The sequence below is a fragment of the Oryzias latipes genome, chromosome 11 (genome assembly GCF_002234675.1).
Source record: "Oryzias latipes chromosome 11, ASM223467v1".
NCBI classification, from domain to species: Eukaryota; Metazoa; Chordata; class Actinopteri; order Beloniformes; family Adrianichthyidae; genus Oryzias; species Oryzias latipes.
This window is the reverse complement of record NC_019869.2, coordinates 8,839,855-9,128,212: the sequence shown is the minus strand read 5'-3', so window position 1 is coordinate 9,128,212 and position 288,358 is coordinate 8,839,855. Positions and strand designations below refer to the sequence as shown.

Sequence of the window (288,358 nt, the reverse complement as noted above, 5' to 3'; positions counted from 1 at the left end):
CGTAATGATTATAAACATCCAAACAAACAAAAAACATCCTTCTTTCTTCTTCCCTCCTTTTTATTTCCGTCTGGTCCAACAAAAAACTGTTACAAATAACAACTGTTCTAAATTACAAAATAGGTTAATTCAAATTCACACGTAGTGTGTCAAAAGATTCAAAACCCCTGTTGAAACAGAAAAATATGTCAACACAAGAGGCCTATAGCTCTCATCTGTATGCTCAGCTGTTGGACAGGACAAGTTTAAAAAAAAAACCTAAATAAATCAATTTTAAAAAAGCAACGACCACTAGAGGGCGCTATAGGGTGTGTGTCAGTATTTGCAACTGACAGCAATGCAGAATTGCTAGCCTCAGCAGAATTGTTCCAAAGTGATACTTTGTGAAAGCAGTTTAAAGGCCCGTACACACCGGGACGAATTTCGCGCGCGATATTCGCCGACGTTTAACGCCTCGTGACTAAACAAAGGGCACCAATGTGAGTGTGCACACCGACGCGTAAAACGCCACGCGTAAAAACTTCTGTTTTTTAAAAAACGCCTCGGGTTCGTTTTTTTTGGTTTTCCGCGTCAAAAACTATACGCCCAATGAGAATGGCGCTTTTGCACACGTGTCTGGAGCTTCTGAAGTTACAGTAAAACACAACTTGGGGGCGCTCAAACACAAAACTGCCTTTCTGAGCACACATACCAGCGAAGAAGATAGACGCCAAGTAGCATCTACACTGCCGCAAAGAAATAATGACGGACATTCTAAAATATCCCTGAAAACGCTCATGATCCATTTTCAGCTCTTGTACCAGTCGATAAAACTCCCCATGTTCTTCTCTTCTCGTAACTTTGGGATGTACCCAAAATCGGCGTCTTTTCTGGCGTCTTTCATCATTCAACAGAACAATAATTTCTTCATCGCTGGAACTGGAGCTAGAGCTACTGGTGCTTGAAATATTCATGTTTTCTTTGTTTGATTCTGACAATCGCGTAAATACTTGCTCTCTTCTTCTGAGTGAAAAGCGACTTTAAGAAGCGTGAAGTTGCGCAGCGCCACCTTGTGTAAAGGAGTATTTCTGTTTTACATTAAGCGCCATCTAATGTCAGGGAATGAAATTGCATGTTCGCTCAGCGAAAATCGCTTGTGTGTGAACACAAAAAACGTATTGAAAAACGCTGACGGAAAAAGGCCGTCGAATATTCGTCCCGGTGTGTACGGGCCTTAAGGATAAAAAATATGAATATTTTGTGATATGAAGTGATTCAAAAAGGTTTTGTTAGCGTGTTCTTTATGCTTAGGAAGTCTGAATAATTGTTCATATGCTTCGCTAATATACTACATTCCTCCTATGTTTCATGAAGATAAATAGGTATCAATGTCCATTTTTACTACTGTATTTTAATAGTTTATTTTTTCCAAAAGTGCAACTTATATTTTGAATTATAGTATACATTTGGAGTTATTGTTATGAAAAGTTAGCTAATTGTCATTTTGAGGTAAAATTGAACCCGTTATGCTTATGAGGATCAATTTTAATTTTCAAAAAGCACAAGAAAAGAATAGAACAGAATGAGGTTCTTTTTGTCTTCCATGTGAGTACAAAATGTTTTCTTTATTTTAATAAGATTCATCTAAGAGCAAAGATGTAGTTTACTGTGAGAGTTTTTGTCTTGCATTTTTCCTCTGGAGGAAAAAGGTTTGCTACATCATTATCCTTACTTGTCTGATCAAGTGCAAAACAAAACCACACAAAAAGAAGATTGTTTCGGAAATATGTACATGTAACAGAGTTGCACAGTGGTCAGCACTCTTGGTTTACGCAAGAAAGATTTTGTTTAAATCCCAGTTTGGACCTTTGTGTTTTGAGTTTGCGTGTTCTTCTTCATACATGTGTGAGTTTTCTCTGGGCGCTCCAGCTTCCTCCCACAAACTGAAAACATGCCTAATAGGTTAAGATAATATAAGATAATCCTTTATTCGTCCCGTGCTGGGGACAGTTGCAGCAAAAAAAAAAAAAAAAAAAAAAGAGTAAGAGAAAATAAATTGGTTATAAATTGTTCCTTACGTGTAAATATAAGTATGGAATGGCAAAATGTCCAGAGTGTGTGCATTGACCATATAAGAGAACCAGAGTGAGTGAATGTGTGACATCACCCATAGAAATTGGCTTATTTCTAACTCCAACCAAATAAAGTTCATTCAGTCACCAGTTGGAACCAAATGTTGTCAGTAGGTAGTGATTTGTCAGAAATCTGTCAATCAAACATTTTGAACATTGGACGTGGGGGCCAGCAGGCACCACCTGCCTTTTAATAGGCAGGAGCTCGTTTGATCTCCTGTACCTGACCGTGTACCTCGTCTCTGGCTCGTCTGTGCTCCTGCTACCACACTTGGTTGTGGATCCTGCCTCTGGCTCATTTTGTGCCCCCAGCCGTTCCCCCACCCATCAACTGCTGGACTATTCAAACATGTAGTTGTAGTCTTGGTTAAGCTTATTCTTCTCTAAGAGTTCTGGTAAATCGCCCATCTGTCCTGGGGAGGATCTCTCCTTCATGTGGACATCCCTGAGATTTCTTCTTTTTTTCCCATGGGATCCATTTCTTTTAGGAGTTTTTCCTTACCGAGAACTGTTTAGTCATAGTTTAGCCACTACCTATTGAATTGTATGACTTCATGTTCTTTATGATTTCATGTTTATTATACAATTACCGCTATGACACCCATTATGACGACAATTGTTGTTATATTGGGCTATTTAAATAAAATTGAATTAAATTGAATCTGATTGAAGGCATCTGATTGGTCAGTTTATAACTTAAACAATTTGCAATAAAGAAAGAATACCATTTAAAAATAATTAGGCTTATCAAGAACATGCTAAAGAAGGTAAAAGAACAAGAACAGTTATTCTGATCGATAAAATGAGTAATAGCTGATGTAGCGGCTGCGGGTTTATGAGCCGCTAGAGAGGCTGCGGCAGGTCCTGTTTGCGACGCGCTCCACAAAAAACTATGACCATGAAATCCACTTTTCTTGTGTGTCGTGATTTATTCCACTTCACTATTGCCTCAGATGACACATGTGGTACGATCCATCAGAAAAGTATTGTACATAATCCATAATCAAGTGTAAAAGCGGTCAACAAAAAATACTGGGCCCTGTGCACCCTCTCTGTGTCAAACCAACAAACCAAACTAACACAGGTGACAGGTGCGCCTAAATGACATCTTGACTAATCACGTGACCAAAAATGGAATTATAAACAAACATGATCATGGCGACTACAGCTGATTTAACCCTAACCCTCTATAGAAGACAATGGGATTTTGGCTTCTTGAAACCAGCAGGTACTTCCTATTGGAAATGCAAGGGGGAGGGGTCACTCAGTCCAGTTCTCACATACAGTCAATGTGTGTACCCCGCCTTCATTTCTCAGTAGCTGGGCAAATGGATGGATGAAATAGATTGATGGATCAATGCACAGACATACAGGCAATGAATATTAAAAACATTAACAATAAAACATCAATCTTTAGACATTAATAGGCTACCATTGGCTTCGGAGGACACTGTGTTAACACTCCTTTAACATTAAATTCAAACAGTGTCAGCAGTGCAAAACACAAACGCTTGAACCCCTGTGATGTAAAATTACAACAGAATCCTGAAGGCGTTTGTGTTTCTCATTTAACATCTACAAAAAAAAAACACTTTCAAGTGCTTCATTTATCCCTGTATTGAAAAATTCTCTATTCCCTCATCTTTTCCTTCAAGTCTTTGCAGCCATTTGAAGAAGTTCCTTCACCACTGTATTTAACAACAACCGCATATTACTGTTTAAGTGGCCTTAAATTTAGTGTTTAGTTAATGACTGCAATCTATGGCTTTCCTTAAGTGAAAAAGCAGCTTCCCCAGGTGCCGTAAGGTCTTCATCATTATCTGTTATAGTTTATGAGAGAGATTTATTCCTAAAAACATGTTATGAAATGCCCCATTACTTTGCAGTGTATCTGTTTGAAGTAAGCAGCTGCCTGTATTGTCACTGCCGTTGGATTTTGGACAAGTCTTATAAAAGGTTGCCTCACAAAAAGATTTTTTTAAAAATCCAGTTGTGATTTATCTATGTTTTTGAACATAACCCTGGCACCAAATGTTAAACATTATTTCTGCTTTTGTTTTTGTTTTTAAGCTATAACAATAATCGATTCTATTCAGCTGTGTAAAAGACTTTTGTCTTTTACACAGCTGAATAGAATCGAATGTTATAATGTTAATGTTATGTTATTGTTAACTTTTGTAAGTAATAATCTTCTTTTTAGATGCTTCTTTCGTGCGCTCTTCACATCAACAAAAGTGTCCCAATTCTCATTCAACACTCAAAGTTCTCCTGACCAGAAACAATGTCAGCTCCAAGAGAGAATGCCTCGGAAAATGTGTTTGTTCGGAATTGATCAGTCTTCAAATCCAAAACAAAAACCAACACATTTTTTGTCCAGATATCTGAGTTTGACTGGACCGTTGCCCAAGTTTTGGTTTTCTCTAGTGGTTTCACAGCTATTTCCAACTCTCCAAGCGCTGTCGTTCACTGAGAAGTGGTGAGTAATACTCCATTTCACAAACAGAGCAGATGGCTGGTGGCAGACACGGATTGTGAGAACGCTGTTAGTGGCGACTTTCGCTGCTTGCCTCAACATCAGCTGTGGTGGTTGGCTTGCTCTCTGTGTGAGCAGTGGGCACAATTACTGTGTGCCTCTTTTTTGGGCGTGTTAAAGCTGTCTGCCACTCTCAAGCCCAGCTATTATTTATTTAAAACCCCACAGCTATGCTTGAGTTCAAAACCTCCATGTTTGCCTTGGTTTTGCTCCAGACTCACAAAAGACACCGACAGACAGTCACACACCTACACTGCATCATTACGATGGTATGCAAGCGGTGGCGTTGACGTTGTTGTGTTCTGCTGTAATGAATGCTTCTGCTACCAGTAAGATGATATCTGAATGTTTTCTTGCTGATGCTAATCTACACGTTGGCTCTTTTCCAGATGATTAAAAACCGACTCTGAATGGTCTTTTGAACAAGTTCTTGTGGCATTTTTCTGATAATGGGGGATGTAATTTAAAGAAAACCAAACTCCAAATTGCTTTTCTCGGTATGTTTTTTAGTCAAATCGTTGGGAATCAGGAGCGAACATGAAAAAGCGGTTAAAAAAAAAGAAGCTTATTTGATGTTGCAAAAACGCTGGGTGGGCCACAAGCTCCCTGCTGCAAGCTCTCAGCAATAGGGAGGGGAAAAGGGGGCGGGGTTGCTCTGGGCCAACAGCTTAGAGGCTAAGTACTTATGAACTACTGCTGCTCTGCAGAAACTATGTCTTAGAAAATGATACAGATGTTTTGATTTTGGCCAAGAAGAACATAATTGTAATTAAAAGACCACAGGGAACACTTTGAAAATAGATTTAAAAGTGATCAGAGAAGAACTGTGCACACACCACTCTTGTGTTTTCTCATCCACTCTCTCCAAGTACATTCATTGATTCTTTTGCCGCTGTGTTTGAGACTCTAACATCTGCAACACTGTGCTTGAGAGGCGCTCACTTCTCCATCCACTTCATTCAGTGTGTGTTCTCACAGCTAGTGGCCAAACAGATACAAATATTTGAGTTTGTAAGATTCAGAATTTTATGACATCAGTTGATTGAGAAAGGGAAAAAGAGTAATCCCAATACATTACTGCCTTTGATTGAATTGTGTGATAAGATGCATCCTGGTCATTGTGGGATGTTGTAACATAAAAACATTTGGATAGTATCTATTTTTTTTTTGTATTACATCACAGAGCAGTTGCGTGTAAGACAGCACAGCTTTTTCCTGAAACCTGCTGCTGAACTCAGCCTCTTAGCACAACACAGTGACCAGAAAGAGTTCAAACTGAGGTGAGCTCTTCAGCTAGCTTTATGATGGGCTTTATTTACTGACCCTAAAGAAAAAATCGGGGCTAAAAGTTCCCAAGTTATAATATGCAATGTTTATATAGTGCAGCTTTTGGGTTCTGTTGTCCCTTGCATTTGAGATTTGTTTGCGTATTTAAGATGGTTTGTTTATTTATTTAAAAATAAGGATCAGGTTTTATTTTATAGACTAACGCCTTTTATTTTATATCTTCTTGAATTTCTTTAAGTTTGTGAAATCTGGGTTGATTTTTTTTTTGTACATTGGTGCTTTAAGTTGCTAAGTAGTCTTCAAACTTTTTTCTTGCTGCGTCAGTTAGTTGTTTGCTATCAGTCAATTGATTTTTTTTTTAATCTATTCTTTCATTCTTGAATTACACTGTCAAGAAGATGGCATCATCTTCTGACTTTGTAATTTGTTTTGTGTGTTTTCTAATCAATGTAGGACTTAAAATCCTTAATAGGGTTTGACATATGTGCATTTTCTTATTTTTCGTATTGTAATGCCAACAAATCAAATCAAATTCAATTCAATACAATTCAATTAAAGTGAAATAAAATAAAATAAATTGAATTGAAATCAATGCAATTGAATTAAATCAAAGTTATCTTAACAATGAGTGATTTTATTTTTAGCTTAAATTCCTTAAAACAAGGGGATTATGGGAAATGAACCCTACCTTCAGTGCACATAGCAGACTCAGCAACATTGCAACTAAGACTGAAATCAAACTGCACAAAATGAATTAAATAATAAAGGCAGTATAAATATGGGTAAATAATCTGCCTGTTCTTAACAACTGTCCTCCTGTCATGAAGGCCCCTCCGGGAAGAGACTGATTTAATTACATGTGAAAACAAGAGAACCAGGCAGCATCCAAGTGCCATCTGAACAATCAGCCCAGAAAATAAGGCTTCTCTCCAAGTTTATTTGTGTTGTTACATAATCATCTCACATACACTCATTGTCATTCCGTTTCCATTTTTCCAAAGGGAGCTTCGGTTTGAAACAACAGCAAACACACAGACAGGGAAATGTGGAGATGACAAGCAAAAATGATCATTAATGTGACAACAACTAGACACAAAGAAAAAAAAAAGCCAATTTTCTACTCTCTTTCCTCACCTTCAAGACATATATAAATGACACTGAAAGAAAAAATGCTCTTTCTTGTGTTCATACAAAGAGGTCGTTTTTTTGTATACTCATGGTGCAGGAATAATTTGAATTAAAACTAGTCCCTTTGTCTTAAAAGAAAAAAGACTAGACAACAAATTTTGACATATCGATTCATTTAAAATCACAAAAACATTTTTTTAAGTAAATTAAGGTCAGTAGCTGAGAAATACATTCAGTCACTGAAAAATCCAAGTGATCCTTGAATGACCCCATCATTCCTGGGTGTAAACAGAGAGCTCTCATCCCATTGGTGTAAGGACACGCTCACTGCTAAAGCTGACTCTTTACACCCTTTTGTCCAAAACCCAACTTTTTCTTTCCTACAGCCACAAATGTTTTATCAAAATAGTCCTGCGTTACATAAGCAGCTGCTCAGATTTCACCACAGGCGGATGATGAATGGGTAGTTAAAGCAGAACAGAGATAACGGAGACCCCCTTTCACAGATGCCCCCGTGTGTCTCAGATTCTGCCTTGCTGAACTTTTTGAGATAAGGGGCATAAATCCATGGGTACACTCCACATAGAGCTCGTCTTGCCAAGTTTGGCTAAATCTTGTTTTACTGAGACTGAGGGGAGGGGGACAATGGCAGTGCAAGCATAATCCATTTTTCTACCTCAGAACTGATGACAGGGTATCTGTTTTGTCTTTATAATGCATTGCATTGGATCCACTCACTTGTGCTCTGCCTGTCCTCTACTTCTTCATCTTACTGTCAGCCTTATCCATGCTTTTTTTCCCCTAAGCTGGCAATTATGATAGTCCTCGTAATGATAACGGGTTCTTGGACACGTTGTATTTTAAGCTTCCCTTCATGGATGCCTGAAAAAATTATTCACCTCAGCCTTTGACATTTAAAGACCGAAAGATTCCATCTTCTTTTTTTATCTGTTCTTCATTTTTCTTTCCTCAAACAAACAAGCATTCCTGGCAGGGATCTTCGCTCAGCTGTGACCAGTCAGCCTCAATCAAGACTTGACAGACGACAGTGCGATCTGACATCACAGCTGCAGCTCGGTTATTGATAGAGTCATTTCATGCTAATGTGAAAAGTGTTGTTTGTGTCATTGTTGATCAATTCTGTAACTATTTTTTGCTTCCTTTTTTCCCTGATGGCTGATGCTGCTAATTTTATTGGGACCATGACAAAACCTACTTTCTTTGTTTGTTCCTGTTATTAAATGTCTGCATAAAACTTTCATGATGACTTTTCATGATGACCTATATTATTTCAGAAACATTATTACAAATAAAGCTCTTTATTATTATTAGTACATTTTTTTTAGAAATTTATAGTAACTAATAAATGTTTACCACCACTGAAAACCTTTTTTCCCCATTATGGCTTATTGTACAGATTAAGTGCATATGTATAAGCAAGGTCATGTACCTTAACAATTCCTACAATTCTTTAAATGTAAAAATTAAAGATTAAGGTGCATCTTGTGAATTAAAAAATATTCATTGCTTTAAATTTTCTTGAATGAATGAAAATGAACGATGAATAAATTTTCTGATCATTTCTCGCCATCTAGTGGCCTTTCTGCACAAATGCAGATTTCAACCAAATGTACTGAGCTTTTTTATTTTTATTTATTTATTTATTTATTTATTTATTTATTTTTACAATGATTCTAAAAATAATACAATAAAGTAAAATGTTGTTGATTCAAAAGCCAAATAGAATATTAATGCGCAACCGGAATTTTTCATTTTGTATTAGTGGAACTATTGACATTTGGTGACGGTTTCCCCACGGCCACATTTTCCGGTAACTCCTCAACTTCTGCATGAAAAATGTCGGCGTCCATATGCCAGGCATGCCATGTCGCTTGTTGTGCAAACGGCACTCCAAATGTTGTTTCTTGGGGTCACGGGGGGATCATTGCTTTCGGCACGTGCAGCTCGGTCGCTCTTTACGACCCAAAGGTAGGGAGATTAGAGGGAGGGGGGGGGTAAGGTCTAATTTGAGATCCCTCAGCCAGTTATATTATAATAGAGCAGAGAGTCAGTCAGTGGTGAAAATTGTTTGTTTTTGTAAAGATCCGCTGTGTTTGTTTGCTGTTTTCGCAGGAGAAAAGTGTCGTGTGCATGCTGAATGGACACACAGGCAGAGTGAATGCTCTTCAATGGGTTCACAGCAACAAACAAAGTGGTGAGACACACACACAAACAAACATACAAAAAAGAATTCCGAGTTCCCTACAACAACCATTTTAAAACTAGTCATTTACATTTTTCAGCACAATAAAAAGTAGTGCCATAAAACAAAAGTGTGAGGCCCTCCGGGTGATGCAATTTTACAGTTTTAGTTTGAAAACCTCCTAAATGATAAGTTTTCCTTTGAAAAAAGTAGTTTCTTTTAATTGTGATTACGCAGTTTAAAAACAAAAATTATGTAAAAAAACGTCATTTTTAAATCCTAGTAGTAGGTTTAGGGGCTGTCATCTGGACTTAGTTTTTTTAAATAAGAAGACGTTTCACCTGTTATCCAAGAGGCTTTGTCAATTCTGAGATAGACACGTCATTTTTAAAGACTTTTTCTGCAGAGCAGCAGGAGTTTATCAAATCTCCCCTCTGAGTTGTGATCGGGACTGTTGGCGCTGAAGTAATTACGAAGTCATTACACCAATGATGCCTTTAGCAAAGAATAGTACACTTGAAATTCGAATTATTGAGTATACCTTAGCATAAGTATAGCAAATATACACTAGACTAGGCCTGCATAGTAAATCAAAAATGTATCATTATTTCGATATCAAGCTGTGCAATACGCATATCGCAAATGCTTACCTTAAATGTGCTAAAACCATCTTATGGCAGCTTAAAGTATTAAACAAATCAAATAAATCCTTTTATGCATTTAACCAATCAAATGGGCTTCTTTTATGTTAGATGTTGGCCTCCTATGCAGACTAGGGTTAAGGCTTATTAAATTAATCTGTTACAGTGAAATGGAAATTATGTTTTTGGTTGTTTTGCTATTTGTTCATGTATCGCTATTTATAGTATCATCACAATATTGATCACTAATATCGCATATTGTCAGTTTTCTTACACTGCTCTGCTCTACACTAGACCATGTATGTGTAGGAAGTATACAAACTGAATGCTTCCTCAGCCTAAATTGGAACATTTTAATTTCACAATAAGTGGTTCATAAAAATTAATTTTCAAGTATACTGCTTCACTTTTAGTATAGACTAAGTATACTTGTAATACTTTTAAAAAGATTACTTTTTGTTTAATGGCGTATACTTGTTATAGCGGTTTTCTACCTTCTTCAAAGACCCAAAGCGCTTTACAGTCACACACACATTCGCACACACATTCACACACTGGTGGCGGCTCCGCTGCCGAACACTGGCGCCAACTACCCACCAGTGGCAAAGTGGGGTTCAGTGTCTTGCCCAAGTACACTTCCACATATGGGCAAGGCGGGTATCAAACCCAGAATTTTCCGATCCTAGGTCGACCGCCCTTCCACTGTACCATGGCCGCCCCACTTTTCACTTAGGGTGACCATAAAAATAAAGATCCTGAGCTTCCAACAGAAAACGTTCAGCTTCTACCAAGTTCTGTCACATAATTCCAACAGAAAATGAAGTTTAATATGGTTCAATTTATTACAAAGGATCACTTTAAGTATCACTTAAAAAGAATGCAAGCTTATATATATATATATATATTTATCCTGCCCACAGCTCCGGAGTGTCACCTCGTATCGGGAGGCTCGGATAATCTGCTCATTCTTTGGGAGGCTCGAGATGAAAAGGTAAATGCAGACGTTTCTCATTTTGACGTCTCATGCTTCACGTTTAGTCAACCGAACTGAATAATTGTGAACTGTAGATACATGCTTTATATGGCGTTTCTCATGGCCTGAATAGATTCATGTTTTCTTCTCAGTTTGCCAAGTTGATGGAGCTGAAGGGTCACACGGAGGCCGTGTGTGCGGTGGATGCCGTCTACATGGATTCAGACATCCTCGTTGCCTCCTCTGCATCCGACTCCTCAGTTAAATTGTGGCTCTGCAATGACCGGAAAGAAGGTAAAAGCTTGTGACTTAAATGATTGTTTTCAGAGCAACATCATAAGAATTAAATATATAAAAAAAGATCTAAATAACTTTTATGTTTATTAACATTTCTGGCTTTAGTTTTTGATTAAAAAAGTATAGCTATATTACCCAAAGTCAAAAAGGTCCTAGATGTGAAACCGGTGGGAATCTTTAGGCACCTCGATGATAATTCAAGGGGGCAATGATTCGATTATGAAACAATTATGAATGCATCCTGACTATCTGCTTTAAAAAAAAAAAGTTTTCTCTCCACCTCAAGAGACTAGACTTTCGACCAACTTTGACATATTCCGTCAGGGGGGGAGGGGGGGGGGGGCACAGCGAACCCTCTCAGGGCTCCAGACTGCGAGCAATTGGTCGCATTTTGCGACCAAAATTTGAGAGAGTGCGACTGAATTTTACATCCAGTCGCACATGCGCGACCAGTAAATTTGCCTCCCCCACCCTTCGTATTTTTTATACATTAAACGTGGAAGGGGCACGTCAATGATCAATGAAATAATCAATGAGACGCAAGTCCACACGGACGCAGGCAGACACACACACTCGCGCACATACTCATGAAACGCGAGCACGTACACTCTCGCGTGATACCTGTCTGTGAGGCGGCCACTGCGTGTGAGAAGAATAGGGAAAGCCACTGTGAGTGGCTAAAATGTGTGGAGGGGGAGGGGCCTAGAGATAATCGAGTGCGCGTAAACATCTGCGGGAAGGAAACTGAGACAAGTATCACAACCTGATATGTGCGTCTGAGCTATGAGCAAGTGAACTATTGATTCGTTCTTCTGACCTGCAGCTGGTGTCCCAGTGCCAGAGTGTACAGCAGGGGTCTCAAACTCGCGGCCCGCGGGCTATTTGCGGCCCCCAAGATGATATTTTGCGGTCCCCGCCTTAATATGAAGGTTTAATGTTACTGCAGCCCGCCAGTTTGTATGAATGACACTTTTTCATTGTCGTGCGCTGAGCTGACAAAGCAACCAATCACAGTGGTGTATATGACTCTTGGGGGCGTGGCAATGACCGGGCTTGAAAGCAGGACACCTGACAGCCTCCTCCCCGGACCACATTAAGGAGTTCCTTACTTTCCTTTAGAACGTATTTATTCGCTCGTAATTTTTTTAAATACATGCAGTCCGTGCTGAACTTTTCTCTGGGCCGCACAGACCCGGAGGAAGGTTTAGGTTTTGGTTACGGTTACGGACGGTTACGGCGGCGCATCAAAGGGTTTATGCGCGGCTGTTATTACGGCAGCTCATCGCTCCCGCGGGAGTCGGGTCAGCTGAGGAGAATAAATGTCCCACGCGTACATGCGTGACAGCTAACGGGGCTTGAACTTTAAACACGCTCGAGCAAAAACAACATTAGTTTTAGACACACTGAAAGTACGTGGGGAAAATGCAACGATAGACGTGTTTGAGATGAACCGGCACCTCGCGTGGATCATTGGGGAGACCAGGCGGGGGGGCTGTGAGATGAAAGCGAATCTGCAGCAAGACTGAAAGAGAACAGGAAATTTGAGTTGTCCTTAACATTCAATTTAGTTTTAATATTCTTCTCCCCCTTAGTATGATCTGTGTTATTATATATTTTATGATTATTTTAAGGTTTTGTGATGTATGTAGCCTTTTTTAATAAATTGGTATTTTAAATTATTTTAATTAATCACTCCACTACAAAAACCATCAGGACACGTGTCCCATAATGCATTGTTTTGTAGTCTGTAGGGCAGCTTTCAGTCAGTTCAGTTTCCAGCTGTGTCCGGGTAGGTTTGCCCCTTGCTCCCACCCCTTTCTCGCGATATTTTTGTGATCTCAAACACGCTTATTGTGCATCTTGGCTGCACCTATTTGGTGTCACAAAGATAAATTTCCATCCGTTTTCTTTACTATTTGTACTGTCATGACAGCGATGGTGCTGTCAGTTTACCTTCTTGTTGCATCTTCAAAAGTGCAGAATAAAATGTGACACTGAATTTGAAACAGCACATTGTAATTTCTGCATCTATTATTAAAGTATTTATTAGTAATACAGTGGAAATGATTAGATTTGGTTATAATGTTGATTTACGGTGTGCGCCCCTAAATTTTCTGGTTGTGCCCCTAAAATTTTCAGTTAGGGGCCACTGTGCTCCTAGTGAAAAAAGTTAGTCTGGAGCCCTGCCTCTTTCACTGAGCTGCATGTTTGCTTTGCAGCCCTTCCTCTCGTTTGTGCGTTTAAAAAGTTCCGCTCAATACTTTAACTTTAAATGAATTCATTGTTGTGGTTTTTTTTGATCCTCAAAGATTCACAAAGTCATTTATGGATCATGGATTTTCCCTCCAAACCCCGTTGAAACCAGAATCTATTTGAAAATAATCAAATCGCCGTGACCCTTTATTTACCCACATTCCTACAAAGGTTGCTCACAGAATCTCTTCCCTGCTCCAGTCACTATTTCACAAACTTTTAAAGACCCACACATAAAAAAACAATAGTTCAAAGTCCACTAAAAGGAGTTGGTAAGAAATGGAAATGATTTTTGGAGCTCTAGTATGCCTCCAATGGTTCTGGATTTATAAGTGTAGGATTCCTGTTTCTGAATGAAGGGAGGATGCTGCTGAAGAATTGCTGACGTTTTCCCTGTGCGTTTGTGCTCCTTAGCTAAGTGCCTCCATAGTGTGTCTTTTGGCAGCGGTTTTGTGACGGACGTTTCTTTGGCTGTGTTACCAGCCACTACAGGTAACCCGCTCTCAGTGTAAACACTCACTTATTTCTCTCTAACAACCTCAAAACTCTTGTTTTGAAATACTTTGTTTTGTTGCAGTTTTGCACCATTTTCTTCAGTTTGACACGCTAAATCAAAAAATAAAAACTAATTTCCTCTACTTTTGAATTCGTTTTCTGTAACAAGGCTCTGTGTTTCGTACAGTTCCCATATTGGCTTGTGGAGGCGACGACTCCCAGGTGTATCTGTACCTGCTGCGCGGTGAGCGGGTAAGCTGACATCCACAGCTTCAACTAGTTGTGTCAGAGCACATTTTTAGTAACCTGCTCCGTGAAAACACTCCATAAAGCTCCAGAAGGCCATGACACTGAAAGGACATGAAGACTGGGTTCGGGGAGTAGAGTGGGTGTCAACACGTGAGTTATAACACTTGTGTTATGTTATGTTGCATTTTTTAATCAATAACATTTGCATGCTTACAGATGTTTTAGAAATGTATTACTAAATGATTAAAACAAACTCGTCAATGGAAAAAAACAAAACTTATGTTAAAAGCAAAGTGTTACTGTTAAACATGAGTTATTTTTCTTAAAGCAAAAGAGTAAACATGATGTAATCGCAGACCCTCTATGGGCTTATTCTTGTTCTAAGAACAGATTTCAGTAAACCAGCATACCTATTTGTCAAGTTATAAATCTGCATTATTTACAATCTTAAATGTAATCTATCAAAAAAAGAAAATTAAATGTAATATATGTATGAAAATACCAATCATCATGAATGTTGATCTAATAGAATCAGATGTCATAAATAGATCATGTTAAAAAGTTACATATTTTATATAAACATTTTAGTATAAATACAGTTTTAAAAATTCAATGTATAAATTGTAAAAAGAATTATTAGATCTGTAAGAACAAATTGAAAATCTTTTTTTTTTTGTATATTTGGGGTTTTCTCAAGTAAGACTGAAAAAGAGCACCTTTATTATACAATTTTTATGTATTTCCTGTTATGTCAATCACTTTTACCCTGAGCTTTGCCCCATGGGAAATGGAACTGGGCATTCTAGTTTTAGCAAAAACGCATGCACATCACTTAAAGACCCACTTTAGGTGTTTTTTGTGTGTGTTTTTATCATGTTCTTGTGACTTTTTCTGACGATGAAGGATAAATAGAAAGAAAATTCCAATTCAAATTAATATTTTTGAGAAATTCTCTATTTAAATCGTTGAGAATCAGGAGTAGATGAAAAATTAAGTTTGAAACTCTGAGGCGAATTTCTTATAAACTCCCGTCGCTCTGCAGAAACTATATCCTAGATCAGGGTTTTTCAACAGGTGTGCCAGATATGGTCAGGTGTGCTGTGGGAAATTACCCTCATTAACTGATCTATAAACATTTTCCATTTCCAGGATATCAGCTCTGTGTTCATCCAAACAGGCCCTGATAAACACTGAGTAGTTAGGAATATGTAAGATTGTAAAAAACTTTTTTCTTTGTGTTTATTTGATTCTATTAAAGAGATATTGATAAGAATGACGGTACCGCGAATTAGCCGCAGCTCAGTTTTCGGAAAAGGGGAAAGCCCCTTCAACTGTCTCCACCAATCATTCTTGGAGGCTTAATCACACGTCATCAGTCTGACCAATCAGAAGTGGTTCAAGTCTTCACTTCCTTGTTCTGATTCTGCTGATAAAGTCTCTCAGTTCTAACAAAAATACCAGCTAAAGCTCGTCTTCAGCGGTGTAGCTTTCCACAGAATCCGGTTTCAGACGATGGAACAAGTGAACAAAACAATGAAGCTCAGAGACGCTAGTCTGTCTGTGTTTGGTGGCTGTTTGCACTACATCTCCCATGATGCATTGGGTGAAAGTGCCCTCTGATGAAATCAGAGGTAAACAGTTTAGTTCTCCTTCAAGGTTTGTGTTTATTAACAGCCAAACATCCCAGAGTTTGGTCCAAGTCATTTTTCTAAATGAAATATTTTTTTAATGACGTCTGGATTATTTTATATGATAAATTTAAGACGAAGTAATAACAACATTTCAGAAACAGGGTTAAGGTGAAGTGGCCAACAGACACATTTAAACTGAATTCAAATAATTTAATCATCTAAAAAGAAAAAAAACATTTTTGTTAAAGTTTTCAAAGACTTCACCTTTGATTAAGACAAAAGAAAAACTAATAAAACTTCAACATGTTTATTTTTTGTGTAGCTACAGAAAACATAAATATGTTAGTTTTTTTGTGTAAAACATATCAAACATATTGTGATCATATAATTGTTCAAAATTTACATTTGCCTTTGCATCTGAATTGGAAAAAAAAATAATAAATCACAATTTAGAAAGAATATATTTGTTTTTTTGTGAGGTTACATACATTTGGATGTTAATAAACTGAAGGAAAAAACAACAACCAAGGGAAAATTTCAAATAATAATAATATATATTTAATAATAATTTGCTGAAAACTAACTTAACTTTTATTACGTCTTTTAGAAAAAAACATTGCGGAGGGACTGTACATCAATACAGACTATAGAGTTTCTCCTTTTTTAATTTGTGGATGCTGGTGTGCCGCGGGATTTTTGTCAAGGATAAAGTGTGCCTTGACTCAAAAAAGGTTGAAAAACACTGGTCTAGAAAACGTAACTAGTTTTTGGAATGCAGCTAAAAACTGCACAATCATATTTAAAGGACCACTGGGAATGCTTTAAAAACACAAATGTGTCATTCATACAATTTTATATTTCGCGCGCTGCGGGCGCGATGACTTAAAACTCCCTGTGGAGCGCGGGCGTCGTGACCGGCCGCAGGCGGCGGACAGAGGCGTGGCCGCGCAGGGAAAACCCAGCACTGCTCCGTTTTTTAGGCGCTTGGTTAGCAACCTGGCTAAGTAGCAGCCCACTCGTTTTTAACGGTTCCAGTAGGCCGCCCTCGGAGAACGCGGATAACGGCTGCCCGGTAGGAGGGGCGGCACCCGCCTCCGGGACTGACCCCGCAAGATGGTTGTTCGAGCGCCACTGATGGGGAAACGACGCGGTAAGATGCGTTAGGTGGTCGTTAGCTCACGGCCTGGCGGCCAACAGACACCGCCCCCCTCCCTCTTCTCGTTTCCTTCCCGGCCTCCGTCATCAGCATGGAGCAGACCCTGAACCCTCACCCGCAGCTCCCGGAGAGCTCCTACAAGATGACCGAGGAGGACGTGAAGAGGCTGATCGAGTTCAGGGCGTCCAACGAGACTTTGTTTACAGGAAAGAGGAACTCTGCCAAGATTGCATGGAGCACTATCTTGAAAGGACTGGGACTGGAAGGGAAGCTGACCGCAGAGCAGATCGCCAAGAAATGGGACAACCTGCGGACGAAGTACAAGGACCTGAAGCAGCCTTATCAAGGCCAGGACCCCACCGGGGGTGTCATGGAGTCGTGGCCCTGGTTCCACATCATGGATGAAGCCATGCAGGGTCGCCTCTACAACACCAACCTGGTTCTGAGTCCGGAGAGCGCAGACAACGGCGCACAACACAGCAACGGGCAGCCGAACCAAAACCAGGAGAACACAGACATCCTGGAGTTTCTCATCAAGACGGAGATGGAAGACACAGTGGCAGCTGAATCGGCAGAGAGTGATGTGGTGGTTCATTCCGAGGCCGCGCCCACTGAAGGCGTCCCAATGGGGTGGAGGAGAATGACCGAGTGCTCGTACAAAATGACTGAACCGGAAACGGAGAGGATGATCAAACTTCGAGCAGCAAACGAAGCGCTCTTTACCGGCAGGAAACACTCAGCCAAGCCCGCCTGGAGGGCCATCCTGTTTGAGCTGGGTCTGCAGGGAAAGCTGACCACAGACCAGCTGGCCAAGAAATGGGACAACCTAAAGAGGAGATACAAGGAGCTGAAGTTTCCCTCTCGCGGCGTGGACACCAACCCAAGCTCCTGGCCCTGGTTCTACCGCATGAACGACGCCATGGAGGGACGCTTCTCCTGCGCTGCGCCCATCCTCACTCCCATAGTGGAGGACGAAGACGATGACTGCGAGCCACTCTCCCCGACGCCAAAGAAACGAGCCCGCCGGAGCCGAGGAGGGATGGCGGAGTTCCTGACGGAGTCTGAGATGGATCTGCTGGTCGATAACGAGGACAAGAATGGATCCACAGCTTTAGGAGATTTTCACCGACTCACAGAGTTCTCCTACAAACTAACAGACGAGGACACTCTGCGGCTGATTGAACTCCGAGCCTCAAACGAGTCTCTGTTCACGGGGAGGAGGAACACCGCCAAGCCTGCCTGGAGGGGAATTGTGAAGGAGATGGGTCTGACGGGGAAGATAACACCTGACCAGGTGGCTAAGAAGTGGGACAACCTAAAGACCAAATTCAAGGACTTGAAGTTCCCTCCGCGGGGGATGGAGGGGCAGACCAACCCGGCCTCCTGGCCCTGGTTCCAGCTCATGAGCGACGCACTGGAGGGGCGCCTGGTGGGAAAAGCTCCCAAAGTAACCCCCGTGTGGACCAACGATGAAGACGGCGTGTTTGTCTCATCTCCGCCCGTCGACAGGGATTGCTCTGTGGCAGACAGGAGCAGTGTGTCGGAGCTGGACAGCATGGTGGGCGGAGACAACGGCGAAGCTGACGGGAGCATCACGTACATTGACGCCAGTGGAGAGGAGTGTTCAATGCCGTCAGAGCTTTCGTATAAAATGAGCGACCAGGACACCAGGAGGATGATCAAACTCAGAGCCTCCAACGAGTCGCTGTTCACCGGGAGGAGGAATGCTGCCAAAGCAGCCTGGAAAGCCATACTGAAGGAGCTCGGCCTGCAGGGAAAAGTCTCCACCTACCAGATGGCCAAGAAGTGGGACAACCTGAAGAGAAGATACAAGGACCTTAAATATCCTCCTGTTGGGATGGAGAGTGTGGTGGATGGCGCCTCCTCCTGGCCGTGGTTTCACCTGATGAATGAAGCTATGGAGGGCCGCCTGGCGAACAGCGCCCCCCTCCTCACCCCCGTCACTCAGGACGATGAGCAGGCCCCTGACCCCGTCCCCAGACAGAGGCCCCGCCCCACCCCTCCTCTGCCCCCCTCTTCCTCCTCAGACTTTGAACAGGATGCGTTTGGGGACAACGCGCAGCCAGACCAGCGGAGCGTGGATCCGTGCGACAGGCCGCTGGGGGAGCTGGACCGGGAGTGGGAGATGGTGGAGCGGGAGCGGGCGGCGCTGGAGAGGGAGAGAGAGATGGTGGAGCGAGAGAGAGCCACAGTGGAGAGAGAGAGGGCAGCGGTACAGGCGGAGCGGCTGTGGCTGGATCGGGAGCGGGCGGCGGTGGAGCGCGACCGCGCCATGGTGGAGCAGGAGCGGTTGGCGCTCGGCCGAGAGAGAGACGTCCTGGACCAGAGGGCGCTGATGCTGAACTCGGTGGGACACTCGGGTCACCTCAGCAGCCTCATGTAGAGCTCATGGGGGCGTGTGCTACCCCAATCCGAACGTCCTATAACAGGAAACGGATCCTGCTCCTCTGCAGTACCACCAGCTGGTCATGGTCGAAAGCACGTTTTAGTGAGTGATGCGAACAGGTCCAGGTCACACCTTCACACCCGGGGCAGAAGTTTCTCTTTTGGACCTCTGCCAAAGACTGGATTCAGTTCAGAACCACAGACGCCACATGCCGACCAGTAGGGCAGCGTTTGAGGAGCCTGGGCTTGAACTAGTTTCTGCACTGACTACCAGACCCAATGAGTCGAGCTCAGTGAAGATGGTGCTCTCAGGGAGGAGGTTTGTGAGGAATGATTTCAGAATCAGACTCTGAGGAACCGCTACGATTGGCTCCACCGTGTGAAGACAGGAAGTGGTTTTGCTGCAAGCAAGAAAGAGGCAGAACTGTATTTTATTTACAGACGCACTGTTACTTCAAACCAATAACATTCTTCAGCATTTTCTCTCAGCTCTCCTCTCGTCACTTCATGTTGGATTTTTGACGGCTGACATGTGATGTACAGAAATAATTGGTAATGACATAGTTAATATATAAATAAGGTCATTTTATATAAAAATCTAAAAATGTATAAAAATCTGATCATGATTTCACATTAAATGTGTTTTTTTGAAGATTTTTTTTTTACTTTGAGTCATTTTACTCTGAAGTGTGGCTTCAGTGTAAATGTAAAAATAAATTAAACAAACAAAAAAGAATCACTGACCGCAATAAACTTTTAAATTAGCATTGAAAAAAAAAAAAAAAAAAAAAAAAAAAAAAACAAATGATAATCAGATCAAGAGTTTTTTAAGACACTGTGTCAATTGGGTCATTTTGTTAAATACAATAAAATATTGGAAACATATTGAACAATTTGATAAGATGTACAATAGTCATGTCACAGAACAAATACAAAATATTTTACTTTGAAGGAACGGCTTTACGCTCCCATTTCCACAATGTAAAAACCATTAGACTTTTTGTTTTTGAATAGAAATATGTTATTACATAAATAAGGCAAGAATTCAGTCTTCTGGCTCTTAAAACTCCAGCGTCACCATGTTGTTCCAGTGGACACCAAATACATCGATGCCATCTGTGAATTATGTCTGCTCTCCTCTAACTGCTGAAGCGGTTTTTATTAACCGGCATTCATCATCATCATATACAGTCTAATAAATTTCATGCTGAACCAGCTTAAAAACCTATTACGAAGAGAAAAATACCTTATCTTGACATAATTGTTGTGGAATTCCCAAATTAAAATGCAGGAAGTGTAGTACAGAACAGAAAAAATAGTTTATTTAAATTCAGATAGTGTGTGGGGGACGACTCCTGTGTGAAGAGGGGGATCTTTGATGCAGAAACATTAGTCAGTCAGCCGGCATGCCTGCTGTTGGCAGAGCTTCAGACAAGAGCCAAAACAAATCTTTGTTGTCATTGTCATCAGCTGTCTCCTCACCAAGATGGATATAATATTAGACCCCGCTGCCTCGTGCCCCTTCCGAGAGGCAGACGGCTTTCAGTGGTGGCATTTGAAAAGAGTTTATTCTAGCTGTTCGTCTTGGCAGAGAGAAAACTGGACCGGTGGCCGCGGAACTAAAACTGACACACATAATGTGAAAGACGAGGACATGCAGGAATAGCAGCATGTGCTTTGTTTACCACCTGTCTGGGTACATTTGGCCTGGACAATGCCTGTTTTTTTTGGTGGATTTTTGCAGTCAAGAGCCATCCTCTCATGCCTAATTATAATTCTGACAGATTGCTGCTAAATATATATATAGCGGTTATGCTCCTCATAGCTCAGAAATGGAAAAAGAAAAAAATAATAATAAATGTGCTGGAAGGTACCTGAAGGCGCTTAAAGTGACAACCAATTTAAAAAAAAACAACAACTTCCAGATTGAAGAGATTAACAGCAAATAAGAGCCACAGATGAAGTGGTGCTTCTATTTTTTGCCTTTTGTCTGCTATGCAAGGCAGTAGATGGTGGGGTTGCTGGGATACCTTCTCGTTATTCCACGATATTATGTGGGATAGATTTTCCTGAACAACATGGCTCCTGCACCAATTTATGCGTTCTTGCCTCAAGGCCTGGGCATATTCCAAGATGTCAGTGTCAGGACTCGTCAAGCTCAACTTGTCAGTCCAGAATTTCACTCCAGTGAAAATCTATTGAGTGTGCTGGATGAGACTCTCCTATTATCAGCATGAACTTAGTTTGAAAATTGAAGTCCCACTGATGGTCTTTTGATGTACTTTTAAAGTGTCTCCAGTGGTCTTAAAAGACCCACTCTGATAAAAATGCTGTTTTTAGCATGTTCTTGTGGCCTTTTTCTCATAATGGAAACCATATGAAAAAAATCAAGCTTAAGCTTTGAGTATTTTGTTGTGAATCAGGATCAGACGCAAAACAGCCTGATTCACAACAATTTGATTAAAGAAATACTCAGACATGCAATTGCTTATTATTCTTTATACATGTTGAGCAGCAATTTGCCACAAGAACACGTTAGGAACAGCGATTTTCATCGCAGAGGGTCTTTAATGCAGCAGAATGACATTTACTTTTACAGGATCACCCTGAATGCAACGTTTGGAAAGTAACATTTTTGTTTTCCTTTCTTTCTTTCTTTTTTTTTTTGCGTTTCATAAAACGGTTTCAGATTGCCCTGCAAAAACTGCAAACAGAGCACTTTGCTTGAATACATTTTAGGTAAAGCAGCAAATGTCAACAGTTTACCTCAATGTTCTTCGGCTGTTTGAATCCATCCAAATAGTTGAAGAACATAATAGATCAAAGTGGATTAAATAAAAACGATGGAGGAGCTGCAATTTGAGAAAAAAAGACAAAAAAAAGTTTATCCTATTAAGGGAAAAATGAAGAGATGGTTGTGCAGCTCTGCTGCTGACCTGTCTATATTTACATGAAGAAAAAAGTGTTTTTATTTTATTTACTTTAATAAGGCTTATTTTGTTTACTTTAGTAAACAAAATAAGCCTTATTGGCGTTACTTTAAATTTATTTATTATATTTTAAAACATTTTTGCAATGGAAAAAATATTTTACAGGGTTGAATTTATCTTGATCTATCCCAAAACCAGAATCTTTTTTTTAATTATAATGACTCAAATATGTCTACATTAGTCTACTGAGAACATTTAAAACAAACACTTTACAGTTAGAAATCTGTGTTTGAAGCTTTGATATTGTCTGAAAATAAATGTCTGCGTCTAAATATAAATATCTGATATTTTTTCCCCCCTCAAAATAATAATTTAGAACATTTCAATTTCTTTAATATCATTTTATTGCTTTCGTCTCAAATGTTCATCCAGAACTTCTTAAAATGTAGTTTAAATTTTTTTAAATATTTCGAAAGCAATAGAATTGCATTTTTTTAAAAGTTCTTTTTAAAGTTCAAATAAATGTAAAAAAAAATTGTGCTAATAATTAAAAGTGACCTATAATTAATTAGTCTTATTAATCTATTTTAGACTCGATCATTTTTAACCTAATAATTGCCATAAAAAGCCTCTTTTTGAGGCATTTTTATTTAAAGTCATGACATCGTGATGCAGTAAAAGATCTTATTACAACTAAAGAATGGCTTCATAAAGTTTTCGTTGTAAACAGACTTCCAACCTTTACTGTAACACATACATGGGGGATTATTTTTAATTTCGAACAATTAAAAAAAAAAAGAGTGAGAGAGGGACAGAGAAAAAACACACGAGCACAAAACATCAGGTTCAGAGTGGTCTGATTTAACACAAAAAAACTTTAGGAAAACATTTTGAACACAAACTTTTTATTGACGCACATGTGGACATAACTTATTCCACAGTTTACCGCCTGACGCGATCACCCCCTCCCCAGTAATTCATGATAACAATCACCGCGTCGGGCTTGATCCCTCACATCAGGGGTGTCAAACTCCAGGCCTTGAGGGGCCGACCTCCTGCTGCTGGTTTTTCAGAAACCCCGCCTTATTTGTTGCTGTTTACCTGGATCAGGTGTGTTTAGCCAATAAGGAGCTTCAATGGCAGCTGGGTTAGAAAACATGCAGGACACTGGCCCCAGAGGCCTGGAGTTTGTCACCTGTGCCTTACATAATAGAAAATAGCGGTGGCGTTGTCAGCTGAAGTCGCACATTGGCAACGTCCCAGCAGCAACACAACTATAACACACAGCAAGACATGCTGGGAGCAATGGAAGAGGCCAATAAAGTTCCAATAAATCTTTAATGCAAGTAAACAGTTGTACAATATTTATAGATTAAAAAATGAGATTAACGTCCTAAAAAGGAAATAGCGTGGTCATTTGTCTGTAATTAATCACGATAAACGCGACCATTTGACACCCCTAATATATTTATTTCCAAACAAAATGAAATTACTCTGGACTGCATTTTTTTTTCTAACTTTTCATGATAAAATATCACAGTAGTAACTCCATTGTGGCTCCATAGACTAAAATGGTGCAGTTTTAGGCACTTTAAAAGTAGTTGGCGTTAAAGGTCATAAATATCTGTCTTGCCTTATTTATTATACTCCTTCTTTTAGTAAAGAATATAAACAACTTTTCTTTTCTTTCTGTGAGAAGGAAAAAAAAACAGTTTTTGAAATAAAACATTTTCACTGAGCGCAATAGTCAGACATTTTCCTCAAGTTTAAAGGTTACTTAGTCCCTGAAAGTGTCTTTCAGTCGTGAAGGTTTCCATGCTTCGTCTGTCTGGCTCATTCAGGTGGGGAGCTGTTATTGGCCAGCTGTTCACAGGACTCTCTCATCAGAGTGTGGAGGCTGACTGCCAAGTCCAGCACAGACACCCCCACAGAGGACGATCACGCCATCATCAAAATGAAAGAAGACGTTTTTGAAGTCGACGATGAAGGTGAGCCAGACAGCTCAGCTTTCTGCCATATTTAAAAACAGATAGGTTCAGCGTTTGATGGGGTTGGATTATTTATAGATATGGTTTATATAAGAGTTTAAATGAGTATTTTATTTTTGAAATTGTAACTATAGTATGTAAAAAGAAAAAGAAAAAAGTGTCATTTTTGAAGACCCCCTCTGATGAAAATGCCGTTTCTGGTGTTTTCAACATGTTCATGTTACATATTTCTTATTATGAAAATTCTGCTCAAAAGTTGCTTTCTTTATTCTAATAGTTGTGATTCAGGAGCAGACGAAAGGACGCAGTTTAAAGAAGATTGTATTTGTGACGTAGAAATGACGCTGGGCGGCCCCAAAGCTCCACTTTGCTTTGCAGTGGGGGAAGTGGGCGGGGTCGCTTCACGCCAGCAGTCGCGCCCACAACTCGGAGCTGAATTTCCAATGAGCTACAGCCGCTCTGCAGATACTATGTCCTAGAAAAACAACACTTTTTTTTTAGATTTGGGCTGAAAAGAGCATAATTTTAGTTAATAGACCACTGGGAAAGGTTGAAAGTAGACCAAAGCATGACTGGAGTGGGACTTAAAAGAAAACAAAAAGTAGTCCATCTCAGATTTATCCACACCTTTTTGACATATTTTGGATGAAAATAGCTGTTCTTCTTGTCACAGGGACTTCTTCAGTGTTTTCTGTGTCCCTTGAAACCGTCCTGGCAGGACATGAGAACTGGGTGTGTGGAGTCCACTGGCAGCCTCCTGTTTACAAAGGTAGAGTTGCTCTAAAACCAGCGAAACCATACTTCATTATATTCATCCACAATGTTCCTTCATTTACCGGAGGGTTACATTCTATAAATATAAAAAAGTAGGATTGTAGATATTTGAAGACTGTAAACTCCTCGCTCCACACTTTATACACTTTTCTCAGACAGACGTGATCATTTTCACACTTTTGACACTTGACTTAGGTCAAAAAGGTCGATAACCAACAGCCGTGCAGCATGTTTCTGCTCTGCACATGTTTAGCATTTGTTTGTCTCCCCCTGCAGATGACGAGCTGCAACAATCGGCCCGGCTCCTCTCTGCCTCTATGGACAAAACCATGATCATCTGGGCTCCTGAAGATGGATCAGGCGTCTGGGTTGAGCAGGTCAGTTAGACTTGACTGTTCTGTTACATCGACAGACATGTGGACTGCAAAGGCTTTGGCTGGTCAACCACATGCAGTTCCACAGTATTTTGTGCTCCGAGTACACATCCACCCATGCTCTCCTTTCCCTCTGTCAGTCCCTCCTTTCATCAGTTTTCTCTCTTCCCTGACATTGAATTGTCAGGAAGTGAACTAAAGTTAAAGTTAAAGTCCCATTAGCTGTCACACACCTAGGTGTGTGAAATTTGTTCTTCACATTTGACCCACCCCCTGGGGGAGCAGTGAGCTGCAGACACAGCCGCGCTCAGGAACCATTGGCTGGTTTAACCCCCCCAATCCAACCCTTAAATGCTGAGTGTCAAGCAGGGGAGGCATAGAGTCCTATTTTAAGTCTTTGCTATGACTTGGCCTGGATTTGAACACCCGATCTTCCAGTCTCAGGGCGGACACTCTACCACATGGCCACTGAGCTGAAATTGAACTATTGATGAAGAGGTGCTGAATGTGGCTCACAAATGCAAATTTAGGCAATCCCATGTCTTCCTAGCCCATCAGTCACACATTGAAAACTCTCTTCCTGTTCCCTAACATACATGACGGAAGATGGAAAGAAACGGGAGGAAGCCCTACTTTGGCCTCCTCTCCTCCTCCTTTTATCTGTCTCTCCATCTTCCATATCATCTCTGCCCCCCCCCCCCCCCCCCCCCCCTCCACCGTGTCTCTCTGAGCTCCCAACAGATGCTGTTGTGCCAGAATGGGGCTAAATTTAACCCAAGAATGGATGAGAAAGAATGAGCATCTGCTCCAGACCTTTTTCCCCCTTTTTTATTGGATACATCTGGCACCTTCTCAGGTGGTTCAAAGCTGAATGGGAACAGTGAGTCTTGTCTAAAATGTTAAAAGTATTAAACTGACGTACACACACACACACACACACAGAGCGCACATGCCTTTGAACAGGGGTGGTTCCCCTCGCCATGACAGAAACTAAGAATATGATTATGCTCGGGGGGCTGATGAGATAGATTCCACGCTTGATCGGTTACATTTCTGCCCCTTTTGATCTCATCATTTGTGTCTACTCAGAAGAATAACACAGCTGAAAGAAAGAAGATACTCTAAGTATTGAAAAAAGGACATTATGATTTAAACTCGAGGCCAAAGTTCTGTATTTTTCAGAGTATAAGTCACTTTTTTTATTTTATTTTTTGCATGGTTTGCAGGGTATTTGACTTACATTCAGGAGCGACTGATGTGATAAAAAAAGTGCTCATATATTTGTTATTTTCCCACAAACAACTGGTTTCTACAGTGGCACAAAAGGGTCACAACACATTAACTTACCTCACAACTGTCGTGTTGTGAGTTATTGTGTTGTGTTGAGTTAATGTGTTGTGACCCTTCTGGGCCACCGTAGGTTTCCCTTAGTAGTTGTTTCCATCTAAGAACCACTAGAGGGCACTGTAGGTGTGTCAGTCTTTGATACTGACAGCAACACAAAAGAAGAAGCGAACAAGGAGCAGAATCTGATTCCTCTCCCCCTGAACTTTATATTTTTTCTGTTTGCATCAAAACCTTATTAGTCTTGTTTTTATTTTGTCCTTCCTCAGACTAATGCGGAACAGCAGGTCATCAGACTGGTTTACAGAGACACGATGGTTCATTCAGACGCAGCTCTTGCAGTAGATGGTGAACCTCACTGAAAAACAAAAACCCCTCTGAATGATGTCATGTCAAGTGTCATGAACCCTATCAATGCTTTTGTAGAGCTCTTTTCAAAAATTGGATCTCCTAATGTCATCTGTGTCTTCTGTGCATTTGTAAATGAGATATACAGACATGTAGCAATGAGGATAAAAACATTTGGCGGTAGCTTCTACCACTTGCATCAAGAACGTCATCTTTATGGGCACATTTTTGTAAAAGCTAGAGCGTCAAAAAAAGCGGCAGTGGCCGCAGTTTTGACCCGTGAATCGCGGAGGGTCTAGATGTAGCATGATGTTGAGGTGAGGGTCACATCTCCTGCAGGAGCTGCATGTCAGTGACAGGACTTTCAGCGGTACTTTGGTCTCTCTGTGACCCGGTTTGATGACCTGCTGTCCCACATAAGTCAGAGGAGGGGGAAAAAAAATTAGACTATCTTTTGATTATTGTGTCAATGCAAAAAAAGAAAAAAATCATAAAGTTCGGGATGAGAACAACCAGTTTTCTCCTTTATGGTAATTGTGGGCCTGATCGCGTTATTGAACACCAAAGCGGAGTCCCTCATTGGTTGACACGTGTCTTCTTCACCAAAGTTCCAATTTTTAAACTCTGAATGTCCACTTTACCCAAACGCACACAAATAGTCCACTTAGTATGAAGAAGCGATTTAAACGGAAAAAAAAAATACAGTACTAAAAATCGATTGAAACTTGATTGATTGATGCTGTGGAGTATGGAAGCGACTCTGTAGCATAAATAAAAAGCAAAGTCAAAACCAGAAATGCTTTTTCATTTTCAAAATGAAGCTGCATTTTTTGACTCCTCAATAATATGAAAAAGCAATACTTCAAAATGCTTTTTCATTTCCTTCCTCAACACTGCTTATTCTGTCACTTAATTAAAATGAAAATGGTATTTGACATTTCATTTTCAAGACGTTCTCTGGTAAATGTGTAGCAAAATTCATTTAGAAATGTCTAATTTGACAATTAAAATGGATTAATAGAAATGCTTTTTCATTTTCAAAATGAAGCTGCATTTTTTTGACTCAAAAATAAAATGAAAAAGCAATACTTCAAAATGCTTTTTCATTTCCTTCCTCAACACAGCTTTTTCTGTCACTTAATTAAAATTAAAATGAAAATGGTATTTGACATTTCATTTTCAAAAAGGTCTCTGGTAAATGTGTAGCAAAATTGATTTAGAAATGTCTAATTTGACAATTAAAATGGATTAACAGAAATGCTTTTTAGTTTTAAAAATAGGGCTGCATCAAATGACTCAAAATTAAAATGAAAAAGCAATATTTCAAAATGATTTTTCATTTTATACTTAAAACCGCTTATTCTGTGTCATAATTAAAACCAAAATGCAAAGAGGGGATTGCATTTACATTTTCACATCCACCCTGCAAAATTTGTAGCAAAATTCTTTCTCAGTGAGCATTAGCAGAGGGGAGGCGGGGCGACGTTGGCTTGTGATTCACAGCTTCTGATTAAAGGAACATTCCGCTGCATTTTTCGCATTAAGATCACGTAAAACCGGATCCTGTTCACAAACCGCTGGACTGCTCAAACCTGGATTCAAGGATCTTAATGCGAAAAATGCAGCAGAATGTTCCTTTAGTGCCCTCGCGAATCAGAAGCTGTGAATCGCAAGCCAACTTCAGCGGCCGGACACACGGAGAAAGCAGTGACGTCATCGCCCCGCCTCCACTCTGCTAATGCTCACTGAGAAAGAATTTTGCTACAAATTTTGCAGGGTGGATGTGAAAATGTAAATGCAATCCCCTCTTTGCATTTTCGTTTTAATTATGACACAGAATAAGCGGTTTTAAGTATAAAATGAAAAATCATTTTGAAATATTGCTTTTTCATTTTAATTTTGAGTCATTTGATGCAGCTTCATTTTGAAAATGAAAAAGCATTTCTAGTTCTCACCCCTTTGGAGCTGATAAAAAGCAATGAGTCTGATCTGATGAACCTCATTGATGACAGAAGTAAACTCCCTGATCATTCAGTGCTCTATTTGCGTCTTAAAACTATTGAAACAAATTTTTCAAATAATATGCAAGCTGGTTTACAAAATAAAAAGGCAATTAGAAAACTGCCTGTTAATTTTATGGAGTCAGAAGTCTGTTGTGAGTCTCTATGTGAAATTGGTCTTCAGCTGAGGGAAGGTAAACAAACACAGGAAAATCTGAACCATTGCTATGGTTGGTTTTGAAATGTTTTATATAAAGAATTGGATAAAAATAGACCAAAACAGAAATATAAAAGCAATAAAGGAATATGTAAAAGAAATCAACCTTACTGGAACAATGAACTGCAGAGTCTATGGGGAAAACTGTGTTTATCAGAGAAAAAGTATTTAAAATGCAAAGAAATGGTTCTGAAAAGAGAGCTTCTTTCTGTGTTTAAAAACTGTCAGTCATTTTGATAAGAAGTTAAAATTATTTAAAAGACATTTCAGGAGGGGTGAAGCTCTTCAACTACAACTGCATTTGCAAAATAATAAATCACAGTTATTTTGGAGGGAAATAAATAAACTTGGACCTAAAAGTAGAAGGCCAATTCCACATGAGATTTTAACAGACTCTGGAGAATCTGTTTTTCTAACAGAGCAAGTGTTAAACAAGTGGGAGTCAGATTATAAGAACTTGTTTACCTGTAATAGTAGTTCCCACTTGTTTGATGACCAGTTTTTTCTGAATATGTGCAAATCCAAAAAACTGCTTCAAGACAATAGTTTTAAAATTTCTCTGAACTACTCTGACAAAATAAATCAAGGTTTACAATTGAGGAAGTTCTAAAAGTCATTGAGAAAACTAAACTTCATAAAGCTGCTGGTGTGGATGAACTATCAAACGAGGTTCTTAAGTGTCCTAAATTGTTAAATACTTTACATTGTCTCTTTAGATTTTGTTTTAAGAGTGGCTTTATACCATCTATTTGGTATAAATCGATCATCAAGCCGATTCCAAAATCCCCTCAAGCAGACCCAAGAGTCCCTCTGAACTATAGAGGCATTAGCCTTCTGAGTACCGTGTATAAAGTGTTTTCTAGTATTTTAAATAATCGGTTATCTGAATACCTAGAAACAAACGAAGTCCTTGTAGAGGAGCAGAATGGATTCAGGAGAAATAGAGCGTGTATTGACAATATTTATGTTCTGTCCTCGGTGGTGAGAGCCAGACTGCAAGAAAGTAAAAGTACCTTTGTTTGTTTTGTGGATTTTAAAAAAGCTTTTGACTCGATAGATAGAGATCTTCTTGAATATAAATTACTTATGTATGGTATTAATGGTCAATTTTATAAAGCAATTAAAGCTCTGTACAAGGCTCAATTTGCCTGTGTGCAGGTGAATGACCTAAAAACAGGATGGTTTTCCACACCATTTGGAGTTAAACAAGGAGATGTTCTTTCACCAACTCTTTTTTTCTATCTATGTCAACGATTTAGCTCAAGAAATTAAGAAAACTAACTTGGGTATTGATATCAATAATTGGAACTTGAGCATATTACTTTATGCTGATGATATTATTTTGATAGCGGATGAGGAATTAAAATTACAATGGAGACTCACTATCAATGGTGATAAAACACAAATCGTTCATTTTAGAAAGCCTTTAGTACCTCAAAGTAATTTTCTGTTTTATTTTGGTAAAACTACTCTCATGTTTACTGATACCTATAAATATCTTGGTTTTGTTTTTCATAAAAATATGATGTTCTCAGAAGGAAAGCAGCTGTTATCAGATTCTACTGGGAGGGCGCTTGGCGCAGTGATAAATAAGATGAAGGTCTGTCCCGAGTTGAGTTTTGACACGTTTAGTAAATTGTACGATGCCATGGTGGGATCTGTGTTATTTTATTCTGCAGGAGTCTGGGGTTATGAAGATGCTCCTGAGTGTGATAAGGTTCAAAACAGGGCAATGAGATATTTTCTGGGTGTACACAGGTTCACCGCTAAAGCCGCCATTGAGGGGGACATGGGGTGGGAACCTTGTGTGATCAAACAAAGAGCAGAAGTTCTCAGATTATGGAACCGGCTGGTGACTTTACCTGCAGAGAGACTTGTACATAAAATATTTGATTGGGATAGAGCTCATATTTATCCCTGGTGTAATGATGTATTCAACATTCTGTCCTCTGTGAACCTACAATCATTATTTTTTAATTGTTTGAAATGTAAGATAGATAATGTTAAGGAAACGAAACTGCTTCAAAAACCAAATTTACGAACTTATTTGCAAATTAAGGACACATTTTCTGCTGAGCCATATGTTATATATAACTTAAAAAGAGGACAAAGATCCTGATGTGCTCAACCGAGAGCAGGAGTGCTCCTCCTACAGGTGGAAGTAGGGCGCTTTAAAGGCATTCCTGAGGAGGAAAGACTCTGTGAGGTCTGTGAGCTGCCAGTGGTGGAGGATGAATTTCATTTTTTGTTTTATTGTCCTTTGTATGAAAAACAGAGACTTTGTATGTATGAGGTAATAGAAAAGAAATGTCCTGATTTGTTTGGTTATCTGAAGACAAAATTTTACGTTGGCTTTTTGAAAATGAAATCTTTTGTTTGGCAAATTTTGTGTCAAAGGCATGGACAATAAGAATGGACACTTTGTATTCTGTTAGACTCTGATTAGGGGGGTTATTGGATTTTTTTTGTGATGGGGATATATCTTTATGTATTGTGTATTTTGTTTTTCAGTGTCATATAAGCCCGTGTGGGCTGGGCACATTAGTGCATGACACTTAAATAAATCAAATCAATCAATCTATTAATCTATTTTAAATGTCAAATTAGACATTTCTAAATGAATTTTGCTACACATTTACCAGAGAACGTCTTGAAAATGAAATTTCAAATACCATTTTCATTTTAATTAAGTGACAGAATAAGCAGTGTTGAGGAAGGAAATGAAAAAGCATTTTGGTGGATTGCTTTTTCAATTTATTTTTGAGTCAAAAAATGCAGCTTCATTTTGAAAATGAAAAAGCATTTCTGGTTTTGACTTTGCTTTTTATTTATGCTACAGAATCGCTTCCATGGTGGAGGACCAAACTAATCCCATTAATACTGGAAAAATAAAATAAAAAGAAACCTAAAATGTATGCATACTTTTATATGCATAAAAGTGTGTGGATTGTGAATCCCCCCCCCCCATGTCTCCATTTGTGTTCTGATCCAAACCCTTTGAACTGACAGAATCCCTGTCTACAAAGGAGGCTTAACCTCTGAAGCTCTGTCACAGACAAACATTCACATACTCTAATAAAACCCCACCAAATCTCATCTATTTGTATTTTGTCAGTACTTTTGCAAATAAAGATGAAAGGTCTCTTGTCTTGTTATTTTAAGTGTTTTCCACTTTTTGAACAGGCTTGGCCAAAGTTCCCCCACACTGACACTGACGGTTTTTTTTGTGGCAAAGCAGATTCCACAGCTCTAAATGACTAGCCATGTGTGTCTTAATTAGCCGATTTCTACAAAGAAGTGCTCCGCGTCTTCATGGTGATTAGAGTAATTGGTGAGATTTAATGGAGAGCAGGGTTAGCAGTGGGGCGGTTGGGGCCCACCGCTGTGGAAAGCACATCTTACTAACGAGACAAACTGGTAATTATTGTCTCTGACTGACCATAGTGGGCTACCGCAGCGCCTTTGGGGATTATTACCTAATGTGTGTGTATTTGAGACAAATCTTTGAGCCTTGGTGGGTGCTCTCTCCTAAACAAAAAGATGTCAAAGTCCAACTTATTTTCAAACAAACTCATACAACAATAAAATAATTTTTTTGCTAAGTACTATAAGAATTTATATTCTTCAACATGGTGAGGTTTTCTTTACATGGTGATTAAACCTTATGCCAGAGCTGTCCAAACCTTTTTACACACAGACAGCCCATAACCTAATTTTGCTAATCACAATCAAGAAATTGTAGTTCTTGGAAAGTGTTGGGGGGTCACATATTACGGATTTCATGTCCGTTGCCTGCTGGCTGCATGTGGCCCACGTGCCTGACTTTGGAAATGCCTGCCTTAGTTGGGTCCTAGTCACAACTGGCCTTTTAAGTTGGACTTTCTGCGGGCAAAAGTTGAGCAATCCTGCACAGTACAGACACAAAGGTGGCCCGCGCAAAATTTCCAGATCGCTCTGAACCCATAGAGAGAAATATAATGCTCATTTTTTTTCAGTGGACATGCTGAGGGCGACATGTTGTAGCAAACATCTATACAACACATAGGGGAAAATGGGTGAGATGCAAATGAAATTTTTATTTGGTCGACCCCCTGTATCCTGCAAAACTGGCACGGAGTGACTATAAAGTGTTGCGTAAGGGCACTATCACTCAAACTTTATAAGTTAATGCAACTTCCTTCATCCTTACTAATACTTGATTTACACTTACCACACACACATTTGTATATTCCATTTCCATGATGTCCCTTGAGGTGGCCACAAGACCATCAAGGGAACTGCGAGACACAGCTGCACTACCCTTAATATGCAGCCGCTCTTCTCTATGACCCTCCACAGGCCTGGACAACCCAAAAATCCTCCGCAGCAATATGGGTCAACTGGCCGTATTATTAAAGCCTTAGTAACCTAAACCCAGGGGTTTTGCTTCCAGGGCGCTAACCACTGTGCAGCATTACATATTTTTGGGATTTTCTCTTGGCCAGCTTACTTTTCTGATAGAGGGGATACATGCCAAATTTGGTGCTGGTATATCAGTTATGTTTATTTATTCATACAGCTACCTTACACTTACCTTCTTTTATATTATTTATCCCTTTATTATTTATCCTTCTACCTTGCTAGTTTGCACGAGAGCACAAGTAACCGAAGTCAAATTCCCTGTACATGCGCTGTACTTGGCAAATAAAGTGATTCTGATTCTGATCACAAAATGCACGATCATTTTATAAACCGGCTTCACTATTGAGATAAGTTGTGCTCTAAAGCTGCTATCAGTCAAGTATGAAACAATCGTGCCCCATTAGTTAAGTCACTAGAAATAGTAAAACATTTAGGTGGATGATACATCTACAGTTGAAATCAGAGGGCTGCAAAGGGAGCAACAGTCCCTTGAACTGGTTGTGCTCTGATCAATAATAGATCTTCACCTTGGGTGTAATTTATGTTACGCCCCCTTCTGTGTCTAGGGGTACCTAGTGGGGCATTATATAAAAGTAAATTGTTTTGGCCACCAAATTTCAATGAACAAAAACACCAAAGAATTGTCTCCATAAAAATATAACAAATGTATTTACAAATGAATGAATAACAAACACCAATAACTAAAAGTGAAGCAAAAAGACTTCAGGGTGAACCAAGGCCAAGATAACAAACAAAACCCCACCTTACTGACATTTTCTGAATTTTCTTACCTGAACCAAAAGAAAAGGGAAAACAAAGACAAACTCTAACCTCCCTGGAGAAAATGAGTACTAAAGAAAATGGCAGTTCAGTCCCAGAGCTTCACTTAAACAAAATTATACCAAACAAAACTACAGAGTGGGCCTTGACACAAAATTACAAAACTACAGCGTGCAACACAAACTAAAACAAGTGGAGAAGAGAAGAGCAGAACAAAATGGAGAACTACAAAACAAGAGGGCCAAGCTGCAGTGGAGACTGGTTGCGGCCAAGCTCCCTTCTCATGGTCTGAGGTCCATGTGGGGCTTTTGAAGGCTGCCTCCATCAGTTTGGGTCCAATGGGAGCCACGCCTTCATGCACCACACCTACAAATAATCAGACATAGACATATACACACAAAGACACACAAAAACACAGAAGTCCCACTCTGATACAAATCAAATACACAAAACACAGAATAAACGGAAAAAACCAAAACCAAATATGGCCACAGCCGTAACGTTTACCTTCAAGACCTCAGGGTCTTATAAAGATTTTAATGATTACTTTTAGTGGTCCTGAGACTCAATGCTTTAACTCATCCTACATTTGTAAAATTCAATAATATTATTTTGATAAGAAGCATTTTTTGTCCCAAATTTTCCACATATTGTAGTAATGGTTTAGTTTTGTTGGCTTCTTTTTGCACACTTTTTCTTCCTCATTAGGATACGTTCCAAATAGATCAGTTGAATGTAACTTTTAATCAGTGATGAGCTATGGATTTTGCATGTCTTCAAAACATAATTTTTCATCTTATGTATATATTTTTGTGCTTCACAATCTCATCAATGTTAAAACATGGCTCAGGAATCCATAAAGTATCCGAGTTGAATAAAGTCAAGCATATCTATCTTTCTGGTGCAGCAGATTCAGCTCACCCTAGTGGCACTGCTGTAGCCAAACCATCTTTATTAAATTCATCCACCTTATGTTCTGAGTAACATGCAAATGGATCTGCTGTACAGGTTATGTGTGTGTTTCCCCTCACGTTAGAGAGTTGCTTTCTATTGACACTGGAGGCTAACACTGTTAGTCAGACTTTAGGTTATTAGGTTATTATTATAATTTTGGTTGTGTTGAACATGAGCATAAGGCGCAGGGATCGTTAGTCCTTCCAGGATCCAGGAGAAATGTTTTGATAATTTTTGTGGCACAAAAAGCCTGACGTTGGGACCCTGTTCTAAAAAGTTACGTTAAAAGTTGCATATCTTTTTAATTATGATATTCAACTAGAGGCAAAAGTTCAAATTAGTTAATTTCACTTTTATGTAGTAGCACAAGAAATGTACTACAATAATGACATTACTTATTACATTCAGTACAGAAGAAAAGTTTGGACACACCTCATTCAAAGAGTTTTCTTTATTTTCATGACTATGAAAATTGTAGATTCACGCTGAAGGCATCAAAACTCTGAATTAACACGTGTGGAATTATATATTTATAACCAAAAAGTGTGTGAAACAACTGAAAATATGTCATATTGTAGGTTCTTCATAGTATCCTCCTTTTGCTTTGATTACTGCTTTGTACACTCTTGGCATTCTCTTTCTAATAAAGCATTTTTTTTTTTCATGTGAGCAAGAGGTGCTCTAAAACGTCATAGATTATATTGTATATAATACACCTGGCTGTGGATCCTGCCTCTGGCTCATCTCTGGCTCGTCTCTGCTCTGTACCTGACCGAGTACCTCGTCTCTGCTCCTGCTCCTACACCTGGCTGTGGTTCCTGTCTCCGGCTCGACTCGCGCCTTTGACTGTCCCGATAACCACGGCTGGATGAAGCTCGTCTGCTGGACTTTTATATATGTAGTTGTAGATTTAGATAAGTTAATTCTTCTCTAAGATTTCTGGTAAATCGCCTGTCCGTCCTGGGGGAGGATCCCTCCTTCATGTGGGCACCCCTGAGGTTTCTTCGTTTTTTCCGGAATCCGGTTTTTTTGGGAGTTTTTCCTTACCGCGAAGGGGGGTCTAAGGGCAGGGATGCCAGTATAGCTTAGTCAGTTTGTTAGTTCATTTTAGTATTTTTCTATTGAACTCTTTGTATTCGTGATCCTTTTGATTTCATGTTTTACTTCGAAGCCCATCGAGACGACTGTTGTTGTGATTTTGGGCTGTACAAATAAAATTGAATTGAATTGAATTGAGCAAGAGGTGCTCTAAAACGTCATAGATTATATTGTATATAATAGCGAAAATGCCTATTAAGCTTAAACAACTGTTTATTTTCATGTTGAAAAGTTCAATTTTACAAGAGAAAAACGTTTGTACTCAAAGGTTTCAATTGTTTTGCTTCTCTTTTAATCAAAAATGTAAATTTAAAAAAAAATTGAATTTATTTTTGAAGGAAAAAAATTACTTTTCATATATTCTGGCTATTATTTATTTAGCCCTAATTCTATGATTTTTTACTTAACCTTAAGAATATGTAGTCTTAGGTTCTGTTTTATCAGCAAAGTAATTAGTTTGAAAATCAATTAAGAATTATTTATTTTATTTATTTAAACATTTAAACCTGAGGATAAGCCCCTTGAGATGCAATATCTTATTTTCAAGAGTAGAGGAGAAACAATTAGAGGGAACTAGAGGGAAAAGACAAAAAACAAAAAACTCAAACTCATTCACATGCACACAAACACACCAGCTTTCCCTGTTCACCAAACCTTTGCAAAACCATACACAAAAGTAATATGATTCAAAGTAAACATATTTTGCTTACAAATTCACTTAGTGTAAATAGAAGAAAAAAAAACATATGGTAATTTGATAGGTTAGATGACCTCAGAAGAAATTTTAAGAGGAAACCATTGATTTCTCCAAAGCTGCTAGTGGCTGCTAATGCATAATAAAGGTTTGTCTGACCTCAATAATGATGTGAATCCACAACAGTCTGCTTACACACAAAATTGAACAAGCAGTGATAATCTTAGCTGAACTGTTTTGAAAGAGTCGTAATGATTAGGCATATGCTTTTTTTTTTTAAACCAATCTTTCCATTTAAAGAAAACATATTTTCTGTGTCTAGATGTTGCACATTGATGCACACTCATGTCAAGACCTACATTTATTTTTCTCTCCAGCACATCAAATTAGTCTGACCCAGAATTCTTTTTTTTTTTTTTTTTTTTACCAAAGAAATGTCATATGTCGTGAATAAAAAGGCAGGCGAGTAGATGGCTTCTATCAGTGATGATTGCCCCCATATTATGTCATTTTTTTTCTTTCTCCAACACCAGGTGCGAGTAGGGGAGGTGGGCGGAAACACTCTGGGCTTCTACGGTTGCCAGATGAGTCCTGATGGATCTATGATTGTGGCTCATGCTTTTCACGGAGCGCTACATCTCTGGTGTAAAGATCCCAACAAAGAGGTAAAAATAGAAGCCTCAGTGACCCCTAAAGTTTTAGTTAAAGAAATACATTTTGTTCTTTTATTTATTTATTTATTCAGTTATGATCATTGATATGACATGTAATTATTTAATTTGCAAAAAAAATATATACAGCATGATTATCTAGAAAATTAGGCAGAAAACTGCAAAGCTCATTCACTACACCCACGAAAACCAATCTCAAGTGACAACTTCCAAAGAAAAGTCTATGTAAACACGCATACATGCGTGTTTCAGCCTTCCGCATTCAAAACATGCTCGTGTTTGCATAGCTACGCAAGTTTCCTCGACTGTTTTCAGGCTCTACGTATAAAACCCGTGACCATTGAACGCACGTTAAAAGTTCAACCAGTTGTACATTAAACCAATCAGGGAATCGGGGTTGGTAGTGACGTGTGGATGGTGTTCCTTTTTTAATTCACAGAATTAAAAAGAATTGGTCATGGAGGGAAAAAAAAATAACTGCAGTTTTTATCCAGTCAGAATTCTATGACACTAGGTCTATTATACATCAGAATAGTGCTGTGAAAGGAAAAGCCTGGTGCAAGATTCGCAAAATTGGCACCACTTCGACTCTTCACACCAAGCCTCTTCCAGCTGTAGGTGGTAGACATGTGCTAGTAAACAATAGAAAAAGAAGAACAAGCCCCTCCCTGCTTGTGCAGTGTGAACACCATGAGCCAAACGTGTGCTCAAGAATGCACGTTCAAGTACATGTCACATGCCCGATGGAAACGTAGCATCAGACTGCTCTCGTTAAAGACACCCATTTTGGAAAAATTCAATTTTGGTTGACTTAGATGAGTAATCAAATCTGAAATAACTTTATTAAGTAAATTTCTTTTTCCACTGCTTGGACTAAAATTACAGTATGAGGTTCACTAATGAGCAGCAGAGGTTACGACTTTTTAAATCGACTGTTACCAGGACTGGAGACCAGGAGTCGTTATATCAGGTCACTTCAAAGCGGTTCAAGACCTGAGCTGGGATCCTGAGGGGGAGTACATCCTGAGTGTGGGATCAGACCAGACAACCAGACTGTTTACTCCCTGGAAGAAGCAAGGCAACAAACAGGTAACAGCAATCTTGGTGTCTAACGACTGAAAAAGAAGATATGGGAAATTTGACGTGTAATAAATTATCATTGGGTAAACAACAGACCAAATAATCTGAAATTAATGCATAGTTTTTACTTTTTCTTTTTTGCTAATGGATTAAATTTGCTCTGATTTTACCCTAAAAATTCAGGGATTAGATTTTCTTATCTAAAAATACATACTTAGCATGGTTTAAAAGCAGTGACGTGCGGTGAGGTTAATAGCTAGTGAGGTACTGACGTCATCAGTCAGATTTACAAACATATGAACCATACTGAGTAACTTATTCACCATTTGATTGACAACAGTTAACGTGTTTTGTTTAAAATATCATTTCAACATGTTTTTTTCATATACAAACTGCAGCATAGAAAAAAGCACAAACCTTATTATCGTCTTACCTTTACTTGTAAATAAAGTCCATACGCCGCTCCTTCTGAAGAAAATGACTTGCCGCTTGCTATCACGTCTTCTATTATTTTTTTAGCGTCATAATCTCAGGGCTCACCGGCGCCTCCTAACATGAGGCACAAGAACTGCTGGCCTCACCCAGCGGCTTTTTTGCCGGCGTTTAGCGCTCAGCACAAGAAACACGTCCCTCACATAGTTATTTATAAAAACAAACACTGTACATCATATACATCTGCTAAATTATGTAAACTCAGCTCATATAGTATAAGTGGTTGAACCGACATACAGAGAGACAGCAGTACCGTCTGACTGCATAGGTATTGCGCAATCCAAGGTGAGGCTCAGCGGGCTGGTGCCTCATCGCACGTCACTTCTTAGGATCTGAACGGCAAATGCAGAAATTCAGCGATTTTGAAAAGAAAAAACACCCAAAAATGGTACATTTAAATGGAAAATGACTGCACAGCACAAATTACTGATTAAATATAATAATTGAATTTATTTTTTCTCTTTTCTTCCCATAATGTCAGGTGAGGCACAGCCTCACCTGCCTCTCCTGACTGCACGTCACTGTTTAAAAGGTCACCGACATTGAAGCATTTTAATTAAATTCAGTCCTAAAAAGTAGTCCATTAAGTTATCTTTTCTAAATCAGATGACTTTTTCTTTTCTGTAGAATGAGTTACAAGATTTGTTTGTTTGTACTGGTTGTTCAATTTAATTCAGTTTATGTTTAAACTCAAGACATAAAAAAAAAAAACCTTTTGATTTCAGATTTTAGATAATTCTGTTAAAGCCAGATTGTCAAAATGGTATAGTATTATTATAAATTAAAAAAGGATACCATAGAGAATGTTTTCGGAGTCATCTCTGTATTGTTCATTGACCCCTCCCACTTGCGTTTCAAACAGGAAGTGTTTCCAACACTTTTACTTTTACTATTACTAGGTTAGGTGAAGGCTAACAGGCGCTAACAACATTTAGCCTGGATGAACATGAATCGATGTGGGAAAAGCTGCAATCTGCATCTTGGCTGCATGTAAATATGTGGGAATAACATCAGCCTTTGTTTTGTCGGGACACGACTGGAAACACAAATCCACGTGATCGTTTGAACGATTTCTAAGGACTGAGCGGAATTTTATTTTGAAAAGCTAACACCGCCCCACGGCCGCCGCTGGAAACATCTTCTCCTGCTGCTCGTTCACATTGAGCTGCGGGACAGATGGCAGTCTGAAGGCTCCCACACGTAACAACGCATCGTCTCTCGCCCCTCATCCACAAAACGTACAGTATTAAGTCCGATGGTCTGCACAGACACGATTCGCTCCGTCCACCAGCAGCCGTGCAGAGACGCGCGTATCGCGCTGAGGCGCATGCTTTTCAGTCGCCGCTGCTTTATTTTACTGGTGTTTTTTTGAACCAGCCCTGTTACTACCATAATGCTGCCGCGACACAAGCGGAAGGAGAGCAGCTCTCCCGTTCGCCCCTCCATCCACTGACAACAGTGTGGCAAGCCGGGGGTTAGCCCCGCCTTAAGCCTCTAAGACTCATGGGAAATGGGTAATCGCGGGTGTAAATTTCCTCATCATAACAGAGGGATGTAACGTTGATTATATGGTTACTGTTTGTAATTTTATGTATGATACCTCAATTGTCAATATGTAAAAAAAACGAAACAAAAAAAACCATAACTGAGGAACTTGTGAACAGAAGTGAGGTCCATGCTGTTTGGCCGATGTGAGTGTATTCAAACACTTGAGTTGACGCTAAGTTGACTCCTCCCACAGTGAAGTTAAAAGCTGCATCCAGTCTGGGAGACAGGAAATGCTTTGTCAGGCTGGGCGCGTTACCTTATGCTTGCGGCTTGTATACAGATGTGGCTTCTGTATGTAAGAAGGCAGCTTAATACATGAAAATGAGTTGTTGCGGCTTGTAACCAGGTGCGCTCTATAACCCGGAATTTACAGTATATTTTTTCAAATCTTGCATTCTCCTGGTAAGAACAACCTTGGACTGCTCAGGGTAGCCACAGAGTTTGGCATAAATTTTACAGTCTTTTACCCAGGTTCCTTGAATTTCCCAGCCTTTTTCAAGTAACATGCTCTTCTGGCGATGTCGGCATTCCTTTTCGTGAGGTTGTCATTCGTGACAACGTTGGTTCCCCTCAGACTTCTTCCTTGCTTCAATATTGCTGCTTTGTGTTTCCGATTGACAAACTTTAAGAGGATTGCTGGTTTCTCGCTGTCTCTTCTCCTGGGAAGCGGTCTGCAGATCTCCACATTGTTTGTGTCCAGAGAAATTCCATTGGACTTTAGGAACTCCTTCACCTGTTTCTCCACAGAGCTTGTCTCCTGCTCGTCGGATTCCTCACTGTTCCCGGCGGTCACTGCACCCGGGGTTTGATTTTCAATCCGGTGATTATCACGTCGTTAGATCTGGAGATCTGCTCTTGGTCATCCATACGTTTTTCAATTATATCCATCCTGTTGAAACACTGCTCCTGCAGAGCCCGGACCTACTTCACCGCTCCGATTGCATCCGGAATTCTTTTGTGTACAATTTTATTAGCTTTGACCTCTTCCAGCACGAAATCAAGCATCTTCCTCAAGTTCTCATATTCCTCATACACTAGGTTTTTTTCGATGGCATGTTTAGGAATTGCTTCTCTCAATATTTACGCTTTTAACTAGAGTTGAGAAGTGCAGCTGCTCTATGCCTACGTGGCGTCTTCTCCGAGATCCGGAAGAATAATTGCATGGCGGCATTCATAGCGTGAAAAACTGGTCTCTGAATTTGACTTTACTAGAAGTAAGCCATTTTCTATGGGTCACACTCATTTTTAATCTTTGTAAAGACCCAAAGTGCGATACATTCACAGTGTCATTCAGCCTGACACTGACCGATGGTGGTAGAGCGTTCTATGCAAGATGCTAATTGGACCATGAGGAGCTACGTTGTGTTTAGTGTTTTGCCCAAGGACACTTTGACACAGGGGAAGGCAGAGTTGAAACCAGACTTGCAACCTCCAATCAGAATTTGACCATTTTCCGTCTGTACCAGCCCAGCCCCAGAAGGAATATCAGATTATATCCTTGTTTTTTTCCTCGCTTAGAGATTTTTATTTGGATTTCTTTTCTTCCCCACAGAAATTCTTGTTATAATATTCTCAATTGGGTTTGGTCACAGGCAAACAGAAGTATATGCAGTCTATGTCTTTGAGTGGATTTTGCTTAATTGTGTTTAGTGAGGATTTACTCAATCATAGAGATTTAATAAAGTAATTCCTAGTTGAAGTGCCTAAATATTTCCATTAGTTTTATCAATGCTGGTTTTTCTAGAATACGAATACACAGAATACACAGCCCCTTATTTTTCCTTGTCAATTTGAAAAGGGGTTTTCTGGGAAGCAAACCATTCTCCTCCGACTGTCCTTTCTACCATATGATCCAAACGTTTCTCTTAAAATGAAAAGGTTTTATTTCGTCTTGTCTCAGTGCTTTGTTTATAGGCCAAAAACCCAGTAGAAATCTCAGACCTCTGGCATCCTGACAGACGGATCAGCAAACTAACTTGTCCATCTTAAATGTCTATCTAAATGTGTTTCGCCGCTACAGGTGACCTGGCACGAAATCTCACGCCCGCAGATCCACGGATATGACATGCAGTGTCTGGCCATGGTGGGACGGTTTCAGTTTGTGTCGGGTGCTGATGAGAAAGTCCTCAGAGTTTTCCAGGCACCTCGTAATTTTGTGGAGAACTTTGCAAATATCACAGGCACTTCCAAAGAGAAGCTGCTGGTCTCCAGTGTGAGTAAAATACAAAATTCATCTCTAGGGGGGAAAAGAATTAATAGTATTATGTCTCTGAAGTTTTCTCTACGACAGAATATAGCGGCAAACTTTAAAAAAAAAAAGAAAAGAGAAACACATAAATGAGAATAGAATCATAAAACAATGAGAAAATATAAACATTTTATAGGAATAAAGTTGTGCAATTATAAAAAACTTAGTACAATTATGAAAAAACTAAAACAATTTCTAAGTAGAAATTTGTACATTTATGCTTAAACATAGTCATAATTTTTTAAGGAAAACTTTTCCTTATAACTTTTTGAAAAGAAATATGTGACAAAATGTTTTAATTTTTTAAGAAAAAAGTGTAAATTTAACTTTTAAAATGTACAATTTAGTATTGTGGCCACCATTAAAAAAATATATGTATATATAACTATGAGAAAAAAGTCAAAATCTTTCCAGTATATACAAATACAAATACAAGAAAAAGGTTTTACAATAGTTAAAATAAATATATATGCTTCCAAAGGTTGTAATTTTACAACTGTAAAACTTTTTGAAGCATATATATTTATTTTAACAAGAGAAATTATACTTTTTTTAATATTAAATTGTTACGTTTAGTTCTTCAAATGTACAACAGAGTATTAGGGTCACCATAAAAAGAAAGAAAAGTTTAAAAATAAATGAAAAAAGTAGTGAAAATATTAAAGAAAAGTCAATATTTTATGAGATTAAATTCCTATAATTATGAGAAGTCATACAACTATGGAAAAAACCCCACAATTTACTGGAAAAAAGCTTAAATGTACAACTTTTTGAAGAATAAATGAATGAGTCATATTCTGAAATGAAAATGTTAGTTGTACCGTAGCTTTTAAAATGTTTCAACAAAGACGATCAAACATGTAAGGGATAATGCATGACGAGGTCTCCATTATAAGAAATGAATGCACGAGGGGGCATAACCCCTCCGACGCAGCACACTGCGGATCAGTTAGGCTGCTTCTTATGAAAAACAATCTAAAAGTAAAAACAATAACATTAAAGTAATATTATTTGATTTAATATTCATTTCTTTTTAAGTGACCATGGGAAGAGCGGGATAATGCCCTTCGAGGTGTCCATTATCAGTAATTAACACACTTTGAGGAAGCAACTGTCCTCTGGTTTAGTCCTCTGCATCATACATTAATTTCTGATACTGGACACTTAATCAGGCATTATCCCTTATTGTATGTTGCAAAAAAAATAGACAGGAACTTCCCTGAACCTGCTTTACTTTTTTGTGTAAATGTACTACTTTATTTTCAGGAAATTACAACAAAGGGAATTAAATTTTCCTTTTAAAATTTTACTCTCAGAAAATTTTGACTTTTTTTTTTTTTCCTTCTCTCTTTGACTTTATATATATATGTATATATAATGTTTATCTTTTATTTATGGTGGCGCTAGTACTGCCTCATAATTAATTAACTGATTTGGAGATATTTGATTGCAATTTAGATGAATCAACATTTTTTTGTGCTGAATTAACAAAATCCTACACAGTTCTTGATCTAAATTTGATTTTTGCAGGACTCTGTAAACCTCCCTGAAGGGGCGAGCACACCTGCTTTAGGCCTGTCCAACAAGGCCGTATTCCAAGGTAACATGTTTGCAGATGCATTCCCTTTAAAAATCTCCAATTTCATTTTACAAAGTAATTTTAGACTGCTGTGCTGTATTCATCTTATATGGTATGTTAAGTTTTTTCATGTTTTTATGTGATATAATTGACAAATCATTTCCATTTGCAGGTGATCGTGTCCCAAAATCCACGGAAGAAAAGCAGTTCAACAGTATATCTGACCAGTATCAGGAGTCCTACTTCCACCCACTCATCCTGACTGGTAGAGTAAAGCTGTTTTAACAAGCACTTCATATTCTTGCCTAAAATCTGGTGAGCTGTGCAAATAAATCATTCTGAAGCCACAGACAGTCCCTGTCTTCCTTTATCCTTATCCGATTCACGTTCCCTCTGCCTCAGCATTTAACACACACTTAAGAGTTTCTGTCTGCCTGTCGCCAGTCATTCTTGTGAAAGAGAAGGAAATGTGGCCAGATGGAAGCCCAGTCATTGCTTTACATCTGGAGTTCAGTGTCTGAGCTCTGCTGGAGGCTAAAATAGTAGGACAGAAGAGATGGCAAGAACCACCAGTGGCTGCTTCACATAAAAGAAAGTGGGGAAAAATCTGCTTTCTGATTGGATAAAAGGTTTTTTCTGGGGAAGAAAAAACAAAAACAAATTGGCACAATAATCAACTAAAAAAGTAGTGGGATGGTATTAAAAAAGATCTTGCTAGAGGGCGTGGAAGGCTGTTTTTAGCATGATTGAAATCACTCTTTAATCTGTAATGCTAATTAGAAAGCGGTCTTATGTGATTACAAAGTCTAAGTATCGCTGCCCCCCCCCCCCCCCCCCCCCCCCCCCCCCGGCTGTGCAAAAGCAACAATGTGTGAACGTGTTGTTAACAGAGTATTTTCACTTATTTGATTGGTTTCTTTGGGCAAATATTAATTAGGCCACATGCTAACTGGTAACCAAACTGAACCACAAGGATAGTCTCTCTAAGACAGATGGAGTCAGGCCAGACAACCGTGTGGATCAGATGATTGACTGTTGGCTCCGGGCGTGAAGAATTAAAGACGAAGCTCCAGTTGTTTAAAATGACCCTCTTTGGGGGCAAAAGTAGCGAGATGACAAGCTCTCATACAGGATTTCATGCAAGCTAAATACAGAAAAGCTTAAATGAGTATATTGAAGGGAAAGAATTGGACTTCAGGCAATCGTGGTGTTCTTGATAATGCAGGAAGTTCTCTTCTTATGCTACCATATTTCTGCTTTATAAGACCCACTGGATTATAATGAATTATCTATTTTCAAACTTATTTCATATCAATGCCTCACCGAACTATAAGGTGCATTAAGGTCTGTCAGTCAGTCACACTTTAGTGACTGCATTCATAGTAACACTAGAACTTGAAACCCGCTACACATTCAGCGCTCAGGTGGTAGCCTGCTACTTTTTATGCTCAGTAGCCTCCTGCAAGAATAAAAACGTTTGAGGCCCCTGGATTATGTAAATTACTTAAGAACATTTTGTGTTACTGGACTTCAAACTGAAAGAAAGTATTTCAACTCAGAACAGCTCAGGTTTCAGAATCTTGCTACATGCACTTTTGTAGTGTGATCAACCTTTTTATTTTTTTGAATGTGTTCACAGAGCCCCCACCTGAGGATCATCTTCTGCAAAATACTCTTTGGCCTGAGATCCAAAAATTGTAAGTACGGTATTACATTTTTAGCTAACTGGTTTTGTCTTTCTTTGTTTTTTGTTTTTTTGTATTTCTTTTAATGGCTCCCCAATATCTGTATGTACCTAGCACCCGGTGAAAATGAATTTTGGGCATAGAGAGAGCCCCCCTTCTCCCTAATGGGCGAAATGGTGAAAATAAGAATAAGGCCAAAACCTCTTATGTGGCTCAACAAAACCAAAGCACATGTTTCCGGGATATTTAAAGGAAGTGTTAAAGGTTATTATGGGATGGCCATAGCACCAATGGCTTGACAACTGTGTTGAGACAAAGTGGGAAATTTGGCAATTTTCCCATGTTTGCACAATATAGGAAAGAAAAACATTTTTTAAACCCTCGACATCAAATTCTATACACAAGTTGCCAGGTTAGGACTACATTTTTCGTCCTTTTAGTCCTACTTTATGGTTCTAAGTTGTTAGCATGTAATGAAAAAAACGTCACTCTGTAAACATAAGAATAAAACAAACCCTCAGAATGTCTGAGGCCTTTTAATTTATTACAAATTCATTCAAACTTTAATTTTTTCAGTTCAGGGGACAATAATTCCATGTACATAATTTTTAACATGTAAAATACGACTTTGTATGTATTTGCACATCATATAATAAGTAATTGTAGCAAAAAGTAGAAAAAAAAATCTTTTTTTTTGTGCGAAAAATTGATTATATTAAATTATAAATACTAATTACGCAAAGAATTATCCTGTAAGCAACAGTATTAAAAACTTACAACAGCAAATCCCACAAATACATTTAAGCGTATGTTCTAAAAACATTCTGAAAATTATTTCCGTATAAACTGGAACTTTTTTTATGCCTGAAGGGGATAGAAAATAGTTCGTCTCCCCACCTTTTCTCTAGAACGTGTATTTTTTGGTTTTAGTCAGATTGTTGTCACAGTCAACTATTCCATTTGGGATTCCAATGTATTTATTTATTTTTGCCATATGCACCAAAAGATTCAAAAGTTAATTTTTGAAAGTTAATTTTTCTTCAAATTTGAGCTCTTTTATGTTAAAACTTCTAATGTGTTTTATAATCAAACTTCTGCCATTGATATAAAATTGTTTTTGATGGAATTGTTTTTTTTTCTGGTTAAGTCGCCCCTTAAATTGTACCTTCCTCCTTCCTTTTTCCTCATTGAACAATACTTCAATTCCATACAGTTACTTTTTTCTATCAAGATATACATAAGTGCAACCAAATAATAATCCACTAAATCAAAGATTGTCAACACATTAGACTGGATAAAATGTAAAAACCCATCGGCGTAAAGGATTTATAGTAAGAGCCGCTTTTAAAAAAAAAACATTTTCAACAGATGATATGAAATGTTTTCCCAGCTTCTGATTAATAAAACACTCTAAAATTAATAAAACATTAAAATCTCATACCTTTTAATAAATGCCCAGTCACGCTTATGTAGTGCAAAGCCAGAGGTAAGGGCAGCGATTTGTTCATTTTCACAGATTAATAGGACACACTAAATCGTCATGAATAGATGACAAACTTGCTGTTTATCTTTTCAGCTTTACTGCCGTTTATGCTTTTAGCACAAATCCCTGCAGCCTGTATGAAAATGCTGGGTAATTTTCTGTCTGTGTTATGGTTTATCAATAAGGCTCTTAGCTGGTGCTTTCCATCAGCCCTGTGCTGTAGAGCTCCTGGCCATAGCACCCCCAGTATAATGACTTTTTACTGCATCTCAATTGAGTTTACATGGAGTGATCGTGGATGCCAGGCCATCTGATGCAGCATTCTGTCACTCTCTCTGTCTCTGTTAAACTGTCATTAGAGAGACTGGTGACACGTCCTGGGGACCATTAAAAAAAAAAAAAAAAGGAAAATGCTGGTTTCACTTACTGCAAACCAGATGGGATGACGTTCTGCTGCAGCATGCTGTACTTCTGAAAGTCCTCAAGTTTGCCTGTAGTTCTGAAGAAAGCAGTAACGCCTCCCCAAATCTCACAAAGAGTTCTGTCTTTTGGTTTTTGGAAGACACGTTGCCAAGAGGTCAAATGGTAATACTCTGTTTGTTTTAGTTGGAATGAATGACCTTTTCTTTGGGGGACATTGTTTTGTTTTTGTTTTTTATATTGCCGTAATTTCCAGACTATAGAGCGCACCTGATTATAAGCCGCACCCATTACATTTTTAATGGATGTAGGGAGTGAGAGCGCACAGCCGAAGTGTGTTGGGGGTGCGCGGTCATGTTTGATATACAGCGTGAAGGGGAACAGTAATAAAAGAAGTTTTCCCCCAGAAGAACAGTGAATGATTCTTTATTAACCCGCTCTGGAGGCTCTGAGGGTCCCAACGGGGAAGTGAACAACCAAAGGAAGATTCGGTGGAGAGTATTTACAAAGAACGATGGTACACATAGTTTTCAAAGTTCTAATGAAATACCTGAGCTTCTCTTTCCAAACAGTGCCTGTGACACGGCAGTAATGCGGCAGCAATATGGTAGTAAGAGCACTAACAGGGTTGGTAAAAAAAACATACCGGTAAAAGTCACTGAGAGCAGCAGTAACTTCCTCTGCGCAGTCCGCGCCTCCTGTGCACTGAAACCATTGAAGTCTTCGGATTGGAATAGCGTCAGATATTCTTCGCCACGCTCTCTCTCAGTGTCTCCTTCGTTGTCGTTGTCAGTGTCACTCTGAGGCAAATTCACTCCTGAGCTTGCTCTGTCCTCTCCGTCACGCAGCAGACCGGCTTTTCCAAACCCATTGGTGGATTTTTTCACACTGCTTTTAACGATTGCTTTTAACTTGAAAGCTGCGTCATGTGCATTTCTTCTTGCATTTTCCATGATGAGTCTGTTCGTTCTATTCATTCACAAAGCAGGAATTTCCATTAAACTTGCGTTTTCCTCGACACATATACCGTATCCCCCCATGTCTCACTCTTACCCTTTCTGCATGAGCGCCCCTAGCGGCCGTCAGAAAAAATGCATTTAAAAAAAAAAGGGAAAAATGCTTAAATTAGCCGCATCATTGAATAAGCCGCATGGTTGAAAGCGTGTGACAAAAGTAGCAGCTTTCAATCCGGAATTTACGGTACCCCCATATAACCATTTACATCATATTTGATACATGCATTTCTGAGACCCCTACCTCATTAGGGTGATCAAAACATTCCTTAAAAAGCCATTGTAGAAAACTAGAACCATGTTTTCTGCCCTGTAATTCATTGGTCATTTTAAAATGACTGCTTCCATGCTGCTTCACAAAAACCTTTGGGGAGAAACGTTTTGCTGGTTTTCAAAACTTTATTGTGAGATTCATCTGGTATTCATTTTTTATATGACTGACTACCTTTCTCAATATAAGAATTAACATTTTAATAGTTAATTCTTTATAATACAGTTACAGTGGACGAAGAAAATGCTTTTTTTCCGGAGCACTCATGTACATGTGCAGGCCCGTCTAAAGTTTGCTAGATACAGAAGAGTTTTGGGAGAATGTCCGATGGTCAGATGACACCAAAATAGAATTTTTTGGCAGTAGTGGGTCATCAGGGCCATCAAGCTCTTCTCTTAAGGCCTACAAAATGTCTGAATCATGTCTTTATTATATTTTGTCCATGCATACTTATTAAATCATTTCAAATGGTCTGTCCATTCTCTTTTATTGTGTTTCTGGTGGTTATGCTGCTCCCAGACAGATGTATTTTCACCTTGGAGCATTTAACCAATCGCATTTCAGTTGTCCTTTGTTGCCAGGCAGGGTAAGGGTATCCACCATGAGTTGTGAAGGCCTCCTAATGCAAAATCAATGTTGGTCATTCATTTCCTTCAACCAATCAGATTTTGAGTTGGTGTCAGCAGGGCCTTCTAGCAGGCTTAGGGAACATCACAGAATTCAGACCTTCTGATTGGACAGAAGTTTCAGGAAGTCACATGCAGCCTTGTCCAGTTTGACACAGAGCCACTGAGAACTTTTTGATCTGTCTCGGTTAAAAACAGAGCTGACTATAATGTACGCTATGGAGGATTTAGCAGAAATATCTCCACCTGATCTCGACCTCCTTCATGAGTGAGAGATCATGATGCAACCGAACCGATTTGTGTGTTTGGCGCTGACCGTCCCCGTGTCCACTGCGTCTGTTGAGCGGACATTTTCAGCTCTAAAGTGAATTCAAACCTACACAGAAACAAAACTGGACAGACTCGGCTCTCAGCACTGACCTTGGTGGAATAGAAAATAACTTCTTGATGGAACTGAAGCGCAGTAATCTACATGACAGGGTGATGGAACTGTTGAGGAAGAGAGGAGGATCGATTTGGGAACAAATAATCTGATTTTTTGATGAGTGAAATGATAAATATTATAATAAATAATATTCCAAATTTATTTGGTTGTTTACAGTATTTTTTGCTGGCTGTAGTTGCATAAAGAGATTTGTTTACTGTTTAGTTTATTCAGTTTATTTAGAGGCATTTATTGTGGCTACAGGAGCTTTTAATATGTAATGCAAAGCTTGTTTCTGCGTCGTAAAATGGTGCATGAGGGGTTTAGTGATTTAGACCGGTGGTTAGAGACCACTGGGCCGGTCCGCGGGAAATTTTGGCACCGGGACGCACAGAAAGAATTTTTTTTCCGATTTTATTTATTTATTTATTTTTTTTCCGAAAAAAACATTTTATTTTGAAAAGTGACCGGATTCTCTCTGTTACATCCGTCACACTTATCATAGCAACCAGAGTGTGTCGCGGTAGAAACGATGTTGCTCATGTGAAGTTCTGTTGTTGGTGTGACGTTATGAGGACACCGCTAATAAAGTTGCACATGATTACACAGTGGATTTACGTTCATTATTATTATTGTTATTATTATTACTAAAGAGAAATTCGGTAACACTTTATAATAACTATCCGTTATAGCTAGTTAACAAATCATTAATAAAATCTTAACAAATCATTAATAAACTCTTAGTTATTGAGCAATAAATGACTTGCTAAATAACTTAACAGTTAGTTAAGGATTTATAAATGTATCTTATAGATAGACAGCAGATAACTAACAAGCTTTTAGTTAGTGAGCTATAAATGACCTGTTACCCGTATATTCATGAGTTCTAACTGTACCTTATTAATTAGCCAGATGATGAAGAAACTGTTAATAAATTACTTACTAATGACTTATAAAGAATCAGTTAATACTTTAAACATGTTACTAGGACGTTATTATAAAGTTGCAGCTATTCCTCGTTTCTTCACTATTTGTAAATGAGGATCAATTCCAACTTTATAATAACGTCCAAATAACATTTACGTAAGGGTTAATGGCCGACGAAGTGTGCGGTTACTACTTTTTAACGCACGCGGTGGAAGCCTGAACCGTCCGACTGATTGAAAAAATATATTTTTCAATCAGTTTTAGTACTTTATTCTTGTTTTTTTTTTCCGATTTGGATCACTTTTCTCATAAACATAAACGTAACATATAGTCCGCGTCGCGCAGCACCACCGCTGCAGTCAAGATTTGGCGATATATATATGCTGATCGTCCCGATGGGTTGAATAAAGCATCAATTCAGAGGGAAAGTTAATCGCTTACCGCTTGTTTTTGCCCCGATGATGAAGCAAAAGGTTGTTTTACAGAAGCCGGCGCAGTGATACAAATCATTTAAGCTAGCCAACCGGAACTTCTTTTTTCACCGTGCGGTTATCAGGTTTTAACGCATACCCAGCAGCCAATCAGAATCGAGTATTCAACCGGACCATGGTATAAAAGCTAATAACTAATGCTTAACTGGTATATTAACTCACACTTTACAGGTCAGTTGTTAATAGTTTAACCATCTGCTAGTGAAGCTTTGTTGAAAAGCAAATGGGTGGGACAATTTCAAGGTACAAAAATATGTAATATTCAAAATATCAGATGCTTTATCTCATCCTTCTTTCACTAATAGCTTTTTCTGTTTACCGTACTTGACCAAAGAAAGACCACAAGTTAAGTGTTGAACACTGTTTATTCCTTTTCCACACATACTGAGTCGTCACATGGCAGATCAGCAGAATAAAACGGAATTTTAGAACTTTTTGAGCAGAACAGAAAAAAAGAAATGAATCTATAACAAGCCATTGGCACTTTTGCTGTAGAACAATTTGAACTCAATATATTTGGTCAACCGGACCTGAGCAACACTGAACTACTCTGTGACACCATCCCGCAGTGTTTCAATACCTAAGCTTTCCTGGACAGAGGAATCAGTTTTCCCTTCTTCTTTTGATGTTCAACATCCCTCAAAAGGTTTGGATCACTATTTATCACTTCCAGACATTTTTTTGAAAAGTCCTGAAGTCGTTGCTGTGGCGTGTGGGCACCCAGTAACTCCTTATATGTCTTTGGGGCCACCACAGCCAATTCACAGATCGGAGCATTGCTGACAATGGTGTTTCGGTCAACACCGACCTTCTGATATGCCAAACTCAGCTTTCTCCCTTTCTTGTAAGCCTTTAGGACTTTCTTGTATCTCTTGATGACCTCTTGAGGATGACGTGCTGAAACAGATAGAAATTTAAGTACAACAAACATACAATAAGTGAATAAACACAGGGACACAAACACAGATACTATGTGGTTGCAAAAAGGGATGAAGACTACACAAACAAGGCAATTGGAGAGTTCACAATACTATACCCACCAGGAAATACATTTAAGACATTTTTTCACACAAAAACAGAAAGAAAGCTAGACAGACATAGAAAGATAGATACAGACAAACAGAGACACAGAGAGACAGATGTGATGTCTCCATGCTCGACACCCTGACACACATGAGGGGAGTGGCCTTTTTGCTGTCCTGTCTTTACGCTTACCTCTTTGCCTGCTGTGTTCCCTTTGTGTCTTCTTTTTCTTTCTTTTGTCCTTTTTTTTTTGACTCCGGTGGCGGTGCATCTTTTTGTTCTTGCGTTTTTTCTTCAATTTCTGATCTGAAAAAGCAGTTGATGAGGTGCTGGATGAAGAGGAGCTGAATGAACTGAAGGACGAAGAAAAAGAAGATGCACCAGGAGATGTGTTGGCCGAGGAGGATGAGTCAGTTGTCCCACTGTTATCTGTATGAACAACATGATAGAAAACACAATTCAATTGTTAATTTGAAATTATGATAATACAAGTTCACTCGCATACATTCTTTTAACATTTGCATTTCCCAAGACTTACTATTTAATTAATCAGCATCACTGTGGGTCATCAGTTGAACAGATGTGTTTGCTGTTAATCGATGCTACAAATAGGCTATTATCTTTAAGGAACTAACTGTGCAATAACACACTTGTGTTCCAATAGACCTGGCCAATAAATTAATTTGATCAATTAATTCAAATTTGTAGTTCAAGATTTTCCCATTTTTTTGGGAGAATCTGGCCTCTATTTACCCAGCACTCTGCTTTCTTGGAGTAAATCTGTCCTTGTTTTCTCTGCATGTTTTAGTTAGAGTTTCCAGTTGCATGACATTAAAAATGTCTTCATGCCATTTACAAATTACTTTTAGATCATTTCATTTTCTTAAAAAAGTTGTCATTCTCGTCAGCTGGTCCAGACTACAGTTGACCTTGTGGGCGATGCATGGGGGTCTTTTTAAGTGACATGTTTTGCTGCTGTGCTAAAGGAAACAAAGACAACTTATTTGTGATAGGAAATGAAACACATTATTGATGGTGGCTGGTGAGTCAAAAAATAAAATTTGGTCACTGTGGTGGTGACTTTAAACTTGGAGCATCAAATCACACGCAGCAAAATCCGTTTGATGGTCGTTAGCAGAAGAGGGAGTATGAGGACAACCTAGACAAAGTTTTTTTTTTTTTGGCCATAGCGCCGAGCTCCATGTTTTGATGAGGGCCTTCTCACTGTTAAATATTGGCCTTTCTTTCCCTTAATATATATATTTTACAAAGCACCAAAGTATTATTGCCAGGTGTGCAGTCCTGTTTCAAACAACAAACAAAACTGTGGGCCCACTTACTTTGACCAACTTGTTGGCAGAGGGAGTCTCTCTCCTTAGTCAGGTCACTGATTTTTTTGGTGACTGTGTGCTGCTTCTTCTTCTTGGCCTCACATCGTTTAAGCTCTTTCTTCTTAAAATGCAGAAATGCTGTTGGAGCTACAGTTTCCTCAGTATCTGAAATGATACCATAAAGAACAAATTCTAATTAGAAAAGCCAGGTTAGGGTAAATGTATAAAATATGACCTTTAAAAATAATGTTTTGATGTTCTGAAGGGTCAATATTATACAAATATCATACAAGAACGGCAGAAGAGCTTAGATAAAATCCACCAATAAGCGAATTAACAAGAAATGGCTAATGAAGAGCAAACCTTCATTAGCCAAATGTTGCTCTTAATTTTACTCCTCCATCGTCAAATTTGGTCATATTTAGCACCTAGTGAGTTTTTAATTTTGGACCCCGCCTGCATACTTTTATCCTTGGAGTGTTTTTCTTGTTTCTAAACTGGACGCTGATGTTTCTTTAGATCCTTTGTCCATTTTTCACAACCTGGTATAGACTTTTCTGTCTGTCAAACACCCAGAGTCATGATGAGTGAGATGATGGAAACAAATTCACTTTGATGCAGACTCGTTTTTTTCTCTGCTTCCACTTTTCATAAAATCCAGTAAACCCAATAAATTACAATAATTTATGGATAAAAACTATTTTTTTATTTAGAAAGCAGCTGCTGGTTTGTTGCGGGATCTGGAGTCATAAGCGGTGTCTGAGCTCCTCCCCGCCTCTGTACCTGTTCAGATGTTCACGTCCTCTGCAGCCAAGTTGGTTTGCCCCGCGCGTTAACCCCCCCCCCACACACACACACATACGCGCGCGCCGCGCACATGCGTACGGGCTGCTCCAGTGTATTCTTCACAGTGCAAATACTGTAATTACAACAAGTACACACGACAGTAAGGGTGCCCTTGCGCACATTTCATTAACTTGGACGTGGAAATGAGCGGTTTTTGTCTAGAAAAACTGCGCGCGGGGGGGTACATTTTTGGGGTGCTCGTGGCACGAGTCGTGCAGGAAGATTGTGCCCTAGCCAGTGGCTTCACTAATATGGTTGAAGGTTGAATTGTGTAAAACAAATCAATGACTCCGATGTTTGATCAATCTCAATCAAGCTTCTTTTCATTGAAAGAAAATATAACACGTTTGCTTACCGACACCGTCATCGTCCATGTGCACATCCGGCTGGTCCACAGTTGAAGTTTCCCTCTCCTTCGAAATTCCCGCTGTTGACTTTTTCCTCTTTTTTCCGACAGTACCTGGATTTATGCGGTAGTTTGCGCATTCCCGCTGGGGTTGGACATTTTACCGGACCGTGTGTTCATCTCTATGCCTTGAAATCAATTTAAAGAACTTGCTACGTGACTCGTGAGTGAAGGATGGGCGCCTCTGTCTAGGTTGTCGCCGGCTGCAACTAATCAAAATGGGCCTACAACAGTGATTGACAAGTTGATAACCAGCCGATATGATCGGGGAGGCCGCATGGCACCGCCCTCAGCCCATGAATACGAATATGATTGGCTTGGTTTCTCCTCATCACACCGATTTATTATAGTTTGCAATTCAAACGTAATCTGGCGGGAGTTAGTCACTGAAGCTCAAGGAATAGTGTGGTGAGTGCGCGGAAAAACGGAGGATAAGAAAACTAAAATCATGCCTGGTTTAGCCACTGAGCTAAGACAGCTTATCGAAGGAGAAACTAAATCTACAAGGAGACACAAAGTCTTAATCAAATGGCTGCAGAAGAAAATACTTCTAAGAAGACGGATGAGATGCAAAGAATGCAAACACAAGATGAAATTCAGGGAATCAGTCTGTGTGGATAACTATGCATGGTAAGTTTCTTTTTATTGAATAAAATGACAACACACATTGATAATTTGTTAAAGAATTTCTTGTGAAAATTAAATCTATTTATTGTGCTAATAAAAGGGCATCTTAACTCATGTTAAGATTATGGGTAAACGTGCTGACTATTGTCCTTCTTGCCAAATTTTTGAAAATCATAATAAACTTTTTTAACTCCTCAATTTATAACCATCTGCCTTCTGCCCCTGAGGTAGTAAAGTTGAATTTCGGGATTCATCAGCTGAGTCATCAGTTGGGCAGCTACTGTCCCGATGACTCAGAGCGACTTAGACCAATAACAGTTTACTGATTTCAACATGGCGGCGCTTGTCTCAGGAACAGTGGTGCACCTCGTTTCGTCCATTGTTTTTACAGTTTATGAGTTAACGTCAGTGTCAATCACAGATCCAAACCACATCTCCCCAGCTCAGCCTACCTTCACCAGCCCCACTCCTTTTTTTTTTTGTTTTGCATTTTTCAAATCATGGGCTGAGAGTGGAGTCAGCATCCAACTGCCCTGTTGGGTTACCCTTTAATTTCTAGATACACACTACTATAAACTACACAATGTACATGATTACAATACGCTAAAAGGCTGTGCATATCTGCTATAAAAAATAACAACACCATTGAAATATATTAATGTATATGTTATTGGAGGTCCTTGCACTAAATATTTCTAGTTGGGCTTTATGGCCAAATACACATTACTTTGGGGGGTCCTTGACTTGAACACAGATTTAGAATCACTGCTTTGGCCACTACCTTGGCCTATGTCATAAGTATTTTTATTTGTATATTTTCAGGATTTGCAAACACCACAGCCACAAAGGAAGGAAACTGAAGAGGTCTGTTAGACACAAATCTATATTCAGCAAATCAAAGGTCTCCCTCTTCAACTGGATGCGGTTTCTCTACAGGTACACTATTGCATTGGTATATTATTTTAGAATGTCTGTCTTTGACATAAAGTGTTTATTTCTATAGAAATACAATATAACTATGCTGCCATAAACAATACTTGGAGACTGTACTTACTAAAATGTTGCTTTTCATCTTATGTAAGATCTAGTCATGTAGATAAGTGATTGGAGTTATTTCACTTCTGTGATTTATTTTGCTAAAAGTTGTAATTTACACCTTAAATTTTTGGATTTTTTGTGTATCCAACCAAAAAGAAGACAAGAACTGTGGTGTAATAATAATTTGCTCTTTCATTAGATTTGCACAAGGCCTGTGCCTAAGTCAAGTGTATATGATAAGTGACGACATTTCTGGGAGCTCAGCAACACTGTCCAAGATGGCTCGAAAGCTGCGAGATGTTTGCACCACTGCAATGGACAGATATCAACAAGCAAGAGGCCAGTACATCGGGGGGCAGGAGCAGTTTTTCACAGTTGATGAGAGCCACTTTAGACATAAAAGAAAGGCAATCAGCAATCACTATTATGTAATAATGCAAATATACAAATTATTGAATGGCAGATATTTTTTTGGTTTGATGAAGAATAGTTCCTAATATTTCATGTTTTCAACAGTATGGACGGGGACGAATGGCTGGTGGGTGGAAGAGGAAGAAGTGGGTGTTTGGGATGCTAGGTGTTGACCGGAGGGGGAGAAGACATGCTAAACCTATTCTTCGCTTGGTCGAGAGAAAAAGAAGGAGAGATCTGGTGCCGCTTATAGCTCACCATGTTAAAGTAGGCTCTAAAATAATAAGTGACGAATGGGGGGCTTATCACAGTGCTTTACCTGAGCTAGGTTACACTAATTTCACTGTCAATCACAGTGTGTCATATGTCGATGCCCAAACAGGTGCACATACTCAACACATAGAGAGGGCCTGGAGAACAGTTAAGGAAAATGTGTGGAGACTCAGGGGAAATCGTACAGAAGAGTTACTGTTAGACCATCTCAGAGTTATTGAATGGCATGAGTGGCTTGGCCGTCAACATCGCAAAGGGCCGCTAGGACGGGTAATCCATGACATTGCTGTGATGTATGGACATTAAAAGATCTGTTTGACCAGCGTTCTGCTCAAAAAGTTCTAAAATTCCGTTTTATTCTGCTGATCTGCCATGTGACGACTCAGTATGTGTGGAAAAGGAATAAACAGTGTTCAACACTTAACTTGTGGTCTTTCTTTGGTCAAGTACGGTAAACAGAAAAAGCTATTAGTGAAAGAAGGATGAGATAAAGCATCTCATATTTTGAATATTACATATTTTTGTACCTTGAAATTGTCCCACCCATTTGCTTTTCAACAAAGCTTCACTAGCAGATGGTTAAACTATTAACAACTGACCTGTAAAGTGTGAGTTAATATACCAGTTAAGCGTTAGTTATTAGCTTGTAAATGTTATTTGGACGTTATTATAAAGTTGGAATTGATCCTCATTTACAAATAGTGAAGAAACGAGGAATAGCTGCAACTTTATAATAACGTCCTAGTAACATGTTTAAAGTATTAACTGATTCTTTATAAGTCATTAGTAAGTAATTTATTAACAGTTTCTTCATCATCTGGCTAATTAATAAGGTACAGTTAGAACTCATGAATATACGGGTAACAGGTCATTTATAGCTCACTAACTAAAAGCTTGTTAGTTATCTGCTGTCTATCTATAAGATACATTTATAAATCCTTAACTAACTGTTAACAGTTATTTAGCAAGTCATTTATTGCTCAATAACTAAGAGTTTATTAATGATTTGTTAAGATTTTATTAATGATTTGTTAACTAGCTATAACGGATAGTTATTATAAAGTGTTACCAGAAATTCCACCCCCGGTCCGCGGTAAACGTGTCTTGCGTTGGACCGGTCCGCGGTGACAAAAAGGTTGGGGACCACTGACTTAGACGTAGCACAACTGAATGCCATCATCATGATGGAAGAACATCATGATTTGGGGCTTTTTTTAGTAAAGGGACCAGGATGACTGATCAGTCTAAAGGAAAGAATAAATGGGTGAATGTATCGTCAGATTTTGAGTGAAAACCTCCTTCCATCAGCAAGGGTATTGAAGATAAAATGTGGCTGGGTCTTTCAGCGTGATAACCGTCCCAAACACACTGCCTGGGTAATGAAGGAGGGGTCTGTAAGAAGCATTTCAAGGTCCTGGAGTGGCCTAGCCAGTCTCCAGATCTCAATCCCATAGAAATTTGTTGGAGGAAGTTGAAAGTCTGTGTTGCCCAGCAACAGCCCCAAAGTATCACGCCCCTAGAGAAGATCTGCATGGGGGAATGGGCCAAAATACCAGCAACAGTTTGTGAAAACATACAGAAAACGTTTGACTGCTGTCATTGCCAACAAAGGGTATATAACAAAATATTGAGTTAAACTTTTGTTGATGTCCAAATACTTACTTTCTATCATAATTTACAAATACATTTTTAAAAAATCAGACAATGTTATTTTCTGGATTTTATTTTTTCTCATTTTGTCTCTTAGTTGAGGCATACCTATGATGAAAATTACAGGCCTCTCTCATCTTTTTAAGTGGGAGAACTTGCACAGTTGGTGGCTGACTAAATACTCTTTTGCCCCACTGTAATTCTGCTTTCATTTTGTTCTCTATAAGAAGCAAGTGTAGATAATTGATTAATGAATGACATTTGGCTTTACCGCTAAACAATTGGTGCAGAATGCTCTTACCATTGCAGCCAGAAGGCTGCTGTGTTTTAAAGCGTCCTGGTGGTTTGTGGAAAGTAAAAAATCAGGGGTTTTATGTGTCGATGTTTTAAAATGAACTAGCAAAAACTTTCAGAACATAGCAAAACAATGTTTATGCCTGCCAGCAGGAGGAAGACAGCTCGTCCCTTTTAGACAGATTTTATTTTTCACTTGGACCTTTTGCCTTTTTAAATTGATAGTTTTGAGCTCTGAAGTTTCCCTGAATGTATTCTTATTATTATTATTTTTTTTGTGGCTAGGTTTAGAATAAGTTCAAAATGCGTTCAGTGTTCTCTTTGGCGCATTTACACTGCAGGTCTTGATGCCCAAATCCGATTTTCTGACTATATCCGATTTTTTTGATGACCCGCTTACATCATCTTTTAAAAGTGACCCGTATCCGATTTTTGAGTGAAAATATCAATGCTGAAACTATCAAACATAGAGGTTCTGAGGACTACGTAACGTAGCAGCATTTCCGCCTTCCGCGGACCTGAGCACTGACCGCACGGATTTAAAAAATTATGTGCGAGCAGGCCCTTAATAATAATCGTAACAGTAATAAAAGCACATTTAGAAGATGCGTGTTGGTCCAAACGGCAAACGTTTAGCATGGTGAAACCCTCCCCTTTTTGTTGTGTTTCTTTTGTGTGACTGCGGTTGTCATGTAGGCAACGTAGCAACTTAAGGAGGCGTTGCCTTAGGCGCCTCCTGAGGGGATGCGCGGGAGCGGAAAAAAGAGGGCTGCTCGGCCTGTTCCAGAGCAACGGTGTCCCGCTTGATTAGTTACTGTTGCTTTTCGACGGGGACCGGACCGGAAATAGAAGCGGTTCCGACAACGGCCTGAAGCCTGAGGCTGAAAGGTAACAGCTACTGGGGCTCCAGCTGTCCTCGAACAGCAAAATCAGTGCACAAAAGCCCCATGAATAAGTTATGTGATCTCAGTTGGTGGTGTCCTGAGTTGATGTCACTGACGTACGACTCGCATTTACTGGGGAATATCCGATTTGTCTGCTTATATGGCACACGCAAATCCACGTATCCGATTCGTATCCGATTTATTTCCACATATGAATGAGGCCTGTATCTGATCTGAGAAAATCGGAATCCATGCGCTTTTGTCCTGCTTACACGTTCACCGGTCATATCCGATCTGTGCCACATGAGAGGAAAAAATCGGAATCGGGTCACTTGAACCATGCAGTGTAAATGGGAAATTTGTTTTTTCACGTACTACTCGTCTGTCCACCTGAGACATCCTGTTTGTCCCTACATATCCTGCCGGCCTTTTTATGATTAGCTGATCTATGGTTGTCCTTCTCTGTGTCCAGGTACGGCCACGGCTTTGAGATATTCTGCCTGGCATCCGACAGTACCGGGACGCTGGTGGCATCCGCATGCAAGGTCAGAGGATGAGACTCAAGACTGCGAAAATCAAAATGACATGATTCTTCTGCAGGGAGGGCATTTGATCAGAGGAGATGGTTTTAAACACAAATGTGTTCCTTTTTACACTACATCACTACCACACGTCAGTCACACGTTGATTGTATCTTTGTTCTGACCTTGTCTGATAATTTCAACACATAAGGTACCCCAACAGAGCCCAATTTCCCTCTTTCATGTGTCTTTTTCATGCTTGTTTTCCCCATTGTCATTCATATGTTACGACATGCTATGTTTTTGATTACAATATTCAGTGTCATTCCACACAAGAGAAGGTCAGTAACTGATATGTAAAGTGTATTACAATTCCATTTTCAAACAGAAATCTTAAAGTTCTGTGGAGGAAAGAGTAGACGGAAAATGCTTAACAGTTTTTCTGTGTTAAAACCACCAAGAAGAATATCTGTCTGCTTCTTGAACTTGGAAAGTGTAGTTAAATTGGAAAAAAAAACAACAACAACCAAGTAGTAAGAGCCACACTCGGAAACTTTTCCAAATCAGAAGTAATAAGCAAAAAGGGCATCATTATGCCTCATGTTATCCCTACGTTCACACTGGGCATGTGACGCACCTTCAAGAATGTGCTCAGCGCACATTCTTAAACGTTTGTTTTGTCCATGGTGTTCACACTGCACAAGCAGGGTGGGGCTTCTTCTTTATTTTATTTTCTACTGTTTACTACCTACAGTTGGAAGAGGCTTGGTGCAAATCTTACACCAAGCATTTCTTTGACAACTCTATTGCGATATATACAAGATTTGGTAACATAGAATTCTGGCAATTAGACATAAACCTCCATGATCAATTTTCAAAAGGTTGGCAATTCTATGCATTAAAAGGAACGCCATCCAAACGTCACTACCACATCTGAGTCCCTGATTGGTCAAAGTTTGACCTCATTTAACTTTCAACGCGCCTTCAATGGCTTTGGGTTTTGTTTGTAGAGCTGGAAAACGGTTGTAGAAAACTTCCATGGTGATGCATGAAAGTGAGGATGTTTAACGCAGAAGCCCAAAAGGTGATGTTCATTGAGAATTTTCATTGAAATTGGTCACTTGATTGTGCGTTGCCGAGGGCAGTGCAAATGTAGCTTAAGTCCAATGCTATGTTCACACCGGGCTCGGAAACGCGTGTTTGAGCGACTACTTTCACTAGAAAGTCTTTTTAAAGGCCGTAATTCTATGACACTAAGTCTTTCATATATCGAAATAGAGCTGTGAAAGAAAAAGCTTGGAGAAAGATTCACAAAATTTGCTCCGCTTTGACATTTCATATCAGGGCTCCAGACTGCGACCAATTGGTCGCATTTTGCGACCAAAATTTGAGAGTGTGCGACTGAATTTTACATCCAGTCGCACATGTGCTACCAGTAAATGTGCCTCCCCCACCCTACGTATTTTTTTATACATTAAACGTGGAAGGGGCACGTCAATGATCAATGAAATAATCAATGAGACGCGAGCGCACACGCACGCAGGCAGACACACACACTCGCGCACATACTCATGAAACGCGAGCACGTACACCTTTGCGTGATACCTGTCTGTGAGGCGGCCACTGCGTGTGAGAAGAATAGGGAAAGCCACTGTGAGTGGCTAAAATGCGTGTAGGGGGAGGGGCCTAGAGATAATCGAGTGCGCGTAAACATCTGTGGGAAGGAAACTGAGACAGATATCATCACAACCTGATATGTGCATCTGAGCTATGAGTAAGCGAACTATTGATTCGTTCTTCCGACCTGCAGCTGGTGTACCAGTGCCAGAGTGTACAGCAGGGGTCTCAAACTCGCGGCCCGCGGGCTATTTGCGGCCCCCAAGATGATATTTTGCGGTCCCCGCCTTAATATGAAGGTTTAATGTTACTGCAGCCCGCCAGTTTGTATGAATGACACTTTTTCATTGTCGTGCGCGAAGCTGACAAAGCAACCAATCACAGTGGTGTATATGACTCTTGGGGGGCGTGACAATGACAGGGCTTGAAAGCAGGAAACCTGCCCCCTCCCCGGACCACATTAAGGAGTTCCTTACTTTCCTTTAGAACGTATTTATTCGCTCGTAATTTTCTAAATGCATGCAGTCCGTGCTGAACTTTTCTCTGGGCCGCACAGAACCGGAGGAATTGCAACGATAGACGTGTTTGAGATGAACCGGCGGCTGTGAGATGAAAGCGAATCTACAGCAAGACTGAAGGAGTACAGGAAGTTGGAGTTGTCCTTAACATTCAATTTAGTTTTAATATTCTTCTCCCCCTTAGTATGATTTGTGTTATTATATATTTTATGATTATTTTAATGTTTTGAAATGGATGTAGCCTTTCTTAATGAATTGGTATTTTAAATTATTTTAATTAATCACTCCACTACAAAAACCATCAGGACACATGTCCCATAATGCATTGTTTTGTAGTCTGTAGGGCAGCTTTTAGTCAGTTCAGTTTCTAGCTGTGTCCGGGTAGGTTTGCCCCTTGCTCCCACCCCTTTCTCGCGATATTTTTGTGATGATTGACAGTTGATGTTGGAGCAAAAACAAAAATATATGTAACACACCAGGTGATCTGCGCAGCGTTGAGTTCACCTGGGTGATCTCAAACACGCTTGTTGTGCATCTTGGCTGCACCTATTTGGTGTCACAAAGATAAATTTCCATCCGTTTTCTTTACTTATTTGTACTGTCATGACAGCGATGGTGCTGTCAGTTTACCTTCTTGTTGCATCTTCAAAAGTGCAGAATAAAATGTGACACTGAATTTGAAACAGCACATTGTAATTTCTGCATCTATTATTAAAGTATTTATTAGTAATACAGTGGAAATTAGTAGATTTGGTTAGAATGTTGATTTACGGTATGCGCCCCTAAATTTTCTGGTTGTGCCCCTAAAATTTTCAGTTAGGGGCCACTGTGCTCCTAGTGAAAAAAGTTAGTCTGGAGCCCTGCATATGCAGACAGTTGCTGGTGTGGGGTAGCGAAAAAACTCTTTTAAACCCCAGCAGGTTCAAGAACTCACCTTCAGCGCACTCTTCAGCACGCCACACATGCCTGTTGTGTACGTAGCTCAATAGGTTACAACACAGATGCTAAGCTCCGGAGACACATTTGAAAATGTCATTTTAAAATAATGTAGAATAATCTGGGATTTTATTGTGAAAAGATGTGTTCTTAAACTGGCTTTTCAGGCATCTAAAGCTGAGCATGCTGCAGTGATCCTATGGAGTACAAGCACATGGCGTCAACTGCAGATGCTGCCGTATCACACTCTCACAGTTACCCAGATGGCTTTCTCGCCTGACGCTCAGCTCCTGTTGGCAGTTTCCCGAGACCGCACCTGGTCCTTGTGGAGGCGGAGCCAAGAAAGTACAGGTAAGAAAGAAGTTGCATTTTATAAATAAAAAATGATAGGTAGAATCAATGTTTTTATCAAAGTTTCTGTATTAATAGAGGTTAAAACAATGAGCAGGTTACCCATTCAGATTTGTTAAACAGATTTTGTCTTAACCTTTTTCTGAAACGTCAAAGCGAAAGTAAAAAAAAACCCTGACTTGGCGCTAGTCTGTGGACCAAAAAGGATTGGCAGCTGCAGCCATAGAGAATCTGCATGCAAACTGAAACCAGTAACAGAGTCCAAGAGTAGGATGGCGTTTAGAGATCTGCCCCCTAAAATGGGTCATAACTACTCAGTTAAACTTCCACAGTTAAATAATTAAGAATTCTCATCATAATCCAGCTCAGTATGAGACAATAGTTTATCAGGGTGATTTTCTTGCATTCTAGTTTAATCACAAATAAGTTTGTCTGAACGTCAAAACAACAACACAGGAGTCGTTCTGGCAGACATTAGTTGTCCCACTTAAATGAATGAAACAGAAATTTGTTTCAAAATTCCTTCCAAGTTAGCTGTCATTGTTAGATTGTGTTCTCTAATTAATACTAGGAAGAGCCAAATGTGTATTGCTTTGTTGAAGGTACTCCGCGAAATATCTAACAATAGAAAAATCCATTTACGGTTGTGTCTTTTTTTGCGCATGTGGGTCACTTCTGGGTCATTTCACGGTCACACTGGAGATCAAAAAAGTTTGCATTTAATTGGAAATGTGAACGGCCTTGCAAACAAATCAGATTTAAAAAAAATCGGAACTGAGCATTAAGCCCTGCAGTGTGAACGTCGCCTTAGAGTCTACAACCTACAAAATGTTTTGTGTTAGTGATGGGTAAATGAAGCTTAATGATGCATTGAAGCCAATTGGTTGTGCAAAGCTTCTTGAGGCTTCATTTGCTGCAGTAGAACATCTGATGGATGCAAATATATCAAGTGGTAAGAATTCAAAGTGTGTCAGCAAAAACTAAGAAGAACACAAAGTACAATAAATAAATAAAGTTTGGAAAATGTTTTTTCACTGACAGCAATTCTCCATCACACACCCACATTTTGAATGAGGGATTCTTATTGCTTTCAAAACCCATGTAGTACAGTCTGAAGCTTCGGACGTTAAAGCTCCTCCCCTAAATGAAGCAAGCCTTGATCCATTACTTCCTGGACACGCCCCTTCCCTACTCGGCACACGCTTTGAAGCTTTAACGCAGATCCTCACATCACTAGTTTTGATCGCTTTCCAATGCTGGCTTTGCTTTCGCTCTTGTAGACAGAGTCTACAACCCGCAAAGTGGCTTTTTGGCAAAACAAAATGATCACCTCTGCATTGGAAATGGTCTTTGAGTCTTTTTTAGGTTTCAGGGGTAAATAATGAATGTTTCTTTGTTGATGTGTGCTTAAAAAAACACTTGAGTATTCCACATCAGTGCCCACTTGTCAAATAATCTGTTCGTTATAACTCCAGGACTTTGCCCTGTTTTTGCTCAGTTAACAACACGCAACACGACGTCCTGGAACTCTGACAGGTAGAAACTTTAACAAGAACAATAATAAAGTGTGAACGTTGCATCTTAATTGTGCTGACAAATAACCTCCATTTAGGAGCTGCTGATATAACAGGGTGCTCCTATTTATAAGGGACAGTCTCAGCCGGCTGACTTGGCGATGAGCAGAGCAGCACACATAAAAGCCCAGAGGATCCCCCCCTCAGGTGCACCTGGTAATGCATCTCATGTTTCTGCTGGATGCTCTGAATGGTCCTAATGTGCACTGAAGGAGGATAAGCAGACCTGTTCGCCCATGTTTGCCTGTGTGGCGAGCTGCACGGCGACATAATTCCGTGTGCCTGTTTGTTATAATGGGAGGGGGGGGGGGGCGGTCTGGGGTACCCGTCTGCTCCGGTTGGCTGCTGAATCACTCAAGGTGATTGTGAAGAACACACTCGCGCACGCACATTGCGCACACACTATCCCACCAGCTAGGCATGGGAAGGTTAAATGAAGTCCGTGCTGATCAAACAGCGACTCTCGTATCACCACATATCATCGTCTTTCTACCCGCTTTGGCTCAGCATTTCCTCTCCCTGTTTTCCACGTCTAACTTGCTCTCCCTTGCGAATCTTTTTTTCATACTTGCTACCTTTTCTTCTTTTCGTCTGCAATTTTCCATCCGGTCTGCATATTCCTTTGCACACGTTGCTGTGCAGTCTAATCAGCCTCCATTTACGTTCAAGTGTCCTGCTAAAGAATAAAAGTGAGGACCACGTTTTGCTTGAGTCAAATAATTCTGAGTTGTGTGTTGGTGAGACGCAGATGGAAAGCAGTTTCCTCAGTCATTTGTTTTACTGCAGTGTGTGTTCTCCAATGAAGGGCACGGCTGCCGCAGATTCAGAGACCGACAGCTGCCAACAGCATACAAACAAGCTCCCGAGGGGAAACCAATCGAGGCTCTAAAATGACTCTGGTCGGGGAAATGCTCTCCAGCAGGTCATAAACCAAAACTGGTTGAAGGGAAGGGCTGGAAAGATGGTTCTCTCTGTCTGGTTGGGTTGTTTTTTTTTTTTGTCACCTCAGAGAGGCTTTGTGGCCACAGAGCAGTGAAGCACAAATGTCACAGTGCAATAATCATAACAGCTCATCCTCTCCTGGAGAGGACATCAATAAATTGTAGCAAAACATAATATTTTAGTGTTTAAAAAAAAACAATTTTTTTATGTTCCTGCAGAGCCTCCCTTCTCAATGTATGCACACACAGGAAAGGAGACAGCCATGCACACGCGAATCATCTGGTCATGTGACTGGAGCCCAGACAGCAAATACTTTGTGACATCAAGTCGAGACAAGAGGGTAACTTTCCAATGCTGCATTTTTTTCTATGAACATAACCAGCCTGTCTGATTTGGAGCTAATAGAGCAGTGGAGGTGAATGGCTGCACTTTGTTCGATTTTTGTACATCTGCAGGTGATCGTGTGGGGTCCCTGCAGACGGGACGGCTCTGAGGAAATGGCGCCTCCTGCAGACATCAGGCCATGTTCCTCAATCTTGGATGTGGGCAATTCTGCCACTGCAGTAGCTTTCTGCCCTGAACTCTGCTCTGATAACAGGTACACACTCTGAAACACACATTCACATCTTTGTGAATGTCTGTTGTTCTTAGACCACACTTAAAAGATTGAAGATTTACAGTTGATTTAAAGACCCACTCTGATGAGATGATCTTTTTAGCATGTTCGTATGGCAATTTTCTCATGATGGAGGACATATTTATTTAAGTCTGGGGTGGGAGGGGCTGTAAGCTGCTTGTAAACAAATGGTGACGGAAAGTGTGGGCGGGCTTTCTCCACGCCCTCCACTTTTTTTCTCTGCGCCAACAGTCCTGCCCACAACTTAGAGGTGAACTTCTGATGAACTCGTGTCTCTCTGCAGAAACTATGTCCTAGAAAATGACAATTTTTTTTCCGATTTTGCTTCAAAACAGCATAAACATGATTTAAAGACCTCTGGGAATGCTTTTCCAATAGATCAAAAGATGACCAGAGTGGCACTCTCTATCCATCTATTTAGTTCAATATTTTTTTTTTTATGCTGATTGTAACGCAACAATAGGTTGGAAAGGAGAAGGAAGGAGTCAGAAATCAAATGTAATCCATTCATGAAAAAACCTCTTATCTTAGAAAAATTAAAGGTCAGTTTTCAGTTTGTCATGTGATTCATGCTTGTTTGAAGATGTGTACAGCTTAGACGGGAGCACAATAGTGAAGAATAACAGCTAATAGCAAAGCAAATAAAAAGTATTGTTTGCCCCAAAATTATTGAGAACACGTCTGGGATTGTGTTCTCTCCAAACAGGATAACATGAAGTATTTTATTGTCGTGGTGCACTTATTTACAAAAAGCACCGCCTGTTATTTAACCACATTTGCCCTCTGTTGTCATCACTGGTCTAAATATGTTCGGAATTTAGGTTTAGACCTGAAAATATTCATAAAAGAAGAATATCAGCAGATTTTTTTTTTTTTTTAGCAAAATTGTTAATATTTATTGTAAAAGAACATTTTCTTTTTCTGATTTCTATCATAGTCTGTTTATAGACTTCTTAGTTTAGTCAAGATTGGTTGTAAAGGCTTCAGTTCACCTTTCGTTGGGTCAATGTCTGTGTAGTTTAGGGAGGACTGAAGGCTAAGAGCATAGGGACTGCAGGTCCTCTGCAGCTGCTCTGCATGCTTATGAATGAGTGTTCTGGTATGTTCCACAGCTATCTGCTTGCCGTTGGCCTGGATTGTGGACAGATCCTGCTGTACAGGTGGAGCCCTAACCAAAAGGAATCTGGAGGAGACGACTGGATCAGCTGTGGAGGAACAAACGCATCGTATCTTTTTTACAGATGGCCAGATTTGAAAGCCCTCACATGGCTGGGCAGTTTTTATTCTAATGAAAAGCTCTGAGATAGTTAGGAGATGAAGACCGAGTTCCCACCCTAACCCCTACATAGTGTCCTGTATCGTGCGTTCCCCATTTTGTAGTGATGTCCGAATCTACAATTCCAAAATCAAGTGCCCTGGAAATTTTGCAGAAGTGTCTGCGAAAAACCAGTGTGCATCGATGATCACTAGATCGGCGAATATAGACCACAATGCATTGCGCTGGAACAATTTTTGTCAAAAAAATGTATTTACGTTTATTTTTTTAATAAATTATCAACATTTTTATCTTAAGAAGACGGTGGATTCATAAACGATCATAGCAAAATGCTCATATCAATGAGATTTTCAGTTCGTGAAATCGATGAGGTCATGTTCGCAAAAAAAAAAAGTAGCGAGCACTATATAGTTTTTTAGTAGTTAGGGGTTAGAGCGGGAATTCAGTCAGAACCAAACACTTCAACCTTAGTCACATGCACCTGTACGGGTGCTGTGGGTTTTCGGGTTGTCCGGACCTGTAGAGGGTCGGAGGGAAGAGCAGCTACATCTTAAGGGAAGTGCAGGTGGGTCTTGCAATTCATTTGAGGCCACCTTAAGGGACGTCATGAAAATGGAACGAACCATTGTTGTGCGTGTGATAAGTCTATCGTGAAGTACTTGTAAGGATAATCCAAGTTACATTCACTTATGACAAATAGATGATACTGTCATAGGGTAACGTAAGATTACACTACTCATGAGTAAGGTGCGTGTACCGAGCACACGTGAATGCCACATGCACCTCAGTCTACGACTAAAGTTTTTCGCCCGTAGACAGCCCGTATTTACCCAAAAGGGCAGTAACCAACCATTGACTGAACATGAAAAGTGGACTTGGTGACCTTTCCCCACCTCCCATTCCACATCCTGCGTTTTTAAAATATTTTTCCTACTATTCAAGTTATGAAGTGACCGATCAGATGTCTCAATGAAATGATGGGGTCTCGTGTCAAAAGTCGAAAACGTTTGACAGATATTGTGCAACGTGCCTTCATTGGGTGGGGCTATGGCCTTCCAACAATCTCACTCCTGACTGGTGAGAGTGGTTGCCTTAGAAACGTTGACTCAGACTGACTCCGACCAATCACTGCTTACTGACGTCATCTGGCTCCAACACTGCAACATCCAAATAGCGGAAAAGTGGCGACTGAATTGACTTGATTTCATTAGAACCATAAGTAAGTAATTTCCTATGAGCGACGTCACCCTCACTCAGTCCAGTTCTCATCTACAGTCAACGCTTAGGTCCGAAGTTTGACTGTGTCTTCCTCATTTGAGCCTAGAAGCAGGTTGTGCTTAGAGAAATACTCTAGACCAGATTATTTGACACATTTTGCAAATTTTGAAAGGATTTGACTTTATATTTAGCACTTTTACCTTATCAGGCTAAGATTTTTCAATGACCGTCCTCTGCGTTTGGGTTCTATAGGGGTTAAAAAACCTGCAGAAACATTGTAACTGTTCCTGTCGTTTAAGCTTGTTTTCCTTCACCTCACATCCCTTGCAGGCAGAGCCACACGTTGGCGGTCAAACGGCTCCGCTGGAGGCCCAAGGCCGGTCGAGCAGGTACACAGATCAGCGACGAGGATGCAGAGGGTGACAGAGAAAGGGAACTTGAAGAGAGCTCCTGGGTCCAGTTTGCCAGCGCCAGTGACGACCACGCTGTCAAAATCTTCAGCATCAACAAACTGACTCTCTAACACCACGAACACTGACTTCATTATGTCTTTCTCGCGCAGACACTTGAACCCAGGGCCACAGGCCTGCATGCCACACAAAGACCACAGTGGCTTGCAGTGAAGGTATTCAGTCTGTGTGACAGCCAGACGAGGGAGGGGTCAGTTGCAGGACAAATGCACAGCACACAAGCCCTGAGGTCTTTCAGCACAGAGCTGAGCTAATCTGAGGGGTTCAAACCGTAGCCTAAAGGGGGCATTTCACTGGGACATTTCTATGTGGCTTATATTCAGTCTGGAACTGTGGTGCATGTCTGCACTAACTATAGACAAACAAGTATTTGGATGAAGTCTTTAAACCATAAACGATAAAAGTGATCATTGGTCTCTGGTTCAGAATGTCATTTTTATAGTAAATGTATTTTTTATTTCAGCAATTTTTTTTAATTTTTTTTGTTACGTTTTTCTAAGTTTAAGTTAACAATAAAACAAAGACGGCATATAGACTCCACAGTTCTCATGATTCTTTGCAAGCTTTAAAATTTGTGACTTATAACAGCTTTACAAAATTCTTCACAGTACTTGGTCAGTCTTTAAAATAGTATACATTCCTGTTCCCAAAAACGATATGTATATTTTTAAATCCTTTTAATTATATGTCTTTTTTGTTTCTATAGATATTAGTGGCTGGTGTGTTCTTTTTTGTTTAGTTTAACATACGCCGACTTCTTTCTAACCAGCCAATCACACGGCAGCAACTCTAAGCTTATATCCACGTAGATGTGAACAAGACAATCTGCTGCTCAAATGTACATGAGTTCAGTTTACCTGTCTCCAGGTTACTGGAAAACTATACATCAGCACACTCAAAAAAGAAAAATTGTTGGGAAATATGTATTTTAAAGGTTAAAATAAAATAGTTATTTTAAAGACGCTGTTTTTGTTAGGTTAAATGTACAATAAACAAGCTCTTAATGCTGCATCAACACAGGTGTGACTCATAAACCCAGTGCACTTGTGCACACAACAGCGCACCAGACTGCCCTTAAAAATGCTCTGTTGTCCTCTTTGTTTGTCTTACAAAGGCCTGAAATGTCATCATTTCAATGGTGGAAAATGGAGCTCTAACTTCCAGTGATAATCTTTAATTATTCACCTAAGATGCCCAGGGTGCTATACTGACACATAATAAAATGGTTTCTAGAATTCCCTCATTCACTCCTTTTCTAAAGCATTGCTCCTAAGGCCTTAGCCACCTTTGTCAGGGGTTTATCTTCCACGCCACATGAAACCAGTTTAGCCATTAAGCAACAGCACTCAGAGAATTCTAGACTTCTTATCCTTCCCTTTCCCCCCATTATGGCAAAACCACCTCATCGAAGGCACACTGCAAGGAATGGGGAATGCACTTTATGTAATTGGGAGAGGAAAGAACCTGCTACATCTGTATAGACGCATTGATGGAAATACGAGTGGCCTTTAATGCAGATTGAATTTTCCATTAATGTGTACACCTTATGAAAGGAAAAATGTCTATGCCCATTACAGACCATTTTTAGTGCCTAACAAATAGTGCTGTTATTTGGCCTTTTTTTGGGGGAGGGTATTAATCATATATTAAAGGAAGCTTGGATGGATACATCGCAGAAATTTCAATGTGGACTTTACTTGAAAATGTAGCTAATTTCTTGTCTTTGCCAATTTCCAAATTCACCTATAAAGGATTTTCCACATTAAGGGGTGCAGTGACCCGTCAATGAATGGTCTATTTTTGTACGTATGTCATATTTAAGGTGCACTGAACCATAAGGCACATATTAACTCTAGCTCTTGTTTTAAACGCGGGTACAGGATAGCCATGTTAGAAGGGTTAGCCGAGTTAGCGAATTCTACATGTAAGACACATTAGTGTATGAACACCCAACCAAACATTGTAACCACGCCATGTAGCCCTCACAATCGCTTTGACACTAGTAAGCACAACCAGCATTAATGCATATAAGACCAATGGTCACATATATATATATTTTTTTACTTGTCCTGTCCAACAGCTGAGCAAACAGATGAGACCTGAAGGCCTTTTGTGTTGGACATATTTTATTTTAACAACAGGGGTTATGAATCTTCTGACAAACCAGAGGTATGTCTGAATAAACCCCTTTTGTAATTTTAAATAAACTTTATAGTAATAATTTTTGTAAAATGTGTTTTGCTGGACCAAACAGAAAAGAAAAGGAGGAAAGAAGAGAGAGGGATGTTAGAGAGAGAGGGGTGGGGTGAAGAGTGATTTTAGAAGGGGGGTAAAATCGCAAAAAATCATAAAGCTGCTGGATGTTTATAATCATTGCGATCAGGTTCAGATTTAAAACCAATCTAGAAGGGCGGGGCCTGTCCCCACACACAGTCAAATGTTATAAACATACCTGTTGGGTCCAAAAGTGTTAATATACAAACACGTAAACATGGACATAATCCAACTCATGTTCACACATGCATACTTATGCCTTCAGACCAACACGTGAAACATTTCATTCAATCACGCAAACTATTTGTGGAAAGGTGAGCTAACACCTGTACCCGGGTGAGTGTTTATGTTCTTCTAAGGTGGATGATGGAATGTAAAAAGAAGGACGGAGAGTGCCCAGTCAACCCCACACCAACTTGGAGCTCCAGACATATGAGCAGGTAGAGAGGTGGGGGCGGGGCTTAGACTCACCGCTGATGATTCCAGACCCAGCAACAAACTAACAGCTGCTTCCTAATAAAAAATAGTTGTTATCCATAAAATTAATATAATTTATTGGGTTTACTGGATGCATAGAAAAGGAAAAATAGAAAGGAGTCTGCATCAAAGTGAATTTGTTTCATTCATCTTAACTCTGGGTGTTTGACAGATGGAAAAGTCTACTCAAGGTTGTGGGAAATGGACAAAAGATCAAAGGAAACATCACACTCATAAATAAATTAACGTAAATAATTAAATATTCTGACAGCATTGTAAATCAATACAAGTATCACCAAATAAACTATCACGATATATCTAACACCCCCAGTGTAGCGGCTCCCTGTGCTTTCATTTTTGTGGGAAATTGATCCAATTGGCTCTTTGAGTGGTAAAGGTTGCCGATCTCTGGCCGTGGCAAGCCCACAGTTGGAATTTTGGAGAAGGGTGGTGCTCAACGGCTCAGATGTGATGTGATCCCCGTAACTTAGGTTACATATAAGCCGCACTGACTGGACCAAATTTGGGACCAGCTGAAACAGACACTGGATGATGGCACCCCACCCCCAAGTGATCTGGCAGAAATGCTTGTGGAAATTGTGGAAGAGTAGAACTCATTGCCTCAGAAGATCATCATGAGGCTAGTGAGGAGCAGGAGATGACCCTGTCAAGCTGACATTAAACCAAAAGGTGGAAATACCCACTATTGATATGGTCAAGTTTTGTTATTCGGGGGCCTCTACCCCTTGTGCTATCCTAAGCACTTTAACAGTAGGCATTGGGTCATCTAGACCCACTAGACAGTGCTCTGAACCTTTTTTCTTCAATGATTTGTGATCTTCACTGGTGCCCATGGATTACATGAAATCTTTCCACCTTTATCCACCTTTGTCATGGTAGGGAGAACATGACAATGTAAGGGTGGGGTCATCTAAGATAGCACAAGGGTTAAACTAATGAAAATGTTTCTTCTCATTCATTATTAGTCATATCAAAGACAATTTTTACGTACTTCAGTAAAATTCAGACTAAATAGGAAAAGTGCTCATGTAAATACCAATATCCATAACTTAATGAAAGTAGCATATTTCTTAAGTGTCGTTGCTTACATATTCATTCATTCTTCTTCTACTGTTTATTCCCTTTTGGGGTCATGGAGGTGCTGGAGCCTATTCTGGCCACCTGTGGGCGAAGGCAGGATACACCCTGGACAGGTCGGCAGTCTGTCGCAGGGTAGAGTGTCCACAATCCCACACTCACACCTAGGGACAATTTAGGTTGACCAATTAACCTATGAAGCATGTTTTTGGACGGTGGGAGGAAGCTGGAGTCCCCGGAGAGAACCCACACATGCACACATGCATGGAGAGAACATGCAAACAGAAGGGTCCCCCATTGATGTTCTGGTTCAGGTCCCCCAGCTGGGACTTGAACTGGGGGCTTTCTTGCTGTGAAGCAAGAGCGCTAACCACTGTTCCACTGTGCAGCCCATTGCTTACATATTTTCCAAACAATTGTCTATTATTACAATTTTGTTTAGTAGACAAAAGTGAAAATTAATAATAGAAGGTGCACATAAACATGACTTTCAGTCACACTTTATTTAACGATGACTTCAAAGGAAAAGCTGTCCATAACATTCAGACAAAAAGAATAATGCTCTTCAGACCCTCATAAACTAATGGCTCAAAAATGTTCAGATGTCCCAAGTGTTATACTAATTTTATACAACTTTTTCATAGCTATACCTCGTCTGTACATTACATAGTTACAGATACTGTAAATAAATAAATAAACATAAAGATTTTCAACAACCTTTGTGTCATATTTGTGAAATATTTCTCATGTAAAAATTTGAATGTAATATTTATCTATATATAGAAATATAGATATATAGATATCTATATTTCATATAATTATGTATATATTTCTTTGCTATAACAAAAGTTTATTGCCCCTCTTGCTGAAATGTTATTGAATATAGCTTTTATTTACCATTTTTTAGCCTTAACTGAGCCTAATGCCATGTGTTACCACGTATCAAATTGACAAAACAGTATGGATCTGTTTTTTTCTCCACCTAATATATTTGTCATATGGTTCTATTTCAGCACGTCTATGTTTCGTGTTCTCCAGAGACCCTGATAATGACACGTACAAATATCGAATTATCTACGTCACTTTGAGATATGAACTTGTAACATGTGGCAAATACAAACCCTCGACATGACAATGTTAAACACAGGAAATAATGAGCCCTTGACCCACAATAATTGCATTTGAACATTTTGTCATCCATTAAAGAAAATGAAGAACTTAACGATATCATAAATATTAGGGCAAATTAAAGAAAAATATATGGCATTCTAGGTTTTAGAAACATTTTGTAAACGCTTTTATAACAGGAATTGTTTATTGGTTGTTTGCTGCTACCTTCACTTTATTGCCCTCAGTAAACATTGATGGTAACCAGTTAAATGGTAGGTAAAGTTGACTTTGTCCACTGTTAATCTTGGCATTGACAGGTTTGAATGAAATCAATCAAGTGGTCAAAAGAACCAAAATTGATGGTTTGTAGGAAAAAAAAAAAAAAGTGGAAGCAAAACCAACCAAGTGAGAATGTGGGACAAGAGTGGATTTGTCACAACAGTTGCAAAAACAGAGGTAACTCTGTGAATCATACATTTTATTTTCATGCCGTTTTGAGAAAACCAATTACTCCAAACATGAACACCATCATCAGAGTATTGTCAAATTGTACACAATCACATATAATGTAATATATAAAAGCTGTTTCTTCTGGAAGAAGAACCAACCCTCCGACACTGTCTGTTACCCACATGTCCTAAGACAGCGATTCTCTAGGTGGAGAACAAACGGTGACTCCTTGGAAATCTGTGCTCAGAGTGTACAGCAAGAGCTAGAGGGGAATGAGCGCTCTCTGGGATTCACCTTGACATGTCCGGCAGCATGTGGATCTCTGGTTGCTTGTTTCCCTTCTCCGAGCTTTGACTAGTCCGTTGACTTTTTCTGCTAAAGACTGACTGACAGTGTTTACGCTCAGACACTAGCTTCAGGAGCCAACTTCATCCATCTGAGGTGGCGCTTTCACTGTGTATTACCAAAACGGTCCTATTCACGGATTGATGAGATTGAAATTATTCTATGACACGTACAATTTACAGATGTGTGGCCAATGTTGTATGCTGGGTAAAGCGCATTAAGGACCCTACGTATTCAGTTTGGGTCCCGTAGGCTACAACATAGGAAGACAACAGGCACAGCGCTCAACAAACAAAAAACAAAACAAAAAAAGACACCAATGGTGAAACATGCTGAGAACAACCTTTCTCACACTCTAATAAAAAGTATTCATCCCACAGAGTTTTTGCTGCCTCTCTCTAGCAAGAGGACACGTTTTACAAAAATCTATGACAATTTTTATGACTGTTGTGCTCAACGTTGCCTTCTTGGGTCGATCTTTGTGGGCACTATCTTACACTTCTACAGCAACTGAGGTATGTTGACTGTTCTTTTGTGTGATGTGATTTCTCATGACACAGTATTGTCTGTAACAGAAGGCCCTGTGTCTGTGCTCTATCGCTTTGATCAGCGGTGCCATCTTGAATCTGAGGCTACAGTTGGTTTGGATTCATTACACAACACTCCCATTTGTTTAGTGCCCGCACTTCACTTGGAAATTCAGGTCAGCCACTTTGTCCAGTAGACCTACATCCTTTCCATCACCTACTTTCTACCTGGTTTCTTGTTCCTTTTTAGCCATGAACACACCATTTGCCCTTAACTGTGCTGGTTAACTGTGAAGGCGAGAGCCAAAGGGCATTTCAACAGTCCATTAAGATGGAGCTGTGACATAACACACCTGGACTGTCACTCTAAAAACACCTTAATTCGCAAGGTGCTCTCTTGGGATTTAAGCGTCCATCTGTATTTGTGGATGTTTCGATAAATGTAACACACAAAAGACAGCTGTGAAACACTCCTGTGGCATATTTTAGCTGTGTCTCTAACGTATGCAGCCTTGGAGACCTGTTGAAAGGCATCGCATGAATACTCTGTAAAACATGCTCCTGAAGACAAATTAGGTTTTTAAAAATGAAGGCCTGTGTGAAGTCTGACATGAAGTCTCCAACAAAAACTAGTGGTACAAATGTACCAAAGTAAAGAGACAAGGCCATGTGCATCTTATTCCAAGTGAAAGGAGACCCTGAAGCAATGTCTTATTCTGCGAGTCAGACTCTGAAGTATATTTGCTGCCCATAAACTAATATGTCAAGTGTTACATTAACAAATGTTTATATCTTTCCATCTGTCTAATTTGTTTATAAAGTTTTATTTGAAATGATTTACTTGTACCTGCTCCACACTTAGAACCCAATAAATTGTCCATTCACAGCATATACAAAGCATACAGTACATCAGTGTCAGAAATTATGATATTTACATGACTGAACAAAGTTAGGAGGCAAAAGATGATTTCTTTAGCGGGGTACTGCAAGTGCCACAACCCAATATCTATACCCAGTCACTGAAGCAGTGAAATACTTGAATTTGATGACAAGCCCACACATCACAGTGGACACTAACTGTACACAGAACAGTTAGGAAGCAAAACCAGACAACCAGACATGTAGGTAAGGCTACATGTCAGATTAGGGCTGGTCTGCTGCTGCTGTTGGAATGTCACTGTGCTTATGCACATGCCTTTATTTGTGTCTAAATGTGCATTACTGTGCATGTTTGTATATGCCTATTCGGGGGGCTGATGGCCTGGGGGATTTTAGTCACAGACGTTTTTCAGGGTCCTCTAGTGCACACTCTGTCAACGTCCAGCTCTTTCTGATTGACAATATCAGTTCTCAAGAAACTGGGGTGCAGAGGTAAGCAGAGAAAGCAAAACTTTGTCCCCTATGTCCTTCACGATCCAAGACAAAATACCCACATATGCTGAAGACATCAGTCTTTATGTTGTAGAAAAAAGAACATTAAGCGTCTCTTCTGTAAAGAGCCGTGGGGGGAGTTGTTTGAAGCTCACAGACCAGAGACCATTACACGGTAGGAAGGGGGCATGTGTCTGTGTCTTGGGCTGGAACCAGGGCTTCCATTAGGACTGGTGCAGCTGGCGTCAACCCCTCCTATTGAGGGTAAGTAAGCGTGGTGCAGAATGGGTAGCTGCAAAGACAGCCGACGCTGTATGCTGTAGATAGAAAGGAAAAGCAATCATGTCAGAGGAAACACAACACTGATTTTAGGACTGTGTCAAACTTTGCAGTATACATCCAACACTTAACATCTAGTAAATTTACAGAGAAAAGTGAAAGAGTTTTGTCAGAATCAGATTTGTAGGTGATCTGAAACTACACTGTAAAAAAGTCCGTAAAATTTACAGTACAATTTTGTAAAATACCAACATAATTTTACTGTAATTGAGAAAAACAACAAAACAGTGTATTTTTTACATGTATATGTAGCATTTAAAATAACTAAATATCATTGATGTTTTATCAATAAAAACATGTTAAATACATAAATATTTCCTTGTAAAATATATGGCTCACAATAAAATAAACACAGTTGATTTGTCATTTAAAAAACAATATAATCTCATACCATATTTTTATGTCATCGAGTGGGAGTGACGTCCGAATTAGAAGACACTATGGCTATGTCCAAATTCCTTCACTACTAACTATATAGTGCAGATAGTGAACAATTTTTGCGAAGAAAATATATTTAAATTTATTTTTTAAGATAAATATTTTCATCATGAGAACACAATAAATTCATAAATGGTCGTCATAAAACGCTCATGTCAATGACGTTTTCACTTTGTGAAATCGAACCTGTCATTTTCTGCGTTTAAAAAAAAAGGTAGTGGCCATGGTGTCTGAAGGGCTTTTAAAATCCAGGGCACTAGATTGTCCCGCACTATACAGTTTTTTTAGTAGTTAAGAGAGTAACAACTAAAACTACTAGAACTGTAAATGCTTTATTTAACACTGTATTTTTATGATTGAGTGTGAGTGTAAATAAGAGTTGTGTTTTATTGTTGTGCTGCTGTCTCTTGGCCAGGACGCTCTTGCAAAAGAGATTTTTAATCTCAATGAGTTTTTTTATCCCGGTTAAATAAAGGTGAAAGAAAAGAAAAAAGAGTAGAGTGGGAATTTGGACACAGCCTATTTTTCCATAAATCTCTGTTTGGAGGACTAAATGTAGGGTTAAGGAGAAGCTGTAGGGGAAGAATTCAGATTCGGCCAAAGTCCGACTGATGGACATATCTCTGACTCGTTTGTCTCGTTTAGTTTGCCTTATACATGACATAAGTTGGAAAATAGACTATTCATTGACGGTGCGCTGAAATTCAATAATAGACCATGTTCTTTTGCCATCTTTGCTTCTTTAGAACTGTATCAATTGTTTTTATTTTCTTGTATCATCTTCCTTCTCTTAAAGCCACTTGCAATAAAAAATTTTGGCAAAATACTAAAATGCAAGTAATGAAAATTAATTTTGTTCAGTGAGAAACCTAGAACAAGAATAATAATTTGAAATATAAACTGTTTTTGGACCCTCTTCTACAGTAAAGTGAATGACTAACTTTCTTGCTCATGAAAGTTTTTATTTCATTTTTGGGTGTTTCATGTTTGACACAGATGCAGCACACTATATTTACGTGCATTTAGAGGATGATGTTGAAGATACAATGGTAAATACATTTACTGGGCTCCAGTTCCTAGTACTTATAACTCTTTTCTGAGGTCTTTATATTTGTCTCTTGGTCCTTTTTACCTTCTCTCCTGCTACCTCTTCCCTGCATGTGATCAAACATTCATGTGCCATGGGAATAGCTCTGAGTGTTGCTTTACTTCTTTTCTCCTCCCTGTCTATTTTCAGAGCTGCTTCCCAATGCAAGCTGTAAATCACTGGTTACATAAGCCTCTGTGAGGTTCTTCCTCCTCACTTTTTGGTCTAAACAGCTTCTGTCTTATTCCATCTTATTCCAGTATCTTCTTCACTCCAACTACTGCATCTTCTTTGTCAGCTGTCCTTAATTCATTTAGCTTTAAGCTAAAACCAATGCCGACGTCTCAAAAATGAATGACCCCCCCCCCACCACCACCACCACCACCCTTTGATGTTAGATCTTTTTGAATGATGAGTAAAGTGGCATGGACATTGGCTGTTTTAATTGTCCAAGATATCTGTCGTTTGAAGATGGGAAATCAAATCAGCGATGTCTATGTGTTCTTGTGTGTTAGAATAAACTGCATTATTTTAAGAATGTAGCCCACATACATACTATTATGGATATGAGTATGTTGATGGATGTGGGAGAGCGAAGTACAAGTCTTTGTTTCACATGGATCTGTTGCCAGAGCAACCGCCTGAGAGCTGCTCATGGTTGTGCTGCATGTTCTGTGACTTCTGATTAAAAAAAAAAAGCTGGCAGAACAGAAGAATAAAAAAAACAAGATGGGAGGAGTATAGTGCTAAAAAAATGGGAGATCTCACTGTTCGGGCGAGTTGATATCCTCCAGGGGACCTCTGTTGATTCGAGAAGGATCCATGGAGCCCCACTGGGCTTGTGGTTTCTGCTCCAGGTGGTTCTTCAATATCGACTTCTCTCCATCTGCAAGGGAGGATGTTTAATAATGGGTTAATCTGTCAGAAACCCTGTTGTACTTTGTTTCTCTGCTTTTATGGACACCCAAGGAAGGAAGCATGCCTTTTGTTTTAACCCTTGTGCTGTCTTGTGGGGTCCAGATGATCCCACTCCCAACGTTAACGTGCCTTGGAGGCACGGTGGCGTTGGGATTGGCGCTGAACCTTTTTTCTTCAATGATTTGTGATCTTCACTGGTGTCCATGGATTACATGAAATCCTTTTCACCTTTATCCACCTTTGTCATGGTAGGGATAACATGTCAATGTAAGGGTGGGGTCATCTGGACCCCACAAGATAGCACGGGGTTAAAGTCCCACGCTGATCATCCTTTGGAGTATTTTTAAGGTGTTCCCTTTTTAGTGCCACACTTGTCCCAGATTTGTCAAGTCTTGTTGGTCCTATTCTGTGATATCAGTGCTCCTTTCCCCAACTGGACATTTGGTTGAACTATTCCAGTGCTGTTTTTACTCTGAATAATGCATAATCTAGTATAAATTCAAGTTGAGTCAGAAGCATTTTGAAAGTTCTATTTTAATTACTTTTTAAATCACTTATTTTAGCCCTGCAACAGCCCGGTGACCTGTTCAGGGTTTGTAACCTTCGCCCAAAAGGAGCTGTGTTTGCTCCAGCAACTCCAAATGGGATTTAGTTGGTTCTAAATATGGATGGATAATTGATCTTAATTACATTTGAGTAGCAGAATTTAAAACATGTTAAAAAAAAATACCAAGCACAAGTGATCTAGCACACCGGCTGTAGATCTTGACATTGCAAGTTAGCTCAGCTAAATTCAATGAAGTGATAGCATTGTGGATTCTGTGTCAGAATTTACTGACACCGTCCACACTGATTCAAATATCCATCAATCTATCCATTTTCCAAACCCGTTTTTCCCTCTTCCAGGGTATCTAGAGACTATCCCAGCAGGGATCCACCTTGTTTGCCAGTTTATCACGGGGCCACACAGAGACAGACCACCACATTCACTCACACCTAAGTGGCACTTTCAGAATCACAAAATAACCTGTCGAGTATGTTTTTTGGGCTGTGGGAGGAAAACCCCACATGCATGAGGAGAACATGAAAACTCAACACAGAAACTAATTTAATGGTGAGTGGACAAAGGCATTAGGACCTGCTGTCTGAAGGTACTTTATACATGAAAGTTTAGCAAACAGGATTTAATTGTGGAAAAAAAGCTAAAATTGTTCACATTTTGGTTTGGGGGTGTGTTCAAGAATGAACCTACTTGTCTGATCTTGTCTATCATGTTGTGAAACAATTCCACAACCCCAAACCTTTTTCTATTTAGGGTCTTGAAATAAACAGAAATTAAGATTAAATAGACATTAGGTTTTTAGGTTACACCAGGTACGCGCAACAAGTACATGTAACACCACCTGTAAGATGTGTAGTGGTCTATTTAACTAGCATTTTACACTAATGGCCTATACACCACACACACAGCACAATTTGTGTTGTCGATTTGATCCTCAAGCCTTATGCCAGATTCACCCGGGTTCAGAAATGCACATTCAAGCGACCACTTGCAATAAAAAGACTATGTTAGTTTATGTAAGTCTATGTAAATGTGTTTTTGGGGCTTCTGCAAGCTTTTGAAATCATTTTCTGGGCTGTACCTGGCCATTGACTGTGCCCTAAAAGGAAAACCAGTTGAACTTTGACCAATCAGGGACTCCGCTTTATCTGTGACTTATAGGTAGTGTCCTTTTTAACCCTTGTGCTATCTTAGATGACCCCACCCTTACATTGACGTGTTCTCCCTACCATGACAAAGGTGGATAAAGGTGGAAAGATTTCATGTAATCCATGGACACCAGTGAAGATCACAAATCATTGTAGAAAAAAGGTTCAGAGCACTGTCTAGTGGGTCTAGATGACCCAACTCCCAACGTTAAAGTGCCTAGGATAGCACAAGGGTTACAACACAGAAGCACCAACCGACAGAAAATTGATCATGGCAGAGAAATAATAATTGCCGTTTGCGCACGCCTTCCAACTTCCAAGTACATGTACATGTGCCAGTATTTGATAGAGACAGTCCAATGTGTAAACCAAGCGCTAAAACCGTGTTTAAGAATGCCCATTTAGTGTCTTCTTGAGCATGCATCACCTTCCCAGTGCGTAGCTTGAATCACAACTGCCGTTACAGTTGGTAACAACCTGTAGGGGGAACACGCAGGTGGCCTATACTTTGTGTCGAACAGTTTACGCTTCTTCATCGTTCCTCCATTACTTCCTCATTTTGAAAAGGGACACCTTGTCAAGCATTATCCCTGACAAAAACGCCACCAGAGTTAGCTTACAAGAAAATCTGAATACTTGATTTCAAGAGGACCAGAATTGACTCGTTCCAGGCAGTTGCTATATGAGGTGGATTATCAATGTAACCCAACTTTCCAAAATTGCCAAACACAGAGGCACACAGCCGTCAAAAGGTCCAAAAGAGCTTTTTCACCTGTTAAATGAATTAGGTGATCCAAGAAATAAACTATACCCAACAGCCTGGTGTAAAAACATTTTTAGGCTAAAATTCATGCTGATTATCACAATAGGAAAAGGATCAACTGAAGTTTTTATGTAACTCCTGGCACTCTATGACTAAAATGTCATTTTCACCAGGAGAAAATTCCAGCAGTTTCAGCAATTTATGAAAGTCTCTTCACTCTGTCATTCCAATGCTCAGGTCATCATGACCACGTCTGCGTGACGACATGCTTTCAACTGCCACCCTGTGATTGGCTAAGAAGATCATTAACACTGAAAAAGTGTTCCCAGCAAAGTGGTCAGGAAACGTGTCAGCCGAAAAGCCTGCAGCGACTCCCAAGGCTGGCACATTTTCAAAAAGTCATTTAGAAGAAGGGATAAAAGCAAAATGTTGCTTCTCATCTGCTGTGAGTGAGTGTAATCATTGTTGACACTCTTCTCAAGTTACAGTCACCAATTAATTCAGGCGAAGATTACAATGGATTTTTAAGACTGCAGCTAAAAATGCTGTGAGATGAATGACTGTTAATTATGATAGAAAATATCCAGAGAAAATATTTACACGGTGGTCATATTTTAAAGGGGCTGTGATTTTCTTTTTCTTCTTTGCTATGTTGCAGTGTGACTTTGTGTGCTGCCTTGTTTTCTCTGAAGCTTCTTGTTGTTGTTGTTGTTCACCTTTCGGCTCATTTCCCTTAGGGGCCACCCTAAGGAGACCTATGACCTATACTCTTCCTGACACAACCCTGCTTTTTTCTGGACTGGGGACCAGCAGAGGGAGATCCAGACCCGAGCCCCCTAGTGGCTACATGGTTAGGCAGTAGCGCAAAGGGTCTTGCCCCACACTGGATGAAGCTCATCGCAGCCCCTGGGAATCAAACCCTGATTTCCCATGGTCCTACCGGCAGCCACCCAGCCGCTTTCTGAAGCTTCTTGTAGATACATGAAAATCTTTTTTGAGGCAATAAACTATCTATACGCCTTTAAGTTACGTTCACACCAAACGTGACTTGTGGGTCATAATGCATAGCCAAGTTACAGAGGTCAAAAATTCCAACTTTCATCAAGAATTCACGACACATCAAACCAATCAAGAACTCAGCTTTGGCACATTATGTGTTGGTTATGTGATCAGCGGGTGGAGGCCAAAACCAACATGGAGGAGAATCTGATTGTTGCCATTTGTTTCCCTTTGAAACTTTATTTTTTCCTTATTTGTATGGAGACAATGGGAATAAAAATTTCCTTTAATTTTATTTTTTTATTTAAGTCCTCCTCTGACTAAGGCGGAACAGGAAGTCGTCAAACTGGCTCCCAGAGAGACAGAAATATCTAATGTTTCCCACAGTTTTTAAAAAGATCTGTTGTTCTCATTCTGATTTCTACTGTTTATTTCTGCATTGGGCATTGGCGTGTTGGTGCAGTGGTTACTGCTCTTGCCTAACAGCTTTACAGCTTTTTTTTTGGCCCAGCTTGGTCCCTTCTGGGTAGGGTTTGGGCGTTTGGGTTATCTCTGGTCACTGCGGCTTTTTCTTCCCACAGTCCAAAAAACATGCTTCGTAGGTTAAATGGATTTCTCTAAACTGCCCCTGGGTGCGAATGTGAGTGTTTGTGTGGCCCTGCAACAAACTGGTGATCTGTCCAGGGTGTGCCCCGCCTTCACCCAACATTTCAGAAAAACCCAACAGGCTCTGAAAATGGATGGATTGATATTTGCTATCCTAGGCACTTTAACGGTGTCAGTTGGGTCATCTTGACCCACTAGACAGTGCGCTGAACCTTTTTTCTTCAATGATTTGTGATCTTCACTGGTGTCCATGGATTACATGAAATCTTTCCACCTTTATCCACCTTTGTCATGGTAGGGAGAACACGCCAATGTAAGGGTGGGGTCATCTAAGATAGCACAAGGGTTAAATTCAAGATGTGACGAGTCACTCTCAAATGACAATGCAAGAAGGAAAGTCCTCACAAACAATTAAGCTAAAACATGTAGATTCATCTTTTTAAGCCCACATGTCACCTTACTGAGCCGAATCGACAACCAGCTGACGGTAGTTGTATTTCCATCAATTAATGCAATAAAAAATGTAAATATTGTGTTTCGGCTTGACTGTCTGACTTAAATTACATGTGGAATATTTTAGTGCCAATTTAAATTGGCAGCAGAATTTTGATTTGGGCTTTCTTAAGAAATACATATAAAGAGAACACTAACAGTCTGACAGATGGTTGCTTGTGCAGAGTTTTTAACTAAGATAATTATGGCTTCACTTCTCACTCTACTGGTTCTAAACCCAGTTAAGAAGATAAAACTGCAGCATGTCAAGCAGGTTTTAACCAGAAATTTATTTCTGTCTTGGCTCCATCCACACGTAAGGTACTAAACAATTTAAATGAAAGAAATTTTAGGACTGCACAGTACAAAAAGAGAAATAGAGCATACACATTGGACACAAAGTTAACTTAGTTCTGTTAACTCAGGATTTTTCTGAATGGAGAAATTCGCTGCACTAATCTGTAAACTCCCACAGATCTGACAGCTTTTGATAGCCCACCCTTTGCTGCCTCATGCATCATACATGCTGCACTGACGCAGTACATCAGTCTGTTCAAATGCAGAATTATGCTTCTGTGTTGGAACAACTGCTGATGCAAGTAGAAGCAGCAAACTTCACAATGTCCAGGATGAAGCAGGATCAATTCTAGGGCGTTTAGATGCAGCCCTTTTCTACGGCTCAAAAACACAAACATAATTTGTATTTTATTTTTTTCCATGTGCTATTTTCATATTGTGGTGGTTGACCTCATTTGCCCTGCACTCCGTCTTATCGTTTACCATAATATGGAACAAACACCTCCCTGTGAAAGCATAAAACCAGTTATTTACACATTGCAGACCTGACAATTTAAGTGTTAAAGTGTCAGGGGACAAAGCACAATAAACCAGGAACCTGCAGTCAGGTGTGGTACTGACTCACCTGTCAACATGAGATATTTATTTTTATGATAAAAAAATATATATTTGTCCACTAATCTGTATGATTGAAGCAATTTCAGATATTTTTATCATCAAAAAAGCTTTATTATGTGTATTGTCTGTTCAAATGTAGTGTCCTGCAGCGAGATCAGGTTATTATCAGGTTATAATATAATTTATAAGATATTATAATATCAGGTTATTGAGAAGAATAGGCTCCCTGCCGTGGCTAGGGACCCAGCGTTAGGCCCCGCCCCCGGAGAGCACCCCCAGCCCCAGACAAGCAGCCCGCCACCACTCAGGACTGGCGAGCAACCCACTACCCCAACTCAAGGCGCAAGCAAGGGTCCCCCAAAGGAGACCCGCGCCACGCTGCAGGCAGCCACCCAATGGGATGTCCAGAAGAGAGCAAGGCAGGGGCTGCCTGCCCCCTGCCTTGGAGAAGGACACCCAAGAGAAGCGGGGGGCCCACGAAGAGCATTGTAAACATGGCCTGACCAGGCTCATCCACTATTGGAATTTTGAAGAGGCCCAGCGCTCAAGGCCAACGATCAAAGCTGACACCACAGGGACTTGGAGACCATCCAGCTCAGATGTAATATGATCCCCGCTTCATGGTCCCACCAGTTAACCCAGGGATCCTTCTCCCTGCTTGGAGAGAGGTCCACCCGGCCCAGGAAGCCAGCACCCCAGGGACACGGCCCCGGTTTCCCCCACCAGGGTTGGGGGTAGGGGACAGAAGATTAGAGGTCCCACCTTCCTTGTGTTATAATGTGTGTTAGTGTGTGTGTTGGTGTGTGCTGGAGAGTGTAATGTTGTGGGATGAAGGCCGTGTGTTTTAAAGGGTGCAGATAGAATTGGTAGGTAGGCCACAAAGAGGACATCTCCTGATTACTCACAGTGATGTCCTAACACCAGAAGTGGATTTGCAGCAGGAAAGAGAAAAATAAAGTTCTTTCTATTTGTTCAGCTGAATTAATCTTTGTTTTTGGTGTTTTAAATAAAACGTATACAGTTTGTTCTAAGAGGTCACTGAGAGGACATTATTTTTAACGTGGATGTAAACTTGGTGAAAGTCATTTTCGAGCTTCTGCAGCACTTCATGAAAAAGTTACCTCCACTCAAACTTGTCAGACCCAACCAGCTTCTCACCTTTGCCATCTGTGAAGTTGCTTATGCTGAGGATGTTGTTGGCATCTGGGTAATGGTTTTGTTTAATAAAGGGAGTTTTCTCTGGGGTGTCCTGCAGCTGCATCGTCACTTCCTCCAGCTCTTTGTCCAGCTTTTTAAACAAAACAAAAAAGGTTGTACGTTACTGAAATGAGTAAAAGTAAACTAAAATACTTCAACAGCATAGATTTTTGGGTGTATATTGCAAAAAGTCATGGTTTTCAAACTCAAAACATATTATAAAAGATGAAAAATAACAACAACAAGTTTCTTCTCTCCTCTTAGAGGACTTGTATTGAACACAAACATGTCCATGTGCACCAGTTGGGGTTATTGTGTTCCAGTTATGGAATAGAAATTAAAGTGATGGGAAAGCCCAAATGTCAGCCACTGTCACTCTGCAATTTTATAAAATGCAGATACAAGAAAGAACGGCAAATCACAGCAATCTGCAGAGCAGCTTTAAACAATTATTGTAATGAGAGGTAACCAAATGACTGACAATCACTGATGGAAATTTCCATATGAACTGCCTTCAGGAGAGCTATTCTGCTCCTGCGATGATAGATCTTTCTCCCGTCTTTTTCTGAACTGGCGACTGTACCTTTCATTTAATTATCTTTCAAATGTCTTCTTTCTTTTCTTTGCATTAAAAACCTTTCTACCCACTCAATCGTTCTGCTGTCCTGCCCTCTAGAATGATGATTAGAGACAGAATGGAATACAGAAGAGTCACTGTTTGGTTCAGACCTCTGTTATCCTCATGCGAAGCCGGTGGTTGTCAGTTTGAAGCCCGTCTAGTCGAGATGTGTTGGCCTGGTTGACGCTGGTGACTGAGGTAGAGGTCTTTGAATCCTCTTTCTTCTGGTTCTGAGTGAACTTTAACCTCCGATTCTGAGTGGCTGCATCTGGATTTGTTCTCATGGTGATTAACTACAAAAGACGTTAGTGTATCGGTCACAAATACTCTCATGTACGGTGGCCCTGAGGTGCAAATCACTCAACGCAAAAACATATTAAAGATCACAGCGACAATTAAAAAAGCAAAACAAACTACAACAAAAAACAACATTACATTTTAGATATCGAAACCAAAATTCAGAAACCAAAACATAATTAAAAGAAAAATGAAACAGAATAGAAATGAAATTTTTCAAAAGTAATTTAAAGTAATTCAAATAAATAAATAAAACAACAAAATAAGAAACCAGGAAACCGAGGTGCAGAAATGTTTTCAAATGTGCAAAAAAAATCACAAGTATTTATGTCAATGCAAAATCTGTGTCAAAAACAGAGAAAAAACTGACCTTGGGAACAAATACCAGACAGAGGGTGATGGTGCTACAAAAGATGATCACCAGAGCCACAATGCAAAACTGCACATTAGGCTGATCTCTGGTCAGAAAAGACACCGCAGCACCAATAATGCACATGATGCCCACGTTGTAGACGCTCATTCCAATGTATTTGCTGTCATTGAGAGCGGGGATGCTAACGTTCCTGGTCTCCCATGCCAGGAAACAGCCAAACAACTGCAAGGAAGGACAAGCCGAAAGGTTAAGGACAGATGAAAACAGCGGAAGAGAAAACTAAAATAATCTCTTGGCACAAAAATGGGGAAGAAAGAACAGCTTTATTAACATTTAAAAGCAAACTGTTTGGGGAAACAGTTACAGCAGCAGCTGCATAATTCACTATGTAGCAAGCAGAGGGCTTTGCCTTTATAATAAAAGTTTAAAGGCGGGGGGATTGAAGGAGTCATGGAGACACGTGCTCATCAAACATGAGTAGAGGAACATCCTAAATTTACATTTTTTTGTGTATGAAACTTTTGGCTCTACCTCTCTTCTTCATGCGTACACATTTGGGTATCTCCAATCCTTTTTGGGCCCTTTAACAATGATTAAAATAGAATAGGCTTTATTGTTATTGTGACATATCACGTGCAAAACAAAATTTCTGGAAGTGTCCTTACAGTCGCATGTTCAGAAGACATTGTTTTAGTACCATTTAAGGCAAGTTTAAGACACAACACAGAAAAATAAATTAAAAATTAAAAATATATACATATATATGTATATATATATGTATATACATATATATGTATTTTAATAATTAATCAGTTTTCAGCCCAAATGGAAAAACCTGAGTGGTTTTCTTTTTTTTTTGCAGAGCAACAGGAGTTCTTAAGTAATTTACCTCTGAGTAGTGGGTGGGACAGTTGGAATAGAGTGGGCCCTCCCCTATTTCCCATCATCCTTTTGTTTACACTCTCCCACTAGCTTACAGCCCCCTCACAAACCAAACTTAACATTAACGGTGCAAAAAAACGGCGATAAATATTATAGCGATCCAGCACTACAGTTTTTTGCCATGTTCCCCGCTCAGATGAGGAAAACAAAGACGTACATGGATCTAGTCGTCTACAAGTAGAGGCATCAGAATGGAGCAGAGCAGGGATGAAATACTCCTGGGGAGGGGGTGGTGGGTCTCGATATTATTTACATCCAGGGAAATCCCTTCATTCTTGATTAAAGGTTCCACCTGTTTTTCAGCTTAGCTGGTCTCCTCCTCCACTGGTTAGCATTAGCTGCATTAGCATTTGACCGTGGTTTGATCTTTAGTCCAGTGATTACCAGGTTGTAGCTTTTGGTGTGTTGCTCCAAGTCGTCCACTTGTTTCTACAGTATATCTATTTTTTGTTTCGTTGTTTGATAAGGAATAACATCTCCTTACTTCGACCAATAGCTTAAAAGTTGGAAACTGCAGCAGTAGCAGCTGTATTACCTGAATCTGAAGGACTGTCAGGCCCTCAGATGAGACATCAAGTGATTGTTTTTAATGTCTTTGCTTTTATTAGCCACTGGGCTATTCTTCCAGACCATGGTTGGATCGCTCTTCACAAAAAATTTGCAATAATTTGAGTTTTAAGACGGTGCCACCTGCTGAGCGCCACAAGCATGCGACTGTGGCGTTGACCAGGAACCGAAAATAAATAAAAAGAAATTAAGAGACCTTAATTTGGAGAAGCAAACCACTGCACAACACTGTATGAAATCAGAACAGAGTTCAAATGTGTGTTTATGTAGGCGTCAGATTTAGTATTATGGTGTGAAGTTTCGCTTTTTCTTACCATCAGCAGTCCCTTGTAGGCATAGACTATGCCCAGCCAAATGGTCATGTGGGTGTTCTCACAGTGCTCCAGAAAGGGTAGGATTGCAAGGTCACGACCTTGGGGGTCTGCCTGTTGAAAACCAAAGTAAAAGAGAACCACATCAGACACACAAAACAAACCCCCACCACATTTCTTTTGCAGTTGGTTCACATTAAAAAGACAGCAGAGACAGTTCGCTGTTTCTTTAAATGATGGCTTGAAGGGTCTGACCTTCACAAGAGAAAGTATTCCTTCTGTCCCAGTCACATTCCTCTTTTTTCGTTTTAGATTTATTTACTTTTACATATATCTTTTGATCACGGCTCAAAAACACAAGTGACTGAATGGCCAAATTAGAGTCTGTGTCAGATGTCAGTAGACATTCATAAATCCCATCCCTATTCTCCACAATCCTGCTGAGCAAAGCAAAAACTCAAGCTAGGATTCATCTGCAATCCAGAAAATAAACATTGCTGTAAACATGCTGTTTTCAAGTATTTCGGTAGACTTGTCTGCAGTCCAGTATCTTTTTTCAGATGGCTGAGTGTATTTGTGTGCACAGACATCTCCAGTAGTATTACAAGTGAACAGAACAGAAAGCAGGAAGAGAATGCACATTTTGAGAGCATACTTTCACCCTTAAATTTTCAGACACTGCACACTGACTCATCGTCTTTTCTGTTTCTCTTCTAATTGCACATGACTCTCGACAAATTCCCCCTTAAACATTGTTTAAATGTTGCTAATGCGGTTAGTCACATGCATCTGTGCAGGTGCTGCAGGTTTTGGGGTTGTTCGGTCCTGTAGAACAGCAGGAGTGAGCAAACGGGCTGGATCCGGCCCACCTCCATGTTTGGTCCGGCCCACTGAACAATATCAGAGACCCATGTTTTTGTTGTTGTTTTTTTATCTGGCCACATGATCAAGACCCGCATACGTGTCATTTCATTCCCCCCTTCTGCAGTCTGTGCTCCAACCTGAAACCCTCTAAAATCCCTTTCAAATATAGCAGAAGACAGTCTTCCCTTTTCTACGTCGCAGTTCATCTTTTCCGGTTTAGCTCGTTCTTTTAGAGAAATTATGCTGCGTTTTTTAAACTGCGCACCCTGTTCTGTGTCCTGATTGGCTGGAGACCTTGTCAATCAATCTCCTCTGTGCCGTGTCTCCTGTACAGAAACGCGGAGCTGTTTAGATCTACAGAAATCTGTGATCGATCAGATCTTTGTTTTCATTCTAAGATCCTGGACCTAATTTTTATGAAGGTTTGAGAATTAAAACACGAGAAAAGGGTGAAAATGTTCATGTCTGTGTGAGAAAAGTCTATAAAGTGGGCAGTGAGGAGTTTGACTGCCATAAAACGTCTGTTTATATCAGTATATGTTTTTCTGACTTTTTGTCTATGAAATTGGTGCAATTGGCTCTAAAATGAGAACAAAGGTTTTAACCTAAAATCTCTAAAATGCTCTGTTTTAAAATAGAATTTTCAATTCAAATGTTTTCATCCAGATTCCATGTTATTTCTTTCTCACTCCACGCATCTGCTCCTGGTCTGGCCCTTCCATCCAATTTTAGAACCGTATGTGGCCCGTGAGTCAAAATATTTGCCCAACCCTGCTGTAGAGGGGCGCAGACAGGAAGGGCTGCATCTTAAGGAGAGAACAGGTGTGTCTTGCAGTGGCCACTTCAGGGGGACACCATGAAAACGGTACCATTGTTATGTTTGTGGTTAGTGTATCTTGAAGTATTTGAGAGGATAATGTGTGTTACACGCACTCATGACGCATGAATGATGCTAAGACGAGTACTGGTGCCTTACAGACTGTGTGCAAATGCTGCATGCACAGGATGTGTCGTAGGATACCCACACAAACTACACTGATTGTCTAATATCCTCATTTCTAACAGTTGGCCTGGAAGTAGAGGATGCTTGAACTTGACCAGCACTTGAACAGTAGTGCGGGAGGTTCAGAGGGGTTGACAAAATGAAAAATCTTTGCCTGCGTGTCACCTGCGTCTCCCTTACTTACCCTTGCGTGCTAAGTGCTTTCTATGACCTGTTGTCTGTAGAAAAAAAATGGGCAAGAACATTGACGTCATACAGGCACACCAAGCAGTCTACGACTTTGATATTTCACTTGGACAACTTGCGTGCCCTCTACAGATTAGCCCATTTTTTACCTGAAGAAAGCCTGTATCCACCCAAAGGGCAGTTGTAACTAAGTGACTTCTGCTCTTGTCAGTCTGAGCTAAGTATTTTCCAATCAGCTCATTTCATTGGACGTAACAGCAAATCAGAACCTGTGAATGTACCAGAGCTACAGGAGGGCCACTAAGTCAACTGAAAGTTCAAATACTAATCCTTTACCATACAGTGTTCTGTTGGCTTAAGGCCCGTACACACCGGGACGAATATTCGCCAGGCGTTATTCGCCAGCGTTTTTCGCCACGTTTTTTGTGTTCACACCCAGGCGATTTTCGCTGACGATGAGTGGAGTGAACATGCAATTTCATTCCCTGACATTAGATGGCGCTTAATGTAAAACAGAAATACTCCTGTACAGAAGGTGGCGCTGCGCAACTTTACGCTTCTGAAAGTCGCTTTTCACTCAGAAGAAGAGAGCAAGTATTTACATGCTTGTCAGAATCAAACAAAGAAAACATGAATATTTCAAGCACCAGTAGCTCCAACTGGTGCTTGGTTCGGGGATATTTTAGAATGTCCGTCATTATTGCTTCGCGGCTGTGTGTAGACGCTACTTGGCGTCTATCTTCTTCGCTGGTATGTGTGCTCAGCAAGGCAGTTTTGTTTGAGCGCCCCCAAGTTGTGTTTTACTGTAACTTCAGAAGCTCCAGACACGTGAGCAAAAGCGCCGTTCTCATTGGTCGAGGAGATTTCGACGCGACGCGTCGGAAAAAAAAAACGAACCCGAGGCGTTTTTTTTTTTTGACGCTTTAACGCCTGGCGTTTTTTCGCGTCGGTGTGCACACTCTCGTTGGTGCCCTTTGTTTAGTCACGAGGCGTTAAACGTCGGCGAAAATCGCCGGCGAAATTCGTCCCGGTGTGAACAAGCCTTTAGTGGTGTTCTGTCAGTCTTTTTTAGCTTAGGCTCCAATGTTTCCCATAAAAAACGTTTTCAATGTGGATTTTAACACATAGGTCGACTTAATTTACATAGATGGCACTTTAAAAAGACAGGGGTAAGGGTCAAATCAACATTATTAAAAGACAAAGCTCAAGGCTGAGGACAGCATATTGGCACTTGTTTTCCCCCTACAACAGGGGTGTCAGCACCCAGTTCTTGAGGGCCGATAACCAACAACTTTTCTGACCAACCTTGCCATCAAAACACACCTGATCCAGGTAACCACTAGCAAAGGTAGGATTTCTGGAAAACTAGCAGGAGCCCTGCCCTCAAGGCCAAGAGTTTGACACCCCTGTTCTACAACATCATGATATATGACCTTTACATCTTTCAGTAAGCTGTTTGACTCTTGATTTCCTGTCAGTTTTCTGGGCTTCTTCACCACTGCACAAGGAGGAGACAAAATGGCAGGAGTGGGTTAGAGATGATGCACAGACGTGTCATTTTCACCCTTACGAAGGACCAAAATTACTCTGCATATGGAGGAGAAATCTGTGTCTCAGACTGAAGTCTGCGATTTTAATTGTGCAGCTCAATCTTTTACCAGATTGATGTACTTTTGTTATAATGGAACATTCTTTTGTCTGCTCAGTTCAATCAGTTTTTGATTATGCAAAGAGGGTCTTCTAATAAACTGGCAGCAGCATTATTGACCTTATTATAAGAGAGGATTTTACTTGGAGACTGGAAGAGGAGACAGATATGTAGGCCATGTTTACAATTAATATTAGTTTTACGATGTCAAAAAGGCCTATTTTAAAGACCAGGAAAAATTATTGTTTTTGAAATTTCCCTTCTCTATGATATTTAATTTCTTCCTAATGAAAACTTTCACAGGAAATATGTCTCTGACTATTCTTTATGGAACCACTAAAGGAACATAGAAGTAAAAAAAGTGAGAACTGGTTTCTGGTTCACAGGACATACGAGAAACAAACTCAAGCACAGGCCACCAGTTTTTCAAGGTTCGTGTATCCCCTACTCCAACAAAAACCCATGACTTGTCTCCTGTGTGCAACTAACTACTAAGTTTCTCGTGAGCACAGAGCCCCTCAACATGCTTCAAATGAACACTCCCAAATAAACACTTACAAATAAAAACTAAACAAAATTGACAACGATGATATAGGGAGATGGGCTGCAAGACCAATGAAAAGGTTAAAGCAGTGGACCATGAAGATCCAGGAAATATGGCTTTAAAATTAAAATTGATCATCCCTTTGTTTACACAAACTCCCACTAGCTTACAGCTCCTCACAACCCCAACCTAACATTGCAGGTGCAACAAAATGGTGAGCTATAGTGGAGCTATGCAGCTGTACAGTTTTGAGCTCAGACGAGAAAAACAAAGACATACATGGATCTATTTGTCTACCAGCGAATGCATGAGTACAGAGCGGAGCAGGGTATGGAAGTGATTCTGTAGCATAATTAAAAATGAAAGTCAAAACCAGAAATGCTTTTTCATTTTCAAAATGAAGCTGCATTTTTTAACTCAAAATTAAAATGAAAAAACAATCCGCCAAAATGCTTTTTCATATTCTGTCACTTAATTATAATGATAATGAAACGGTATTTGACATTTCATTTTCAAAAAAAATTTTGGTAAATGTGTAGCAAAATTCATTTAAAAATGTCTAATTTGACAATTAAAATGGATTAACAGAAATGCTTTTTAAATTTCAAAATGTAACTGCATCCAAATAAAAAATCAATACTTCAAAATGCTTTTTCATTTTCTACTTAATAACCGCTTATTCTGTGTCATAATTAAAACGAAATTACAAAGAGGGGATTGCCGTTTCATTTTAACATCCACCCTGCGAAAATTGTCGCAATCTTCAATTCGAAAAAGCATTTCCAGCGAGGAGGCGGGGCGATGACATCATTGCTTTTTCCGTGTGTCCGTCTGCTGAGAGACACATGCTAGGAGCAGTGTAGCTTTGTGTTAGCGGCAGAGGAGAGGGCTTTGTGATGGTTGTGAATTTCTGATCATGTACACAGCTTCTCAGGACTACGTAGCACAATTTCCGCCTTCTGCGTCCTCCTTCGGACGCACCGCGGACAAGCTTTTTTTCTTCGGACGAGCAGCTGCCTTCGCATAGTGGAGCGCGAAGCTCCCGATCTCCGAAGGCGGAAGTGCCTCTGCGATCTGAAAAACCATCATATGAATTTGTGTTTCCAGTGGTGTCCCGGACAAAATAAAGGAGGATGTAATTCCCACATATTTACATGCAAGATGCTCATTGCCCGTTCAGAGTTTTAAGTACCTCCATGGCTAATGTTTTAGCACAAATTTGCATAATGATGGTTTCTCTGATCGTAGCAGTATTTCCGCCTTCGGAGATCGGGAGCTTCGCGCTCCGCTATGCGAAGGCAGCTGGCAGTCCGAAGAAAAAAAGCTTGTCCGCGGTGCGTCCGAAGGAGGACCGCATGGACGTCATGATTTTTTATTTTTCATTTTGAGTCATTTGATGCAGCTACATTTTGAAAATGAAAAAGCATTTCTGTTAATCCATTTTAATTGTCAAATTATACATTTCTAAATGAATTTTGCTTCACATTTACCAGAGAACTTTTTGAAAATGAAATGTCAAATACCATTTTCCTTATCATTTTAATTAAGTGACAGAATAAGCGGTGTTGAAGTAGAAAATGAAAAAGTATTTTAGTGGATTGATTTTTTATTTTACTTTGAGTCAAAAAATGCAGCTTCATTTTGAAAATGAAAAAGCATTTCTGGTTTTGACTTTTATTTTTAATTATGCTACAGAATCGGTTCCATAGCAGGGAGCTTGTATGTAACAACCACAAGCTTTTTCCAACTGCAGTTTTTGTTCACAAGGATTTGAATAAAGAAATGCAGTTTTAATCTTAAATTTCTTTATATATGTCCTCCATCATTAAAAAAGAATGGTACAAGAGCGTGTTCAAAAAACAAAACACCATTTTCATTGGAGTGGATCTATAAAAGCAGCTGTGATTGTTACATGTGCATGTTTGTCATTTATACACTCTTCTTTTAAACAATAAATGTCACTAAGCCTCAGTATTACCAAATAGTTTAATTCTTCGGTACGAAAGACATGCATACCTGCAGTTCCAACCAAACTCGTGTCACTAATGTCAATAATAAGACAAAATGAGATCTAATGCTTCACAGGCTTGATTATTTTTTATCGCAGCTCAGCAGAACAAAGCTTTCTTCCTTCTGGAGAAATGCTGTCTAAGAAGTTGCCAGGCAACAGAGCTGTATGTGGCAGGCGGCTCCAGAGTTGGGGGGCTGGTGGGGTGATGGCAGTATGTGAGTGCCAGTTTACTGTCATTTTTCACAGGATTGGCCTTCTAACGGGATCACTCTGGGAGGGCTGCGGCACACAAAGTGCTGGCAGCTTGTCTGTGGAGCGATGGCACCAGATGAATGGAGTGATGGAGAGATGTAGAAAAGAAAGTGATTAGTGAATGGGAGACGGGAAGCAACGTTAAAAAACCTAGAAATATAGGAAGATTTTTTTTTACCCCATTTGCCTAGGGTGGGATAGGGTGAAACCTTGGTGCTGTTGTTGACATAGTTACGTTTTAAAAACTGAAAATTGACAGTTCTGTTTCCAATTGCCGTGCAATATTGATCAAGTCTTTGTGCATGATTGTAAGTACTCTTGAATGTGCTCCTTTTGAGGACTTATCCATTGCAAACGAGTCTTTTGATTTTCAAACTGAACAGAATTAATGAGGAACCACAGGCTCCCTGAAAGAAACAAAACACCTTCAAAAACCTCAAATGTGTAATGTGTATAAGAAGAAAAAGGCAACTTGATTGGTGGTTCACTTGCTAATCCCTCATTAAACGCTGCCATACCCCTTTCAAGTTACGCAAAAGCTTAAAAATTTGCAACTAAAAAGACCACCCACATAGAAAATCCTCTGATTTCCACTGACTATCATTACAGCTGCTGGACTTGTTTGTAGATGTGGATCTTGGTCTGACTGCAATAAAGGCAACAGGCTTTAGAGGAGCAACCATAGGCATGCCACAAACGAAACAGGAAATTCTCTCTTTCTCACTAGCAGCTAACTAACATGCACATGGGTCATTTTGAGTGCCAACAAATTGCCCATTATAGCATGCATTATATTACCTGAGCTCATACCGAACTGCAGTATTTGTAGGATATGTCTTATGATGAAGATTATGTAGTTGCTGTCGATGGAAGCTGTAGGAAGCATTGTTGTTGTTTGTAGAGATTAAAAATTATGTAGCAAGTGTAGTTATTGTGTTTAGTCCAAGGATTAACAGTAGAGCACAAAGAAATACTAACATGCTCTTGCTAATCCTATATTTTTTTCATGATTTTGTTTCTTTATTGCAAGTTATAAATTGAACAATCAGATGCCTCAATAAAAGTATGTGGTCTGGTGTGACAGATTCTCCCAAGCACACTTTTAAGGTCTTCTAACAAGCTTACTCCTGATAGGCAAGTTGGTTGCCATGGAAACATTGACTCAGACCAATCAATGCTTACTGACAATGTCTGGCTCCAACATGGAGGCGTCCTTATTGTAAAAAAGACTTAAATGCTTCTAGAACTTTGAGATGTTGACATTTTTTTCAGGTGCACTGATGTGTTCATTAGTTTATAGTTTTATCATTGGCCGCTCTATTTGCAGAAATAAATTAGCATTTTGTAAACACAAATAAGTAATTAATGGCTACAAAGTCGCATTTTATTAACATGCTGTGCGCATAAATTAGTATTTTGTTGCCACTAATTAGCTTTGTATTTGTATTTTGTGGCCAAAATTAGCATCTTGTGCTTACATATTACCATTTTTTGCACAACAACTTGTATTTCAGTACCATCAGTTCCTACCACTAATTTGTGGCCACAAAATAGTAATGTGCACCTACAAAATGCCCATTTGTGCACAAAATGCTAATAAAAGGCTAATTTGTGCCCACAAAAGCACATTTGCTCACAAAAAAGACTAATTTATGATCACCAAATACTTTTATGCAGCTACAAAATGGCAATTTGTGCATGCAAAATGGCAAATGCTAATAAAATAAAAATGTGTACACACAAAATGTGGCCACAGAATGCTATCAAAATGCAAATTTGTGGACCGAAAATACTCATTTGTGGCCACATATTATGAAATTGTGACTACAAAATCTTACTTTATAGCCACCAAACTGCTAATAAAATATTAGTTTTTGACTACAATCACTAATTTGTGAAACCCAAATAATAATTTGGAGCTACAAAATGTCACTTTTATGCACACAAAATGACAAATGCCAATAAAATGCCAATTTGTGCACACAAAATTAAAAAAAAGCTAATTTGTGCAAAAGAAACACAAATCTTTGGGCAAATTAATATTTTAAGGGAACAATTTGTGTATTTTGTTTCTTTCTTTCTTTCTTTCTTTTTTCAAGTGTCATGTCCAGGGCTCAGAACATTACAAACGTGGTCGGTATAACATTTTTGTGACGTCAAAAATGAATCTTTAATCTGGTTAGGTAAGCTTCTAAAAAATAAGGAGGAACATAAAAGACAAAGTCCTGGAGATGCAGGGAGGTGCAAGAACAGCAATCAAGGGAGGGAGCAGAATAGGGATAAGGGTTAAGGCTGACCTACATGCAAAGGGGCAGCAGTGGCAGAGCAGCAGACGCTGCTGGCGCTCAAAGCAAAGAGAGCTGACTATTTATTACACGGTCGCGCCGCACCACGTAACAAATAGTCCGCGTCGTGCCACACCACCGCTGCATTCAAGACTCGGCGATATAAAGCGATATATATATGCTGATCATTCCGATGGGTTGAATAAAGCATCAGTTCAGAGAGAAAGTTCTCCTCTTACCGCTTATTTTTGTCCAGATGATGAAGCAAAAGGTTGTTTAAAAGAAGCCGGCGCAGTGATACAAAACATTTAAGCTAGGTGACTGGAACTTGCGGTTATCCCGTGGTATATCACTTTTTAATGCACACCCAGCAGCCAATCAGAATCGAGTATTCACCCGGACCATGGTATAATCCCATTTGAGAACTAATCCCTTTGGTAGAATCACGACCCGATGACCTGGTAACCCCCACTGGGGTGTATTGGGAATGGCATAATCAAACTCTGAAAGGATTTTCTTTTCTGTTGTTCCTCTTTTTGTGAAGAAAAGGGCACTGTAACATTTGGCAAAGAATTATTTTCTTTCCCCCAGTGAGCAGCTGACCATCAGATGGCGTGCAAAGTGTTTTCATGATAGAAGGTGTGTCTGAGCAAAAGTCAAATTTATTATCATATAAACCCAACTCTAACTCCTTGTTTATGGATTTAACTGGTAACCAAAATAATTTTACCTCAAAATCACAGATTTTCGTTTAAACGTGCATTCATAAGTATGGGGTTAATAGGCCTTAAAGTATTTTATTATTAACCCTTTAACACCAGTGCTTTAGCTGGAGTGTTGACATTCCTATGACTACCGCAAGTCTTCAACGCAATGTACTTAATTCCAGCAGATTCTGATGTAGAGAAAAACAGCTTTGCACTGATATGCAACACTTTACAGTAGTCCTTCCAAATCCGGTCCCCAGCCCGGATAGAATATAGGGTTGTCTCAGGAAAAGCATCCGGTGTAAAAATCTCTGCCAAACCACCTGTGCAAATCAGTGAAAGCCGATTCACTCTGGCGATCCCTGAGGGGATATGGAGAAAGGTGAACAACAAAACTAATAAGGTGTTAACGCAATCAATCAATGAAATCACAGAGAAAGGGGGTTTTCACCATATCTGTGCAAAATAAAAATAAAAATAAAGTAATAATGGCTCAGTGGCCCCAGAGCAGGCATGTTGGGGATTTGACCTGATCATTTATTCTAAAGATTATTAACAAAATAACCAGGGAACTGTGATACAACATAACCATGTTTTCTGTATAAAAGATTCTCTTAAGGACACCTTATATTCCAGTGCACTTCACGAATGAATTGTGGCTACTAACCCTAACCAGTTTTACACTGTACACAGCGCTCAAGAATCCTTCAAAATGCTTTTGTGCGACTTTAGTAAACCATGAAGCCGCTCCACTTGATGGATTGTGGAGCATACAGCTACAGGAGCTGTGCTTCAATGTAATGAATGTAATTATCTCCACACACATTTGTACTATCTCCATCATCTGACGTGTTGCGAACTCTGGAAAGGGTGATTATAGCAAACCAAAATAACACTGTTTACAGCAAAATCTTCCCATCAACCTCTCTGACCAACCTCGCGCCTCTTGGGCCCTCAAGCATTCGGAGGAGTCATTTCGCGCCATGAGACTGTTTTGTGTCAGATGCATTCAAAGAAAAAAGTTAGATGTCACCACCCAAGCCAACTGAGCCTAACGGCAAAATCAACAGACCCTTCCACTTAGTTCACTTATTTAATCAGAACGGCACATAGCTGTGCCTGTGTTAGATCTGTGCAGCAGAGAAGCACTCACTTCTGCACCACAAGGAAACTTGAGACAGCACTGCTGTGGGATCAAAAAGCAAAAACGTTAAGCAAAAAAAAACATTGGTATACTCGTGTTTGTTTTGACACATGTTTATTCAGTTATTTGTCCCTTTCGGGGTCACGAGGCTGCCAGAGACAAACCCGGCCACTTGTGGGCGACGGCAGGACATATCTTGGACAGGTCGCCAGTCTGTTGCAGGGCCACAAATCACACACCCAAACGCACTCACATTTCAGAATTCAGAGTGACCAATGAAGCATGTTTTTGAACGTTGGGAGGAAACCGGAGTCCCCGGAAAAAACCCAGGCATGCACGGGGAGAACTTGCAAACTCTGTTTTGACATATGTAAAAGGTGATTTGAAGTTTACTTGAGATGTTTAACTTTATCTGATGAATTTTTCATTTTTTTTGGGTTATGGACCTTTGTAACTTCATTCACTGAAATAAAGCAGGGGTGTCAAACTCGATTGCTCAGGGGGCCAAACTCCAAAACACGCTGAAGGCCGCAGACCGAACAGGATAAACTTCAGTTGAACACACTAAAACTACAACTGTCATCCAGTGCGCCTTATGCATAGGCCGTGTCACACAGCCGCTATGTACATTTTGATGATTTTCCACGCATGTAATTTCGGTCTTTCGTGATACATGCGTGATATACGTAATTCAAGTGTTGCTTGCGTTCGGCATTAGTTGATGTGTGCAGATGTTTGTTGAGGGTTTTGGCCGATGGGTCTTTATTTGAATTCAGTTTTTCAAACTTTTGTTCGGTTGACAATTATACTGTTTATGCAGATTTTACGTAGTTTAAATGCAATAATTATGTAAATCTTACTCAATTGTGCGTGATTTTTGCGAGATGCATACGCAAATGTGTGGCTTTCCACGACCCTTCCATTTATGTCTAATAGACTTTTCACACATGAACCAGTGATGTATAACTTTTATATCACATATATCGTGCACAAATCATGTTAAAAATATTCCATAGTTGTAATGTGGCTCTTTTGTGAGAAATCTTTAAAAGATTTCACGTAAAGACCACAACTTTTCTCACTTTTCCCCCAATTTTCCAACCAATTTTAATCTGTGCAATATGAGCAAAATGTACTTCACTTATTTTAGATTCTTGTGAATTTTAATAAATTTCTTGATTAAATTTTCTATAAGACCTTCCATTATACACAAAAGGGAGTGTGGCCTTTTGATTGATAGATGTCTATCAAATATCCTTCTTAGATTGACCTCGCTGGATGTGTTCCAACAACTGGCCTAATTATTTATGTTCAAAAATCTGTCCCAATATAAACTTATTGATAACACGACCACATCCACAAATTATGTGTAAGCATCTATTATACCAGGCATGGTATGTAATAAATGCTATTAGGGCGGCCGTGGTGCAGCGGTAGGGCGGTCGTCCCATGATCGTAAGGTTGCAGGTTCAATTCCCGCCTTGCACGCCCATGAGTCGAAGTGTCCTTGGGCAAGACACTGAACCCCACCTTGCCCCTGGTGGTAGGCGGGCGCCTGTGTTTGGCAGCGGAGCCGCCACCAGTGTGTGAATGTGTGCGTGAATGTGTGTGTGACTGGGTGAATAGGTTTGTGACTGTTAAGCGCTTTGTCCTTGTAGGAAGAAAGGCGCTATATAAGTATAAGCCATTTACCATTAGTAGTATAGTAGGAGCCAAATAGAAACATGGATTTCATAACAGCCTTCTTAACAAACATGCATTGTAATAAAATCATGGCAGGACAGACAAACAGCTTCCTGAGCTTGTGAGGGCGCTGATTTAGGGAGAGCTAAATGCATCATTAGAGTAAGCTGTAAACTGGGAACACTGAACTCATTAGAATATGCAAATGCTGTGGTAATAACTGCTACTTTGCTTAAGTTAAGGCTTCAGAAATCATTGGATCGGACTGCTTTTCTGCCAGCCATTCTTGAAGACAACTTTGTGTTGCAACAGCAGCTTGCATCAAAGCATCCATCTGCACACTGTTCTAGTTGGGGCTGCATGGTGGGTGAAAGTCTAACGGCTTTGTGTCATTGCCGACAGGGTTGTGGAAGACGTGTGGATGAAGTCTGCACATTGTCATTGAATATTGTGCAATTCTTGAGTGATTAAGGAGAAAGGCTTCTTTTCGACTAGAGGCAAGAAAGTATGTTACAGAAAAAAAAATATTTTTCATTGTCAAAACAGTCTCATATTGTGTGAGAATGTGTCAGCGTGTTTGAAAAAATTTAGACACAAGTCAATTAATCTTAAAAGAAATAAACACTTGTCGACGCATTTGTTTAAAGACCCACTTCTGTCATGGTTTCAGTTTGTTGTGTCTTGTTTTTCGTTTTAGTTCTTGTCCTGTCCTGTTTGGTTCTGTTTCCTGTTTTATTTTGAAAGGTTTCCTGTCTTGTCTTGTTTTCTTGAGTTTTACTTCCTTTGGTCCCCATCAGCCCTGATCGTGTCCACCTGTGTCTTGTCTGCCCTGTCTGTATTTAAGTCTTGTCTCTGCCTTCCTCCTGGGTTGGTCCATTATACCTTTTGTCATGGTGTTCATGTCTCCATGTTTTTGCCACGCTCATGTTTCCTTGTTTCATGCCACGCCACGCCAAGTAAGTTTTTGTTTTTGTTTTGTAATCCTGCTCTGCAGCGCTTTTTGTTAGTTAAATAAACCCACTTGCCCTGAACCCGTTTGCCTCCCGTCTCTGCGCCTGGGTCCTACCGGCTCTCGAGCCACCCCTGCACCTTGACAACTTCCATGTGTATCATATTTTTTTGTGTTTCCTACATGTTCTTGTGTCACTTTTCTAACGATGGAAGACATATATGAAGAAAAGTTAATCTTAACATAGCATATTGGAGTAGATCTTTATTCAAATTGCCGTTAATTGGGCGACAAAGGAAAAAATGCAGTCAGAAAAAGAGAGTATTTTGAGGCAAAGAAAACACGATGGCTCCTCTGAGCTCTCAGCAACGGGAGGGGAAAAATGGGCGGGGTTGCTCCACGCCAACAGTCCCACCCACAACTCAGGTGCATTTCTAATGAACTACAGGTCCTCTACAAAATGACCCCAATTTTTTTATTTAGGCTAAAAACGGAATAACTATAGTAAAAAACAACCACAAAAGGCTTTTTTTTTTCACCCTGGAACCCAACAAGACGTTTCTTCAGTGCTCTTAAAGTTATTTAAACAAATTTGGTTTTTGGTTGTTCATTTTGGGAAGAAGCAATTACTGGCAGCCAGAAAATTTTAAAAAAAGGGGAAAAAAGCCAAGGGTTAAATTTGACCCTGTGGGTTCTCCAGGGTAAAAATAGATCAACAGATGATCGGAGTGAGACTAACATTTTTTCAATAACCGCAACTCTTCAACCGTTTATACAATTAACATTATTCCAGTGGATTCTGAAGCCAAAAAAGTGGCTTTGCACCGTTATTCAACACTTTATGTTGATTATGTGTGGCATTTCGGTGCAAAGCCGACATGCAAAGCTGCTTTTCTTTGCATCCGTATCAGCTGATTCACGTTGATCGGTCAACCGTCAAAGAGACACAGTTCCAGGGTTAAACAAATCCTGCAAACTTGGACACATACATGTACACCAACTGCAGAAACATAATAAATCCAACCACCCCATCCTCTATACCAGGGGTGCTCATTACCTCAATTGCGATCTTCAAGGTAGATCGCAGGTCAGTAAAGATAAATAACCAAAAAAAAATGTATTTCTAAAAAATCCACCAGCCATTCAAAGTCCTCACTGAGAAGTACGGGACATGATCGACATGCAGAACGGCCAATCGGACATCTTCTGAAACATACTTCAGTGCACATGTGTGTTTAAATTCACTGAGCGCAAATTCTGTCTGACAGATACGCACACAGGTAAATCTTCAAGACATTGTCGACTCAAAAGTAGCTCACATACCAAAAAAGTGTGAGCACCCCCTGCTCTTTACCATATCCTGGTTTTGGGGCAAGTAGTGAAAAGAACACGGCCAGTGTGCTACGCTGAGGGCATGAAGTGGTGTAATACGATATGAGCATCAATAGCTGCCTGAAGGAACTGGTACAGTGAGTTCATGGCCATTGACTTAAAATGACAGCTCTGTCAGCACCTTACAGCCTCTGAATGAAAGGAAGACACCCCCCAAACACCCACACACACACAAGCTTGGGTGAGTCAGTCACTCCCAGAGGCTTTTTTTTCCCCACCTACAAAGCTTGACTCTAACAAGCACAACACCTTATGCCTGACAATAGCAGCAAAAGCAGTAATGCTAAGTTAGTTTTTCATGTCTGTGATATCCCTCCACACCTGAATATGGTATATACGATAGATTTCAAGCAAACTTGAATTTAGGGCTAAAAATGATTGTCAAAATACAGCCGATGTGTTAAACTCCTGACTGCATGGGCTGCATGGTGTGTCCAGTTCAGCTTGATCATTCCTCTGCTACATCAGCAGCTAGCAGGAAATCCATACAAGTTAAACAATCAATTACTACAGCTGTCACTGGTCTACCACTGTCTCTTCCCCAAGGACACAGCTGCCACTGCCAAGAATCTGGAGGCTGCACGGATTACACCACAGCAGGGTCCCACCTGAGAGATGGAAGTGGGCTTTAATTTCAGAAGACCCACATTCATAATTGCTGCTGAAAGAAGAGGACGTGCAGTTTTGACATTTAAGTAAACACAGAGAAGCAGAAAAAAAAAAAGCCTGAATCCTTGACCTTTCTGTTGAGCAGCTCAAGTAGCGCTGTAATATGCTTGAATAGGTTGGGTCCACTTGTCACCTCAGAGGAAATGTTTTAATAAAACATGCAGACGCTTGCAGAATAAATACCAGGATAATCAGAAAGCTGCAATGGAAAGTCCAGGGTTTTCAGGATCTGACTTTGGGTGTTGGAGTGCATGCACAGAGGAGTTTCTGTTTGTGAATTTGCCCGTGTTGTTGCACTTAACCCTTTTTTTTTCCAGTGTTGGCATTATTTCAACTGCCGTATCTCTTCAACTGCTTACGCAAATCAACTTAAATCTGTTGCCTCTGTCGCAGAGAGAAGCGGCTTTGCACCGTTATGCAGCACATCGTGTTAGCAGTGTGTTACATATCGGTGCAAAGCTGATGTGTGAAGCTGCTGTTCAGGTTGATTAGCCGATCGGGTAAACAAAGAGCTACGGTAGGTCAAAGAGCGTGAGAGCAGTGTGTCTCAACAAAGTGCTGTGGCACACTAGAGACGTGAGAGATGGTCAAGTGTCTTTTCACTAATCTAAAAACATTGCACATCACCCGAATGTCAGCTCCATGTTCATCAAAAAAGGCTCAGGGTTCATGCTGAGTAGTTTGCCGACGCTTTTGTTGTGCTCTTCAATATAAACACAACAGATCTCAATGTCTTCCATAAGGAGGGTGAGATAGTAGCTCCTCCCACATGCGGTGATAGCAATAGGTTTCTAAACATACTTTTTGACAAGCGTCCAGCAGCAACTTTGATGCAGGTTAGAACAAACACGGAGGACGTGACTAATGCGCAAATTGCGTTCGGTGTGAAGACGATTTTAAATTAAGCGCCTGGACCGTGGTTAGTGATCGGTCCGAATCACGGATCATCCATGCGCCCATAGCAGCTTCCCGCGGATCCGGTGTCAGAACATAAAATAATGAAGCCCTGAAAACAGGTTGAATGACAGAATCCAGGGTCTATGAGCGTCTCTGCGTGGTGCGTTCACTGAGCTCTGGACATTCGCGCACCCAGACAGATCAACTCAGTCAGTCTATCATCTTTGTCAATTTGCAGCAAAACAAAGTGGTTGGTCAGACAAAGTGTTGAACACAAATAAATTAATCAAACATAACGTTGATAAGGTCTTCTGCATGGAGTTGGACAGGCAGAGACGCTCGTCGGCTCTGGGTTCTGTCATTCAACCTGTTGTCGGGGGTTTTAGGGAAATAAAGGGAGGGGGGGCTGGTGCATAAGATGGACTTAAGGCGAGGAGCGTAGCCCCACCAATACATTAAAAAAACCTAAAACAAACAACTTTTGGGGAGTGTTTTCTTCTGCTGTCTTTGCTGCTGAACACATAATAAAGAAACCTAAATCATGTAAAGTCTCTGCGTCTCGGTGCGGCGTCACTGAATATTCTTCATTACCTCGTTATTACGCGAAAACAGTCAAAAAGAAAATAAAACTAGGGCAGGTCGTTTTTTGACTTGCCTAGTGTGTCTGTCTGGCATCAGCACCACTGCTTGACTACAACTCCCATGATGCATTGGGTCAATGTGACGGTGTCTCTTACTGCTGATGTTAACTGTCATGAAGCACAACAAAAAAAAGCACAATTAAAGTCAGAGATTCCAGTGTTTGATTCAAGTTATCTGTACAAAAGAAAGAGCTAGTTTCTAATAATGTCTGGATCAAAAAACATATTCAATATTTAGACCTTATTCACTTTTGAAAAACTTGCAGTTAAGTTTAAATATAAGTAATAACAACATAAAAAACATCATTAAGGTGAAGAGGCCAAGACATATTTATCAACGCTGAAACAAAAAACATTTTTGTTGAAGTTACATTTTTGATTCAGACAAAGGAAAAAAAAGGACAAAATTTCAGCGCGTTCATTTTTTATGTAGTTACAATTAAACTTAAAAACCTGAATTTATTTTGGGTCTTTTGTTTGTCTAAAATTGATCAAAAATGCTGTCATTATTTAGAATATTTGTTCAATTATTTAAAAAAGCTAAATTACAATTAAGAGTGAGTGTCTTTTTATTTGTTTTTTGTGAGGTTTACATGAAATTACATTTTAATAAACTACCTGGGCAAATTTTTAACTAATTTAGTTTAAAAATTGTTCTTGAAAACTATCCCAACTTTAAGGAACAACTTTTTTTCTTTGTGCCTCAATTATTACAAAAAATGTACAAAAGATGGTGGAGGGACTGTAGATCAATGCAGACCACAGCTTCTTTTTTTTCAAATTTCTGGTTGCTGGTGTGCCGCAGGATTTTTGTCAGGGAAAAAGTGTACCTTGGCTCAAAAAAGGTTGAACAACACTCTCCTACTTAGAGCATTCCCACTTAGTGGTCTGATTCGGTCCGTTTCACATTGGTCCTTTATTGACATGCAGCCTATTAGCGTGTAAAGTTATCATTTTAGTGGGTTTTTTTATGCTGTCTGCAATCGTGAAATTGTTGTCATACTTTTCTAAGATGACTATCTTGAACACACCAGTTTTAGAGCAAAATCTTTATTTAAATGGCTTCTGCAAACAGTGAACAAGACAAAGTCTGGGCCACATCATGCAGATCTGCCCGTTCGTCTGATTCATGCACCACAAACACAAATGCATTACCCATTTCTAGGGATTTCATCAGCTTTACTTATTTTATCTCACCAAATATTAGACATGAGGCCTTTATTATCCTCCAAAAACATGACACCCCCCCACACACACAAAACAGGAAGGGGCACAGCCTGTCATAAAAGCTTCTTTCTGTAGTCTCCAGCCACATGAGGATGGAGGTAAGACAGAGAGAGGATTTTTCTCATCAGACAGTGCCCATTTTTGGGGCTCAGCTGGCTGAGTTTGTCTGTTGGGATCGTCACCTGGTGCTGTATCATCATCTCATGCGCACGCAAACCCACCATAGGAGGGCACTGCAGGTTTAGCACATTCTAGAGCATGCAGTGAGTGCAACGCTTGTGGATTTGAAACAAGAAAAAGTTCCAGATTTTTTAGATTTAAATGATGATTAATGATAGAAATGATTTTTCCCAATGAAAAATGCAAAGAACATGAAGTATCAAATGAAGTAAAATGATGCACAATAAATCAAAATACAATCTGATAATCTTGGAATTGTATAAACTGGAAAATGAGAACCCTTATGGGACAATGTATGGATATTCAGGACTTTTGAAGTTGTTTTGTACCTTGATGCTTTCTTTTTTCCTTGTTTTTTTTCATGAATTCTTTTATGTTAATGTTAACAATGATCATATATTTAATGGGTAAAATTGTATGCATTCAATATAGTATAACATGGAGGGATTTAATAAGACTTTTCCTCTGCACACTGCTTTTATGAGAATTTTATCACTTTCTGTTTATTGTGCTTCTTTATTATTTTACTTTATGTTTGAAAAAAAGCCATATCAATCAATCAATCAATCAATCAATCAATCAATCAATCAATCAATCAATCAATCAATCAATCAATCAATCAATCAATCAATCAATCAATCAATCAATCAATCAAAGAAGGAAAGTACAAAGAAAATGATCAACAAACAGAACTGTTAGAAAAACAAAGAAAATCTATATAAAATCTATAATAAAGATGAAGAAAAAGACCCAGGATGTAAAAAATTAAGACTGTCCTTGCACTAAATTTGCCCAAAGTGGCAGAACTGGGGTGTTTTTTTTATGTCTGGGGCAAAAAAAAAACTCAAGTGTATCCAGGTTTTTAGACAAGTGAGTTGTCTGATGAAATGCCCTCACAATAAAACCGTCAGTTATTACATTACGTAACTTTTGTTTCTTTAATATGTAGTAGGCTAAAGTATTAAATCAAAGTCTAGGTTTGAATAAATAACGGGCTTGTAATTTTTGTTCTTTTGTTTTGAGTTAATAACGTTTTTTCAGTTATGTTTAGACTTTCATCTAGTCAGAATGATGAAGGCACGGCAAAGGTCAAATAATTCTGCTGCAGCAGGAGGATTTTCTTTGACGCTTAACTTTATTTTTGACAGGAACTTAAAATAACAGAAACAAATATTTATTTTATATTTTAATCATTGTAAAATTTTGAAGCTATGTTAAAATGGTATGGCTTAATGGTCACAAATACAAATGAAATGGGTTTTTCTAAACAGGACAGTGGGACTTTGTGGCTCTCAGTGGGTTTTGCTTCATAAGAAACTAACCCAAATGGCTCTTTTCTAGTTAACTTTGGTGCTATTTTACTTTATATAATATTAGAGATTTAACACATTTTGTTTATTTAAAAATACATTATAAATGTTGAAATGCAAAGTAATTCAGAGCAAAATGCCACTACTCCCCTGTCACCACTTCTCATTTCTTTCCTTTTATAGGTGTAATGAAGAACAGCAAAAACACTTCTGCCTCTGTCTGTCTTTCCTGCTCTCTTCCATCTCTAGTTTCTCCATTTCTCTGCCACCATATTGATCCTTTGATGCAATCATGCTCTTGAGGCTACATGGATCTCTTTCTGAGGACATGGTAGCACGTTTAATCACATTAAATTCAAGTCCCTGCATGTCCTGCAAAGGAGCAGAATTTGTATTTTTTTGAATTCAAATAGGTGGTTGAATTCTGTTTTTTAGTTACAAATTCAGCTTTAGAACAGATGATTGTAGCACTATTGGAAAATAAAGTATTTTTTGGAGTATAAGTTGAGGTGCAACTCAGATGTAAAGAGGCAGCACATTTGGTGTGAATGCAGCATTATGCATTCGGATTTCTTCGGAAGCGTTGCACCCCCCCTTCCCAAGTACGAATTACTCTCCGCAAAATACGGTTAATGTTCCTGTTCTTTCCAATTAAAAAACAGGGAAAAAGGTTCTGTAATTTATAAAAGCAATATGCAAGTCTCATCTGCTTAATTTTAAACTATAAGATGGTTTTACAACAATTAAAAGACAAGACTATAATAATGATGGATTGAATCGTTCTGCGCTTTTTCAGGACTCACAATGTGAAAAAAACAGAACAGCAATGTCAAATACACAAAAAGTCATTCACTAAGGGGTGTAACACAAAAGGATGTGGAAAGGAGGGAAATGCAGCCTTTCCAAGTGCGTTGGTGCAACCTGACACCTCACTGCAGACACACTATGCTGGATGTAAAAAAAACTGCACTGCTGTAAGGAGGAGGCTATTTTCAAACTGCAGGGCACCTCCTGCCCCCTCTCCCTTCCCTCATTCAGAACATTGTTTTCATTCAGAGATTCATGGCGAGGACCTCTCTGGTACTTTTATTTTTGTTATTCAGCAGCAATATTTAGATAACCATTAATCAATTTAGTGTTAGCTGTGTGACTGCTGTCCTCTTGTTTGGCATTAGCCTTACTACTATTGCTTACTCTAAGGGTTATCTGGGTTAATATTCACATCTAGTACCTTTTATTAGCGAATTCACCACTGTTAAACCGCTTGCTGTTCACTTTTCTCATTTTGCTAAATAAACCACTTCTCTTTACTTAAACACCGCTAGCCTTAGCTTAGAACCTAGTATGGCCACCACCACTCCTTCCGCCTCTCCTCCTCTCTCCTGCCCCATGTGCCATATGTTTAGTGATGATCCTGCCTCCTTTAGTGAAGATAGGGGTAGGTGTGTTAAGTGTAGTCTTGTGTTAGACTTGGAGGCCAGGCTGGAGCAGTTAGAAGCGCGGCTCCGCACAGTGGAAGCTAAGCCGGCTAGCCAGGTCGTTACTCGTAGCGCGGGCCGCGCTACCAGGGCTAACTTAGCTAGCACCCCAGCGCCCTCCCAACAGCCGGGAGACAGTCAGGGGTTTGTACCGGTTGGGAGGAAACATAGTGCTAAACGCAAAAACTTAGAGCACCCGAGACTCCACGTTAGTAATAGGTTCTCCCCCCTCAGCGACACACCCGCTGAACACTCAACTCTGGTTATAGGCTCTTCTGAAGTTAGAAACGTGGAGCTCCCAGCGGCTACTGTCAGGTGTTATCCGGGGGGCCAGAGTTGGTGACATCGAGGGGAACCTTAGGATGTTAGCTCAGAGTAAGTCCAGGTTCCGTCGAGTCGTGATTCACGCAGGCGGTAATGATGCCCGACGGAGACAGTCAGAGGTGGTTAAGTTAAACGTAACTTCGGTGTGTAAACTGGCTAAGACGATGTCCGACACTGTAATTTTCTCTGGTCCCCTGCCGAACTTAGTCAATGATGAAATGTACAGCCGCTTTTCATCATTTAACCGCTGGCTTTCTAGATGGTGCCCAGAAAACGGCGTTGGTTTTGTGGATAACTGGAGCGCGTTTTGGGGGAAGCCCGGTCTCATGCGGAGAGACGGCGTCCATCCCACTCGGGACGGTGCCGCTCTTCTTTCTAGAAACATTTCTGCTAGCCTTAGTCTGTTAACCTGACAATCCAGAGACGAGACCCGGGCGCAGAGCAGCAGTGTAAAACGCTCCTCTGAGCCTCCCTTAGGGTTAGTGCCGGTGCAAAACCCATGCAGGGAAAGTCAAGCAGGTCCTAGCTTTAGCTTATGTGCTGAAAGACAAATGAAAGGAGCGCGTCATAGAAACCTTACAGTGACAGACAGCAGTTCTCACAAGCAGAATTATGATGTCATTAAATGCGGTTTATTAAACATTCGATCCATTTCCTCCAAGTCCCTCTTAGTCAACGAGTTAATTACTGATAACAATCTTAGTCTTTTAGCCTTAACAGAAACTTGGCTCCATCAGGATGACTATGTTAGATTGAATGAAGCAACCCCCCCCACTTATGCTAACTATCAGAAATCCAGGATTTCAGGGAAAGGAGGTGGTTTGGCAGTAATATCACAGTCTAGCTTACTTCTCAGCCCTAAAGTTAAAAATGCTTATAATTCATTTGAAAGCATCATATTGTCTTTAAGTCACCCAAACAGGAAAACTCGAAAACCTGTTTTACTCATAATTATTTATCGCCCCCCCGGCCCATATTCAGAATTTTTAACTGAGTTTTCCGACTTCCTATCGACTATTGTCTTAGATTCTGATCAAATTATAATATTAGGGGATTTTAATATTCATGTTGATGACCCCAGTGACTGCCTAGGAAAGGCTTTTGCAGCTTTATTAGATGATGTTGGTTTCACCCAAAGTGTGAATGAACCCACTCACTGTCATAAGCACACCCTGGACCTTGTTCTAACCCATGGGATAGAGATCAGCCAGCTGAGTGTCCTTCCTCTTAACCCCATCATTTCTGATCACTTTCTGATTACCTTCCAGCTTACACTGGAACATCCTTCTGCCCCAGTGAATAAGAAACAGCTTAGAAGAATCTTAACTGACCGTTCTGTGTCTGAGTTTAAACACACAGTTCAGCCAGTACTTAGTGATATTCTGAGAAAATACTCTGAGACCAGCTCCCATAGTATCAGTCCTAGTATAAATGACCACTTTGTTAATGATGCCTTACAAGCCCTCAGGAGTACACTCGATGTTGTTGCCCCCTTGAAACCTAAGTTCGTCAGACAAAACCGAGTAGCACCGTGGTTTAACGCTGAAACTCGTTCTCTTAAACGAGAAACCCGTAAGTTGGAAAGAGAATGGCGCCGCTCCGGTTCAGAGCAGTCTCTGGATATCTGGAAACATAGCCTATTAAATTATAAAAAAGCTCTGCGTAGAGCTAGAAGCCAGTACTATTCAACCTTAATATCAGAGAATGGAAACAATCCAAGATTTCTTTTTAGCACTATAGCTAAATTAACTCGCAGTCAGAGCTCAGTAGAACCACATGTTCCTGTTTCTCTCAGCTCTGATGATTTTCTTACATTTTTCGATAGTAAAATCTCAAATATTAGACATAAGTTAAATCAAGTTATTCCTACTATCAGCCCAGAACAGGCTGAAGCGGTAGAAATGGAGGCATCCATAGAAACCTCTGTAACATTAGACTGCTTCACTGCTGTGGATCAAGCGGAAATAACATCAATTATTACGTCCTCCAAATCCTCAACGTGTCTGTTAGACCCAATTCCCACTAGACTTTTTAAAGAAACTTTTCCCCTAATTAATGATCCCATATTAACAATGATAAATGCCTCTCTGGAAACGGGTTACGTGCCACAGTCTTTTAAATATGCAGTTGTTAAACCTCTTCTGAAAAAGCCAAGTTTGGATCCTAGCATCTTGGCCAACTATAGACCGATATCAAACCTGCCCTTTATTTCTAAAATCCTAGAAAGAGTTGTAGTTAAGCAGCTTTACTGCCACCTACAGGACAACAGCCACTTTGAAGACTTTCAGTCGGGGTTTAGACCTCACCACAGTACGGAAACTGCACTAGTTAGAGTCTCTAATGACTTGTTATTGGCCTCAGAAAAGGGACTACTTTCTATTCTGGTCCTGTTGGACCTCAGTGCTGCCTTTGACACTATCGACCACGGTATTTTACTCCATAGATTAGAGCAGGACATAGGGATCAGAGGATCTGCTCTCCAGTGGTTTAAATCCTATCTGTCTGATAGGTATCAGTTCGTTAATGTAAATGGCCATTCCTCTCAGTGCACTCGAGTCAACTATGGAGTCCCACAGGGCTCAGTCTTGGGACCGATCCTGTTTACGCTTTATATGTTACCCCTAGGAAACATAATCAGGAAACACAGCATTAATTTTCATTGTTATGCCGACGATACGCAGTTGTATTTATCCATGAAGCCTGACCAGAATGACCAGATAGAGAAACTGAACGCCTGCATCAGTGACATCAAGACCTGGATGACAATTAATTACCTCCTCTTGAACCCAGAAAAAACTGAGGTCATTATACTTGGTCCTAAAAACCTCAGAGATGCTCTGTCTGCTCAGATAGTCTCCCTGGATGGTATAAGTATAGCCCCCAATTCCACAGTTAGAAACCTTGGGGTTTTACTTGACCAGGATTTATCATTTAAGGCTCATATATCTCAGGCGTGTAGAACTGCCTTTTTTCACCTGCGGAATATTGCTAAGATCAGAAATATACTTTCTAAGAGTGATGCTGAAAAACTCATCCATGCATTTGTTACGTCGAGGCTGGATTACTGTAACTCCTTGTTAGCAGCGTGTCCTAAGAGTTCCTTAAGAAGTCTCCAGCTTGTTCAGAACGCAGCTGCTAGATTGTTAGCTGGAACCAGCAGAAGAGATCACATCACTCCTGTGTTAGTTTCGCTCCATTGGCTCCCAGTTGATTCTAGAATTAAGTTCAAGATCCTCCTGTTAACCTATAAGGCCTTACATGGAATGGCCCCGTCCTATATTAAGGACCTCATAGTCCCTTACCAACCAATCAGAACACTTCGCTCGCAAAATGCAGGACTGCTTGTGGTTCCTAGAATTGGTAAAAGTACGGTTGGAGGTAGAGCGTTTAGCCACCAAGCCCCTGTCTTATGGAATAAACTCCCAGCTCATATAAGAGAGGCCGACTCAGTTTCTACATTCAAAGCTAGACTGAAAACATTCCTCTTTGGACAGGCTTATTGTCAGACTAGTTAGTATTCAGAGATTATTTAACTTAATGTTAGTTTGTTTAAATTAAACTTAATAATAACTATTTCTTTTAAAAGGCTGCTAGAAGTTGAAGCTGGGGTAACTATGGTACACTGGGGTTCTGTCCTCTTTCCTTTTTTACTTCTACCCTTCCTCTCCTCTATTCTTGATCATAATTTATCATTTAGTTCTCCATGCCTCTGTTTGGTGCAGTGCGATTCATGTATTGTCCCTCTTTTCCTCTCCCCTCCTGGGGAGTGGGAGTGCTTCCAGACTCCAGTTGGCTCATCCGTGCTCCAGTTCCTGACCGTTTACCTCGCCTTTGCTCCTGCTCCTACACCTGGCTGTGGATCCTGCCTCTGGCTCATCTCTGGCTCGTCTCTGCTCTGTACCTGACCGAGTACCTCGTCTCTGCTCCTGCTCCTACACCTGGCTGTGGTTCCTGTCTCCGGCTCGACTCGCGCCTTTGACTGTCCCGATAACCACGGCTGGATGAAGCTCGTCTGCTGGACTTTTATATATGTAGTTGTAGATTTAGATAAGTTAATTCTTCTCTAAGATTTCTGGTAAATCGCCTGTCCGTCCTGGGGGAGGATCCCTCCTTCATGTGGGCACCCCTGAGGTTTCTTCGTTTTTTCCGGAATCCGGTTTTTTTGGGAGTTTTTCCTTACCGCGAAGGGGGGTCTAAGGGCAGGGATGCCAGTATAGCTTAGTCAGTTTGTTAGTTCATTTTAGTATTTTTCTATTGAACTCTTTGTATTCGTGATCCTTTTGATTTCATGTTTTACTTCGAAGCCCATCGAGACGACTGTTGTTGTGATTTTGGGCTATACAAATAAAATTGAATTGAATTGTTATTGATTATTTATCTGCCGTTTTTAATAGAACTATGGTAACAAGGTAGTTTCCCCTCTGTAAGATCAATAAAGTTCTAGTCTATTCTATGTAACCAGATCTCTGCAGACCTATAAGGATCAATAACTAAAAAATATGTTTGTGCACACAAACATAATTCATTTGTTAGGTGTCAAATATGTTTATTAACTGATGAGTCAGGTTCATTGTTCATTTATCTGAAACAAAGGAGTGGCAAATTGATAGAGCCCACTTAAAACACGCAGAGGTAATGCATTTGCAAAGGCAGGAATCATGTATAATGCAACAACGCACAAACATCCAATACACACAAGCTGTTCTGGTTGTAGCATGCAATTTTAATCACTACTATCTCATCCTTTCCTCTTGGCCTTTCTCTCCTCTGTGCTTTTCTAACACCTCTTCTGTGTGGCTGCTCTGTTACTAATCCGCTGTGGCACATCTCACCATTCAGATCTCACGCAGAGAACCGATGCCTAGCGGCAGCTGATAATGTGCAGAGAAGCAATCAGACAATTTAGCACGGAAATAAAACCGGCAGATTACAGATGATGGGACATTCATTATTTATGACTTATTTCCAGTTTTCATCACAATACTGGAACTTTAAAGGCCCGTATACACCGGGACGAATATTCGCCAGGCGTTATTCGCCAGCGTTTTTCGCCACGTTTTTTGTGTTCACACCCAGGCGATTTTCGCTGACGATGAGCCGAGTGGACATGCAATTTCATTCCCTGACATTAGATGGCGCTTAATGTAAAACAGAAATACCCCTCTACACAAGGTGGCGCTGCGCAACTTTACCCTTCTTAAAAGAGGAAGAGAGCAAGTATTTACGCGCTTGTCAGAATCATACAAAGAAAACATGAATATTTCAAGCACCAGTAGCTCTAGCTCCAGTTCCAGCGATGAAGAAATTATTGTTCTGTTGAATGATGAAAGACGCCGGAAGAGACGTCGATTTTGGGTACATCCCATAGTTAAGAGAAGAGAAGAACATGGGGAGTTTTATAGACTGGTACAAGAGCTGAAAATGGATCATGAGCGTTTTCGGGGATATTTTAGAATGTCCGTCATTATTTCTTTGCGGCAGTGTAGATGCTACTTGGCGTCTATCTTCTTCGCTGGTATGTGTGCTCAGAAAGGCAGTTTTGTGTTTGAGCACCCCAAGTTGTGTTTTACTGTAACTTCAGAAGCTCCAGACAAGTGTGCAAAAGCGCCATTCTCATTGGTCGTATAGTTCTAGATGCGGCGCGTCAAACCAAAAAAACGAACCCGAGGCGTTTTTTAAAAAGTGACACTTTGACGCGTGGCGTTTTTTCGCGTCGGTGTGCACACTCACATTGGTGCCCTTTGTTTAGTCACGAGGCGTTAAACGTCGGCGAAAATCGCCGGCGAAATTCGTCCTGGTGTGTACGGGCCTTAACAGCTAGCTTGTGTGATGCTTTACTCTAAACTGGCAGGCAATTGCCTTACAAGCAAAATGAAAATAACAAAAAACATGCAGGATTACATTTTGTAACAATGTAAGATTCCGCTGAATCTTTTTGTGTCTCTGTTGCTTCAGCTTTGTTTGACAAATGCAAAATGATTGAACTTATTCAGCCAAACATACAGAAAACAATAGGGTTTGATCTATCTTCCTATAACTACTTAAGGCTGATTTCCACTGGTCTGTCTGCGGTGCGTCTCTGTAGCAAGGCCACAAAAAACAGAATGTTCGTTAATCAGTCAGAATGTTTGCATCGCCTTAGTCGTGTCTGCGGTCCACGTTTGTCTCTCCGCACAACACCGCAAGCTTTACGCAAAAGTTCGATTTCCAGTCTCTGTTGACACGTCAATTTGGCGCATTCTCTGTCTGTTAAAGCGGCTGGCAAGAGCTAGACAGATCAGCAAAAGATAAAAAAAATAAAAATAAACGAAAGCAAGCAGCTGCTTTAAAACGGAAAGGGAATACCTTTAATACTGCAAGTGTCGCCAAAACTTTACCTTACAAAACACTTGTAATTTTAAATGCAGTAATACAATTTAAAAAAAATGCTTTTGGGCTTTTTATTTAATTCTTAATGTCCAAATGAAAAAACAGTAATTGACAAATTTAAATAATCATACACAATTAGTTTTACATTACATCACTTCTTGGATTTCCATAATCAAATCACTTTGAAGTTAAATAAATTGATGATAAATATAATCGGTCTTGAAAAATAACATTTGGATTAAAACACTATTATTACAGTTCAATGTGTGAAAACTCATTGAGCTGCACGGGTCAAACGGGTCCAACTTCCATAAAAATACACCTACCGGTACTTGACTATGAATGAATTGAATGACCCTGCACAACAAATCACAGGTGTTTGATCTGTATCATGTGAATCCTTTTATAAAAATAAAACGTAAAAAAAAACAGCTACAGAACAATTCAGCTTTTAACTACTGGTACATACAATTTTAGTTTTTTCCATTTAAAAGAAATTTGATCATAAACAAATGTGGCCACATGAGGATGGAGGTAAGACAGAGAGAGGATTTTTCTCATCAGACAGTGCCCATTGTTGGGGCTCAGCTGGCTGAGTTTGTCTGTTGGGATCGTCACCTGGTGCTGTATCATCATCTCATGCGCACGCAAACACACCATAGGAGGGCACTGCAGGTTTAGCACATTCTAGAGAAAATTTGATCAAATTTGATCAAATTTGGTCATAAGATGGCGTGATTCTATGCAGAGTTAACTGGAGCATTTTTTTGTCTTCATAGCGTTCAGCTGTTTGGTCATTCTGTTAAAAAACAAAGCTAAAATCTTACTCAGATGCACAGTAGCATTTGTGATTTGTGCCTGTTACAGGGAGGAGGACCTTTTTGCAAACAAGATGGCGCCCAGACATCATCAGCTGGAAATGGTGACCTATCAACAATCCTTTGACAACTGTAACTTTTCAACCCTTAACGCCAACAACGTTAATCAGTTGTCAGGATCCTGGTCTCCGCCCACTCCTACTGAGGGATGAACATCACACCTGCCATCTATCAGCTCATCCGCCTGGAGCCTTTATTTAGGACTCCTTACCCTTTGGCCGACATCAGTATGTCTGCTGCCTGCGGTAGAGTACTGACTCATGCCAAGCCAAGCGCCAATTACTACCTGCAAGCTTATCCACTCTGTGTTTTGCCCCTCCAGGAATTGCTACCAGCTTCACCTCCACCATTGGCCACCAATTGTCATCCATTGGGACACCAATTAAGGCTCCACTCTTTAATCTTCACAACTTCCGCCACAGCAGCAGCTCATCCATTTCATCATCCATCCAAGCCACGTGTCTTTCAAGCCAGGGCCCTCTACCACCACTGAAACTAAATGAAATACTATTATTTCATCCACCTTCAGTTTCTGTCCTGCTTCAGGGTCCGGCCCCAGTCAACATAACGTCAGCTTATTATGTCATGGAGCCAAGCGGCTTTGCGCCGGTATGAAGTCTCCAGGCCAGAACCAGCAGACTCGGGGACAGTTTTGTCAGACGATAAGGAAACTCCCCGCTACTACAAACTTAAACTGAAAAAAACGTTTCCAACCAGCATCAGAACACCAAAGACTGCCGTCACCCACTCCTTTACTTACTGTTTCTTAGCACTGTTGTCCCTTTAAACCATCTCATTGCCACTTTAGCACTGACCTATTTAGATTGTTGTTGTTATTTCTTTAGGCTGCTTGCACTGTGGGTTGAGAGGAAAGAAATTTCATCTGTGTTGTATATCATGTATATGCAGTAAATTTGACCCAATAAAGCTGACTTGACTTTATATTAGTAATGTGTTGCTACCGGCACAACAGTCACGTGCGGTCAGATGAGGCAAGTGAGGCTCGGCCTCACCTGTCATTGTGATAAAGTAAAAAGTACATTAAGTAAAAACATTGTTGTTACCCCTCAGTTAAAGAAAGAAAGTCCACAATGCTCACTGAAATGACTTGAAACGTTCAAAAGTAACAATGAATTAAAATTTATTGAAAATTAAATAATCAAAATCAGCCATTATTTTGAGTTTTTTAATAAACAGAATTATTTAAAAAAACAAACTAATGAAATAGGGCTGGACAAAAATGATGGTACCTCCATAAAAGACTGAGAACTAATTGCCCAGGGGGTCATGATGGACTCAGGTATGTCCTTTAATTGACATCACAGCTGTTTTCAAACCCATAATCAGTCAGTCTGCCAATTTAAAGGGAGACAAATAGTCACGTTGCTGTTTGGTGAAAAGGTGTGAACCACACTGAACGTGGACAACAGAAAGCCAAGGAGAGAATATAGGACATACGAAACAAAATTATAGACAAACATGGTAAAGGTAAAGGCTATAAAACCATCTCTAAGCAGCTTGAAGTTCCTGTGACGACAGTGGCACATATTATTCATAAGTTTAAGACCCACGGGACAGTAGCCAACATCTCTGGACGCGGCCGGAAGAGGAAAATTGAGGACAAATTGAGGAGTTCGAACTGTATCCAAAGAGTCCAGAACAACCTCCAAAGTTAACTAAGGGGTACCAACAATTTTGTCCACCACTGTGTTATTTTCCACTGATCCGTGTTAAAGATACATTTTGAGTTGACTCGACAGGTTTTCCACAGTTTGTGAGGTTAAAATTGCCGAAATTGAGTGTTGTGCAATCCCCGGGAAACTCTGGGTGAGGCTCCGAAGAGCTTCGCCTCATGTCTGACTGCAGGACTGCAGCTTTAACAGAGACGTGGGGTCACAGGGCTGCTGCCAGCACGCAGATAAGGCTTCAGGTGAGGCGAGCCTCGCCAGCAGGGGCAGACTTTCTAGCTACACTGGTGCAGTAGAAACAGAACAGATGTCTTTCTCCATTGAGAAGGAGAGACTCATTAAACAAAAGGAAAATGAGGAAGACTTTTCCAACAGATCATAGAGCTTTTTGTGGAGAAGGATCAGCGCATGGACTCAAAAAGTAAGGCCAAACATGGTTTTCAATTTTAGTTTTTTTTAAATAACATGGGAGTAAGTGGACAAAAAATTTGAGTATTTAAAAACTAAATTTTAGTTCGAATATAATTATTTTCATGATAATTTTCACAGACACCATTTGATAATATTAAAGCACCAGAATTTGAGTTGGAAAAATAACAGAAATAGTTACTGAGGGCCAAAATTAAATGTGTGCTGAACACATCTGTATACTTCAATTTGTTTACAGTAAGAGTGTTCTATCCATGTCTATAATAAAAAAAATAATTCTCTGTAGGACAAATATCTTATTGTGTGTATCTTATATGCTGTTACCTGCTGTTGGATGAATGCTGAAATAATTAGTTCTTTCATTGTAAATCCGACCGCAAAGGAGTCGGTGCCTCACCAGCCATCAACCTCACCGCATGTCACATAAGGAGTATGTCAAAGAGCATAGTGGGTTTTGATTTGATTTTTGATTTGAATTTTTTTTGATTTGAAATGGTTTATTTCAAGCAATTAATTAGAAATAATATTCAACAGCAATATAATCATCAGTTATACATTCATACAGTAACCAATCAAGCTTAGGATAATTAGACATATTAATAAATATTGCTTGAAAGGGAGTGGAAGAAAGCGAACTTATATAATCCCACCCCGTTATACTATAACCATTTTATTACATGATTTATCACTATCCGGTTCCCGGTTTTTATCAGACAGAATTAAGAATCATAAGATATCGATAAAGCACATGACAAAGATGAATTACTTAAGTATTACGTCAGTAATAACTATTTTAGAAATCAACATGGCAAATGCAGATCAGTCATCTGAAATAAATGCAGATTTTGTTACTTATAAAAGCCATTCATATGAATAAAACATAATACTATATCAGAATAATGTCAAGAGTCTTTTTGAGGTCTTCGTATTCCTGGGGTTTCTTCGGAGGCATGGTCAGCTCTCTTTTTTGGGGAAAATCAACCTTTTAAGTAATTTGAAGATAGTTGTATTCGCAGAGAGGCACGCCACGCGTCCTGCTGTGTAACCCGGAACCGGAAGAATCTGTGAGTAAAGAATTGATAGACTCATCTCCAGTGTTAAAGGTTTAAATCTTAAAACAATAACAAAAGAAAATGTAACTGTTAGTGTTGCAGGTTAAATTGGTCTTTTTCAACCCAAAACAATTTTAAAAATTGAATTTTTTGACTGAAATGGGGAGGGGGAGGGCAGGATGTGAACTACTAGTTTCGATTAATGGTAAATGGCGTATACTTATATGGCATCTTTCTTCCTACAAGGACAAAGCGCTTTACAGTCACGGACCCATTCACCCAGTCACTCACACATTCACTCACAGGTGGCAACTCTGCTGCAAAACACAGGCGCCCGCCAACCACCAGAGGAAAGGTGGGGTTCAGTGTCTTGCCCAAGGACACTTCGACTCATGGGTGTGCAAGGCGGGAATCAAACCTCCAATCTTATGATCATGGGTCGACTGCCCTACCACTGCATCACGGCCGCCCTAATAATGTCTGGGCAACATCTTGTTGCAGCTGCCCCAGGAAAGTGTTGGAATAGTCATCCCTTGCTTTATTGTAGTTCACCTTTTGGTGTTTCATGGATTTTCTCAAGGACAATTTTGCATGCGTTTTTTTTCATTTTTCTTTTTTTTAAACAACACACTGTGTTCTGTGTCCTGATTGGCTGTAGACCTTGTCAGTCTAGCTTCGCTGTACACACAGTATGTCTTTACAAAAATGTATAACTTGTTGGTCATAATTAAACACATTTATGTAATTAACAGATTTTGCAAGTTTAGATGCTAAGTTGCACTGTTGTAATACTGATAAAATGAAAATTTGCTGTACTGAAGCCAACGTTTGAGAATATTCAACTATTATTTATCTTTAAATGGATTTTTTTTAAAGACAATTTCAGTCATGTACAGGCATAAATGTTGACATAAATGATGACTTCAGCTTTCCTGCTAACTCTCTATTGTCTCATTCAGATGTATGTGTTCATTTCATGTAGCTGATTTTACCAGTGTGTGTTCAAGTTTCAGGTTTAGTGTGTGACTGAAGACATAGTTTCAAGACAGCATGCTTTTGTGTTTATTGACAGCTGTTTGTAGTAATGGCCGTTAAAAAATTCTCCAAACTATAACTAGACAAAGAAGAAGAGGGCTCTCTGTTTTTAACTCTGTGTGGTTTAGTTACAAATTAACACTTATGCAGTTGATACTGTGTGAATGAACACAGACTTTCAAGCAGATCAAACAACAGAAGTCAGTTTTTCTATGTGGCTAAATCATAGCAAAGACATAAGGCAATCTCACAAATTTTTCTAAATAAAACAATGCTGTGTGTCTTTTTTTTAATTGAAATACTGACAAATGCTTACCTAAAAGAGTTTTCTCGTCTACTGTATGTCATCTCAAAGTTACAAGAAAGGCAGCTGTTGCATCAAGTTTTTGCTGCAGCCATAGATTTAATTATCTGACCTTCTTGTCTTCTGGCTCTTCTGCTGCATGTCAATGGCAAACACTAATCAGTGTCACCTTCAGCAGTATAATGAGAACCCCTTCAGTGCTTCCTTCTTTCTCCCATCATATCACCTCCATCGCCCCTAACATTACATTATATTACTTCTCCATTAATCTCAGATGCTGATGCACTCTCCTTGGGTCGGCTTTGCGTCTGTGTTTTTTCAACACTTGTGTGTACTTTGCTTCTCTGCCCTTACCTTCTTGCTCTTACTCTTATCTCCTCTTTCATGCCCCTCACTCATGTCTGCTCTTGTTTCCTGTCAATCTTCCAATGTCGTGCTATCTCAGCGCCCTTCAGTTTACTGTAAAACCTTAAGCGTGCGAAAACAGCGAGGTCCTGTATAAAGGAGCTCCATCCGTTCATTTTTCCTAAACTCACCCATTCCTGTTCAGGGTCAAAGGGTGGCTTGAGCCTACCCAGCTACTGCCGTGACCTGTGGAAAGGTGGGGTCTGGAGAGTTTGCAAATCAATCAAAATCCTGAAAAAAAACAAGTGTGTATATATATATATGTATATATATATATATATATATATATATATATATATATATATATATATATATATATATATATATATCACTTATGACTCATGCAATCACATCCGCCACCCAGGCCAGGGCCAGCAAAGTCAGAGAGCAGGGAGGTATGGGGGGGCAGAGATTGCAAGCTCCAGCCCAACCAGAGGAGCACCCCACCACCACCCAGGGGTTTTGAGCATCCCTCCACCCTTACCCCAGGCATGGGCCAGGGCCCCCCAAGGGAGTCCTGTGGCGGTTGTTCTCTATCTGCCACTGTGCGGGTGTTGGGGGGTCCTGGCTACCACAGCTGCTGTGGCGGGGGTCTTGGTGTGGGGATGACTGGGCACTCTACCTCTTTCTTTTTACATTCCATCATCCACCTTAGAAGAACATAAACACCACCACTCGAGCACAGGTGTTAGCTCACCTTTGCACAAATAGTTTGCGTGATTGAATGAAACGTTTCACATGTTGGTCTGAAGGCATAAGTATGCGTGTGTGAGTTGGATTATCTCCACGTTTACGTGTTTGTATATGAACATTTTTGGAGCCAACAGGCATGACAGTAATGATTATAAACATCCAGCAACGTTATGATGTTTATGATTTTTCCCCCCCCCCCCCATTATAATCTCTCTTCTACCCCCCCCCCCACATCCCTCTCTTTTCTTCCCTCCTTCTCTTCTTTCCGACGGTTCAACAAAAATTTTTATACACATAAGTTAAGATGAATTGAGTTTAGCTTAAATTACAAAAGGGGTTAATTCAAATATACACCTAGTGCAGGGGTCGGCAACCTTTTTTACTCAAAGAGCCATTTGGGACCGCCCCTAATGAAAAAAAAGCACCCGGAGCCACAACCCGGACCCGGAGTGTTTATTGAAGCCGCCCCGCGTGTCTCCTCCTGCTATCAGCTCTGCGGTTCTCGCCCGATAAAAAAGAGCTCATTCATTAAGGAAGCTGTTTTTTACGTCCCACACGCTTCGTACGGAGCCAGCAGCGCTTTTGAAATGCCATGAAAAATGAACAAACTAAAATAAAATTGAATTTTTGTGGCTCCGGAGCCATGGGTTGCCGACCCCTGACCTACTGTGTCAAAAGTTTCATAACCACTATTGTAAAAGTAAAATATGTCCAACACAAGAAGCTTTCAGCTCTCATCTGTTTGCTCAGCTGTTTAAAAAACGGAAATTGCATTTAAAAAAAAAATATTCTCAACAAGTAAATTCTCAAAATGTCCCTCTTTTGCCTTTCCTCTCCTTTTCTGAACTTTGGACAAAAGAATTACAAAAGGGAAAATGCAGATATGGTTGCTAATTTAATATCACCTACAATCTGATCCAGAAAAATAAAAAAAATCAGTTTTGCATAAGGTGCTTTCAAACGTGAGAATTTCTGTCCTACACGGAATATTAATATTAGGAATTCAAAGAGAAACCAATGTCATAAAATATATACGTTTTGTTACCTAACTCTGATATAAGGTTTGTCTCACATAAAAGCAAAGTATCATGAAGGGTTAAATATTGAGCAGTAAATAGCTTTTTATAAACTATGCTGCTTTATTACATGTAATTATTTAAATTAGTGAAATTTAAAACCACTGCATGCTCAGAGAAGCACATTCAACAATCCATCCTTTGGAGGGAAAGGAGGTTGTGAGATGCTCTCACAGTCGTATAAATCACTAAGACTGTGTGAGGTCTGTGTACCCTTCCTTTGTTCTCTCCGTCTTCCCTCCAGAGGTGGTCGATGAGATGAGGCCCGGGTGGGTGGTGGTTATCCCATAATGGCCTAGTTTACTTTGAAAAGACATTGATCTCAGCTCGCGCTGCACATGTGGCTACCAAAAAAGAGCCTCGAAGCTCAGCACTGCTATTACTGTATAGATAGAACTGCAAATTTCATTGTTCTTCATTCTACTAATAAATACTTCATGAGCCTTTCTATTTGTCATAACACATCATTGTTTGCTTCACTGTGAATGTGGTTATTCCTGAATGCATCCTCTACGTTTTGGTACAGAACACAAAAGAGCGTTATATACTCTGGGGCAAAAAGTATTTGGCAGTAACCATTCGGCAAGTTGGTTCACTTGGTACTGGGAATTGGTTCATTTCAACCAATCAAAACAAAAAACAAAAGAAGACAAACAAACATACACTGTATACTCACCGGCCACTTTACTAGTACCAGGTCTGAGGCCCTTTTGCCTTCAGCACTGCCTTAATTCTTGGTGGCATAGATTCAACAAGGTAATGGAAAAATTTCTCAGAGAGTTTGGTCCATATTGACATAATGGTATCACGCAGTTGCTGCAGATTTGTCCCAAAGGTGATCTATTGGGGTGAGATCTAGTGACTGTGGAGGCCATTTGAGTTCAGTGAACTCATTGTCTTGTTGAAGAAACCAGTCCGCGATGATACCAGCTTATTGACGTTAACCTGCTGAAAGTATCCATCAGAAGATGGTACACTGTGGTCATAAAGGGATGGACATGGTCAGCAACAATACTCAAGCAGGCTGTAGCATTGGAACCATGCTCAATTGGGACTTGGCCCAAAGTGTGCCAAGAAAATACCCCCCACACCATGACACCACCACCAGCCTGAACTGCTGGCAGAATGGATCCCTGCTTTCATGTTGTTGATGCCAAATTCTGACCGTACCATCCAAATGTTGCAGCAGTGATAGACTCTTCAGACCACACAACGTTTTTCCAATCTTCTATAGTCCAGTTTTGGTGAATCTGTGTGAATTGTAGCCACAGTTTCCGGTTCTTAGTTGAAAGGAACGGCACCAGGTGTGGTCTTCTGCTATAGTCCTTCTGCCACAAGGTTGGATGTGTTGTGTGTTCAGAGATGCTATTTTCGGTTGATACCAGTGGTTATTTGAGTTACTGTTGCCTTTCTATAAGCTGGAAGAAGAGGAGAATTCCTCTGACATCTGGCATCAACAATCCATTTTTGACCACAGAACTGTTGCTTATTGGATATTTTCTCTTGTTTTGGACCATTCTCTGTAAACCCTGGTGATGGTTGTGGGTGAAAACCCCAGCAGATCGACAGTTTCTGAAATACTCAGACCAGCCTGTCTGGCATCAACGTTTAAAGTCACTTCAGTCACCTTTATACCCCGTTCTGATGCTTGAACTGCAGGAGATCGTCTTGGCCATGTTAACATGCCTAAATATATTGAGTTGCTGACATGTCATTGGCTGATTAGAAATTTGCGTAAACGAGCAGTTGGGCAGGTGTCCCTAATAAAGTGGCCAGTGAGTGTACATATATGCACTATGTACAAGCAGTCCATTTCTGTCTTCTTCATTTCATCAACCACACCAGACAACTGAAGGGTGCAGCTGCAGCTCAGTGGCCTTGTGGTAGAGTGTCCGCCCTGTGACTGGAAGGTCGGGTGTTCAAATCCAGGCCGAGTCATACCAAAGACTCTAAAAATAGGACCCAATGGGTCCCTGCTTGACACTCAGCATTAACCCTTGTGCTATCCTATAACCCCACCCTTACATTGACGTGTTATCCCTACCTTGACAAAGGTGGATAAAGGTGAAGAGGATTTCATGTAATCCATGGACACCAGTAAAGATCACAAATCATTGAAGAAAAAAGGTTCAGAGCACTGTCTAGTTGGTCTAGATGACCCAACTCCCAATGTTAAAGTGTCTAGGATAGCACAGGGTTACGGGATTGGATTGGGGGTGTTAATCCACCAACTGGTTCCCGAGTGTGGCTGTGTCTGCAGCTCACCGTTCCCCCAGGGGATGGGTCAAATGCGGAGAACAAATTTCACACACTTAGGTGTGCGAAAGCTAATGGTACTTTAACTTTACGATGCTGGCAGGGAAAACATACATAGAGCACCACACCCAAGTGGCTGGAATAATATACAGGAACAAGTGTGCAGAACATGAACTGGAGACCCCAAGGCCAAAGTTAAACTTGGTCCAACTCTTCCTACTGTAGGCGGACATGGGTTAGAAAAAAGTAGAGAGTAAAGAAGAAGAATTCCCTCCCTGCTCATCCAGTGAAGACACCAAATGAACACCATAAGCCTGGTGTAATTTTAGGATCTCAGTCCAGAAAAACACAGTTCTAGTAAAAGCAAAGACACTATACAGGACTCTCAAGCTCCCGACCTCTGGTAGAGGACCAGGGCTTGGACGAGAAACCCACAGAGGGTGGGAAGGGAATTTGATCAAACCTACTTACAAAACTGGGCTGGACATCTGGACTGAATGTCTTCTTTCTTTGAAAACTAATGATGTAACAATATTTTTGAATCATACTCCAGCTGACCTAGACTCCCACAGAATCCCTCTGGACTTGAAACACTGAGCACAATATGTTTCTGACTCAAGGGACATGTTTCACTCCTCTTTTTAAACAATGCCATCCCCAACTTTTCTTAACAAACCAAAACCTGGTTAAAACTGGGCCAGATATTTACCACTACCTTTAAGAAAACAACTGATGGATAATGTGTTTAAAAAAAGGTCAAAAATGGAATTCCGACTAAAGTTAGTGTGGAAAAAAGCTTGAAAAAGAAAGATTTAATGCAAGTCTGATTCTTGGCCATTGGCACCTCTATGACAAGTTTGCTTGACTGCTTTATAGGTGCATTCTCAGGGGATGTTATCAGGCTCAAAGAAGGAAAAGGAAAGAAAAATGGAGTAAGACATATTAAATAAATCTCATCCGCAAATAACACTATTCTGCCCTTGAACCATTTCCCTGAAGAAAGAATAACAGCAGTGATCTGAATGGACGGCAAATGTGAGATTTTTTTTAAGTTCAGACACTTAAAAAAAGCAAAGAGAAGTGCAGAGAAAAATGAACTTTAAGTAAAAGAGAAGGAATGTGAGAAAACCGCATACCTTTGGGAGTATAGCAGAGTGCTTCAGCAAGAGCAGATTCAGGTAGAAGTACGGAAAAAAACTGAGAGGTAAAGGCTGGGACAGGAAAAGAAGGACCAGATGGAAACAACTCCTGATACTGTGAACAATCAGCCTCTTTTAATTCAATTTCAATTCAATTGAGTTCAATTTTATTGATATAGTCCAGTATTACAACAATGGTCGTCTCAATGGGCTTCATGCCAGTAATTGTATAAGAACGTGAAATCATAAAGAACATAAAGTCACAAAATTCAATAGGTAATTGCTAAACTAAAGGAAACAGACTACACTAAAATGGGCATACCTGCCCTTAGAACCCTCCCCAAAAAAGAAAAAAACCCTAAACAAAATGGACTAAACTAACACTTGTGGTATCCAAGGCACTTTAACATTGGGAGTGGGGTCATCTTGACCCCATGAGACAGTGTCCTGAACCTTTTTTCTTCAATGATTTGTGAACCTCACTGGTTTCCATGGATTACATGAAATCCTCTTCACCTTTATCCACCTTTGTCATGGTAGGGAGAACACGCCAATGTAAAGGTAGGGTCATCTGGACCCCATAGGATAGCACAAGGGCTAAATTTAATCTACTAATATTTTTTTCAACAACTGAAACCTCTAAAATTGTACATGATGTATAAAATGGGACCAGGTAATTGAAAAAATTAGCAGTAAATAATAAAATGTTACCACAGAACAAGTGGCAAATTGTGGCACTATAGGCACACCATGATATTGTTGATATATTCACATTAAAATTTGAAACCAGGGGGTCACCATGTTCTGTCAGTTGAGCCAGATGAATTTATTGAAGAAAATCATTTATTGTAAAAGTTTTCCTTTTAATTATGATTTTGTCGTTTTTAGCCAAGATTTTCAAAATAAGTGTTGTATTGACAGACAGTTTCTGCTGAACAGCAGCATTTCATTATAAAATCTCCTTTGAGTTGTGACAGAGTAAGCCCACCCCACTTCCCGCCACCCGTCTGTTCACTGTTGAAGGAATGTCTATATAATGTGTACATAATTTTCATCATTCTAACTGCTGATTAAAACTGTGATTGTACGCTGTTTGACCCCCACATTGAGTTTGACTGAATGTGCTTGACTAATGAAGAAGCTCTGCCAAAAACCTTCCACGCGCCATTCTAAGAAGACGAAACATCACCGCCAGAAAAAGAGGAAATGTCTGGAAAGTAGCTGATTATGATTGAAAGCATAACTGCTCTATACAGGAACTTTGCATGACCCTGTTTTGACCCTTTCCCGGACTGCAAACCTTGAACCAACAAGTGTATGATAACTATTGACTATGTGATCCTTAGACTAACTCCTCACAGGTAATTAGAGCACCTCAAAATAAATAAAGAGAGGAGGGCAAGCAGACGATCCTCCGAATACGTAGGGAGATGGAACTGGGTGTTCTTTAGTCTTATGTTCTCCTTGGGAGAAACCGTATTTGGGCTCCTGACTGTTTATTAGTACCGTCTTATTTTTCAAGAAATAACCTTGAGATTTAGGCGTCTTGGTAGCTTGGTTGGTAAGGTAGAAAGCTGCCACGGGTTCGATTCCCGGAGGGGAATAAATAATGGGAATTACTATATCAATGGCGAGCAATTAACATCACCCAGTGAGGGTCCTTGGGCAAGTCTCTTAACGGTGCTGGCTCCCGAGCGCGGTTCAGCTGCAGCTCACCGCTCCCCCAGGGGAGAATAAAAAAAAGTACACTCTCTCGCACTAGCATACAGCCTCTCACACCCCCAAGCTAATATTATAGATGCAACAACAGTGGTGAGGAATATAGGAGCTGTCCAGCTGTTGTGAGCCAGTTCGTCAGCTCAGACGAGGAAAACGATCACGTGCTTCTCAAATAGTAGAGCCGTAGCGGTTTTAGGCACAGGTAATACGGGCAATTGCTCGGGGCGGAAAAGGGGGGCTGCGGTGACAGCAGCTCAGTGCTATGAAAAAAATCTGCGCCACTGTTGGTTCCCTGTTATCTGTTATATGACAGAGTTTGTAACAGCCTGAATCATTATTTATCAGCTGCTCCTGTCTCCTGTCACACGCAGCTCGCGTGTGTGAGAAGGAGAGGGGAGGGGTAGTGAGCTCAGGCTGAGAGGTGGAACAGCGCACGCAGGGCGCTGCCTCTGTTACAACACCAGGATCATGTCGTGCCTGTAGTTGACTCAGCTCATGCTAATAATGTCATTCTTTATGAACTATTGTTGACATTTTGATGACGTATCTTTATTTTCCATAAATGTATTTTTTGTCTGCCTGTGGTTTAGTTGGTGTCAGTTTTTGACAGAAAGACAGCAGGTAATTCAGGAAAACAGCTGCACTTTATGAGATCATAAATAAACAATTCATCATTTAGAAAAAAAAATCAGCACAGTGTTTGCTATCTATTTCTTCAGACTAAAAACGTTAAATTTATGGGTGCTGCTGTGTTAATGTTTCAGATCAATTTACATTTAATATTATTTATTGATTGAATTATTTTTCTCAGCATCAAATGGTTCAGTTGGTGATAATGTTTCTAGTTTAAATGAGGACAGAAAGATTTTTTTATTTCAGGCACTTTAAGCTACTTTTCTGTTTTAGACTATAACACGGTTTCTGTGTGGCAAAATAAAGTTACTATTTCTCCAAAGTGGATTTATATTGCTGTTTTGTTAATGTTAAAAGATACAATTTTAGGTATACTTACACAATTTTTATAGATACTAACAAAATATATTGTCACCGTGGCGAGTGTGTGTGTGTGTGTTTGTGGGGGGGGGGGGGGGGGGGGGGGGGACATTTTCTTTTTCCTAGGGGGGCCTTGCAAACAATAATTGAACGTAGATGGATCTCTTTGTCTGCATCAGTATAGAGCGGAGCAGGGAGCTTGTGGCAAACTGATTGTAGCCTCTTTGTCACTCCTACAAGCTTTTTCAAACTATGTATTTTTTTGTCTGCTCAGAAATGCATTTTTAGGCTTGATTTGTTTTTTAGACATGACTTCCATCATCAAAAAAATCCCACAAGAACGTGTTAAAAACACCAAAAACACAATTTTAATTTAAGCTAGTGGGATAGAGTGTAAACGGAGGCGCTGTTAAAATCGATCAAAAGATGATCGGCGTGGGACTTTAGGCTCCACTGTCCTTCGCTACTTTTAGGCAAAACATATTGACATGGAATTTTATGAATGTTTGATGTGTTTGAATAAAACAAATGATATAAAAGTACACCCAGAAAGTAGCAATGCTCTCAAAATGAGTCAAAAGGATGTTTTTACAGTAAGTGCATTGTTCTCATGCAATGGCAAAATGTGGTGCAAAATCAAAATCTTATCTGCACATATTCTAAACCCTGAGAAGCATTTCCCCATCTTCACCTTGTTTATATGCATCATTTTAAAACAAAAGAGTGCAATACTTTGTTATTATTAATGTGTGTGTGCATAATTGGTGTGTGCGATTGTGTGAGATTTCTTCTTATATCATCTCAGTAGGAACCACATTAGCATAGTGGGTGTCTGAACCCCGTTATGTTTTTCTCATGAATCAAGAGTGCCGCTCTTTGCATTATAGATGTTGAGAACTGTGGCCGTTGCCATGGTGACGCTACCCTGCAAGATTCTGTTGCAGCTTGCTTGCCTGCCGATGCTTGCAGGAGCTTACAAGCTGGAGAAAGAAAAAAAAGAAAAGACAGAGGTGGGAGGGGAAGAAGACTTGAAGAGACTAGAGTAATGGGGTCTGCGGCAGAATCTAGCTGAATGCTAATCATCTTTTCTTGACACTTTGTCCTTTGGCATGCAGAAGTCAGCATCAGGACCAGAAGATGCAGGGGAAAACACGTAAACAAAGGCAAAAGCATGCTCATTGTCAGCACTGAACACAAGCCAGACGTGTACTTAAAACACCAAAGAGTAAACTAGAATGAAAACAGAATCTCACGTTTGAAGACACGTGTGCACGTTCACATGCACCTGCACTGCCAAGCCTAATCTGGTGGCAGCCAGCAGCCCATTAACAAATGATCAAGTTTTTAAGGAGCCACAAAATGGATCTAATTGCTCACTGCAGCCCATCCTTTTTTTATCAACATTCCCTGGATGTTTCTGGAAGCAGCAGAGTGATTCCTGTTCATAAAGCTCTTTGGGAAAGACAGACAGCGCTGAATTTTACCTAGTGCTGTTATGATTCATTATCGAGTGAGGGCTCCAATTATAATCTTGGCAACTTCCCCAAACGTCTTATTTATCATTTTTCTCTCAATTCAGCCTGTTTGTTTGTTTGTTATTTACACCCAGAAAATTGGGAAAAGGCAGAGCAGGTAGATCTGCTGAAGAAGCCTGGGGTCAAGTCAAGGTCACAAGTCATGTCTGCAGGAAGAGATCATCAGAACTAGAAGTCAAGAAGCATGTTTGAAGTGTGGCTGCAAAAAATAATGCCAGAATGACTAATGTTTAAAAACCATACGATCTCTGTCTTTTTTTAGAAAGATGTATTGTTCATTTTATCAGGAATATCTTTTATAATATATATAATATATAATATATACATTATATTTTATAATCTAATGTAATTTATCTGCTTAACTCAGACTTTATTCCTACCGTAAAAATTCTGGTGGTAATAATCTACAAATATTTCAACACAAAACCAGACACCTTTGCTAGATATAACATCTTACTATCTCTCTGTTCTGTCATCTTTTTCCGACGTGGTTAAAACAACAAATGTGGTTTACCATCCCTCCTCTGTGGTGCTTAAAAGCCGCCGCATTGTCACACAACAAACCCTTGGGTCCAGCAGGTACACAAAGAGTTGTTAACCATTGACAACTTTTTTATTTTCCGTTGTGCAGAAATAGAAGGCGAGGTTTAGTGAGACAAACAAACACAATAAGAAATGAGTGAAACAGACAAAGAAACAATAGGAAAGTCAACAGAGGTCTGTCAGAACAGCTCTTAAAACATCGTTGACCTGTCTGCAGTGATGGGAAAAACTTCCTGTGTGTTTCTCATGGTTAAAAAATCTGGTAATGATATGAAGAGCTGTAACCAGCTTTTTCAACAAGCTTGTTTTTAACAGCTGTTCCTTTGCACGACACAAATGAAGAGTATTTTAGAGATGCGTGCAAGGCTGGACTTTGTCATCGGCCGCACATATTTAAAATGTAGTTAAAGTTAAAGTCCCAAATGTGTTCTGCATTTGTGTCTTCTCTCTGACCGGGTTTGAAGGTTCGCTGTCCCGCATGAACCAGAGGGGGTCAAAATAAAGACAAGAATAAAATCAGGGGACCTTTTTTAATATTGCCTCTTTGAAAATAATAATAATAATAATAATATCATAAAGTCACATTCTTTCTGGTGTTTCATTTTATTTACTGTGCAAGATAATACAAAACTCTGCAGTCTAATTTTAATCATTTTGACATTCCGCACATTCTTTAAAAAGTGTCGATTTGGAACCAAAAATATGTCACTTTTTACCGTTTCTTTATTGCTAAAAAGAAAAGAGATAGTCAGTTGTTATCATTTGTGCCCCCCCCCCCCTGTGTCAAGCCCTACACTCAATCAAGGTCCCGGCTTCTCAGCTCAGCACCAACGGCCACGCCTATCTGGAGGAGATGTTGGAAAGGAATGCCTAAGATAAACATGAAATATGTATTTTAAGGACATTTAGGTTGTGGGATTTTGTTTAAAAATGATAAGAATCACGATTAAAACACAACTGGGAACACAAATCATAAAATCCTTTATATTTAGAAGTATTCTCAGAAGAGTGTCTTATTATTATTATTATTCTGACTCCACACAAGTTTTGTTGCTTTGTGTTTTGGCCCCAAATGGCAGGTTTTAGGCCATGGGGCCATGAAAGGCTCCAGGCCGTTTTCCCCTCCGGCTCAACTGTGAAGGTTTATCGCTGCCGGTGCTGGAAATCTGGCAGGATGGAGCAGACATTTGGAGTCTGTGCCACAACTCCAGCTTGCATATTTACAATCCCAGGAGGTGTGTAGATGCCGACTCTCACAGGTTTATCAGACTCTCCAGGATTTCAAGATGTTGTGATTCCACCAATTCAACATAATTCTGCTAATATTGGGTAAGGAATTTGTCAAAAAGAAACATATTCATAAAGATTAAATATAAATACAACATTTAGTTTTAAATTTAACATGTAACCTGTTTTGAATACAACTCTTGGTTGTCTCGAATATGAAATGTCCCGTTAATACACAGTGAAAAATGCGTCACGGGGTCACAGGCATATACATCAAATGCCAAAACATTGATTGTTCAAATTGCTTACGAGTCTTGAAATGTATTTATCAAGCTAAAACAAAATAGAACATTTTAGAATGTTATTGATCTAATAACAGGGAAATGATCTTGATCGCCATGGTTCTGTTAAAAAGGTACTAAAACATAATAATACAGCGATCTCTGGCTGCATTTTGTCTGCGCCAGGCAACAGCAGCTATAATGCATCAACGGATAGTTTCCGACCCAGAAAACGGTGCATGTCTGTTAAAATTGATTGATCTTAAGAGGATACCAAAACTAAAAAAGCTAAGCTAACTCGGACCTAATGTGGGCCAACTGGCAGCCGACTGTTGCAGCAGTAAAGAAGATCAATAAAAATAAAAAATAACTTCAGTTGGATCAGAAAAATACTCAACTTTCTTTCTTATTTTATCAGGGATGTCTGCTGGTCTTTTTTCCCGCCACTTCCAGATCTGGTGCGTGGTTTTTTTCTATCAGCGTCTGACTAAAGAAAAATGCGTCAGGACATGGCTGTTCTAACCTTTTTTTTAAATTATTATTTAACAGAGCCATTATCAAAATAATTTCCCTTCTAGGAGAACAGTCACATTCTAAAAAGTTTCATTCTATCGTAGTTTAATAAATGAGACTCAAACACCCGCCTGGTCCTCTCAGGGCGGCCGGGCTTATGGATATCCTGTCGGTTGCGGGAATGGTCGGGCATACAGCGCTGGGGGTCGGCCGGCTGGGGGGGGTTACTGCATGGCGGCGGGGGGTGGGGAGGATAACCAGATGATTGTGAGTATGTGTGCGTGAGTGCATGGGTGGGACGGACCTGGGGGCTGGCTCGCTGGGACCCTCTGGGGCCTTCCCTCCCCATCACAGATTGGGGAGGGCACTGAGAGGGTTGGGGAGGGGGGCTCAGATATAATGGCGGAGGGGGGGGGTGTAGTGTGTAGGGTCGTAGGGTTATGAGGGGTGGCTGTGGGTGCGTGGCGATCCCTGGGTTGCTCGGGTCGCGTGCCTGGGCTGGCTTGCGGAGACGGGGCGCCGGTCAGTGGTGGGCGGCTCATGGGTTCTGGGGGCCCTGGCTTCGTCCTTGGCCCTTATCTCGGTGTCCGGCGCCCGGTGGCCCCCATGGCTGCCGCCTGGTACGGCTAAGAGCACCTGTCCTGTGGCCTGGGGGCCGGACACCGGGTTCGCTTATGCCTCTGGGCATTGGGGGGGCCTTCTCTGTGCCTGGCTGGTGGGGTGGGCGATCCCCTCTTCCCCCCCTCCCGGGCTGCCTGCGTCCGGATGCTGGGGGGGCTCCTGGCCTGGGGGGCTTTCCTCCCCTCTCCTGGTCTGGCTGGGTAGGATCTGGTTCCCCTTATGAACACACGGTTCACGTCGGCAGCATGCATGTATCTCCACCCCCACGTGCACGTGCACACTACCACACTGCTCCCTGTCTGCTTCATCCCTCCTCCTTACCTACAGTGTATTGATGGACAGATATTTTTCGCTCATCTTAGTGTCATATTTTCACCTTTGATGTAATATTTGTATTTCCAGCAGATCTGGTATAATTGTTACAGCTTAAAATAATAACTTATTCAAATCAGTGCTTGTATCCCCCACCTTTTCACCTTTCTTCCTTTTACTCTCTTCCTCCCCCCCTTCACATTCTTCCCCTCTCCCTCCCCACACACACTAAATGTAACAATTAAATAAAATAAAAAAATACGACAAAAAGGGGTTTATACAAATCTACACTCTGGTTTCTCGAAGCTATATAACCTCTTTTTGTGATAGTAAAACCTGTCCAACACAAAAAGCCTTCAGCTCGAATCTGTTTGCTCAGCTATTGGACAGAACAAGATGAAAAAATAAAATAAAAAAAAATAAAAAATAAACGAGACTCAAAGTGTATGCTCACTCAGTTGAATCTACGTTTTGTGACTCGACGTATATGCCTGTGACCCCCTGATGTATTTTTGACAGTTTGTTAACAGGGAAAATTTTATACTCAAGACAAGCCAGATTTATATTCAACAGATATGTCAAACGCTAAATGCTGCATTCATACTTTATTTAAAGTTGTGCACAGAGTTTGAATTTTTGCTTAACTTTGTTTTTATGTATATCTTTCTTCTTGACAGTTTTCTTACCCCATACTCTTGCCATTACAACTTTGTCCAATCAGTTTTGTCACTACTTTGGTCAATCACTCTCATTTCCGAAAAGGTCAAACTGTCTCAACTAATCAATTTTAGAGACGTAATCAGAAATGTCATCAATCTAACCGATAAGTTGTGGTCATCGTCCCTACTTCCAACATGGCTGATAACATTTTCTCGCAGTTACAACAAAATTAACAGCTAAAGATTGTGTTCGGCGGCTTTCCGCGGGTTCCTGTGTCAGCCGGTGTAAAAAGTGCATAAAATAATCTCTCGGAGACGTGGGTCTGTTCAGCGTGAGCGCCACAGTTTCATCAGACCTCACTACATTTCCCAAGATTCATTGGGTTATCGTGACAGCATCTCTCACTGCACTGTTGTAACTGTCACAAAATACAGCAAATATCGAACAGTTTGCAAATGTTCATGTAACGTTTGTGTCGGAGAACAAACAAAAGTCGACGATTACCTAAAAATCTTTTCAACGGTGAAAGAAATGGGGAGAATGGCTGTAAGTCTGCAGGCATGTGGGCCGACTGATCGTGTAAGGGTTTAAAAAAAGATTGAGGGTTCAGTTTCTTTTGGTAAAATATGAACTTTATGTTATAATATCCAAAGGACACATTTTTTCTATTAATGCCTCATTGAGTCATTAAGATTTAAAAATGTGTCAATAAAGATATGTCAACAAAAGCATTATTTTACAATTTAAACAATTGTAACACATTGAAATTGTTTATTGACAGGAAGATACTAGTGTTTACTTCAATTGATTTATCAAAATAAAACAGGTATGCTTGTTTTTTCAAATAATTAAATTTCAGACTTAAGTCACTTTTGACAACATATAAATTAATTTCAAATGTAATTATAAACATGATAAAATAAGCAGAATGAGTGCTAAGTGACTAACAAACATAGTTAACACACACACGCACAGTTCAACTTTAGAATTAACCAAATCGGTAAAATATTCTACAAAGTCGGGATGAAACAGAACGTCTCCTTCCTGTTAGATGCTGCACCAAGAAAACCCTAATACCTCAGCCTGCTGGGTCGTGTGACTGCACATGAATACAAAGCATCTGACCCAGGAAGACTGCTCACAGTTTGCCAAGCTAAGGCACCAGGATTATTCAAACACTCTCCAGCTTAGTTGCTGTCAGATTTGTGGAAACTTGCGCTTGTGTGGTCGGGTCTTGAAATTCGCAGAACCATGAATACTTACATTGAAGCTGGTGTTTTTGTGTGTGAATTCTTTTCATTATTTTCAAAGACAATGTTTGAAAACAACATCTCAATTCTCTTTAAAAATGTGTGTCATACAGTGGATCATGTATGAAAGCAGGAGGCATTTTCTTGCAGTTTTGTTCAGAAGTTTCAAAGAGTTGCCAATATTTGAGCAATAACATTGAAATCCATGGCCTACAGCAGGGGTGTCAAACTCATTTTCACCGAGGGCCACATCTGCATAGTGGCTGTCCTCAAAGGGCCAGATATAACTTATACATGTAACCAAATAACGAAAAATAAACGTAACTACTCCTTAATGTTAAATAAGTCATTATTTAGTTATTATGAAGTGACAATTCCAGTTGCAAGGAAAACATATGTTTGCTTGTTACTCTAGCATAAATCCTTTTACATTTGATTCTGTCAGGTTAGGTTACAAGGACAGTGTTTAAGTCCTGATGTATAGTTGCCCAATCCGATATTCCCCCTAGATATGAATAAAAACACACCAATTTTTATTTTTACTTTAAGAGATTAAAAACTTCTAGGTTCTTGCAGGCCACAGAAAATGACATGGAGGGCCACATTTGGCCCCCGGGCCTTGACTTTGACACATGTGGCCTACAGGATATGGTGGATGTGGTGGTTGAACCTCAAACCACCACATAGGTGTTAGTGATTTCTTTCATTTTTCTTTAAAAAAATAAGCATTTAGTTTTACTTTGTAAACTTAAAATAAATTAACAATGGCTGCACACATTTGGGTAATTTGTTTTAGTGAGAAAAATAGTTTATTCACGTTTGTTTGTTTCTATCCCAGGTGAGCCCATCAATAGTACTCAGCAGAGCAGATTGGGAAATTCCACTGGGGGACTGCAGGAAATTATTTAGTCCACCTTTTGTTGAAGACTACTTTTATATTATATAAATTTTGATTGTTTTCTGTTTTCCTGTTGAGTAATCAGAATAATTGGTTGGAATGTTTGATTAGTTTCTTTTCCCCTCCCTTATGTGTCCAGTATGGTTTGTCCCTGTCCATAAAGCTTCCCCAGTGTGACCAGAGTCTGGTCAGGCCTGTTCAGTTTAGTCCCACTTCTTTCTTTCTTTCATTTGGTTACTTTGCAGTTGGGCCCCAATTACTTTAGTTTTGAAACTATTCTGTTTTGTACTTTTTTATCCTCTTCTACAAAAACAAAAAAAAACAAAACAAAAAATATATGGTAAGAAGATACTCGATTCTATGTTTTGTACAACTAGTGAAGGACTGTCGAGACAACTGTGTTGTAATATTGGGCTATAAAAATATAACTGAACTGAACTTAAATACACGGCACCCTTTCAAAATGTCAGTTATGAGTTCCAAAGGTTGGATGTTGTAAATACGCAAACATGGCTAACATGTAGCGGTGTCTGACCTTTTTTTTTTTAACATGTTACCAACAAGGTTAGCGAGACACGGTTGCATCAGTTTGATGCCATGGCATTGGAACCTCAGTCAGTGTGTGAATGTATGCGTTAACATCAGCATTAACCTTATAACACTGGAGATGGCACCAGCGACACAGAAATAACATCCATCGTAAGTCTTTGGACTTAAACACGATTGACGGGGTTCAAACAAACCCTGGTGTACAGAAAAGTCGCATGAAATGTTGCATTTCAGAGCAAGGCTGCTTTTCTCTGCGTCAGTATCAGCTGATTTACGCTGATTGCAAAAGCGTTTCACTACTGTAAAATGTTGCATTTCAGAGCAAGGCTATCAGAATCTGAAACGCAAAAAGTTAATGACCTGAACGGTTGAGTCACATTAGACACAAGAATGTCAACACTGGAGCTGAAGCTACAATGTGAAAGGGTTAACCAAGGTAGAAAAGCACTATATAAGTTTAAGAACACACCATATGTCAATGATATCTAAATCAACAGAACACTCATTGTTGTCCCTTAAAAAAAACAACCAAATGCTTCATTCAGAGAATCACAGTTTTTTCGCTCGTCATTCAGTGAAGCCACACTAATAACTCGGAAATAGCGTTCAGCCAAAATAGCATGACACTGTGGCTCTTCACCAGTGGACCTTGCCAGTGACTTGTATCCAAACTGGCAATGGAACAACAATGGAACAAGCGCAGGAGGCAGCAATGGCTCACATACTGACCTGAAAACAACAAGGACAGCACAGAAGCCTTGGACACAGCTTAAGGCGCAAATGTTGCTTTTCAGCCCCAGAAATTAATGCAAGTTCTCGCAGCACTTTGATTGTCCCCAGTTGAGGCGAGGAATGTCGGCTTGACAAAAACGGCAAAGTGGAATACAAATAATATAGAATTAGGAGCATTTTCAGCGTTCACTGACCTCCAAGCTGTATTCTTCTACAGTCCTCCTGAGCGGATCTACAATCTGCCAGCAGATGAGAATGCATAAGTCTATTAGAAGCATCCCTCCAACAATGATCAGCAGCTTTTGGTCCTTTATGATCTGGAGAGGAAGAAGACATAAAGTGATTACAATGTCCACCACCTTCTAATATTTGTAAAAATCAATTTGTGAATATTTCAAACATGTATTCATTTTTTAATTATAATACAGCTTTTGCTTATCCACTAACTTTTAATATGCATTTTCCTCCATCTGAACAGAAACTTATTAAATATGTATGTACAAAGTGCCAACATTATTAGGTTATTTCATTACAAAATAGGCACATGGCTTTTTTCCTAATGCCAGGACATCAGCACCGCTTTTTACACTTTTTATGTGAGGATCTGAAAAAGATCCATCAAACAGAAGGCAAAGCTGTCAAGCGTTAAAAGCCCCCCTTTTTTATATCTTAAACTCAGAGGGATGAAAGCCATGACCTCTTTGTGATCTTGATTTATTACAGCGTTTGACTGTCTGGAAGCACGGATCAAAGCAAAGGTCAGAGAAAATGGGTCGAGCTCTGAGAGAATGGCAAAGCCCTGATGCAACTCGCACAGGTGTCCATTCCCTCAGTGGAGGACGCACAGGAACGGGAGGTTTGTAGTCCAACGCCGTCTGATATCGCTTACACTGTGCAAAGTAGTTCAAATTACAGAGAGATAAATAAGAAAACAAAACAAACCAAAGTTTAAAGAAATAATAATATAAATAATAGTAATTTCATGAAAAAACAAACAGGGAAAAAAAGTCCATAAAATCAGCTTAAAACAGGAGGAAATGTAAAAAAAGAAAACAAAAACCCTAACAGCTAAGCTAAAATGTTTTAAGTTTTTTCTTAAAAACATTCACACTGGATGAAGCCCTCACATCCTCAAGCAGGATGTTTCACAGATGAGCCCTAAACATTTAATATATAACACGTAATCTACATTGGATTGTTACTTTTTTTAAATAAATAAAAAATATCTAGCATTGCTCTGTGACTTAAAGCGAAATTTCTTTGCAAAAAAACATTTTAAAAAAGTGATCAGCTATTCAGCCAACAACCTCTTTCCAGATGACACACCAAGCACCTTCCTATCAGGGAAACAGGTAGGAAGGTGCTTGGTGTGTCATCTGGAAAGAGGAAAGACGGTAAAGAGACTTGGTGGTGGAATGAGGAAGTACAGGAATGCGTCCAGAGGAAGAGGTTGGCTAAAAAGAAGTGGGATGTAGAAAGGACTGAGGAAGGTAGACAGGAGTACAAGGAAGCGCAGGGTAGAGTGAAGAGAGAGGTGGCAAAGGCCAAACAGAAAGCTTATGATGAGCTATATGACAGGTTAGACACAAAGGAAGGAGAGAAGGACTTGTACAGGCTAGCCAGACAGAGAGACAGAGATGGGAAGGACGTGCAACAGATAAGGGTGATTAAGGACAGAGATGGAAAGGTGCTAACAACCCAGGAGAGTGTACAGAAAAGATGGAAGGAGTATTTTGAGGAGCTGATGAACGTGGAAAATGACAGGGAAAGAAGGGAGGAAGATGTGGTTGTTGTGGAGCAGGAAGTAGCAGAGATTGGAAAGGATGAGGTTAGGAAGGCTCTGAAAAGGATGAAGAGCGGAAAGGCCGTTGGTCCTGATGACCTACCTGTGGAGGTATGGAAGTGCTTAGGAGAGACAGCAGTGGAATTTCTAACGAGGTTGTTCAATAGGATTTTAGAGAGTGAGAAGATGCCTGAGGAATGGAGGAGAAGCGTTCTGGTTCCGATCTTTAAGAACAAGGGTGACATGCAGAACTGCAGCAACTATAGAGGAATAAAGTTGATGAGCCACACAATGAAGCTGTGGGAAAGAGTAGTGGAAGCCAGGCTTAGGAAGAAGGTGGAGATCTGTGAGCAGCAGTATGGTTTCATGCCCCGTAAGAGCACCACTGATGCCATTTTTGCTTTGAGAATGTTGATGGAAAAGTACAGAGAAGGTCAGAAGGAGCTGCATTGTGTGTTCGTAGATTTAGAGAAGGCGTATGACAGGGTGCCGAGGGAGGAGCTGTGGTACTGTATGAGGTCGTCTGGAGTGGCAGAGAAGTATGTCAGAGTAGTTCAGGACATGTATGAGAGAAGTATGACGGTGGTGAGATGTGCTGTAGGTCAGACAGAGGAGTTCAAGGTGGAGGTGGGACTACACCAAGGATCAGCTTTGAGTCCTTTTTTGTTTGCTATGCTGATGGACAGGCTGACAGACGAGGTAAGACAGGAATCTCCCTGGACAATGATGTTTGCAGATGACATTGTAATTTGCAGTGAGAGTAGAGAGCAGGTGGAGGAACAGCTAGAGAGGTGGAGGTTTGCTCTGGAAAGAAGATGCATGAAGGTCAGTCATAGTAAGACAGAATACATGTGTCTGAACGAGAGGGATCAAGGTAGAAGTGTTAGGTTACAGGGGGCTGAGGTGAAGAAGGTGCAGGAGTTTAAGTACTTGGGGTCAACAGTCCAGTGTGATGGGGAGTGTGGAAAAGAGGTGAAGAGGCGAGTGCAGGCAGGTTGGAGCGGTTGGAGGAAAGTGTCAGGAGTGTTGTGTGACAGAAGAGTGCCAGCAAGACTCAAAGGAAAGGTGTACAAGACAGTGGTGAGACTAGCTCTGCTCTATGGGTTAGAGACGGTAGCAGTGAGACAGAGACAAGAGGCTGAGATGGAGGTAGCGGAGATGAAGATGTTGAGGTTCTCCTTAGGAGTGACCAGGTTAGACAGGATAAGGAACGAGTACATCAGAGGGACGGCTCATGTTGCCTGTGTTAGGGACAAAGTCAGAGAAGCCAGACTGAGATGGTTTGGACATGTTCAGAGGAGGGATAGTGGATATATTGGTAGAAGGATGTTGGAGATGGAGCTGCCTGGCAGGAGGGCAAGAGGACGGCCAAAGAGGAGATATATGGATGTCTTAACAGAGGACATGAAGTTGGCTAACGTTAGGGTAGAAGATGCCCATGATAGAGTGAGGTGGAGGACGATGATTCGCTGTGGCGACCCCTGATGGGAAAAGCCGAAAGAGAAAGAAGAAGATCAGCTATTCAGCCAACAGCTTTCTTTTTGAATGACTAAATAATTCCTCTAATTAACAGAGATGCCATGTGTTTTCTTTTCCCAAATAACTCTGGCATACTGTTATTTTCTCTCCTGTAGATTATTTAACTTCGTATTAGAAAATAAGAAACCTAGTAAATGAGTGACAATTGAAGCCCAAAAACTATAGCCCTGTTCAGACCTATCCATGATTTCAAATCTTTGCTCTCCAAGAAGAAGTGAAGAGGGAGAGAAGAAGGATGGACAAGCCTCCCAATTTGAGGCTAACACTTGTGTCTGCCGTTCCCTTGACAGTAGTTGGCAGACATTTCAGGGGAGAAACACCAACTATCAGGCGGCTGATGCCAAAGCACCTGCACTCAATCAGCCTGGATGAAGTCGGCCCAGCACACAAACCCAAGCCGTGAGCCAACGTGACATACATCTTGGAGTTAAAGACCCACTTCCATAAAAATGTTGTTTTTGGTGTTGTTGGCGTGTTCTTCTTGTATTTTTCTAATGACGGAATTATTTTGAAGAAACTACATACTACATACTTCACCAATCTCCTTTCTGAAAGGTAATCCTAAGGTGCTGTCTATCTAACACCATTAGTGACATCGTTTTGCCTCGTACACCTGCCGTTCCCTTCCATTCGAAGGATGACTGTGAAAGGTTTTTCTCCTTTTTTATCAAAAAATTTGGATCAGCTCTCTGTGTCACGCAGCTGTTCTGGTTCTGTTCCTTGTCCTCCTCAGCCTGGGATTTTAGAAAGGTTTTTACCCGCTTCTCTCTTGGAGCTAGTCAAATCAGCTGGCACAGTGAAGACATCCTCTTGCTCTCTCGATGTGTTGCCAACATCTTTGCTCAAAGATGTCTTCCAGTCCATTGGTCCTTGGGTCCTGGCAATAATGAACTCGTCCCTGCTGTCTAGTCAAGTCCCTGAGCACTTTCCTCTCTTTAAGGAAACCTGGGCTTGATCCTTCCCCCTTGAGCAGTTCTATACCTATCTCTAATCTTCCGTTTATTTCTAAAATCTTCTAAAAGTTGTTGCTGAATAACTTACAACTGCTTTTGACAGTCATGGTGTGTTTTTTTAAATCAGTTTCAGTCTAGTTTTTGAGGAGCTCACTCCACTGAAACAGCCCTTCATATAGAGTAACTGAAGACATCCTGATGCAGAGAGATGGCGGACACTGCTCCGTCTTATTGTTATTGCACTTGACCTCAGCCTGTGAACTCAGTGTTTTCCTTTTAAATAGCAGCTAAACAGATTTTTTTAATTTATTTTTCCTTTTTCTGTTTTTACATTCTGTGTTTTACTTTGTGTTGTACTGTAAAGAACTTTGTGATCCGTATCTTGAAAGGTGCTAAATAAATACAGTTTATTATTATTATTATTACAATGATGCTTAAAATTGCATTTGAATCAGGAGCAAACGAAAAAATGTCCTTTAAAATAGATTGTGCTTGTGAGGTAAAAAAACAAACAAACTCCTCCATGCCTAAACTTCCGCCCACAACTGAGAGCTGAATTTCTAATGAACTCTTGCTGCTCTGCAGAAACTATGTCCTTGAAAGCAACATGTTTATTATGACTTTTGTGAAAAAACTGCATTATCAAAACTAAAGGACCACTGGGAACGCTCTGAAAACAGATCAAAAGATGATTGGAGTGGGACTATAAGCACTTAACGATATTGTGGAAGTGAAATTAGGTGGAAAAGAGCAAGAGGAAAACTGGTCTGAAACCATTGACTGCAAATGAGAACTGGACTGAGTGACTCCTCCCCCCTCATGTTCCAAATAGAAGGTAGAGAAATACTGACCACATCTGGTTTCTACGTGGCGGTGTCCATATAAAGAAAACAGGATGACTGAATTGACTTAATTTGGTTCAAGCTGGAAGTAAGCCATTTTCTACGGGTTATGTTACACTCACTCAGTCCAGTCTTCATATGCAGTCAATGGCTGAAACGCAACTACATGATATCAAAATAAAAAAGGCAACCTTGCTGTTTAGTCTACTTTTCTTAACAAAAATGGATGTTAAGAGTAATAGTAGCTCTTGACTTTTTCCCCCACCTTTTTTCTCTCGCTCCAGCTGGCTTTGCCTTTCATTTTCCATCTTTAAACCAACCATTTGGTGACTATTCTTCCCTCTATCTATCTAGCCTTTTTTTTTCATTTCAACAACTGAACAATCCCTCTTTTTTGGCTCTCTTTCTTCTTTCCGGGAGCCCACCTACATGCTCTCCAACATGAAAAGAGGGAATGAAGTAAAAGGTAAGTTAAAGTCTAAAAATACAACCCAGTCACTGCTGTCTATAATAGTGCCAGTGAAACAGATTGTGTCAAATATTTAAAAAGCCATTTGTGTTACTGGATCTGTCTCTTTCTCTCTTAGAGGAGACTTTCAAAGCAGGTACCAAGGCTTCCAGTCTCTCAGACTAATACGAGGCACAAGTCTGAGCACCGTCACCGACACACGTGTGAGGGTTTCACGACACGTGAGCCTCCAGGATAAGACTGAGGAGCAGAGAATGGGTTTTGGTTGCCACAGATTTAATTCTCTTGGTGTCCTTTCTCTTTCTTTCTGTTGTCGTAATTCTTTAAGTTTTTTTTTGTTTGTTTGTGAGGAACAGAAATGATTCTTTGAGTTTTTCTTCTTAAGTTAAAATTTGTTTTTTTTCTTTTAAGTAGAATCCTCAAAAAAAAAAAACAAATCTGAAGAAAACTACCTTGTACTTTGTACTTGAATTCGTTTTTAATTGCCACTAACTTTAACCTTAACAGTTCTTGTACTTTCATACATATTTTGCACACTTTCCTAACTTTTAACACTTTTTTTTTACATATATTGTGACAATATCCTAAAAATACCAGTAAGGAACAATGAGCTAGTGTGAAAAGGAAAGTACTTTTCAAATATTAGTGGCTGTTAAGATCTGCGGCATCACTCTGTGTGAATCGTATCGGCCACATTTCTAGTGGTTCTTAATAACTGATGAAAGCTTTTTTTAAAATACCTTCTTTTTCATCTTGACATTTTTGAAGATAGCATGAACCCTCCACGTCTTGGCAAACATAGCACCAAAAGCGGTCGTGTATCCAACAATAAGGATCCATGTGCGAACCTGTTTAAAAAAAAGAAGAATATTGTGATCAAGATTAGCTCACAGTAAAAACAAAGTTACGAAGTCATTAATACGATTTAGAATTTAGTTTTTCATTTTTATCTTCATTTTCAGAATTACATCTTAAAAAGCTGGTAAATCAAATCAAATCAAACTAATTTTTATTTTCTGTATATAGAGATTAAAGACCTTATCATTTTTCATAAACAATTAACATATAGTGCTGCACACTTTGCGTTAAAAATAATGTAAACCCCCCACCCCACACACAAAGCTTAACTTATGTAGAAAGACATTTTGAAACAGGTTCAGCACAAAATTTTTTCACTTTTATTGTTAAGGGGCTGTTGCAATTTATTACCCAATCACAATTAACCTTTAAGAATAAGTAGAGCCCTGTAACGGGCTGGCGCCCTGTCCAGGGTGTACCGCGCCTCCCCCCAACTGTTGCCTGCTCTGGCAACCCTGTGACCCCGAAGGCATACAGAGGGTACACAATCAGATAGGCGCGCACACACACTCAGAATTGTGAGAATTGTGTTGTGTTTTGATTGCCAACTCCCAACATGAACGTGCCTTGGAGGCACGTTCATGTTGGGAGTGGGGTCATCTAGACCCACTAGACAGTGCGCTGAACCTTTTTTCTTCAATGATTTGTGATCTTCACTGGTGTCCATGGATTACATGAAATCTTTCCACCTTTATCCACCTTTGTCATGGTAGGGAGAACACGTCAATGTAAGGGTGGGGTCATCTGGACCCCACAAAATAACACAAGGGTTAAAAGCATCTAATTCCCACCCAACCTTAAAAAAAGTAAAAGTGAAAAATTTGAACTTAGAGTAACTGAAAATGCCTGTTTAAAGTCGACACTAATGTTCTTTCATCGTAACATCAACAATTTTATACAGCTCAGTGTTCAGTCATTGCAGCACTTTGAGAGCATAAATTCCCAAAATGCACTGCTGTTTTTACATATTTTAAATAGGACATGCTAAATTTCTAATGAGAGGAAGTACCATGTGCTGTGGGCTCCCTTGTTTATTGAGGGAGTTGCGTTCTAAAAATAACCCCCGGCAGAACCCGCAAAGTAGACGCCTTCATTGTTTTTACCACAATTATAGATGATTTGAGGCTGTAAAGATAAGAAAAGATAAAGATACTTTATTGATCCCAGCTTGGGAAATTCGGGTGTTGCAGCGACTGCGTACGGGCTCCTCCCTGCACACTCTTTACACTTTACTGTCTTGTTTAAACTCAAAGTTCAACCTTCATAGACATAGAAGTCCAGTATTATAAAAGGAAAACAAAGATCTGCTTCTGATCAAAGATTTATGGAAATTTGGAGAGCTGAACATGACCTGTAGACGCGGCACAGAGGGGATTGATTGACAGTAGTCAACAGCCAATCAGGACGCAAAGCACAGAGTACAGTCAGAAAAAAGAAAATAGGCATAAAAACTGCACTAAAAGGATAATACAGCAAGAATGAGAAAGGTAATATAGCAGGGGGACCACTGTCTGCCTTCACCAAACTTAGCATTTGAATGTTCTGAAGAGCTCTGAAAAGAAGATTGAAGAAAAAGTAAACTCCCATTTTTAAGGCCCCACCATTATTATCAGGGGTTTAACCTGAATTCCTGTCTTCTGACACAATCTGTTCATCCATGCTATTTAAACTAGGAGCTTGAGGTGTCTGACATCACTTTGCTGTGCTTGTGCCGGTTTCTGCATGTGGTCAAGTTTTATCTCAGGGAAAAGCGGCTTATCACTGTAATCAAAACTCTTTAATTAATCCAGTATCTACACAGTCACAGAGTAAATGCTATACCTAAAGGGTAGGAGAATAAATGTGCTTGGTGCTAGTTAAAGACTTGCAGGAGGATCCTGGTGCCATAGTTTGTGGCACATTGTGCACACGTGTTTAATGTGTAAAAGAAAGCAAAATAAAACATTTGTGTTAAATCTGCCTCATACATACGAAAGAAATAAAAATGAAAAATCCCTTTGATTACCACTAACAGATGTTTTAAGATCAAATCTGGACTTCAATTTATGTTATTTAAAAGTGTCAAGTAACTTACGGTGCAGAGGGTCTCAAACACCCGTTCCGAGACAAATCCGCCGTCTAGCCCAAAGAGGAAGATGGAAGCGTAAGAGAGCATGCCTCCTAAGATGATTAAGTTGTTCATGTACGGGCTGGACATCTTGATGAGTCTGGAAAAAAGCAACATAAATGTAAAAAATGCCTCAACATTTGATTGATACATTTTTGAAAAAAAATTATAATAGTGTGTGAAATCATGAAAAAAAATGTTTTTTTATTTGACATCAAAAGAGTTTTGTGACTTTCCTACATCCAAGTCTGTCTTTCTTAAAGACCCACTTCAATGAAAATGGTGTTTTTGACATATTCATGTGGCATTTTTTTTTTTTTTGGATTGAGGACATTTGTAAAGGAAATTTCGATTAAAACAGCCATTCTGAGTAATGCTTTATTCGAGTCATGGGGAAAATGGAGCAGACAAAAACTGCTGTTTGAAAAAGATCGTATTTGTGAAGTAGAAAATACGCTGGAGGGACTAGAAGCTCCCTGCTCTGCTCCATTCTTAGAAAACCACTTATAGATCACTAGATCTATATATGTCTTTGCTTTCCTCATCCGAGCTCAAGAGAACCTAGCTGCAGACATCAATGTCCAGAACCAAGAGTCCTCAACCGGAACCGGAAGTTCCCCCATCTGACTCCAGACTGTCCGGCTAAATCCATTCAATAATAAGTATAAAAATGCACCTCAGAGTATTTCTTTTTTCAAATCCTTGTACATCCAGAGCAGACGCAACAATGCTGTTTGAAAAAGATTTGTGATTTAGAAAGTATGCCAGGTGTGCCACAAGCTCCCTGCTCCATTCCGTTGTGATGCATCCACTTGTAGAGAAATAGATCCATGCACGTCTTTGTTTTCCTCGTCTGAGCTGGAATCTGGATCTAAACTGTACAGCTGGATAGCTTCCATTTTGCTCAACACTATTGTTCCCTCGTAGTGCTGTGTTGGAGGTGTGAAGTCACAAGCTCCCAGTGAGGGGAAGGGGAAGGGGGGTGGGGCTGCTATGCGCCAACTCAGAGGCAAATTTCTAATCAACTCTTGCCGCTCTACAGAAACTGTGTCCTAGAAAACAACACAGATTTTTAAAATGTTGGCTAAAAACAGCCTGATCATCATAAAAAGACCACTGGGAACGCTTTAAAAACACATCAAAAGACGATGGAAGTGGGACTTTAACAGCTGATGAGTCTCTTCCTCCCTGCACTGTTCATTCGTTAGGTATGTCCTTCTTTGAATGTAACCCCTTTCCTGTGCTAACCTGTGGTTTCGGTTTTTGATGTTGAAGAAGAGAAAGGCTCCAGCCATGAGCATGCCCAGAATGGTGATGGTGGACAGGATGCTGTAGAGTGGCACATTTATGTGCCGCCGTTGTGGACGCACTATGGTGCGATCCTTTGGAGGCTCCACACCTACAAGACAGAGCATTAAAAAAAAAAGAAGGAAGAATCTGTTATAAAAGTTAAAAAAAAAAAAGAATTTCTGTAACTTGCTGCCAAACCAACTACTTGCTGAACATTTGAACTGTATCACTCTATTCCTCTCTGATTATTTTTATTTAGTTTTTCAAAATCAATGTATTGGTCCGGCGTTTCGATAGCGGAATATTTCTGCTGGCAGTGGTTCAGTCATTGGTCAGGGCTTTCTTAAATTGTACTTTTTTCTCACTAATTTCCCAACTAGTGACAATAGTATCGGTTTGTACCGATCCCCACGCTGTCAAGGGACACGGAACTAAGCTTCTTTTTCTTTGAGACTGTTTGTTTAACAGTAATGGTAATAAGAAATACGGGACAGAAACTGAAGTTGAAAAATGGATTGGTGAATAATTCAGCTGAGAAAGTGCAACCCAAAGTTAAGAGTCCTTGTAGTCAGTGTGAATGTGTGTGTTGGAGTTGAAGTACTTTAAATGGAGAAAGTGAATCTGTGAACTTAAAGAAGGTCTACACACATCTAAAAACTCAAAACTTGGAAATTTGTTGGAAGTCATTTGGTATAAAGACTTCTTAAACAAATTGTAGTTTCGCCTCATTTATCACTTATCTCTCTTTTTTCAACTCTCAAAGTGTAAACCTTCATAGAAAAATAATTCCAGTATCATAGAATGAAACAAAAATTTTCAAGGAGATTTACATAGATTTGAAAACTGAACTCATTGATTGATTGACAAGTTCTAATGTAGCTGCAATATAGCAAAGGATCACTAACATGTTTTAGTTACTCATAAACCCAATACTTTGTCAACTGAAAAAAACACCAAAATGCAGAAGACTAAGATTGGAGGCAGAAATGTACAATTATTATACAAGAACTTAAACATGGAAAAACTTTGAAACAAGGAAAAAAACAAAAAGGATGACAAAACAGATGAACTGAAAACCAGATGTGTAAATACTTTAAGACTAATTAATTTAAAATACTTGAACCTAGTGTGATGCAATAGACCTGTAAAACAAAACATTCTTGAAAATAAACTAACAGAAAACAACAACAAATGACAGCACAATCCTCATTGAAATGAATTGAATTGACTGAAGATTTCACTTTGAAAGACTAAACTGACCTGTAAAATAAAGCAAAGTAACTATGTTCATGGCAAAAAATTTTAATGATGGACTTCTGTGTAGACAATGAACTCAAAAGCAGGTTAGAATTACATTATTATTTATTATACCATGGTCTGGGTGAATACTCGATTCTGATTGGCTGGTAGGTGTGGATTAAAAATGGATAATCCCCAGTAATAATGCACACCTAAAAAAGAAAATCTGGTTACGTAGCACAAATGTTCTTTATGACTGCGTTGGCCTAAAAGCTAGCTGGTAACCGTAGCAACTGATGCTTTGTTTAATTTATCGTGTTTAGCAAACCACTTTTCTTCACCATTGCAGTGCGAATTCGGCGTGGGGTCTTACCATGTATCAAATAGCCCGCTTTTTGTGAAAAAGTGACTTAAACCTAATAAAAAATAAAATTAAAGTAGTAAAATTTGATTGAATACTTTTATAAGTGACCATGGTATGTAAGGGATGATGCCCTTTGAGTTGTGTATTATCAGAAATGAAAGGACTTCACGTTCAGGCTTCCACATTGTTTGTTAATTGTTAATTTCTGATAATACACACCTCGTCTGACATGAACAAGCTGGATGTGAATAAGTTTATATAAAACATTGAGCAGACTTTCTTCTAAAGTGCCTTGCAGTTTTCTTACTAGTGGTGGCAACATGAGAATAAAAACATAGGATAGGAACCCTCAACAAATCAACTGGCAAACATCTGTTTAACCTGCTGACGCACAGCCACTGAAAGTATATTTTTTATCAGTCATCTGTTTTGGTTTTATCTGTGCTGCATGAACTACAGTATTGAAAAATAGAGGGGTATAAACCCCCCGTCCCCCCATCATGCCGTCTTGTGAGGTTGTGACTGAAGTGATTCGAGCAGTTTGAGAATGCACAAACTAGAGTTGGAAAGCAGGCTGTTTGTCACAGCAGGACAACTGTCAGTCAACTGATTGTGCGACCGTGATGCAGTGTTTAAGTACACAGCGGTTTACTGCTGCAGCATCCAGCTTTGATCTGATTAAATCACCAAAATGCAACAGCAGCAATCCTGTCTTTTTGTCCTCCTTTCTCTAATAGTGAAAACAATGTATATGACACAAAATAAGCTACAATCTGGTGGTTAGTTTCAATTTTCTTCCATGAAGCTTTTTTTTTTAACTTTAGTGATGATCAAGAAAAACGGAGAAAAAATAACTAAATATTTGCTTTTTTTTATCTTAATGGTGACTGACTGTGATTTTGCAGCTCCAATAAAATGCACAACATCTAAACAAGTGTTGGAACATTTCTACCCCCCCCCCCCCCTACAACAATTAGAAAATGGATGTAATCAGAGTTTTCTTACCCTGGAACTTGATGGCATTGTTGATGAGGTCCAGCACATCAGCAATTGCATTGTACTCGCCCACCTTCACCTCCCGACCCTCTGTAAAAACAAGAACGTATAAATGTAGACATAAAAGCACTATGACCATAGAGATGAATCCACAGAATGAAATGTAGTCTTTAGCTTTCAAAGTGTGTCCATGGCTGCGCGTTTTTGCCCGAATATGGACTTAATAACTTGTGTAGTGAGTTCCAAACACAGAAGCCCAAAATCTGCACGTATGCGCGTTTACATAGACATTTCTTTGAAAGTGGCCGCTTGAATGCGTGTTGCTGAGGCCCGTGTGAACATACAATAGCTTTACACTCATTCCTTCTTTTACATGGAAAATCTTTTCAATCTTTTTTTTCCCCTTTCTGGGAATTTATCGATGCTTTTGCAAAGTATACATTTATAGAATATTCTTTGATCTGTAAAATGAGAATGGAATCCTCATAGAAACAAGACTGCAGGTTCAGTTTCCCCATGTGCTCAAGTGTTCTTCGGTAGAACACTGCACCCCACATGGCTGGTGCCATTGTTACGCAGCGGAGCGGCCTTCAGTGTGTGAATGTGTGTGTGCATGGGTGAAAGGGACAGTGACTGCACAGCACTTTGGGCCTTCAAGGAGTTAGTTCAGAGAAGGTAGTAAGGTCCTGTATAAGTCTACGCATTACCATTACCAACAACCTCCAGCACTGGAAGTGCTTTGTAAGATTCAAACACAGAAGTATTTATTTTTTTGTGCTTTCCCTATGTTAACCCTTTTAACACCAGAGTTTTAGATATTTAATCGACAGCAAGTAACGTTGTGGCAGTTTCCCCGGACTGAAACTCCACACAGGAACTCAAACATACACACACATACACATCATATGCTCAGGTGGGTGCACACATTCAACCATTGTAACATCTGGGCAAGTTCCCTGATAATGATGACACACACTGACATACACTTTGTTAACTCCTTTATTCTTTTGGGTGGTTTGTTTGGGTGTGTTATGTTTATGTATTTTAGTATGTTTTGCTGACTTGTGTCTTACCTTTTTCAGATTCACTTCCTGGGTCAAAGGACTCAACTTCTGGGTTTGGTAGGCTTTAGTAGGGCCTGACCAAAATTCAACCATTAACCTACCACTCTGAAGTGACTAAAGACTTCAAAGCACACAGACTGCTGCAAACTCCAAGTCAACATCACACTCTATGGAGCTTTGCTTCAAACGCAGCTATTTAAGAATTTTTTTTTTTATTCATTGAGAGACAACAATCTGCCTCTCTGGTGTAAATTTAGGGGTATTGTGACCTTGTCAAACAAAAACCAACATTTGCAGGTAACAATGGCTTGTTTAGAGTTTAGAGAGTTGGATATAAGGGGAAGAGACTTCTGGAATTTTTTTTTAGCATTGGGCACAACCTGATTTGTCTTTTTGTTCTTGGGAGGGTGAGTTGCATGAGCAAATCTCTTCCATTATCACTCCCACAGGACCAGTGGATTCTAGTCTCTGGCAGCCATCACAATGGACATCATCACCATCTGTGATTACATGACAAAGACATTGCAACCTTTCCCTTCTCTCCTTATTTGATCCGAAGATTTCAAACAGCAAAGCTTCAACATGTAACCATTTCAGTGATGTGAAGGAAATGTAGTCAGAATTTGTATCCCTTGACATGATCATTGCCTTATTTTCCATGCTTGTTAAAGTCTACATGTTAAGGGTTTTGTTTAACAAGTTGTCAGAAATTGTAGGCTCATATGTTCACCTCAAGGAACGTCATGAAAATGGTACATACTATTGGCGTGCGTATGATCAATGTAAAGTGAAATATTTGTATGGCAGAAATAGGCTGAACGCACTTATAAAGTCCACGTGATGCTGTCGCACAGTGTCCTTACTTTACATTCACATTGTTATGCCAAGGTGACATATCCCATAATGCCAGTGCTGCGACTCAATTGCAAGTTTTTCAACAAATTTAACAGGTGGCCGCGCAACAGCACTTGTAATCAGAGGCGGCAGTCACACTTTTACACACTGTCCAGTGGCCGGCCGCCGTCTACAATCATGACCACGCCAACGATTTTCCTAAAAAATCAGGCGGCGGCATGAAATCTTGAAGATTTTGCAGGTGGCTCCCCATCATGTGGTGGCAGTTGTATTTGTGGCCGTGGCATTAGTAAGGTGTGCGTACTGGCTCCATACTGACCACACGTGGACGGCACATGCACAGGCTGCGCATGTGATACGTAAGGACGCCCACACAAACTACACTCTGATTGTCTAATGTCCTCATTTCCAGACCAATGAGCTTCCAGGGCACAGAGCGCAGGATTTGGGGGGAGTTGAAAAACGAAAACTCTGTATTACGTGCCTGCGCCCTAAAGGTTCACTGAGCAATGATATTTTTTGCGGTTCACCTGTGTGTCTTGTAGAGGTTTACCCATTTTTCGACTGTAGACAACCCGTATCTGCTCGTCAGGGCAGTCAGGACTAAAGCAGAACTGTTGTTCAGCTTGTTGTAAGCTCTTCTCCTTTTGATCTCTCAAGTAAAATCTCAAATGAATCAGAGTAGCTCAGATTAGAAAATAAGGTCTACAAACATTGTATTTTATTAATATATATATATTTTTTCTCTAACTTGTTCTTTCCAACAACTGAGCAAACAGATGAGAGCTGAAGGCCTTTTTTGTTGGACAGGTTTTACTATTACAAAAAGAGGTTATGAATCTTCGGGTAACTAGGGTGTAAATTTGTATATCCCCCTTTTTAAATGAATAAACATTTTAAATGAATTTACAAACCGTGGAGTGAAAGTGCTCACAAATTACCTTGAAATTGGTTGAATTTTATTGTCCCCATCCTTTCCCCATTACGGAACATGACTTGACCCTGGAAAAAAACAAACACAAGGAAAGACACACAATTATTTTTTTTCATCCTGAAAGTATACATTTACAGATTTATATCTGTAGATCAACATGTCTTATTCAATTCATTTATTGTACACAGGATCAAAGATGATATGCCTCGTGCGCCGTATTTCTCTGACATGAGGGTGCTGACAGGAAAAGGGCAAGTCTCAGTTTCTGCACAGTGTCTTTCATCCGATTAGAACTTTATAAAATTGATCTGTTTATAGAGGTAAACTAGATTACCTTTGAGCCAATTCATTTGCTAATATCCCAGGAACAGCATCGGCCTTGGAAGACTGCCAGGTTCAACTGTGTTTGCACGCTTGCAATTGATCCAAATCAAGACATATTAGCCATTAAAAACAGTTCAGGCAATTTCACTTTTTTCATCAAGAGATGAAGACACAAGTGAGGCTTGAAATTCAAATAGTAACAATCAATGCTTCAAGCGTTAGACACAACGGCCTTAACGGGTGGATATGGGTCATCTGCGGGTGAAAAATGGGCAAATTTGCATGGGGCGTGTAGGTGGTTCCAGGAACGATCAAGATCTTAGACCATCTGGTGAACCCATAGGCCTCGCTACAACCTGTTGCCTGCAGCATGCCCATAGAAAAAGTGTGCATGAGGCTTTTCACTCCACTGGTTCACAAGGTGGCCTATGACCTTGAATTTTAAGCGGGGCATCTCTGTGCACTGTACAGATTTGCCCCTTTTCTGACTGCAGACAACTCATATCCACCCATCAGGGCAGAAACTGCGTAGGACACTGGAGCCTGCATCCATCTCTTCTATAATGCTCATAATCAAAATAGATGAGGAAACATTCGCTGAAAGAATTTGACCATCCCTGTAACCCTTTTTACAGTAAAAGGTGTGTCAAGTGTTCAGATATTTAGGTGACTACTGGACAAGTGGCTGCGTTTTAATTTCACATATATGCAAAACATTGGCGAAATTCTACAAATTAAAAAAAAACACTATTTTGCAATCACACTGTTTCCATTAAATCATAATTATGCCATAAAAATAACCACAAACTCACGCGATAAATCATTCAAAAGCACGGCAATGGATGTGAACAATACTTTGATTACTCATCATCGTCTTTTAAAGGACACACACGCCTTATTTTGAAAGACTACTAGATTCTCCCCACTCATTATAGACGCATGTCAAGTCAATTGGTCACCAGTTGGAAATCCATCCGCTGCTTTCTTAATTTAGTGTTGACCACTCAGTCGAAACCCCCAATCTAGCAAAGTTAACAATAAACAAAAATATTTAGAAAAGTTCTTTTTTACAGAAAACAGTCTGGGGACGGTGCCGGCAGCACATACTCTTCCTGGAAGGGGCTGTTCTTCACTTTTCTACGCCACAATGTGAGAACTGGTGCTCAGAGCGCAGGTTTCAATAGGAATACTCAGAAATGATAGAACAGATCAAAATACCACTTGGGGGTTTCTTTTTGTGAGGAATGAACATTATAATAAACTTAAAAGCTAAAAAAAAAAAGATTGTGCATGGTATAGGCCCTTTAACCCTTGTGCTATCTTAGATGACCCCACCCTTACATTGACGTGTTCTCCCTACCATGACAAAGGTGGATAAAGGTGGAAAGATTTCATGTAATCCATGGACACCAGTGAAGATCACAAATCATTGAAGAAAAAAGGTTCAGAGCACTGTCTAGTGGGTCTAGATGACCCAAGTCCCAATGGTAAAGTGCCTAGGATAGCACAAGGGTTACCCACATATGAACATACATGTTTGTATGTATGTGTTTGTTCAATATAAGGATGTATGATTTTTCCCATTTGAGTTCCACAAAAAATGTCCAAAGGTTTTTATCTTTTTTTTTATCTATTCAACATGGGACAATTATAGAATGTATGTTTGTGCGTGTGTAAAGTGCCTAGGATAGCACGGGAAACTAGAAGTAAAAAAAAGTAAAAATCAGATGACCTTTTCAGCCTGGTACAGGCTGAAGTGGGCACTAGATCAAAATATGCCGCATCGTACGGCCATGGAAATATTGTCTGACATTAAACTGGTTTGTAGCCTGAACGGGGTTGGGAATCACCACAGGACAAGCAACACTTCTATAAAGACAAAGACAATAAAACTATATCTTATTTATTGGAGTAAAATTATCTGGAGGTTTCTGCCAAATATTTATGGAAAAAAAAGGCACCGTTGTGGTGGCGTCAGCTCATATTTGCCATTGCTATTGTATTTACCTTCTTCATTATTCCTGTTCTCATTCTGTAGACTTTTTTTTTCTCTCCACTGTGTCATGTACCAGGAGTTCTCAAATCATTTAGCTTGCCATCTGCTTACAGAGCATCTTAATTATGCATTTAACTAGGTTCACATGTTAGCTGCTGTACAACAAAACAGGGGATAGATAGACACGCAGATGGATACAGATAGATATAGTTTGCACAGACTGATTAAATGATAGCTGAAGGGGAATAGTGGGGGTGCTGGAGAGCCAATTTTTCTTTAAAAAGACGGAACGCTTTGATGTGTCAGAACTGGAACCCACCCATCTGTTTGAATCCCAGTCTTTGTGTGGCATTTTTGATGTTACTGGGTGTGATTGCATGCCGGTCCGTGCTTGTGCTCTTTATATATTCAACATCATCTGTGCTTGGATGTTTAACAGATGGATCCGCTTCTTTCACCAAAAATAAATTTGCTTGTTTTATACATCACTGTTTTTTCTCACCTATGTTAATAAAGAAGATTTAAAATAATTGGCACAATAATTTGGAAATTGTTTTAAAAAAAACATTTTGGATTTGTGTTTAACAAGAGTTTAAACGTCTGAGTTGTTTTTTATTTTTATTTTTAATATCTAATTTGGTTACTGTAACTTTGCAAAAGTCAGTGACAGCCCACAATCAAAATTCATCCACTTTCATCACAGTAATGTATTTGCCGATCAATTGATTGATCGATTGATTGATTCAATCATTCATTCATTTATATCACCCTGGAAGCAGCAAAAATTGGCAAATATTCTGCTGCCACAGTTCATTATGGCTGAACTGATCCTCTTTTCCTCATGTCTCTTTTCACGGAGACAACTGGATCAATACCAAAGGTTACCGTATTCTATCACACATTTTGTACAGTCCTAATAATTTTTGTGTGCTTGCCACTGAATAACTAAATAATGTCTAACTTTCATAGTATATTTGGGGTAACTCATTTGAATACATTGGAACAAGAACAAAAAATAAGTACAAAGTACATCCAGAAACCAAAAAATAATCTAAATAATTACGAGGTTTACAAGGCCAAGTGGACCCCATATGGTTAAAAAGTGGGCAGAAAATGTGGGCCACCGAATGGGTTGGTCTGCAGATTCTGTGGTGACCCCACCTGTATTTGCCCACATTGGCTTAAGCTGGCTCACTGTTGAGGGGGTTAAATAAAGGTTTGGTAAAGGGTTGTACACAAAGAATGGGGGTTTTGCTGTATTAATTAAATTGTATTAAAATGTCTTAATAGAGTCAGCCCTGCAAGCATATAGGGGCTGAGAAAGAGAGTAGAAGTCAGACTGCGGCTACGTGATGCACACACAAATGTTGTTGTTTCCCTTTCGGCTTTTCCCATCAGGGGTCGCCACAGCGAACGAGTCGCACGGTAAACTTGGCAATGTTTTACGCCGGATGGCCTTCCTGACGCAACCCTCTCAAAGCAACCGGGCTTGGGACCGGCACAGAAGTAGAGAAGGGAACAGGGAGCAGCCCGGAGTTGAACCCTGGTTTCACGGACAGAAGGCGCCACAAACCAGCACGAGCTAAACCGGCTCTGATGCACACACAAATATAAAGCGAAAAAGGAAAGATGCCTCAGGCACTCACATTCATGCTTCACGGACACTGATACCAACACAACAAAGCATGACTGTACTTCTACAACAACTACTAAAAATTATTAAACTTCTTTCCATGCAGACGCCAAGAAAACTTCAGCATTTAAAAGGAAAGTCTGGCAGAAATCTACACTCCCCATATCCTGGAAGCATCCCAGATAATGCTTGTCTTTCTTTACTCTTAGGCTCCAACAGCAGCCAGATCGATACTATGGAACCAGAAAAGATTGCTCTTCTGCTTCTACAGCTGCCTCTGACACCAATTCAGCTGCACAACTAAGACCACCACAAATAGGATTCAGTTTATTTTCATGAGACACGAGTATGTACAGCAGACATAAAGAGAGCCATTAAGACAAAGAGCTCAACCCGGGTCAATCCAAAATGATAAAGAACACATACTAAAAAAACAAACAAATAAATACTAATGCCAGAATTTTTTTGCAGACCAATGTCTGCAGATGGATTGATTTTACTCTAAATCCACTGCAGTCAAATATATTCTCTGTAAATTAAATGAATTGTGTAAGTCTGCTTTCAGGGATGGGATTTTAAAATAGCAATAAAGTCCCACTCCAAACATCTTTAGGAACTATTATAAAAATGGTCCTTTAACTATGATTATGCCATTTTTCGCCAAAATCAAAAACCTGTGAGTTTTCTAGGACTTAGTTTCTGCAGAGCAGCAGAAGTTCATTAGAAAATATCCTCTGAGTAGTTGGCAGGACTGCCGGTGTAAATGATAAATGGCATATACAGCACTTTTCTACGTTCCTCAAAGGCCCAAGGTGCTTTGACACTGATGGCAGCTCCCAACACTGGCACCAGCCTTCCACCAGAGGCAAGGTGGGGTTCAGTGTCTTGCCCAAGGACACTTTGACACATGGGCGGGCAAGGTGGGAATCGAACCTGCAATCTTCCAATCAAGGGGTCAACCGCCCTACCACTGCACAACCACCACTTCCTGTCATCCATTGGTTTGCAAGCTCTCCTGCTAGCTCTCCCCTGTCCCCTCACACCTCTAACCTAATACTCAGAAATACTATTTTAGTCTTTAAATCATCACAACCCCACCTCCAGAACATGTTAAAACCACAAAAACATGATTTTCTACACATTGGGTTCGTAATGAAGTACTTGTGTGGTGTTTGTGGCAAGAGACAAACAAGTTCCCCTCAGTATTTGTCAAATGTAGGTGATTTATAAGATCTACGTTCAGATTTTGAACTGACTTCAAGTAAACCTCAAAAGAGCAGTGTTAACAAAGATTGTAAAGTTTCCTATGCAAAGATTTTTGAAATTCCGCTGTTGTACACTGGGTTCTACAAAATAAACATGCTTTTTCATTTCCGTAAAAATATTTGTGAATGAGATTACCTTGTGCAAAAAATAGATTTCTTCATTGTGATAATACATTCTGGTTTGTTTAATTTACTATGAATATGTGCAAGCATAAAAAAAAACACAAGTAAAAAAAGAAAGAGAACCACTGAAATGTTACTACTTTTTCCGTAATCTTTTGAGCAGTTCAAATAAAAGGTGACCTAGAGTGTCTTTATAGGGGAAGTAAAAGTGTGAATCATCCAGAATGACGATTTGGTTTAATTCAAGAGTAGACACACACCTCCTGGGATTTCAGTCACAAAGGGCCTCCGACTCTACAAATGAAGGTCAGTAGTTGTGATGAGGTGGGTTTCATGTGGGTCTGCATTTGATTTCTGTTTTCTCTGACTTCATATGTAGAAACCCCTGAGAGGGCCTGAGAGGTATACTTGTTGAAAAACTGTGCATGAGCATTGTGGCTCTACGGGCCCACAAAAAAACAAGAAAAAAAACAAGGCAGATGCGAGTATTTTGTGCTTGTTTGGGGAAATACTGGCCTGAAACAATGAGCCTGGTGAACTATTTCCATCTGGTTCGGTCAGCTTCCAACAGTGCAATGTGAAAACTCTTAAAAACAATAAAATCCTGCCCAAAACAACATGGATATCAGCTTGGATGATTTGAACACATTTATGAGTGATCAAAAATGTGCAGATTTTTGACTAAAACCCTGGATGCCTAGTGGTGCTAAAAACTGAGAGTTGTTTTCCATTTACAAAGAAAAAGGAGATATTTCTTAAGAACTCAATAGGAAGTTAACACACTAACACAACTGCACACTACACTGACTGTTGCATAAACACATTGGATTGATCTGAAATGCAGTAGAGTGAGTATGAAGCATTAAATGTCTGGAATATGCTTCATTCAGAGCAGAGTAACATCTGCCCACAAGATTCCAGCTTTACAGATTGGTGATTCGTGTCTCTTCATGCCTTTGCAGAATGTGCTCACTTCATCTGTATAGGAAGTGGGGAAAGTCTGCATTCAATCTAACAGTTTTGCTTTGCAGTTGATAGCGTAACTAAACATTTTTATTGCACACCCTTAGCAGCTCAAACATAACCCTGGGTCTCATACTGGTCTGAAATTGTCTTTTTGTCTCTAATCTTTGGGATGTTCTGTGGTAAATTTACATTGAAAAAATATGTCTGGTGGAGGATTTGAAACCTGTTGTTGGTCTGCATCTCAAAAAATAAAGAAAGTTCAGGTATTTTGGTAAAATTTGAATTAGTTTTACTTGAAAAATGCCATCACAAATAATAAACTATGGTAAAGTTTTTTTTTTTGTTAACCAATATAGCAATTCATATCATATTTGATGCAAGCATTTCTGAAACCCCTATCTCATTTGCATGATCAAAACCTTTCTTAAAAGCCCATTGCCTATGGTTGGATTCATGTTTTCTGCCCCGTAGTTCATCATCAATCCACTAGGGGCAGCAGAAGGCCTTTTTCTGCTTATTTCAAAATGGCTGCTTACGTGAAATCTCAAAAACACTGTTGGTGGTGGGAAATGTTTGGCCAATTTTCCAAATTTTATGGTGAGATTAACTCATCTGTTGTTATTTACTTTTTTAAATGACTAGATCAAACTGAAGACTCAAAGGTTGGGTTTTTTCCCTGAACTCGCATGTAAATTTTTGATGGATCTTAAACTAACATTGTTGTGAACAAAAACTTACCAAACCACCATGGTTTCATAATCGATGCGTTGTAAATCTTTCAAGAAAAAAAATGCAAATTTTCTGTGTGGATTTCATCAAAGGGTTTAAAAAACATCCCAATTCCAAACCATTTTAAATTTTCTGTCAATACAGGGTTAAGTCATTTACAGCACTAAAAATAACCCATTTGAAGATTTTTTGGCACACGGAATACCTATCTTTGTTGATGATGTTGGTGATTTCACAAAATTAAAAAACTCAAATGTAATAAAGTGATAACAATGTACAGCTGGAGGTAGTATCGCAATAGGTGGTTTAATTCCTGATCTGAACTACACCCTACATATCAGATTAAACATGTGCTCTGACAGTTGGTCTAATTTAGGGATAACTAACACAAGCCCACCATCTGACCGCAATGCACTTAAAGAACCACATTTGATAAAACACCTCAGAATACTTCAGAACTCACCGTAACACCATAGAAGTTTGTTTCGTTCATGACATCCAAAACCATTTTTCCTACTTCTCGGTCGTCCACTGTGAAGTTGTGGTAGATGTTTTGTCGCTGTTTTATCCGGAGGAGTTCCCTCACTCGAGTCAAAGTTTTAGCTATTACCCAAATCCCATCGTAGGCAAAGCCGTGAAACTTGCTTGACTCCACCCCTTTCTGCTGAAGTTCTCCGCTGTATTCTCTCTCGTATTCTTTAGGAGTCTGAAAGATAAAAAAAAAACAAAAGTACAAAAGATTAAACTTAGAAAATATAAATTGCTTAGACTTTATTTTAATGAACACTTTACTTCTTGTTGTTAACTGTAAGAGGGATTTCTGATTCATTTTTTTTACCCACTAAATTTGACAGATCCTCTTGGAAGAACAACATCCTGACCGTATTTTTGGTGTTTTTAACCTGTTCTTGTAGAATTTTTCTGATAATGTCGGACATGCATAAAGAATATGAAGTGCAAAGTTGAACTTCAGAGGATTTCTTCATTCAAATCCTTGTACATCCCACAATTTGTGATGTAGAAAGTACGCTGGCTGGGCCACAAGCTCCCTGCTCTGCTCCATTCTGATGCATCCACTTGTAGAGAAATAAATCAATCTACGTCTTTGTTTCCTCGTCTGAGCTGGAATTTGGATCAAAACTGTACGACTGCATAGCTACAACGTTGCTCTCCATTTTTGTTGCACCGGTAATGTTAGGTTGGGGGTGTGAGGGGCTGTAAGCTAGCGGGAGAGCCCTTAGCAACAGGGAGGGGAGGGGGTTTGGTGTTGCTAAGAACCGAGTGTCGACAACCTGGAGTTGAATTTCTAATAAAATACTGCTGCTGCCCTGCAGAGCCACTATCCTAGAAAAAAACGCGTGCATTTTTGAGACCAATTTGACATTATATCAAAAGATGATTGGAGTGGGTTTTAAACAACTCAAGCCTTTTGATGGAACCATGATGTATAAAATACCTTTTATGTTTTAATTTTTGATAAAAGCAAGCCCCTTCATTAAAAAAAAGTAGTATACAAGACTTCAAAACTTGATATATTTCTTTAAAAACAGTGCTAATTTTCTTTACTTTGCAACCTACTCACTTATCCTAAGGCGTGATGAGCTAAATATGGGTGTGGCTCCTTAGGCAGGACCCTTTATGCTTCTGCCTATAAGTCAGGGAGGGCATCCTGTGTAACAATCTCTGCCAAACCACCTGTGCAAATCAATGAAAGCTGTGGCGACCTCTAATGGGAGAAGCCAAAATGTTAAAAAAAGACAAAAAAAGACTGGAATATATACATACTATGAAAGTCTAATGCTATAATAGGAGTCACTGGTTAATTTTTTTTTAAAAACTTTTTTAACTGGAATAAAAATTGTGGAGTTTGTGACCAAGATTTTAGTCCAGCTTTTTCTTGATAGTTTCATACCCGTTTCAAAAAATCATTTACAACCTTGCATGCTTTAAAGTAGTCTTTGCGTGATGTGTTTGGAGTCAGACAGGAGTCTTTGGTTTCACAAAGGTTGCATCATATGTATTTGTCATTGTCATAGAAACTTATACAGAACCTCTACATTCCACTCAGGTAACCTGGCTGGAATACGAAAAGGATTTACTGAAATCCTTTTTTACAATTTGCTCTCGCTTCCTGAAGGTTCCATTTCAAATTAATTTCTTTTGGTGTTACTCACCCTGCCAGAGATGCCTTTAATTGGCCGAGAGCTGAGCGGCTCAAAGTCCACACTTATGTATCCCTCCATAGCAGTGAGAAGCTTTTTCGTGGTACAGTTGGTGTTGTTGGCTTGTTCCCACCAGTTGCCCTGATACCACCCCGGAATAATCCACTGGTACTTACTACCAAACATATTCAGATTATATGCCTGCAAAAACAATAGGAAAGGAAAAGGCTTATTATTTGTCAAATAGCGTTTAACCTTAAACGATCATGATTAAAACAAACTGGGAGTGCAAAAACATGAAAGTTGATTAGGAAAGCCGATCGGTTTGTTTAGCCCTTGTGCTATCTTGTGGGGTCAAAATGACCCCACCCTTACATTGACATGTTCTCCCTACCATGATAAAGGTGGATAAAGGTGAAGAGGATTTCATGTAATCCATGGACACCAGTGAGGTTCACAAATCATTGAAGAAAACAGGTTCAGTGCACTGTCTAGTGGGTCTAGATGACCCAACTCCCAATGTTAAAGTGCCTAGGACAGCACAAGGGTTACAAAGGGACTTTCTTGACTTACGCAGCAGAAGACTTTAGAGGCCAGGTTCTCATCGAACTGCCCAATGATAATTCTCACATCGTTGTCCTAAAAAACAAACAAAACATGATTTAATCCATTTTTATAGCACACAACCTGTGTAAATTATACCAGATATAGTATTGTACCTTACATGTATCATATAGAGCTGCATCAATGTAGCACTTAGGATGATATTGCATACAAGTAATGCTCGCAGTAAAAATGAAAAATGAAGTTACTCACTAAAAAAGAAAAAAATAATCCTATTTTCTATGTAAAACTATTCTTATTTGTGTCCTGTAAAGCAAAGTCTGCACTGAGTGGTAAAAACAGTGTTATAGCTTTTGGTCTGAAGTGGGTCACACGGCTTACAGAAAGTGTGGTGCCTCTTTTTAAGGCCAAAATCAGCTTGGCAGACATTTATTTTATTGAAGTCCCACACGTATCCCATATTCTTCCCTTTGGAACTTTATTAGGGCCACTAGAAGAGACCAGAGTTTTAACCTTTGTGCTATCTGGTGGGGTCCAGATGACCCCACCAGATAGCACAAGAGTTAAAACCCTTTTTACATACATGACACATATCCAGGCTTGAACAAGAAACTGTTGATGAGAACCAATCAGAATGCATACACCAGTCAGACGCTTTATTGAATGGACATCTGTGTAAAGCTGGAAGTGACAGAAGCTTTGGCTGAGCTTTGATTTAAATCTGACAGACAAATGTCAGCCAGCTGACTGAGATGGTAAAGAAAATTGAAATAGAATTTTGAACGCCTGTTTTAGTCTTGAGTTCTTTTTACAACATTCATATCTGAATGTTTGCAAATTTGAGTCCAGAAATGTGACATACAAAAAAAACAAACAGAAGATTTAAACTTTTCTAATGGAAATAAAATATATATATATTCAGTTGCATCAATCTTTGCTTATTCAATGATAAAGTCAAGTGCCTTTAAATCAATGTCCTTCATTATTTTTGTAACACAAGACAATTTCATTCAAACATGAGGCCAAAGTTGCATATCTGTATATTTTTTATGGCTTATTCTAATGAGAATTGTGTTTTTGGTGTTTTTAGCGTGTTCTTGTGGCAATTTTCTGATAATGAAGGACATCTGTTAGGTAAAATAGACTTTAATATCATTTTTTTTAAATAATTTCAATTCGTGAATCAGGAGCAGTGGAAAAAAAAACGAGATCGCCTAAATAGAGCTCTTACTAACATGAAGGAGGACTTGTGAATTAAATCAAACCAGTTCAGCACTTTGCCACGGATACCCAGCAATGCTTTCTGAGCTATTTTCAATTATTAAAGAACTAAATATTCAGTGGAAAAACAGTCGTTTTGATAAAAAGAACAACAACAAATGGATGGACTCAAACCAGACGTAATCCCATTGAACCAATTGAATCCTGATGTTTTTCTACATGAGTAAATCACATAAATAGGGTTTATCATAAGCCAATTTGCAGACCACACCTCATGTAATGAATTCTAAGACTGGAGGAGCAACAATTCACACATCTTAATTTTCAAACACTCCTGTTCAGGTCCCTTATCAAAGATATAATGAGCCGTTTTGAAGATTTCTTTGACAGTATCTTCTCTGTTCTACTTCACAATATGCATCTGTATTTACTTGGTTTGATATACACTTACTGCTACAATATGCAATATGTAGCAGTAAGTGTATATCAAACCATACATTTCCTATAGGGTGCATTTTTTTCTTAATTGCGTTTGTATGTGGGAAAGAAAAACACGGCAGCAGCAACTCGATATTACTGCTTTACACTGAAGGAAAAGGCACTTAACCCTAATTACTAACTATGACCACCGGTCATAGTCTCGGTATAAATCCCAGCCGGCCTAGCAACGACTAAAAAACGCTGCATAGTTAAAGGCAAGGGCATGTTGTTTGTGCACTACGAATGGACTGAGGGCACCAAAGGGCCTGGCAATACCCCTATTGCTCAAAGTTTTATGTAACTGCAACAATTACTGTTCTCAAAGGGCAGCTTTGACTGTTTTGTTTATAACAGGGTAAAAGAAAAAAGTAGGGTAATAATTATTTAATAATGGGGATTCATGGAATTGTCAGATGAGTATAGCATTTCACCTCATAATCCCAATTTGCCCTTTTTAAGGCTTATCGAGCACACACTTATAAACTTGAGTTTGTGATTTTAGACCCCATCATATGTTGCTCCCTCCATTCATGTACAACGATTGCTGTACTGACATGAAACGGTTCATTGCTCATTTTTGTGGGACGGAGTCATAAGTGTTGGGTCATAAACTGCTACAGCTAAGAAACCAGTTCTGACCACAGCCTTTGTTGTAAAATGGCAGGACGAATTGATTGGAATCTTTGAAAATTCCAACCTGTCATTTCTGACTCCCTCCCCCACAATCTCCTTACATTCTGGATACAATCAAGCTCCTTCCTCACTTGTCCCCATGCCTTTGCCTTTATATTTAGCTGCTCCTCTGCCTGATTCTGCCAGTAAAGCCTTAGTCACAGCCTTAGTATGGGGGTTGACCCATATGAATATTGTGGGTTTTTGAGCCTCCTGTGGAGGGTCATAGACAGGGGGGTTCAGGTGTGTCTTGAGACTCGTCCGGCCACCTCAAGGTATGTCCTAAAAATAGATCGTACCATTGTCCTTTATGTGATATATTTATGCTGAAGTATTTGTAAGAGTAACGGAAGTTGCATGTACAGGTGATGCTGTTATACGGCGCCCTTACACCAAACTCTAGTCAGTGAAGGGGCCAGTAAAACTGACCATTTGGATTTCATCTCGTGTCAGTGCCAAACTTGTATTTTTGAAACGATTCCAGTGCCTAAATGGTGCTCAAACCAGTGTTTCAAAAGAAGAAGAACTATGATTTTTTTTCCCCAAAAAACCTTTAAGTTTGATGAAGCAGCATCACTGGGTGAAGGAGAGTGCTTGAATGTGCCGAAGATGCTTGTTTCATTACAGGGGCGTACAAGTCCAGGCCTCGAGGGGAGGCCTCCTGCTAGTTTTCCAGAAACCCCGCCTTTTCTGCTGCTGATTACCTGGATCAGGTGTGTTTAGCCAATAAGAAGCTTCAATGGCAGCTTGGTTGGAAAAAATGTTGGACACCGGCCTTCGAGGCCTGGAATTCGACCCTCCTTTAGCATTTATGTGTTAATTTTACATCACTTCTATCCATCCGGTCACTAAGTTCGAATATGGGAAGTACAGCCAAACTTTTGCTCACTTGGCTTTTGACACTTAGAATGAAGCTCCGCCCACCCTCACAGCCTCATCCATTCTTATATGAGCCACAATCGCTGGAAAGGTAAGATGATTGGACATAATATACAGCAAAACTCAAAAGAATAAAAGTGATTGACAAAATGAGGCACTAAAATACAGCACCAAAATCCAATTTTTTTTTACGGTACCAGCAGTACCATATATGTCAGTATCAGTCCCAACTTGGCACTGAGTTTTGGTAGCTGTAAATGCCACACCCATTTATAGTTTATATTTTTTTTCTGGGACAGAAGAAGAGATTAAAACCCTCCATACTTTGCACCAGCGGTTTTATTATTTCATTGTTTTTGTTGCAAAACTCTGTGGCGTTGCGCATTGTATTTTTATGAGAGTTCATCCCGAAGCACATTTTTTATTTATAATCCACCACCATCATACAAAATAAAAAGGATCATGATATTCTTAGGTTTATGTTTGGTGCTACAAACATACACTCTGCATGAGAGAGAACCAAAAAATATTTAAATCAACCCACTGGCTGTGTTTAATATTTGAACTGCAAGAATCCTGACTGCACAGTAAATAAAACAAAGAAAATAGAATAAATAAATATAAATTACCTCCAAAGCATTTTGATCCTAATTTAGTCTTAAGGGCATTTTTTTTTTTTTTTTTTAATGACAACATCTCATCTGTCCTCGGTTACAAAAAAATAAACAAAAACTGAAGAGAAAATCTGTAACTGCATGAAAATTCGACATTGAAAGCGATAGAAAAATACAAAATTTGTCAGTGCTAGACTTAAAAAAAATAAGTATGAGGAAAAAAAAAGATAAAAGTAAAAGCCCAGAAGAAAAAAGAGCTTCGCAAAAATGTCCAGGTGCACTCCTGCCTGACTAGGTTCTGAATATTTCAAATAGACTATCACAGATTTGTGCAAGAGCTCTATTTGTGGATCACAGAGAGACGTTGAGGCCTCTCTGATTCAAATCCAACCCCCCACCAAAAACAAGCGACAGAACACTGACATGGCAAACCAAATATGATCAAAATAAATCAAAACCCTGCATTGGTTTTGGTGCTCCCCTTTGCCTTAATCAAATAGAAAAGCTGTCATAAAAAGCAGCAAACGGTGATAGGTGGGGAACAGTCTTTTTAAGAAAACCCATCCAAACCCAGTTTTTACTGTTACGCTGTGATTTGCATATTTACAGTTGATCCAGGAAGGGGGATGTCGGCTTAGAGCATCAGGCCCTCAACATGCAGAGCACATACGATTAATCTCTTCCGTCTCTTTTCTTCATCCTTTTCATCTTTTTTCTCGCACAGCAACCCAGAATAAAATAATCTCTGTTTTCAACGAGCTTCATTTTGCTTCTTACTTTTTTAAATGATTTATAGTTTTTTGTTTTTGTTTTCCTTAAAGCTAACAAACAATTTGCTTCATGTTACTAGTAAGGATTGCCCAGTTAAATATAGCTTGTATGTTATGGTATTGCTATTTGACAGCTAAGGATTTCAGAAAATATGAAGCAGATTGGGGAAATGTTAAAGTATTCATTTTGACATTAAAAAAATATGTTTGGACAGAACATTTCTGCTGCTTTCAGCTTCAAAAATGAAATTCTACAGAAGTTGTCAAACTATCAGTATCTCTATTATTAAAAAAATACAGTTAACAAATTAACAAAAAACTTTGAGAATAAGAAACAAATAAAAATGTACTGACAATCTATTAATAAATAGGTTAGATATTATTTTTCCACTGATCTCTGGTTACAATAAAAAAAAGGTAATACATAGGCAAAAAAAATAATAATAATGCTAGTGATTTGCTCTCTCTGTGTGTCATTCATTCATCTTCTTCACTGTTTATTCCCTTTCGGGGTCACGGGGTTGCTGGAGCCTATCCCGGCCACTTGGGCGTAGGCAAGGGATACCCTGGACTGGTCGCCAGTCTGTTGCAGGGTGGAATATCCTCAATCACACATCCATTCACACTCACACCTATGGACAATTTAGAGTTGCCAATTAACCTATGTAGCATGTTTTTGGACGGTGGGAGGAAGCCGGAGATCCCGGAGAAAACCCACGCATGCACAGGGAGAACATGCAAACTCCACACAGAAAGGTCCCCTGTTGATTTGTTTTTCATGTCCCCCAGCCGGGACTTGAACCGGGGGCCTTCTTGCTGTGAGGCAAGAGCGCTAACCACTGCCCCACCGTGCAGCCCCTCTCTCTCTCTGTGTGTGTGAGTGTGAAGTCGGGTATTTCCGAACTCCTTCAGTTAAGTTTTTATCATCTGAAGTGTTAAAAAGACATTTTTTCTGGACAGAGTTGCTCCATCATCGCATTATCTTTATCTTAAACACAGGTTAAACAAAGCGAATTACACGCCACTGAACTACGGGCGTTAAATTCCAGTCTCGGATGACGTCACCAGCAGGTGTAGCATTTCCAAGCAATCGGGGCGATTCTGCTCTGATGATACTCAATGTGTTCTTCAGTATTCATAAGAAAAACACCTGAAAGCTCCTGTTATTAGGGTTTATTTATTTTGTTATTAGGGTTTAACACCTACAGTATCTAGTCAGTTTTTCGTTGAGTTGGATCAATGGATCTATTTGACAAACATGCATGAGGACCACTCTTCCATCAACAGCAGTTTTCAAGGATTAAAACAACATGGATTAGTGTGATATCACAACAATTTTTGGTTTCATTTAGATGATAGAAGAATAGAATGGAAAAAGCATTCTTGTACATAAAGAAAGGTCCATAACACATAGTTTGAGTTAGGTGAGAACTTACTAACTTACCTTTAGCTTTTTCACGTTGACACAAGGGTCATTGGAGAAACTTTCTGTGTCGGCGATCTGAATCTCTGCCTTCTCCAACTCATTGGTTAGATCATTCCTGACCTGAAGAAGCGGAAAAGAAAGGAAGGATGTTTAGGAAATCTAAGCACATGAGCTGCTGATTATTTACAACAATCTGTTTACTCATCTTTGAAATGTAGCTACTGTTTTAGCTGGTGGCTAAAGATACAGCATTTATTTTTAAATCTGTGCTGTGACACTGCATGTGTTTTTCCCAGAAAGGACAACAACAAATGTACACGTTTGCATTATCTTAGTTGCTTATCTTGTCCAGTTGATATATCCACATTGGCTGCACGCCTGCCTTGATGTATTGATTCCATGGGATGGTGAGTAATGTGATCAGAGGAGGAGGAGAATGGAGCAGATGCCCCTCTGGGATGCCAAGCCCAAGGTGATTTATCATCTCTCATTCTTTCTAGCCTCTCACAACCACACATACAGCACTATGATGCCTCCTCTGCACACAAAGACTCATTTTGAGGTTTGATAGCAAAAAACGACACGAGTATCCAGGAGTAAAGATGGAATTTGGGCTTCAGGATTCCATTAGAGGAGCTTTCCTTCATGTACACAACTGACTGAAAGTGTATATGAATTGGAATCTGTAAATTTCACCAAATAAAAGCAATGACCTAAAAAGTTTAGGTTGTTTTTGATATTAATGTAGTACTTTTTTTGAACTGTCTAAATTGATTAATAATTATAATTAATTACAGCTGACCGCCTTCCAACGATAATTCAATTTATCCATTTTCTATACCAACTTAGTCTTGATTAGGGTCACAGGGTACCTGTAACCTACTCAGGTACTGACAGGTCAACTTTTCAAATATCAATTTCTCCATTTTCCAAACCCGCTCATCTATCTCCATTATGATCACAGAGTTGCTGGAGCCTATCCCCGCCAGGATTCACCCTGGATAGTATGCCAGTCCATTACAGTGACACATGGGTACAAAAAACAACTCCTTGTCACATTCACACCATGCGTGAAAAGTCGTTAGACATTCGTGGAAAGTTTGTGGAAAGCCACAATATTCCGTATGCGTTACGTACAATACATAAATTGTGTAATTCTCAGCCGACCAAAATTTTTTAACAATTCAAAACCGAATTCACGTAAAGACCCGTCGGCTCAAACCCTCGACGGACATCTGTGCACAACGACGAATGACGAACCTAGGAAACAATTGTAAATTATGAATATCATGCATGTATTACGGAAGACTGAAATTTCATATGTGGAAATGGCGCAAAAAATGATCATAGTTGCTGTGTGACACGGCCTTTTGGGACAATTTAGAATCACCAATTTACAGTCAAGTATGTTTTTGTGCTGGAGAGCAGCTGAGGTACAAGATTACTATTATTATTATTACTTAACTAATAATAATAATACAAATAAATATAAATAGAAAAGGTTAAAACGATAGATGAAAAAGAAAAGATTGAGATCTAGCTGCCATTAGGTGAATGGGAGATAATACTCAGGATCTGATATCAACCCATTCCAGGTACAAAAAAGGCACAAACGACCACAACTTCTTCTCTTGTAGCCAAAAGCTAAAACAAACAAACACAGCGGGGTGGCCGTGGTGCAGCGGCAGGGCGGTCAACCCATGATCGTAAGATTGCAGATTCGATTCCAGCCTTGCACGCCCATGAGTCAAAGTGTCCTTGGGCAAGACACTGAACCCCACCTTGCCTCTGGTGGTAGGCGGGCGCCTGTGTTTGGCAGCGGAGCTGCCACCAGTGTGTGAATGTGTGTGTGAATGTGTGTGTGACTGGGTGAATGGGTCTGTGACTGTAAAGCGCTTTGTCCTTGTAGGAAGAAAGGCGCTAAATAAGTACACGCCATTTACCATTTACCAAACAAACAGGAAAATCTTTAGTTCACCATATGGAATAAGGAAATTCAGGCCTGGTATGGAGTTAAGATCCTCAAATAACCTAATTACTATACTTTATAAATCTGTAAATCTGTAAAATGCCCAAAAGAGTAAAGATGGGTCCAATTAAAAAAACATTTTTGAAGTTTGCTCATTTGTAGCAGAAACCAAACAACAGCAAAACCCTAAACAAATTTATCTCTGAGCCTTTATTCTTATGTCGACCTACATTGAGCACATTTGTAGCTGCTAATTATCCTAAAATACCCCCCAAGCAGTATGTCTGAACTGGTTCTAGCAGCATATTGTGTTGCTAAAGGCTTTCCCAGGTTGTTCTTTTGGAAATAAAATTAAAAGTTGATATAAAAAAAGTCACTCTGATCATCTTTTAATCTGTTTTTAAAGTTTTCCCAATGGTCAATTATGATTATGATGTTTTTTTAGCCAAAATCAAAAATCCTGTGTTGTTTTCAAGGACATAGTTTCTGCAGAGCGAAAGAATTTCATCAGAAATTCACCTTTGAGTTGCAGGCAAGACTGCCTGTACTTAGCAACCCCGCCCCCCTTACCCTCCCCGTTGCTGAGGGTTTGGAGCAGGAAGCTTGAGGCCTGCCCAGCATATTTTTTCTTTGTCATGAATATGATTTTTTTCCAAAGACCTTTTTTCATCTCCTCTTGATTCACAATTTAAATAAAGACTTACTCAGAAAAGCAATTTTAAGCTTAATCTGTGTCATATATACCCCCCATTATCAGAAAAATACCACAACATGTTAAAAACACCAAAAACTTTTTTTTTTCGGTGTGGGTCTTTTTACAGATTGTTGTTTCTATTTATAAATGTACTCTTATCTGTCCACAACAATGTTTTGCTGATATCCTTTGGCCATGTCCCATAGCTAATATCAGTATCACAAACCCCACCCAGGAGCACAGGACTTGGGGCATGCTGAGACATCAGAGAGCGTATGTTCTTACATGTGCATGCCAGGCACAGTTGGCAGAGACGACATAAAGTGGCCAACAGATGAAGGCCCTGTTTGCTTGCCCTATATTTGTCTCCTGATCTTAGCCTACACTTATCCAAATGCATGTTGCTTCAGCTCTGGGCTGGTGCCATTCAAATGAGAAGAACACATCAACATTCATTGTTCATGATCGCTTTGAAAAGAAACATCAGCTTATAGCGGAGACAGTTAGGTCGACACTTCAGACAAATCCTGGGTTACAGTGCGATTCCAATGGTGTAGCTGGTTAATAAAATAATTGTGTATTTTGTGGTACAAGCACCAAATTTGTCATGTAATTACCTCAAGATCCCAACCTTCAGAAAAAGCACGAGAAAAATAAAAAATGGTGACCATTTGTAAAGGGAGGAGCCATACATTCAATTGTTACAAAAAAATTCAATTTTGCTCCATTCTCAAAAATATGGGCTGTTCATGCATAAAATGCAGTATTACTTAGGTGTACAGAATATGTATAATATAAATATTTTCAAATCTTTGATTATCTTGTCGCTTACATGCTTTTCTGAAAGAGGTAAATACTTGGCAAATTTAGTACTTGTACCACAAAATGCCCAATTATTTTATCAACCAGCTCCACTATTGGAATCACAATGCATCCCAGGAATTGACAAACTACGGCTTGTAGGCCGGATTCAACCTGCCTCCACGTTTGCCCCGCCCCCTGAACAAAATCAGAGATGCCTGAATTTGAATTTGGCCACGCGATCAAGACTCACATAGAACATAATATTTTCTTACACCGTTCTGCAGTCTGTGCCCCGATCTGAAACCCTCTAAAATCCCTGTTAAATAGAACAGAAGACAGTGTTTCTTTTCTACATCACAGTTCATCTTTCGCGATTTCGCTCATTCTTTTTTGAGCAATCATGCAGCTTTTTTTTCCAGACAGTGCACTCTGTTCTGTGTCTTGATTGGCTGGAGACCTTGTCAAACGATCTCCTCTGTGCCATGCATGTCTCCTGTAGTGAAACGCACAGCTCAACAGAAATCCTTGATCATGCTTTCATACTAAAGTCCTGGACTATTGTTTTTTTATCACTACATGAAGGAGCGTCTGTGTTTAGAGCAGTGACGTGCGGTGAAGGTTGTGGCTGATGAGACACTGACTCTTTCCGAGTCAGATTTACAAACAAATGAGAGACTTATGCAGGTCATTTTGAAATTATAGAAGATTTTATGTACCATCTATCATATTTTAAATTATTTACAAACAAAATACTCAAACGTATTTTCCGATTAAACTTACATGTCTTAAGGCCACAGTTTGGAAAATAACAAATCAGTTTGGAGTAGCCCCTATAATGCCATTTTTCTCTTGAGCCCTCCTAATTTCCATATTAAATATTAAACAAAAGTTAAAATTAAACTGAAAATTATTTTTTGAATTGTTTTATTAAAAGCCGTAACTGTGGGAACATTTGTTTTAATATACAAACATTTCAAATATTTAAGGAACACGTGTCCCACATCATGAACCTAACCCTGTTACTATAGAAAACCAGAAAAGTAAAAACACACCAAGGTGAATATTATAGTCTATAGCAGACAGTGCCATGGAGGATGCTCTCTCACACACACACACCTACAACACCCCCCACAGTTGCACACACACCCACACACTGGTCAAACCATTATCTGTAAATTATGTCCGTTCATCCCTTCTTCAGGACAAATATCTCTGTGACTTTAATCATCTTTTAGCTATAAAGTGTGTTTGTTCAACATCGGTCATCCATAAATGAATGAATGAATGAATGAATGAATGAATGAATGAATGAATGAATGAATGAATGAATGAATGAATGAATGAATGAAGGGATGGATGGATGGACGGATGAATAGACAGACAGACGGATGGATAAATGAATGGGTGAATGAATGAATGAAACTTTATATCTAAGCATATATATAAAGCACTTTAAAACTCCTTCAGGGTACCAAAGTGCTTCACAATAAAAGAAAGACATAAGGAGTTTAAAATTAGATGCATCAGAGAAGGAAAAGTTTATGTGGCCCTCACAAGAAAAAGTGGAAGATTTGTTGTGTTTCAGACTTCTGATTATTCAAACGCCACATGAACGCAGCATTTTTCTAAGTTTGCATTTTTCACGAGCTAAATCAAGTTACTGGTGCAATTGTCCTGTGGGTCAAAAAGACTGTCGCATCCAGGTCTATAGGCAGTTCTGGTCAAAGACAAAACCACCCTTTTCTTCCTCTTGTTTCCTTTTTTCTAATCATTTAAAAGCTGATCTTATTAATGCATCATTTTAACAGTTTTTGTTTTTTAACTACAGGATACATTAACCCTAACTACTACAAAGTACAAAGACATTGGTGCTTTACGACTTAGGCTCCTGCAAAAATTTGCCAACGTGAATCATTTTTTTGCCTCATGTCTCCAGACATCCGTTATCATAAGTGCTTCCTCCCTGGAGGGAGTTCTAAATCACTCCCAACATCCCTCACTCCTGTACAAACATTTCCTCAAATGTTGTACTGGCTGAGATGAAACGACAGAGAGGCCAGAGTGGATCAATACAACCAACTTTTTGCTCTTGAGGAACACTTGGCTTGGTGATCTAGACAAGGTAAAATGTCGTGTTGTGTTGTTTTGAGTGTTCGTATAATGGGCTGAGTTGCAACAGAGCTAAAACAAAGAGAGACGTGGCAGCTGGCAACCTGAGAGTTTTTATTTTATTTTTATTTTTTTTAGGAGGCCTTGGAAAAGTAAGCTCATAGATGGAATTGAATTTATTGGAAAAAATTTAAGAGAAACCAAAAGTAATTCATCTGTGTTTGTACGCTGACCTGTCGAAAGAGTTTAGATGTGAGGCGATGTGGAGGAGTGAGGTGGTGGGAGGAAGACTGATGGAGGGAAACGTTTGATTGATGGGTGCTAAAGGAGGAAGAAGCTAGCAGCTTTCCTCGAGACTTTGGAATTTCAACGTAGTGTTGGAGGATCTTTGCTGCAGGCATGAGCGCACTATCATGTGAAACCTAAATACTAGCTCTGATCATTTTTTGATCAATTTTAAATCATTTCCTGTGGCATTTTAATCATTTTAAATGATTGTGCTGCTTTCAGACGAAATCCAAAACCCTGTGTGTCTCTCAATTTTCTTAGTTGCGTTTGTGAGTGTGCGGCCCTGAAGTGCATATCACTCAACACAAAAAACATGAAAAAGATCCCAACAACAATTAAAAATGAAAAAATAACATCAAAAGGCATCGTACTTCAGGGCTGTACCGGCAAAAAGACAGCTAAGAAGGTACTGATGAGTGTTTATGACAGATAGATTGTCAGGAAAACAGTGAGAAGTAATGTGTATTACATTAAAAGTATAGACAGTGGAAAGTATAGACAGAAACACCCCAGCCAATGGTGGGGAAAAAACTCGTAAACAGTCCAACTTGGCTAAAAGACATGAAACAAATAAATGTGAAACTTCTGTGCATCTGAGCAAACCAACGTAAAGAAAAGTGCTTCTCCTCCGTGGCACAGCGCGGCACGGAACACCCCTTATGGTGGAGGGCTCGGCAAAATAATAATTTCGGACAACCCTACCCCTCCACATGCCCCTACAATTGGAGGGGTTGGGAGAAGCCGTTGGGGTAGGGGAGGAAGTGGGATTCAGCCTTAGACTCTGTTCTCTGATGGCACGGTTCAGCCCTATTGCCATCACTGTCGTGGCTCTTGGGTTTATTCATCAATGGTCTAAGCTTACCCCACACATGCACAATGTCATCAGCCCAGACGAGAGCCTACTCGTCAAAGATTTATGGACTCATTTGTTTCTGCACATCACTTCTGTATCACAAATAAATCACTACTCATATTCTTAGAATTTCTCCTTATAAAAGTGTAATTAAAGACATGCCTGTGGAGGGATGCGAGCACCGTCCTAATCCTGCTCTCAGCCAGGTCTGTCACCTGACTGACTTATGATTGCTGCTCTGTTCCTGGGTGATCCCTGCTTGTCTGGCAGTTTTAATAATGTTGATTGCTGTGTGTATTTTCGTGCGTTCTGTGAACAGCAATACTCACAAACGTTCCCCCTTTTCTCTAATTTGCCTCTCTCTCTTAAATAAATAGGTTATAAACTGGCTATGTTTGTTTCAGTGGTGGTTTCTAAAGAGAGAACTGACAAGCTGGTTTCAGCAGCTATATTTCCTGGGCAGACCATGCTGTAGGTGTGTGTGATGTGCAAGTCATTATGTAAAACTAGTCTCCCTGCACTACATTGTTCTACCGTAAGATGCTGCAAATTTGGAGCAGATTTAGTTTGCTGTATTTTTCAGACCGAATCTGAATAAAATGGAAATTTCCAAATGGACTCCAAACGGCGTACTTTGATCTTGACACAGAATTGCTTGAATGATGAAGCGAGAAAGTGGTGCTTGCATTTTGTAAATCAGGCACACAGGCCAATCTTGCAGCAAGTTGATTGAATCGGTTCGTCTGTCTTTCCTACCACCCTAAGCCCCTTGGTGCATTTGGGAAGAATGTGATAGCGGGATTTGGTCTCCCTGAGATGAGCGGTGAGACTTTTTATACTCAACTTCCCAAGACACAGCTGCTGAGCAGATCATTGTCAGTCGAGGCTCAAAAACAGTAGCACAAGTGTTTCTCAAGTGTGTGATTTGAATCTCATGAGAACGCTCCTTTATTTTAGCTATTTCATAAAATAGTATTGTTTAACTTTCAGTCACTGCAATTGAAGATGAACAAAATGATGAATTTGTTCACCCTTGACTTTGTTTAAAACATTTTTTAATCCTACTTTATCTTGACTTCTTTTTGGTCAGAATTCTGTAAACAATCACAGTCTGCATTTAGTGATACCACTCTTTTGGTACAATTAACAATAGCTTATACCTAAGTCATGAAAATGACTAATGACATTATGAAAATGGAACGCACCATTGTTGTGCGTGTGGTGAGTGTACCATAAGGTATTTGTAAGGAGAATATGTCACATGCACTTATGAGAATTACTTGACACTTACTTCATTTTAACAGTCAGGATGCAAAGGCGCACTCAATGAGCCCACACTTATAACATGAACACTGACAGGCCCCTTGCAATGTGTTCAGAATTTGGAATGGTTCAAAAAATGTTTCACTTGCCTGCATCTCACCTACTTCATCCTTACTTTACTCTTGCGTATTGTATAAGTGTTCGCTACGACCTTTTGCCTGCAGCACGTAGAAAAAAAATGCCTATGGAGCCTATAAAAGCCTATAAAAGAAATAGTATGATTTTATAAGTATGTCATATTTCTTTTAGTTTAAAATCTTGAAATAATATTAAATATAAACATTAAACATAATTTAAAACATCCAAATCCAAAGCATTTCTGTGTAGGACAGGGCTCCTCCCTTTCAGAAAACAAAAGTAATTTCCAGAATTTTAAATGAAATGTTCGAATGAGGGATTTGTTGATGTGATTTGCCTTTCAGGGCCACCGTACACTGCAGCGTTTTACATGCAGTAGGGTTGTTTCTTTTCACATTCAATGATTGAGATAAAGTCCCATGTATGTTGAGCTGGAAGATGGAGGAAGAGCATGTTTTGGCTGAGGGCCAGCAAAACTTGTATACAAAAAATGTTTCAGGAAAAAAGATGTCAATGAGAATCTTTGTCAAGATATTCCTAAAGGACACTTGTACAGCTGCATTCACACTGCCCTCGGTAAGAGATGTTCAAACGGCCACATCCACATAAAAGTTTATGTTAACGCGTCTAAATATGCATTTCAGGCTTCTGCGATCAAAAATCACATGTAGCTCTGCAAGTGCCTGCGACCATTATCGGGCTCTAGGTAAATGTGTGAACATTGAACGCGCGTTATTAAAATAAACCAGTTGAACTTTTACCAGTCGTGGACTTGGATTTGAAAGTGATGTATGGATTTGTGCCCTGCTGGAATTCCATGACACCAGGTCCTTCATATACAGTATCAGAATAGAGCTGTGAAAGACAAAGCCTGGAGCAAGACTTGCACTGCTTTGACGTTTCACACCTAGCCTCATGTAAAGATTTACACAACGGATGCACCACCTGCTCAGGAGCCCACTAGGCAGGTCTGATGTGTGTGTGTTTGCCCGTACATGGAGGGTTAGTATTGATAGGGATCAAATTTGCTTCCCAGGTTAAGTTGGAGTAAGTCAAGTGTTTTTTCATTACTGTCTTTTATCATCCATGACAAGGAGGTGATCTGAGTTTGCTTCACTCCCGCAAACGTATGAATTCAATATCGTTTCTGTGGTGTGTAATGAAAACAGAACATTTATCACAATATTAATATTTTTTCTGACCTGGAGATTGCACAGGAAAAGTCACTGACCTCTGAGAACCTCTGAACGTCCTGTGTGAGGGTCCCCACACGGGTCCAGTTGTGGTAGTTGAGAAACTTGACCACTGCGGGGTTCACAGCATTGTCCGACGGAACAGTCCGGAAGAAGTTAGGGTACTTTTTCTTGTCTGCCAGAACAGGGGTTGTTGCTGCGAAGGACAACTGAAACAAAAAAGTTGGAGAAATATTGTTCGTATGAAACACTTTCTGCAAAGAAAAATACAATAAACAATAGACACTTTAAATAGTCAGAATGTGCTCTGTTTTTAGTATTTCTAGTAAGAAACGGGTTAGTGAATCGAAATCAATGGATTTACAGGTCTCAAGTGTGCCTTTCCTGTCTGTCAGTTCAGTTTGTAAACCACGCTATTGTGGTCTTAGCAAATAGGCACAGTCATGTAATTTGAATTAGATTAATAGATCAGTGATGCTTTATGATTTAACCCCCCCACTTCTATAATCATCCTCCTACCCCCCCCCCCCCCCCCCAACATCTCTCTCTCTTCCACCCTCCTTTTCTTTTCTGTCCAGTCCAAGTTGCTTTAAAACTGTTTGTCCTGAGGACCGTATAAAAAAAAAGCCATAATTTGTTTTGAAAAACTTTGCAATTTCTTTCAAAGTGATGCGACATATAGAGGTAGACAGTCCTCTGCCAAAAGTTTTTTTTTGTATGAGTTGCAAACAAGGTTGGATGTTATTGTAAACATGCTAAGGTGAAGTGTGTGTGATTGTGTTTTTTTCCATGTTACTAACAAGGTTGGACTAACAAGTTTCGATGATATATTTAAGTGGCTAACGTGTTGCGGTGTTGACTCTGAATTCCTTCCCTACTCCATACTTAGTGTAGTATTTAGTGCTTTTGCCATTTTGCAGTGCTGTCCGATTCTACAATTCCAAAATTGAGTGCCCCAGAAATGTCCCAGAGGTCTCTATGAAAAACCAGTATGCATTGATGCTCACTAGATTGGTGAATATAGACCACAATGCATTGCATCGGAAATTATTTTGCCAAAAAAAATGTATTTAAATGTATTTTCTTAATAAACCATCAACATTTTTATCTTTAGAAGACAGGGGATTTGTAAATGATCGTCGCAAAATACTCATATCAATGAGATTCGAACTTTGTGAAATCAATGACATCATATCCGTTGTTTGAGTTAAAAGCTTTTCTGCTCTTCAAAAGACAACACTTGGAGAGAAAAAACATTCTGAGATCCACACATATGCACACTTCAAGCATGAAATGTGCTGTACTTTTGAATTTGCTGTTTAATGACATACACAATTGAGTTGCTTTTTGAGCACTAATGAATGAAAAACCACGTTGCAAATCACAACTGAGTGCAAAAATACCTAGAAATATTGGACTGTAAGTTGATGTTTAGTCAAATCAAATCATTTAGGAGCTACTGAACTACTATGGTTGTTGGATCAAATTAAAGCATTTCCACTTTAAAGCTGCCAGTTTAGGTTTCTACGGTGGCCCAGAAGGGTCACAACACAACACATTAACGCTCAACACAATAACTTACCTCACAACACATTAACTCACAACACATTAACTTACCACACAACACATTAACTCACAACACATTAACTCACAACGGAAGTAAAGCTGCAATTGAATATCTAAATTCAAACTATTTCCACACGTTGGACTGGAATGATGGATGGATCCGTTTTTACTGCCATCACATGTGTGTTGTCCACTGTGATGACACTTGGTAGGTATGGTAAAATAAACCTACCGAACCTCAATCTAAATGGTATTTTCCATTGATGTCTTTCATTTGAAACAATTTATTGGTCGATTTGATTCAATTAGCATCTTGCCTAAGACAGATCGATGTGGTCGGATCGTAGGAATATAAATCGATTCGTCGATTAAATATGACACGCCTGGTGGAATATACAGTTGTTTTTTTTTTACAAAACCATTAAAGAACCCCCCCCCCCAAAAAACAAAAAAAACAAAAAACAACAACAATGTTTACATTTTTTGTGCACACAAATAAAAAAAGGTTCATATAGTGAAAATATTTTCTTGCTGGTCAAAGACTATTATCAATGTTGTGATAAAGCTAAGTTCGCAACACAAAAGCAAGAAAATTCAAAAATCAATGTGAATTTCTTGTTACGTTATCTCTTTTATCAAGAACGATTGTTGTTCCTGTGTTTATTTTGTGCTCAGCTCCTGCAGAGAGAGCAGGAAATTACTGCAGAATTTTTATGATACTCTTTGTCTTTTTGCTTGTATTATCTCCGGTTCTACACTGGAGCAGTTTTTAGCTATTATTAGAAAGCTGCTGTCTCTGTAGCTTTTTTTTTTTTTTTTACAGGATAAGCAAGAAAAATAGATGAATAGATCTGCTTTTGCTAAAAAAAACTAAAAACCAACAGCTCTGATTGGTTCTGGTGGGAATTCACTCTAGGCTGGTCTGCTGAACCTAACTGTGATTTGTCTTTGAATAATGAAGTGGCTTCTGTATATCACAAGGAAGCCAGAAAGATTAATCAGAGTCATTATGCCGAGATCTTTACTCGCATTACACCAAAGGCTTTTGTTCCTGATTGCAGCCTTTGTTTTTCTCTGGTCAGTGTTCATGCAACAGATTTTCCTTAGGTTCCAGGTACGTTCCAGTATCTCTGACAATTTTTTAGTACTTCTCTTTATCACTGATCTCTAAACCAATTCTACGTGAATTTTGCAAAAAAGTATAGCTAAAACACATCTAAATAACTGGAAAAAAGTTCAATAGTAAGTGTAGTCAAATCAAACTTTTTGTGTCTCCTTTTTAAAAAAAAAAAATTATCATTTCTTTCAGTTTATTCCCAATCGAATAAAGTAGATTGTCCTCAAGCAAAGCTTTGCCTCCTTACTTGGTCCCCCAATTTTTGAATACAATATAATCATATATAATTCATAATACAATCTTGTTCAAGCACTAGTTATAGTACCTCAACTAAAATAACTGCTGTTTTAATATGGATAACAGTTCCAATAATAAAACTTTTTGAAATAGGCTACATATAAGTGACACAATTAGCTGTCACTTAAATTAAAGGATTTTTGCAGGAATGAAAACAAGTTATAGCTGATGTGACATAATGCCTTCCTGAAGAGAACCAGTCAGACAGTGACACTGGGACCAACCTTAATAAAGGTTTGCCCCTCTTTTTTTCCAAGTGCATTACTTTTGGCTATTGTCCATTTTGTATTTGTGTTCATTTATTTAAGGGACAATAAGTTTTTAGTGCTCTAAAAATGGTGAGACACTGTAAATAGGCAGGATTGTAGCTTAGGCTTACTTCCATCCTTTGTCTATTGCTGACCATGGCCAGCCATCATCTTTGATGCATCTTACACTGGCATTATTGGCAAACAGGCAGACCACTGACTATACATAAGGACTTGACTCAGTAACTCCTCCCTCCTGGCGTTCCAAATAAGAAGTGTCAGCTTGCTGAGAAAAGCCTAAATCCCATAGACTTCTATAGAGAAACAAAAAGCTATTACTCAGTTATTACATTTGTCAGAACAACCATTCCTGCTCTGCTAACTTCTTTTTAACATATAATCCTTTTTTTCATGATATTTTTTATGTAGTTTAAATTATTCAAGTTATAAACTGACCAGAGGCCTCAATAAAAGTATGTGGCCTCAACATTGTACGTTTGAAAACGTTTGATTGACAGATATTGTGTAGCCCGCTTTCAAGCAGTTGGGGTGTGACCTTCCAACAAACTCACTCCTATTTGGTGGGAGTGGTTGCTATAGAAACAAAGAAATCATCAGACCGACTCGTACCAATCACTGCTTACTGACATTATCTGGTTCCAAAATAGCAGTGTCCATAATCGCGAAAAAGTGGCGACTCAAACGTTTTCATTTTTTTTGAGTTGGAAGTTAGTCATTTTCTTGTGAAGTCAGACTCATTTAGTCCAGTTCAAAGATACAATCAATGGTGCAGACATAGGCTGACCAGCTGCCTTGTTTGTTTTTAGGTGGTCTGGTTGCTCACCTTGGTACTCATATCACAGAAATCCTTACAGATCATATGAGTAAAAAATATACCCTACCACCTTCAAGGGGCACAGATAATTTAATATGTTGCAACTGAAGCTCATGACTCAGGCTTATACCACATTCTTTGGTGTGCTTTGCATTCAACTAACATGTGCAAACTCATAGCCCATGCTCAGTTTGAATCTGTTATCACAACCTTAGAACATCAGCTCCCAATTTTAATTATATTGTTTTCACCATTTTGCATTCTTTATTTGGGATTGTGATAAAAAGGGGTCCGGACTTTGATTAGGAGATTATTAGTGGTTAATTCTAACAAATTAGCCATATATATCTATGAATACTGGAATACAGGTATACTGTTCTGTAGGTATTACAGTTAGTACTGTAGGAGGTACCTGTTATGAATCGAATCAAACCATATTGAGCTGAAATATTATCGCAAAATACAGTAATGAGGTATTAATGTCCCTGTTTTCTTTATTTTTCTCCGGCTAAATCACACAGCTTGTTCATTAAGTCAATGCTCCAGGATCCTTTGGAGAAGAAGGTTAACAAAACAGTTTAGTAAAAGTGTTTGCTACTGCACGAAACATGGGGTGATCCTTGGATGTATTTAATATTCGAATGAGGCATTTGGCTCACCATGGGAGCACACAGCTGGGGAGCTAGAACTAGGGGAGAAGCTTTACACCCCACCTAGACTGCAACTACATCTCATTAGTAACTAGAAGATGAAGGAAGACATTTTGGGTAAATTATTTAGGACATAAATGCAATTAAGTGATTCATTATATTAATTAAAACTACGACGTGTTTACAAACATTGTGATGAAAATAGTTTTACAAAACAATATCCCTCTTGATTTCAGTGAGTTTTAGTTATTGTTATAAGATTATTATTACCGTATTTTTTGGAATATAAGTCCTATTTTTATGCATGGTTTTCCTCAGGGTGTGACTTATACTCAGGTGAGACTTATATGTGATTAAAAAGAATTTGGCTCATCTGTTTGTTATTTTTCCCACTAAGAACCTCTAGAGGGCACTGTGGTTGTGTGTTCCAGTATTTGCTACTGACAACAACGGAGAGGAAGAAGATACTCTGGTATTCTGGTGTGACTTAAAAATTATTTTTTATCCTTTATTATGTATTTTTTTGGCGTGGGGAGCCGGTTTAGCTCGTGCTGGTTTGCGGTGCCTTCCGTCCATGAAACCAGGGTTCGACTCCGGGCTGCTCCCTGTTCCCTTCTCTACCTCTGTGCCGGTCCCAAGCCCGGTTTGAGAAGGTTGCGTCAGGAAGGGCATCCGGCGTAAAACATTGCCAAGTTTACCATGCGACTTGTTCGCTGTGGCGACCCCTGATGGGAGAAGCCGAAAGAGGAAGAAGATGTATTTTTTTGGCGTCTGCAACTTATACTTCAAAACAACTTATAGTCCAAAAAAATACTGGACTAGGGAAATCTTGGTGATGAGACAAAATGAAAGGGTAGAAAAAAGAGGTAACATTTTTATCTTACTTCTTCAGTTGCCCCTTTGCTGTATTTTACTTAAAAAAGGGATGTTCTCAAACTAGTTTACTGTGTTAAAAAATGCATAAAAAAGAAAAAACAAGACAAAAAAGAAAAACATGAGTAAACTTAGTTAAATTAACTCAGGAAAAAATGAACGCATGGTGTAAAACTATTCTGATGACTACAAGCTCAAAAACTGAATTTCTTGAAAAAGTTTGATTTTCACTGAAAGTTCAAAAGCACAGATCTCAACTACGCTTCTTCTGGAATTGTTGATGTAACCAACAGCTTATACAGTCCCTGACAAAAGTCTTGTCGCTTATCCATTATGTAGAAACAAAAGCGTATAACCTCACTTTTAATGAATCCATTGGTTTTAGAAATGTCTCATATGAAAGCTAAAACCCTCCTAAATTATGTTCAATGTACTAAAATAAAATTGCGTCACTGAAGAAAGATTGATCATTTAATGAACACAGAAAGGTCACATTTTGGCAAGACAAAAGTTTTGTCGCCTACAGACTAATGAGAAGATTTAACAAATAATTTACTTCAAAAACAAAAATATGTTGCATAACATCAGTGAATTAGGTAGTGCTACTGTGAGATCCATATTTAATATCTTGTATGACTTCCATGAGCTTGAAGGACAGCATCCATGCGGTTTGACAATGACTCATATAATTTATCGATGAAGTCATCAGGAATAGCAAAGAAAGCAGTTTTACATGCCTCCCAGAGTTCATCAAGATTCTTTGATTTCGTCTTCCACGCTTCCTCTTTCATTCTACCCCAGACATGCTCAATGATGTTCATGTCTGGTGACTGGGCTGGCCAAGTCCTGGAGCACCTTGATCTCCTTCGCCTTGAGGAACTTTGATGTAGAGATGGAAGTGTGCGATGGAGCACCATTCTGCTGCAGAATTTGACCCCTTTTATGGTTGGGAATGTAAGAGGTAGCTAATACTTCTTGATATTTTAGGCTATTGATATTGCCTTCCACCCTGCAAATGTTTCGCACACCCCCATACTGGATGTAACCCCAGACCATGATTTTTCCGCCACCAAACTTAACTGTTTTCTGGGTGAATCTTGGGTCCATGTGGGCTCCAGTTGGTCTCCTGCAATATTTGGGACGGCTGTGATGTAATTTAACTGAAGACTCATCTGAAAAATCCACCTTCTGCCACTTTTCCAGCGTCCATCCTTTTAGCATGCTGTGGGCCTTGGCAAATGCCACACGTTTTTTCAATTGCCTTTTGTTTAGTGCTGGTTTCTGGGCACTGATTCGACCATGGAGGCCATTTTGAGACAGAATTCTACAAACTGTTCTGGTTGACACAGGGACTTGAGGTGACCAGGTCTGGTGGAGCTCTGCTGCAGTGGAAAAGAGGCTGGCCTTGGATTTTCGAACCAACAAACGGTCCTCCCGGGCAGTTGTCTTGCGGGGTCTGCCGGACCTGGGCTTGTCAAAAACATCTTCAGTCTCTTCAAATCTTTTTCTTATTCTTTGTACTTGACGCTGAGACATATTGAAGGTGTCAGCCACCTCAGCAGTGGATCTGGTCTTCAGCCTCTTTATAATCAACGGTTTGGTCTCAGGGTGAATCTTAGGCATGTTGTCAGAGGTCAAGTTGCAGTTGATGTAAAGGCCTGGTGTGCTGGGGTTCTTTTTATACACACCCACTAATTGATTGATCAGTAATTGATCACAGGTGAGGCTGTAATCTAGGATTGGGTGCATCATGTGACAAGGCGACAAAACTTGACCAAAATGTGACCTTTCTGTGTTCATTAAATGATCAATATTTCTTCAGTGAAGCAATTTTATTTTAGTATATTAAACATAATTTGGGAGGGTTTTAGCTTTCATATGAGACATTTCTAAAACCAATGGATTCATTAACAGTGAGGTTAAACGCTTTTGTTTCTACAAAATGGATAAGCGACAAGACTTTTGTCAGGGACTGTAGAGTTCGCTATTGTTAAATTAGATTTCAATTATCAGTATGTTGGGTAACGATAAACATTAACGACCCACTATGACCTATTGTAATAGCATTCTCTTTTAATTCTGATTCTAGGCAAAATCAGAATCCTGTATTGTTTTCTAGGACATAGTTTCCGCAGAGCAGCAGTAGTTTATTAGAAAATCCCCTTTTAGTTGTGGGAGGGAATGTAAGCCGTTCCTGATTTCCCATTATCCCTTTGTTTACACTCTCTCCCTATAGCTTACAGCCCCTCACAACCCCAATATCTCAAAAAAAGCAATCTTTAATTATTATCACCTAATTTTGACATTTGCTTTGGAATCTGCCTGCAAGTACTCTTTTCTCTATCATTTTTCTACATTTGTAATGCCTCTAACAGTAAAAAATGATGTTCATATATTGGTTTAATTCCTGTATACCTGCTTAACAATCATCTTTAATATTTCTTTTCCATACTATTGTTCTAAGAAGTGATTAGCTCAGGATTATCTGCTGTAGTGATTTAGTAAATGGTATTGAAGAGGTGTACAGTAGAGGTACGGAGTGGTTATTCTCTCAATAGGCTGTAGCAAAAACTGCGTGACAGAAGAACACCACACAATAGCGCATCCTCTCCTCAATACCCAGCTTTTGTTGGCAGAAGAGTGATGGCCACCTCCGTTTTCAATAACTTGCATTGTAGTGCATCGTCTATTCTTGCATGTCAGTCACAAACACTCACTAACTGTTCTTATCTCCAATGTATATTCTCTACTCAATGTGTCAAAATTGTAATCTGGCATTAAACTTATGCTTTGCAAGCTCTCTGCTATTTGGATTGCCCCAGAAAAAGCATTCAGTCATGCCAGCTCTGGTGCACAGACGTTTTCCCTCAAGCACAAAGGGTTTCCTATTGCAGCCCTTGGCCATTATTCATCCTGTTTGTCTTTTACCAAAACCCCATGTAGGAGACAGTGCATGAGAATTACATGTTCATATAGAAACGGAGCTGGGAACATAGTAAGAGGAAAACAGAAACATTGAAAGGGAGGAAAAACTAAGAACTTTAACAAAAACATTTTCAGTTCAGTTTGAGAGTGAAAAGCTCTGTTCACACCGATTGTGATTCATTTGCCAATTTTAATGTTAAATCGATGTGCAGACACCATTGGCAATCCAAGAAGTCAGGTGCGTAGCGGTGATGCAGTAAAAATTCAGAAACGCAGCAAATACTTTGCCACATTGTTTCCAGAGTTCAAATATATGAACTGTTTAAAAGATTTTGTGTCATGTCTTATCTCCAGTTCAGAGAATCTTTAAGCCTTCAACTTTAAGGCTTAAAGATTCTCTGAACTGGAGATGTAGTAGGAGTGTCACTCTGTCACTCTATGCCTTAGAACCAGGAGCCCGTGTTTCCTCTTTCACCAGTTAAGTATGAAAGCTCCTGCGTCACGATTTAAGTGGCGGGCACGGCGAGTCAGTTCAGCTGCAGCGTGTTTTAAGCGTTATTTCTTCCAGAAAAAAACGGTTTCATTTATCTTCTGTACATCCGGATGATAATTATTGTCCGCGATTATCTTCTTCATCATATCAGGATGTTTCCAGCCACTTCTGAGTCAGCTGATGCCATTTCTCCGTGCAGAGACACAAACTTTGCTTACAGCGATTCAGGAACCGCTGGAACCAGCTGTTGGTAGCCGATGAAGAGCTGGTGTGCTCTTTATTTCCTCCCCCAGAAATTCCTCGAAATTCACGCAGCATCTCAATCAGTTTATGTGAAAACATGAATATTGAAATGCGAACAAGCGGGGGAACACTGTATAATATTGTTATTTTGAAATCTGTATAAATGCAAGTGTGATTTAAAAAGAATAGCAAGACAATAAAAGTAAACTTTAGACGCAGCTCAGTGGTGAGTTGTGCTAATTTTAGAACAGGCCTGCGAGCGACTTATGTGGCCCTTGAGGGCCACTGTACGTTCAGACTGGGATTTTACACTTCAGAGCTAATTTCAATTGAAGTCAATGTAGAGACGCGATCAGAGGTCCTGCAGTGCCTTTTGTGTGACGTCGTAGCCGTAACTTGTTTCAGGTGACGGGACAAAAAACCTGAAACATGATATTTCCACAGTTCAAATATCTGAACTGTGGTGAAGAATTAGGAAGTGTTGATGATGTGATCAGTGGGTGGAGTCTAAAACCAACAGGGAGGAGAATCTGATCGTTCTCGCCCTGAACTTCACGGTATTTTTCTTTTTTGTTTGGAGACAATAATAAAAAGTTTCTCTAATTTTATTCTTGTTTTAGTATTTTCTAATGTGGGACAAAAAGTCATCAGACTGGGTCACAGATAGAAGTATCGCTGCTAGTGGCCGTCAGTCAGACGCAGCTCCTGCAGCAGATGGTAAACATGATGAACCCAAATAAAGCTGATTACTGATGTTTTTGCAGAGTTCTATAAAATAAAAATAAAAACTAGATCTCTCCACATAATCAGTATCTTTTGTGCATTTACTCTATATTACTTATACAGTCATACACTCATGCCACAGTACTTTTGGCAGTAGCTCCTCGCACATGCGACGGGAGCATCAGATTTATGAACACAGTTTTTGGACAAGCGTCCAGCAGCAAATTCGCCGGGAGTTAAAGCAGAGGCGGATGTGAAATTGAATGCAGCGTAAACAGATTTTAAAACAACTAAATAGCTGAGCTTTATCTGTGGCAATAAGCTACTGAAATGCATACATGTCAGATGTAAAAATGAACTGTGTCTCAGTGGCAACTAACTTCCACCTGTTCTGTCCTGTACCACATATCAAATGGATCATAAAGGGTTTTGTTGTAAAATACAGTATGTGTTCGGCATCCTGGACATGGCGGTTTCGTGGGGCGTTGATCAATAGCAGGTGTCACTTGTCACCAGCGGATTTGAGAGATTCAGAGGGAAGAGGGAAATCGGAAATCCACCTGGCATCACCTTCACCATGAGCCGGGTCTCCAGAACTGAGCCATTTTTCATCTGTCAGCAGGCTGACCTTGACTGATAGGACTAAGAAGCAGTGTAACATTGCTATCATTAAACAAGGGGTCACTCTCTCCTATCAATCCAGGTATAAAGGAAGTGGTGCATATTGACTGAGTGCTTGAGAGGCTAGTAAAGAAGCTTGTTTATGTTGACGGATGATGAGCCAGCACTTTGAATTGACATGGGGTCTTCAACCAATCAATGAATCTATTGCTACCTCTCATGAGAAATACGATATTTGTTCCTCGGTTCAGTAGGATTTGGTCCAATCGTATTTTTTCAGATCATTTTAGTGTCTCAGATCACATTTAAGCAGCAGAATCTGTGCAGAGGAGGCGAGTGTTGAGTAATGCTGTTCTGCCACCTAGATCCATAAACTATGCTATTTATAATCTGAGATTTAATGCCACAACCTGAACTCTTGCTGCGTTTCCCGTTGCTGCCACTTGGCTGTCTATGAATGATTAATGAGTTGGTGCTGAACTTTAGACCATTATTGTTCTTTTCTCTACCCCACCACCCCACCTGCTGTATCATCTCTTGAGGAAACACACAAGGTAAAAACTGAAAACCATTGTGTCCTCATAATTGCTATAAACCTGATATGGGGTTCTGACAAGGGCATCATTTCCTCTTCATGAGCAGCTACAGTCAGATTTTAAAAATCTGCATTCATTTAGTCGATTAGCTCTCGAAAAAAAATGTTTTTTTGATTTGAAAATACATTTGTGATCATTTTTTTAATCTGCAAAATAAATGTGTCAAGTTTGATTGTTTAACTGAGCTTTAACGGAAAGATTTATTTAGCCTCAGGGATAAATGTGGGATAAAGCCCATCGAGACGACTGTTGTTGTGAATTTGGGCTATACAATTAAAATTGAATTGAATTGAATTAAAGGACCAACAGAGGCCTTTAGACTGGGGAGATGTGCAAGAGAAACTAAAAAAGAGAAGAGTATGGTTGCCCCGGAAAAGGCTCGCTAATGTTAGCTTGAGACTATCAGCTCGCGAAGAACGCACAAGCAGAGCTTTCTACGACAAGAAGGAGGAGGAAACCGGGTTGTCCCTCCCCCCAAACCAGAATTGTGTTTCCAATGAGCTACTGCCGCTGTGCATAAAATAAGTCTGAAATAACAACAAAGGCTTTTTGATTTTGGCCAAAAACCACATAATTATAATTATTATATTATTTTGATCTAATTCATAATTTCCAGAACATTTTAAAGATAGTCTCCCTGCAGCTTAATGTGAAGTATGGAATAGAATAGAGTAGATAGAATAGATAAACTTTATTTATCCTTCAAAGGAGAAATTTTCTTGTCTTCAATAGCAATGAAAAAAAGAAAACATAAAAAACATACTCAACATTACATGTTTTACCTATTAAACCAAGAATTATAATGTAATTTTGTGGTTATAGAACATGTATATCAATATAAAATCAAGGAAATCTTCAATTATTTATGCTTTCATATATTATGTTGATATTTCTACATATAGGATTGTTTTGTTTAAACCACCTTCTCTGCATCACTATAGTTAATATTTGCTTTATTTTGGTATAATAATTCATCAAGCAAAACATTTTTTTTTTAAGAGTTTCTTATAATGACTGGTAAAATCTGCAATAAAGTCCCTTTTTTTATCCCTGTGATGTTTTTTTGCTTGATAAAAAGTGGTACTGTTCTCCATGTCCACAGATAGTCCTGCTCTACTGCAGCGCTGCATTGTTAGGCATGAAAACCTGCAACAAGCCAAAGAAAAAGGCATCAAAAACCTCCTCCCTGAGGCGGAACATCTCTCTATATTAATCCTCAATGAAGTATTGAATTGTTTGACAAGTCAGCTAGTGTTACTGGCACGGATTTTTTTCCAAGTTTTTGCTGAAATGCTGTTCAATTTTCGAGGATTCGATTAGTTTTGTTTTTAGATGATTATTGTTGTTATACATTGCAAATATTTTTGAACTTCCCTTTTCAAATTTGACATTAAGGAGGTCTTATTTTTTACTACTTCCAGTGTTTTTTTGCCAGCAAATATGAATGAAATATGTGTATAGGATGAGGGCCTCAGTGCTTGTGTGAAAACAATCTTCAGGTTTTTTAGGCAAATGATAATATTGAAAAATCAAGACTACTTATTTCTGAAAAGCAGCCTGAGAGCCCCCTGAATCCCCTTCGGGGTTACGGCAGTTGCTGGAGACTATCACAGCGACTGTTAGGCAAAGGGAGAGTACACTATGGACTGGTCGTCAGTCTGTTCACAGGGACTAAAATACTTCCTCCTAACTTGGTATAAATTAAATTACCAAGATTATTGCACTGGTTTACATTCAGTCAAAAAGAAACCATGAAGCGGTCCTGCATTTTTCTCCACCACTCATCTTCTACTCCCCTCTTCTTTTCATGCCTGACCACCAGACAGCTAATTTTATTTACAGGCTATCCCGTCATATTATAAAGGAAGATAAAGCCTTGGAGTATTTGGTAAATAGTGCATACTTGTATAGCGATACATGTAAGAGTCCCAGTTGTCCAGGCACACACACTGATGGCAGTTCAGCTGCTGAACACTGGCACCAAAACATAACCAGCAGCAGCAATGTGGGGTTCAGTGTCTTGCCCGGGGACACTCAACCCCACTGAACCTGCAATATTCCGATTGGAAGTCAACCTCTGCACCACAACCGCCCATATTTAACAAAAAATAAAAACTGTCCATCTTTTATTCAGCTTCTTTCTTTTAAATGTTTACACAGCTTTCTAGTGTTTGTAATTATTTTACAATTTACTTGACGTCTTTGTTATTGGAAATGTTTGGTCAGGTAAATAATACATCTTGTTTTTTGTTGAGCCGTTTTCCATCATTTTTTAGTCGACTTTAATTCTCGTAAATTACCCACACTTTGTTTCAGTTTATGTTTGTCGCAGCTGCTTCAAAAAATCTGTACATTAGTTTTAGATTAGATTGTTCTTCCCTGCCTTCACACCGAACGCCTGTCAAAGGCTTCAGATGATGCCTGTCCACCAGATCCCTTTGATTATTATTTTATTATAGTTTCTTGACCTAATAGAGTTTCTTTCCTGAATTTTTTTTTCCGACAATGTTTTTTGAAATTCACAATAGCTGCTAAACTTGTGTATTTGGGTTGTTGTTGTTCACCTTTTGGCACATCCCTACAGGGGTCACCGCAGCAAATCAGCTTTCACTGATCCGAACAGGTGGTTTGGCAGAGATTTTAACACTGGATGCCCGTTCTAACAAAACCTTGTATTTCATCCGGTCTATGGACCCCCTTGAGGCTACATAGTAGGTAGTCAGTTGCATGCAAGATCTTGCCCAGCGACTTATCGCACCCCCTGGTATTCAAACCCAGATTTCCTATCAGTGCTGCACTACACCAACTAAGTCATCCAGCCGCCACATTATTGTGCATTAGGGTTCTAATAACAATAGAGTTGAACTTTACCCTCTCTCGAAGTCCAATAATGGATCCCTACGTGTGTTTTTGCTAAAAAAAAAGTCTCTTTTAGCTTTCAGTGAGTGACAGTTGAAAGTCTTTCATCTGCACCCTTGTCTTGTGATTTTGCTTTAGAACTATTTTAATTTTAATCCATAATTGTATTTTTTTGTAATGTTAGTGTTTAAACTGTTTTTCTTTTGTTTGTTTGTTTGTTTGTTTTAAGGTTATTTTGTTGCCTTAACCCTTTGACTTCTGGATGACCAGCAATGCAAATTAGTCCTTTAAAGAGGACTTTTCTTAACCTAAATACATCCCAACATGCTACCGATTGAACTCCTTTCGGTATCTATAGAGAACATGTGTAGCTTTTCAATGATGCCAAACGTGAAGAGGCAGAGCTCTGGGAATTGCCGTTTTTGGTGGATTAAAGAAAGTTTTGACAGGATAATTTTTTTTCACCACTAGTCAGTGGTGCGTGTGATATGAATCTGTCGCACAAACATTTACGATAGTTCCAAACAATCAACACAAACTTGACTGTCATTAAGTTGAATCAACAAAATGACAGCTTCCAGTGAGTTTGATGTATTCTTACAGCAACAACAAAAAAGACCCGATTTCGTTCAAACCCGACAGTAAGACCTGATGTAAAAGTACAACAATTGTAGCTGTATGTTATAGCCAGCAAAAACCTTTTTCCTTGTACTATTGAGTAGTTGTTAAATCTAAGCCTGTCATAGAAACTGGAAAGCACCTTCTCCATTTTTCATCCCTCAGTTTGATTTTTTTTTCCTATGTTTTCCTTCGTATTTGTTTTGGCACATGCCTAGGATAATATTGATGGACACACATGGTGACTCTCAAGTGGTCTTCTCCCTTTTTTTTTTTTCTACTTCACATTGCCAGAAAATATCTTGGGGCAATAGTTAATGAACAGCTCCCAAGAACCGTACAGACTCTGCCGGACTGCAGACGCCTTGGGGCATTGACAGACCGACTGGAACTCACTTTCCAGCATATCTCCAGCCTATAACTGAGCTTGAACAATGAAGTGGCGAGGGGTCTTTTTAAACAGAAGAAAAGCCTCTGTGCCGAGAATAAATGACCACTTCACAATTTGAAAAACATTTTTGGGTTTGGTCCTCCAACGAGTAACAAAACAGCTCTGTACGATACGAGTGTGAATATCTAAAATATCTCAAACTAAACAGAACTAAATGATTGTCAATGTTTTTCAACATTGGGTTTGGTCATCCAACAAGAAATAAAACAGCTCTGAAGATACGAGTGTCAATATCTACCATTATTTTAAATTTTCCCTGGAGGAAAGTATTTGGAAAACTCAACAAAACTAAGTGATTTATTTCAACAAAAAGTTGATCTTCCTTGACATCAACCGATCAGTGCAAGTGATTTCAAAAATAAGGTCATTAAAAGCAAGTAACTTACGCACATTAGTTTACTTTGGTGTAGTGTCAGGTCTTTTCTAACTGTTAATGCCGAGAGAAAGAAATAATGTCTCACTTCTGTCATTTGGTTGTATAACAAATATGAAGAAAATACAAGAGATAATGATACGGAAATATAGCCTTTTCCCCACTATAAGGCGCACGTAAAAGCCTTTATTTAAAAAAAAACCTATAATCTTTAGCACATTAAATATGGATTAATTCTCTTTGTCTTTAATGACATTGAAGATGTAGACGGCGCTCTGTTGAGATGTCAGTTTGTTTTTTGTTGCAAATAAGGTTGGGTGCTGTGTAAAAATGCGAAAGCGGCTAACGTGTAGCTGTCTTTCTACAAGTTACCAACAAGGTTGGGAGTTAGCGTAGTAACAGTAACGTTTTTTTTTTAGCGGTATCAGTCTGTTCTTTTACGTCTTACAAACAAGGTTGAGGATAACTAGTATTGTGGAAACGCTAACGTGGCTAACTCAAGAATGACAATTGCTGTCAACGTAGTCAATAAAGTTTGCCCAACTGATAGACTCATCTAACTTTTTTGTCTCACTTATATGACATAATTTCAATAAATACACACTAAAACATGATATTCTCATCCAAATCTTTTTTTTTTAAAAGAAAAGGGAAATTCAACTGTCAACCACACTCTGGAGCTGAACATAATAGATGAATTTAGACCAGAAATTTGGAAAATTGTTTAATAGAGTTGGCTTAAATGGTTTCTACTGTTTCCTTCTTTTTCCAGTATTTTTTTAAACTTTGCTGAAATTCTCATTCACTAATATTTCACATTGTCAGTGAATTGATGTAGAAGTCCTTCAAATGTGTTTGCTGCCTCTATGCAAGTGGGTGTGAGCCAGGCCTCTATAAAGCGTCCATGTCGATCAATTACAATATTAGCATCAGGAGAAGCAACCCAGTAGAAGGCACCTTGAGCATCTTTAACTCCATCTGGATAACATGGGGATGGACGTAATTAGAATAATTGAAGAATAAGACACCTTGTCTTGTTATTGATGAATACAAGTAAAGAAAAAGAAAAAGTTAGAGTATAAACATTTAAGTGTCCGGCATGACAGGTCTTCAACAGAACTAGAGCCTTACATGGGAATGGTCATCATGTCAGTTTTTTAACAGAACTTTAATCTAAAAAAAACAAAAATGAATGGAAGTATTTAAATAAAAAATAATTCGGTAAAAGTATGTGTGCTAATTTATTGGAAAAGAGATTTAGGTCTAAAAACAAAGTATAAAAAAGAAACCGTCACATCAAGTTAACATCAAGTAACTTGAAGTCACATCAGACTCATTTTAACCCTTGTGCTATCTTAGATGACCCCACCCTTACATTGACGTGTTCTCCCTACCATTACAAAGGTGGATAAAGGTGGAAAGATTTCATGTAATTCATGGACACCAGTGAAGATCACAAATCATTGAAGAAAAAAGGTTCAGTGCACTGTCTAGTGGGTCTATATGACCCAACTCCCAACGATAAAGTGCTTAGGATAGCACAAGGGTTACAAGTGTGCATGAAGTCAAACAATGTCAGAGAATCTGCTGGAGTAAAACACCCCCAGAAGTGTATGTTAAGGGGGCTGTGTCACGCAGCCACTATATACAATTTGCAAATTGTCTACATATGAAATTTAGGTCTTTTGTGATACATGTGTGATATGTATATGTAATTCATGGGGTTCCTTGCAGTGGCAACGTCTATGTAAGTATATGTTTGCATGTGATAAGTGCTATGGGACGTGAATACCAGGCATCCATTGAAGAAAAATGATGACATAAATGCTGGTATAATGCTTAAAATGTATTCCAGCAGAAGAAAAGTAGCACCTTTTTCAGTTTAGAACACCTGCAACTAAAGTAAAAATAATTACAAAGGGACTGAGTCAATCAGCCATGGATTTTCAATTATTTTTCCAGCAGTGTTCATGAAACAGCCTCAGCTGGGAGAGATGCTGTAGAGTAGTTAGAGCAAACATGAAGGAGCCTGATAATTCATTTCAGTGAACTTCCCTCACCACATTTTTTTTCTGGGCTGGAAGAGTCTCTCTCTTCTGAGCATTGAGTGGAGAGAAAAAAAGCGGCAAAGATGTTGCTGGAGGGAGAACACAAAGGTTGTTCAGAAATAAAATAAAAAAAACTCTCCTCCAGTTTCATGCTTTCCCTCTTGCCTGAGCTCCATCTTTACTCTCTGACTTTTCAATTTCCAAAGACCTGGAGCAGCTAGAAGGCTAGCTCAACCAGAGACTGTACATTTTTAAAACTCCATCTACTGAGAAATACGAAAGACACAGCTGAGTTCTGAAGTGGTCTGGAAGTCAAACAACAAGAACATGAAAAACCCTTGAGCATGGATGCGTTACATGTGAGACAGTTAAACTGGTGGACTATAAGTAGGTAAAAACAATCTCCAAAATAAACCTGTTCTGAGATTTACAATTATTCTTAACGCCTGATTTACACTGTCCGTCTGCGGTTTATCTAATGTGCATCTCCATTGCATTGAGTAGGAGTCCATCTCATGACCGTCACTTAGTTTATGCTGTCTCCTCTGCATGTCAGTTCTGTCCCACCTCCCCCTTAGCTTAAGTGGTTTGTCCTGCAACCCCCCTGTCGAGTTCATTCTGTTCTCTTCGCTCATGGCCATGAATGCTTCCAAAATTAAACTTTCATCGTCAATGATGAAAAGGGACGACGGTGTAATCTGCAGTGTAAATGTGAGTTATCTTGTGAGCAACTCACCTTAAATAAAAAATAAAATGTTATAAGTTTTTACATTCATAGTAAAGTGTTTATTTTGAAACCCTGATCTGTTTCCTATTTCAGCGCCTTTTTGCTAGGAAATAGACGCTTAGAGGGCCTGGAAATAGAAATCCTGCATAAAGCAAGGCATTGTGGAGGGTCGCACGTCAGACGCCGGCATGTCTGAGATGACTGTTTCTTTTTTGTGTCAACACGACACAACGGAAATGCACTGCAGACGAAGTCAATCAGGCTTTAGGTAGAGCATTTTAGGCAAGACTCCTTCCAGATTCCCACTCCGATCATTTTGGTGATCTATTGTAAAAGTGTTCCCAGTGGTCTTTTAATTATGATTATGCCATGTCTAGGACATATTTTCTGCAGAGTGGCAGAAGTTCATCGGAAATTTGGCTCTGATTAGCAGACAGGACTATTGGTGAGTTGCAACCTCGCCCTCCTTCCCCTTCCCATTGCAGAAAGCTCTCTGTTTACTCTTTCTTTCGCTAGCTTACAGCCCCTCCCAATCAGATATTGGAGCTATCCAGTCGACCAGTTTTGAGCCAGATTCCAGCTGAGACAAGGAAACAAAGACGTACATGGATCTATTTGTCTGTCTGGATGTAACGGAATGGAGCGGAGCAGGAAGCTTGTGCCCTGCCCCGCATATTTCCTACGTCACAAATATGCTCTTTTTCAAGCTACATTTTTTTTGTCTGTTCCAGGTTCACAGTAATTTTAAAAAAGAAATACTCATAAATCCGATTTTAAGTTCAATTCTTTACATGTGTCCTCCATCATTAGAAAAATGCAATAAAAACATGTTAAAAACACTTAAAAGACTATTTTCGTGGGGTGGGTCTTTTGCCCTCAAACATTTTTTGCTGTTAAGGTTGGTATTTATGCCCCTGACCAACTCAGTGAGCTACAGACACCAAATTGTCTGACCTCGGGATATCTGAAGCATATTACTGATGTCAACTCAACTTTCATAAATGTACTTTTAAACATTTTTCAAAACTATAACATCAGAAACAAAATTCTAAACGTGCAAGTTTCATTTGTGTTGTAATGGTAAACCTTTTTATTAGTGAGTTCTCTCAAGATATACTAGTATTATCGGCATTATCTCAACAACAAGCCAGTGAAGGTAAAGTGTAAATTCACTAATGGCTTGGATGATTTGTTTGGTTTGAATGAGATGTCCTTATACTTTTAAGCATTATCAGGCTTGGCCGGTGTCTGCCAGAACCTTCATGACACCAGAGAAAATGTCAGCATTATTATGGCAGCAGGTGATGTGCGATTGACTTGGGATTTTTCTCGGCATTAATGTCTGTAAGCAAGTGTGGGTGGGGGAGGGACAGAGTGTCAGTGCTTACTCTCAATTATGTCCTTTTTTATATTTAATGGTGTTTATCAGAGTTAAAGGTCAGCAGTTCTGTATTTATGTGCCTTTCCTAATGCTGAGTGGGGACATCTGGAATCTTACTGATCGGTCTGTGGCGTCTCTTTAAAAATGCAAAACGCTTCACCGCAGGGAACAGCGACTCCCGTGGCGCTAACCTATTGAGCAGTAAATATCAGGGAACCTGGCCAAGACATTTTTTTCCCCCTTTTGGAACCTTTTTATACTAATGATAGGAACTAATGTGGAGGAATAAATCGATCTACCAGGCTTAGGAACATGAGACCCAAAAACATCCTGAATGTCATTATACCATTAAAAAAAAAAAAAAAAAAGAGTTAAATTATTACCAAAGCCAGGAGGAAATCTCAAAGCATCCAAAGAGCAGTTATTGTAATTAGGAAAGTTTAAAAAAATAGTGGAAAGACTTGCTATGTAGGTGATGATTGAGTTGTGTTCAGATGCAAGCACAGTGGGAGTGAAAAGTGGATTGGATGAAAGTGTTGGAGCTTGAGGAAAGGGAGTGTGAGTGTGGAAGGTGGGGGAGGGGAGTCAGAAAGTGTTGTTGACAAAAAGTACAAGTTATGCCTGTATTTTTGCATTTTAATGGCCAACAGTAACTGTTGAGTTCTAAATAAATGATTAACACTTTAACACCAGAGATATCACCAGTGATGTTCTCTGGCCTACCTTTGACTGTTAACTTGACCAACGTAAAAATCAGCTGATTCTTTTGCAGAGAAAAGCAGCTTTTCATATCGGCTTTGCACCGATATTATGTTGACTACACTACCCCTGTACAGTACGGCATTGCATATCCATATAAGGCTGCTTTTCTGGGCTTCTGAATCTGCTGGAAATTCCATTAAATGCATTCACAGTTGAAGAGTTACGATAGTTGAAAGAATGTCGACGCCCAGTTTTCATCATGTTACAGAATTCAATTTTGGTGTCAAAAGTCAAACACTGTAGTCGTCAGTTATACCGTGTTCACTGAAACTAATCTTATTTGGCTATACTTGTCAAAAATGCAGGCAAAATGGCTTCACACTGGGACAATACTGGCACTCACTCTAAGATCAAGGAAGTGGTGTTATACCACGATTATGGGGCTATATCTGGACACCCAGAAAATATTGAACATTGGTTTACTTGGATGAACTCATGCTCCATTCTTTCAAAGTAGCATTGACAGTGTTACTGCAAATCCTGTAAATGACAGGTAGAGCAGGATTGGCCTGCTCAACACGGGCCACAAAGGCCTCCAGTACATTCTTTTTCTACAGTTTACTAGCTCACATCTGCCACTCACAGTTGGAAAAGGCTTTTTCAGACTTTTTCTTTCACCATTCTATCCCGATATGTGAAAGACTTGGTGTCGTATAATTCCGTCCGCACACAAACTGCGAATTAATTGATCCTTCATGATCACTTTTCAAACGGTTGGCACTTCCGTGAACTACAAGGGACGCCATCCAAAACCGAGTCTCTGATAGGTCAAAGTTTGACCTAGTTTAACTTTCAACACGCGTTCAGTAGATGCACGTTTTGTGTGTAGAGCCTCAAAACGGTTGTAAAAACGTACGTAGTGAGTATATGTGAGTTTGGAATGCAGACACCCAGAATGCACATCTACGAGCGTTTACATAGACTTCTCATTAGAAGTGGTTGCTTAAACACTAGTTGCCGAGGGCGGTATGAACATAGCTTAAGAGTGTAATTCTTTGAGGCAAGGGACTTAATGAGGAGGAGCCTTCAACATTTGTAATTGTTTAGTCCTTTAAGGATCTTGTGGGCATTTTTTCATGATTTTTGCGGCACAGATAGCCTGACGTTGCAACTGTTTTCTAAAAAGTTGCAATGTAAGTGGCAATATACTTTTCAAAAATAAGTATTTTCAACTGAAAGTACAATTTTAAAAGTGGTTGTTTTTACCCATTTTACTGAAATGCAATTTTTGTGTAACTGTAAGGAACTAGTGGTGTAGGACTCAAACTTGTTGGAGACTGAACTTGGGGAAAGAAGCACATCTATTTTATAAAAAAAAATCATGTACATTTAATAAATAAACGTATTAGTTTAATAAACAAATGTCTGCATTTGACAAAGAAATGTATCCATTTAATAAACAAACATATCCATTTATTAATAAACTTGAGCATAACAGAAACTAAGGCAGCAACAAAATGATGACTGTATAGTTGACCCAACGAAGAAGAACTGAAAACCGGACACCTAAATACACTGACGGGGTTTAACTGAAATGGAGACAGCCGTGGATGATTAAACCTGAACCTGGTGTGACTGATAAAGGCAGATAACTCAAAAAGAACACTACCATAACCAAGAAATGTAACCGACAAGGTGAATTACAATCCTCAAGGTACGCCACAATAAATGCACAGCATTGATGAAATCCCTTATCAAATAGCCTTAAAGTTGAGTCATAGCATTCTGACTTATGGTCTTCTCTTTAAAAAAATCCACAACTCATCCAAGTAACTCTATCAGTCTGATGAAGCTACTCATTAGCCCTTTTCCAAAGACCACTTGGATGAGGAAGTGCTTAGTCAAGCTGTTTTTATAAGCTTGAAACATCAGAACCCTTTTCCATTTGGCCGTCATGCTAAATCCTCAGAAACAAAAGATGTTTCTGTTATACATCAATGAAGCTGTTTGTAGGCTGAGAAAAGTGGATAGCTGAGAACAATTACAATTTGAATAATTAACTATCAAAATGTGATTGCGATGAATTCATGGTTTATCAAACCTTAGGGGTGAGATTATGTAAGTTTGTTTCCTCCCACTCTCTTACAAGCCAATAATCTGTTCAATTTGACAAACTTAATATTTAATGGATTCATTGTGTTGTGAATTGTATGTGCTAGGCAAATATGTCTATTTATGATTAAAAATAATTAAAAAGGCATTATTTACAAATGTATGTGGATGGATATATATGGATATGTATACAAGTACTGAAAAACCCAAGGTAAAAAAACTACCTGTCAGATCACTGGCACTCAGCTGCTAACCAGTGAAGAACATTTTCTGGAAATGCTTTCTAAGTAGATGTACAAACAATGTTAAGAAGGAATTCAATCCAACAATAGATTTTTCCGCCCAGGCCATTTCTGCTAGACAGCACAGCAGCCTCCACTCAAGCACTGTCAAAGCTTTCACAGGAAAACTGTAACCCTGCAAAAACCCTACAAACACTACAAAGTCACTCTGATCAGCGTTTGATCTATTTTTAAATTGTTCCTAGTTGTCTTTTAATTGTGATTAAAAAACCTGTATAGTTTTTTAGGACATAGTTTCTGCAGAGCGGGAGGAGTTCATAAGAAATTCTGAGCTGTGGCCAGGGGCCTCATTTATAAACGTTGCGTACGCACAAAAGAAGGCGTACGCCACTCTCTACGCAATAGTTGAGATTTATAAAAAGCAAACTTGACGGGAAAATGTGCGGTCCTTCACGCAAGCTCTGACCCAGGCGTGCGCACAAAAACGGGTGAAATGAGAAACGGCGACACCGTCGGCAGATGGAAGAAACACGTGAAAGTGAAAATGACAATCCTGCCTCTCAGAAATAACATGAATACTTCACAAAGCAAGTCTTACAATTAACAGCTAAACGAACACCCATTTGATCGATCAGCAGTGAAACAAACAAAACAATCAAACGAAAATTACAACAGAAATTCAAATGAACACTTATTTGGAAAAAGAAAAGTGAAATATGTTCTGCAATATTGGCATGTTGTGCAATTCATCCTCATAAATAATATAGTTAACAGAACGAAATAATGTACAAAACTGATATTCTCGTCAGTGTGTCCGTCTGGCGGAGCAGATATAGGTGTGGGCGTGCGGACGGACGTACTAATTATCCACTGGGGAAAGTTGTTTTCATATTAAAACATTTCTTCATAAGCTATGGAAGTATGGTATTCATGCATATGCCTTTAGTTTGTTTTATTTTTGATAAAACAATGTATGGCGTATGTCTCAACCATTCAGAAAGCAACAAGAAATTACATTTGTGCTGATCAATTTCCCATTTCCACGTGGATTATTACCGACATCTGTAGCTTGTCAGATGCAATTAAATGGATGGAAATAAAATGCCCCATCACAATGCGTAATGACGCACAATGGCTGATCTTACGCTCTTAGAAGATGTGGCAAATGGAAGAATTCGGAGTGAACGCATCTTTAGACAGCAAGAAGACGTGCTGGCAAATGAGGACGAGTGGCTTATGAGCCGGTTCCGACTTCCTCGAGCCGTCCTGTTGGACCTCTGCGGGCTTTTGGGCCCGGCGTTACTGAGGAGCACTCGGAGGAACCACGCGTGTCACCCGGTGCATCTGGCGCTCCGGTCCCCCCGGCGCATGCATCTGGCGCTCCGGTGTCCCCCCCCCCCCGATGGAGCGCTGTAGCCTCACAACCTCGAATGGTTGTGAGGCTACAGCATTTTCGGCGTCTGCCACCGTTTGCCACTCAAGTGCCTTTTTGGCATTAGTAATGCCCACACTGTGCCCTCCAAACAACACTTTTCTCCTTTTTTCCACCTCGCCAACAATAACTTCTACTTCACATTGAGTGAAGTTACGTTTTTTTGATTTCCTCTCTGTGTTTGCCATGGTTCCGCAATCAATGAATATTCATTTGTGGGCGTTTCACGGACTATTTATGGGCAACTATGGGCGTGTCATGAAGCCGCAAAAAGCTGCGCTGCATTTAGAATTGATTGTGATTTATTAAGGGAAAGATGCGTAGGATGTGCGTGCGCACGGTTTAATAAATCCGAATATTTCTTTGCGTACGCACGTCCTATGTTTCATCCGTACGCCATTTCTGACGCAAATCCTACGCAAAGCTTTATAAATGAGGCCCCAGGACTGGTGCGGAGCAAGCCCACCCCCATTTCCTATCATCCATCTGTTTACACATTCTCCGCTAGCTCACAGCTTCTTACAACTCCAACCTAACATTTTTAGTGCAGCAAAAATGATATGCTATATCTGAGCAAACCAGCCGTAATGTTTAGAAAGAGCCAAATTGGACGAAAAAAATAAAGAACAAATATGTTTGGAGCCGCAAAATATTAAAATCCCTATTTAATAATGAATTTATAATGAAGGCAACACATGCAATATGCATCTATATTAGCTATATTAGCCTACTATCAAAATGATTAAGTTGCTACAAATACAAAATGAGCATTAACGATTAAATGTTTATTTGCCCTGCAGTGCATTCTGCAGAGAACGACGCGTCACGTAACTGCTCTGTTGTGCAAGTTTAACTTCATTACAATATCAGTGAATTATGTTTCATTGCTTTGATAAAATTAAAGAAATGTAATCAAAATCCGATTTTTGATGTCATTTTTATTTTGAGGATTTGAACAAAAAACAACAAAATGGAACGTGCGTGATGACGTGCCCCTCTAAACAGTGCAATAAAACGCAGCCTGCGTTTATAAAAAAAAGAAAACAGCAGCCTTTTGAAAAGGTAAAGTATATAAAATCAAATGAATACAGTTAAGTTTGATTTCTGTGCAAATGCCAAGCAAGTCAGTGCAAGGGTAAAACGCAGCAGCATCCTCTTCTCTTCTTCGCTGTACATCTCTGCAAAGACAGTCAGCTTGCACTCGAATGACAGAACAGCTTCAAGCATTTGTGGCGCCTGCAGACTTTCATTCAGCTCGTTTAGGTGGCTTGTCACAGTCATCCACCAAAAAGTGCAGCTTTTCGAGCCACTCAGTATCTTCCAGTTGCGGGAAGTTCAGGTCTTTGCTTTTCAGGAATGTTTTCACATGTTCGAAACAGACGACAAAGCGACGCAAAATGTCCCCCCTGGACAGCCATTGGACTTTGTTGTGTAGCAGGAGATCAGAATATTCGCTTTCAACTTCATCAATCAATGCACGGAACTGACGGTGGATCCTTTACATCTGCCACCTGCCTAGCGATCCGCTGCCCTGCAGGTAGAAACGTGTGTCGCAGGCTATGATGCAAATCTTCGTTCACAGAAATGTTGAAATTTAATATTTATTCTACACATTCTTACAGCATTGGAAAACGTTAAGAATGTTTGGGTCTTGTTTTTCCTCCTACAGAAACCATATTATAACAAAAAATATATTTCTCTCTCCCATCTTTTTACATTTTCAAACATTTTTGAAAATGCTCCAGGGAGCCACTAGGGCAGCGCTAAAGAGCCGCATGAGGCTCCTGAGCCGCGGGTTGCCGACCCCCGGCCTAGGTCTTTAAGGCATGGTCTTAAATAAGTCCAAATGTGTTGTTTTTCTCAGGCTCTATTTACAGTAATATAAATTCTGAAAATGTTTTTTGTCCACATTTTGGGTCTAAGTTAGCTAAGTTTTAAACACATTGTCCAATAAAAATGAGGATTTTAAATAAAATGTGAAAAAAACAGGTTATAGACCTGTATTTAAAGCAGTCTGGCTCAAATGAATCGCATTGCAGAAGCTTAAAAAAAGAAAACAGTTTTAGGAAACTGTTTCGATGCGGCTGGGTATTCCACATCAAACACAAACATGCTTTTAATATGACAGGGGTATTTATAAATTTATAGGATGCTTCTACCTCAACTTTGAGTGTTGTGTGTGTTAGTCTCAAAGAAGATCAGACCTGATGCTCTTTACACACTTAGGAACATTCTGCCCCACTTTCATATGTCCTATTCCACCCTGCAGAGTTCATGGGTCGTCAGATAAATGCATCTCTAATATTGTTTGCATTGTGCACTAATATTGCTGAATTTTTGTATCGTATTTTCTTGCATTTACACAAGAAAATACGAAGGTATGTTGTCAGGGGAAGCAAGATCATCACTTCCCCTGACAACATACCTGCCAAAGCTTTGAGAAAGAGAAAGATTCAAAGACAAATTCCATTCTGAACTAATAAGCTAGCTGGGCTCCTCTGACTTCTTTGTCTCTCTGGTCCTCATTCAAGCTAACCACTAAAAGGTTTGAATTAAAATTTTAAACATAGCTCTGCCATGCAGCCTGCATCTCAAGACATTTTTATATAAACCACTCTTCACATAACCTTAAGCACTGACAGTCACGTAGTTTCAGTATCTCTTAAGATCAAAATCCTATCCCCAAGTCCTTACATCTCTATCAGGCAGCTCAAATGTTTACCAGCATCCCAATACCAGTAAGTTGATCTATTCTGCATTGAGGCTGCTGTAAAGATTCTTTATTGTTGAACTCAGTCCGGCTCATCAGCTTTGATGACACTTAAGGATCACACTTTAAATCCAGAAGTGTCGAGTACCCCCTCAAATTGGAGATGATATAATGTAAGATATGTCGGCAAACGATTGTTCTCGGCGATGGACTTCACAACAAAGATATGGGCTCTGATATAAATAGCTCGCCTGATGGTGCTGTGAAAGAAAACTTGCTGTCAAGGGACGGAACTACAGGGGGGAAAGGGGGGCAGCTGCTCCCTCAGCAAAAATGTTTGCCCACCAATGTTAGAGTTACTAGTAGTATCTTCAATGAAAAAGATTAAGAAACCATCAATAAAAGTTTCTATAAGTGTTGCAAAAATTGCAAAAGCAAAACTTTTCTATGAAATCTTCAGCCCCTCAAATTATTAGCTACACCTCTATATGGTGTATGCCGGCTGATCTGCCCCATCAGCACTCTGGTCTTAGCCAAAATCCTTGTTGTGGCAAGAAGAAATTCTCATTTTTTCTGTCCATAAATCCAAATGTCTAACCAGCCAAGCACATTGCAGCAACTGGCAGCAATTTAGGCATGTAGATATGGTCAAGATGACCTGCTGCAGTTCAAACCAAGCATCAGAATGGAGAAGAAAACGTATTGAAGCGACTTTGACCATGCCATGGTTGTTAGTATCAGATGGACTGGTCTGAGAATTTCACAAAACTGCTGATCTCCTGGGATTTTCACCCACAACCATATCTAGGCTTTACAGAGAATGGTCCAGAAAAAGAGAAAATATCCAATAAACAGCAGTTCTATGGTCAGACATGGCATGTTGATGTCAGATGTCAGAGGAGAATGGCCAGACTGGTTCCAGCTGATAGAAAGACAACAGGAACTCAAAGAGCCACTGGTTCCAACCACAGCAGCAGTAGACCACACTGGGTGCCGTTCCTACCAGCTACAATTCACACAGACTTATCAACTTCTCTGATGATCTCTATTTCTGTTGCGACATTCAGATGGTAGGGTTAGAATTTGGCATCAACAACATGAAAGCATGGATCCATCCTGCCTTGTATCAGTGGTTTAGGTTGGTGGTAGTGGTTTAATGGTGTGGGGGATATTTTCTTAACACTCTTTTGACCCCTTACTAGGCTGTGGTTCCAATGCCACAGCCTACCTGACTATTGTTGCTGACCATGTCCATCCCTTTATGACCATAGTGGACCATCTTCTGATGGCTACTTCCAGCAGGATAAGGCGCCATGTCATAAAGCTGGAATCATCTCAGCCTGGTTCCTTGAACATGACAATGGGTTCACTGGACTTAAATGTCTCCACAGTGATCAGATCTTAACCCAGTAGATCACCTTTGGGATGTGGTGGAACAGGAAATTGGCATCAGGGATGTGCAGCCGACAATTCTGCAGCAACTGCTTGATGCTGTCATGTCAATATGTCAACCAGCTTTTCCCACAATCATTTTTCAAATGTAATATTTTACTTCCAAATAGTTTCACCCTATTGTGGTGAAATAATCTTCTCCTCTTTTCTTGTTCCTTGATCTCTCCCCCGTCTACCTCTAAATGAGAGGCGATGCTTTAGAGTTTAGAGTTAAACTTCCTTTTATCGATCCTCCATGCTTCAGTCTTTCCAAGCAACTGTTGTGGTTTTAATGTCCTGTAATGGAGCCAGGGTCTTTTTGATGTCCCAGTGAGGCTTTGTTTTGATAGTGTTTCCAAAAGATTTTTATTTAAATGCCAATTCACCATTACTGCAAAAATGCCTGGTGGTGGTAAATCGTTCTCTCAAATGTAACAAAAAGGAAATTCATGAAAAACCTAAAGTATCTGAAATTGAGAGCAGCAACATGAAAATGGTTTTTAAAACATTGCTTCATTTGAAAAGAAAAGAGGGCTGTCCCAAGTGATCCACTACGATGGAGTTTTAGAGCCACCAAAAACGAGATTTTAAGTCGTAAATTTATGAGAAAAAAACCTTGTAAATTTACAAGATTAAATTCAAAGTACAGTGAAGCAGCAAGTGAACGCCACGCAGCAGCAAAGCAGACCGACTAAACTTAGTTGAACAGGTGAGCTGAAAGTTTATTAATAACGTTCCAAATGTTTAGAAGCTCATTTGTTTGATTTATTAATGTTTTATTCATTGATTGGTGGTTTGTAGAATCTCTGCAGCCTTTGATGAAGACATCGGTGTCCCTGCAGATGTCCACTTCAATCCTTTCTTCCTCCAAATACCAGATCTCTAAGTCTGCCTCTGTCTGAGGAGGAGCACTTTTGGGTATTTTCAACGTTCTAATGCTAATATAACAAACCCCACTGACAATAATCTGATTTTGAGTCGCCAAGAAGTTCAGAATTTCTTTGTTTTTTAAAGGTATTTGGAAATAAAGCTTCACAAAATGCTCTACATATTTCATCTTCAAGTTGGGCTACGATAAACAGACAACTTTGGTGTATTTTCCTCATTAATTTATGTCTTTTCTCTTAAATTTACTAGATTTTTTTTCTCATCCCAGACATCCCAGAGATGAGAGAAAGGCGGTGCCTCAGAGATGCAGTCGTCTTACTTTCGGGGTTGGAAAATGAGCTGCAAAGATAACTCATATTTCATAACACATTTGTTCCTTAGTATGCCAAAGGTAATATATTATCATATAGATGTTTTTAATTTATTCTGAAAGGCTTAAGAAAAGTATGATCTAGGCCCTTTCAACGTAAAAATGAAATTGCACAAACATGAAACAGGAATTAAAAATAGTTTGATTATGCAAGTGATAAGCCTACATCTCACAGCTCAAAAAAAAGTCCTATCATTAGTTGTTCCCATTTTCAGGAGCTATGAAAGTCCTTCTTTGATATTGAACCATTTTAAGCCTACCCAGTGGTCTTCTAAGTAAGGGTTAATGCCCGACGAAGTATGCATTCTCATTTTTTAACGCACGCCGTGGAAGCCTTTCGCGGAGGAAGGTTCCTTCTGCGGAGTGCGTTAAAAAGGGATAATGCATACTTCGAAGTAGATTAACCCTTGTATATATATATTTATATATATATATATATATATATATATATATATATATATATATATATATATATATTTATATATGCTGATCTTTCCAATGGGTTGAATAAAGCATCAGTTCAGAGAGAAAGTTGACCTCTTACCGCTTGTTTTTATCCAGATAATGGAGCAAAAGGTAGTTTTAAAGAAGCCAGCCCAGTGATACAAAACATTTAAGCTAGGTGACCGGAACTTCTTTTTTTTTACCGTGCGGTCATCCTGTGGTCTTTCACTTTTTAACGCACACCCAGCAGCCAATCAGAATCAAGTATTCACCCGGAGCATGGTATGTTTATGATTTAATTTTTTCCCAGCCATAATCTCTAACCCTGTGCTGTTTTCTAGGACATAGTGTCGGCAGAGTGTCACGAATTAATTCAACATTTTCTCTGAGTTGTGGGCAAGACTGTTGACGCAGTGCAACTCCGCCCCCCACTTTCCGTCCCTATTGCTGAAACCTCTCCCTTAACGTCTCTCACCTGCTAGCTAGCTTACAGCTCCTCACACCTCCAAACTGACATTACCAGTTCAAACAAAATGGCTACCAATATTGAAGCTCTGCAGCTGTACTGTAGCGCCTGAACGCTAAGAAAACAGACAAACCAGAAAAAGGTAGTTTACTACTGAAGATTTATTAATGGATTTGGATGACGGGCTTGGAACTTGTATTTCCCTGAAGGGGGAAGTGGAGGGAGCCATGCAAGTTGAGGAAGCCTCTTCCTGTGTAATGTTGTGCAAATTTTCTGGCTGAATGTTTACAAATGGTTAAAAAAAAAAAAAATTCCCATTCATTTTGGCCTATCGCCACACAACAATTTAAATAATTTATGTATCAATACCGTGTTATGTTTAGCCAAGTTTTTTATACACAAAAACAGATTACAGAAATGTCACCCCAACTTCACCTTCTTTAATAATGATGTCAATTTATTCTTATAATCCATAAGATCAATCAATTCACCTAAAATACAACAGTTTATGGTATTCTGAGTGATTTTCACAGTTTATTCATATGATGTATCCCCCCTGCATTTTGTACCAGTATCCAACTCTGAAATTGTTGTTTTCTTATTTTATCTTTTTCTCTAAGAATACGTGGATGTGCATGATTATGTATGCATAGTATTCTGCTTTTTTTGCAGAAAGAATTCCTTTGCATGTTTATGTATGCATATTGATAAGTATTCTGCTTTTTTTGCTTCCTTTAAAATCGCGGTATTCTTTCTACTTTCATCCGCCATATTTTGTGATTTTTATAAGCGTTCTGATGTTGTTTTGTGTTGTGTTTAATAAAGTTCTTAAAAAAAAGTTCAGGAAGCCTCTAATTCCAGAAGGAAGTTTGCTTAGCTGGGTCAGAAACCTGAAAGAACTTGAAAATCGCTGAGCCGAGTAAACAAACTAATACACAAGGAGAGGAGCATATATGCAGCAGAATACAGATCTGCTCCTGATTCATCAGGATTTGAATAAAGAGATCTTCTATTGCAATTGCAATTGCAATGTTAAGCTTAATTTTCTTTATTTTTGTCCTCCATCATTAGAAAAATGCCACAAGAACACGTTAAAAACACAATTTTTATCGGAGTGGGTCCTTAAGTCCTTGCACTTAGAAAAACGCCATTTTTCAGCTCAGAAACTGCTCACATTAAAACCAGACTACACAATGTGAGCAGATCAGCAAGCAGCTGAGGGAACAGGCCTCCTCCCGGTGCACAAATGTGTTCCTGTGAGAAACAGCCTTCATTCACACAACTCCTCAACAAACTCATCAGAATAAAATGTGATTTTACTCTGCAAGGCAAACAATTTGCTGATGCCTAGGAGCTAATTATTAAGTAAGTTTTATAGTGTAGCTTATTTCATGTCCTGGTTTTATGATTTCAAACCCATTTTTGGATGTTAGTAGTTTCCCTTTCATAATTCTGCAGGGTTTTCGTATTGGATCAGCTAATTCGATATAAAAGGCAATTTTTGGAAATCTACTGGTCTGTTGGTCAACTATTCACCCACTATCACATCCAGATAAACAGCTTTTTAAGATCTCAAAGTTGTACCTACTATGTACGGCAATCACATAACAAAGATTCTTCTCATAAAAAGATGTATGTTGTCTCCCAGAAACCGGATGGTATCAAATGGAGTGTGTCTCTGAGTTCTCACTCCAGTCATATCAGCTTTCAAATCCTCATAGCCCTGAGACAGCAGAGAAGTATTCTAAGCACTATTCCACAGCCTGTGGCATCCGTTTATTTGGTAAAGCGTAAAACACTACTTAACACACATGACTCAGACTCTAAGGAAGTCTTCTGATGAAAGCAGTAAAATAGTTACCTTTTTTTTTACTTCCTGTAAGAAGCATGTATAAGTATAAACCTAAACTGTAGACTTTAAGCTATAGAGCCCCATTAATGTTAAGCGATAACTTTTTTTTCTTTTTTGCCAGCCCTTTTTGGTCTTTGTAACAGATGAAAAAGTTGGTAATAAAAGACTGTGGTCTCATTTTTATTTGTGCAACCAGTTAATTTGTCTGTCTTTACTTAAAAACCTCATCAGATCCCTTTTTTTTTTTTTTTTTTTTTTTTAACTTGTCCTGTCCAACAGCTAGGCAAACAGATGAGAGCTGAGGGCCTCTTGTGTTGGACATATTTTATTTTAACAAGAGGGGTTATTCATCTTCAGACAAACCAAAGGTATGTCTGAATAAACCCCTTTTGTAATTGAGGCCAAAATTTATTAATTTCAATCATGTTTGAAAATCTTTGGTGTTGGACCGGACGGAAAAGGAAAGAGGGGAAGAAGAGAGAGGGACGTTAGAGAGAGGGGGGGGTAGGAGGGTGATAATAGGAGGGGAAGGGGGGTAAGACCATGAAGCAGCATAGAGCAGACAGGTTTACTGGTTGTTTATCGTTACGGTACGGTTCAAATGTAGTACAAAAAGGGCGGGGCCTGTTCACACACACTCAAATATCAACACACCTGCTAGCCGCAAAAATGTCCACATGTCAACATGCACACAAAACAGATAGTGTTCACGAACGCATACCTATGCCTTTAAACCAACTAGTGAGAAATCTTTCATTCATTCAATCATGCAAACTATTAGTGCAAAGGTGAGCTAACACCTGTGCTCAGGTGAGTGTTTATGTTCTTCTAAAATGGATGGTGGAATGTGAAAAGAAGGAGGAGGAGCGCCCAGCCACCCCCACACCCATACCCCCGCCGCAGCAGCAGCGGCAGCCGGAATTCCCCCAACGCCACACGGGAAAAGGCAGGGAACAACCGCCCCCCGGGCGACCAAGACCGCCACCCAGGCCAGGGCCAGCCGGACCGCCGCGAGGCCCCCAGATCCAGAGAGCAGGGAGGCGCAGAGGGAAAGAGAGCGCCGCCCCAGCCCAGCCAGGAAAGCAGCCCCCCGCCGCGCCGGAAGAGCCCAACGCAGGGCCCCACCGGAGAGGGACGCCCACAGCCCCAGACGAGCACCCCACCACCACCCAGGAGTTCCGGGCATCCCCCCGCCCCGACCCCAGGTACGAGCCAGGACCCCCCAAGGGAGACCCGCTCCGCACTCCAGGCAGCCACCCACCCGGCCCACGGTAGGTCCAGGTAGGAGCAAGGCAGGGGCCCGCCGCCCCCGCCCAGGAGGGGGGAACCCCGGGGAAAAAAGGGCGGCCCACAAGGGATGTTATAAATATGGCCCGACCAGGCTCGGCCATGTTGGAAGTTTGGCGGGGCCCAGCGCCCAGGGGCAAGGACCAGGACCCACCCCCCAGGGACACGAACACCCCCGGCTCAGGTGTAATATGAACCCCCCCACCGTGCGGAGAGAGCACCGCCGGGCCCAGGGAGCCGGCACCCAAGGGACACGGCCGCCATCGCCAAGGGGCCCACACCCCCCACCAGGGAAGGGGTAGGGGACAGATGGACCCAGGTCCCACCTTCCTTGTAAAATGTGTGTGCGTGTATGGGTGTTTGAGAGGGTGTTTGTGTGCATGTGTGTGTGTTTATGTTTGAATGTATATATTGAAGGGGGAGGGGTGTGTGTACTAAGGGGGGTGCAGTTAAAATTGGCGAGTAGGGCACTAAGGGGACATCTCCTGATTACTCACAGTGATGTCCCCTCACCCTCCACACCAAGGGGCCCTAAATGTCTAAGGTGCGGTTAAAATTGGCGGGTAGGGTGCCAGGAGGACATCAGCTGCTTGCTTGCAGTGATGTCCAAGCACCCCCCCTACCAAGGACCCTACATGTCTAAGGTGCAAATAAAACCGAAAGAGGGGGGGCCCACTCCATACGGCAACCATAGGAGGGGGGCCACTCCCAAGTAGCCCCCCCCAAGGCGCATCGCAGGCTAGACCCCCCACCCCCTCACCCTAATATGAGGTTATATAAGGAAGGGGGTAAGTTGGGGACAGCTGGTAGACTGTCCCCCGGTGGTCAAACAGCCGTCCCCCAGCCCACCCCCAGCAAAGGGGCCAGGGCCACCCAGCCCAGGGGCCCACCCCCGGAGGCGCCGACACCCCAGGCCCGGCACCACCCACCCCACACAGAGAGAGAGGAGCCAGAAAGCGTCGCCCCCCCCGGAGCAAGCCCAGGCCCCCACCCCCAGACGCCGGCCCTAGAAGAGCTCTGGTCAGGCCTCGACGGGACCGAGGAGGCCAACCGGCCGAGGCAACCACTGATTGCCTCAGCGGAGACCCCGACCCGCTAGCCCCCCCGACCCGTACTAATAATGGGCCCCCCCTCCCCCCCAGAACGCCCCCCCACAGGACAGGGCCGACAAGCCCCCCACCCCACCCCACCCCAGACCCCGCAGCCGAAGCGGGCGACACCCAGAGCGACCGGGGGCCCCGAGAGGGTTGTCCCGTCCCGCCCCAGAGCCAGGGAAGGGCCGATCCCAGCCCCAGGTGCAGATGGGCAGCCCATCCGGCGCCGCTGGGCCCCCCCCACCCGAGCAGGGCCCCCCGCCAACCCCCCCAGCACAGGCAAAGGGACCACCCCCCCAAGCCAGACCACCACCCCACCCCCCCACCACGCACCCCCACACCCAAGCCCAGAGGACCACGCAGCGCCCCAGCCCGCCCCACCCAGGCACCGGACCCGACCCCCCGACCAACGGAGCCCCCCACCGCCCCCGCCAGGCACCGGAAGCCCCGACCCCCACCCCAAACCACGGCAGAAGGGCAAGGAGCAGCGACGACCAAGCCCCCCACCCCCTAAGTCATGGAGTCAACCACAGGAGACCAGAGAGACTGAATTCTTTCAAAGTTACTTGAGCTTTGGGCTGACATTTTTTCCAAGCTGATATGATCAAACAGCAGATTTCTGTGTTGACTTATGTTTATATTTTTCTTGTTTTTCCAATTTATTAAAATAGTTTTTTTGGCAATACAAAGAGTTATGAAAATGATAGAAGCTAATCCTTCTTCTATATCGATGGCACTCATGTCACCAAGCACACAAAGTGACGGTGAGGCAGTGATTGAAACCTTAAGCCAGACTGATAAATCGGCACATACCTGCTGCCAGAGAGCCTGGACAGGCGTGCAGAACCACAGTGCGTGCATGTAGCTGTCGGGTAGATTATTATCACAGTGCTCGCAAATGTCTGAGTTACTGAGACCCATCTTGAACATCCTCTGTCCAGTGTAGTAAATTCTGTGAAGAGTTTTGAGATGGATTAGCTGCAGATTTGGACTTTTTGTCAGTTTAAAGGTGTTTAGACAAAGTTCTGACCAGAAGCTTTCATCTGTGCTGATGCTCAAATCTGCATCCCATTTTTTTGTTGGAAGGGCAATATTGTTATCTAAATTACATAAAAGTTTGTATATTTTGGAGAGAGTTCTATTCATTGAAAAATTAATCAGAGTGGTAACTACATCTGGTAGCTTTAAATCGTCGTCTTTAATTTTATACTTTTTAGTAATACTTGATTTAAGTTGCTGATATTCCAAGAAGTTATTTATTCCATGTTTGTCTTGAAGTTCCTGGGGGGTTATGAATCTTCTATCAATAATTACGTGCTCTAGTTGTTTTATGCCCCCTGTTTGCCAAGCTGGGAAGTGAATCATTTTTTTGTTAATAAGGATGTCCGGGTTGTTCCAGATGGGTGTCATTTTGCACGGTTGAATTGATGATTTTGATATTTTGAGAAATTCCCACCAGGCTGTTAAGGTGGCATTTATATTAATGCTTTTGAAACAATCCTGTTTTTTAACTGTTTGGCTAATAAATGGTAGCTGTGACAGGTTGATCTTTCCACATAACGCCTGTTCCAAGTCTAACCATGAGTTGGTTTCTGGATTATTTTTTAACCATTTTAAGATGTATTGTAATCTATTTGCAAGAAAGTATTTGTGGAAGTTAGGTAATTCTAATCCTCCACAGTTTTTTGCAGATTTTAAAGTTTTTAGACTAATTCTTGCAGGTTTGTTGTTCCATAGAAAGCTTGATATGGATGAGTCTAATGTTTTGAACCATTTTAATGGCGGTTGTGTGGGAATCATTGAGAAGAGATAATTAACCTTGGGTAAGATTTTCATTTTAACCGTGGCTACCTTGCCCATAAGGGACAAAGGCAGGTTGGTCCAGCGTGTTAGATCGTCCTGTATGCTTTTCAGTAATGGGGTGTGGTTTAGCTGCACCAGTTCTGATAGTTTGGGGGAAAAGTAGATACCCAGATATTTGATATTTCCTGTTTTAACTGGAATTGTGAGTCTTTGTTCCATATTCCTGTTGAGTGGTAATAAAACAGACTTATTCCAATTAATGGAATAGTCTGATATGGAGGAGAATTCATTTATGATCATTGCTGTTTCATTTACAGAATGTAAATTCCTTAAAAACAGTAATATGTCATCCGCATAAAGACTAATTTTATGATGGCTGTGTTTGGTTTTTATTCCTATAATGCTCTCATTCTGTCTTATTGCTGCAGCTAAAGGCTCAATGAATATAGCAAAAAGAGAAGGAGAGAGTGGGCAGCCCTGTCTGGTTCCTCTTCCAAGAAAAAACCTGTTTGAAGTCTGTTTATTAGTTCTAACTGATGCATTGGGGTTGTGATATAATATTTTGATCCAATTGATGAATGCTTCTCCAAAACCAAACTTCTGGAGGGCAGCAATAAGGAACTTCCAATTAACTCTGTCAAAGGCTTTTTCAGCATCCAGCGATAGTACCGTCATTTCCTGGTTTTTAATGGTGGCAAAGTCTATTATATTAACTAGTCTACGGACATTATCATCCGAGTGTCTGCCTTTGATGAATCCAGTCTGGTCGAAGTGAATTATGTGAGGAGTGATTTTTTCTATTCTCTGTGCTAGTGCTTTGCAGATAATTTTTACATCTGCATTGATTAGAGAAATAGGGCGATAGCTTGAAGGACTAGTGGGATCTTTGTCTGGTTTTAGAAGAAGAATTATGTTGGCTGAGTTCATGTTAGGTGGCATTGATTGGCTCTCATTAATAGATGTGACAGTTTTATAAAATGTTGGTGCCAGTTGTTCCCAGAATTCTTTATAAAACTCAGCAGGAAAGCCGTCAGGCCCTGGTGCTTTACCATTGGGCATAAGTAACAGAGCTTCATGAAGTTCAGACGGCGAGAGCGGAGAATCTAAGTTTGTGATTTGATCCTCATTTAGCCTGGGTAGGTTTACATTATTAAGAAATGAGTCAATACTTTGCTCTGACGGATTGATCTGCGGTGTGTACAGGTTTTTATAAAAGTTTTCAAATGCGTTATTAATTTTGACCGGGTCATGGGTGACATTTCCTGTTTGGTCCATAATAGAGGTGATTGATGATTTTTCTCTGTTAATTTTAAGCTGATTAGCCAGAAATTTGCCAGATTTATTAGAGTTTTCAAATCTTTCAAGTCGTAGCCTTTGTATTTGAAATTGTGTTTGTTTATTGATGATGTCATTTAACTGCAGCTTTAAATTTTTCAGATCTCCCAGAATGCGTTCCTGTGCAGAAGATCAGATCCCTTTTTAACCATTTCCAATAAACTCGTTTGGAAGAATTTCAGAATGGAATATTGTTGCTGCCAAGCAACTGATGTCTGGGGGGTATTCCAGAAAGCAGGTTATGCTAGCTCCCACGCTAAGTTTGAGGCTAAGGAAGTTGATAACCTCAGCTTTCGGTTCCGTAAAATGGAGGTATGTTTCAGGGTATGTCAAGTTGCCATGGCAACTCATGCTCTGAACATAACCTGGTCTGGAGCAGGTTTAGTTGAAGGTTAGTTTGTTTTCAGAGAGGTGAAGAAGCATGGCGTGTCCATTTGAAGATGATGTGGTGGATGAAGAAGCTCAGATAATACTTTTTCCACCGTGAGAGGGTGATAAGACCACACATGGATGTTGGAAAAATATTTTTTTTTACTTTGTGTGCTTACTTTCTGTGCTTACGTGTCTGCACCATGAGTGAGAGTGAATGAGAGGATGATGAGTTTATATAGCACCCCTACCACAACTCATTGTAATGACAATGATGGAAAATTCTTTAATGAATTTATGCACTCCGTGCATTTTTTTGTCCATTTTATTGTTATAAAAATGAGCATCCCTTCCAGCTCAAACTCAGACCAATGAGAGTTCAAGAAATATAATTAACTAAGATGGAAAAAATATTAATTGAATTGGAGTAATATGACATTTAGTTAGATAAATACGTAAATTTGAGTTGTATGAACAATCATTGAGTTTTACAGACGTAAGAAATTAGGTTGAAAAAATTTAACTCAATTATTTGTTACCAATAGAAGTAATTCATTTAAGTTGGCAAAATTGGAAAAGAGAGATATAGATATATAGATATATATATTTATATATATATATTCCTGGAATACCCCCTGTTCTGTCACGATGCAGGGTGGCTCGAGAGCCGGTAGGACCCAGATGCAGAGGCGGAGGCACGTGGTTCAAGTGGTTCAAGGGCAAGGGGTTTAATTATAACAAAAAGCGCTGCAGAGCAGGATTACAAAACAAACAAAACTTACGTTGGCGGGGCTTGGAACTTTGAACATGGAACAAGGCATGAAGACAGGATGACAGAAAACACCATGACAAAGCTAATGGACCAGCACAGGAGGAAGGCAGAGACAAGACTTAAATACAGACAGGGCAGACAAGACACAGGTGAAAAGTATCAGGGCAGATGGGGACCAAAGGAAGTAGAACTCAAGAAACAAGACAAGACAGGAAACCTTTCAAAATAAAACAGGAAACAGAACCAAACAAGACAGAACACGAACTAAAACGAAAAACAAGACACAACAAACTCAAACCATGACATGTTCTTTGTCAAAGAAAAATAGACGGGCGGACCAAGCAGAGACAGGCGTTATTCCCTGCATCTGCTGGATGTTGCCCAAAAACTCTCACTTCTAGGGGTGTCGGAAAAAACTGACTGTGCAATATATCGCAATATTTTATTAAGTGATATTTGTATCAATTCAAAATGCTGTCAGGACGATATTTATTTGATTATTTATGAGCGTCCGTCAGCATCTGAATCTTGTTTTCCACTTAAACCCCCGACCTTTAGTTGGCAGCAGAGCACACACACAGCTCTACACGCACATAACAACAGGAAGACCTCAGCGAGAAGCATCTCATTTTGTTGTAATAGGACATCCACTACTTAGGTTTTACTTAGGATAGGTACCAAACCGAAACTCTGTGTCGCGTTGCTGCCAGTATCATATAAAAATACGGATTCCAGTGCTTGTTGCAGCTCAGATAAAAACGAGTGAAGCAGTGAAGGCACAGTGCAGCTGCACAGCGCCTCAAAACCTAATGCCCGCAGCATCCGACAAAATGCAGCTGCAGTGCAGACTGTCGTATAAATAAAGCATCTTAACCAACATTAAAGCGTCTCCTTCATCCTGTCACGCTGTCTCGTCATCACATCATTTAAAATAAACAGCACTTTATTTAATTAATCAAATCTTAAGAACCTTAGTGGTTAAGGTACATTCATTCTATTTATTTTTCTTATACTGAAATATATTTTGTTGTGGAAATCAGACAATGATGACTGTTTTATTTTAGAGTGAATGTACTTTAAGTGACCAAAATAAAAGCACTATGAATTTGCTTGGGTAGAAGCAACTTACAGAATATATGAGATACAGTTGCAGTGCTTAACATTGTTATCATTAAATAAAATAAATGTTAACTTTTATTAAAATGAAAGGCTATTAATAGTCAGGTGACATTTTCTTGTAAGCCATACTCCTAAAAAAAAAAAAAGAAAATAGCGATACGTATCGCATCTTGGGACGTATATCAGGATACGTATTGTATCGCCCTGCTGATAGACACCTCTATTAACTTCTATGTTCAAAGCTTCTTTTTTTTTTTTTTTTTTTTTTTAACTTGTCCTGTCCAACAGCTGGGCAGTCAGATGAGAGCTGAGGGCCTCTTGGGTTGGACATATTTTACTTTAACAAGAGGGGTTATTAATCTTCAGACAAACCAAAGGTATGTCTGAATAAACCCCTTTTGTAATTGAGGCCAAACTTTATTAATTTCAAACATGTCTGAAAATCTTTGGTGTTGGACCGGACGGAAAAGGAAAGAGGGGAAGAAGAGAGAGGGACGTTAGAGAGAGGGGGGGTAGGGGGTGATAATAGGAGGGGAAGGGGGATAAGACCATGAAGCAGCATAAAGCAACAAGTTTACTGGTTGTTAATCATTATGGTAAGGTTTAAATGTAAAAAAAAAAAAAAAAAAAAAAAAAAAAAAAAAATAGGGCGGAGCCTGTCCACACACACACTCAAATGTTATAAACACACCTGTTAGTTGCAAAAATGTCCACCTGTCGACATGTACACAAAACAGATAGTGTTCACACGCATACTTATGCCTTAAAACCAACTAGTGTGAAATATTTCAGTCATTCAGTCTGTTGAGCTAACACCTGTGCTCAGGTGAGTGTTTATGTTCTTCTAAAATGGATGGTGGAACGTGAAAAGAAGGAGGGAGAGTGCCCAGCCATCCCCACCACAAGACCCCCACCGCACCAGCAGCGGCAGCCGGAATCCCCCCAACGCCACACGGGAACCGGCAGGGAACAACCGCCGCCCGGGCGACCAAGCCCGCCACCCAGGCCAGGGCCAGCAGGGCCGCCGCAAGGCCCCCAGAGCCAGAGAGCAGGGAGGCACGGAGGGAAAGAGGGCGCCGCCCCAGCCCAACCAGGAGAGCAGCCCCCCCGCCGCACCGGGAGAACCCAACGCAGGGCCCCACCGGAGAAGGACGCCCACAGCCCCAGACGAGCACCCCACCACCACCCAGGAGTTCCGGGCATCCCCCCGCCCAAACCCCAGGTACGAGCCAGGACCCCCCAAGGGAGACCCACTCCGCACTCCAGGCAGCCATCCGCCCGGCCCACGGTTGGTCCAGGGAGGAGCGAGGCAGGGGCCCGCCGCCCCCGCCCAGGAGGGGGGAACCCCGGGGAAAAAAGAGGGCCCACAAGGGGTGTTGTAAATATGGCCCGACCAGGCTCGGCCACAGTTGGAAATTTGGCGGGGCCCAGCACTCAGGAGCAAGGACCAGAACCCACCCCCCAGGGACACGAAAACCCCCGGCTCAGATGTAATGTGAAGCCCCCCACCGCGCGGAGAGAGCACCGCCGGGCCCAGGAAGCCGGCACCCCGGGGACACAGCCGCCGTTGCAAAGGGGCCCGTACCCCCCACCAGGGAAGAGGCAGGGGACAGATGGTCCTAGGTCCCACCTTCCTCGCAAAATGTGTGTGCGTGTATGTGTGTTTGAGAGAGTGTGTGTGTGCATGTGTGTGTGTTTATGTTGGGATGTATATATTGAGGGGGGAGGGGTGTGTGTACTAAGGGGGGTGCGGTTAAAATTGGCGGGTAGGGCACTAAGGGGACATCTCCTGATTACTCACAGTGACGTCCCCTCACCCTCCCCACCAAGGGGCCCTAAATGTCTAAGGTGCGGTTAAAATTGGCGGGTAGGGTGCTAGGAGGACATCCGCTGCTTGCTGGCAGTGATGTCCAAGCACCCCCCCTACCAAGGGCCCTACATGTCTAAGGTGCAAATAAAACCGAAAGAGGGGGGGCCCACTCCATACGGCAACCACAGGAGGGGGGCCACTGCCTAGTAAACCCCCCCCCAAGGCTCATCGCAGGCTAAGCACCCCACCCCCTCACCCTATTATGAGGTTATATGAGGAAGGGGGTAAGTTGGGGACAGATGATAGACTGGCCCCCGGTGGTCAAACAGCCGTCCCCCGCCCCCCCCCCCCCCCCAGCAAGGGGGCCAGGCCCACCCAGCCCCGGGGCCCCAGCCCCGGGGCCCCACCCCCGGAGGCGCAGACACCCCAGGCCCAGCACCACCACCCCCACACAGAGAGAGGGGAGCCAGAAAGCGCCGCCCCCCCCCCGGAGCAAGCCCAGGCCCCCACCCCCAAACGCCGGCCCTAGAAGAGCTCTGGTCAGGCCTCGACGGGACCGAGGCAGCCAACCGGCCGGGGAAACCGCCGATGGCCTCAGCGGAGACCCCGACCCGTCAACCCCCCCTGCCCCGTACCAATAGTGCCCCCCCCCCTCCCCCAGAATGCCCCCCCTACATGTTCAAAGCTTCTGAGGGTTGTACAGAAGCTTGAAAGATCAGGCCTTTCTACTTCTCTTGTATTTTAGGATCATTCTGTCGCATTTTTCTGTTTTTGAGACACTCACAGAGGCAAGATGATCAGAAATGATGCTCTTAAGCTTTAGTCCCAACTGCCCTTACAGGTGCATACGTACGTTGGCCCTGAAGTGCCAGTAACAACAAATCACAAAAGAAATAAATGAATTAAAAACAATTCAAAACAAAAATTCCAGAAAACAAAACACAATTCCCTAAAAATAAGAAAAAAATATAAATGAAATGTTTCCAAAAACTAAAGTAATTTCCAGATATCAAAATGATACTTTGAAAAACACATTACATAGCACAGTTAGAAACCAGAAAAAGTAAGACAATTTAGTTTGCATCATAAATGTTTGCATGATAATAAAAGATTTTTGATTAGTACGGAGCATTTACAGTATCGCTTCATGCCAAATCACTTTTGGTTGAAATGATGGACAAATGGCATCATCCAATCAGCTATGTCCCATAATACCTACCTTTACCAGTTTCTTATTGTGTTTCCTTTTTAAAGTATTTTATTATTTGTTTTGTTTTTTGTGAACTTTCATAAAAAGGTGAATGATCTTTACCTGGCAGCTCGCTAAAAAATATAAATCAGAGCTTTATGTGGACTGCAGACATTCCGATATGTTGCATTTATCATAATATTCACATGACTTCCAAACTGGCACTGTGATATTTTAGCCAAAACTCTAGAGGCATTAAAATATTGATGAACGTTTTAAGCAAGAGAAGCAGCATACTGCAGTGCTGAGACAACATGTTTTTGAAGCATCCAATGAAGCGCTCAAGCATAGTTAGTAAGAAAACGGTAAAAAAAGAAGAAAAAACTACGGTGGCAGTTGGACGTTAAGTGTTGGACGTTACATTGACGTGTTCTCCCTGCCATGACAAAGGTGGATAAAGTTGAAGAGGATTTCATGTAATTAATGGACACCAGTGAAGATCACAAATCATTGAAGAAAAAAGGTTCAGCGAACTGTCTAGTGGGTCTAGATGACCCAACTCCCAATGTTAATGTGTCTCCAAGGTGGGATATGTGTGCAACAATCTTAAAGTTATGCATTGGTGCTACATGCATGGAAACTCCGTTAGCCATACGTGGAACGGTCATGGAGATTCAAAAATTTGCGTGTGCATCTCGCAAAAATTACGCAATAATAAACGACGTAATTCTAAACCAACCTAAACTTTTGAACAACTCAAAATCGATTTTGTGGAAAGACCTGTCGCCTGAAACCCTCGACGGACATCTGGGGACATCGACAAACGTAAGGAACACAATGAATTACGTAAATTACTCATGTACCATAAAAGACCGGCATTTAATACGTGGGAAAATAAACAAAATGCGCATAGCGGCTGTGTGACACCGCCTTTAAATTTTTGTCCTATCGTTCAAGCACAAACTTTCTTACTTTTTTTTTGTCTGTGCCAGACAACCTGTGCAGAGTGTGCAGAAAAGAAAACCCACTATCTTTAGAGGCATGTTCCTACTCTCATACCAGAATAGAGGTGAAGATATGGTGAGGAACAACTGGAAGGTTCAACAGTTTACTAGATACACCAATTTAGGACATTTAATTTCACAGTATCATGGTGAGGCTGCAACAAATTAAAAAAGCAAAGGTCATTTCAGAAGCATAATAACTGACAGTGAAATATAAATGTAGGTAATTAGCTCAACTGACCTAAGTAGTTAGATCTTTATTAGAATTACAAATTGCCAGACATGCATGTTTTCTTATGAAAAGTTCTTATGTGCTGTTGTGTTCAGACAACAAGGTCACGTTCAAAATGCTTCTTTCAAATGTTTCCTTTCTCTTGAATGGGTCAATTTTAAAAACAGGCTTTTAGCTATTTTACCCGCTTTGGTTGTTAAACTGCAGGACATTTTGCTCAATTAGAAACTCTGCAAGATTAATTAGAGATTAAGGTGTGAGTTGGAATCCTGTTTGAGAATTAAGAGCTGCCAGTTTGTAGCTAAACTAGAAAACACATTTTCTAAGCTTATACCATGGTCAAGTATTCACCCGGACCATGGTATAAAAAGTGATAATGGACAGTGATAATGCACAGCTAAAAAAGAAGTTACAGTGACATATCTTAAATGGTCTACATCACTGCGCTGGTTTCTTTAAAACAATTTTAGCTTCATCATCTGGACAAAACACAGCTGAACTTTCTCTTTAAACTGATGCTTTATTTAACCCATTGTGACGACCAGCATATATGTCGCTTTCCTTTGCCACTGCAATCAAGGCCAGAGCCGGCCAAGTGGCGCGTACTGCACCACGTAACAAAGTCTGCTTTTTGTTAAAAAAACGATCCAAACTAATAATATAACAAGAATAAAGTGTTAAAAATGGATTGAAATTTTCTTTCTTTTGTAAGTGACCATGATATCAGTAGCATAATGGCATTTGAAGGCAAGGCAAGTTTATTTGCATAGCACAATTCGTACACAAAGTAATTCAAGGTGCTTAGTAATTCGAAGTGTGCATCATCGGAAAATACCGCACTTCACGGAAGCAAACATCCGACGCGCGGCCTGGTTATGCGCACATCATGCGTCAGTTTCTGATAATGCACACTTCATCGCCCATTAACGCTTACTTAATGATGGAGCTGATTTGAAAAGAAAACAGAAACAGTTAATTTGACGTGTGATGCAAAGTCCCGTTTGAAGTACAAATGTTTCATGATGGCCTGTAATCCACGAGCAATCTATTTTTGTTGCTTAACACGTGACGTGTAATAATGATTTCTAGAGTGGTGCTATAAGTCAAAGTATTCGGTTTTTGGAAGATGATGTGGACAGTGTTTTATGCACTGTAAGGTGCAGTGAAAGGCCTTGATTACTTTCAAAAAGAGACAAAAAAGTCTGTTATTTTGCAAACAAGGTTGGGAGTTACCTGTATTATGAATACCCTAACCTTAAACAAAAAATATGAATTCAACATTTATTTTTATGTTTAACATAACTATTGTGAATATAATTGGTCTTTGTATTGAAAACGACTCTTGCCTGTCTTGAATATCAAATTTCCTCTGTTAGCTCGCTGTCAAAAATGCGTCACAGGGTCACAGGAATAAACATCGAGTTCTGAAACATAGATTGTACAAAAATTGAGGCATGCAAATTGAAGTTTAGCTAATAAAAAAAAAAGAACTTTTTAGAATGTTAGTGATCCTATGGCAGAGGAATTATCTTGTTACTATGGCTCTGTTGAAAATGGAATAAAACATAACTGATGAGTGGTAGACCGGGTAGAGGTCTAGGGGCTAAAGCGAGTCCACCTGTAAATCTATTGTAGTTTAATAAATGCATGCTGTTTTGTGACATGGTGTGTATGGCTGTGACCCCGTGAGCTATTTTGGACAGTTTGTTAACCAGGGAAATTTTGTGTTCAAGACCACCCTTCTTTTTTTTTCTTTCATATTTTAAGGTGTGCTCAAAGTATTAATTATTGCACAATTTTGTATTTATGCATACATTTCTTATTGACAGTTATCTTATCCCGTACAAGACCAGGAAATATTTGGTAATCTTCTGTAAAAAAAAAAAAAATCCAAACACATCATTTCACTTACCTGGACTAGATTCCAGCCCTCCAAAGACTCTGCGATGATGGATGTCACAGAGGGGCAGACTCCACCGAAGATCATAAGGTGTTTGGGACCGTAGCATATGGCATCAAAGAAGGCTCTGAGCCCTTTGGCGTTGTCACACTGCGGACAGTAAGAAATGGTGGAGTGAGGAAAGATGCTGAGGCCATGCAGCCAGATGCACAGAAGAAACCAGTATGAGTTGGCAATTTGCCTGGATTGACAGTTAACAGCATTTCTATTCAAACTAGTTTGCAACAACACTAGTCAGATTTGAAAGAAAGACATGTATTAAAACAGAGCAAATACGTATTTCACAAACAGAACTGCATTTCAAAGTAAAACTGAAGGCTGTGTGGTAAGCGTATATGTAAGCGGCATCATTATCATGGGCTGCAGAGCTACCTTGTACGTTGGTCCAGAAATACAGAATGAAGCCATTTCACGTCACCATAGCAACGTAACAATGTGAGAAAATTAGAAGAAAGAGTGACGAGGAAAAAAAGTACGTTTTTAATGTCTTGCTGCATGAGCTGGGTAACTGGCTGTGTTGAGACTGTCTGATGTCCACATTTTGTAAAGTTGTATTCCTATTACCATTAGAGTTGCTCTTCTCAGTTCAAAATAACTCGTTTATTTCAGTTTGGGATTCTGTGGTCTGCTTTAACAGTCACTCCGTTCATTGATATGACTTTGGTAGCTGTTACCTCAAAACTGAATAAAAATTTCCACTAAAAATTAGCTCCACTGAATGAGCACAGAATTCAGAGACCCAGTCGGATTGAAAATAGTGTTTTTGACACGTTGTTGTGGCCTCATTATGGCCTCATTATGGAGGATATAAAAAGAAAATCACGATTAAAATTGTATCTCTGAGTATTTCTTTATTCAAAATGTTATGAATCAGGAGCAGACGAAAAAAGGCTACTGGAAAAAGTTTCTAGGTATGATGTAATAGTTACTACGGCAAAGCTCTCTGCTCTGTTCTATTCTAATACATCCACTGGTAGACAAATAGATTTATGTAGTCTTTAGGCTGGATACTGTAGTTCCGGTATTGCTCGTCTTGTTTTTTTTTTACACTGGTAATGGTTGGTTGGGTTTGTGAGGGGCTGTAAGCTACCGGAGAACATGTAGACAGAAGGATGATGGGGAAAGGTGTGGGCTTACTTGGTGTCAACCATCCCCCCCCACACACGAACACAACTCACAGGTTAATTCCTAATGAACTCCTGCTGCTCAGCAGAAACTATGTCCTAGAAAAAAACTCGGCTCTTCTGGATTTTGGCTAAAAACGGCATAATCCAAACGCTTTTACAATAAATCAAAAGATGAGCGGAGAGCGACTTCAAATGAGGAAGCTGAGATTTTAACATTTCAAGAATGATGAGCTGCACATTGCAATGCGAGGAAAGTTGCATTCTTCTGAATATCAATGTGTTCATCCAAGCTATTTTATTAAATGCTTTAGGAGTTTTTCAGAGAAGAACAGTGGTTGTAAAGTAGTGGGTTTATCCTTGGATACCAGTGAAGTGTAATAAGCAGAGCAATGCCACTCAAAAATAGACGCTATTGCAGATTTGCCACAGGTTAAATGAGAGGGATAAGATGGAATTAGACACAGAGGGTATTCCTTATCCTGGTCACACAGTTAAATGAATCAGTGGGCTGTTAAAGAAGATATCCTATTAGGAAACGCTTATTGCTCATATTTCTCATTTTAGCCAGAACAAAGTAGGTTGGAAGTGTGTGATTGTGCTCAACTGGTTACCAAGCGAGAAAACCAGAGCGTGGGTAGCTAAGCTCTTCAGCCTGAATACAACACAATAGGGCTTAGAGACATTGTAGGGTTAAAGTGGAAAAAACAAAAACATGTAGGCCTACTGTACATGGAAAATTCCAATCTTCTTTACTCCTGCTGTGGCCTATCTGTTTATAACATAAGTTGTTGTTCCCTAAGGATCGTTTGCATATCGAAAATATTGTAAAATGTCCACACTTTTTTTAAAATAAAAAGGGAGTTGCACCATTTATTTAAAAGGAGATATGAAAAGACATTTGTGACTCTTTAGTGACATTTTTATGATGATGAAGGACAAATATCAGGAAAATTAAGCTTAAAATTGCATTTCTGACGGTTTCTTTATTCAAATTGTGGTGAATCACATAATTAGAATAGAGAACAGCAATAGTGAACATCTCTCCAACTCCACCTATTGTTTAATTGTAAGAATATTATCGGATGTGCATAAAAACCAGCTTGTGTGGGAGTAAGCTGAAATAAAATGCTGTCCAGTTTTTACCTTTTTGTCAATGAAAAAGAGCAGTGTAGACACAAAAAAGTGTCTCCCTTTTTATCAGTCACCTTAACATTTCTATTTGAATTAAAAGGAGGAAAATGTTAAATTCATGGGGTTTTTGACTATTTCTCTTAAGCGCTGAGTTTGACGGCTCCTTTTTTCATCCCCACATCTTCATTTACCTTCTCCGATTTTTGACTAACACACAACCTCCCAATTTGTTGTGACTGCTCAGAAAGCTTTGGCCGACGTTGTCATGCCAACACTGCGACTACTCACTTTAAGCACCAGATGAGGGAAGATGAAGCAAAAGGGCTGTTGTAGCAATAGCTATATTAAGCTCCTCATTAGGTACCACAACCACTCCAGTATTAATCAATACTTGTTAAGCAACTGAAATGAACTAAAAATTGGGCAGACAAAGTGTGACTCAGGGAAAATGAAAACGAACGTGAGGACAACTGTTATAAACTTGCTTAAAATTCCCAAAGAAGGTAACAAAAAGAAATTTAAAATACAAAGACTGTTTGGCAAGACTTAAAGTATCAAGAATCGGGCATTTCATGACCGCTCTCTGTGGTTTTATTCATATTTTATGGAGGCTTTAAGGCAGCAATAAAAAAAAAAATTATGAAACATCTTATCAGGAGGACAAACTGGTCTTGCTGAAACACTGAGGTAGCCATAGCAGTACTTCGCGGAGGCTGAGAAATACTACAGGCTTTATTTCCCTCTCCTATAGTCTGAAATGCAATTCCTGGCATTTGGAGGCCATTTGGTGTAGATCGATGGGGTTAACGCCCGTAGTACTCCATTTGACTGCTTTGGGAGCTGGCCAGTGAAGGTGTGTGTGTGGTTGTGGAAAGACTGCTGAAGACAGCTGAAGAGCCTAGAAATGGAAAATGAAAAGAAACAGAACAACCTTTTTTTATCCAAAGGAAGAAAATCCAGGAGGTCTCAAACTCCTTTCACACTTTGACTGCTCTTGTTTGCAGGCGTTTCACATTGAGTTTCTCTTTTTATGTGTCATTTTTATGTGTGAGGTATTTCTTAGTACCATATCTTCCTCACTATAAGGTACAGCGAAAAGCCTTTAAAAAAAACAAAATCACTTTATCTGGACCGTGTTACTTATTTCTGGCTGTTCTTACTGATGTCAATGTGATTTTGACAGGAACACACCGCTTTGTCAAAATGTTTGGTTTGGTGTTATTGTGAAAACGCTGTCAGTGATGGACCATGTTTTTTTGTTTTGTTATTGCAAACAATATTGGGAGTTAGCGTAGTCACTGTAATGTACAACGTTGGGAGTTAGCGTAGTCACTGTAATGTACAACGTTGGGAGTTAGTGTAGTCACTGTAATGTACAACGTTGGGAGTTAGCGTAGTCACGGTAACATATACGTGTTCCCTGCAAGACTGGAAGTAAGCATAATCCAGTAATGCCAACGTTTTCCTAACAAGGTTAGAATTTTGTGTAGTCACAGTAACGTTCACGTGTTCCTAAAAAAGATTTAGAAGTTTACATAGTCACAGTAACAAGTTTTTCTAAAAAGGAAGGTTGGGAGTCACAGATATTATGAATACGCTAGTGTGGCTAATTTGTAGCATGTTACAAATTCTAGAGTTTCTGTGATTGCAGTTACTAAAGTCTGACTGACAGGCCCCTTTTCTCACTTAATGAGCCTTATAGTTCGGCGCGCCTTTTATGATTTAAGTTAAAAAAAACATTTATTGATGGTTCACCTTATAATCCGATGTGCCATAGTGCTACAGTCCAGATGAAAGAACTTTAAAGTGTTTTGTTTAAGTTACTTCTAAAGTGGCATATTGAGAACAAATTCTTAACTGTTTATTAAAAAATATCCTTGGACAAGTTAATGTCTAATGATATCTAGTGTCTAGTAAGTTTAGGATTTGACAGAAGGAACCATCAAAGTGGCAACATTGTTTATGTGGATGTGAATCTGTGTATATAGGTATTTAGGGAATTGTGACAAAAACACGAGCTAATCAGAGTACCAGGGTGAAGGTAACAATGATGAAATGCCTTGTTAACGCTGCACATGCAGCTGCACCTGTCCTTCGGCTAATGGCCAATTACTGCCCCCAAATCAGCAACCTCAAGACTGATATTGTGCATACATTTGTGCAAAATACAGGGAGGAACACAGGGGACAACAAACAGGGAGGGAATGACCTTAAATATATATTTTTTTTTTGTGCGGGGTCACATGATCATATTCTAAATTAATTCTTTACCAGGCTGTCAGCAAAATTTGTTACTGTACAGGAAATTCCTAATACTCCTAAACCCAAATAAAATGGAAGGTTAACAATAGCTTTCTAAACTCAGTACAGCTTTTAAAATAAACAGAATGTAACAAAGTGATTTTTATTTTAAATGATAATAGAACAAATACCACAAATACCAATTCTGCTGGGGTTTTTTTTTATATGAAAGGTTGTTGCTGAAAAGTCATTGTCCCCAAATACCGTAATTATTATTATGGAGCTGTAAAATGTGTTAATATTCATTTGGGAAAAATCTTTTCCAAAGCTGCGGTTTTTCTAATGAAAGTAAGAATAATAAAGACTGCTAAACTGAAAAAAATGAATGAAGGTGATCATGCATATAAGTCCTGTGCAAAGAATTAAAAGCAAGGTTTTAAAAGAAAAATTTAAAATTAAAATAAAAACCATTAAAAATAAAAAAGGAGCTGAAACAAAGACATTATGATGACTGACTGCTCTTGACACAGCACAGAAATTGCAGCTTTTGGAAAACTAAAGTGCTGTTTGAGCCAACCGACCTGTGCTTGAAAATCAAAATGACCTGCAAATAGTTGCTTTGCCAGGAAAAGACAATACCAGCAAAAAAAATTATACAACTTTAAACATAAAGTCCCATTAGTTGTGACACGCCTAGTTGTGTGACATTTGTTCTCCCCATTTTGACGCATTCCCTGGAAAAGTGGTCCGCTGCAGACACAGCCGGAACCATTTGGTGGTTTAACCCAATATGAGGTTGGGAGGGAGGCATTGGCTTCAGTTTTTGGAGTCTTTTGCATGACTTAACCATGGATTTGAACCATTGACTGTATAAGACAACTGGACTGAGTAACCCCTCCCCCTTTCCATTCCAAATAGGAAACAGCATTCATCCTCAAACGTTCGAAATGTTCGAAGATTCTCCTGAGCCCACTTTCAAGTCCAGTCCTCGTCTGGCTTTAAATGGCGCCGTCAGAATAGCAGAATATTGGCAACTGAATTGGCTTCATTTTGTTGGAGTCGGTACTGAGCCATTTTTTTTGCATCACACTCGCTTAGTCCACTTCTGTGATACAGTCAATGATTTAAACACACAACCTCGGGTCTCAGGGTGGACACTACCATAAGGCCGCTAATTTGATAACCACCTACTAAAAAGCAATATTGTTCTAAATACCAAGCAATGTTCCTTTAAAAAATAGCTGTTATTGTTAAATTTTTTTTAAAAGCAGGCGTCTGCATGCGTGGAATGCAAAAAGTATGTTGATTCTCAGTTTCTTTAAAAGCCACATAGGTGTTTTCACAGTTACACCTACATTTGTTTGGAACTTGTAAAACAAACAGAGTGATTTTTTGACAAAGCGCCATCTATCTCTCAAAATCACATCATCATCATTCAGCACAACCAAAATAATCCATATGTAAGGTGCTCCCATTTATAAGGCGCCCTGTAGTTTTTTGAAAAAAAAAACAAAAAAAGCTTAAAGTACGCCTTATAGTGTGGGAAATATGGTAATAGTATTTTGTCTATTTTACCTTTGTTCGATTAATTCAATAAATGTGTGCCTTGGCGCCACGTTAACGTTGGGAGTTGGGTCATCTAGACCCACTAGACAGTGCTCTGAACCTTTTTTCTTCAATGATTTTTGATCTTCACTGGTGTCCATGGATTACATGAAATCTTTCCACCTTTATCCACCTTTGTAATCAAATCAAATCAAATCCAACTTTATTTATAAAGCACTTTTCATATAAAAATATAACACAAAGTGCTTTACATTAAAACACAACAAAGTATAAAAACAAGCATTGACGATTTAAAAATAAATAAATAAAAATAAATAAATAGGGCCCACCTCCTCGTACCTAGCCCCCCACTCCTTTCACACCTCCCACCCCTTATGTGATGGCAAGGACAATGAGAAATAGGCTGAGCACAAAAACAGGATGCTGGAAACGCTAATAATTGGAACCTCCCCCTCCGTGAACAGCCGCATAGACAGCCAAATGCAGCATCACAGGCGGGGACCGCTCCACCACAGCGAAGCAGTGATGCAGGTCCCCATCTTGAGCCGCAGTGGCTGAACAGCAGCCGACCCAGAGGGAGAGGTTTCAGCTGAGGAAGCACCGGAAATAAAATTGAATAAAATTGAGAATAAACAAGTAAACATATTGATAAAAACAATAAAACATTAAAATAAGGTTAATTAAAATAATGCGTTAAAAATCAGGTTCAAGTTCATAAAACAAGATAAAATGGATGAATAAATAAATAAACTAAAAATAAAAAGTACATATAAATAAATAACTGAATAAATACATAAAAGCAGTAAAGCATTAGCTAAAAGCCAGGTTAAAAAGATGGGTCTTGAGCCTTTTCTTAAGCATTAAGAAAATGCTTTTAATGGTAGGGAGAACACGTCAATGTCAGGTGGGGTCATCTGGACCCCACAAGATAGCACAAAGGTTATTTCAAACTCATATACACAACATGTTTATGAAATTGTAAAAGACATTCCTGTTAAAATAACATTGTTTTTTAGGAAGTGCATTGCTTGGTTTAACTTTTACCCTATCCAGCCTTGTTGCAGTTCATACCCATAAACTCATGTTGCATATTTAATCTTCAGTCTAGCACCACACTGACTGCCTGATGTACATCGACTCCAAGCCAGAGTGAGAAATGGAGCCAAACTGAGTCCACAACCACTCCAGCATATGCTTGGTTTTTATTAAAGCCCGATAAAGTCTGCAGAGTGCAGTTAACAGGTCAGCTCTAAAGAAGATTATCCATTTGTCTATGTATAAAGCTCGACTAATCCACTGAATTCTGCTGTGGCCGTCAATCACAACTACTGCAGGAAGTACAACCAAAGGCTTGTTGGATCTTTAAATCAGGATAAATCAGTTGATGTATGATCTTTTACTTTGCAAATCTTACAACTGCATCATTTCCTGTTCCCTTATAGTTCCATTTAACTATCATTTAAGGCTCTCCCAACTCCTGAAAGGAACTTATACAAGATTCTCTTCCTTATTGATGGGGCCACTAAGAGCTTCACTGGAGTGTGGCGCATCATCCACTGTGCCTTTCCTTTTATTTTTATTTTTCTAAGCACTCAAAACTCAATAGCTGACAGGTATTAAGCAAAACTGAAGAAAGCAAATTATTAAAAGCATTGCTTTCAATGAGGTCTTGCAAAGTAAAGTGGAAAAAAAACAAAACAAAAAGACGAAGAAGAGAGATTGAGTTGTGCTTGGACCTAGCAATAAGTCTTTCTCTGGTAACATTTAAACAGCAGACCCTGGAGTATCTGAACAGAGTAAACATTGATTTAGTGAGTGTGCATGAAATAAACTGAATCTTGAATGGGGAGTCAGAGTGTTTTTTTTCTTCTTTTTTTTCTAGTTTGATCCATTAAAGCCCCACTCTGATCCTCTTTAGCCAAACAAACAAAAAAAAAAAAATCGGTGTAATTTTCTAGGACATAGTTTCTGCTGAGCACCCCTTTCCCCTTTTCGTACTCAGAGCAGGGAGCTTGTGTCATTTTTTATTTTTTTATTTTCTTGTCATGTCCAATAACTGAGCAAACAGATGAGAGCTGAAGGTCTTTTGTGTTGAATGGGTTTTACTATCACAATAAGGAGTTTTATATCTTTGGATAAACCCCTTTTGTTTTTCTATTGTTTTTTATTTATTTATTAAATTTTATGTGAAGTAATAAATAAGTGTAATACGGAAAGTGTGAAGGGGGGGGGGGGGGGGGGCGGAAGGAAAAAAAGAGAGAGGGGGAGAAAGTAAGGGGATACAAGTGCTGAGTTGCTAATTTGAGTAGGTTATCAATTTAAGCTTCATAGCATTTATGCTGGATCTGCTGGAAAGACAAATATTACATCCAAGAGTGAAAATCTGACACCCAGTGTATTTTCTACGTCACAAATAGAAATGGCATTATTTCATTGGCTCTTGACTCAACGATTTCAACAAAGAAATACTCAGAAATGCAATTTTGAGCTTATTTTCTTTCATAAAAATGTCCTCCATCCTCAGAAAAATGGCACAAACCATGTTAAAAACACATAAAACACGGTTTTCCTTAGAGGGGATCTTAATGCATTCACAAATAAATACAAATGCTGACAAGTCAACTTTACTGGACAAACTGTGAGACAGAGTGACTCACATCAGAATCCATTCATTTCTTCCTTTCACCGTGCAGCCTGCTTTTCCATTAATGGAATCAATCCTCATTTGATTTAGGAACTCAGATGGCCACGATGGCTGACCACAAACACCTCCTCCAGTGACGGCTCTCTTACCCTCTTCTTCACCATCTGTAACCCCCGCACACGATAGACTGCCTCATTAACACACTGCGCTATGATTAACATATTCAAAAGACACACGGTCATAAAATTCTTGTGCTTACAGTCTAAATGGTAGCTCACCGACAGAAAAGCTTAAATCGATCAGTGGCACAAAAATTCCAGCAAGCATATTGCAGATTTATTAGCAATCTGTGCAGAGGAGAGAGCAGGCACTGCAAAGCCTATTACTGAATGTTGTGCTTCTGACAACAGCTAGGACACATTGTCCCACCCTGTGAGGTGGGGACGGGCAAAAGTCATATCTCTCAATGGAATGACAGTCCCGAGAAGAGGGTAGACAAGATGACAGAAGGAAGTACCAAGGTGATCAAACAAAAAGCCTTTTTCTTATAGTGAGATTTGCAGGAAATGTGATGGTATTGACCTTCACTTCACACGTTTTACTGGTCATAAAAACACCCCAATCTGTACAATTCTAATGTAACAATATTTAAACTAGTCAAGATACAATGTAAATGTAAATCCTTTAGGATATTTTTTCATTTAGCATCACAAATTTCTTTTTACTGATTCATTTTTTCATGTATTTGGAAGGGTGTGTGTTGCCAGCCTCTTGTTCCTGGCTCTAACTGGGTGCAGATCAAGAGAGAATTTTGTGCTGTGCTATGAAGGGCAACTAGACACACAGCAGTGCTGTTTCAGAGAGGATTTATTGGATCCACGCGGACACATTAACAGGAAAACTCAGATCTTGCCATTTGGTCTCTCAGCCACATATTTGTAAGGGTTACAGGAAGACCTGCTAGACCATAATAGACCGGCTATCTTAAAGTCCCACTCCAAAATCCTCTTCTGATTTATCTTCAAAGCATTCCTAGTGGTCTTTTGATTAGGATAAAGCAGTTTTTAGCCAAAATCCCCAAACCAATCCAAAATGTTTATTTATGTTCTCTGTCATCAGAAAAATGGCACAAGAACATGTTAAAAACACCAAAAATGGGTGGAACTATACAGGTTCAAATGTATTTTAATTTAGTAAGTCACATGATAACAGCATGCTTTGAAATGAGTGGCTATACAAAACAAGAAAAGCCACTGTACTTATCAATCAATAGTGTTTATTACAGATCAACTACAGAACAGCTTCAGAAAACTAGAAGGAGCTTCATTTCCAGAAGAAAATGCAGGCTTGAATGCTATATTGCTGAATGAAAATGTAACTTAAAGGGTATTAATTGGCAAAAAAAAACAAATAATGAATAAAGAAATGATCAAAGTTGACCATAAATAAAGTGAAAAGGTTAAGCGGCAAAAAATGGCGGAAGATAGTATGATAAAGAAAATAATAAAGAAATAAAGAGAAACAGGAAAACGATGGGTTGAATGCTTTACAGCATTAAACCAAAAATAAAAAATAACATTTTACCAAAGATTAGATAGAAATCTAAAGTGTTGTTGCCCCTGTAGGGACAAAACAAACATTTTCAAACTACCATCAGTACACACACTTATATTTTTGTTAAAAGATTTAAACAAGCTTTAGACAGAAAAATTAAAAGCAAGTGCATATGAATGTTCAAATTCACCACCGCAAAAAAAAAGAAAAGAAAAAGGTAATAAAAAAGAAAACGGACTAACAAAAAATGTTTCCGAAGCTACGTTCACATTGCTTTTGCATGCATGTTCAATCAATCACTTTCTATGTAAACCCGCCTTTGGGGCTGCCGCTTTTAGACATTCTCACATTCATGCGTCGCAATGCAAATACGATAATATTGTACAAAAACACATGGCCATTGAACACTTGTTCTGTGTGAACATTATGGGCTAAACGCACGTTTTTGAATGTGAATCACATACCGAGTGTTAACGTAACAACATATTACCTTATTTTACTAATGGATGGATGGAGGGAGGGAGGGAGGGAGGGAGGGAGGGATAGACGGACGGACGGACGGATGGATGGGTGAAAGCACACATAAACAGTCACACAATATGCATTTAATATTTATATCTTCAAAAGACACAGAAATTCCATGTTTATTTTTGTTTTGACATTACATAGGACATTTCAATGTCAACCTCACACGCACATTTGATACAAACACACTGTGGAAAATTAAGATTTATCAATAAACCCTTGATTAACCTAACTGTAGAGCAAGTCTAAATAGATTCAAAACAATCATTAATCATGAGCAGCTACAAGTGCGGTAAACATTGACACTATTCAGGGAGGAGGTTGACTCGTGTTTTACAGAAGCTTATTCTCAGCACCAATCCACACTGCAAGGCAAACAATTTGGACAGCTTTTTATTTTTCTAAAAAACTGCTTATTAATTGCGGTCTTGATTGGGTAATGGGAAAGCCACCTTAGCTTGCAACCCCCAGTCCCTTCCCACTTCCTGCAGGACTGATGGTGAAGGAGCAACGGGACAGACTGAACAGTTGGACAATGCCACCTCATTTGAAAAGCTGACATGCAGCACTGCGTTGCCATAGCTACTAAGTAAAAAAGCAAACTGGTAAGGGGGAAAGGAACAGAACGGGGAGTGCAAGAGTGCCAAAGAAAATGTATTTGTGCAGGAGACCATGGTGCACAAAAATTGCGTTTACTTTGTTGTCAACAAGAAAGTGGGGAAGCCCAAGTTTTCACATGGTTATTTGTATTCGAATGTGAAAACAGCCCCCTGTCCCCTGAGTAAAGACTTTTTTTGCAGGATGTAAAAGAGCCAAAGTCCAAAAGGCTGCACACTTACTCGTCCAACGTTAACAGCACTTAAAGCAAGAGAAACCCATTGATTGATTCTCTGCATGTATATGCCACGTTTATGGTGTCAATTTAGCGTCTAAAGAATTGCCCATCAAAACCGTAAAACCGCGCATCAAAACCCCAAATCTGCTAATCAAAATGCATATATTGAGAACCAAAACCTATAATTTGCAACCAAAAGCTATAACCCAAATCACAATCTTATTTCTCAGTTGCCAATTTGTTTTCTCGCCATTCTGAAATCCAGTTTTTGAGTTGCAGTTTTATTTTGAAATCGTCTTTTTGAGTTGTGCTTTTATTTTTTGCGGTTTTGATTCTAAAACCTGTTAACACATAAAAACAGCGACACATTATGGAGTGATATTTCTGCCAAAGCAACTTTTGAGCAAAAAAAAAACTGTTTTGTTTTCAACTAAGAAAGTTTTGTGTGCAACGTGGTGGCAGAAATATCACTCCATAACACATCAGTCAAGGGGAGGGGAGGCGGGACATCCCCGACATTCAGAAGCTCATTGGCTACTGAATAACACTGAGTCTTATGTCAACAGACCAGTTTCAAAGGGTGAGTTTTTAATGTTTTTCAAATATTTTAATGATCAAACGTGTACCGAAGGACGCCAGCACAGTCAGATGAGGAGCTCCACCAGTAGCTGCTAGTGAAAAAAGATGTTAGAAAGTAAGACGTTGCATGAAAAACTATAGCCATTCATTGTAAACAATGTTCTCCTGTGTTAGCCATGCTAGCTAGCTCAATGCTAGCATTGTTTCCAGCTCTTTTCATAACTTTTATGGATTAAACAAAGTCGATTTTTTACGACAATGTCAGGATCGGTCATGTCAAACCTGGGAATAATCGCCCGTGAATTGTCACTAGGATTAACCAATATTTTTTTCAAGTCCATATTAATAATAATAATAATAATACATTTTATTTGTTAGGCGCCTTTCAAGGAACCCAAGGTCGCCGTACATAAAAGTGAAAATAAAAATAAAATAAAAGCAATCGAATGCACAATAAAATATACATATAAATAAAAAATATTAATGTATAACCTATAAATTTTCTCAATATGGATTACAGAGGGGATTGAACAACAAAGCAACATATTGCTGTAAGAAAGTGAAAGCTTAGAAAGTGACACATTTCCTAATTTGTTCTGGTACCTCAAATAAAAAATATGTGTTTCTAAATCATGAATAACTTGATCCCAAACTAGGATCAAACGCAGATTTGGGGTTTTGATGCGCCATTTTACGGTTTTGATGCGCAATTCATTAGGCGCTGAATTGACACCATACACGTTTCTCGACTCAACACCACCAAACCAAAGAAAATAAATGGAACCAACATACTTTGCACTTTTCTCTGACGCACAAGGTGGGTGAAACAGAGGATCTTTCTTTTTTGTACGTGTGTGTGTTATGACGACTTGTCTGAATTCTACAGCTCTCTAAGTAGGTCATGCAGCCTTTTCAGACTTCCACTCCTCCCTGTGCTGCATCAAATATGCATAAATCCCAGCACATTTTCCCTGTTAGCAGCATCCCCTTGCCGGCTAAGGCCCGTATTAGTTATTCTAATCCCATCCCATTCTGCTGGGATGTAAACAAAACTTGAGATAATATATGATCTCTGACAGTTGTATTGATGGTGACGAGTCATTTTGTTGGTGAAGTGACATAGCTCTAGTCACTTAAGTTATTTTGGATTAGCTTTTTTCATGAGGTTGTTATTCACCTTAGGGCATATCCCGTCAGGGGTCGCCACAACAAACCAGCTTTAAAATATGTGTTTTATGAAAAAATGAACTTTACTGACTCATTGCATCTGCATGTGTTTGTACATCCGATTGCATTTAAGATGTGGGTGGAGGTATTTTAATAATTTAAAAGAGACAACGTACCATTAATTTAATTGATTTCTATTTAGGATTTTTTGGTGGATATTGGAAATCATGCTTTCCTAAATACCAGAATTATTCTTAAACCCTGATTTTAAAAGCAAAACATCGAACAAATGCATTTGGGCAATTAAAGATTATCAAAACTTTTTCAAAAATTGCTGTTTTTTTAAAGTTTGAATCAAAAATACCTAGAGAAATACAGGCAAAGTAACTTTATCCTCTTGGGATGAAAAACGGTAAGGATATCAAAATGTAGTACTGATGAAGACAACAAATGCTGCTGATAAGAAGGGTTAACGCAAAGAAATAAACCCAAACGCCAATCATGACGCTATAAATAAAACAGTTTATATGTTGTCTATAGTTTCCAAACTACGAAATTCTGCAAGGCTGTACATGGAAGAGACAAAAATAGGCATTTATCTGTATAAAAACAAAAGCAGGCCAGAGAAATTAATTCATGTTTTCACCCTGACAAACATTCAGCATATATGTGATTCTTCTCACATAGTGAAATTGTAACACAACCTGGATCTATCAGTCTTCTCTGTAATGCCGTACACAAGCAGCAAAAACTACAGACTTGTTCATCATATGCTGCATTAACATCAAATTCACCTGCAAATTAATGCTATGGTCACAAATACAACTGCCAATGGGGAAGCATCGGCAGAATGTTTTTAAGATTAGCTGCCGATTTTTGTTGAAAATCTTTGTGGTGGTCATGAATGCAGACAGTGGCAGTCAGTCAGGCGGGGTTGACTCCTTTACAAAATTGGGGGACAGCTGGGCGGCCACAGGGTGGTGGCAGCCGGGTCACTGGCCGGCAGCAGCTGATGCAGCAGCTCTGACTGGACGATGGGTAAATGTCTCAGGAAGGCTGACGGGCCAGGCCATTCCGCACCACTGGTCATTCGCAGCTCAGATTTTGAGCACACATTATAATCCTGTCAATTAACACATTTACAATGAATATTTAGACAGCATGCCACCCAGTGTTCTGTCTTCTTTGTATTATTCTCAGGATCAACTGCAATTCATCAATATGCAGGTCTCAGGGTCGCTGTAGTGCTATCAACACCATGACGAGTTTCGTACAGCATCAATGCCGTCACCTTATGGGACCCATGGTGGCTGGGATCGTTAGACTGACGTCTGGCCCCCATGCCCAAGTCAACAGCCCTCGTTGAGTGCCTGCGCTGCTACCGTACGATTTCTAACACTCTGACAATGGCAGTGGAAAGGGAGCATGGGCGCAAGGGGATGGCTGGAGGGTGGTAGTGTGAAATTGTCTAATCACCAGACAATTTCGGGGACGTTGGAGACCCTCCTATCTGTCCATCCTTGCTGAAACTAATCTGCTGCTGCACTGTGTCTGTATTACCTCCAAATGCCACTGACCGATGTCAATAAAATCGTCCAGTCGATGTTTAATTTATACTTTTTCTTATAACTTCAGCGGCTGCCGCCTCCTGATTCCACCTGCCGATTTTGCAGAAAAGCTTGCATTTAGGTCGCTGCGTGGTTGCATTTTGGCAAATGTGACCATAGTCTAAACCAGTGTTTTTCAACCTTTTTTGAGCCACGGCACACTTTAACCTTGCCAAAATCCCGCGGCACACCAGCATCCAAAGAAAAAAAAAAAGCAGAAATTCATGGTCTTTGTTGATCGAGCCCCCCGCACCCCCCGCAATCTAACGTGCATTTTTGTGATAGTTGTGGTGGAAAAAGCAGGAAGTTGCGGCAGTTTTTTTCTAAGATGAAATAAAAGTTACGTTAGAAAATTTAGAAACTGTTTGTTGTGGTTTCAAGACGTGCGTTGAGACACTGTCCCTTTAAGCCAGTGCATCATGGGAGATGTAGTGTGAAAACTACCGAAAGAGGGAAGAAAGACTCGCGTCTCTGAGCTTCATTGTTTTGTTCATTTGGCCCACGGTCTGACACCAGACTCTGTGGAAAGCTACACCGCTAAAGACGAGCTTTAGCTGGTATTTTTGTTAGAACTGAGCGACTTTTTGAGCTAATTTGGAACAAGGAAGTGAAGACTTGAACCACTTCTGATTGGTCAGACTGATGACATGTGATTTAGCCTTAAAGAATGATTGGCGGAGACAGTTAAAGGGGCGGGACTTTTCCGCAAACACTTATAGCTGCAGGTAAATCGCGGTAACGTCATTCTTATCAAAATGTATTTAATAGAATTAAATAAACACAAAGAAAATTTAATTGTATGATCTTTTATATTCCTAACTACTCAGTGTTTTATCAGGGCCTGTTTGGATGAACAAAGAGCTGATTTCCTGGAGATGGGAAATGTTTTTAGATCAGTTAATGAGGGCAATTTCCCACGGCACACTTGACCATCTCTCACGGCACACTAGTGTGCCGCGGCACACTGGTTGAAAAACACTGGTCTAAACGTTTCCCAATCAGATCCAGCATTTACAAAATTTGAGGGAAAACAAGACACTAGAAATGCATTAAGTATCAGTGCTTTTTTTTTTTCTTTTTTTGCTGTGCATTGGAGAATTTAAAGAGCAAAGAGATTTTTTTTAACCATTATACACAAAAGTTTGTATTCACATTGTCAATAAAATATCGTATTGTTTGTTCGAACAGACTTTTAGATCTCAGTTGAGAGAAGAGAAGGGAAAAATTGTAATTGGGAATAAAAAGAACTAGATTAGACTGAACCAACTAGTATTTGTCAGATCAATTCAAGAATTTTTAACACAAGATAAATGCGGTACCACAGGGTTGTGTGTTTTGAACAATATTTGTCAAGAAATAAATGATTTTTTTTCAATAATATAACTTAACAGGATGGTATATATGACATTTAGGCACTCGAGCAAAATTGTTAAAGTGTTTTATCATATCACCAGACAAATGTAATATCTAGTGAAGAGTCATTATTGTCAACTTTAAAAAGTAATAACATTTATTTTGTTAAGTTGATTCACTTTATATGTCAACTCAGAATCATAAAATTATAAAGACATTTTCCACTGAAGGACAGACTAGTAGAATAGCTGTTTTTTTTTGTTCTTTATTCCGATCTTTCCTCACAATCCAAACTTCAAAGTGATGCCATCCTGTGTCACAAAAAGTTCCGTGGTTAACATGAGAGATCACCTTTCTTGAACGCTGCCATACACACTACAGGGTAATGAAAAAGTTGCCATATCACAGTTTCACAAGTTTTCATTGTGATACTACGTTTTCGCACTGGGGACAAACCTTGCTACAATTTGCTCTGCAGAGAGACTGGCAGGATATCAAAAGAAATGTGATTCAATTGTGGGGAAAAAGGAGACTTGTATTCTAACAGAAGCTTAGAGACCACACCGAGGTGAGAAATGCAACATGATGCTGATAATTGCAGCAGTCAGCATCATCTGGAAAACAAGTGCTTAATTTGGTCTAGAGATGGAAATGATCTAAGCTACAAAAGTGGATTTATGAGATTTCCGTAGACCTGTGAAGACCTGTTTAGTGCATGTTCCCCACCTGTTTTTGGAAGAGTCTTGGTGCGAAATGTCAAAGCGGTGTAATTCTCGCAAATTTAGCAGGCCTTTTTCTTTCACGGCTTAATGGCGATGTATGAAAGACTTGATGCCATATCAATCCTGCCGGACACAGACAGCAATTATTAATTTGTCCTCCATTATCAGTTTTCAAACAGTTGGTACTTATGTAAATTAAAGGGGACTCCATCGATACGTCGCTACCAAATTTCAGTCCCTGATTTGTCAAAGTTCGACCAGGTTTAACCTGCGTTAAACAAATTCTGTATGTAGAGACCGAAAACGTTCATAAAAACTTGCATAGCTACATATGTGATCGTGAGAGTGGTATCATGAAAATCAACTTTTTGAGCTTTTAGGTGTATTATAATGTTAATTCCTCAAAGAAAACAATCCTAATGTTGTGTTTTGATCTGTTCCCACATTTCTGAGTATTCCTCTATAAACCTGCCCTGTGAGCACCAGCCCCTCCCAATCCACAAGTGGAACACAAGTGGGTTCTCACATTATGATGTCACAAAGTGGGAACCGCCCCTTCCAGGAAGAGTCTGCCCCCAGGCTAAAACACACACTTTCTCCACCGAGTTAGCAGTGACCGGCTAAAAGCTTTTATTTTATATGTACATCCATGCAATTGCCTCAGAGATCGAGTTGTCTTACTTTGGATAAGAAAATGAACTGTGAAAATAACTCGTATTTCATTAGAAAAATGTTATTTAGTGTGCCACAGGTCATATATTGACATATACATGGATACAGTTTACTGTAAAAGGCTTAAGGAAAGCATTTTAATGCATGTTTACATAGACATTTCATCGGAAGTGACCGCTTGCTTTGAATGCGTGTTGCCGTGTGAACGAAGTCTGAGAGCTTGATGAGACAGAGCAAGGGACAAAATGCATGACATTTACTATTAACTAATTTGGCCTTGCTTTTATGAAACAAAATCAAAACAACAAAAAAACTCAAAGCCATCCTTCTATAATTTAGAAACCAATAGCAAAAATGTAGCAGAGACTCTATTATCATCACAAACAATTTTACTTTTGGAGGGAAGAAAACCTTTTTGATTGAATATTATTTTAACGCTTGTGGACAATTCATTGCAACCTATTGCCCCCAAAAAATTTAGTCTTACTTTCTCTGTTTGCAAGAACACCTAATATGAAAGAAAATCAAAACCTATTTACATTCTACAAGGGACCTGAAGAAAAATACATTCACAAAGAAGGTATTCTGGCCTGCAGGGAGGGGTTAGGAGTCCTCTCTAGTTTAAATTCTCTAAACCTAAGCTTTGCTGAGCTTTGGTAAACAGAGGCTACCAGGCATTTACTGGAGCTTTTTCCTTTTCTTCTCCTTTCCCCTCGTTTTTCTAAGCCCAATGGCTTCTTTTCTGTCCCGGTGAACAAACAGTCCCTCACATGCAACATGTCATGTGCAGAAATTCAAATAATGACACCTCCAAGGCTTTAGTATCTTGCTCTGCTGGCTCTTTATGCTTGCTGTGTTTTATCACTCCATGCACTTTATTTGATGCTTTAAAAATGAGGTTCACTCAAGAAAAAGACCAAAAATTTCAAGAAATCATGAACAAATGGATAAATGTTAGCTTTAACTGGACTCCTCCTCTAGTGACGCCCATATTAGTATGACGTTTGGAGTTTATGTGTTTTCTCTAACTATCAATTGGTTAAAAGCCTTAGGTGTCTTTGGCGGCACCTCTGGTGTTAAAAGGTTCAACCAGTCCAAAGTCTGGCCTGTTGGCCAAATGCAAATGTTAACCATCTGCAGGCTCCTTTCTTAAAATCAGCAATATTTTCTAATTTTCTAAAAACTTTGTGTATGATTTCTTGATTGCTGTTGGCTAAATTATTTTTCAAGCTGTTGTAAACTTGTGGCGACACTATCGTATTATGTTACGCTTTCTAACTCATTAGAAAAGTTGCCAGTGTGGGCCACGGCTTCCAGGACAAGTGGAAATTGGCAATTTTTTTTTTAGTAACAAACTATTGAAAGTGACCGTGGCTGTTTTCCAATGAGTTCAATAACAAGAGGCACTAACACAACAAGCCAACCGGAAATGAACGGTGCAAAAACTTGATAAAATGACAGTAATCTTGTTATGGTTGCCCTCTAGTGGTGGTTCTTTTTGTTGCATTTCTGGCAGGTTAGCTGTGGTCCCTCACTAATTGATCACAGCTGCCTGCAATCATGTTGCTTCCTATTTAAGTTCTGTTCTCTCTGTGTTTTGTGTTGGAGCATCTTCTCTGTTTGGGTCTTGTTTGGTCCAAGTAAAAGCTTAAAACTTCATGGATTGGTTTGAGTCTTCCTGCTTCTGGGTTTATCCTCTCTGACCAGCCGTAACAAATCTTGGCTAAAATATAGTTAAATTTACACTATTTAACCAAAAGTATTCACACACCCATCCAAATGATCAGAATCAGGTGTCCTAATACTACCCTCAGGCATGCAGACTGTTTTTACCAACATTCGTGAAAGAATGGGCTGCTCTCAGGAGCTCACTGAATTCCAGCGTGGAACTGTCATAGGACGCTACCTGTGCAACTAATCCAGTTTCAAGTTTCCTCACTCCTAAATACTCCACAGTCAACTCTATCAGAGCAAAATGGAAGAGTTTGAGAACAACAACAACTCAACGACCCCCCCTGTGTTAAACCATACAGAGCTTCTATATTTTTGTCTTTTTGTTACCACTTTTAAATGTACCTATCTACAATGGGGTGAGAAGGTATTTAGTCAGCCATCCATTGTGCAAGTTCTCCCACTTAAAAAGATGGGATTTTCATTTTCATCACCTCAACTATAAGAGACAAAAAAAATACCTCCAGAAAATGACATTGTCTGATTTTTAAAGAATTTATTGTAACACTGCACTGTTTTGCGTTACATTGAGTTCCCCGCAAACACTATTAGTTGTAAATCAACTAACAGCAGAGGCATATTGACTTTGTTCTCTTTAACTCATCACACAGACTTTGGCATGCATCAATAGATCTAAGATGGCGGCAATTCTGCCCACTTCCTTTGTAAATATATCATGTTCCAGCTGGCAGAGGGAATGACTGCACACTGCGAGTCATGGAATATACTGGAATGTTATTGAGCAGAAAATATGGCATTCTAAATTTGGTTTGAGTTTAAATAAAGAAAAGGACTGTTTTTTTGTTGTTTCAACCTTTTTTAATACCTGCAAAACATGGAACTTGTAGTTTTAACATTTCAATGATCTTACTAAAAAATTCAAGACTTGTAAGTTTTTTTTGTAGCTTAATATAATATTTAAATACCTCATTAAAATACCTACAAAATAGGACGGACATGCATTTATTTAAGCAGATTTCTCTCCTCCCAACACAGGAAATAACTCTTTCAGGGGTTGTGATAAATTGAATGGATGAAGCGAAGTGTGACTAGAGGTGCTTCTTTCATGTGTTTGATGTGTATCCAGGAGGATGGCATTACCCCCCCAGGGGAGCAGGCCAGGCCAGAAGGCCTTTGATGAAGCACCTTCACTCACTGAGATCAGATAAAACTACTCCAGACTCATTCAAACCTGTCCATTGAGACAATGCTGTCATTCAGACATGGATCCGATTTGCTGTATGAAACAGAGATTTCTTGATTCAAAAATTAATGCATTTTCCACACTATAAGGTGCATTTAAAGCCTTAATTTAAAAAAAAGACACTACACATTATGTAAGGGTTAATGGCCGACTAAGTGTGCATTATCAGAAATAAGCGCATGCTGTGAAAGATTGCGTCAAATTCTGATAATACAGACTTCGAAGGCCATTGGCCCACTTATACTATGGTCACTTACAAAAGAAAATAAATATTCAACCAGTATTTTGTACTTTATTCTTGTTATTTGTTTGGTTTCAATCGCTTTTTTCACAAAAAACGGTCTATTTGTCACATGGCGGTGCATTTTCACGGTAACATTACGACCTTGATTGCAGCAGCAAAGGAAAGCCAAATATTTATGCCGATCGACACGATGTGTTTAACCCTTGTGCTATCCTAGGCACTTTAACATTGGGAGTTGGGTCATCTAGACCCACTAGACAGTGCTCTGAACCTTTTTTCTTCGATGATTTGTGATCTTCACTGGTGTCCATGGATTACATGAAATCTTTCCACCTTTATCCACCTTTGTCATGGTAGGGAGAACACGTCAAAGTAAGGGTGGGGTCATCTAAGATAGCACAAGGATTAAAAAAGCATCAAATCAGAGAGAAAGTTCACCTCTTAGCGCTTGTTTTTGTCCAGATGATGAAACTAAAGTTTGTTTTACAGAAGTGATATAGAACATTTAAGCTAAGTGAGTGTAACTTATTTTTTAGGTGTGCATTATCACTGTCCATAATCACTTTTTAATCCACACCCAGCAGCCTATCAGGATGGAGTATTCACCCAGACCATGGTATAAATATGGATTAACTCTAGTTGTTCTTACTGATGTTGAAGTGACTTTGAGAGGTACACAAGGCTCTGTCAAATGTCAGTCTGTTTTTTTTACAAACAAGATTGGGAAATATTGTAAATACGCTAACAAAGCTAACATGTGGCTTTGACGGACTGAGTTCTTTTTTTTTGTGTGTTACTAACAAGGTTGGGATTTAGCGCAGTCAGAGTGACGTTTTTTTCATGGTATCGGTCTGCTTAATGCATGTAGCAAACGAGGTTGGGAGTTACAGTTATTATAAATACGCTAACGCGGCCCTTGCTTCCAACATATATGTGGCAGTTTACAAACAAGTTTTGGAGTTTTTGTGAACCCAGTAAAGTCTGACAGACTTATCTGTCACTGTTCTGTCTCGCTCAACGCGCCCTATAGTTTGGAGCCCCTTATCTATGACATAAGTTTGAAAATTTACCATTTATTGACAGTGCACCTTATAATCCAGTGCACCCTATAGTGCCGAAAATGCGGCAAAACCATTTCAATAGTTTTATTCACATGAGAACTGCTATTTTTATTTCAATTGTTATCTTCACATTTTCGGATTCTCCAAAAACATGTTCTTTTTTTTAAAGAGACTTGAAGACTAGGAGTTTGTATGAAGTATTGAAACAGTATAAGAGAAAATAAACAAAAATAGCAGAAAAAAGGAGAATGAGAAAACAAGTGAGGGAGGGGGAAGAAAAGTTCCATCAGTGTTGCGATAATGTGGGTGGAAAGCAGCGCGTGGGCTGATACATGGGAGAGAAGAATGCAGAGGGAACTGGCTCATGATTCTCTTTTTCTTTGAGTCTCCTCGCATCAGCTCATCCACGAAGTTCCAGGACTAGCATGACACTACTCTATTTTCACCCTTTTACATTCCTCCGCATGAGCCACTGGTTAGATAATAATCACAGTAGTCATTAGACAGAATTTTGTCATTGTTTATGGTTTGTGTTCAACAAATTCCCCTCGAAAGATGTCAGTCACCCAATGATTTAAGTAAGGAGTCGCAGAACAGGCTGGCACATCTGCTGATAGACATTTTCTCACACAAACATCCAGAATTTCATTCATTATCTGTGCAGTCAACCACATTTGTGCAAACACAAATCCGTTCGTCGTTCTGCTTGTTTTTCACCGGTAGCCAAAGAGGTGGGTTTTTCACTCGCATACCCATTGGTCAACAGGCAAGACGTTCCCATGGCAACAGAGAACCTGTTGAAGTGCTTAACTGCATCACTGATATTTTGGGAGAGGTTTTCATGTGACGGTATTTGCACATTTGAATTGTATCTCTGACAGAATGTGTATCTTCAGGGCGTCTGTGTCTATTTTTGTGGGACCCAGCATGCCTTGACATGTTTGCTTCTTTTCTGGGTATCGTGGTTTTCTGCGCATCAGATGGAAAAGAGGGGGTTGGGGGGCTGATAGGCAGAAATTTAAAACAGGCAACAATTTAAGTTTAAATAAACCAGCTAACCAATGGCATTATATTTGTTTTTTAAATTGAAGCAACAAGAAAAAGGGAATTACTGAAACATGTGTGATTGTATCAGTAGTTTGTGTTTAATTTAATGCTCTGGGCCAACTATTTTCCTTTTTAATTCCTATTCTCAGAACCATAACCGAAAGCTTGATAGTTTTGATAATTTTTTGGATGTGTCTGTTTGGCCTAAACTAGTTAAGACTAAAGTTGTGAATGATAAAAAATAAATAAATGAACACTTTATATGCACAGAAAATTACAAGCAGCCAGAGATAATAAAAAAAGTAGTACTACATGTAGTGTTTAAAATACAATTGACTGTTTAGTTTAATCATTCAAATTGGAAATAAAATGGTTGCATTTTGGGGGCTTGTCCGGTGTTTGAGACATGTGATTTTGATGAATGTTTTGTTAATACTCTAATGTATAAGTAGTATTATTATTATTTTTTTTTAGAAAAGAAAAACTCCCTGAATGGGACAACCAGAGTAATTTTATCCAAAAGCAGTTGAATTTTTCTTGTACTCTTCAATGTGAAATTATATTTGAAAGTTTTTTTTTAGATTTTGATTTCTCTTAATGCTCTTCCATTTAACAAAGGTTGCTTTCAGTTAGATAAAAGCTGCCTGAGGCTCTTACTGTACAGCAATTCCTCTCCCATCCTAGGAGATGAAGTGGATGAGTACCAATTGTTTTTAAGCTGCAGATCAAGATCAGTGGCACAAATAGTGGATAGGAATGATGACATCAAATTCGCACATTGCCATTTGTAGGTGCTAATTCTTAACCTGATCAGAGATTTCAAATTCGAAATGGTATTAAAATAACGACTACTGTGTTCTGGTCCTTGTTCATGAAAAAAAGGCTAAAAATCTTTTCTCAAGGAAAAGGCAACTGGTCTCACGCACAAAAGCACACAGCAGTACTGAGGAGAATCAATAACAATCTCCTCTTTTACAGATGAACACAAGTACACATGTTGAGTGAGTGTGTCCGTCTAGAAGCACATTTGCCCACGAAAAGACTCTAGTCTTAGACCTTAGACAGGAACTAGAAAAAAAAGCATACAAGACACCCTCTTTTTCTGGTAGTCTTGGTTGTCTGTCATTAAAAGATGCCATCACATTCTAACAAAATTCAGCATTTTACATGTCAACAGCCATGTAAAATGTCTACATATTAATTATATAAATTATAAAACCCAGGTTTTGCAAAGACATGTTTTTTAACAGGTATGACTGCAAATTTAGAATGCAATTGAATAAATAAAGAAGTTTATCTGGAGTGCAAACTATTATGAAGAAACAGGAAAAATACATGATCAGAGGATTTGTTTATTTTTCAAGATTCTTCTAATTATGACAAAATGTACTGTTGTATTTAGAAGAAAAGAAATTGCTGATACTGCTGGTGTTATGGCTGAGACAGCATGAATTTATTTTTGTTTTTTTTGTATTCTGTGTCGTGTGTGTCTTATTTCTAAACCAGTGTGGGACTTCACTGTTTTTTTATAAAGCTTGTGTGTTTCTTTGTTTTTTATTGTTTTCAGATGTGATGCTGAACTGGTCTGAATGTTGATTGGACTAGAGCTGATGGAGGCCCTTCAGTCCTCAAATGTTGTGTTGTGCTGTAACCTGTGTAGCACTGTGTTCAACTTTGTGGCACCTGTAAACAGTCTAGTTGTAGTAGTGCGGCATGTTGTATTGTGTGGTGTTTTGTGTTTGGGTCTACTCAACTTAGTTCTGTTTGGGTTAAAAGTGAAGCTGAAGAGGTGAACTTCCATTTTCTTTACCATTTTGTTCATTCAGAAAGGTTAGTGTTTGTCACTATTTTCCCTTTTTCTTTCATTTTTAAGATTAGGGTATCGTGTGGATTTAGATAGGTGTGTTTTGTCTTTCATTTTGGCCTTAGTTCACCCTGTATCCTTTTTGGATTTACCTCTTGAAGTACTGTATTTTCCAGACTATAAGTTGCTTCTGTACTGAGCCCATGTCCTGACATGGATAAAATAAAATATATATCTCGTTCCCACAAATTTATATCTTGTTCCCACAAAATAATTAAGTTGTGCGAACGAAATAATATCTTGTTCCCACAAAATATATTGCATTACCACGAATTAATTAATTTTTGCGAACGAAATAATTAGTCACGCCATAATTCATTCATAAACACGGATTGCTGCTTTGCCTACTGGACTTAGTTCCTATCTTCATAAACACGGATGTGAACCATAGTTAGATTCAAAGCAGATACTTTCACATTTCTGTCTGTGTGTGTCTCATTACATTGCATTGGAGACACGGATGATGTTTAGAGATCAGAATTATTTATTTTAAAAAGCACAAAAGCATCGGTTATCACGTTTTCATGTGATTCCCTGGAAATAAAAAAAAAGGGTCCAACGGTAAAAAGGTTTTTTCAAGGAAAAAAATGTAACACACCTTGTCTGATTTAAATGTCAGAAAAGTTTTGAGACATCCCTCTGAAAGAAGTGAGGAAAAACAACTGGGAGGGAGGAGGATGTCACTATAGACAATTAGTTTTGCCTTCGTTTTTTAGGTGAGCATAGAGAAAAATCTCTGTCAGTTAGACATTTTGACATCTTGGAAAGCATAACTAGTGTACTTTCCTAGTGCACATTTCATGTGTGCGTGCATGAGTGTCTTTTTTTAGTGCAGTTTGTTCATTTGATAGTGAGGCACAAGGCTCTGGGGGTCCCAGCTGATTTCCCTTTTCCCCTACCAACTCCACTCTGATTTCCTGCTCTTTATCTGTCTTGTAGTGACAGGAAAAACACATTTAACCTGCTAAATTACCATGTCATGAATTAGAACCAATCTGATCCTGTTGCATGTCATGATATACCGTGTGATGCTCATAATTTTTTATGTTCCTGAGTTCATGCAGCTGGAAAACTGTTGAAACTCTGAGCCTTTGATGAAGATCAAGTGAGCTTTTTGCTAAACACTCTGAATGCATTTGATTTTGCTCAAACACCAACAATATACGTCATGCTGTTTTGCATCACTATTTACTCTGAGCCCCCTCTGGAAGCATAATAATGAAACATTTGCTCATCTCTGCCATCATCCTTTCTCAGCACAGCCTCTGTGGTGACCAGCTGACTGCTTCCCTCCAACACCGCTGGCATAGCAGGATGTTTTATCAGCTGGGGCCAGTAGGGACTTGTACTGTCTGCCCTCTGATCTGTGTTCCCTTCAGTTTTGCCAAGCTACCAGACTAATAGGCATCTGGGCAGATATTACAGAGCAGTGCTAAATTAATGAGTGCACAATATTCCTACAATAGATTCAAAAAGAAAAGTAATTAGGACTGTAAAGTGGTAATTAGATTTCTGAGTATTTGTGAAAAGAAGTAAAAACAGTTCGTATGTGACCTTTGGCACAAATTTGACTGCATGCTCTACTTTTGACATTTTATTTTTTATGACTTAATCATAATTACATAAATGTTATTGGACTATGTGTCTTACTCTAAGACGTTTTTCACTTTTTTTTTCCTAAATAGTCTGCTTTGTTAAAAAAAAGTGAAAACTCAACTAACATTTGGCAATTTCCAAACCTTGGTTCATCCTGAATTCAAGTACATTGGTGCAGGTTATTGCCAGTGTGAGTGCACGAAGACAAATAACATCCAAACTTTCACAAAGATGAATGTGCAAATTGTGCATAGAAAATGAAAGTGTTTTGTGTATCAGGCTATCTCCATGGAGAAAGTGTTTTAGCCTGGGGTCAATGCCGGCAGAGCACACTCTTCCTGGAAGGGGCGGTTCTTCACTTTGTGACATCACAATGTGAGACCCACTCGTTTTTTTGGATTGGGAGGGGCTGGGGCTTAGAGGGCAGGATTTTGGAGGAATACTCATAAATGCATGAATGGAGAAAAATACTGCTTTGAGGTTTTTTTTGTGAGGAATTAACATTTTAATACACCTTAAAGCTCAAAAAAGTTGATTTTACACGATAGAGGCCCTTCAAAAGATCAAAAGATGATCGGACTGGAACTTTAAGGCTATAGGAAACCATGAAGTAAAAAGTTTGAGATGGTACTGCTATTTTGTATGGGTTCTGTGGTTTTGTTTGTTTTTTTAACATGTTCTGACTTGAACTCAGTCACATTGGTTCCAGGTTAATCATGATCCACAGCTGTCGTCATTTTAGTCAATCGCCCTCAGCCTATTTAAGTGTCTGGTTTTCAGTTCATCCTTTACAGGTCATCTGCTGTGTTGTGTCACCTCTTTGTTGCTCCATGGGTTTTGTCTTTTTCAGTTTGTTTATTAAATGCTTTATTTTCTGTCACCACTCCTGGTCTCCTCCATCTGGGGTCCTCCACCAGTTCCTGGCACTTTAACATGAAACAATTCTTGGTTTATTTATTAAAATATCAACGTTCGATTGCTTGCCTGCTGAAATGATATGAAATAACTTTTTCTGCAACCACAAACTAATTACAGCATTTTCAGTTGACATCAAAACAACAGAAAGTAGTGTTCCAATAAAAGACTTTTGTGACCATTTTTAACAAATATACATATCCAACATTTCATTTTGTAGACTGTTGCTTTCAGAGCCATTATTCTTGTGTAGTCAACAGTCATGATGACGATCAAAACCACCATTGTTGGCTCCAAAGACACCGTAAATGACTTGCAGAAGGGCTTGAGGACTACAAAAGCAGAACTTGGAAGGGGAAGCAAGATGAGGGGGAGCTGGCTCGGTTTGTTCTTCCTCTTTTCAGCACAAGTGTCAGCTGCACTGCCCATCTTTTTAGCCACTGGTGTGGAACGGGGCCCGGCTTGCTGGGGGTTTGAGCAGAGAGTGCGCTTTTGTGTGCAGAAAGGGATTGGGAGCTTTGCGTGCCTGAGACCAGTCACTCGTGTGCTACAACTGCTGCCCCAGCTGCCAGAAAATATCCCTCTAGCCGGGTTCAGGTGTGTGTTATCTCTTGAACTCACTGTTTTTTTTTACATTTAATTTCCCAGTATGTGAAAGGGCCTTAACAATGTCTGAAATAAGCCTCAAAGCACAATTGTCTTAAAGTGTTTGCTATACTGCATTTCTGCAGTATAATAAAAGATTAATATATACAAAATTATATTTGGTGAAAAGAACAAATAATACAAAAACATTTTTAGTCAGTAAAAGAAAAATATTTTACATTATGTTTTTTAACTAGAGGTGGTTAAGTGTAGTTTTTGTCCAGAGGCATTAATTTCGATATAGTATAAAAGACCAGTAAACTAAATTATACTAATCAGGCAAGTCACAATAAGTTATTTTATTCACTGGGCCGGATAGGTCACACTGCAGCTAAACACACACAAGCAAGGTGCTGATATCTGCAACAATTATCCATGCTGCAGATCTTTCCAAGAAATCTGGATAGGTATGAGGCTAAACCAATTCTTTCATTGGAGTTTTGTATTGTATTTCTCACTGAAAAGTCTTATATTAAAACATATATATATATCTATATATCTATATATATATATATATATATATATACATATATATATATATATATATATATATATATATATATATATATATACATATATATATATATATATATATATATATATATATATATATATATATATATATATATATATACATATATATCGATATATATATCTATATATATCGATATATATATACATATATATCTATATATATATCTATATATATCGATATATATATACATATATATCTATATCTATATATAGATATATATCTATATATATAGCAGCCTTGCATGCTACATGTTAGCATGCAAGGCTAACATGTAGCATGTTACAATTAAGTTCTAGAATTATTGTAAAAACAGTTTATACAGTCACAGTCTGACTTACTCTGACTCTTTTGTCCCGTTTAATGCGCCTCGTAGTTTGGTTCGCCTTATAGTGCAAAAGTGTTGAGTGTGCACGTATTGCACAATTGTTTGTGCCACCAACTAATGAGAAATTAAATCTCAAACATTACACCAACTGTGTTTAAAGTTTCTGCCATTGTGCATTAACCAAAGTTAAGTTTGTGCAATTTGTTTTATTGAAGTGTCTTCTCACATTAGTTGAGACAGTTAAGAATTTCAAATATTGATATTTTTAAGTAAAGTTATATTAATACATCAAAATGTCTGGTTTAAAAATGCTTTGTTTATTTAAAATCTTTACCATCTAATGGTACTAGTCAGATGCTTTGAGTCTCTATGTTTGACGCTGCTGCACAATTACCGGTGCGCCAAATTGTAGCAGCTTCTTCAAGTGTGGGTCTTTTGAGGTTCAAAAGAAAAGGCTACAACTAATTAGTAAATATTTTTCATGAAAAAGATTACTTGGTGTAACAGTATGATCTATAAGCAGAGAGAAAAGTAGTGTATTACTTTTTTGGAATAATAAACCCAACACTGCATGCCAACCACCTTTATTTTGAAAATTCACAAAACTCATGCGTCTGCTTGAATTGTTTATCAATTCAACAAAACAGACAAATCCTAACAGAGTTTCGTTCCCCTTTGTTTATTCATACAAACCAAACACAGGTGCAGTCTTGTTAGGTGCTTACAGAAAATGTGATATAGCCTCCCACAAAACACAAAAAAGCCTAGTTCTGCTCATCCTGCCACTTATCAGTGCTTTCACTTCAACTTGATAATCTGCCTTTATTCTCCTAAAAGCCAGGGTGTGTAGAGCTGGAGTCAGAGATTTCTGCAATTTCTGTGTAAAGATTTTTGGATAACATGATTGGTAACCTTTTTAAAAAAAAGGTTTGGAGCAACATCTGCCATGTCGTGAGGATTTGTTCTGTTCTGTTGACAGATTACTTTCAGCAATCAAACCAGGTTTATCCACAGCTAAGCAATTTGTTTATTTGAATTCATTGCTTATTTTTTTCCTTTAGTTTTTTTTAAGGTTATACTCCTGTTAGTGCTTTGGTTTTGTTGTTTATCCATGTTTTTACTAAAGTTCTTGCCATCAATGTGCTGGATTCTCCATATCCATTATCTTTTGGAGCATGAATAGAAACCAGAAACAAAACTTGGTGCTACAACGTACAAACTAAAATCAAATGAAAGTTAAAATAAAATGTTAATATTGAATTTTTTTTATTTTTTATTTCTATTTGTTTGATTTAAAGCTTTTCTTCCACTTGACAAGATTAATATTCTAAACTGGCCTTTAGGCTACATCTTGCTTCAGTTTGCTCCATACTGTGTGGAGCTTAAGCTAAATATAACACAAACCACAGATGTATTTACAGCAGACGTGCAGTAGATGAACTGGTTTGACAAGCAGGTTGTAAGAGCTGATAATTTAGCAACTGTGGGATGACAATAGGGTTTTTGGTGTTTCTAACATTTGCTTGTGAGCATTTTTTGATGATGGAGAACATGTATTAAGAAAATAAGTAAAAAATTGCATTTCTGAGTATTTCTTTTTTCAAAATCACTGGGAACCAGGCACAGACAAAACGGCATAATCATGATTAAATGACCACTGGGGAACACTTTTAAAATAGATCAAAAGATGAACAGAGTGGGACTTTAAAGAACAACTCTCCAACAAATGTATTCAAGACGATTCACACTACTGCCTAACTATGTAGCCACAAGAGGGCCCAAGGCTGGGTCTCCCTGTGCCAGTCCCCAGCCCGGGTAAATACAAAAGTTGTGTCAGGAGGGATATCTAAGGTAAAAATCTCTCTCAAACCACTGTCTCAATTAGTAAAAGCTGATTTTCTGCGGCGCCCCCTGAAGGAATAAGTCAAAAGATGAACAAAAAAAAACAACAACATTTTAAGCTCCAGTCTATTGGCACGATAAGTACAGCAATTTATCTTTTTCACGTTTCTATCCGTTTCCTTTTTTATTCGAGTTTAGCGAACACTGTCTGCATAAAGTGGTCCATTTTTAAATCATTTCAAATATAAACTTAATTTTTGAAAGCACTTTTTATTCAGAGGTAAAACAAAGTCTTCAAAAAAAAAGTACAATACACACAATGCCCATAACTCCTCAGTCATACAATACCATGAAACATAGAATGACGTGTATAAGATGCCAAAAGGAAATCTGGCTTGATACTTAATTGGGGAAACTATGTTTTAGGGACCTGTCTACAACAGCAAACACCCCACTCAGATTCTCAGAGGATGCTACCGCTGGAGCCCCCTGAGGATACTGGAGGTAAAAGAAATGTAGAAAGAGTAAAATACATACAATTTAAAACAGAGATTAATGAGTAAATAGATAAATAAACAATCATGGGCAAGTATCATCACTAAAAGTAATTTAAAAAATAACAATGATGAATAAATCAAAACAAGGAAAAAATAGAACTTTATAAAATACTGTAAATATTAAATAAATATATTCCTAAATTTCAGCTAAAAGCCAGGTTGAAAAGGTAAATCTTGAGCTTTCCTTTAAAAATATGAGCAGTCTCTGTGGTCCTGAGGCACTCTGGGAGGCTGTTCAACAGGTGAGGACCATAAAAACTAAAGCAAGCCTCGCCATAAATTTAGGCTACTAAAGGACCTCAACGTCCACAAGGGCTCACACTGGAAAATCATAGCAAATAGATATCATGGCCCAAGACCAAAAAACATTTATTCAACATAATATTATGAAGTCAAATCTCAAGTATTTTGGTAGGAAGTCCAAAGAAATTCTCTGATCTTAAAGCCACAAAATGCTTATGTTGTCATAAGCACAGGAAATTGAAAAGAGACTTTGGTTAGTTTTGGGGTTTCCTACTGTCTAATAGAACACTACACATGTAGGACAGGCAAACTCAGGTTTCAAATCCTTGAGGTTTGCATGTCCAAATAAAAACAGAATGGTTAAAAAATATCAGCTTTTGAGGTTTAAAATTCTTTTTTAAAGAAAATCTGTTCCGTGTTGTGGTTTTGAATTTCTTTTTTTGCTTTTCTTCCTCATTTTTGATTCCTCCATTATTCTCCAAAAGAGAGTATGCAGGTCACTGTCTACTTTGGAGAAGGCAATAAGTGCTTTGAAGTACTTTAAACACAGCCACCTCAAGGATAAAAAGCAAGAAATGTGATCATCTTTTGGCAAATACTTGTACAAGTATGCCTGAGCATTTGAGTTCATAGACTTAAGTTATCTGTGTCAGTGGGAGTTATGAAGAAAAACCTTCCACATGCTTTTTGGAGTCTCAGCATTGCTGTCTTATCTAAATGCACTCCTGTATCATCTCATCTGTGCAGCTTCGTTTCCTCACAATCTCTTTTTCTCCCTCTCATCTTGAACAGCGACCCTTAAACCTTGTGCTATCTTAGATGACCCCACCCTTACATTGACGTGTTCTCCCTACCATGACAAAGGTGGATAAAGGTGGAAAGATTTCATGTAATCCATGGACACCAGTGAAGATCACAAATAATTGAAGAAAAAAGGTTCAGAGCATTGTCTAGTGGGTCTAGATGACCCAACTCCCAATGTTAAAGTGCCTAGGATAGCACAAGGGTTAATGGTGTCCAGGCCCAAAACAGATGATTAGACATTGACTAGTGACTGTCACTAAAACATTGGCATGCATTTATAAAAGCTCTGTTCAGAGAAAGTCAGAAACAGATTAAGAGCAAGAGATCTCTTTTAGTTTCTCCCCCATCGATATTAGCTCACAAAAGTGGCGTAACCCTGGTGCTCGCATATTTTTATTGGAATTTTGTAACATTTTAATACATAAGTCGGTGGTTCAAGCTCAACTAAATGATGAGACATACGATATGAATACATTAGGAATGTGGGCGTGGTCGACAAAAAACGTCTGTGGCCACGGAATTCTAAAAATCAATCTTTGCCTATGCTTCTAAAAATGAAATGGATCAGTTTGTCACCCACAGGTAACCCCCAAATAAAGTGGTTACTATAGAGATAGAACCAACAAACTAAGCTATTAAAAAAAGGAATCAGTCACATGCAGCGGGGCGGCGGGGCTGGGTAGCTATGCGGGCCGTAAAAAAACGCTCACGGCTTTAACTATAACACAACTTTTTTTCAAAAGCTTTTGGTACTTTTCATTGCTATCTTACTTTATTTATTTATTTATTTATTTATTTATGTATTTTTACTGACTGGTGGGCTAACATTTAACTCCACAAATGTCATTTTCCTATGGGTCTGAGGACTAAAGACAACCATCATGAAAAATATATAATTTTGCAAAGATGAGAACAGATTGTTCCACAGCTGGAGTATATGTAGTTTATTTAAGGACATCCCACCCCCATTCTAGGATAACGGGTTTTTCTTACACAATGATTTTGCAATATGATCATCAATATAGGTGCACCCATATGGTTTATGCTGAGTAGTGTAAAAAAAAAAAAAACGGGAAATGGCGAATGCTTAAATAGTGCTTTACTACCTTCTTAGAAGGCCCAAATCTCGTCACAGTCAGAGTCCCTGCCCTGCCTAACACTGGCTCCAACCTGTAACCACCAGGAGCAATAAGGTTCAGTGTCTTGCACAAGGATACTTCAACAAACCCAAGGCGGAAACCCAGCTTGTCATTTTTCAATGAGAGGTCGACCGCTCCACCTTGATAAAAATGGCCTTTTCCATGATGGCTTGTTGAATGTGAGCGTCTTTTGTGAAACCAGGGGACCTGGCCCTAAACAATGCATCTTTGGGGGCATTGGGATGACGCTTCACTGATTATTTCCTCCAGGTTGCAGCATGTTGCACTTGACAAGTATTTATGCTCAAAGAATAAAGAGAATGGATAATGGGTGGGTGGGTGGGGGGGGGGGGGGGGGGGGGGGGGGGCTTCAGTGCTTACAGGCAGAAAGCCGTGGATTTTGTGGCGGTGTGGTCGTCTTCAGGATAAAACGGCAGGTTTGAGGGGTTTGTGGAATCTTCAAAGAGGTTTGTAATTTTCTATTATTGTTTTTTTACAAGTCTACCTGATTATTTGTAAGGAGAAAAAAAAGCAGGTTTCCATGGAAACCTTTTTCTTCTTAATAGCCCAGGCTGACATGTACTTTACATTCATGAAAGCATAAATACACACAGCCAGGTTTCTTCAGAAGATTAAACAGTTCCTTGTTTTTGCCTTTCTTAATTTTACTGCTAATCTTGCAGCTTCTCTTTGCCACCCTGTCTTGCTCCGTATTCATCAGCCATTTTTAGATGTGTCTTAACTAAAACTGAAACGCAGAAAAAAGGCATTTACATAATGAATACATAGCCCTTTTTTCACTTTGAGCTTAGATGTTCTTTTGATCTTCCTTGAGATGCCTCTTGATCTAAATAAGGCCGGACATTGTTTAAAAAAAAAAAGGCACACGCCTCGACAAACACTGTATTTCAAAGCCACAAACATTTTTCTGCTGTCGCTATATGTTAAAATGGAAAATTCACATAAAATTAAGAAACAAAGATTGGTTTGCAAACAAGTAGGAACATGAAATGAATCCCTGTATCTAGATATTCTGTTCCAGTACACCATGTACCGTATTTTCATGACCATAAGGCGCATTTAAAAGTCTTAAATTTTCTCCAAAATGTAGGGGGCACCCTACGAGGTGGTGCGCCTAATGTGCTCTTGTGGGACATAGAAGAAGATGGCATGAGAACGTAGGATGGTTGTGTCCGATTCCCACCCTATTTAGTGCACTATATTATGCGATGCCATTGTGTAGTGATGTCTGAATACACAATTCCAAAATCAAGTGCCTTAGAAATTTCCCAAGCTCTGCAAATATAGACCACAATGCAATTTTTGCCAAAGAAAAAAGCATTTAAATGTTTTTTTAATAAATCATCAACATTTTTATCTTCAGAAGACAGAAGACTTATAAATAATTGTAGCAAAACGCTCATATTGATTAGATTTTAACTTTGTGAAATCGATGACGATAAATCCGATAAAAAAACGGGGGAAAAAAACATCAATGGTAATGTGCAATACTTCCATCAATTTTTTTGAACCTGTTGAATCCCTTTTGGGGTCACGGGGTTGCTGGAGCCTGTCCCGGCTACTGCTGGATGAAGGTGGGGTACACCCTGGGCAGCTCACCATCATGGATGCATGTTTGCCATGGGCAATATCTGGGTCAAAACTCTGAACAAAGAAGCAAAAATAACCCACTTTTTCACCCACTTATAGTAGTTTTTATGTTGCCCTTTGTAATGTCATTTTCAAGTAAGAAGTGCTTCATTTATGCATTCTATAAAGTACTGGTAATCTTACCCTCTTAAGATTTACGTGGATGTCAGCATAAAATATGTTCTGACTCTTTTGCACCTGGAGGGGTATGATTGGAGGTAATGGTCTATCTGATCTGAACCCAAGTGATATTCTGTTACGAATGTGGGTTGTGGAAGTACCCAGGCGAAGAGAGGAGGAGGAGGAGGAGGTTCCAGGCAACAGGACATTTAATAAAGTAATGAAACTAAAAACAAAAAACCATTGCTTAAGCAGGCTGACCAAAACTCGAAACCTTGAAACACTCAGAACAGGGAAATAACATAATATGGACAAGTACAGGAGGAAGGGAAAGACAGGACTTACATACATACAGGACTGACGAGACACAGGTGAACACAATCAGGACTGATGGGGAAAGGTAAAACTCGAAACAACAACAAAACAGGAAATACTACAAAATAAAACAGGAAGTCACTCAAACCAAGACCAAACCAAACCAAAGAAAAAAGAAACTGAAACAGTGACATATTCTGCTGTTGGACGTCGGTGTACATCACATTTTGTCCACAACAAAAACTCTGTTCCAACGCAAGGGTGTGTGTCAGTGTCTGTCAGAGAACATGGCACCAGGACACTATGGGCACAAGGTTGACAATTGACTTTTAGTCGTTTCAGGCAACCTTCGGCCGTGCGCGTTGGACTCTCAGGTAAGTGGTGAGGCAGAATTATGGGAAAGACTTAGCAAACCCAAACAGAATGTGTGCTGGTAATTTTTGGCTGAGCCCTCCATGAGGGACGGAAGGACGGAAGTTACAGGTACTGTGAATATGCTAATTTGGCTAACACTTCTAAAGTGGCAAAGGTGTAGCTTGTAACAAACAAATTCTAGACCTTCTATGAACGCAGTTAATGAAGTCTGACTGATGGACTTATTTTTAACTCTTGTTTTTAGCCTTATAGTTCATTGAACCTTTTATACTCTCAAAAATAGAGGATTCATTGACGGTGTGTTTTATACTCCCTATAATGTGGAAAATACATGTATTTGGTCTGGATCAGCCATCATCTGCATTAGTGCTGCTGAACCCATATCCTCAAAATCTACCATCCTGCTTGTTTCTCGGCTACACTACTAGCTGATGATTTTTTGTGTGCAGTTTATTAGACCCTAAAATGAACTAATCTAGTTTACCAGTCTAGTGGAAGTCCAGCAGAAACGGCTGGGAAAAAAGCAGGGTGGTAGATGTCAAATAATTATTTCCTTGCAGTACATTTGCTGAAGATTTGTGACTAAATGCACGAATACTGTGCAGAAAGAGGCACATTTGGAGAGCACGTCATTGTTCACTCTTGGGCACATAAACAGGGTTTGCAAGAAGTCTGATTGTTAGTGACAGATCCATCTCTCCACGTTTCTTTTTTTTTTCCTTCTGATAAAGCCTGAGGAAAAGCGCCAGCTCTGCAGCCATTCTGCTCACCCAGCCCTCACGCCCACAGTTCCTGGTAGGTGGTGTTTTCTTTGCCCGCCTGCTGCTCGCCCGCCACTGTGCCAAGCATGACACGTGACGGTAGCAGCACATGGCCTCCCAGCACCCACCTCCCCCAAACCTCCACCCCACTCCTCTGCGGCCCTGTTTCTTCCAACTGTCTGAGAACACCCCTTAACAAGCTTGGCATACATGTCATGTTCTTTCTCGCTCCCCACATAGCAACTCCCAAATGACAACTTCATAGGCATATCCATGCACACTAGCACAGGTTTAGCATACATAGCACAGCATTCCAGTTACTGTAATACAGCCATACATGGATGCTTGAAGAAAATATCCAATAGCCCACAAAACACAGAAAAGTTTCTCTTTTGTTCAACTGCATGCACCTTTTTTTCACATGACAGACAACGAGTTGACACATCACGTTGTGTTCAGACAAGTCACATCCAGTTGTCAGAGCTAAGCCAAAATCCATGTCCTGAATTCTCTCTCTTTCAGGTTCTGCATCTCATCCGCTCTTCTTATTTGTACTATTTTGCTTTTTTTTTTTTTTTTTACATGTTTTCTTACTATATTAAAATCTTTTCTTGCAGTTTTTATCCACCATCAACAAAAAAACCTTCACATTTAATCTAAAGTGATCAAAATCCTGTTGACATTTATGATATTTAGACTCCGTGGCACTTTATATATGGAATAATTCTGGTTGTTGTGAAGACCCTAATGCGACTAACATGTGGTGTGTTACAGACAAGTTCTAGATTTACTGCAGACACAGTTAATAAAATCTGAATGACTGACGGACTTATCTCTGACTCTTTTGTCTTAATGCTTGTCGGATCCAGATGACCCCACCCTTACATTGACGTGTTCTCCCTACCATGACAAAGGTGGATAAAGGTGGAAAGATTTCATGTAATCCACGGACACCAGTGAAGATCACAAATCATTGAAAAAAAAGGTTCAGCGCACTGTCTAGTGGGGTCCAGATGACCCCACTAGACAGCACAAGTGATAGGGTGATTTCCGTGTCATTGTTTCTAAGCACAACACTCACTGTTTTAAGCGCAAAACATTCCTTGAAACAAAAAAATATGTAGAAAACTATTTTAACTCAAAAGAAATTATCTCTCTGTTGCGCTCAAAACAGAGCAGGGCATAGTGAATGTCCGACAAAAGCCAGCCAATCACAGACATCAACCCTGATGTCCATGTCTGTTCTGCTTGTTCATATTTATTAGTTTTAAAGGGTAAATTTGTTTTGTTTGCACTTAGTTTTGAGTTTCAAGTGGTTTTTTTTCTGTTTTAAGTGCAAAATAATGTTTTGAGCACATAAAATGTTTAAAGTTTTACGCTCAAAACAGTGAATGTTGTGCCTGGATTAATATCACACAAATCACTCTATAGGTGCGCTATATATATGACACAAGTTCAAAAAAATACTTTTCATTTACGCTGTGCTTTTCTGTCAGACTGCATGAATCTAGCTCTGCTTTTGTTGAGGTGGGAGGAAGCTGCCTCATGCAAGAAAACTTTTACTAATTGCTACTTTTCTTCTGTCTACAGAACTGTGTCTACAATAATTTAATGAATCAGAATTTTTCCCTTTCTACCCTGTAATTTTTCCAGAAAGAAAAAAAAAAATTTCTATATCTTGAAAAATGTATGACTTTCCTACGAGATACAGAAATTATGCTTATTGAAAGGATTTTTTTGCATAAAAAAATCAGAAGGTAAACAAATGGACTAATGAATAACAATCACATAAAGCTGGTTTTAATAAAATGTTGAGGATAAACATATCGACGTAATTTGAAAGCGTTTTAAAGTCGTACACGATAGATGTACTGATGTTTTGCTTCCAAAAAAACTAAACTAAACAATTAAATTAAAAGCATTTTTGCGCCGTTTTTTTTTTTTTTTTTTTTTTTTTTTTTTCTTCTTCTTTACGTGTGTATTAATATATTTGCACTTTACTTATTTTTTTGTAATGTATATGCTATTTAACCTATACTGTGACAGATTTTATATATTCATGTTTCTGCTTATAACTTGCACCATTTTATTTCCTTATATTTCCATTACTAAAATTGATATTGGTGTATATGACACTGACAGCAGCAGGGGGTGGGGGACTGGGTTTTGAGTTTGTTTGTTCTATGTTTTAAAACTGAAAACTTAATAAATATATAAAACACTAAAAGCATTTTTGCATTTTTTTCTTTTATCCTTGTGGCATCGTGTCTCTTTCCCTCTGCTTTTCCTCCATCCATTAAATTTTGTAATGTTTTCTTTTCTGTCCAAGCTTCATCAGGGTAACAGTAGAGACAAGAAGATTTTTTTTTTTCCAGACGTAGCTGACAATAACGACTAAAACATGGTCGTAACCCCACTACCACCTGTGCTGCTTTTTTCGCGCATTATGCCCAAAGGAAAAAACTGATCTAACACTGGTTCTCACACCAACTGTGACAGCCTGTGTGTGGAGAGAGCACAGAAATATTATAAATTGAGATAAAAAATGTTTCAAGGGATATTTTTATCTTTAATTATTATTCATATTTTTGATGTAGATTTGCTATTTGTAACATCTTTTCCACAGATTTTAATTGATTAAATTATTTGAAATACTATTTTATTCCTTTTCATTGATTTACTAGAAGTTTGACCACAAATTGAGCCGATCTAACGTAGCTGGATTAAATAATTTAAAATAGCTAGAAGATACCCTGACAACATGTGAGTTTTATAACATATTATTTTATGTATCTCTCTTATTGTATGAGAATAGATGCTGCAAAAAGTCCGATTTCAATAAATCTAAACAGTCGGCACAAAAGGCTCTCTTGAAGTCAATAGAGGCTCCCCAGAGTGTGAGAGCAAGACAACAAAATGGAGAGCAGCTCAGAGTCAGAGTCTACAGATTAATATGGATGTAGAGAGGCTGCCAGTATGCTTGCTCATTTCTCAAAGGCTAAGTACACCGGGCTAAGCTCGCAACCTTGAATACATGTTCAGCTCTGGGTGTTTTAAACTGGACAAGCAGGTAGGGGCTTCTTCTTCTACCACATGTACCTAATAGTGGGAAGAGTCTTGGTGCGAAATGTCAAAGTGGTGTAAGCCTGGTGAATGTTGCTCCAAGCTTTTATTTCCAAAGCTCTATTCCGATACATGAAAGACTTGGTGTCATAGAATTCCGTCCGAGCACAAATCGCAACTATTCATTTCTCCTCCATGATCAATTTTCAAACGGTTGGCACTTCCGTGAATTAAAAGGGTCACAGTCCGTACCAAATCTGAGTCCCTGATTGGTCAAAGTTTGACCTGGTTTAACACCTGTTCATTGGCCACACATTTTGTACATAAAGCCCAAAACCTGTCTTAAAAAGGTGCGTAGCTATGAAGGTGACAGTTATGAGTGGGGAAACCTGAAACATGCATTTCCCTATTTTTACACGTCCTTTTCATTAAAAGTGTTCGTCTGGACGCACGTTAGCCGAGTCGCTTTAAAACCAAGAACATCACAGGTATTTGGTCATCCTATGGGGATCAGTCCAGACGAAGGTTGCACTGAAGGTTTTTATTACGCATCAGGATTTATGTTATTTTCTTTGAAATATCAGATCAAGCACAAAAATAAAAGTGATTACAGTGTCATCAGCTGTTTTCTCTTCAATCTACCCAACAACCTCCAAAATGGACATCAAAGTATTCAGTCAGCAGAATAACCATCCTTGTAAATAAACGCACCGTGTGAACCCTTACTGGGATCTTTTTTGGTATGATCTTGTCAGCCAAAATAAAAACCTAAGGAAAAGTTGAAAATGTACGTTAGCCATGTTCCCGTTGGCTCCTTTATTTTTTTCTTGAAAGTAACTGCTTGTGGTCTTTATGGCAATACTAATGTTCCACAAAAATTCTAATAAGGAAAGTGATCAGTAATCTGTAACTCGGAGTGTACAAGAGTCCGTCAGATGAAAAGTGGAGGACCAATAGGATTTCTGTCATCTCTACAGCCACCAAGGAATCCCGCCCGGTCCTGATTGGATTCAGCTGTTTTAATATGGTTGATTATGTTGTAGGTATCTAGGGAGCTGATGTTGAAATGTTCTGCTGGTTTCCTTTGTCATGCTTCAAGTTTGGTGATAAAAGTATTTTGTGGAAATTGCTTTTACTGCATTTGGGTCGTCGGCGTTCACCGTCACAGTTTGAAAGCATCAGGTTTTTCAAACCCGCTGCTCCAGGTCCATTTAAGCCCCTTCACTGTAGGTCCTGAACACTGACTGTATAAAGCCGCAACCGTGTAAAAACACCATAAGCTCTACAACTGGCCATTCCAGCCATAATTTCTGTTCCTATTGACCTACTCTGACATGATTTGCTTGTTGATGTAACAACCAAAGGAAAGCTGTGTAGTTGAAACATGTACAGAAGCTGCGAGCAGCATTTACAGCACAGCCATTTCACTGTGCACTGATCCAAGAGGATGTGCATTTGTGTGTGCTATGGGCTGTGGAATGGGGTTCATTTTTCTAAATAGTCAGAATTGCTTGAAATAGAATGCTCAGATTAAATACAATTCCACCGATACAGTCCAAGACAGAACAATTTAATCTGCTCTGCCTCCCATTTATCCAACCAGCCATCCATTAGGGCCTAAACACACATAGCACTGGTTCACAGTTTGGTGGGACATGATCTCTTATCATCACTGTACAGCATTTTTTTTCTGTACATTGTATGGCCGGGACAGATTTGTACACAATTACTGCTGTACATACAAACCTTAGATGAAGGTGATATTCTTGACTCACAAAAGAGAAAGAAAAAGATACTGATGGATATCAAATTTGCCGGATGGACAAAAGTGAGCAGCAAATCCAATTACTTTTAAAGTATTTCTGCAAGTGAAGGCAGGGGGAAACTGAGTAACAATAAGAACTTCCACACCTCTATCGCTATCACACATTTTCATGGCTACCAGCAAAACACAAAATGAGAATTTATCTAATCACACAGAGGGGAAAACAAATACAGAAGTCTAGTTCCAGCTGGCTTTTCTGCATTTAGCATAGCGCTGGCTTTTTACAAGACAGCGTTTGTGAAGGGATTCAGCAGGTCGTTCTGACGGAACTTACATTAATGGTTCATGATCACTTGGACGACTACTGAGTAAATCAGTGCCCACACTTTTTGGCATGCAAGCTACTTTTGAGACCACAAGCTCCAAAAGATCTATCTATCTATCTGAGAGTAGTTTGTGTGTCCCTTCTAAGTGCACTTACGTATCACGTGCACGCCGTGCTACAGCCTTTGCACGTGGCCAGTAAGAAGGCACTCATTGTACCTTACTAATGACTGCACAACAGTCTCACCCGTACGTCATGACCGCATGCAACTTACATTAGCCTTACAAACACTTCCCAAAACACTCACTACATACACAACAATGGTACTTTTCATTTTCAAGATGTCTCTTGAGGTGACCATGCGGCCCTCAAGGGATCCACATGTGTGTCCCGCAGATCCCTTGGTGCAGCCACTCCTCTCTAAGACCCTCAGACGACCCAACAAACAGCAGGGTCAACCCCCGTCCGCGGGCATGTGACGTTATTTAATGTTTCAGTTTCACATACTGGTCAACAAAGCAAACAGACCCACTGAGATCCACTAATCCCAAGTTTACACACACAAAAAGGAACAGTGTCAAACACATGCAGTGACTGAATGCAATCACCTGCCTAAGGTCACTGTCTTTTTATAAACAGGAACAGGCAAGTGCACACGTGCCAGTCAATGTGCTTTCTTCCAAAGAATCTGGCAATATTTGGCTTCTTTGTTTAGTAGCGAACAATTATATGTGATTTAATGTAATTACAAGAGCAGCAAGGGTACGTTCCCTCTCTGCTTATTGTTCTGTGCTGTGCCCTCCTCCCCCTCACCCGCTCTGCAAGCAGGAGCATGTAGAGAGCGTTTGTCCAATCCCTAATGACAACCGCACACCAATTCCACGATAATCCTTTCATTTCTGTCAACTCACCAGGGAGGGAAGGCAGGCGGAGAGGTAAACGTAGCATGTGTGAACGTGTGGGTGTTTATGTGTTTCTAATATAAGAGAAAGTTGTATCAGACAGTGAAACAAGATATAAAAGGCTTGACAGGGATGATTCGGTCATCGGTGGTTAAAAAAAAACCCAAAACATGTCAGATTCAAGTACGTTAATACAATTTGACTGCATTAAAACAGTTTCAAAGTATTTTGCACGCTTGCCCTTCTGTCTCTTAGGTTTTTTCACTCTTACGCAGCACTTTAGGGATGGAAACTCCTCAGACGTGCCACAGCAGGGCACCTCTCCTGAGGTTTGGTTACCATACGCACAAAATTCTCTGGGTTGCTGAAGAGGGAGTTACACTTAGACAACAACAACAACACAAACATTTACCTGTCTAAGTCTACATTGACCCAAAACAGGTAAATGATTTGCAGTGTTGGCTAATTTGAGACAAAAAGAAACATGCATTTTTTACAGCCACATTAACCCTCTTTGTTAAATACGGTCTATTCTTCATTAGCAGTCACTCACTGCTTTTCATATATCAAACCAAACACACAAAGGTTTGTGTGTTACTGCATCACCATTACTTTTTAAAATATTCTGCAAGAGTCCTGCTTGATTATGACTTTAAATTGAAGTAAGGAGTTACCATCACGGTAATCAGCATGACCACAAAGGGACTATACTGGAATTCATTTGCATATTAAACAGCAGTCCACCAACTGAAACATGAAAACATGTTAACATGCACGCAAATATTCCAATCTCATCAATGGAGTAGGCTAAGATCCTGAATTAAACACCACTATGTAAACAGTCACATTAGCTGCAAGGTTTTTTTTCCCGAATATAATGTGGGTTCTGTAGATTTAATTAGAACAGGCATGTCCAAAGTCCGGCCCGTGCTGTGAATCAGATTCAGACTCCCATTACCTCCCCATCAACCATTTCTTGTCACACGTAAACAATGTTTTCAGTACTTGTTTGTGATACCATATTTTCTTCGGCATTTTTCTTACTGTATTCTGATTGACAGTGACTGGGAAATTACAGTTGTGACGAGGGAAATTCCCACGATTCATTGGTGTTTTTAGTAAAATACGGTAAAGCCTTTGTACAGTATTACTCCTGACCTTGCAGTAAAATACTGCCCAGTTTTCAGAAAGCTGTCACAGTGTACAAGACATAATGAAACTATTAACTATTAACTACTCCTCCCCCATGAGCGCATATATACCAGCTCATAGACCAGCTATTTCAGAATTGACAAAGCCTCTTGGATAAGAGGTGAAACTTTAAAACCAAGTCCAGATGACATCCCCTAAAACTACTACAATGGAACCAACCTGGATGAATGAGAGTCTTCATAGACATATTAACTATTAGGATTTTCAAGAGGAGTTGAATAGATTGCCAGAAAAAGGGAGTGGGATGAAGTGGACTTATATGATCTCAGCTGTGCTTTCTTAATAATGATTGTCTAAATTCTATTGAACGCCATTGTAAACCAGTTGCTGAAACCTTTTGTGTCACTTTGTAGTTTATTTCTCAGACTGTTAATAATTTCTTAAAAAGTAAAGTTGACAGCAGAAGCCACCAGGATAAATGGACATTTGGAACATCTTTGTAGCTAAATACAAAACAATTGTGTCCATGGTTTTTGAATAGAAAATCATTTATTTCCATTTATTTGCCATTTATGAATTCGAAAATGTAAAAATTTACATTGAGCATTTAATAGTGAATAATATGCAGCATTTCATGTGAACCCAGAGTTAAAGTGGATGAAAGTTTTCTTTTCCAGATTTTTTATTATTTTATTTTTGATCCATAAATACAAATTGTACAGTAAGTTAGGAAATAATTGTATTTCATTCTTTCATTCTTTGGGAAAGACAAAATGTTCCAATTGCAATAGAAATTTACATATAATGTCATTATAGGAGTTCAAAGAATGCAGGCATATTGGTTGACCCTCACTTATCTTTATCTGACCACATTTGGCCCTCTTTCCAAAAAGTTTGAACACCCCTGATTTAGAATGTACTTTACCATGCTAAATGTTGTTCACCAAAAACAATGTCATTTGTTCACTAACTTGCTTGGAAACTTGAATTGATTTTTTTTAAATATGTTTCAACCCTTTTAAACACACAATCAAGAATATAATGCAGGATATGTTCTTTGTTTCAAACAGACAATTTTTGTAAGCATAGTTTATGGCTGATTTGACCAAAAGCTTTCGTGTGACTGCCTGATTTTTTTAAATGTCGGTGTGAGATGAATCATTCCGTCTGGAATAACACTCACCAACTACCAAAAAAAGTGCTTCTGCCCACACGTCCACAGGAGACCTTTCCTTTCTTTTTTCTCAAGCAAGACTAATGTACATTTTGACTTTTCAACAAATACACAGGCTTGCTTAATGTGCTTAAAAGTGATTAGCTCTCAAGTTTTCTGTTCTTTTGGCCTCACGGTGTGAATGATTGTGTCATTAGCAGACTGGTGCAGTCATTGAGGTCTGCCTAATGCATGGGAAAGGTCAAAAGAGCAATACGTTTAAAATAATGCATTAGCAACAAAAGTGCCACTTCTGCTAGGTTGGGGTTGTGAGGGGCTGTAAGCAAGCGGGAAAGAGTGTAAACAGATAGATGACAGGAAGTGCGGTTGTCTTACTCCATGCCAACAGTCTACAAGTAAGAGATTAGTTTCTAATGAACTCCTGCCGCTCTACAGAAACTATCTCCAAGAACACAACACTGGCATCACACGACAGCGTCACCTGGGTGTCATATGTGCATATAACTTCTTTTTTCATTCATTCATCTTCTAAGCCGTTTTGTCCCTTTCGGGGTCACGGGGCTGCTGGAGCCTATCCCAGCCACTCGTGGGCAAAGGCGGGGGACATCCTGGACAGGTCGTCAACCGATGGTAGAGCCACAAATCACACACCCATGCACACTCACATTCACACTGGGGACAATTAACCCTTGTGCTATCTTAGATGACCCCACCCTTACATTGACGTGTTCTTCCTACCATGAAAAGGTGGATAAAGGTGGAAAGATTTCATGTAATCCATGGACACCGGTGAAGATCACAAATCATTGAAGAAAAAAGGTTCAGAGCACTGTCTAGTGGGTCTAGATGACCCGACTCCCAATGTTAAAGTGCCTAGGATAGCACAAGGGTTAAGAGTAACCAATGAACCAATGAAGCATGTTTTTTTCTTTTTTTTTGGACGGTGGGAGGAAGCCGGAATCCCCGGAGAAAACCCACACATGCACGGTGAAAACATGCAACCTCCACACAGAAAGGTCCCCCATCGATGTTCTGCTTCAGGTCCCCCAGCCGGTACTTGAACTAGGGGCCTTCTTGCTGTGAGGCAAGAGCGCTAACCACTGCGCCAGCATGCAGTGGTTAGCGGCACGCGATACAGTTCTACGAAGGACAATGGTACGTTCCATTTTCATGACGTCCCTGGCCGTACGAGCCTCAAATAACTGCAAGACGCACCTCCACTCCCCTCCTCCGCTTCGCTCTGGCACCCTCCATGGGCCCACACAACAAAAAACCTGCAGCCCCCATGCAGGTCAATCCCCAAACCGATGTGACTAAGGCTTTAGTCTTTCTCAAACCTTTCAGGCCCCTGGCAGGCCAACTCAAGCAAAGGGCAGCAATTACTGCTTAAATGGAGTATTTATTGAAGTTCGCTCCATGTCACTCAGATTTGGTTTGATGTAGAGTGAGTCAGCACTCTCATAAATCCTAACACTATTTTGAACTTACAAAAGTTTCAGGATCCTTTAATCAGATCTACTGGACATAAATCAATGCATGCAGTAATTGCTTTCTTTTTTCTAACAGCCATTAAATAATTTAGCCTCAGAGAAAAAACAATGCAAATGGCATCGCATTACGAGCTAACAAGAATTAAGAGAGTGGCCATTTCCTCTTCCTGCACAGAAGATGACATAACCCTATTTCGGGATGTTCATCTCATAGCTCCACACAGCACTTTTCGCTCTCGCCTTTCTCCCCCTGATTCCCCCCAGAGACCTGATCGCTCAATAAGAAGGGCTGCTGCTCATTGATCCTCACTCTCTGCAGCGGGTCAGCGGATACAGTCACACTCAGCCCTCTGTGTTCTCCTAGCGTAAAGCCAAACTGTCATATAGTGCTTGTTCCCAGTGGGTCAAGCTGCCCCAACGTAGGGTATTGGAGAAAAAGTATGTGCAACCTAGGACAGCCAACTTTTGTTGATGATTGTTTCTGTGCAACATCATTTATTTATATGATTATAGCAATCATCTTGATGGCCATGTAAAGGCCATGTAACACAGTCACTATTTACATGCATTGGTGAGGGTCACTTAATTAGCTCTGATTTATTTTTAGTTTGTTAGATTTACAACTCTCTGGCTGAAATGCACCACAAATGGTAAAATAAACTGTATGTAATTACTGCTGACATTACACTAGCTACATTTGCTGCATTGAGATGTGGCAGATGGTGTCTTTTATTTTGAAAGAAAGTGCTGCTAATCTATGTCAAAAAGTTATTAACGATTTCATAAAAGGCTTTTTTCTGTTTGTTTTATTTATGCCGCCCAAAAAAACAATAGTTCCTTTACATTTACCATAATAGTAACAATTACTCAAATATAAATTAGGATCTTATTTTTCTTAAGGGTAAAGTAAAACTTCATGGATTGTTGTCTGTAAGAAATCGACCCGATTGGCTCTTTAACAAAAACACAAAATTCTTGGAGGATTACAAAGTTTATGTGTATTTTATGTGGTGTATACATTAATCTTTTGCAGATGTGCGTGATTTTCGCAAGATGCAAATGCAAATGTGTGGCTTTCCACGACCCTACCACGAATGTCCATTGAACTTTTCGACCATGTACCCCCGATGTATTACTTTTATATCGCATATACGGCGCACATACCACGTTCGAATGACACAATTGATGCACCAATTACTAATAAATTGTGTATAAATACTGCAATAATCACACATGGTTCATGTTCTACGTTGTTTTGCGTGTTCTTTGCGTGGTTTATCTGTACTTCTTCCGTGGTTTTAACGTGGTTCATTCGTGATACATCAGTGAAAATTTCACATAAAGAACCAAAACCTTTCCTTTAGAAAGAACATATTTACTGTATGATGAGAGTCTGCGCTACCATGTCAACATTTTTTCAACTATTACAAACTTTCTTGCTCACACGTTTTCATGGCTATCAACAAAACATAAGATGAGAAATTATTTAATCACACCAAGAGGAAACAAATACAGAAGTCTAGTTATTTAGTCTATTTTGCTCTTCACCATCACTCAATAATGATCACTTTTTCCTATGGCTGACTATTAAATCCCCTTAATGCCTTACAAACTTACATTTATCACTGTTTGCATTACTAATTTTTTCTCAATAGATATATAGATATATAGATGGTCATGTGACATTGTTAAAAACATTTTATTTGTTTTTCTTTTTTTAGTATGAACTAAGGTCCTTGCTCCTACACCTGGCTGTGGTTCCTGTCTCCGGCTCGACTCGCGCCCTTGACTGTACCCACAACCACGGCTGGATGAAGCTCGTCTTCTGGACTTTTATATATATATATATATATATATATATATATATATATATATATATATATATATATATATATATATATATATATATATGTAGTTGTAGATTTAGACAAGTTAATTCTTCTCTAAGAGTTCTGGTAAATTGCCTGTCCGTCCTGGGGGAGGATCCCTCCTTCATGTGGGCACCCCTGAGGTTTCTTCGTTTTTTCCGGAATCCGGTTTTTTTGGGAGTTTTTCCTTACCGCGAAGGGGGGTCTAAGGGCAGGGATGCCAGTATAGCTTAGTCAGTTTGTTAGTTCATTTTAGTATTTTTCTATTGAACTCTTTGTATTCGTGATCCTTTTAAGTTCATGTTTTACTTCGAAGCCCATCGAGACGACTGTTGTTGTGATTTTGGGCTATACAAATAAAACTGAATTGAATTGAATTGAATTAAGGTGAATTCTTCTCTAGGGGAAATATATCTAAAAAGATTTTAATGGATTTCCAAAACATCATTGATTACATTCAATATTTTTAATATTAAACTTTAAACTTAGGCAAAAAATTAAATATTTGAATCTTAAATAAAATCTGAGAGGAAACTTTTTGATGGTGAAAAACATGCGCTTCGGAAACAAACAATCAACATCGAAACGTATTTTACTTTCTTTTCTTTCTCTGACTAATATTTTTCACATTGTCCTTATGTGGATATGAAATTAATCTTTGATTTTCTTGTTATGTAAAGGAATCCCCGTCACTTCCCTGCCTAGGAAGTGACTGCAATCCACTATATCACATTTACTAACACAGGTTCAGATGTCTTTAAATCACCCTGCTCACCGCCACCTCTCTGCCAGAAAGTCATCAACCTCTTGTCAACTCTTTAGCTCAGTTTTGGCCCTGCGTCTGCCCCTGCATCTGCCACTGGATCTGCTCCTGCCCAGTCTCTGCCGTGCTCATGCTCTTCTAGAATCCTAAAATTCCCTCTTTGCTGAACCTCAACACCCTCCGCTGAACCACTCTTTCCCCTTTATAAGGACTTCACTCCTCCCATTTCCAGCTGAAGAGTAGCTGAGCAATAGCTGTTCACTCTGCTCCTGCTAACTCCACTCTCCCTTTCTAGCATCCACTCATCTCCGCCTCTTTGGTGTGGACCTGGTTCTTCCTGCCTGACTTCCTGTTCTATTGCCACTACATCCTGAATAAACTTGTTCTTACATCTTTTTTGTTATTGTTCCGTTACATCAAATCGTGCTATCTTGTGGGGTCCAGATGACCTCACTCTTAAATTGACGTTTTCATGTAATCCATGGACACCAGTGAAGATCACGAATCATTGAAGAAAAAAGGTTCAGCGCACTGTCTTCTGGGGTATAGATGACCCCACTCCCAACGTCAAGATGCCTTGTCCAAAAAGTGCTTCATAGAATTTAAAATTGTCCCTTAGCTGAGACTGTGTGTGGTTTTTGTGTCAAACATAGCATAAATCTCAATTCATAGCAATGAATGTATAAGAGAACTGGACCGAGCGGGTGTGACGTTACCCATGGAAAATGACTTCCTTCCAGCTCAACCAAATGAAGTCCATTCGGTCACTATTTTTTTCCCATATAGTCGCCACCATCTTGGAGGCAGATGACGTCAATAAGCAGTGATTGGTCCGAGTCAGTCTGGCAATCACTCTAATCAATCAGGAGAGAGCTTGTTGAAATGCCACACCTCTACCAGTTGAAAGCAGACCACATGAAATCTTTTCATCAAGCATTTCAAATGTTCAGTGTCAGGCCAACAGGCACCAACTCCTTTAGTTGAGGCATCTGATTGGTCAGTTTATAACTTGAATAACTTCCAATAAAGAAAAACATGTTTAAAAAATCATCAGCGCAAAAATGGTTATTCCCACAAATACAATGACTGTGTAACAAACTGGTTATTTCTCTATAGACGTCTATGGGATTTTTGCTTTTCGGAACTAGCAGGTACTTCCTGTCTGGAACACGAGGGGGGAGGAGTCACTCAATTCAGTTCTTTTATCCAGTCAATGATTTATAGTTTCCCTTTCCAGGAATTTGAATGAAAGCAAACACACAAAACAAGCATTGATCATGTTCTTAAATCGAAAGTTACAGCCAAAAGAAGTTCTTCAGCATCACTGGAGTTGATAAAAAAGCTTCCAGATTTTTATCTTGAACCCCAGATTTTCTAATAGTAAAAAGTTCCAGAAGTTCTCATCATTTTGGCACAGAACTAGTCTGCAACCATCTTCTTGTTCAGACCCTTTGCTGTGGAACCACCCCTTGTCATCCTCTTCATCAGCTCTGACACCCATCCACACCAACAAGGGGGACTGGACTGCCTCTGCTTAGTCTACCAATGGCTCCACTGACAGGGGATAAAGGGATAAAGAGCCTCTGCTCAGGGACTGATTACTTACATCTGCCAGGCTAAATCCCAGGGCTCACACATAAACATACAGGCATGTACAAACCTCACACAGCCTCACACTTTGCCTGCTCCTAGCTGCAACAAACCCATTCATGCATGTTTTGTTTTCTGACATCAGCATGTGGTATGTTGAAAGCTGCGTGCATGAGTGTGTCCTGAGGACTTTTAATCAAGTGTAAGGCAAAGATTCAGGAAAAATAATAATATTTTAAGGTAAGTTATTTCGTTGCTATTTACTTCATATTAGTACATATATGGACATTCTGGTTGTTGCATAACTTTTAGCTATACAACCCTGTTCTAAAGTTCACATTTAAACTCAGATTTATGTCTTTGCGAGTTGCTCTTTAACAGCACTTAAAAAAAAAAAAAAACTCCATAAATGAAAAACTACTATTTTTAACAATCTTAGCAATAGCTCAGGAAGACTCACTGATTGGTTGTATCGAAAATCTGGTACTGCCATCCAAGCTATCCTCGGAAGCGGATGGCGGCTGGCCCACTGACCTCTTACTTCAAGCTCATCTTTCTCCCCCGGGGATAGGAATAGACAAATCATAACTCTCATAACAGCATATTAATCCCATGGTTTCAGAGCACGCCGCCGTGACTGAGGGCTTTCCCCGGTCAGGCCTGGCATGCTCTCTTCCCATAAAAAGCACCTGTACATATTCAAGATACTGAAAAAATTAGTTTTTTGTTCTTTTCTTTTTTTTGATTGTAATTGATTTTTTTCTTGTTTGATTGCTCTAACAAATGTTGTCATTGTGTGGAATTCTAGTAATACTAGTTAAATATTCTGAAGGTACGGTGGCCCTAAAGTGCAAATCAATAAATCACTCAGCCCAAAAGCATATTACAGACTTCCAAGAAAACATTTCAGATTACAACAGTAATTTCCAGAAATCAAAATAAAATATAGAAGCAATTTAACTTAAAAAGAAACTGGTAAACATAAGTACTATGGGACATCATTAGATGATGTTGTTTGTCCATCATTTTAACCAAAAGTTGCTTTATAAAGCGATACTGGATATGCGCACAAAACTGTTATGCTATGTTCACACTTGGCTCGAAAACATGCAATCGAGCAACTACTTACGATGAAAAGCCTGTGTAAACACATGTGTCTAAAAAATCGTACTATCACGAATCGCTAAGCAAGCTTTATGTCACTTTTCGGGCTCTCTGAACAAAACCAATGGCGACTGAACGTGTTGTCATACCAGTTGAACTTTGACCAATCTGGGACTTGGATTTGGAAGCGACGAATGGATAGCGTCCTTTTCAAAAATTGGAACTGCCAACCGTTTGAAAATTCATCATGGAGGAGAGATTAATATTTGAGGTTTATGCCTGGCTGGAATTCTATGACACCAAGTCTTTCATATGATGGAATAGAGCTGTGAAAGAAAAAGCCTGGAACAAGATTCATGAGATTTGCACCGCTTTGACATTTTGCACTAAGCCTCTTCCAACTGTAGGTACATGTGCTAGTATCTGGTAGTGACAGTCCAGTGTCAAAACTATATGTCAAATGTGCATTCAAAAACCCACGTTCAGTGCATTCTTGAACGCACCACACATGCCTGGTGTGTGGTTTACATAGAATTAAAAGCATGCGGACATTGAAGACGCATTCTAAAAACTCAAACGTCACCATCCAATCAGTGATGTCCCATAGTACCTTTTCCTGTTTCTTATTGTGTTTCGTATTTTAATATTTCATTTGGATTTCTGGAAATTACTTCTTTTTTTTTAGAATCTTGTTTTGGTTTCAAAAATGTAATGTTTTTTTTTTTTTTTTTTTTTTTTACTGCTATTTGTTTTGCTTATTGAATTGTTGGGATCTTTTGTGTTGAGTGATTTGTTGGTGTGATAGACACTTCAGGGCCATCATAGGAAGGTGTCTCCAGACCTGAATAAACTTAAACCTCTTTGGTGGAATGCAGTGGGATGAGGCTCGTGGATTTAGGAACTATCCAAGTACCGCCATCTTCAGGCAGGTAAGAAGAAGCCCTTTAATCTTTTGATTGAAGGACTGATTCGTGACTTAAAAAGAACTGGGTTCTAGTGGGTTCAAAGAAAAGATGCACCTATGGAACTATGTTGATTTTTTACTGTGGGGACAGCACAACAGTGCGCCGCGGGTTATGCGGCGCATTACACGTTAAATATATGAATGCGCTTCCAATGGCGTTGCGACAGCAGCATCAGCAGCAGCAGCAGCATCAGGATGAAGAGAAGAGAATAAGCACCAACGTTGTGTTGTCATTTTGGAGCAAAGCCGATCTGATTTGCCGTATTTAGTAGAACGGGGCCACTGAGGATGCGCAGATAACAAACAGGAGCCGATGTTTCCCCTTGGACGGACACAGTGAAGCGCTGCGGGGTGGCGCGCGCGCACAGAGCCTGCACGCGCGCATAAAAAAAAGAGCCTGCCCGCTCACCTACACACAGAATCTGCACGCGCGCTTATAAATAGAGCCTGCACGCGCACGTGAACACAGTGTGCACGCGCGCACCCACACAGATGCAAAAAATAAGAAGTATTATTTACCTCAGTGTCGTAAATTTTTGTGATGAGGGAAAAAGAGTACTTCCTGGACTCCCGTATATGTTGGATGGCGAGCTGAACCGCGGGTTCGATTCCCTGACTGATGCCGCTCATGAGGGCCGACTCGTTCATGGGCATAAGTACCATTATGGGCAAGTTTTCTCCATCTCTGGTGAACCAGCTGTTGTCCTGTCCGTGTTTGGTACGGTCGTTGCACACTTTGGCCAGAGCAGGGTGAAACAGCAGAACAGAGAGGAGCAGGCAGCCCACTGGGAGGTAAATCTCCCAGCCGTTGCAGTCCCTCCGGGATTGAGCCATGCTGCCGTGTGAGGTGACCAAATGAAATCCCACGGTACCCTCAAAGCTCAGACATCGCAAATTCAGACTCGATGCTCAGTTGCCATAAAATCACAATCCAGATTTGAAAAACAGAAGAGGCGTGGGTTCCACAGCATCCCCTGCAGTGGGAAAACCGCTCTTGTGGATTTGGACAGCGGACGCAATTTTTTGTTTGAGGATTTCTTAGAAATATTCCAAGATCTTAGAGAGAAGAGGTGGAGATCTACACCTTGTCTATCCAATCGATCTCCTGTCAAAATGCCAAAAGGAGCCTCTAAATGAACACCTAGTCTGAACCACTCATCCTCTCAATGCCATACTCCAGCAGGTAAGCCAGACCCCCACAGCAGGTGATGATAGCTGACAGGTCCTTGTTTTAATTCCAAGTAAATTCCCAGCCAACTGGATACAGCACTGTCGCGCGCAGCACCAAAACAAACACCAAAAAAAATTTTGAAGAAGAAGAAGGACAAAAAATCAGGATGAGAGGAAAATGCTGCGGAAGACAGACTACAGATGAGTGGAAGTTAAAAGCTTGACCCGCAGAGGTCTGATGCGTTGATGTCGAAAGGTTCTGCCTTGACAGCCTGCGGGACCGGGATGCTCATCTCCGATGGTGCGTCAGAGAGGCGCTGGAGCCGATGCTGGCGCTCACCGTGCGCGCAAAAGGGAGCTCTGACTGTGGAGGAGGAGAGGAAGCGAGCGAGGGAGGAGGATGAGGAGGGAGAGGGGGTAGGGGTGGGGGTGCAAGAGCGTGGTGGAGAGGCTGCATGTGGCTTTATGCAGGGCAAACTGAACCGAGGGTGATTTACAGGGCTTTTATGGAGTTTCAAATAACCGTGAGGCTGGACTGTAAAAAATGTGCAGCTGTTGCTGCAGTGTTGCAGCTTCGACAGGAAACAATGGGGGTAAAAAGAAAAAAGAAAAATCAAGCTGCATTTTTAGACACTCATTAGACATGCTGATCCTTTGGATGAGAATGTCCCCACAGCTGGGATTTGATTCCCACATCTGCACAAGTGCATCTGACCACCACTGCAAAAACAGAGCCGTAGAAATAAGTCAAGAAATCTTACCCCGTTGGCAGATTTTCTTTTAAAACGAAAGGTGAAAAGTCTGCCGATGGAATTCTTATTTTAAGAAAAACAATTCAAGTCATGTTTTCTCAAGCTAAGATTATTTTGCTATTGAAAACTTTCTTTAAAATTTTTCTTGCAAGAGAAAAAAATAGAAGTTTTTCTTGAAACAAGGGTCTTTTAATGTTATTAAGATTCAGTTTTTGCAGTGAAACACTTAAGCCATGTTCATATCGTCCTCTGTTCAAATGGCCACTTTCAATAAAAAGTCAATGTAAACATGGTACGTACACACCAGGCATGTGGGGGCATGTGTCAAGAACGCACTGAACATGGGTTTTTGTACACGCTCTTAACAGATGGTGTTCACACTGGACTGTCGTGACCTGATCCTAGCAAGCATACTCACAGTTGGAAGAAGCACTGTGCTAAATGTCTAAGTGGTGCAAATCTTGTGAATCTCTTCCAAGCTTTTTCTTTCACAGCTCTGTTCCAATATATTAAAAAAAGGGTGTCGTGTAATTCCAGCCAGACATAAACCACCATTATTTATTTCTTCTTCGTGATCCCTTTTGAGATGGTTGGGACTTCCATGTTTTGAAAAGGACACTACACCTAGATCACCAAGTCCCTGATTGGTCAAAGTTCAACTGGTTGAACGTGTGTTCAATGGCTGCACGCTTCCTACGTTGAATCTAGAGTTTAGCTCGAGTTTTTAATGTGGAAGCCCAAGACACGCATTTGAGTGTTTAAATAGATTTTTTATTGAAACTGGTCGCTCGTATGCATGTTTCTGAGCCCGATGTGAAAACATCATAATATTCCATGTTTAACACTAAAACACACAGAAGCTCCTCCAAAACGCCAAGTCAGTTGTGTTAAGAGTTAAACTACACTCACATCAAGTGACCACTTTCAATGAAAAATCTATTTAAATGTGCATAAATGTGCATTTCGGCTTCCGTGTCCAAAACTCTTATGTTCACGTGTCACTGCACAAGCTTCTACGACCGCTTTTGGGCTCTACCTACAGAACTGTTTCTGTAGGGACTCCGATTTGGCAATAAATTATGGACGGCATCCTTTCAATTCAAGGAGATGCCAATCATTAAAAAAAAAAAAATCATAGAGGAGAAATTAATAATTGCAGTTTGAGCCCGGCTAGAATTCTATGACACCAAGTCCGTGTCCGAGTTCCCTCCATACTGCCTAACTACTAAAAAACTGGAGCAAGATTCGTGACGTTGCGTTTCAACATTTCACACCAAGCCTTTACCAACTGTAGGTGACGGAAAAGGTGCCATGAACAGTAGAAAAAGACGAAGAAGAAGAAGCCCCTCCCTGTATGTCTAGTGTGAATTCTAGAACACCCATTTAACCGCACATGAACGTAGCTTTTTTTCTGCAACAAAAAAGATTTTACATTAAAAAAAAACACACGTCCTTACCTTCCTCATGCATAAATAAAAACAGTATGATGTCATAACAAGTCAAAAATCTATTAAGTTAAGTTAAAAATTATCATTACTAATTAAATGTTATCATTTTTATTATGACAACTACAGAATGAGGGTCAGCATATGCCGGCCACAGTGAGAACCTGCCTGTGCTTCTGTCTGCAGTGTAATCCAGCTGAACATGTTTCTCTGCTGGCATGAACACACAGCTTATTGCCTCTCTTTCCTCGGGGCAGGTTATATGCCCGTACAGACGGCATCTAAATTTTAATTCCCCTGCTTCATGTTAGCAGTTATTGCAGAACATTAGAACCTTTTGCTAATAACACTTTGACATGCTGGGAGAAAACGTTTCAGATATTCATCACCATAGACAAAAAGAATCAAAGATGAGGCCAGGCAACCAGAGAAATTCAATTGTGTCCCTATTCATCAGGATCATTGAGGTTTTTAATAACAGCGCAAAGACAAGTAGATGTATTTGCCTGATACAGATTGGAAACAAAGTTTATGTTCAGAGCTGAAGAATGATCCAATAGATAGGCCTTGGCTTATGAAGCTATTCATTTCCGATCATACAAAAAGCACAAATGTTGTTTGTCCTGTGGGTGTCGCTATCTTGAGAACCTGACACGTTAAAGAATCACTCTGATAGAAATTGTGTTTTTTTGTGTTTTTTTAACATGTTCTTGAAGCATTTATCTGATGACGGAAGACATTGATAAAGAAAATTAAGATTAAAATGGCCTTTCTGTCATGGTTTGGGTTTCTTTTGTCATGGTTTTTGATTTATTTCTTGTTCTGTCATGTTTGGTTCTGTTTCCTGTTTTATTTTGAAAGGTGTTCTGTTTGGTCATGTTCCTGAGTTTTACTTCCTGGTCCCAATCTGTCCTGATCTTGTTCACCTGTGTCTTGTCTGCCCTGCCTGTATTTAAGTCTCGTCTCTCCCTTCCTCTTGTGCTGGTCCATTAACGTCTGTAACGTCTTTTAACGTCTTCATGCCTCGTCATCCCTTCGTGCCTTGTTCCATGTTTCATGCCACGCCACAGTGAGTTTTGTTTTGTGATCCTGCTCTGCAGCGCCTTTTGTTACATTAATAAATCCCTTGCCCTGGAACCGTTTGCCTCCTGCCTCTGCGTCTGGGTCCTACCTGCTCTCGAGCCCCCTCACATGACACTTTCTTTGTTACGACTGTTGTAAATCAGGAGCAGATTAAAAATGCTCTTTGAAAAAGAGCTTATTTGAGATGTAGAAAATACACTGGCTATACACAGGCTGGTGCCTCACCTGCCACTCTCTCTTGTTTTCTGACAGAAAATTTGTATATTTGCTACATTTTTACCAAACAAAAGTTGAAAAAAGTAATCATGAAATAGACATGTCTATATAATTTAATGTCTGGTTCATTTTATTCAATGAATGTATTTTTAAAACTATGTTCCTGACTGCACCTCACTGCTGGGCGGGTCACAAGCTTCCTGCTCCATTTTGATGCATTCGCTGGTAGACAACTAGATCCATGTCCATCTTTGTTTTCCTCGTCCTAGGTGGCTCAGAACTGTACGGCTGGATAACTCCTATATTGCTCACCATTTTTTGTTGCATTCAGATGGATGACAGGAAATGTGGTCAGGCTTGCTCCACACCAACTGTTTAACCCACAACTCAGAGGCAAATTTGTAAGCCTTGTGCTATCCTAGGCACTTTAACATTGGGAGTTGGGTCATCTAGACCCACTAGACAGTGAGCTGAACCTTTTTTCTTCATTGATTTATGATCTTCACTGGTGTCCATGGATTACATGAAATCTTTCCACCTTTATCCACCTTTGTCATGGTAGGGAGAACACTCAATGCAAGGGTGGGGTCATAGGATAGCACAAGGGTTAGCACAAGGGTTAAACTCTTGCTTCTCTGAAGAAACTATATCCTAGAAATCGACATGTTTTTTTTTAGTTTGGCTAAAACGGCATGATCATAGTTAAAAGACCACTGGGAATGATTTTCAAATTGATCAGAAGATGATCAAATACAGATGCAATCTGTGATTAGAAGAGTGCGTTGGTCTGAAGGGCAAATGGTTTTCAACTGTTAACATGAAACAAAATGTCCTTGTATGTAATTTGCAGTAATAGAGAGGAACAAAGAACTTTCTGTTGTGAAGAAAACAGTGTATAATCCCTGTAATGCATCCACCCTTCCAGGAAATCAAGCCAACTCCAACAAGTTAGACAGAGGTTCAAACATTGAACTTTGCGACAACACATTCTTAATACTGTACTCCTTAGAAGAAAGTTCCTGTTTTTTTGCTTCCTTTCTCCAAATTATTATTATTTTTATTGTCTTTGCTTGTCTTCAAAAATGATACTTCCTCAAAACTGGTATTTTTGTTAAATTGCAATTTGTCATCCTAGCTGTAACCTCTTTGAAAATAGTTTGAATATTGCACTGCCGTGACTGAACTGACCCTTTTAGATTCTTAACGCACAGGTCATTTATTACAAGGCCACATTCTCCACACACAATAGACACAAAAGAAATAGCTACAGTGCTGGAAGCATTCTGCAATATCTGGGACTCTCCATTTTCCACCGTGACATGGTATACAAAATATCTTTTTAATGTTCAAAATCTACTTACGTCAATTCGAGCATTCTTGGTGTTTTGGATTAGTGACGAATTTTGATCTGGCATTTAAGATTATTATATGCATATTTTAAATGAATATGGAAGAAAGTGTTTTACAGAAACTTGATTATATGTGAACACAGAAACTATTAAGCTAATACTTAAGAACCCACTCCAATCAGCAACCCTACCCCCACTCCCAATCACCCATCCCCATAGTTTACAGCCTCAAACGACCCCACCCGAACATTACTGGTGTAATGTAAAGTGGCAGGAAACATCAGAGCTATTCAGCCGTACAATTTTGATCCAGATTCCAGCTCAGACGAGGAAAACAAAGACGTTCATGGATCTATTTGTCTGCAAGTGGATGACTTAGAACAAAGCTGAGCAGGGAGCTTGGGGCCCGCCCATTGTATTCGTGACATCACAAATATGATCCTTTTTAAATGACAGTTTTTCATCTGCTCCTCATTTACAACATTTTAAATTAAAAAAATACTCAGACCTGCTATTTCAATCCTAATTTTCTTTATATATATGTCCTCCATGTTCAGAAAAACGCCACAAGAAAATGTTTAAAACACCAAAAACAAAATTTTCATTGGAGTAGGTCATTAAAAACCTGCATAGTGTGTAAATGTCAAAAATCACCTTTAATTCATCATGCAACTCTAGATTCCCAAAGCTCTCTGTATTTCTAATTTTCTTCTATGGGAAGAAGAGATGAAGAAGTAGGTCGGGCTGACATCTCATCTGTTTGTTTTGCACAATGCAGCATTTTCAACAGCTGGGGAGAGCTCATTTCCCCACAAAAGTACTATTTTGTTTCAACTTCAAGTCCATTAAGGAAGGTAAAGACATAATAAATAGGTCCAAAAAGTGCTGAAAATATTGCCCTGCAGGGCATTCTATGTTTAAAAGTTAATATCTTTAAAAAAAAAGTCTTT

At 39.7% G+C, this 288,358-nt stretch overlaps 4 protein-coding genes across 6 annotated transcripts; 2 read left to right on the top strand and 2 right to left on the bottom strand.

The window, feature by feature from the left end:
• The first annotated feature begins 8,876 nt into the window (after nt 1-8,876).
• Nucleotides 8,877-72,832, top strand: elp2 (elongator acetyltransferase complex subunit 2). 2 transcript variants are annotated; one of them, XM_023959778.1, is made up of 22 exons: nt 8,877-9,048; nt 9,193-9,274; nt 10,824-10,894; nt 11,029-11,170; nt 13,841-13,918; nt 14,109-14,173; nt 14,254-14,320; nt 24,135-24,281; nt 24,955-25,050; nt 25,332-25,432; nt 37,799-37,930; nt 38,879-39,025; nt 43,077-43,268; nt 44,835-44,904; nt 45,056-45,148; nt 46,523-46,580; nt 61,479-61,551; nt 64,766-64,949; nt 67,684-67,805; nt 67,921-68,063; nt 69,215-69,328; nt 70,927-72,832. In XM_023959778.1, the coding sequence occupies exons 1-22, from the start codon at nt 8,917-8,919 to the stop codon at nt 71,117-71,119; spliced, it is 2,502 nt and encodes an 833-aa protein (XP_023815546.1). In that variant the 5' UTR covers nt 8,877-8,916; the 3' UTR covers nt 71,120-72,832. The 2 variants fall into 2 exon arrangements, with proteins under 2 accessions (XP_023815546.1, XP_023815547.1); XM_023959779.1 differs by lacking the exons at nt 61,479-61,551; nt 64,766-64,949; nt 67,684-67,805; ... (1 more) ...; nt 69,215-69,328; nt 70,927-72,832 and adding exons at nt 57,279-57,392; nt 57,694-58,602.
• LOC105355060 lies at nt 16,635-20,127 on the top strand. The gene has a single exon (XM_011480787.3). The coding sequence runs from the start codon at nt 17,049-17,051 to the stop codon at nt 19,359-19,361; it is 2,313 nt and encodes a 770-aa protein (XP_011479089.1). The 5' UTR covers nt 16,635-17,048; the 3' UTR covers nt 19,362-20,127.
• LOC110013846 (coiled-coil domain-containing protein 106-like) lies at nt 52,570-56,300 on the bottom strand. 2 transcript variants are annotated; one of them, XM_023959781.1, is made up of 5 exons: nt 55,779-56,300; nt 54,587-54,742; nt 53,628-53,675; nt 53,439-53,552; nt 52,706-53,120 (listed from the first exon to the last, which is right to left on the bottom strand). In XM_023959781.1, exons 1-5 carry the CDS (start codon nt 55,795-55,797, stop codon nt 52,804-52,806), a joined length of 654 nt encoding a protein of 217 aa, XP_023815549.1. In that variant the 5' UTR covers nt 55,798-56,300; the 3' UTR covers nt 52,706-52,803. The 2 variants fall into 2 exon arrangements, with proteins under 2 accessions (XP_023815548.1, XP_023815549.1); XM_023959780.1 differs by having other exon boundaries at nt 52,570-53,120; nt 53,439-53,675.
• A 2,567-nt stretch (nt 72,833-75,399) lies between the features above and the next one.
• On the bottom strand, nt 75,400-282,993 carry gabbr2 (gamma-aminobutyric acid type B receptor subunit 2). Its single transcript, XM_023959777.1, has 19 exons — nt 281,913-282,993; nt 228,490-228,627; nt 182,309-182,479; nt 172,978-173,079; nt 166,907-166,972; nt 166,346-166,534; nt 164,635-164,877; nt 157,143-157,203; nt 154,292-154,372; nt 151,642-151,792; nt 150,361-150,493; nt 148,169-148,276; nt 142,037-142,159; nt 91,295-91,405; nt 89,469-89,693; nt 88,912-89,094; nt 88,144-88,273; nt 81,351-81,468; nt 75,400-79,035 (listed from the first exon to the last, which is right to left on the bottom strand). Exons 1-19 carry the CDS (start codon nt 282,225-282,227, stop codon nt 78,870-78,872), a joined length of 2,814 nt encoding a protein of 937 aa, XP_023815545.1. The 5' UTR covers nt 282,228-282,993; the 3' UTR covers nt 75,400-78,869.
• Between the last annotated feature and the right edge of the window lie 5,365 nt (nt 282,994-288,358).

Coding starts and splice junctions, on each gene's coding strand:
- gabbr2 (XM_023959777.1), bottom strand. CDS start 282,227: ATGGCTCAATCCCGGAGGGACTGCAACGGCTGGGAGATTTACCTCCCA. Junction 157,204..164,634: donor CAAACTTCTATGGTGTTACG/GTGAGTTCTGAA, acceptor GTTTTTTTCCAG/GGTCAAGTCATGTTCCGTAA. Junction 142,160..148,168: donor ATGTCAAGATGAAAAAGAAG/GTATTTTAAAAA, acceptor CTTCCTCTCCAG/ATCATAAAGGACCAAAAGCT.
- LOC110013846 (XM_023959780.1), bottom strand. Junction 53,676..54,586: donor CTGCCAACAAGTTGGTCAAA/GTAAGTGGGCCC, acceptor TTGTTCATACAG/ATAACAGTGGGACAACTGAC. Junction 53,121..53,438: donor GGAACACAGCAGGCAAAGAG/GTAAGCGTAAAG, acceptor TATCTGTTTCAG/CACGTCATCCTCAAGAGGTC.
- elp2 (XM_023959778.1), top strand. CDS start 8,917: ATGTCGGCGTCCATATGCCAGGCATGCCATGTCGCTTGTTGTGCAAAC. Junction 10,895..11,028: donor GGGAGGCTCGAGATGAAAAG/GTAAATGCAGAC, acceptor TTTTCTTCTCAG/TTTGCCAAGTTGATGGAGCT. Junction 43,269..44,834: donor AGAAGCTGCTGGTCTCCAGT/GTGAGTAAAATA, acceptor TGATTTTTGCAG/GACTCTGTAAACCTCCCTGA.
- LOC105355060 (XM_011480787.3), top strand. CDS start 17,049: ATGGAGCAGACCCTGAACCCTCACCCGCAGCTCCCGGAGAGCTCCTAC.